Below are 243,651 nucleotides of genomic sequence, written 5' to 3'. Positions count from 1 at the left end.
GGACTCACTATAGTTCGGACTTAAATTGTCACGGTTCTTAATCTGATCTCACAATGTGGGATGTGAGATTGATAAATCACCAAAAAGTTCAAATCCGGAAAATCGTTTTGAAAAAACAGATTTATAGAAAGAAGTGCCAAACATTGACTGTTTTGCCAGATACAGAGTCGCCACCTAAATATTTTGTTTTTGGGGAATTTAGGAAACCCTGACTCGTTGCCTAAGGCCACGTGTCCGTCATCACCAAAGTTGCCTCGGCTCGGGAACTTGGGTACGATTAGGGAAGGTCAGCTATGAGCACCCCCGCTCGCCCGATCAAAGATCGGCCTCTATTAACCATGATATCGAGTTTTGAAAACATTATGTGCTCTTATTCCAGTTATTAGCCTAGAATTACTATGTGATGCACACAGCATACAAGTATAGACTGGATTGCCTAAGTTGGAACAAAACATCGCACATCCGTTTGTTTTGAAAATGGATTGAATTTTGCTACTCGCAAGTAGGCTAAAACACGGGTTTCGACGAATTATTCCAACTCAAGCAACCCAACCTTCACCCACAGGCATTCAGGCAGTTATATCACATAAGCAGTTAGCCTCATAATAAGTATGCTATCATGGCAGTCACTCATACACATGCAAGGATGCTAAAGCATAAACACTCATCGAGTACTTCGAGCCAAAACAGAAACTAGTTAGTAATCAATGCATGATCCTAGTTCATGTTAAGATGGCTAATGCAACACATGCAAGATGCAACTAAGATAGGCTCGGCTATTCTAAAATGGCATGTGAGATGCACAGATAACATGTATTCAACTCGGAATTGAAATACAATGCAGTTAGTATGATGCGCCGAGCCTGGTGCATGCAAGACAAATGAGTGAATGCAAACATGCGAGAATAAGTATGTTAATTGAAACGTGCCCTAATCTAACCATCATAAGCTGGTAAGTAAAAGGGAGAAAAAAGTGGGGGTTGGAAGACATATACACACTCACACACACTTATTACAGAATTGTCCTCGCCTGGAGGGACCAAAAAAATAATACAAATTAAACAAATGATTAACTACTCTAGCTAATTAAATATTACAAAGCTTCTAATTAATTAACAAATTAAATACAAAAGGAAAGTGGCCGCAGCCCCGCCTTGGAATGATGGGATGATGCATGCTCGGTTCGCCTTGCCTAGAAACCTGGTACCATGCCACTATTGCCTCTGTTTACACTGTCTTGCTCCTCTGGAATTTATGAAAGTTTCCAGAATCCTTCTGAATCACTCCCTGAGTGTTGTGGAATATCACCGGCCACAATTCAAATCCACCGGCCATGGGAATAAGCTTATCGACCAAATATTGAACCACCGGCTGGACACCGATGGTCGGTTGGCACCAAAAGTGGTCGGCCGGCCATTTCTTCCTGCAGAGCCCTGTTTTGACAGCAGCAGAGAACAGACAGTGCATGGCATGGAATTTTCAAAGCAATGTGTGCATGGCCACTCTCCCTATCATAATGGGCTCAAGGGAGTTTGGTACTCGACTCTCAAACCACCAATCGCGTATTTCAATACGTGATGGTCCAAGAAGTCAAGTATGCATTTCAATGTGAATGAATGCAACAAGACACATGAGTGCTACACGCCCTATCATTTTGAGATCAAGGACATCGGCGACCGAGGATTGAGGCGCGTTACGTCACTTTGAGTACGAACGCCCCTCATTCCTCATGTTTGGTTTGATACCCCAAACCAAGCAAAATGTAATGCAAGTATGCAATGTGACTCAAGTATGCAACATGTCTCAAGCATGCAATATGGGGCTAAGGTAACAAACATGCCAAGTGCAATGTGCCAAACATGCAAGATACAATGCAATGCAACCTATCATGCAAACTAGGATATGGAATGCAACTAGCTAAACAACATGCAAACGCGCAAAGATGAGACAATGCAAGCATGAAACCAAAGTAATGCAACATGTCAAAACATGCAATGGTGGACTTAAACCGCAATTGGGAGACCTCAGCCCATCCCAAAACAGTGGCCAAAATGATGGGTGAAGGCAACAAAAATGCAAAGCAAACAAGCTTACTAATTGGTCCATTACTTAGACCACAATGCACAACCTTCAAGCATGAGTGAAATGCGATGAATATGAGGATATGGCATTATAATAAACTCTGAAATCTCATGAGGAGTGATGCCAACTCAAACAAAACATGCAAGTAAGGCATGCAATAGGGCCCCAAACTTGAGGCTAACAAAGGGGTCCAAACCATAGCTATGTCAACCAAACCCCAAAGGACCAAAATGGCTTAAAACAGTTCTAAGGCACTCCAAAACAAGACTAAAGCATGCATAGAACATGATCAAAACATGCCAAGAAATGGGCCCAAAACAAAGGGCATTCAAAGCCACGAAAGGGAGCATTGCTCTACACCCACCCCAACCAAATATGGCATGGATTATGTGATGAAAAACAGAGTTATAATACATCAAAATGCACCCCAAAATCCGCTGATATGGTAGCCCAAAGCCTCAAACACATAGGCATACACCAAGGCCCTAACATGGAGCATAAGATCACATCTCCTCAAGGCATCGAAAGGGTAGCAAATGCAAGCATGTAAGCACAAAACATGGACTGAAATGGCATAATAAGTGATTCCAAATCACTGAAATGGCCTAGGTAATGCAAGCTAATGACTCACACACTCAAGGCTCGCAAGCCAAAATGCAAAGAGGCTATACCAAACATGGCAAACATGAACAAATCGGCACCCAACAGACCTTAAGCATGATGAAATATGACCAAAAGCTTTATGAAGTCAAGCTAGAACTATAGACGTCCCTGAACGCCCCGGGAGGATGAGTCCCGTTCTGTTCGTATTGGGCTCACTACAGTTCGAACTCTCAAATCGTCACGGTTCTTAATCTGAACCACAGAGTCCAAATCTGGCAAATCGTTTTGAAAAAAACAGATTTTAGTAAAGAAGTGCCAAACATGGACTGCTTTGCTAGATACAGAGTCGCCACCTAAATATTTTTTATAGGGGAATTTAGGAAACCTGACTCGGTGCCAAAGGCCACGTGTCCGTCATCACCAAAGTTGCCTCAGCTCGGAAACTTGGGTACGATTAGGGAAGGTCAGCTATGAGCACCCTCTTTCGCCCGATCCGAAGATCGGCCTCTACTAACCATGATATCCGATTTTGAAAACGTTATGTGTTCTTATTCCAGTTAATTAGCTAGAATTACTATGTGATGCGCACAATACAAAAATATAGACTAGATCGCCCAATTTGGAACGAAGCATTGCATATCCGTTTGTTTGAAAAACAGTTTGGAATTTGCTACTCGCAAGTAGGCTAAAGCACGGATTTCAACGAGTTATTCCAACTCAAACAATCCAACATTCACCCACAGGCATTCAAGCAGTTTATATCACATAAGCATCTAGCCACATGGTAAGCATGCTGTCATGTTGACATTCACACTCATGCGAGATGCTAAAGCATAAAAATACTTACAATGTACTCCGAGCCAAGACAAGAACATGTTAGCAATCAATGCATGATCCAAGTCTATGTTAAGTGGCTAATGCAACGCATACAAAATGCAATCTAGAATAGGCTCGGCTAATCTAAGGATGACATGTGAAAATGCACAGATAGCATGTATTCAAGTTAGATTTGAAATACTTTATGCAGTTAGCATGATGCGCCGAGCCCGGTGCATGTAAGACTAATGAATGATGCACGCATGCATAGCATAAGGTATGCTAAAGTAAACATGTCCTAATACTAACCATCAAAAGCAGGTAAGTAAAAGGGCGAAAGAAGTGGGGGTTGGAAGACATGCACACACGCACCCACACTTATTACAAATTTGTCCTCACTCGGAGGGACTGAAAGAATAATACAAATTAATTAACCTATAAGCTAATTAAATATTACAGACCAATTAATTAATTAACAAATTAACTAATCTAATGAAAGCAGTAAACAGCCTCGGGAAGAGGGCCCAATGCAATGCGCGCTCGGCTCCGCTCGGAAAGCCACTGCCATGCACAAGTTGCCTCTGCTTTGACTGTTATCCTTCTCTGAAGACTACACAAATCTCAGGGTTGCTTCCATGAATGCTATGGAATACCGCCGGCTGAGGGAATTGGTCACCGGCCATGGAGAATGGTCACCGGCCACAAATTAATCCATCGGCCACTTATGGATGGCCGGTCGGTAATGAAGATGGCCGGCCGGCCAAATATTCCTGCAGAATCTATTTTTGACAGTAGCAGAGGGCAAAACATAGCATGACAATACATTTCAAGCAATGTATGCACCAATCACACCCCTTATCATATTCATGACTCAAAGGAATATAATTCTCGATTCTCGAACCACCAATCGCGCATTTCCATGCATGATGGTCCAAGGAACCAAGTATGCATTTCGATATGGAATGCAATGCACATAATCAAGCAAAAGGGAGGTTCAACCTCTATCATACTCAACTCAAGAGGTGAAGCATGCATGCCAATGCAATGCATCCTAGGTATGGAGGCTAGTATGCAACATGGCAATGCAATGTGTAATGTAGGTTAGGCACACAACCTAAGTAAAGAAGCATGTAAGGCATGAAGCAATGCAACCTACAAGTATGCAAGACACAATATGGATGTTCAAGCATGCAAGAAAGCATGTGACTTCATTCAATCATGCAACAACACACAAGGTGAGCATGCAACAACATGCAAAAGGGTGGACTTAAACTAATTTAGGCAGCCCCCAAACAAGCCTAAAACAATGGCCAATGCTATGGAAATGAGGGCCTACACACACACACATGTGTACATGTTGATGGGCCAACACTTAACCATCAAACAAGCAATCTTTAAGCACACTTAAGAGAGCTTAAACATGAACAATTAGCATGCAATGTAAACTCTGGAAATCATGTTAATAATGGTGTCAAACCAATTTAAACAAGACAAACATGGCATGCAATTGGTCCAAGTACTTGAGGCAAGCCAAGGAGACTTAAACCATGGCTAAGTCAACCTAGCCTCTCAAGGCCAAGAGGACTTAAAACAGGTTCAAGGCAGACCTAGACAATGCTAAGGGAACACCTAGATGGCATCTAAGTGGCTTAAACATGCAAGCATACAAAGGAGCACATTCATGGAGCATGAGGCAACAACCTTTTAAAGCAACAAAGGAGTATCAAATGCAAGTATGCAAGCATGTTATAAGGACTGAAATAACATGGTAAGTGGTTCCAAACCACTGAAATAGTGCAAGTAATGCATGCTACACACTCACACACCTAAGGCTAATAAGCCAAAATGCAAGGTGGCTGTATTAAGCATGTTATGGTCGATCAAAACAACCAAGAACAGAACTTAAGCATGCTAAAACAAACACAAAAGCTTCACAAAGCTTGGCCAAAGTCATGCTAGAACAAGGATCAAAACCTAAAGCATGTTAAGGCCAAAACATGGCATTACGAGACATATATGCAAAGCATGTAAGATATGTCTAAACCAACTTAACACAATGCTATATCATGGCAATATAAGCACAAAAATCAGTTAAGGCATGATCAACATGAACCTAAACTAGATGCTCCCTTAAGAGGCAAAAATGGCCCTTTTCAAGGACAACAAGGAGAGGGGGTGGCCCTCTCCTTATTAGGACCTCAAGGCACCATCCTCACCAGTAAAATCCCTCAAGATTTCAGTGGTGAGGAGGCCCAAACACAATGGTCCCGGAGCTCACCAAAATGGCACAAAAAAAAGGGTCAAATAAGCCCTAAGAGGGGTCAAACAACCTCAAGGCTCAAAACACCCTTAACCAACTATTTAAAGGACTCAAAAACAGAACTTTTATATATTATATGCAAAGCCTAAAAATAGTTGCAAGATAGGTAAAAAAGTTATGCAAAAATAGGGTATTTAAAGGTAAAGTCCTTACCCTTGAAGACCTCTTTCAAGAACAGCACTCCAGCTACTTTTTTGGCTCTAAACCAGTCTAAAAACTTCAAGAACAGCCTCTTAGTACCTCAGTAGCTAAAGGAAGGTGTAATGGTGGGTGTTTGTGCACAAAAGTAAGACAAAACACAAACAAATGCAAGAGAGAGAGAGATATAGATATAGGATAGATACACAACTCAAACCCTAAAACTAGAGCTCTCTATCAAAATCTTGTCTAACCTAAAAGTGGGAGAAGAGGCCTCCTCTTATAGAAGGTTCAATCTTGCAAGCTTACAAGACAAGCTAGCCAAGAGGGAGATCCCTCCATACACGTGTATGGAGGGGAACAAAGTGTATGCCAGCTAGCATAAAATATCTGCAAAAGCAGATGCACAGTGGTTAGCCGGCCAAAAATGCAATTTGGCCAAAAAAGATGGCCGACCGGCCAAATATTTGGCTGGTGACAACAAAACACAGCCGATGGCCTCAAGCCATGGCCGGTGATATATGGGAATGGCCAATAAGCCATTCCTTGCCCTCCACAGCAAAAACACAAGTGTTTGGTGCAAAACCAAACACAAAACAGTCAAGTCGAGAGGTCCTGAGGCAAGGCGCGTAGCCGAGACCTCAAGGAACTCAAGACAAACACAAACAAGGATGATCGTCGGGTGTTCAAGCGGTGACGTCCAAGTCTTGAGGACGGTCAAAAATGGGGTGTCTACAAGAACATGCAAGCATGGAGGTCTAAAGGCAAGATGCATTTCTAGGCAAAATGGAGGAATACAAGGCAAGTATATTATGCATGCAAGGGGTCAATAAAGCAACATAGAATAGAGGTAAAACATGTTAAATAAACTCCAAATAACCTCTGAAACAAGACCAAACAAAACTAAGCATGCATGCTACCTTTATGAGCCAAAAACATGAACAAATGAGACACAAAGGGAGAGGGGTGTCCCTCCCCTATGCGAGACTTTAAAACCTTTTCTTCACCACTGAAAATCCTCTGGATTTCAGTGATGAGAAGGCCAATACATGAAAGTTACAAAGGCTCAACAAAGAGGGCACAAAAAGGAGCCAAACAAGGCCAAAGAGGGGGAGGTCGACCCCAAACACCAAAGTGACCTTAATGAAACATCTCAAGCATGAAAAATCAGAGTTTTTATCAGTTATACACAAAGCTCAAAACAGCATGCAAAGTGGGTTAAAAGCTAGTGCAAGAATGGGAAATATAAAGTAGCTATGCTCACCCTTGAAGAACACTTGAAGAACAGCAACCTCAGGCCCCTTTTTCTGATCAAAATCAACTCAAAACTCCAAGAACAAACTCTCAAGACCCCAATAACCCAAGTATGGTGTAATACTAGGTGCCTTAGTGCAAAACTAAGAACAAAACACCCTTTTAGGCCCTCTCACACACACAAATGAAGAGAGAGAGAGAGAGATATAGAGAGAGAGTGGTGTATATATGCTATATAACTCTAATTTTCTGAACCTCTTCAAAGGAGAAGGAAAGCTTCATTTTATAGAGGAAGACAAAGGCCTAAGCTTCTTAAAGAAGCTAAGGCAAAAGGGTCAATGAGGTCAAGCTTCTAAGAGAAGCTAACTCAAAGGTCCAAGCTTCTTGAGGAAGCTAAGACAAAGGTCCAAGCTTCCTCAAGAAGCTTGACCAAAGGGTGTAAGCTTCTCCAAGAAACTTAGAACAAAAAGGTGCAAAAGGGGCAAATCCTCCATACACGTGTATGGAGGACAAGTCCATGCACTCCAGCTGGCACAGCTGGCATGCACCATGCCTGAAAAAGGCTAAAAGGAGGTATCGGGCAGAAAAGGAGTCAATCGGCCAAATAAATGGTCGGCCGACCACACAAAAAGGCCGATACACCTAGAAGAAGTGCCGACCGACCAAATATTTGGTCGGTAGAAAAAAAACATGATGCCACCGGCCGGTGGGTTTCAGGGATGGCTAATAAGCCTCTTCCCACCCTCAGAAGCATAAAACACAAGTCCTTGGTGCAAAACCAAACACAGAACAGGCAAGTTAAGAGATTCTGAGGCAAGGCGCTCGGCCGAGGCCTCCGGGAACTTAAAACGAACACGAATATGGATGATCACTGAGCGTTCAAACGGTGACGTCCAAGTCTTGAGGACGGTCAAAAATAGGGTGTCTACAAATGTATTATTTTATTATTTTAATTCTATGTCCATATAGGCATTGTCTGGGCCCACATCATATGAGTTAATTTTTATCCCTCTATAATTGCCCCCAAGTTTTCGCTTTAGTCGATCGAAGTGAGAAGAAGTGGAAACTTCTCTTATCTCTGTTTAGACTCCTTTATCTCTGTATTTCTGTAACCGAAGGATTTTTTTTTGTCTTGTACTTGTCATAAACTGACTTTATTTGCCTTTAACTTGCATAATATGAACATTTTTCACGTGCCCTTTGACCTTTATGTGTGATGCTTCTGATTTTGCAATCATTTTGATGTGGTCACTTATTTTGTATATTATCTTTTTTGCTTTGCTGATCTATTGCTAAGACCACTACATGTCTTCCCTTCTCCCGATTAGATAAGTTAACGACCTAGTCACCGAATTGCTACCCTTAAGTAGACTTTAATAGTAGACCCTCATAGGTTTTCCTTACCCTAGGCAAGAATGTTGACGTCCTAGTCGTCAAAATACTACCTTTAAGAAGGCTTTGAGAGTAAACCCTTGTAGGCCTTTCCTTGCTTTTGACAAGATCGGTTTTGTTTAGATCGGTTTTGTTTGATAGTTGGCTTTGATGTGCTGTTTGGTTTCCCATCACCCTTGATATTGTAAAAGGATAGAATGTGTCGGCGAGATTGATTTTTGTAAGGGTTAATGGCTTTCAATGAGAGCCAAGCATACTCCTTTGATCCTAATGTTGATAACACTACTCAATGTGCCAAGCCTAGCTAGGACTTTAGTGTTTGATAGCTAATAAGACCAGGGCTTACTCATTTTTTGATACTTAGCTCGGCTAAAGGTTACTAAATTTTCAATGCCTAGTAAGACTAGGGCTTACTTATTTTTCGATGCCTAGCTCGTTTAGGGTTTACTCAATTTTTGGTGCCTCGCTCAGCTAGGGCTTACTTATTCTCCGATGTACCTAGTCTAGCTAGGGCTTTTTCGCTCTTTGCTTCCAAGTTCAGGAAGTCTAGCGCTTATGGCAGACTAGGTTTTAGTAGAAAACCTTCGTAGGTTGTTTCCTTGTTCTAGGCAAGAGATCGGCAATCTAATAGCCAAAATATTGTCCCTTGGATAGGTTTTAGTAAAAAAACCTTCGTAGGTTGTTTTCTTGCCCTAGGCAAGAGATCAATAACCTATTCGCCAAAGTATTGTCCCTTGGACATGTTTTAGTAGAAAACCTTCGTAGGTTTGTTCCTTGCCCTAGGTAAAAGATAGGCAACCTAGTTGCCGAAGTACTGTCCCTTGGACAAGTTTTAGTAGAAAACCTTCGTAGGTTTGTACCTTACCCTGGGCAAGAGATCGACAACCTAGTCACCGAAGTACTATCCCTTGGATAGGTTCTAGTTGAAAACCTTCATAGGTGTGTTCCTTGCTCTAGACAAGAGATCGGTAACCTAGTTGCCGAAGTACTGTCCATTGGACAGCTTCAAATAGAAAACCCTCGAAGATTTATTCCTTGCCCTAGGCAAGAGATTGACAACCAGGTCGCCAAAGTACTGTCCCTTGGATAGATTTTAGTAGAAAACCCTCGTAGGTTTGTTCCTTGCCTTAGGCAAGAGATTGGAAACCTAGTTGCCAAAGTACTGTCCTTTGGACAGGTTTTCCACCGATCATGGCAAAAACTACTTATTTTCAATTGGATGATTGGATTCTATGGCTAGTCTTTGCTATTGTAGAGTGAAGTTAGGTCTCCCCTTCATCTCCTTATTTGTGAGTTTCTTTTATACTACGAAGTTCCTCAATTTCTTCAAGTTTTGTGAATGAAACGCTATCCCTGAACAATCTTTTGAACATTAATCTTAGGTGTAAAGGACCTTTAATATTGTTACAGTTTTTACCAATCCTGTTCTGGTGCCTTCTTTTTGGTTTCCAAAAATCAAGAGTGGGATCGCGCCCTAGCTCGAGTGCTTCCTGGGTTTTCTTCAATAAATGAAGAAGATATAGTCATGGTTCTGGGAGATGTAGCCCAAAGGGCATGACCTTATAACAATATGTTCCCGTTGGAGTGAGGAATGTCGTTTTATCCTAGTCGGCTGGATCCATGGTGATTTGGTGATAGCCTCTATAAGCATCTAGAAAACTCATACGCTAATGTTGGGCAGTTACATCTACGAGTTGGTCAATTTGGGACAAAGGAAAGCAGTCATTGGGACAAACTTTGTTCAAATTGGTGAAGTCCACACAAACATGCCATGATCCATTTTTCTTTTTTACTACCACAGTCTTGGGAAACCACGTAGGGTAAGTTACTTCGCGAATTACCCCAGCTTCCAAAAGTCCATTTCGTCAACTACGGCCGAAACATGCTCGGCGGCTGATCGGTGACTCTTCTGAAAGACTGGCTTGGCTTTTGGGTCAATATGCAAGCTGTGCATAGCTACGTTGGGGTCCACCCTTGGCATCTCATAAGGTGTCCATTCGAAAACATCAATGTTACCGAGTAAGAAGGAGACCAACTCTTGTTGCTCGGCTGTAGTAAAATAGGTGTCGACCAAGAAGAACTTTTCTGGATCATCATTGATGTCTACTCGGTCCAGATCCTCAGTTACCCTTTTAGTCGGGGTCTTGCCAACATACTCCAGGCCCTCCCGATCTAAGACTTCGATTGAGTTTACTTCCAGTTCCCTGGGCTTCTTCACCGAAGCGATGAGATAACAATCCTTCACCGACTTCTGAGAGCCCCAGATTTGTTCGATGCCATGTTGAGTTAGGAAATGAAGAAGCTGATGATAAGTGCTCGGTATGGCCTACATCGCGTGCAATCAAGTTCGTCCCATGATTATGTTGTAAGGTGATGGAAGCTTGACAATTAAGAATTCCATATCCAGTGTTTTGGTGCCCGCGTGCACTGGTAATGTAATCTTCCCTAAGGGGTACTCTAGATTGGTGTTGAAGCCGAATAGAGGATAATCAGCCAACAGAAGATCTAAATTATTGAGGCTAAGTTTGGAACGTCTTGTAATACATTATCTCAGAAGTGCTCCCTTGATCAATCAAGACACGTTTGACAACGAATTTCTTCACTTGCAATTCGATCACAATGGCGTCATTGTGCGAAAGGGTTACTCATTCGAGATCAACATCGAAGAAACTAATCTCGTTTGTTAACTGAGGTCGTTTGGCTAGCGTATATGGCTTAGATGAGGTTGATTGTTGTAGCTGGATTGCGTTTACTTTGTTTGGATGTAGCAAGCTATATATCATATGAATTACGCCGAATGGAAACGAATCTAGGCATAGGGCCACTGCGTTTGGTAGACTACTTTTGACATATTCAGATAGTCGACCATCCTAGACCAATTTCTCCAGGTGATCTTTAAGGCATAGCATCTATCGGTCTCATGTCTATGATCTTTGTGATCTTCACACCTCCAATCTCTGCTTCTCGTGTCAGAGCGTCCGATCATCTTAGCCGACCATTTAAAGTATGGTAAGTGCTAGATTTTGGTAAGATCATGCTAATCGGCTTGGACAGCTCTACGTATTTCTTGTCCGACCGCCTTGGGCACCTATTTTCCACTTGATACTGTTCATTCGGCCGAAGAGATTCTCATCGGTTCTCTCTTCTTGACCGACTTCTCGGCTCTGGACTTCTCGTTCTTTTGGGTGGTGCGGTACTTAATAGCCGTACCAGGACAGGTGCTGCCATTTCTAAAACTTGTTGGCCGGCCTTTACTCGGATTGCATCATTTTCCACCTTGCAGTACTCTTCAACCTTCTTTATCAAGGCCTAGGCTATCTTGGGAGGCCTTCTAGTCAATAAACTTCTGAGTGAGCTGTTAGGATGCAATCCCATCTTAAAAGCGGTAATGGCCATGGAATCGTTGCAGTCATTATCAACCAGATTAAAGCACTCCCAATAACGCACTGAGTAATTTCGCAAAGTTTCATCCGACTTGATTTTCATTGCCCACAACGAGTCTGCTTGCTTTGGCTGAGTCTTATTGGTGATGAATCTCACCCTGAAAGATTTTTGGAGCTAATAGAAACTCTTAATTGAGGCCGGTTCAAGTTTGTAATTGTTACCCAAAAAGCAACCTAAGAGGGGGAGTGAATTAGGTTTCTACAAATTAAAAGCAATAATACCCCAATATAATTAACTACTAATACAACAAATTATTAACAAGCACAATGATAAACTTAGCAGTAAATGATCAAGCAAAATAACAATGAAGTATAACTAACATACAGGGAAAATCAAATGATTAACACATGAATATTAGATAGCTATAACAGTAGTAGGAAAGTAAAGAGATTAGGGAAGAGGAGACAAACAGATTTATAGTGGTTCGGCTTCAACCAAGCCTACATCCACTCTTTAAGCTTCATTTGAGATTTTCCACTATCTTCTAGCTTCACAGGGGTGCTAGTAACCTCTTTACAAATGGAGCAATCCTTCACGGATTTTACACAGACTTCACAAGCCCAAACCCTTGCAAATCTTAGGTGATTCACAATCACTCTCAAGATTTCAAGAATACAGTGTTTGTAACACTTTTACAAGATGAAATGGTATTTTTGCTTTCAAAGAAAGCTTACAATAAATATCTCTCAAAGACAGATATATAAAATAAAGCTTTGATTTTTCTGTAAATCTTACACATGAAAGATGAGCTTAATGCTATAAGGCTCAGTGTATAATTTCTGAGAATAGATATAAGTGATTATAGATCAAAGAATATTTTCTGATTTTTTGTCACTTGTTTACATTAGAGGCTTTGGTATATATAATGAAAATTATAGCCGTTTATAGCCATTGTATTCATTTGAATTTATAGACGTTTATAGCCGTTGTACTTCCATCATTACCAATTTAAATATCTTCCACTCCATCATTACAAATTTGAATATCTTCTACTTGAATCTTTTGAACCTTTCGGCCTTTTGAACCTTTATAGCCGTTTATAGCCATTGTACTTCTATCATTACTAATTTGAATATCTTCCACTTGAACCTTTTGAACTTTTTGGCCTGCTGCTGTGCTAGGCTGTTTGAATCTTTGTTTTAGGCTGTTTGAACTCCTGATTTAATCAAATATTAAATATATTCTAACAACAATTAGGATAAAGGTTTAGGCGAGAAATAATGGGACAAAATAAATTTTGATTCTATTTTTTTCTTTCAAATAAATCATCAAAATAAATTTTGATTCTATTTTTCTCTTTCAAATAAATTTTGATTAAAATATAATTAAATAAATCATCAAAATAAATTTTGGATTCTATTTTTCTCTTTCAAATAAATTAAAACATAATTAAATAAATTATCAAAATAAATAAGTCTAACAGTAATACTACCTGACAGCTAATTGTAACAATCTCAATCTATAATTAGCCCATAATCCATAATTAAGGATGTTAATTAAGTTTTAAGAAAGAGATTATGTGTTAATTGTGCATTTTGTATGTGTTTTGCATTCCAATCTATTAGCCGTAGGAATATCTGTTCAGAATTCTATTTTATTCTGTTAATTGAAGGCCTTATCGATATCCGAACATGAAATTGACTACATCAATGTGTTAATTTGAATTTTTAGAAATTTATGGTAAGTTTAATTAGAATTTGATTCGGAATTAAATAATTAAAATAAATTAGTTATTAAGTTGAATTAATTTAGTTCTAATCATAATTAATTAGCCTAAGCTAATTAAGCCTATATAAGGCTAATATGATTGTCTAGGCTTCTCCTTCATCATCTTTGAATAGCAAAAATGTGAGAGAAAGATAAGAGTGAAAGCTTGAGAGAGAATTCAACACTTTAGAGAGAGATTGAAAGAAATTAAGGAGGAAAGTCAAGATTTTGCTCGACCTTGGAAGAATTAAGCCACTTAACTTATGAATTCAAGGCTTAAGGTAGAGATTCAATCCTTTGATCATATAATTGAATGGTTTAGTGCATGAAATCAAGTGAATTAGGTGATTGAGCATGAGAATTGAGCTTAGGAACTAGAAAAGAGGATCATTCCATGCATGCATGCATAATTCATGGATTTTAAATTTGAATCTCAACAAATATTCACATGGATGGGTATACATTTGCATAATTATGAAAATTCAACATGATCCTTCTCTTCTTATTTCATTTGTACATGTTTTGAAACCAAAGAACATCAATTCAATGCATGCATGTTATATACATAAAATTTTCAAGTTTAGTTTTGGATAATTGACATGCTTTTTGGCCTTGGTTCTGTGAAGTGATTCATGTTGCTATATAATTTTTCAAGTGTTTTCTAAAGTTTTTAAGCCAAATGAACAAGATTGAAGCTTTGGAATTGGGTTTTGAACCTTGAATGCAAATCTAGAAATTCCAGAATGTGGTCACATCGCTCGAGTGACCAAACCATCGCTCTAGCGTAAATTTCGAGTTCTCAGAAGTTTTACAGAGTTTGATGGTTGGCTCAAGCAACCAAAAGACCGCTCGAGCGACCACCCTTTATTTTCAGTCTTGGCTCAAGCGGTCAAAAGTTGGCTCGAGCATAAAATGAGAACTCCCAGTACTTTTGTAGACTTTGCAGACCGCTCGAGCGACCAAAGCTTCACTCGAGCGAACTGCCCTATTTTCAAAAAATTTACAAAGTGTTTCAAAGTGCATAATTGTATCTCCATTCCATCTTAGGCATTCTTAAGCCATGGTTTAGGCCATATTAATGGGGAAATTAATTAGAAACACACTAAAAGGAATTAAGTTACGTTTCACTAAATATAGAGTGTGTGTTTTAATGTGTATCTGTTATGTGATTATGTAGGTCACGCATCGTTGTTCGTCTGATCTGTCTGATTCGTCTGCTCTACGTTTGGGGTTTTCTGTGAGTAACAACCTTGTAAAGATATGTTCAATTATAAGTATTTTCTGACTGATATGATAAGCTCAGTTTTCTTAAATGATATTTTCTATATAGATGAATGACTGTTCATTTTCTGAAATGTATTTGTGACATCCTTAGCATCTGTTATCTGATATCTGCTATCTATGATTTGTTATCTGGTACTATGGGTCTTTGTGGGTTCCATTCTTGGAACTATTTGTGAAACCTATATGGTTATCTGTTACGAGTGTGCACAATCATCTGTCTGATATGAATAAGGGTCTTAATGAACATCTACTTTGTATATGGGTCTTTATGACCAATCTGATCTCTTAGCACAAATGGATGTACTACGTATAACTGCTTACAAGGCTGGATATGTATATGAATATGTTTCTGATCTGAATTTTGATTTCTAAATCTGTTATGGACATCATTCATAAACCCTTTATTCTGTTGTTATTCACTGGGCTCCAACTCATTATTTATATTATGTGTGTAGGTGATCAGGCATATGACCAGGCATAAGACTTCCAGTCTTGATCAGTTTTGTCAGCCAACCACTGTGCCTCACAAAGAGGTTCCCGATAAATAGATGTGGTCAAGTTTGTGGGCTCTTCAGGTAATGTGTCCGCATTGCACATGCGGACTTCCTTCAGATGAGCTTGAAGTGTCCACTCGACTTTTGTTTCTGGGCTCTTCAGGTGATGAGTCTCATGTATTATTACTATCATGTCTCTAATGCAGCATTGTTGCAAACTCTCTTCTCTGGCGATCGGCCCCGATCGCAACGCAGTGCATTCTGCTAGAACTTTGCCAATTCTTGGCGCAGACGCTCATTATCAACTGCCATGTCTTCTAGCCGCTGTTCATTTCTTCTTGTTTGGTTTATCAAAGTCTACATGGTATCTTCCACTGAGGTCGAAGGCATATGAGTTATTAGGTCAAAGTTCAAAGATCTTCGTGCGAGGGTATTTGTCAAACCAAATACTGTTCCTGGTACAATATCGTCTTCTATGAGGGAAAGGTCTTGCGTTGGGTTTACCATGAATGAGTTTGAGTATTCCCACAGACGGTGCCAGTTGTTGGGAAGTGGATTTCAGAAATACTCCTCGGATCCAGACGAGCCTAAAATATCCTTGCAATGTCAGCTGAAATAGATAAACAACTGCGGTCGATGGTACCAGAATTAGCAATCCGACAGTCTAGTCAGTTCTATGTTTGGGTAGTTCTTGTTTTTATATTTCTTGGAGTCTAAGTTATTTGCATATACCTTTTTCCTTAGGCCCCTTTATTCTTTTGTAGTCTTTTTCTCTTTTTTTGGTCCCACTTTCTTATCATGCTTTTATGGGATAGGCCCGTAGTTTGGTCCAATAGGACCCTTCCAACTACCCTGGACTACTTAGCTTCGGCACATGGCCTGAATATCTCTAACTCGGCTTCCCATGTGGTCCACACGTTGCCGAATGGGCTCATATGGCCGAATTGACAGGTTTAGTTTGAAGTTGATTATTTATATTCGGCTCCAATAATAACAAAAGTTTATGCTCATAATTTGGAGAGAATATATGTTTAGAGAGATAGAGTTGGGGACAACTTATCTTGGATTTTGGCTTGTCGAATCCCTTGGTCGGCAACTCTTCTTGACATTCGTCTTGCCAAAATTCTTGGTGGGCAATCCGAACAATCATATCAAGTCATCTGGGATAACTCAGAACATTTGGTCGGCCAAAATGGTGAACCAAACTTAGCTTTGTAACATTTACCATTTCATTTCATTGCATTTCTCGAACCATGATTGACAACTTTATTAAGTTTCTTGCCGAACAAATTTTTGAAGCAATTGTGTAAGTTGTAGCGTCACCGAACTAGGCTTTAGCGCTGTCGAGAGGGGTTGTAATGTTGCCTAGCAGCCTTGTGTGAGTTGCAACTGTCGAGCAGCTGTGTCTCTGCCGAGCAATCTTGTATGAGTTATTGTGCTGCCGAGCTGGGTTCTATTGATAATTAACCAATTCTTCTGTGTGAAGAGTTTGTGCTACTAGATGCAAATGAGCCTTCTTTAATATGGTGTTTATTCGGCAGAAAATATCTATGATGAAATAATAGTTGCTCGTTGCTTCCATCGGACTTGGTCGCCTTGCTTGTTGCTTTGTTCTTGGCTCGGCAAGTCTTTCTTGCCGAGATGATGCCAAGATGCTGGTGCTATACCAAGGAGCAATGCCCAACTTTGCCAAATAATATTCTAGAGAGAAAATCGACCAACTGGTCAACAACTGTTCCAATTTTGTACCTTTCTGCAATGCTCATAAATTCAATTATAAATATTAGACAAACAAAGTTACGCAAATTCCATCATCATATGTATATATATATATATATAAGCATATGTTAGAGAGAAAGGGACAGATACCGTTTTTTTTTTTTTTTTTTGGCAAGCTCGTTGATATTTTCATTTCATTGTTTGGGAAATAGTGAGGATGTTTTCTCTGTCGGTGATCGACGCCGAGAAGAGGCTAGCTCATTATGGTTGCCGATCAATTTTGGTTGCTCTAGGTCGTTTGAAACATCATATTGCCGAAACTCTTGCAAGAAAACAATTTGATAATGTTTTTCAGTAAACCAATACTCATGTCTATATATATATATATATATCCCTTCACTTGCTATTTGATATTATTATTAGTCATGAAGCTCAAAAGACAAACCACAGATTAATAAAAAGAACATATTATAATTGCGACAATGATTGATTATAATCATGATGATTGGCAGATTATAAATTAGAAATTCAGAATGATATTTTGTCATTTTCTTAGTTAATCTCTTTCGTTTTCACAGACGATGTCAATTGTGGAGGCATAAATTATTCCACATAATTGAGAGATTAATAAATAATTGAACTGCACTGTTCCGAACTACAAAAAGAATAAATAGTTAGTACCTCCCGACCGGCGGTTGCTGGCCAGAGGGCACTCTGACAATCAAGTTAGATAACATATATCTAAATCAAGCTGAATAAATAAATAAAATAGTTTAGGCATACTCTCTCAGGAATTGAAGATTACATCCCTTTATATAGACTAACTTGCCAGTCATTTTGCCCAATGAGCTTAAGCCATTTATTTGGTCCAATGAAAATAAGCCACTTGTATGGTTCAAAATCCATTTGATGCATGTATACCAGAACAACTTGACAAGTTGGCAAATGGTATCACAAGGTATTATTTTATTATCTTAATTCTATGTCCATGTAGGCATTGGGGAGGCCTACATCATATGGGTTAATTTTTATTCCCCACAATGTTCACTGTATTTATTATATTTATGTGTTGTATTTTTTAAAATATTTAAAATTTTATTTATTTTATTTTAAATATTTTATTTTATTTTTAAAATATTTTTCATTTTTTTAAATATTTATTTTTTTAAAGTTCTTTTAAAATTAAAAAAAAAAAAATTGGATTAGCCATATATATCTAAATCATAACAAATTATTTGGACAATACTTTAAAAAAATGACAAAATATTTTTTTCAAAAAAATAAAATTAAAAAAATTTTCTATGAAAAAAAAAATTAAGAACAAAATAAAAAAATACTTTTGTTGATTTTTTTTTTTTAAATAGAGTTTTGAAAATAGTTTGGTTATAAGTTTTGAAAAAAAAAAAATTGAAATTTTTTAATCCAAATCATGATTTCAAAACTTAACCAAACGCTATTTTAATTGTCGTTATCAATAACTGAACTTTTCTTATGATATCTTGTACTTTTTTTAGAAATATGAAAAAAGATTTGGGTTTCTATCAATAGTTGGGTCTATCATATGATATCTTGTTATCTTTTGGAAAATGTTTGAAATTTTCATAATTTTTTCACAATTCAATTCATAATGATATGATTTGACAAGTATCAATTTTTAATATGGGACCCACCACCCTTACTATATCATTGTGGATGCATTTGTGGGTGTAAAATGTACGTTTCTAGCATTGTTATTTTTTTTAGAGATATGAAAGAAATTTGTTATCGATAAGAATAATGCTATACCATCAGGGGTGGTGGCCTAATGGTGAATGCTTCCTATCCCCCAGGCTTGACCCAGGTTCGAATCCTGGGAGAGGTGAACAAAGGTTGCTTTGCAACTGATTCTCTGTAGAGACCTCGCCTTGTACTCCGATCGAAATCTGGGCTTGTCTGTGGCATGTAAGGTTGCGCTCCATTGGTGCTTCGGATTGGTGCTTCGGTGGTGGGTCCCTTCCTATGGGTTGGGTTAAATCAGGCTGGCAACCGGTTACCCTGAGGCCTGGGCCTACGGATGCCGTAATGACACCACAGAGCATCTTTTTTTTTTTTTGTTCAAAAATAAAAAAATAATGCTATATGCATCAATTAGTATACCAATTAATATACTAATAGATGATATGATGTACGGGAAAGGAATAAACCTTCTCGTATAATCCTGTTGATCAAGTTTGCGCTTCTCCGTACGTCGTCGCTTTATCACCTGAAAACACAAACGTGAGCTAGCCGGCGGGTGTGTGCCGGAAACCTCTCCGGTGCCTAAGTCAGTAAGCTTGACAAATAGACAGAAGCTCTGTGTATTCAGAAAACAAAGTTGTGTGTTACCTCTCCAAAGGTGATGTTTGTGAGCTTTTATAGGTTTTGCGTGGCACAATCCTAGTAGGACTTCTACTCCTCCATGCAGAGTCCTACTAGGATTTATACTCCTGAAAGATAATGCGTATCCTTCAACACCCCCCTCACTACTTAAACCAAGTGAGATGACTTTTACCATGGCCGAACTCCAATATTATAGCGATCCCGGTTACCCTTTTACTGTTCTGTTGTTTTCCGGACGCGGTCCCGTGGAGTTGGTAGTTGTACCTATCGTGTTGTCAACCTTTAAACTCTTTTGTTTAAGTTTTAGAATGTGTTGGGCTTGGTTGTTACAGGTTGGTAGAGCTTTAGCTCCCATTATTGTTGCCCAGTTTTTGAATGGTCTGCTCGAGCGGGTCTTATTGCGCTCGAGCGGGGTTTACACACTTCCAGTATTTCGTGCCTCTGTAAAACTTCTGCAGATGTGTTTTCTACGCTCGAGCGGATTTCTTTACGCTCGAGCGGTCGCGCTCGAGCAGGCTTGTTAGCGCTCGAGCGGGTAATACTTTTTGGTGTAAGTTCTGGGAGGGAGAAATCTACGCTCGAGCGGACTGGTTTTCGCGCTCGAGCGGATGTACTTTATTCTTGTGTCTCGGCGCTCGAGCGGGCCTTATTGCGCTCGAGCGTACCTAGATTTTTATTCTTGACGCTCGAGCGTTGTGTTCTCCGCTCGAGCGGGAGAGTCGTATATCAGTTGGCAGCAAGGCTATTTTAAATCACTTTTTACATTTCCTTTCTCTCTCTTACTTTCCCAAAACCGATTTTTGAGAGCTCCTCACTCTAAAACCTAACTTCTCTCTAGGGTTTGATCTAGTAAGAGTGTTTTCCTCACCTTGAGCCTTTGTAAAAAGTGTGTTGATCATTGAGGGCTACATTTTGATCCGAGAAATTTGGTGTTTGGAGCACTTCCGAGTTTAACTCTTCTTCTCCTTGGGTTCTACATTTGAGGTAGGGATTTCCTTGTTCTTTTTCAATACTTCGTCTATAGATAGACATGTGGTAATTTTGTATTGCATGAAAATCATATCCATGTTGGATTTGTTTGAAAATCATGAGAAGGAACCTAGGGTTGGGTGTTGAAAAATGGTTATGTTATCATTGATGGTTGTTTTGGGTTAATTGGAGTGTACATTAGCATTTTGTAGTTGGTAGAAGAAAAAGCCCTAAATCATATTTTGATTGATAAATTAAAATGGAGGATAGTGAACCCTTTTTGAAAATCTCTATTGTTGATGAGGGTTGGGTGAAGGTGTTAATGCCTAAAGGGTTAACTTTGGCTTTGGAATGGTTTGAAATGAATGTAATGGACTAATGTGAGTCATGGCTTTATTATCAATGGAATTGGTTTTGTGAAAACAAAAGGGAAATGGAACTTGTTTTGTGAAATGGGAAAAGTATTTTTGAAATACGTATGAAAATTGGATTGTTGCTTCTTGAGTGTTGAACACACACTTGTGTGGGATTATATCTTTATCTACCGTGTTAATGTTATTGTTGGGTTTGCGGTCTCATAGTAATTGAGTCTTTAATAGATGTACTAAATATTTGCATCTAGAGGTCTTGTCCTTGGTCATCGGTGGAGGATGATGCGGTTGTGTTGAATTGTCGTGTATGCATTATACCATTATTGATTGAACATCGTATGTGATGAAGTGTTGAGATACATTATATATGTATGCTTGCTCGGGAGGAGGTAGTTATGTGTTCATATACCTTAACACATTGCTTGTATCTTGATGGTTTGTGTATATGTGTTATACATGTTGATTATGCCCTGTTGTGTTGGGTTGGTGGTGTTATACCTTGCGCTGAGAATCAGAGGTACCGTGACCTTCCAGCTAGCGCCTGGAGAACTGACTGCGTTGAGAATATAAGGCACCATACCCTTCCAGCTAGCGCCTGGTAAACTGGCATGTTGTTGTGAGAGGTGTATCTTTGGCTTACTACGCACATAGCTAGTAGAGCAAAGTTTTGTTGTTGATGTTTCAATGCGTCTGGGAACATCATGGATTGGGTTGATTACAGTTTTGGAGGGCCGAGTTGCCTCATTGTTTTATCTTATGCATGTTGGTGAGTTGTTATCTCCCTATTTATAACGGTGCATGTATAGAGTTGATTGTATCGGGAAGAAGCCAAAATGTCGCCTTTGTCTTTTGGAATGTGTGAAGGAGAACGGATTTTTTTTTTTAAAAAAAAAAGAAAAAGAAAACATATATTTTGAAAAGACATATCTGTGTATGTTCGGAGAATGGAAGAGAGTAGTGGGCTTAGTGAAATTATTTCCTAAGGTGTTGTTAATGTTATGAAAGATTGTGAACGGGGATTAATGAAAAGAAAAGGAAAGATGAATCGCCTATGGCGTTGATTGAAATGGTTGTTTTCCAGAAAAATACAAAATTATGTATATTTTGTGTAAACTGTCACGTTACTATTTTAGTATGAGATTGAGCATTCATGATCATAGCTATCTGTATGTTGTTATTGTTGAGGGCCATGTTGAGATCCCTACTGGACTATATGTTCATCCCACGTTGTTGAATCTTTTTCAGGTGTTTAGCAGGATGTGCTACAAGATTTGGAACTTCTTATTTGTTGGCCACAGGGCCTCTTTGTTGTAGGCGGAATGCCATATATGTAAAAGGGTTGTACCCTTCATCTGATTATTTAATGTTGTAAGCCTGAGGGCAACTTATTCAGAATACTCATGTTGTATTTAATTAGCATTCGAAAGAGAGAGTTGTTGTTCACTCCTTTTAGTTGAACACTTGAGTTTATTTCCGCATGTTATCTCTGAAATTGAGTTAAGTTAATGAACTTGGTAATGACTTTGAGTAATAAAAAGTGGGGCGTGACAAATATGACCGAAGTAATCATGGTCACGTCGAGCCACAGAGTAGACTGAACGATCCTTAGCTCGGTTCTTCCTTTCACTACACCTTATCTCGGTTCTCTCATGTACAAACCATGGTGTGATTAGACCGAGCTACCGAATAGTAAGGTTCTGACCGTTCTAAATACAATACGTCATGACCGGGCTAGCTCTGAGACTGGACTAGCTTCAAGTCTTTAGACCCGACTAACTTCAAGTCTCCTCCGGACCGGACTAGCTTTGGGGCTCTAGGACCGGACTAACTTCAAAGCCTTTTTACTCAGCCCTTCGTATTGTGGCCCATGACGGCCCATTACCCAGCTCGGCCCAATTTTCATATAAATTACCCTCTCATATGATATAATTTTAGAGATTTTAAATTTTTGTAATTTGGGTCTTTCGTATGATATCTTGTCATTTTTTATATTGTTATGTTTGAGGACAATTACTATTTTTAAATTAATCTTATGATGTTTCTTGGAAACAATAGTTGGGTATTTCACATGTGATCTTGATATTTTTTTATTGGCAGTGTTACATTCCAACAATTTTGTCTTATGAAAGGTAGGAGTATATTCACTATATCTATAATGATAAATTCTCATCAGTAAAAGTCTCTGGAAGGTATTTTATGAGATAAAATTGTAGAGATGGATCATTTTTTTTTTATTATATTGTTATGTTGTAGGATAATTTAATATTTTAAAATAAATCTATTGTGGTGTTTTGTGGAAACAATTTTAGAGACTGGCTTGGTTGTTGCGATCAATTGTTGGGTCTTCCTAGAGAGAAATATAGATAAGAGAGTAGGAAAAAGGCAAAAGAAAGAGGGAGGAATGAGTATTGAAAGAGCGATGATTGACCTGTTGATTATCATGATATTGGCATAAAGGAATTTGATCCACTCTATGTAATAGATGATTTTTGAGTAAATCAATAATAAATTTTAAAATACGATCTTGTGAGGCTTTTTAAAAAAAAAAATAAATTTAAAGGCCTCATTAAAGTGGAAATTATATAAAAGGACAGTCATTTACATATTTGAGTTTTGTTTTTGAGAGATAAAAGTGAGTTTTTCTAAATATGAAATTACATATTTAGGCAATTCGTACTATAGAAGTTTTGGATTTTTCATCATTATGGAACAAATCCCATATTACGAATAAGAATGTTACACTCCAATGTAACACACTAAAAAACTCTTTAATATATTTTTTCCAAACGTAATAACGTAACACTCCAAATTTTTTTCAAATGTAACAAACTCCAATGTAATACGCAAAAAGCTTGTTAATGTACTTTTTTCAAACATAACATTTCAATCAATGTAATCTCAAACGTAACACTCTAATGTAACATATATAAAAATACTAAAAAACTACTTAATAAACTTTTTTCTAAACGTAACACTCATAGTTTGAAATTATATATTTACCCAAAACTTACTAAGTAATTTTTATACTCCTTTTGGAATGATTTGAAAATTTTCACACCCTTTTGAAATGGTTTGAAAAATCCCACATCATTTTTTCAAAATGTTACATTGGAATATTATGTTTGAAAAAAGTACACTAAATTTTTTTTTTTGTGTGTTACATCGGAGTGTTACATTAAGAAACTTTTTTTGAATGTTATATTAGAGTGTTACGCTTGAAAAAAGTATAATAAGGAGTTTTTTTAAAGTGTTATGGATGAGTGTTACAGATTAAAATTATACATTTGTTCAAACCTTGCTAAGGAGTTTTTGTATTCCTTTTGAAATATTTGAAGAATCTCACATTTTTTTGGAATGTTTGAAGAATCTCATATTTCAAGTAATTTTTATACTCCTTTTGAAATGTTTGTAAAATCTTACATTTCAAGTTATTCCAAATAAAAAAGATTCTCATATATAAATTAATCTCAAATTTGATTCTTATAAGTGGTGCATCTTACATTTCTAGTACACACACAAAAAAAATAAAAAAATAATAGAAATAAGAGTATAATCGTAAATTTAATTTTTAAATAATATATTAAATTTATTTTTCCAAAATCAATGGGATTAATTGGCCTATAAAAAAACTCTTGAGACTAATTGGATCACCATTCCTCAAAATAAAATTTATGAGTAAATTTTACGATGATTTTCATTTCAAATTTAATGGTTATAAAATAAAAATGTAAATTTATAAATATTTTAAATTAAAAAAATATCTTTACAATTATCATTAGATGATACAACGAAATACCTCCATTATTAGTATCCAATAAAATATATCACAATTCGATAAAAGTCAGGGCCGCCCTGAGTTTCCAGGAGTCTAAGGTGAAATAAATTTTTAGGGTCTTTTTAGATATTTATAAAAAATAAAAATAAAAATCACTCTGTTTGGTTTAGAGTTTTCAAAAATAATTATCTGAGTTTACAATTCGTATTTTTTTATATTTTTTGTTTTTGGTAACTTTTAAAAAAAAATATAAATATTATAGTTTTTAAGCGTATCTAAATTAAATGTATCTACAAAAATAAATAAAAAAAAATTGTGTAAAATATTTTTTTAAAAAAATACTAAAAAACACATAATTGGGCCATAAAGAGAGGGAAAAAATAGGCCACACAAAATTAGGCTAACGACTAATACATATACATATATTTTATATTTTATTTTTTTAATTGGACTAACAACTAAAACTTATAAATATTTTTTAATTGAGCATTTTATCAATTTGGCCAAATAAATTTTTTGAGGCCCTCTTTAAAATGGCCTAAATTAATTAGGGGGATGTACTAATAAATCTCAAATTAATAACTTATACACTGTTTAGTCTTAAAAGTTTTCTTATAGACTGAAAGGTCCCATTACAATGTTTCAAACATCAGGTTAATGTTTCGAACATTAGATTTCGAACATCAGATTAATGTTTCGAACATTAGATTTCGAACATCATATTAATGTTTCAAACGTTAGATTGATGTGCAAATGGGACTAAATGGAGCATAAGAAAACTTTTAGAACTAAATGGTTCAACTTTTCAGAAACTAGGACTTATGGGTAAATTTTCCAATTAATTAAACAGAATTGGATAATTTTAAATTTTTAATGTAATGCAAAACTAAATTTAAAAGCCTTTTTTTAGGCCTAATTTTTAGGGCCCAAGCCTTAGCCCAAGGCCGTCCTTGATAAAACTGACATAAGGAATTGTGAGATGTGATGGTGGATAGTTGAGTAATGGTATATAATTATTAAAAAAAAAAAGAAAGAGACAAAATATGATTTATTGTGTATCTTTTATTTTAAAATAAAATATTTATAATAATAAATTTATTTATAAAATTGGCATTGTTATATTATCTTTATATAAATTTATGTATAAATAATTTATTTATTTTTTGTGGTGATGTTTCATGGAAACAAACCTAAACTTATTTTTTTTAAAATTGAGTTTTTTTTCGTATTTTTATTTTCATTATTTTTAAAAAAAAAATTTAAATACACTTAAAATATATAATATTTGTGAAAAATATTTATAAAAAAATCACTAAATACCAAAATAAAAAAAAATACAAAAATTCAATACTTTTTTGTATTCTTTTGTATTTATTAATTTTTAAAATATTTTACTTTTTAAGTACATTTGAATTAAGTACATCTAAAAAGTAAAAAAAAAAAATACTTAAAATATTTTAAAAAACACTAAAAATTTAAAAAATGAAAAACAAAAAAAAAACTAATATTTTAAAAAATCAATTAAAACCAAACAAGTGAATAGAATACAAAGTTCCTATTAATGTTTGCCCCACCATCCAACAAGATGCACTTTGGTTATGACTTTTATAGTTTTTTTTTTTGGTTATGATTTATTATAGTTTTAGGTATAATTCATTATCATATTAGTTATGATATTATTTTTGGTATGATGCAAGAGTTTTTTTTCGTTATACCTTATGTAATGTTTGGTTATATTGCAACTTTTCTTTTTTCTTTTTTTATTATGACTCAATAATTGAGCTTTAATTTTCATATTTAAGGTGTTTTATGGATAATTTTACCCTTACAAATATTTTTTGAATCCTTAGCAACTTGGTGATGTGAACATTAAAATAAAATAAATTTGAAAGTGTGAATGTTTACGTTGACAGTGTGATTGTTCATATCATGGAAAATTTATAATATCAATGTGAACATTAATGAGCACTCCATTATTAGGAGAAATTATTGGAAACTCCCATTTTGGAGAGTTGTAGTCTAGTAGGTCCTTTTTTAAATTTAATACACGTCCCAGTTTTGTTTTTTTGGTAATGTGATCCGTAGGATCCCATTATGTAATTATGGGATGGGTTTTCTGACTTATGTACCCTTCTTTTATGTGGTTGGAAACATTTTTTGGAAGGATGTTTGAATTATATTCACTACATTGATTTCGGTGTGCAGTATATGGGAAGATCTAATGTGGCCAGATTTTTAGGGATGATGAGGGTCATGATTATTTGAATGTTACGCGGGGGGAGGGGAGGGGTTAAGGTGTGCGAGTTGGGTACTGGTGTACTCAGTTGTCTTCTTCAACGTTGTAGGGCGTCGTGTTGGGTTCTTCATTTGCGGCGACGGTAATGTTGTTGTGGTATTTGTTCGTTACGTTAATGGTTTTACTTTGGGGGTGTAAACGTCGACACGTTGTTCGCAGCGTTGCATGTATCATATTGCGATGTTTACACCCCATAAATAACCAATGTGTTCGATACCTATCTTGCAGAAAGCATAATGGTTGTATGTTTTTGTATACATTTTTAGTGTGATATATGCAGTGTACTTACAAAGCGGAAGCAAAGAACTTGATTTTTCATATTTAATTTTCATTTTCCGTTCGGTCTTGTTGCAGGAATGGCGGACAGTATCATGTTGTTGTGTTCATACAGGATTGAGAACGTTGCGATTGTGGTCCATACTGATTACATGTTTAGTATGTTGGTTGATCATATTTGCAAACGATTTGGTGGCCTCCATACTGATTCGGCGTCGATGTCATTCAAGATTCCTGGGTATAATAATTTCAAGATGGAAAACGATTCCGATTTTGAGAACATGGTATGCCTCGCTAGATCATTTGGATTGGATCATATCGACATTCATGTGGAACAGCGTGGTGCGTCGCGGGGGATCAAACGTCGTAATGGGGTAAACGACGTGCTCGACGACATAGTTACTGATGGGGGGAAATGGCAGCATATATTGATGAGGGGGCTGATTTGTTACCTAATTTTTGCCAACACACTGCCAAAGTGTTATTGTCTGCGGATTGGGTATATGGCATAACTAATATCAGACAATGTTTTGAGGGTGGGGCGGGGAATTTCGCAAGGTACTCAGCAAGTACGCCATCGAATGTGGGTTTCAATTTAAGTTCATAAAGAACGACTTAGTTCGAATTACGGCGGAATGCATGTTTAAGGAGTCAAGGGGATGTCCGTGGTCCATCCATGCGAGGGTGTTGAATGCGAATGGATATTTTTACCTCAAAAAATGGCACCGTGAGCACACTTGTGGGGTCGCTGTGCGTATTGACCAAAACCCGAGGATGGGGTCCGAACTAGTTGCTGATGTTATTGCAGAACGTGTACATGACAAACCATTGACTCGCCCAATCGATGTCAAATATGATTTCAAAAAAGAATACGGTTTGCAAATTAGTTACCGTGTAGCTTGGTTGGGGGTCGAAAAAGCAAGAGGAGGACTTTACGGTGATCATTCGATGTTGTTCGACCAACTGTGTTGGTATACCAATGCCGTAATGGAATATAATCCGGGGAGTTATATTAATCTTGATTTTGATGAACACAACACTTGTCATTTTAATAGGCTTTTCATATCATTCAAAGCATGTATTGATGGGTTTAACTAATGCCGCTCGTTATTGTTTTTGGATGGTACATTTCTGAAAGGGAGATTCAAGGGTAATTTACTTGCGGCGACCGCAAAAGATGGAAATCAAGGTGATATACTCATCGTGCATGTTATGTGTTTCATGGTTCATATATTTGGTTATTTTTATTCCCAGACAGTTGGGATTACATATCAGATGTGGGTAATTTATTTCTATGTTACTTACACAGGCTTTTTCCCAGTTGCTTTTGCAATTGTCGATTCGGAAAACACCGCAATTGGGCTTGGTTCTTACAGAACCTAGCTAATGTTGTTGATGAGAATCGGGTTTTGACATTTGTTTCGGATCGTCACGTCGACATAATGGAATCCATGCCTACTGTCTTCCCAACGGCCCACTACGCTTTCTGCATGCAACATTTATAGGGGAATTTGAAAGACAAGATGAAATATGTAAACAAATTATACCGCATTGGAATGGTAAGTAAGTTGCGTGCATGTGCATATGCACCGACCGCCACTGATTTCAATGAAAAAATAGATGCATTCATACAATCCGGTCGGCACATCGCCATAAATTTTTTAAAAGATTTAGAGCCGCACGGATGGGCCAACGTGTATTTCAGGTGAGGGACAACAATTATAAGTTCATTATTTTACACAACCTTACACCGTCTATGTTTTGTGATTTTGCTGCTATGTCACACACCCATTTTCACCACCATTTTTTTTCAGGGGCAAACGTTACGGCGAGATGTGTTCAAACGCCGCTAAATCATTTAACAATTGGATAAAAGAAGCACACAATTTGCCAATTACTCGATTGGTTGATGCAATCAGAACCCAGATAATGAATCAGATGTCTGAACGTAGGGGAGTGTAAAGTACGTGGGCTTGTGCCATATGTCCGACGATGGAGTCCAAACTGGACAAGGCGTATAAAGAGGGAAGGTCGTGGATAGTCAGTCAGTCAAATAATGACGTGTACGAGGTCCACTTACACCCATCAGTGTTGGTGGACATTGCCAGGCATACATGCTCATGCTTCCAATGGCAAATCAATGGGTTTCCTTGTGAACATGCAATGGTTGCCATCCGCAACAGTGACAGTGACTTGAATGCATTGGTTGAACCTTACTTTCACGTGTCAACCTATCAGTTATCATACTCCCACACCATATATCCAATCCTAACAATTGAGAAACCACATGCTAATCCGGAAAATTATGTTATTCTTCCACCGGTCGTGCGACGACCACCTGGCAGGCCAAAGGAAAAACGGATACCATCTAAAGGTGAAGAAGTGCAACAGATTCGATGTGGCCGTTGTGGCCGTATAGGGAACCATAACAGGAAGACATGCAACAAACCAATATAGTCCCAACCATTATGCGTTGCCATGTTTAATTTCAAACTATTTCTACAAGGTATGTTTGATGTTAGTTTAGTCATATGCAATAACATATTTTAATTTCAATGTCAAGCTACAATAAAGTTGGTCAGTTCGTTTAACATTTGGTGTTACGTTTTGAAGATTCATTTCATTCGGTGTTATGTTTTGAAGATTCATTTCATGCTTTGCGTTTTGTTTTACAATATTTGGCATTTCACATTTGTTGTTATGTTCAAATTTTAGACCATACTGTTTGTGCTATGTTTCAAGAATTTTTAACATGTTTTAAAAGAATAAACAATGTGTCGTGAATTGGGTGTTACATTCAAATTTCTTCACATGACTTAAATAACAAATTCATTGAACTCATTTAAAGTACAACTCATCGACTCGACCACATGACCGTCCAACGACACCGTTCCCCCTCCACAATGTGCCAACTTCAAAATTACGTAATCAAACGCCACAACCATTATCCCACAACTACTGATGAACTTTCACACCACAAACAACACAATAACCTGTCCTTTCATATTTCCGCCAAAACAACACAAAGTAAGGACATTGTGCTATTGGAAAACCCATCCTACAATTGTAACACAGACTTTTCAACAAATCAGCCCACTTGAAATAGTTTTCCTCTTTCAAATTGTTGCATATAATTCCCAGAAGCATTGCAACCAGATGTAAAAACACACCATCATGACATTACGAGTACAGCACAACGTATCTTCTAAGTCACTTCAAAATACATAATCAACACAACCTAGCAACATCTAAACAAACCAAACTGTACAATTAAACAAAAATGAACGGGAGCATTAATGTTCCAATGTCATCCACCTTGAATGCATGTTTCACATGTCAAACATGGCACCACATCAATATGATTCCATTACGAAAAAACTTGCACCCTATTTATAATGCAATATTTGTAATTCAATAGCCCTCAAAAAACATAATTTAAGTTCGGATTACTCAAACCAAAATGCTCGGCGCAAAAAACAGGTCGTGCACGACAATACCATGCCACAAAAATCATATCATCAAAGTCAACGTCAACGACATTCCAAACAATTCCAAGCAAAACCAAGTTACCCACCACGAAAAAAAAAAAAAAAAAAAAACAAACAAACAAACAAAAACAAAAACCAAACAGCACGAGCCATATTCAGCCACATTCTTCGTTTGCACGTTTTTCATTCCTCTGGTATGGTCATCTACAAAAGCTTCCACCATCGTCGCCCTCGCTTTCACGCAGTTCGTACCTTCCATCATTTTTTTTTATCTCCGTGTGGTGGACATATTGTCGCATCACATAACAGACGATGATAGCGCAGTCAGGCCTATTGTGGACAACCACACCACGTACAGCAACAAATATGTCAGAATTTAATAACTGGTAATTGCAACAAGTGCGTAACAAATTAAAATTACAAACGAAACATACGAATCCAGCCGCTGTTGTGGGGAGTCAGTTACTACTTCCAGCACAGACTCAGTATCCTGCGTAAACACCACGTCACCGCCATTGCTTGATAGTTGCTTCTCTCTGATAAACTTAACTACATTTTCTTTCTGCCACATAGCAAAAAAAATAAAACGTCATGTATCATCACACACGCTTACCAAAACACACACAACAAAAACTTTGCAAAAACACACGCCACCCATAAATTTACACCCTCAAATCTTCAAACACAGCTTACCAACACCAACACCTCGTTGTAATGTGTGTCTTTCGACCCAGGTCGTGCCCTAATTGAATTGTAATGCTTCCAACTGCCAACTTCTATGTCGTAAACGACTAAGGTCCAGTGTGATTTGTGGCAGATAGGGAAATGCAAGAACCTGTAACCAACTGATGCGCACATGTTGGCCTCGAGATACCGATCCCTTGTTGTTTTGCTTACGTTATTCACCATTCCCTGTCATATAAGATTGTTCACACTAACATCAACCAACAACACTTAACTACCCATTACCCACAACCACAAACATGTTCTTCCCAAATACTTACCAAACAGATGCTACTAAAGAAGTATGACTTTTCTGGAAAATCCACTCTGCTAGACAACACATTCTGCTTCCTCACTAGAAGCTCAGCACATGCGTCTATAACCTGCCATCAAACAATTTAACACATCAGCAAAACGCAATACAAAGATATACTTCACGAAAACAAGCATGGTAACACAACTGTGTGCATTGAAGGGGAGAGTTTGGGGGTGGGGAGAAAATTTAAAAATGCATTTTAATCATATCATATTAGTTACCACGTACATTTCCCCTTATTACAGACTGACGTACTAAATTTTTGATGTTTGAGAAGTAAACAAATATATCCCTATTTTTTCCAATCCACACAACGGCCCTGCACAAGTAACACCCACGAGTTAATGTTGGATAAAACACAACACAAATACTGCAAATGTGGCACGTTTCTTACTCGTCTCCATCTCGGTCGTATGTGTTGCTAAGTTTACGTTTCACTTCCTCATTCACTAATTTCCATACAACGAGACGATTATTCAACCCAAACCCCGACCTTTTCTTCTCATGCTCGCCAATCCCATCAATATTTATCACCTTATCACACAACATAATCTCACAATTGCCTCCACCATCGCCTGCAACACGCTGCCGATCATTTGAATCCACTTTACAAAGCTGCCCACGCAACATAGGGTACTCATATTCTGGTAACTTTCTTTCTCGTCTCATTTTCCCTTTTATGTTTCGGACAAATGAATTTTGCAACGAAGTTCCGGGCAACACCTCATCTTCCAGTCCCCCAACAAGTTGAACTTCTGGTACATCTACGTTGTCGGTTGCGCACTTTCCAGTAAATACATGTACAACCCCAACTACGTCTGCAACCACATTTGCTTCACTCCCAAAGTTGAATTGCCCCACAGCATTCTGTGTCACATCATGTATCACTTCCTCCGCATTTTTTTCATCAACAAATGCAAATGAATCCGAATCGTTCCCTCCAACATTTGCATGCGGACTTGCTGCAACGGTACAACCAGCGCTTGCTCCAATTTGCACCTCAAGAACAGTTATGGTTTTCCTCAAATCGTTGATAACATTTGTTAGCCGTGCTATTTCATCTTCTTTCACCTTCTGGCAATCATTAAACCCAACAAACAAGTTGGATGCTTGTTGCTCAAGTGCCTTCGTTAGTTTTGCAACTTGGTCCTCCAATTTGGCAATCAGAAAATCTTTGGCTTTCTGCTCAGCCTCCAGAACAATGATTCTTCTCTGTGCATGCTCAGTGGTGGAATCAATGGGTGCACCATCACCACTTGGGCAACGCCGTACATTACCTTCTGCCATTTCATCCACTCCAACTGATTTACCACTTCGCTGTTCGTATACCAATTGTCCGCCTACAACAACGCTAACCCCATCGCCAAACACACCACATACAACATTCAGATCATTCACAGTTCCACCAGCTGCTTCACATTCCCCATTACCCACCGTATGAACATAGGAATGGCAACGGGGCAGGGCGGGGCTGGGGATCACCCTCTCCATCCCCGATCCTTGATGGTGAAAATTACACCGTCCCCGGCCCCGATCCCCGACGGGGGACCTATCATCGTCCCCGCCCTTGTCCCCTAACGGGGATGGATTTTCCCTGACCCCGGAAATTCCCCGGGCCAAAAAAAAAAGAAAAGGAAAAAAAAAAACAGAACAGCAACAACAATGAATATCTGTGTTAGATCTGAGATGAACAACAATGAACAACAATAATAATAATCTAACAATGATCCTCTGTTTCTTCTTCGTCAACAACAACAACATCAACAATAACAACCACATCAACAATCAACAACAACAATGAGATGATACATACCTATATATATACAAGTTAATCTATATTTATATATATTGAAAAATCAATGAGATGATACACACATATATATATATATATATAAATGAAATTGAAGATCTGAAACGCAGAAGTGGTCGTGGACGATGTTGAAGACCAGAGGGTTGAAAAAAAGATCTGCAAAAAAAAAATTAAAATAAAATAAAAAAATACTTCATCAAAGGAGAGTAGGTGACCAAAATACATGACCAAAATACATTTTGCATATATATATATATATATATATCATACACATAGCAGCAACCAAACAATCTCTCTCTCTCTCTCTCTCTCTCCCCATCTCCAAACCCCAACTCAGTCGATGCTCCTCCGACACTCTCATTTGTCACTGCTTCTTTATTGCTCTCCTCCGTCGTTACTTCGCTGTCCTCCGTCGCAAGATTCAGATCCATAGCTCGTTGAACAAAGCTCAGATCTCAGTTTAGATCGTTGCAGATCGATGGTGATGGGGAGAGGGAGAAGACAGCGGAGGGAAGGAGTCGACGGTGATGATCGTTGCAGATCAGCGGTGATGAGAGGAGGAAGAAGACAGCGGAGGGAGGGAGGGAGTCGACGGTGGTGGGACGGTTTCAGAGAGAGAGAGAGACCGTGAGAGAGAAGATTGAGAGGCATGTGTGTGTGTGTGAGAGTGTAAGAGGTTTGGTTTATATATATATAGAGGGGTAAAATGGTAATTTTATTTAGGGGATAAACCGGGGCGGGGACGAGGCTGGGTTGGGCCAGTACGGGGCTTGGACACTTATCCCCGTCCCCGGCCCGAAATTGATTGGGGATTGATTTTTCAATACCAACCCCGTCTCGTCGGGGGTATTTTTCGAGAAAAAACCGCTCAAATCGGGGTTAGGGAGTCGGGTCCCCATCGGGCCAGGTTTAAATTTTCATCCCTATATGCACATCATTTACATCAACAAAGTCGTCATCAACCAAGCCCATCGTGTTACATTCCCCCGTTAGTTGTGCCCTCTCATATGGCATCACTTGTAATCTGCCTGGATTGACCTGTTTAACCATGCCATAATCACTCAATTAAACACATATGCGTTCATCAACGTTTGCATTTACATATAGTTCACACATCTAAATATTTATACTTAAATGTAAAATGGTTACCTCAAATGCATCACCATCCGACAACATCACAGTGCGCATCTTCATCAACAAAGAACTAACATTCCATTTCAAAAATCTAGGGAACACGTCGGGGTTAGCAGCATCCACTAATGTCGTGTGTTCACACAGGAAATACTACAAAACAAACACAACAAGTTCAATAAACGCGTTATAACGTTAGCAGCAAACACAAACGCGACGAACAACATAAATCTCAACATCACACATACCAGCAGTACAACGACGCATCCAGTTACTTTTTCAGGTGTATGATGGAACTCTTTAATTGACCCCATCAGTGCGCTCCGTATCGCAGCAGTTCAATTGTAAAGTTTCATATAACTCAATCTGTCTATCAGTCGAATAAAAGTCCAGCTCACAAATTCGCCCAATGTAAAAAATAAAAGTTTCACACATACATACAACGTTAACAGCTTCACGGCATCTTCAACATCCTGTGGGGAAGTGCCATGAACTGCGTCAAGGAACAGTGTTTTCACGAGCTTCGAACTAATACGACTAGACCCACACCTCTACTGAATAAAGTCCGAAGGTGGTCGGGGCCCGGAGGTCATCACCAACGGCTAATCACCACATTGTAGCCCAAATATCAACCTTACGTCACTGTCCCTCAGCGTCACCATGCCATTTCCAACCCGAAACGACCCACTGCTCAGCACGTACGTTTCAATCAGCTTGAATACTAACTCATCGCATTTTCTGAAATCTTGTTGATTTAGATCATGTTCCAAAATTGCTTCAAACAATAGCCAGAATGGTGTTTTCTTCATATGGACACGGTGGGCCTCTGTCAAACCTGATGTGGACACAATCTTCACAATTCCTGCAATGTTCGATTGATAATTTAAGCGCACTTTTTTACGTTTCGGACTCCGCGACACACTTCTTACGGGTTTCACCTGTTTGAACAATATTTGTCCTTGGATTCTTGGCCCAATTTTTTTCGATGGTGAACCAGCAATAACACACAATCGAGACGTCTCTCTTGATCTTGTCCACGGGCTCGACGTCCTTACACCTTCTGCAGTACAAAAAACAGACAACCATCATTTTCCAAACCAAAACCTGCGTTAAAAAAACAATCTCGAACAATCATCACAATAACGTACATACAAAACCACACCATGCGCACGTCATAAATCCAAATACGTGCAACATATTATTCATATTTCACCTAATCAATGGTGGTGTTTGGGAACTTGGTTCCCAAATTTTTTTCTTATTTTTTCCACTAAAAGACAAAAGTTTTGCAAAACCAAAAAAAACAAATACAAACAAAATATCACATCCAACCCCATAATCATTTCACTTTTTCTCTCACAAACATCACATCCAACCACAAAAAAATCCAACTATCTTCCCAAACACTAAATTTTTTTTATCCAATAATATCCTACAACTAAAAAAACCTACATAAAAACTCACTTCCCAAACACCCTCAATATTATGCATATAACACACTCATGTACCACACAAACATTACAACTACAAAAGCCACTCGACCACAACACATTCATCCCACACCCTCACCATGTCCAACAATCACAGAGTGCGTTATGATAATACTAACAAACATAACACAACAATCACTATTATTCCCATACACCCCCAACCAAGTCACAAAACAAGATATATGTTACATCAAACATATGACCACCACACCAATCCTACAGCCTACCAAGCATAAAAAAATTAAAAAAATCCCACCCACACCACAAAAACCCCCGACGACAATAACAGTCCAACCTATACAATCATAACTCCAAATACACACTGCATAACCAATCAAACCAACAAAACAATCACCCCAAACAACCCGTCAAAGCTTTCCCCTACCCGAATGTTACCAAGACCAACAATTACCCACACCCCCCCCCCACATATTGGAATGTTGGGCAATCCCACGCAATGGACACCCATTGTGAAACCACATTCGAACATCGCGCCAACAGTATCCCAAAAACATAGTCAAACATCAACATGTACACTGATTTCACAACACTGATTTTACAAAACACATTGTCAAATCGCATGCCAACATTGCACCAATAGTACACCCAAAACAAAACCAAACAAAAAAAGACATCATAACACACACTAACATAATATGATTTCACAAAACTCTTTTCAGATATCAGAAGACTTACTGTTTCGCGGAGTCGTCATCAGTTGTTGGGATCTTTACAAGCACAACGCAGTGTATAACAGTTGTTGAAACCACAGCGGCCGCACTTAAATATTAGTAAGGATCCCAACTTATAAACCTAACCAAAGAAAACAAATCCACCCGCACCAAATTGGGGTTGTCTGTTTTGTGTTTCAGATTTGGTGGGATTTGGGGTATTCACTGACGTAAATCACTCAATCGCAAACGGTTAAACCCAATATTCCCACCGTCAATTGTGGGATCTGATTACGCCAAATACATGACTTTCCAAACTCATATTTCAACCTCCGACTTGGGAAACAACAAACTTACATATCTAGGGCCAAACAAACATCGTCACAGTGGCGACACAAAGCCATCTTGAAACCTTACAATACTATCACCACACCATGGTTGCCGTCGAAAACCTCAGTCGCAGTGGGTCGCACTTCAGAATCGAAACATCACTCGTCAAACACTTTTCAATTTGTGGTTCAACAAACTGATGTGGGCCATCAAAAAGTGGTTCACCAAAATGGTGTGGTCCATCAATTTGTGGTTATGGAAAATGATGTGTGCTCCCCAAACGTGTGCTTCCAAAATGTTTTGGCCCACCAACGTGTGGGTCACAGGATAGACTTGCAGTACAATGTGGGCCACCAAAAATGTGGTTCAGCAAATTGATGTGGGCCATAAAAAAGTGGTTCACCAAACTGATGTGGTCCACCAATTTGTGGTTATGGAAAATGATGTGTGTTTTCCAAACGTGGGCATTCAAAATGCTTTGGCCCACCAACGTGTGCGTCATAAAAAAAGTGGACCCTCAAAAGACACTACTAAACCCATAAAGCTCTATAGTAAGCTTTTCCAAAACGTTACATACACTCACACCATTAAAACATAATATCACAAATCAAAAAACAGTACATACATGGGCAAAACAGTCCACCCCCAATTAATGGGACCTTTGGGCGTAACAAATTAAATATGGGACTGAATAGATTACAATTCCACATTTTAGGATTTATGAGTCAATTCCCCTTATTATTATTAGGGATATTTTGATAACTATGTCACCCATAGGATTTATTAGAAATAAGAAAATAATTTGAACTCAGTGTAATATAAGTAGATGAAAAGACGTACATTGAAAATTAGGCTTTGTTTGTCATCCCCTAAAAAAGTCAAAAAGCTAAAAAGTCACTATTTTATTTAAGTCACATCACCTCTTTACTACATCACTTCAAACCCAACCCATATTTCATAAAAAGTTAAAAAGTGTACTTTTTTAGAACATCCCAAACAACCCCTTAATTATGATGTTTTTGAAAAGTTAATTTTTTATTCATATGGACATAACTACCCCTTGTTTTTGTAAGACAAAAATTATTTAACTACTATGTGCAATTAAAAAAATAAAATTAAAATATTCTATATATTTTTTTATTTTTTTTAATGGTTCTAATATGGTGAGAATCCGACCAACATTTATGAATGTATTGTTGAAAAAACTTTAGTTACAAAAATATTTTTATTTGATTGAATATTTAGAATTTGTATTTAAAATTTATTTTTAAAAAATTATAATTTTTTTTGACTAAACTAAATATAAATATATATTTAAGTTTTTAAATATTATTTTATGTTCCAAAAAAAATCATATGAAAATAAGTGTTTGATTTTTTAAAATTTTATTTTTCACCAAACTTAATTTTTTTAGAAAATCATATTAAAAATTCAATCAAAAATAAAGGAGGATAATGGTGCCAAGCAAAAAGGGTATTTTGGCCTCATTATAAATAGAAAAAATCTTTAATTAAGATAGTTTTTAATGTTGTGTTATTTTCTATACAAATAGGAGTAAATATACTTGTTTAATATTTTCTTAATATATGTAGTTTTTAATGTTGTGTTATTTTCTATACAAATAGGAGTAAATATACTTGTTTAATATTTTCTTTCCCCAAAGTAAATGCCCCTATTTTTATTAAGTGTTATTAAGGTACATGTTAATAAAATCTTATTAATAATTAAATAGTGGTAAAAAAATATGAAATATATATATATATATATATTTTAAATTAGGTGAATTACACTAACGGTCTATATAGTTTGAGACTTGTGTTACTTTAATTCTTAACCTTTCAATTGTAATATATTTGATCATGAATTTTGAATCTTATTCTAAATAAAAATAATTAAAGACATTGTTACTCAATTTTAAGGGTAAAATCATCAATTTGATAAAATATAAATTAATTTGACAAAATAAATGTCATTTTTTTTTTTTGAATTTTTAAAAATGATTTCTACCCACCAAAGATAAAATTATATAAAAATGATAAATCTTTTACTTTTTTACTTTTATACCAAATTAATTTTTAGTATGTGTTTGGATGATGATCATGTAATGGGTGGTTATTTTTGTTATTTTTTGGATGGTTATCATTCAATAAATGCTTGTATTTATTGTTAACAAATACTTTTGGATGGTTATCATGTTTTGAATGGTTATTAGGTTTTTAATGTATAATCGATATGTGTAACATTTATGAAAATTTTAGTTTTGGGTTTTTTGATTTAATGGATTGGTTTAATAATGACATCAAAATTGTCATTATGTTTGACTTTTGAAAAAATAGAAACTAATTTAATGAAAATAAATATTAAAAAAATTATTTTAAAAAATTATTTCTACCCTCCCAAAAGATAAAATTATATAAAAATGATTTGTTTTTAATTTTTATTTTTACTAATTTAATTTTCAGTTTCTGAGAAAAAAAAATTGAAAATAGATTCTGAAAATCAAATCAAATAGAACTTATAACCAAGAAAGTTTCAACATTATTCATTAAAAAAAAAAAGCTATTACATTTCAAATAATGTACATGTTAACCAACACAAAATACGTTGTATGACAACTTCAACATTGAAATGAACCGTTTGCAAATGAAATAATTTTGATTGTCCTTATTTAAAACAAGATTCAAAATTTAAAATAAAATATATTATAATTAAAAAGTTAGAAACCAAAATAATATGGGTTTGTTTGGGATGTTCTAAAAAAGTGTACTTTTTGACTTATTGGCTTATATGGGTTAAGTTTGGGTTGGGTTTCATGTGATGTGTTAGAGAGGTGATGCGATTTAAATAAGATGATGTGACTTAAATAGGATAGTGACTTTTTGACTTTTTGATTTTTTTAGATTATGCCAAACCAAGCATAAGTTTCAAATTATGGAGAATGTGTAATTCACCCTTTTAAATTGGAGATGGCTGGAGCGTAAATTTGGGGCCATGGGGCTTGGTCTTGTTTCAATATGTAGAGTTTATCGAGTATTTTATATCTGTAAAAAATTATATTGATTGAATATTAATTGACCTTTGATCAAAAAATATTTTTATTAATAATTTATTTTTAAAATTATATTTATCATTAACAAAAATATGTTTGGATCAAAATTCTACCTTTAAATTCACATGGTAGTTGGATAGATTCTATCCCAGAAGGAACCAAGAAGTATAGCGTCTTAGGCAGAAACGTCAAACAAGAAACAATAGTAACCATTTTACCTGCTCCAAGGTGGGGTTCTAAGGGTCTGTTTGGTAACGTTTACGTTTTCAGTTTATATTTATAAAAATTTTACAAATTAGTTTTTGTTTATTTTTTATTTATTTTTAGAAAAACATAAACTACAAACGCGTTTGGTAATTGACAAAATGTTTAAAAAAATTTAAAAATATAAAAATGAGTAAGAAATGACAAGTGGTGGTAAGTGGCAGCGGAAGATGGTAGTGGAAAGTGGTGACGGTAGGTGGTGGGTAGCGGGTGGTGGTGGGAGGGTGGTGGTGGTGGTGGTGGTGGGTGGGTGACGGTGGGTGACGGTGGCGGGTGGTGGGTGGTGGGTGGTAGCGAGTGGGTGGTGGTGGTAGTGGTGGCGAGTGGTGGTGGCAGGTGGGTTGCGGATGGCAGGTGGTGGTGGTCGTGGCGGGTGGTGATGGCAGGTGGGTGGCGGATGGCTGGTGGTGGTGGTGGGTGGCGGATGGTGGGTGGTGGCGGGTGGGTGGGTGATGATGGTGGGTGGTGGCGGGTGGGTGGGTGATGATGGTGGGTGGTGGCGGGTGGGTGGTGGCAGATGGGTGGGTGACAGTGGCGGTGACGGGTGGTGGGTGATAGCAAGTGGGTGGTGGTGGTGGTGGCGAGTGGTGGGTGGCAGATGGGGGGTGGTGATGGGTGGTGGCGGGTAGGTGGCGGGTGGTGGTGGTGGTGGTGGTGGGTGGTGGTAGGTGGTGGTGGCGGGTGGGTAGCAGGTGGCTGGTGGTGGATGGTGGTGGCAGGTGGGTGGTGAGTAGTGGTGGCAAGTAGGTGGCGAGTGGTGGTGGCGGGCGGTGGATGGTAGTGGCGGGTGAATGGCAGGTGGGTGGTGGCGGTGGCGGCGGCGGCGAAGGGTGAGTAGTGGTGGGGAGTGGGTGGCAGGTGGATGGTTGGTGGGTGGTGGTGGCGGGTGGTGGGTGGTGGTGGCAGGTGGGTGGTGAGTGGTGGTGGCTGGTGGTGGTGGGGGATGGGTGATGGGTAGTGGTGGTGGAAAACGGTGGCGGGTGGTGGCTAGTGTTGGGTGGTAAAAAAAAAAAAACTCAAAACTCAAAACGAAAATACATTTTTTGTGTTTTTATTTTTTTGGCTAAATTTATAAACTGAGACCATTAATTTATAAATCAAAAATTTTACTAAACAAGTTTTTATTTAAATTTTTAAAATTTTTATAAATATAAAATAAAAACTGAAAACGTAAGTGTTATCAAACGACACCTAAAAATTTGTTCAAGGGCCATTCTATTTACACACTACTGAAGCTTTGAGTACATATCATTTTCTCCATACGCACTTTATACATTTTTAATTTTTTAATTTCTTCTCACTTTACATCATTAATTTAAAAAGAAACATTTAAATTACTCTCATCTTTTTCAACTCCCTACCCTAAACCCTAACCTAACCCTTAGCTCTGCCCGCCGCTACCCTTCTTCCCTCCTGACCTTTTTATCACAGCACTCCCAACATAGAATTTCTTCTTCTAGAGGAGGCGAGTGGACTGATAGATGGTGTTGCCAGCGTTGGTACTGGTACCGATGCTGGCTAGGGTTTGGAGTGAAAAAAAATGTGTAATGAAAAAGTAAGGTTTAAAATTTTTTTAAAAAATATAATTTATGAATAGAATTGTAATAAAAAAAATTGAGAAAAGATGAGTACCGAACAAATAAGTGGTGTGTAAATAAAATCACCCTCTGTTCAAAGGTGGGATTCCAAGAAGCATCCAGGAAATTGGCCAGTATCTGGACTAAAAGGTTTGAAAAAATATAAGAAAATTTTATAATTTTGATAAAATTATAGTAAATTTTATTATAATTATAATTTATATAATATTTAATTTTATCTTTAATAATAATTTATTAGTTATATAAATAAAAATATTATTATTATATTTTTTACATAAAATATATGTTTTATATTTTATATTTTTACAACACTTACATTAATTTTGATATCTTGTCATTTTTTATATTGTTATGTTTGAGGACAATTAATATTTTTAAATTAATCTTGTGATATTTCGTGGAAACAATCCTAGAAATATAAAAGAAGACTTGGTTGTTGCTATCAATAGTTGAGTATTTCACATGATATTTTTATTTTATTTTTATCGGCAGTATTATATCCTTACAATTTTATTTTATAAAAGCACTTCTTCATAGATTCTTATCGGTAAGAATTTATTCACTCAATCTATTGCGATAAATTTTTACCAATAAGAGTCTCTGAAAAAATATTTTATAAGATCAAATTGTAGAGATGGATCATTTTTCTTTTTTTATATTGTTATGTTGCAGGATAATTTAATATTTTAAAATAAATCTATTGTGGTGTTTCGTGGAAACAATATTAGAGACTGACTTGGTTGTTGCTATCAATTGTTGGGTCTTCCCAGAGAGAAATGTAGATAAGAGAGTAGGAAAAAGGACAAGAAAGTGTTAGGAATGAGCAAAGAAAAAGCGAGGATTGACCCGTTGATTACCAGGACAATTAATATTTTTAAATTAATCTTATGATGTTTCGTGGAAACAATCCCAGAAATATAAAAGACTTTTTTTGCTATCAATAGTTGAGTATTTCACATAATATCTTGATATTTTTTTATCGGCAGCGTTGCATTCTTTCAATTTTGTTCTATAAAAGTACTTCTTCATAAATTCTTATCGGTAAAAGTTTATTCACTCAATCTATAGCGATAAACTCTTTACTGGTAAAAATTTTTGAAAATGTATTTTATAAGATAAAATTATAGAAATGAATCATTTTTCTTTTTTATATTGTTATGTTGTAGGATAATTTAATATTTTTAAATAAATCTATTGTGGTGTTTCGTAGAAACAATCTTAGAGACTGACTTGATTGTTGCTATCAATTGTTGGGTCTTCTACTAGAAAAATATAGATAAGATAGTGGGAAAAAGGAACAAAAAATGTTAGGAATGAGTAAACGATTGACCTGTTGATTATCATGGTGTAGGCATAAAGGAATTTGATCCACTCTATTTTTATATGGAAAAATGACTCGTAGCTTGAATTCGGTGGCCCGAATTCGGCTCGAAACTCAAAACGACGTCGTTTTGGGTTTCAAAATTTTTTTTTTTCTTCCTTTTCTTTCTCTTCCTGTTCTTTCTTTCGTTTCTTCTTCTTCGTTGAACACAGGAGAAGAGCAGAGGCGAGAGAGAAACAGAGTCGTCGTCGTCGTCGTCGTCGCAGCTTGCTGGCGTCGCAGCTCATCGCTCATCACTCATCGTCAAATCGCAGCCCCGCCTCCGCCTCTGCCTCCGCCCGCCGCCGCCTCTGCCTCCACCTCCACCTCCGCCTCTGCCTCCGCATCCATCCGATTTTGTTGGCCCTCCAGTCCTGTTCTTCTTCTTCTCCTCCTTCTTCTCTTCTTCTTCTCCGAATTCGAGCCAAATTCGAGTCTCCAAATTCGAGCTACGAATCGGAACTCTTTTATATGTAATAGATGATTTTGATTTTAAATTTAATAATTATAAAATAAGAATATAAATTTATAATTATTTTAAATTAAAAAATATCTTTATAATTATCATTGGTATAATAAAATACCTCAATTATAAATATGTAGTGAAATAGATCAAAACTCCATGAAAAGTGACGTAAGGAAGTGTGAGATGTGATGGTGGGTAGTTGAGTAATGGTATATCATTAAAAAAATAAAAGAAGGCAAAATATGATTTATTGTGTATTTTCTATTTTAAAACAAAATATTTATAATAATAAATTATTTACAAAATCGGCATTGTTATATTATCTTTATATAAATTTTATGTATAAATAATTTTTATTTATTTATTGTGGTGGTGTTTCATGGAAATAATTCCAAACTCACTTTTCAAAAAAAAAATTCATATATATTTTTTAATTTTTAGATACACTTAACATAAATATACTTAAAATGTATAATATTTGTGAAAAATCTTTTTAAAAAAATTCACTAAATACCACAATACAAAAATTCAGTATATTTTTGTATTCTTGTATATTTATTAATTTTTTAAAATATTCTTTTACAAATATTTTACTTTTTAAGTATATTTAAGCTAAAATATTTTTAAAATTGCTATCAAAATTAAGTTTGTTTTTTTTAAAAAAAAATCACTTAAAATATTAAAAAAAAATTCAACTAGAATAAAAAAAAAGGGGGCAAATTACATATACCTCCCTCGAGGTTTAACAAAATTACAGATACCCCCTGAAGTTTGAGAAATTACAGATATCCCCTGAAGGTACTATTTACATAACAAATTAGGGGGCAAATTATTATGAAAATATAAACCTCAGGGGACAATTTATTATGAAAATATAAACCTCAGGAGAATATCTGTAATTTCTGAAACCTCAGGAGATATCTGTAATTTAGCTAAACCTCGAGAGAGATATATGTAATTTGCTCTAAAAAAATGAAAAAAAAAAATTAATTTTCAAAAAATCAATCAAAACCAAACAAGGTGAATATAAGACAAAGTTGCTATCAATAATTTGCCCCCACCATAGTGTGGATTCAATAAGATGCACCTTTGGTTTTTTTTTGGTATGATTTATTATGGTTGAGTTATAATTCATTATCATATTAGTTATGACATTAATTTGGGTATGATACAAGGGTTTTTTTTAATTATATCTTATATGATGTTTGGTTATAATTCAATTTTTTTGTTTTGTTTTGTTATGACTCAATTTTTTTGGCAACATTATGACTCAATAATTGAGCTATAATTTTTATATTTAAGATATTTAATGTACAATTTTTTCTTTATAAATATTTTTTAAACACTTAACAACTTGGTAATGTGAATATTAAATTTAAATAAATTTGACAGGATGTTTACGTCATGGAACATTCATAATGTCAATATGAATATTAATAAGCGCTCTATTACCCATAAAACTTATTAAAATATAAAAAAAAAATTGAATTAAGTGAATTATAAGTAGATCACAAGAGATTTATAAATAAATCAGCTGATTTTAAAAAGTGTTATTAAAGTACATATTAATAAAATCTTATTAATAATTAGAGTGTGGTAAAAAAAATATTATATATATATATATATATATTATAAATTCATAGTGTAGTGGGATGGTTGGATTCTATCCCAGAAGGAGCCAATAAGAATAGCGTCCGAGGCGAGAAACGTCCAACAACAAATAGGGAAATAGTAACCATTTTACCTTCTCCAGAGTGGGACTCCAAGAAGCATCCAAGATCGCCAAGCGCCGTCCTAACTAGCAAGGGTTAGTTTGGCAAGGGTTCATTGGGCTTTTTTGACTCAATGAGTCATAAAAGACAGAATAGGTTCATGAGCCACAACAGACAAAACATCCCATCCAACTCTATAATCATTACACTCTTCTCTCATAAAAAAATTAAAAAAGCCAAAAAGTCAAAAGTCCTTCCCAAACTAAGCTTTTGAGAGTTCAAATTTTTTATTATTTAAGCCAAAAGCTCTTCTCCTCACCAATTAGAGTTCAAATTTTTTATTATTTAAGTAGAAGTCTGACCGTCTAGATGAATTAGTTAATTTTTTTTTTAAAATTTAATTTGTAAGAGTAAATTTTAAAGATTATGCTTTGAGGTTGTTTTTTTGTTAAAGGAAAAAAAAAAGCATCCAAGAAATTGGCTAGCCATATGAGAATTGGGATTCCAACAAAGCAATCTGGACTACAAAGTTTGAAAAAAAAAAAAAAAAAAAAAAAGGAAAATTTTATAATTTTGATATAATTACAATAAATTTTAAGATAAATTACAAACACACCCCTTAAGGTTTACTTAAATTACAAATTACGTACTGTGATTTTAAAAATTACATTATGCCCTCTAAGGTTTTTAGTTTCATAACAAATAGTTATTTTTATTAATAAATCATCAAGTTAATTAACAGTTTTTAAAAATATTAAAATTTTATTTCAATTAATAATTTAAATAATTTTATTATTGTGTAGGTGAACAGTTAGAAATATCACTTTTTTAATTAATTCTGTTAAATAAAAAATTTTGACAAAGAGGTATTTGTAATTTTTCAAACCACATGAGGCAATTCATATTTTAAGCAAATCTTAGGAATGTATTTGTGATTTACCCTAAATTTTATTATAATTATAATTTATATAATATATAATCTTATTTTTAACAATAATTTATTAGTTATATAAATAAAAAATATTATTATTGTTTTTTTACATAAAAATATATTATTTAATTTTTTAATTTTAAAATACTTATATTCATTATGATTATTTAATTATATTAAAATTTAATATTAATATAATTATGTCAAAATATAACACTTACTATATATTTTTAAGTGCAAGAAAAAGTCAGTGTAATTTATCCTAACTGATTATTATTATTATTTTATTTTTAACTTCACTCTTTCGTTGCATCCACTCCACAGATCCTTCAAAAGCCATCAGATGGAGGAGCTTGCAATTTGAAAATAACTCTTTCTTACCTTCGGCCGAATCACTATTCACTCACACTGTATTGCAGTCTACAATTGATTTTGATCTCTGATCTTGGTTTGATCATCCATGGCTTCTAAAAGAACCTCAGATCATTCTTCTTGTTTTGCTTCTTCATCATCTGCGACACAACCTCGCTGGAGCTATGACGTGTTCTTGAGTTTCAGAGGTGAAGATACCCGCAAAAACTTTACCGATCATCTCTACGAGGCCTTGGTTCAAGCTGGAATTCACACCTTCAGGGATGATGATGAACTTCCAAGAGGACGTGAAATTTCTTCGGAGCTTCTCAAATCAATCGAAGGGTCCAGGATCTCCATCGTTGTTTTCTCAAGAAACTATGCTTCTTCGAGATGGTGCCTGGATGAGCTCGTGAAGATCATTGAATGCAAGAAAACAATTGGGCAATTAGTTCTCCCAGTATTCTACGATGTTGATCCATCCCACGTACGCCACCAAACAGGGTATTTTGGAGAAGCATTTGGAAGACATGAAAAGCGTTTTGCGGATGAGATGGCGAAGGTGGAGGTGAGAAGAGCTGCCCTCTCTGAAGCTGCTAATTTATCAGGCTGGGATTTGCAAAATGTTGCTAATGGGTAATGTTTTAACATCCTTTTCATTTTGCTGCTGCTGCTGCTATCAATTTTTATCTTGAACTAGAAAATCCTATCCTTGTTGTTTTTAATATTTAAAAATAAAAAATAAAAAATAAAAAAATCAAGTATAGTTAGTTCACTTTGTAAGTTCAAGATGTTTTGAATTTTACATTTCTTAACTGCATATTGGGAGCGGGTTTGTGAGGTTTTGTATTTCCGTAATATACACTTGCCTTACTTTTAATTTGGATCGAAATTGACAGACATGAAGTAAAGTTCATCCGAAAGATTGTTGAAGAGGTTTTATGTGAACTGAAACATACATTCCTAAATGTTGCTGTTCACCCAGTTGGAATAGATTCTCGTGTTGAACGCATAAATTCGATGTTGAGCATTGGATCAGATGATGTTCGCATGATTGGCATATACGGCTTGGGTGGAATAGGCAAAACAACCATTGCAAAAGCTGTGTATAACCTTATTTTTCGCAAATTTGAAGGGAGTTGTTTTCTTGCAAATGTTAGAGAATTTGCAGGACAATTCAATGGCCTAGTTCAATTACAAGAACAACTTCTCTTTGAATTATTAGGGATAAAGAATCTAAAGATTGGCAGTGTTGATAGAGGAATGAATTTGATAAAAGAAAGGCTCTATTCTAAAAGGGTTCTCATTGTTCTTGATGACTTGGATCAATTAAGTCAGTTAAATTCCTTAGCAGGACATCATGATTGGTTTGGTTTAGGAAGTCGAATCATCATAACAACTAGAGATGAGCACCTGCTGACGGGATTGAAAGTTGATGAAAGATATATGCCTGAGGAATTAAATCACACAGAGTCTCTGCAGCTTTTCAGTTGGCATGCTTTCAGAGAAACCAATCCATTAGAAAATTTTGTTGAGCTTGCAAATGATATAGTAAGTTATACTGGAGGGCTTCCACTAGCTCTTGAAATTTTGGGTGCTTATTTGTTTGGAAGAAACATCCTAGAATGGAAAAGTGCACTTGATGAATTACAACAAATTCCTCATAATCAAATTCAAAAAAAACTTAGGATAAGTTTTGACTCGCTAGATAATGACAGAATGAAGGATATCTTCCTCGATATTGCATGCTTTTTCATTGGAATGGACAGAGACTATGTCATTACTATATTGAATGGTTGTGGTTTCTTCGCAGATATTGGAATTAGTGTTTTAATTAGTAGATGTTTACTGAGAATTAATGAAGGAAATAAGCTGACGATGCATGATCTACTTCGGGATATGGGGAGGGAAATTATTCGTGAAAAATATCCAAAGGAGCCTGAAAAGCGCAGTAGATTGTGGTTTCATGAAGATGTATGCTATGTACTTGAAAAAAACAAGGTAAGAGTCGAATCTTAATTCTTTCTAGTGAGTTATTAAGTTTTCGGCTTGAAATGCTAATTTCAGTTATTTAATTCTTTTTAATTTTCCATTTTTGTTTTTTAAATATTACTTTATTAGGGAACAGAAGCAGTCGAAGGTGTGACCCTAGCCCTACCCATGTTAAAGAAGATACAATGGAGTAATAAAGCATTGGTTGGGATGCATAAGCTAAGACTGCTTCAAATAAATTATGTGCATCTCAGTGGAAATTTTGAACATCTATTTGAAGAGTTAAGGTGGTGCTGCTGGCATAACTGCCCATTGGAGTATTTACCATCCAATTTTCATCCAGAGAAACTTGTTGCTTTAGACATGCAATTCAGCAGATTTAAAACACTCCGAATAGATGACAAGGTATGACATTCTTAGCAAATTCATCGTTGTTTGGGATTTGGATAAATTATGTCATGGATCAGGATGAAAAAAAATTATATAATTTTGTATATGTTTTTTTGTTTTAATTGCAGTTCAAGAGCTTGAAAATTCTAAATCTCAGTAATTCCAAATCCCTAACAAAGAGCCCTATCTTCTGTGCACTATCGATGCTCGAGGAATTACTCCTTGAAAGTTGTACAAGTTTAATGGAGCTCCATGAATCAATCGAACTTCTAGATAAACTTGTTCACTTGAATTTGAAAGATTGCATGAACCTCAGGTATCTTCCAAGCAGTATCTGCAAGTTAAAGTCTGTTAAACATCTAAATCTCACTGGTTGTGCAAAACTAGAGGAGTTTCCAGAGCACTTGGGACATATGGAAAGCTTAACAGAACTTCTTGCAGATGGAACAACCATTAAACAACTACCTTTCTCTATTGGACTACTCAAGAATCTTAGGTTGTTATTGTTGAAGGGATGTAATAGGCAATTGACAACTAAATCTTGGTTTTCTCTCATTTCATCCTGGGTTTTACCGAGAAAAAATGCCGACACCATAAGATTTTTACCATCCTCTGTTTTAGGTTTGTGTTCCTTAACAAAGCTAGATCTCAGTGCTCGCAATCTGTCTGAAGGAGATTTTCCAGGTGATCTTAGGAGTTTATCCTCATTGCGAGTGTTGGATTTAGGTGGAAACAATTTTTGTAGGCTACCATATGGCTTCAGTAATCTATCCAAGCTGGAAGACCTTCAGTTGAATAACTGCACGAGTCTTCAATCTATCTCAGATCTTCCTCCTAATTTATTGGAAATAAGGGCTTATGGTTGTGCATCGCTTGAAAAAATATCCGATCTATCAAAACTGAAGACTCTACTAATGAGGTTGAGCAACAGCCACCAATTTTGCCCTGAGCATAGTCTCTCAAATCGTATTAATGGTGGAATGGAAGAACCTCACTGTTTTGAAGGTGCACAAATCATTCCCTTGGACAAACTCAACAATTTACGAAATCCCGTTCAGGTCTCTCTCTCTCTCTCTTTGAGGTGCAATAATTTAGCAAAAAATCTCTCTGAAAATTAAGTGAAATGTGGGAAACCAATTTTATTTTGGATGTGACCTATATAATACCAAAGGAGGTGGATTCCATCCATTCCAGATTATATGGACTGAAAGACGCTGTTTAGGTCTGTAGAATCAACCATTGAGTCTACCATGAGTTTCATTTTGATGATCCGAATCTTTCATTTTATTGGGCACTTCGTATATTTCATTCACAAAAAAAATTTAGATCAATCCAATAATCATAATATATTCAATTCATCAAATTTGTTACCAAAATAAATAAATAAAATGGATGACAATTGTGTTTTTAAAAATAAACAATATTTTTTTGGTGACAAATGTAATAAATTAAATAGGTTACGATTATCGGATTGATTTAATTTTTGTGTGAATGAAATAGATGAAGTGTTCAACAAAATGAATAGTTCAAATTATAAAAACAAAACTTGTGGGTCCCATGGACCTAAACAACATGGACTGGAGTGGAGTTGCTTATTAGATATTGAAAATAATATCTTAAAGCATCTCCAACGTTTATTTTTTATTTTTTTCATTAAATTTGAGTAAAAATTTTATCTGATATTGCGCGTTCCAACAGAGTAATCTAGATTTTCATCAAATCACTAGTCAACCAGGGATCCCCTCGATCAACCAGCCAGTGTAATTTTTTTAAAATTCTGAAACAAATTTTGCAAGGAGGTAGTCGATCGAGGGGACGATCGGCCGGTCGTTCAGTGCTCATGCATACTTGTAAAGTTAACGGCTCTTTACAGTAATTTGGTGAAAGGTTCTAACATCCTTTATATGATGAAAAATTTGAGATATTCTGAATCTGATACTAATTTGATGATAATGTTGGAGCACCAATTTTGTACATTTTTCATCAAATTTAAATTTGATGAAACAAAAGATGAAGCGTCGGAGACACTCTTACTCTTACTGAATTTTTTACTCAAAATTTTTTACTTGAATGATGTGGCAGTAACAATTTTAAAAATAGGATTCACTAGTTTTTTCATGATTTTTATTATCTGCTACATGATAATATATTAAACGATTATATATTACATGTTTATATCATCTTTTTATATCACCAACCTACTTGGAAAGATGTCATTTGTTTGCATTAATTTGTTAATAATTATCTTCAAAAAAGAGAATTAATCATAAGTATCCATATAGACGGTGATACAAAATAATGATAAGTAATCGTCATATATAGCATTTCTCTATAAAAATATATTATTTATTTTCATTAATTTTTTAATAATTATCTCTAAATGTAGACAACACAATGATAAAAACATCTCTCTAAAAACATATGTGACATATATAACATTTCTTTTTTCAAATATAAATAACTTTGATGAGACTTTTAATTCTAAATGATAAAATTAAAACTTGCCACTATATTAATTTGATGAAAAAAAATTTCAAACAAGATTATGGGGATACAAAATAAACATGACATAATCTTAATCACATGTCACATGAAAAGAGTGGGACTTGTAATAAAATATATGGTTGCACTCTCAAATTATTCTGTCTATATTTTATATTATTGATTTTGTATTCGTAAATTTATTTTAATTTTTTTATTTTCATCTAGCACTCTACTAAATAGAAATTCATATGACAGCATCTTTCTAGTGGGAGCTACTTCCGCGACTATTTCTTTATCGCTGGCGTCTGCGATTGTTTTAGCTATATAACAGGGTCTTCTTCAATATCCTTAGAAGTGCCAGTAGTGCGAGGGAAAGATGACTACGTTTTAGGATTCAATGTGGGAGTTGTTTATTACAGAATTGGGAATGAAGAAAGTTGCTCCATGGAATTAGATGATTATCCATATATCATTATTACTGATAAAATTAATGGCATCAATTTTATTTATACCCCAACCTTCTTCGGCATCCCTAAGAGTTATGTAGATTATGTTTGGGGAAGCCATATAATAGTTGAAGAATATTTTGGATATAGAATTAAAGGTGGTGAGCAATTCGAAATTTCTTTTGTTATGTCGTCATGTTTTAAGATGAAGAAGTGTGCGTCGGATCTGATTGTCATGAGCAACAGAGGCACGTCCACCTACTACTATGGATTGAGTGACTACTGGAGACTGGAGCCCTCCTATATGACGAAGAATGATGATGAAAATTGTCACCAAAACATCAACTGTAATGGGCCATCTCACATTTTCTTTTGAATAAATGTGAACAAATTACAAATATATTTGCTTGAAACTTCTTAAAATTTTAAAATTACAAATATGGGATTTAGTTTCTCCATGATTGGAGAGATGTTCAATCTGAGATATTGTTTGGCTTGTGAGTCCACGACCGGTTCACTTTGGTGATTGAGTTATTTTGTAAGAGTTAATTATCTGAAGTCTTATTTGCAAATGTTATGGTAGTTTAGGTTTTATTTAAAAAATTTTGAATTAATAAGTCTTATTTAGTAAAATTAAGAATATTATTAGTTTTTCTTAATTTTTAAAACTAAAAGCATTATTAATTTTGTATAGTAATGTTTCAGATAATTGTTTCACTAACTAATTAAAAAAACAAAGTATGAAATTAAGCGTTTTTGTCCATCTACTTATTGGTTTGATTCAACTATCTAATAAAACCGATAACATTATCAGTTTTTTTCAGTTTTAAAACTAAGAACATTATTAATTTTTTCATTTTTATTTTTTTTTTTTTGCACATAACTTTTTTTTTTTTGTAATTTTTTCAATTTGAAAATTGATGTTTTAAAGTTTTGAAAATCAAAATAAATGTCAAATCATTATATTTCTTTATAGATAATCATAAATGATGAACAATTATTGTTTGAAGGGCAATTCCGATTATTAAAATTTAATGGAACTTGAAAATTCAAAAAATCTTAATTAGGACTTAATAGAATATAAATTCATAAATTAAAACTTGTGTGTAAATGCCTATTTTTTAAAATCTCTATACATAGATCATTAAAGAAAAAATTAATTCAATTTGATTATTGTAATTATATAATTTTATTAAATTATCTATAAAAAATAAAAATAAATAAAAAAAAAGGACATCGAAGCTATGGAAATAAGCTATTATTTTGAATTTTATTATCTTTCATATAATTTGCATAAATGATGGTCATAAAGTTCGAACCCTCAACTTTAAAATTAATAGTTGAAATTTTAACCATTAACAACACCTAAGAGCATCTCCAGCAAGGATAGTTAAAATAGCTATTCAAAATTTTACTTTACTATTTTAGCTAGTCATTTTTTTAATATACATTCCAACAAGGCTATCTACTTTAGCTATCTTCTATTAAAATATTCTTATACTTTAACTACCTACTTTTCAATCTAAAAAAAAAAAAAAAAAACTAACTTCTTTCAAATTATTATTTTTTTCATTCTTCTAAATATAATTATATTTTTGTGAAAGTTACATTTTTCTACTGTCGTATTTTTCAAATGGTCATATTTTTTCAACAGTCATATTTTTGTAACGGTCATATTTTTACAACGATTATATTTTTTCAAATTTTTACAACGGTCATATTTTTTCAAATTTTTACAACGGTTATATTTTTTCAAATTTTTACAACGGTCATATTTTCACAACGGTCATATTTTTTCAAATTTTTACAACGGTCATATTTTTATACTTTTCCATTATAAATAAGACATTCCCTATCATTTGATCTTACCCTCAACTCAATTTTCTACTTTATCCAAACTTCCATATCTCTCTCTATGGCTTCCAATTCTCTTTATGATATGCTTGTAAATGACTCTGACTTCTCTGAATCTGATGATGATTTGGAGATGCTCAAAGCTGTTACTATGGATGAAGAACTACTAGATAGTGAGATAGGATCAAGCTCACGTCGTGGTTCTGTTCGAGGTCGTAAAGCCATTCATCGTGATCATATTCAAGGTCATGAAAGGCTTTTTCTCGACTATTTTGCCGAATCGCCTGTATATCCTCCTGAGCTATTTCAAAGGAGGTTTCGGATGAAGCGTTCACTTTTTCTTCGAATTCAAGCTGCAGTAGAAGCGCACGATCCATACTTTCTCCAAAAAAGAAATTGTGCTGGAAAGCTTGGTTTGTCTTCTCTTCAGAAGATAACTGTTGCACTTAGGATGCTTGCTTATGGAGTAGCCGCTGATTTTATGGACGAATATGTGAGAAATGGAGAAAGCACTGCAATAGAAAGCTTAAAATATTTTGTTAAAGCAGTTGTTGATATTTTTTCTAATGAGTATTTGAGGTCACCAAATAGCAATGACATCGCTAAACTACTAGCGGTTGGTGAAAGTTGTGGATTTCCTAGAATGCTGGGGAGCATTGATTGTATGCATTGGAAATGGAAAAATTGTCTGACGGCGTTGAAAGGTATGTATACTAGTCACATTCATGAACCAACAATTATTTTGGAAGCTGTTGCATCATATGATCTTTGGATTTGGCATGCGTTTTTTGGATTACCTGGGTCTCATAATGATATCAACGTGCTAGAAAGGTCTTTTGTATTTACCGAACTTGCTCAAGGGCGTGCTCCTGCAGTCGATTACACCATCAATGGTAATGAATATACAATGGGATACTATCTCGCCGATGGTATATATCCACAATGGTCAACATTTGTGAAAACATTTCCTTCTCCTCAAAGAAATAAGAAAAAACTTTTTGCTGCAGCTCAAGATGCGACAAGAAAAGATGTAGAACGTGCATTTGGAGTGCTTCAAGCACGATTTGTAATTGTGCATCGACCGACACGTTTTTGGAATACTAAAATGCTTAAATATATTATGAAGGCGTGCATAATTCTACATAATATGATCATTGAGGATGAGCGGGATGACAATGGAGTAAAAGACTTCAATTATGATCAAATCGATGATAGTCCCCATGTAACAGTGTTACAGGAGAGAACTACTGAACTTATGGAATTCATTCAATGTCATCATAACATTAGAGACAGGCAAACACATTCTCATCTCCAATCGGACCTCGTCGAACACTTGTAGCAATTACACAACGAGATGTAAAAGCTTTGAATTTGAAGTTTCATGTTATGTAGTATGCTATTAGTTTTGAATGTAATCAGCATATGCTTTTGTAATCAGCATATGCTTTTAATTTATGTGTAATTTTATAATTCTATATGCCTTTTTATTATATGGTTATCATGGTAGCCTATTAAGGGAGAGTTGTGCTTAAAAAAAAAAAATAAATAAATAAATAACCTAAGCTCTTAAAAATTTTATCTAAAAAAAAAAATATTGAATGATTGAGATTCATTATTATATAGCATTAAATCTAAATCACATATCAATATTTATAGTAAAATTATGATTTCTTAGATTTTTAAAATATTAAAATATTCAATATTAACATTAAAGCCTCATTATAGTAAAACTTGGTACTCAAAAAAATTCCTTTGAACAGCTTGCTCCACACAAGGGTATCTATTAAAACAGAGACACTATTATGGATAGTTTTTTCAACATGAAAGTTATAAGGGAAATTTACATGACAATGTATATTTTAAAAAATATTAACAAATTAATGATAAACTTTACAAGTATTAACCATGTAGTGATAAACTTTATCATTAATAAACAATAATTTTTAAAAAACCCACTGACAAGTAGTTTCCTCAAGTTATAATTTCGATTCTATCTTGGCGATCAATATAGGAAATTTCAAGAAGAATTGATACCAGCATCAAGGATATGAACATCAGAGAGATAATAATCATATGAGTCTTCACCACCAATTATAATGATTTTGTTCTTCCAAGATGAGCAAGTATGGCTATCACGCTTTGCTGGTGGACAGCCTAATGTTGCAGCACGTTTCCAGACAAAAGTCTCTACAAAAGATGAAGAAACTAGTAATTTTTTCTTTTCCACTTTGTTCTTTGAATCAAATTATTACTAAACTGGGATCAATCATCTACAATTCGTGCAAATCTACAGCCCTTGTAAAATTATGAACAATAAAACCCATGCTTTAGCTACCACTGAGCTTTATATAAATAAAACTCATTTGAAAAGAGAAATCCCACACTGATGCCTTATATAAATGTAGCATTATAAGCTTGTAATTACTAATTAAACAATAAAAAATAAAAATAAAAACTTGCCCCAAACAGTGACAAAATAATTCAGCTTCGGTGATTTTCGATGTGTGGCTCTTTGACTAATCCATAAACTTACCAGTATTCAAAATGTAGAGATCATCATAAAACTCTTCATCAGAATTATTAATCAATTAGTACTAGCTGTTGCCCCGTCTCAACCACAACCTATTTTTGGATTCAAAATCTAAGAACAAGTAAATATTAGTACTTACATTAAACAGCAGCAAAATAGCCCAAAAATGCCACCAAAACAGCCCCAAAACACCAGCAAAATAGCAACAAAAACAGATTAGAAAACAGGCCAAAAATGGCAGCAACACAGCACAAAAAGCAGTAGAACAACACAGCACAAAAAGCATCAGATTAGACAACTAACATTGTGTACCAAAACATTGCTGAGTTCAACATCTATCCTAGACAAAAGTAGAACCAAAAGCAAAAGCCAAAATATCATATACCAAGTTTCTAGCCTACTAGACAAAAGCCAAAATATCATAAAGAGCAAAGAAAGAATGAATACTAATTCGTTCTTCTTTTCTTAATGATTTCCATCTGCCGAGCACGATAAAATTCTTGTTGGATTTCCCGCAAGCCACTGAGATCCATCAAAATAACTCTTTCGTCCTCTTTGAAAAGTTCCATTTCATGTTTTTGAAGTTCCACCTCATGCTTTTCTTGCATGATACGAAGTTCCACTTCTTTTTGAACGTACACTTTGTCAATCATTTCAATTTTCTTGTCAATCATTTTCTTTTTGTCTTGCTTGATTGCCTCCAAAGTTTTTGTAATACTCAAATGTACGCTTTCTTTGTTCTTTCGTTTATTCAATCGCTCCTTTTCAGCCTTCCTACCGGTTGGTCTCTCCAAGTCAACAAAATCATTAGGTGAGACATCGTCTACCCCTAGATTTATTGAATCCAGAGTACAAGGAGAAAAGGTTGTTCCTGTTCTTGGTCTTTTTGGTTGTTTTTTCTTCTCAGACGCTACCACCCATTTTGGTTGATCCCTTAACATAATCCAATAGTGTTCGAATTGGAATGTAGATTTCTTGAGTTCCTTGTACATAATTTTCGCCTTGCAAATCTGAAAGTTAAATAAATAAATAATATTTAGCAACTTCACAAATAATAATAATTGTAAATGTACAATATTCAATACCTTGTCATCCTCATTTATGCCACTCTGATGCAATGATTCAATTTGGGCGTAGCACCCACAAAACTTATTCATGGCAAGCTGAATGGTTGACCATCGATTCATAAGAGAATTCTCATTTTGATTAGGCTCAAATTTCTTGTGCTCATGGAAAAAATCCCACTCTTTTCCAATAGATAGAGCATTTTTGCTCATTCCCATGTACCGCATCTAAACTAATATTAAGCCAAGCCGGTACAAGGAGTTTGTCTTCTTCAATTGTGAAGTTTCCTCCACGTTGAGGTTTCTTCGACAAAGATTCAATTTCAGCAGTAAATTGAGACTCTTGGGCGAAGACTTGAGTGCTTTGATTCAAATATTGAGATTCCATTAGATAATGTTCATCAATGTTGGGCCTTTCTTGTAAAAGATTGGTAAAGTAACCATCTTGTTGTGTATCCATACCTATGATTGAATAATATATAAGAATTAAAATTTAATATCCAAGCTACTGTACAATAAAATTGCAGTAGAAAAATCTAATTTCAAACACATAAAAAAAAAATTCAAAATGAAGAAGTATTTAGAAATGAAGAGGTATAAAAAATACATAAGCATGATTTCAAGCATTACCCAAAGCCATTACAAAATGGACATAAGCATTTCTAACTGGTGAATTATCACAAAACATGCTCAGAGTTCTTATGAAGAATTATAACATGAAACAACAACTCAATTGAAGGAATTTAAATCACTTGTAAGAATAACAATGTGACTTCAGTAAATGTAGTTTGCTTTGTATTAAATTAAGAGTAAGAATTCAAAACTCTTATCATTTCAATACAAACATATATTTTAGTGTTCCTTACCTCATTATGGAAGCTAACAAAATTCAAGGTCCTTGGGTATGTAACTTGCCTCAATAATGTTTAAGTTTCTTGAGGTAGAAGATGAAAAGGTTCTTTGGCACAATAATGTTTTCAAAACCAAGATTACTCACATAGAACTTGAATTGAAAAATAAAACTGAGAATGCTAAGAAAGAGAAAAAGATGAAAGAAAGCACTAACAAACTTGAACATGCAATAAGCGTTGAGAAGATATTGGGGACAAAACTGAAATAGATGTGGAAGAAAAGAAAAATGTAATTCATGAACCTAAAACCAATGGGAATTCTCTGATTAAACAATCACATGGAAAGAAAATTGATTTTACCAATCCCACAAAACCCACCCCATATGGAAATTTATTTGTGTCTGTTTTCTTTATGTGTGGTGTGAAGCGATATGTTGTTCAAGAGTGCACATTATTGAACAGCATGTATCAAGATGATGTCCTTGAGGAGACTTCATCGCATTAAGATAATATGTCAAAGTCTCACAACAAAAGATCATATCACACAAGCATTAGTTTACCGGTGGTTGAACAACACAATTCAAATGATTTAATAGTGGTGTGGAATCCTCTGTTTTAGACAGCTTTGGAGGATAGGGAGATCCAGTACATTTGAAGGCTTTGGAGGATAGGGAGTGTTGAGTGTTGTTATATTGAAATATCCTAGGCCTTGTTTTCATGAAACAATCAATCAAAATTGGATATTAATGAATATTCTTGTCAAATATGATAGAACAACTAATACAAGAAATAATTGGATACAATTTACAATCTTTATTCCAACAGAAATTACAACAAACATATGGCGTGCAATATAAATACATACTACTTTCTCTTCTACAGGTAGTAAAATAATGACCTATTGATTAAGAACATGGAGCCATAACTTGCTACAACAATTTCTGAGATGAGATTAAAAACCATGGAAGCCACAAAGCAAAGGGGAAAATATATATTCACACAATCTGAACAAATGACAAAGCAATGTGTAATATTTTTGCCAAAATCAACAAATAATGAAATAAGAATGCAATAATCTAAACATTTGCTTTCATATTCTCCAATTTCTTATCTACTATTCATGGCATAAACAAACGTAAATGACAAAACTTTACCTCCCTTGAGCAAAAAGGTTGAGAAAAAGATAGAGAGGATGAGAGAGTTTGAGTTTTGGAATGCCTTCTCTATAGATTTGTTTGGGGAGGTACTGACAGAATTTTAGCACCAAAAAGAGAGAAAAATTTTACCGCCAAAAACCGAATTCAAGAGGCAAAAATAAATAAAAAATTGAAAGGCTCATGAACAGTACCTCGCTTGTCTTGGCGAGGTACTGTAGCTCACCACCATTCTAGCGATCCTTGAGCGAGTCTGCTGGAGCAATGTTTTACCCTTCCAAGCTCGCTTCTATGGCTAAAAGGAAAGAATAGCCATGCTGTTGAAGATGCTCTAACATATCTACTGACTGATTCCTCTCGTATTGTGTAGTGTGTACTATAAAAAAATAAAAATAAAAATAAAAAATCGGTACAGCTATAATCTCGCGGCTACACGGAACCACAATATTTCTTGAATATTTTGAGCCAAAAAAATTATTAGAATTATTATCAAATACAAATTCATGAGGCATACAGTTGCTCCACATATAATTATTCCATGTACAGATACAAAACCACGTTAAGATCTTCACATGAAAGGGAAATCATAGTATTTGTCTGTAGCCAAGTAGCAATTTTTCAATGTATTACTCTATTTTTCTCTGAGAATAAGCTTACAATAAAGTTGCAACATTGTTGCTAATAAGGGATTCACTTGTACAGATTATCTATTTGTTCTTTGTATTGAGCCGCAACCTTGTCCCTCAGAATTTTCATTGTTGGAGTCATTAAACCATTATCAATCTGCATGCGAAAAAGATTTGTTGAAGAAAACTAGATAGAACGGATATGTGAATGGCTATCAAGTGCGAACATTTACCGTAAAAGGCTCATCAACAAGAAGGATTGGCCCAATTTGAAACGAGCACCCAGAAGTCCTGCATGAAGGAAAATCTAGTTAGACATTTGTTTTAAGTGAAGAAAACCAGGGGGGATAAAACTAAATAGAAAGAGAATGGTCATTTTTCCCTCACCATTTCCTCAGCTCTTCATATATAATAGACTAGTCATTTTTTCCTCACTAAGTTCTGAGGCATCTGCACCTACAATCAACAACTTCTTTGCGGTCACTAAAATCTCTTCTTTGTTTGGAACAATTATAGCTCCAAGACGACGTTGGTCCTACACCAGAATATTTTCAAAGGAAAAGTTACACATCACCTCAAGAGTGGTAGTTTTTTCACAAGCACAATAAAAGGAAATAAAGAGCAACAAACCCAATTCAAAAAGAAAGATTAAATTTCACCTGGCCAATAACAACTGTGTGGGTGAAAATCTGACCACACTGCCCGTTTAGTGATCAGCTGGAAAGCACAGGCAGAATAGATGGCTTTGGCAACCTGTAACAGAAAGAAAGAGCTCCGGCGGTGGTTCTTCCACCCGGGGGCACTCCGACGATCAAGTCAGTATATCTCTCAAAGATAAATCAAGTACTAAACTGAATACTCAAAACATAAATTGCATACCTTAGACCCACGGGGGTGCCTCTCTTTTATAATATTCTCAATCCAAGTCCTACTAGAAGTATGACTTCCATGAACTCCAATTTACTGTTTACTCTGGACTCTTTAAGAGATATAGATAAACTCCCTAAGAGCTTTATCCTTATCTTGGTTAAGTCCCCTCTTTGCCTTAGGACTCTTGTCCCTTATCTCGGATTCCGACATCTTCGGAGATGACCTCGGCTTCTACGAGATTACCTCGGCTTAACTACCAGGGCACGTGGCACCTCGGCTGACACGTCGGCGTCACCATGCCACGTGTTGGTATTCAGAAAATATATCCCCACAACTGCCCCCTAGGTTCTATTACCTCGGCATTCTGAGGTGATGGTACCTATTCCGATATTTCGCCACTTCTTTTCTGGGTAATGGCTCAAAAACTGATTAGCCAAGATTATCTATTTTCAGCCGACGTGTTCTCTTCGGAGAATAAGGCTTCGGTCGTACTCTCCCACGCGCATGAGTTGTCACGCATATCTAACTGTTTCTTTTACGTGTTTCGTCTTTATTGGAGCGTGTCAGTGACGCGTCTGAAGTTGTCTGTTCATTTCGTCTGCGCCGTCTGACGCGTGCGTTACCCTAGGCGTAATGATTGCCCTAATTTTGCCGCCGTTTCACATTTTTGACAAAACTTTTCTTTTGCCTCTATCTCTTCTTCACTTTTTCATTCCGTCTTCTTGCTCTTTCTCTCTCTGAAAGCTCATTTTCTTTTGAATCTGCCATCGCTTCAATCTCTCTTCTGGAACTGCGCTTAATCCCTTATTCTTGCAAAGCCTTCTTTTGCTGTTGCAACTAATTTCTGGGTTCGGCGAGCATTGCCTTGGCTTCATTTGTCCTGGTAAGACCCTTTTCTTTAATTCTTGCATTCTCTTTATGTGCTTTTGTCTGTCTGTTGCCATTACTGATTTTGTTCGAGGTCTTGGATTTATTCGTATCTTGAATTTGTGGCTATACCTTGGACTTCTATGCTTTTTCATTATTCTCTTTGCCGCTGTTCTTGATTTGTTTCTGTATCTCTATTGTTTCTGAGAACTATACCTATATTCTTGAATCTGAAACTTCGTCTCTGTTTTCTCTTTGTGTCTGCCCCAGATCTGTGCCCTCGATCTTTATCTTCATACTTCATAGATTTGGGATTTGTTTGTAGAACCCTTAATCTTTAGGGAAACCTGAAAAACGCCCATCTTCTTAAACATATTCCTCTTAGTTTAAGCCGACATAATGGGTATGTGGAGGCATAGGGTAAATACCCCAACAAAACTTGAATACTTTAGGCAAGAATTTTCTATCCCAGCCGACGTTCATCTTAGGCTGGCTGGGGATAATGATACCATCGTGCCCACAGACCACACAATGCCTTTCCCAATAGTTGCTTTTACCGAATGTGGACTTCGGCTTCCACTTGATCCCTTTTTTCGTCAAGTTCTCCATTTCTATAAGCTGAACCCCATGCAACTTACTATTAATTCCTATAGGGTAATTAACGGTATTATTGCTTTAGCTAGGCAAGAAAACCTTAGAATCACCCTAGCCGACCTTCAATATTGTTATACCATGTGCCCTCTTGATCTGAAGGATAGGGGTTTTGTCTATTACCTTAAGCCGAGATCCACTCAGTACAAAATTATAGCCGACCTCCCAGACTCCAACAAGGGGGCTGGAGATGATTTTCTCATTGCTTCTGGAAATTGGGAATTTGGCCCAGATGAAGATGTCCACCTCTACCCTCTTCCTCGAACAATTACAGAGGGCAAGAGTAAGAGCCCTGAGTCAACACTTAGTTGTTTTTTATTTAAGATTTTAATGCTTTTTGTTTCTGACGTCTGTTTCTTTGCAGATCTTCATCAGCCACCGAAAAATTTTCGTCAATCCTTCTTCCCAGAAACAGATCTGAAAATACTTCTTGGCCTTCCAATCCATAAACGAAAAGCCCCAGTTTTACTAAACTTCATCCCTACATACAAATCCACCTTACCCGATGTCCCAGGAAAAAGGAAGAAGAGTCTTTCTCCACCCACAGCCACAACCTTAACTGCTTCTACATCCCGAACAGATCAAGAGTCCACATCTGACCCAGCCGATCTTCCATCAACTTCGGCCCCCTACTTAATACCAATTCCTGAACGTAAACGCCGACGAAGGCTCGTAAAGACTGCCGAAATGGTTCGTCCAAGGCCTGTTGTCCAAGGCCTTCTTGCCGATCTCCCAACTGACGCCGAAGCCGCACCAATGCAATCAATGCTCCCACCCAAACAAAAGAGAGTTAAAAAGGCTCAGCCCAAGGCCAAGGCTACAAATGTCGAAGCTGAGGATACTGTGCCTATTTCAAAGCTGGCAGAAAGTAGGAAATCAGCCTCTGTCTCTACCAAGAGGTCTGCTGAGGGTCAACCCTCAGGGTCTACACAAACAAAGAGGCCAAGGTCATCGTCTGCGACGACCTCGGCGTCAAAGAAGCCCGACGTCCCCTGGGCCCCTGATCTATCCCTGGAGGATAGGCCCATTATGGCTAGTGAAAGTACTGACGACATTAATGTTGCTGTCGCCCTTAGCACTGCTCTTCTTCTACCAAATGACTTGGAGCGAAATGGCAAGCTTAGTGAGTATGAAAATTATGCTCTTATGCTCCAACACTCTGCTCAAGTAAGTATTTCTGTTTGTGTTTGTGTTTTTTCCTTCTGTTTCTTTCTGAAAATTTTTTCTGATACTTCTGTTTTGATTCAGGCCATCCAACACGCCCATTCATTTTCAATGCAATCCTTTGAAAATCGTCAAAGATTGGTTGATATGAAGAGGGAAGCATCTTCAATGAAGAGAGAGATAAGGGCCCTTGAAGCAAAAATGAAAAAACTGGAGGATCAGGCCGAGGCTGCAACGAAAGTTCAAACTTTAGCTCTTGAGAAGGCCGAAGCTGCTGAGGCTGTTAGAAAAGTCGCTGAGGCCGAGAAAAGAGAGGCCGAGGTTCAGAAGGCCCAGGCGGAGAAAGAACTCCAGCAAGCTTTGGCCACCAAAGAGGCTGAAATCAAAGAAGCCGATGAAAAGGCCTATGCTCAAGGTATGGCCGACATCGCAGAAGACTACAAGCTTCAAGTCAGGCAGGCATGCAACAGGGGATTTTCCCTTGGTTGGATGTCCTTGATAAAGAAGCTTGATCTTCCTGCTGACTCGCCATTGCGTCAGGCCGACGCTATTCCTTTACCATTCCCTCCACCTCCTCCTGAAGGTGAATCAGAGTCTGAGGCTGAGGCCGTGGATGAAGATGAAGAAAAAGATGATGGTGAAGCCTTGGTGAGAAAACCCAAGGATGCTGCCGAAGCCAAGTCTCCTCCTCCTGCTGAGCAGGTTATGGACTTAACTCAAGATAAGGGGGTTGATGAGGCTGAGGAAGTGCCCAGGGAGTCTGTTCAAGGGTATCTATCATCTGACCTCCTTCTGACTGAAAGAAGTCTTGACACAACATTGGCAGAGATAGATGCCGAAATACAAGCGGAGAAAGTGGCCGACGAGGCTCCTCCAGAATCGTCCGAGGTCCCAGTCCCTGCAGTGGCTAACATTGAAGAAGCTTGACAAAATTGCCTTTTGTATTTTTTCCCTCTTTTTCTGTACTTTGCACTTTGTACTTTTCTTACTTTCTGGATAATGCAAAAACTCTTTCTTTTGGCCGACGTGGTTTCTTTAGTATGTAACTGTAACAGTTCTTTCTCTGGATGTTTTGATCTTGTGATATTCTGTTGACTGCTTTTGCATAGTCTTGTACTTAGAAAAAGTCTTTCGTATGTTGCTTCCTTTGTGCAATCTTCTCGGGGTTTCATACCTCGGGTATAACCATAAAACTTTTACTTCGGCAAGATACTGTCCTGCAATCTTTTCATAAATTTCAACAAGTATGGAACATATATTTCGGAATGTAAACTTAGTAAGCTTCTTCTTAAGTTTCGACAAGCATAAAATGGTAATCTTAGTCTGACCTACTTGTAAATTGCTACAGATTTCAACAAGTAATGAACAATATACTTAGCCTTTATTTTAACCTGTAACTTTCTGTATACCTCAGCGGGTGGTCATATGTCGGCTTAACATAGACTTGTAAATTGCTACAAATTTCAACAAGTGTTAAGCATCTTCCTAGGGTTTAAACAACCCACATATTGCTATGAGAACTTTAAGCAATAACCTCGGCCTATCTTCGACTTGTAAATTGCTACAAATTTCAACAAGGGAAGATAAGGAATCAGCTTAATTCCGACTTGTAAATTGCTACAAATTTCAACAAGTGAATTAAGGAATAACATCGGCTTAACTTCAACTTGTAAATTGCTACAAATTTCAACAAGTGAAGATAAGGAATCAGCTTAATTCCAACTTGTAAATTGCTACAAATTTCAACAAGTGAATTAAGGAATAACATCGGCTTAACTTCAACTTGTAAATTGCTACAAATTTCAACAAGTGAAGATAAGGAATCGGCTTAATTCCAACTTGTAAATTGCTACAAATTTCAACAAGTGAATTAAGGAATAACATCGGCTTAACTTCAACTTGTAAATTGCTACAAATTTCAACAAGTGAAGATAAGGAATCGGCTTAATTCCAACTCGTAAATTGCTACAAATTTTAACAAGTGAATTAAGGAATAACATCGGCTTAACTTCAACTTGTAAATTGCTACAAATTTCAACAAGTGAAGATAAGGAATCGGCTTAATTCCAACTTGTAAATTGCTACAAATTTCAACAAGTGAATTAAGGAATAACATCGGCTTAACTTCAACTTGTAAATTGCTACAAATTTCAACAAGTGAAGATAAGGAATCGGCTTAATTCCAACTTGTAAATTGCTACAAATTTCAACTAGTGAATTAAGGAATAACATCGGCTTAACTTCAACTTGTAAATTGCTACAAATTTCAACAAGTGAAGATAAGGAATCCGCTTAATTCCAACTTGTAAATTGCTACAAATTTCAACAAGTGAATTAAGGAATAACATCGGCTTAACTTCAACTTGTAAATTGCTACAAATTTCAACAAGTGAAGATAAGGAATCAGCTCGGCCTGGCTTTGCCCGAGTTTGATATGTCTTCAATAAACATCCATGCATAACTTTATCAATCAAACATGTTGAAAGGATTCTGAAAAGACTTTATTGATAATATCAGCCAAACAATGATGATTATCTAATGATAAAAGAATTTCAAATTACAAGTATTCCAAGGTCTGGGCAATGCTTTGCCCTCATTGTCCTCAAGTCGATATGCTCCATTGCCTAATACTGAAGTAATTCTGTAGGGTCCTTCCCAGTTTGGGCCAAGCTTGCCCTCTCTGGGATCCTTCTTGTTTCCGACGACTTTTCTTAGGACTAGGTCGCCTACTTGAAAATCTCTTGGATTAACCTTCTTGTTGTAAGCTCTGGCAAGCTGTTGCTGGTATACTGCGAGCTGAATTGCAGCCTTCTCTTTTCGTTCTTCCAACAAATCCAGGTCTCGGGCTAAGAGTATGTCATTGGTGCCATTCTCTACTCCCTGGGTTCTGATCCTTGGGATGCCGATCTCTAATGGGATGACTGCTTCTGTGCCATAGGCCATGGCAAAGGGCGATTCTCCTGTTGATCTTCTCGGTGTAGTCCGATATGCCCAAAGTACGTTGGGCAACTCGTCCACCCACTTTCCTTTTGCTGCCTGCAGCCTCTTCTTTATTCCATCCAGGATTACTTTGTTGGATGCCTCTGCTTGCCCATTGCTTTGAGGAAAGCTTGGTGTTGAGAAATAATTCTTGATTTTGAATTTTGCACAAAAGTTTTTGATAAGTTTGCTGTCGAATTGTGTCCCGTTGTCGGCAACGATTGCTCTTGGAATCCCAAATCTGGTGATTATGTTTCTCCAAATAAAATTCTTGACATCCACATCTCGGATTTTGGCAAGAGGTTCTGCCTCTATCCATTTTGTGAAGTAGTCTGTTGCTACCAGCAAGTATTTTCTCTGCCCAGTTGCCTGGGGAAGTTGTCCAACCAGATCCATGCCCCATTGGGCAAACGGCCAAGGGCTGGATACTGGGTTTAGGTCGGCGGCTGGCTGATGTATCAAAGGTGCGAACCTTTGACATTGTTCACACTTCTTTACATAGGTTTCGGCATCCTTTTGCATGTAGGGCCACCAATACCCTTGGGTAATGGCCCTATGGGCTAACGATCTGCCTCCAGCGTGGCTTCCACAAATTCCTTCATGAATCTCGTAAAGAAAATCTTCAACCTGCAAAGGGTGTACGCACCTTAAAAGTGGTCCAGTGAAGGACCTCCTGTAGAGATGGCCTTCCGCTGTTAGACTGAATCTGGCTGATTTCAGCCTAATTTTATGTGCTTCTTTATGGTCTTCTGACAGCTTCCCTTCTTTTAGGAATGCAATGATTGCATCCATCCAGCTTGGTCCAAGGCCCACGCACATTGCTTCTTGTTCGGTGCTCTGTTTATCTATACTCGGGGCCGACATGTAGTCGATCATAATTGTTCTTGTTTTTCCAGTTTGAATTGAGCTGGCCAGGTTGGCTAACGCGTCGGCGTGGGTGTTGTCATCTCGGCTAACTTGGAGTAATCTGCAGTTCTGGAATAGGGCTGCCAGTCGGATGACTTCCTTTGCATATGCCGACATTCTTTCGTCTCTGGCTGCGAATTCTCCTGTTGACTGGTTAACAATCAGTTATGAATCACAAAAAACAATTACCTCGTCTGCCTCTGCTGCTGCTGCTAATTTTAGCCCTGCAATTAATGTTTCATATTCTGCTTCATTATTGGAGGCTTTGAACCCCAGACGGATGGATTGTTCTACGATTTCTCCATCTGGAGATATCAGTAGTACTCCTGCTCCTGCTCCCTGGCGGTTTGAACTTCCATCGACGAATAGTCTGAATGAATCGCCGATGTAGATGCTGCATGGTCTGAGCTTTTCTTTCTCTTGCTTTTTTGTCTTTGACTGGGATTCTTTTTGCTTGTCGGGGCAATGTTCCTCTTGGCTCGACGGAGCCCGAGGTGTGATGGCTTCAAGTGTGAGTTCTGCGACGAAGTCGGCCAAAACTTGGCCCTTTATTGCTGTTCTTGGCCTAAATTCTAGGTCAAACTGGCCTAGTGTTACTGCCCATTTTGCTATTCTTCCTGTTAAGTCTCCTTGATGTAATAAGGACTTCAGTGGGTGCTCTGTTAGAACCACAATCTTGTGTGCCTGAAAGTAATGGCTCAATTTCTTTGAGGCCATTACCAAGGCTAACATTAATTTTTCCAGTGGTAGGTACCTTGTTTCCGCGTTAGCCAGAGTCTTGCTTACATAATAGACAGCCTTCTGCTCCCCTTTCTCCTCTCGGATTAGCACTGCACTGACTGCGTGTTCAGAGACTGCTAAGTACAAAAACAATTCCTTCCCTGGGATTGAGTTAGAAAGGACCGGGGTTGTGGTCAAGTACTTTTTTAGGTCGGCTAAGGCAGCTTCACATTCTTCCGTCCATAGGAAGTCTGTAGCTTTTTTCACCAGGTTAAAGAAGGGTCTGCATTTGTCTGAGCTTCTGCTGATGAATCGGTTTAGGGCTGCGGCCCTTCCAGTGAGCACTTGAACTTACTTTGCCGATGCTGGACTCTATAGTTCCAGGATGGCCTTGATTTGGTCTGGGCTGGCTTCAATGCCCTTTCTTGTTACCAGATATCCTAGAAATTCACCTGACCCAACTCCGAAGGCGCACTTTGAGGCGTTGAGTCGGAGCCAATATCTTTTGAGTATGTCAAAGACCTCTTTTAGGTCGGCAAGATGACTTTTTGATTCCTTGGTCTTTACGACCATATCATCGATGTAAACTTCTACCATTTTGCCAATCAGGTGTTTAAACATTTTTGTCACTAACCTCTGATAGGTTGCTCCTGCATTTTTCAGCCCAAAAGGCATTACCCTGTAACAGTACAGGCCTTTCGGGGTGATGAACGCAGTCTTCTCCTCATCTGGAGGGTACATAGCAATCTGGTGGTACCCTCTGTATGCATCTAAAAAACTCATCCTTTCATGTCCCGAGGTGGCGTCTACCAGTTGGTCGATTTTGGGCAGAGGAAAGTTGTCTTTCGGGCAAGCTTTGTTGAGGCTGGTGAAGTCTACGCAAACCCTCCACTGGCCATTCTTCTTTTTTACTACTACTGTGTTGGACAGCCACGTTGGGTACTGGACTTCTCGGATGGCCCTGGCTTCAAGGAGTCTGTCTACCTCTTCCTCTACTGCTTCGACGTGCATTAACGTCGGCCTTCTGGCTCGTTGAATCACAGGTTTTGCCGATCTGTCGACATTCAGACTGTGGCAAGTGACCTCGGGGTCAATGCCAGGCATTTCATAAGGTGTCCAGGCGAACGCCTCTATGTTTGCCCTTAAAAAATCTTCCAGTTCTTTTTCTTCTTCTCTAGCTAAGCCTGAGCCGAGAAGAAAAAATCGTTCTTCGTCGCCCTCCTGGACGAGGATTTTCTTTAGTGCCTCTTCGCTTTTCTCGGCTGGTTCTTTTCTGACGTCTTCTAGGACTTCCATGTCCTCATCTTCAACTTCTGCTTTCTTTGGCTCCCGTATACTACAGGTGGACTTTATTGCTGCCATGGAGCAATTTTTGGCTTGTAGTTGATCTCCTCTGACTTCTTCAATCCCATGCTCTGTTGGGAACCGGAGTAGTTGATGCAACGTCGAGGGAACTGCCCCCATTGCATGCAACCACGGTCTTCCCAGGATGATGTTGTATGGTGAGGGTGTGTCAATTACCAGGAATTCCGTCCTGATCTTCTTAGTGCCGGCTTGTACCTCCAAGCTTGTTGCACCCAGTGGCCATGTCGGTGTTCCATTAAAGCCGACCATCGGGCAGCTGGATTGTTCTAGGTCATCGGGGTGAAGGCCTAGCTCTTTGTAACATCTGACGTACATGATGTCACAGGAGCTGCCTTGGTCTATTAGGATGCGTTTTACTTGGCACTCCCCAACCTGGAGGGATACTGCCAAGGCATCATTATGCGGATGTTGGACCAGTTCTAGGTCGGCTTCAGTAAAGGCTATCATCGGCCCTTGGCATTCTTCTGGCCGACGTCTCTTTTCCCCGATTTGGTAGATATGCTGTAAGTGTCTTACCCTCTGGGTTTCTCCTCTAACTTCGTTTTCGTTGACCCTTGAGTGGATCACATTGACCACCCTCGGTTCTCCTGCTTGTGGTAGCTGTGCTGGGGGAGGGGGTGCTGCTGGTGCTTGAGGCAGCCTTGCCTGCTCTTCCCTTGTTCTGGCCTCATCGACCAGGTCCCTCAGAAGGCCTTGTCTTACTAGGTCCTCCAAGTGTGCCTTTAAGGCTCTGCAGCCTTGAGTTGGATGCCCTTCTTCGTTGTGGTAGGCACATCGTCTACCAACATTCCTTCCCATGAATTCCCCCGGTGCTCTTGCCGGAGCCCTGAAATATGGTTGATTTCGAATCCGATCTAAGATTTTATGGATTGGGATCCGGAATACCGTTGTTACTGCTTGTTTATTTCTCAATTCTATTTCTTGTTTGGTCGGCCCATTGTTGACTCGGCCTCGCTTTGGCGAGCCGTTTCCCTTTTCTTGTTTCACCTCTTTGTTTCCCGATGTATCTTCTTCGCCCCTGGCGTATTTCTCAATTCTTGCCATGAGCTCTTCCATGCTTTTTGGCAATGTTTTTGCCAAAGACTTCCGTAGTGGGCAGTCATCTTTCAGGCCGTTCTTGAAAGACACGACTGCTACTTCCTGGTTGCATTCGGGTATTCGGTTGAACACCTCGTAGTACCTCTTCGCATAGGCCCTAAGGCCTTCTTCTTTGGTGATTCTTAGGGCCATCAAAGCATCAACCCTCAGGGGTTGCAGCTTGTTGGTCACGAACCTGGCCACAAACATCTCGGCCAAGCCTTCCCATGTCTTTATGCTTCCTTTCGGTAACTTATGGAACCAATCAGATGCAATTTCCCCAAAGGATGAGGGGAATACCTTGCAGAGCAACGGCTCGTTCCCGCTATATAGTGCCATTGAATTTAGGTATAGCCCAACATGAAAGTTTGGATCTGACTTACCATCATAGATTTGAAACCTCGGCATACTGAATCTCTTGGGCGGTTCGAATTTGTCCAGTTCCACCGAGAAGGCTGTCTTCGGTTTTACTGGGGAGTTTACCTCGGCTTCTGCATTCTGCTGCCTCCTCTTGAGGTAGTCCCTTAAGTCTTCTTTGCTCCTCCCTGGAGCTCGGCTGTCTTTAGATTTTAGTCTTTTTGGTATACTGCTTTCGGCCTCGTGGTGGGTCCGTTTGGACCTTTCTTCATGGGTTGTGTCAAAGTGGAGTATTTGCCCCTGAACATGTCGATGTTCTTTGGGGTCTGGAATCTTTATGTGTTGCGTCCTTCGGGACTCTTCTTGCCTCGGCTTTTCCCGTCCGGCTTCCCTGGAAGGCCGGTGAGAATGTCTTCCGCTCCTGGTATGCTGAGGGACCTCGGGGATTGTTTTTCTTCCACCCTTCTGGGTGTTCGTCGCTGGCATCGGCGTATCTTGCAGCGGGTATGGTGGCTGCATAACATTATTCTGCATCATGAAGTTGACGACGGACTGAAGGTCTGACAACTTGTTCGCCAGTTCTTTTACTTCCTCATCCCTCCGTAGGCACCTGTCCCTCCATACCTGGAGGTTATCTTCATTGTAGTACTTTCCTTGGTTTGCTCTTTTTGACGTGTCGCCTTCTGGGATGACGTTGTTCTCTCTGTGACCCTGGTCACGGGCCTCTGCATTGTGGTTGTCTCCTTCTCCGTCAAGGTCAATTGGTCTGCCACTCCCAGTGGGAGCGTCATCCCCAATATTTTCCTGCTGTCCGTTACTGGCCATCTATTCTTCCTTCGTTCCCACAGACGGCGCCAAATTGTGTGGGTGAAAATCTGACCACACTGCCCGTTTAGTGATCAGCTGGAAAGCACAGGCAGAATAGATGGCTTTGGCAACCTGTAACAGAAAGAAAGAGCTCCGGCGGTGGTTCTTCCACCCGGGGGCACTCCGACGATCAAGTCAGTATATCTCTCAAAGATAAATCAAGTACTAAACTGAATACTCAAAACATAAATTGCATACCTTAGACCCACGGGGGTGCCTCTCTTTTATAATATTCTCAATCCAAGTCCTACTAGAAGTATGACTTCCATGAACTCCAATTTACTGTTTACTCTGGACTCTTTAAGAGATATAGATAAACTCCCTAAGAGCTTTATCCTTATCTTGGTTAAGTCCCCTCTTTGCCTTAGGACTCTTGTCCCTTATCTCGGATTCCGACATCTTCGGAGATGACCTCGGCTTCTACGAGATTACCTCGGCTTAACTACCAGGGCACGTGGCACCTCGGCTGACACGTCGGCGTCACCATACCACGTGTTGGTATTCAGAAAATATATCCCCACAACAACAATCTGCTAGATTAAACTACTTTTCAAGGAAGCTTCCTCAAGCTCTGATGGCTCAACATTTTCACCTATTTTTCCCAACACAGTAGATCAGTTAATGAACAAACTTTTGATTGGCAAATAGTTTCAAGGGAACTTGACATAGTTGCACATAAGGTGCAATTGTAAAGTTATAAAAAAGAAAATAAAAAAAGGCCTTTGTTTAAGAGACCACACATAATTTTTAAAGAAATATTAAAAGCTTTTTCATTTTTGATAAGTAAGAAGCATTATAATGAATAATCAAATGGATGTGGTCACCACTATTACAATGCCAAACCTCGAAATTTATACAAAAATGAAATTTATTCTTGGTCAACCGTGAAATGTTCACATAAAAAATGCAATCAGTTAAAAGAAGATGCCACTCAGTACAAGTGAAATCGAAAAAATTTACCAGTGGTAAGCATTACAGCAAGAAAGTATCCTTGGCCCAATGAAACTAAAGGCCACATCTACAGCAATTATGACACTTAAATGCAAACAATTATAATATAGTAAAAACTTATAATCATTTAAGAGCATATCAAAGGTGTAGATCTATGGTATGATATTCTAAACTGAGAAAACATGGCTAGAACTGAAACAAAATAAGAAAAAAACGCAACCATCCTCAGAAGGAAGATGGATAGATGGAATTATAAACGCAATGAACCAGAATAAGAAAAAAACTGGAAGTCCCAACTTGTTATCAGAAGGAATCTTTGGTCTCAGCTTCTTAAAAGAGATAGCAAAGAAATCTGACATACCCGTTGAAAGAACTATAGTATCCTTAGCACGTCCTTCAAGTACAACCATGCCTCCGCAAAGACGACTTCGCCCTGTTGAATGGTGACGTGCAATCCAGCCAATATCACCAGTGTTTAGCCAACCATCCTCATCTAAGACTTGTTTTGTGCTTGATTCATTCTGATCAAACAAGAGCATAATTAATATTTTTTTTTCTAAAAAAAACAGTAGATGAAATGAACTTTCCATGACAGAAGATAGATCACCCACTCACATGAACCACACAGACTAAAATGTAGGAATTCAAAGATTAAAACAATGGTCCACTAATCATAAAATCTTTAGTGCCCTAATAAAAAAGAGCATCACAGTCCTGAAATGTTAGACTGAAATCTTACTAACACCAAGGTTGTTAAAATAGGGATCCTAAGTAGGATCGGTGAGAGGGTCGGGTGGATCGGATCGTAGAATTGGATCGAGGATCGTAAGATCCTACTTTCTATTAAAAAAAATATAAAAATTCAAATTCAAATGATACATATTAAAAATAAGGTGAAAAATCATAAAATCTATGATCCTACTTGCGATCCTACTTACGATCCCATACGATCCCATGCGATCCTACACGATCCTACTTGCGATCCTGTTATAACATTGATCCTACAACGATCTTGATCGTTTTAACAATGTAGGATCGTAAGATCGTACGATTCTATGATCCGGATCGCGATTTTAACAACCATGACTAACACCTGAAAGCTACCTATCATCTTAAAACAAAGGTCCACCGATCATAAAATCTTTAGTGCCCTATGTAGACACCCCATTTTTTACTGTACTCAAGACTCAGTTGTGCTTGTAGGTACATCCAGCCACTAGCTCGATTGCTCGTCGGTTATTCGACTTTCGCGGCGGAACGTCATAGGTTTGAGCTTTCCAAACCCTGTATCCTTTCTGCCCCATTCTTGGACCATGACTTGGTCCTTTCAGAATGCTTTTCTTGGTGCACCGTCAGCCATGGTCTGGCACTGCCGGCCATGCCTTTGTTGCTGCCGGCCATTGATGATGCCTGTCGGCCATCAATGAGCCACTGCTGGCCACCACTGATGGCCGGCAGACCCCCTGTCTCAGCTGGTTTCACTCCAGATCTTTTGAGCCAGCTGGAATCCTTTCATCTCCCCTTCATACACGTGTATGGAGGGATGATGCTCTTGCCAAGCTTCTTGAAGAAGCTTTGCATTGTTTTCCCTCTATATAAGGAGAGGCTCTATCTCCTTAGCAGAGGTTCAGCCATTTTAGAAGAGATATAGCTTTCTCTTTCTATATTTCTTACTCTCTCTCTATATTGTTGTTAGTTTTGTGCCTTTTTCTTGCACTTTTGCACTACAACACATAGAGACACACCACCACCTTTGGGCTGAAGTTCTTAGGAGTGCTACTTGAGCTCTGAAAGTTGGTTTTTGGCCCCTGAGGTTGCTAGTTTCGAAGTTCGACTTCAAGGGTGAGCTTTTCCCCATTTTAGCACTTTTTTGTATCTCATTTTGGCCATTCTTGCATATTGTTTTAGGCCTTGCTTTCAACTGAAAAAAGTCTTGTATTCAAGTGTTTTTGGTAGTTGTTTAAGGTCTTTGTGCTGTTGAGGGTCTTCAACCCTCTTGTTTGCCTTGTTTTAAGCCATGCCTTAAGGCCTTCGAGCTAGCCTTGGTTTGGCCTTTTAACCACTGAAATCCAGTGGATTTTCAGTGGTAGGCATGTAGTTTTGAGGTCTCAAATCAGAGGGGGTGGCCCTCTCTCTTCTTGTTTTTGTTTGCTTGAGTTTTTGGCCTTCCAAAGGAGCATGCCTCTCCGTATTTTTGAGGCTTGGTTCAGGCCCTTTTTTGTGACTTTTAGGACCTGCCTCGACTCTATCCATGGTTGGTTTGGTCATATTTTGCATGCTTCTTACATGTGTAGTGTAATCCCATTTGTGGCTCATCAAGGTAGAAAATAATTTGAACTGAGTGGAATATAAGTAGATGAAAAGACATACATTGAAAATTAGGCCTTGTTTATCATCCCCTAAAAAAGTCAAAAAGCTAAAAAGTCACTATTTTATTTAAGTCACATCACCTCTCTACTACATCACTTCAAACCCAACCCATACCCAACCCATATTTCATAAAAAGTAAAAAAGTGCACTTATTTAGAACATCCCAAACAACCCCTTAATTATGATGTTTTTGAAAAGTTTATTTTTTATTCATATGGACATAACTACCCTTTGTTTTTGTAAGACAAAAATTATTTAACTACTATGTGCAATTAAAAAAATAAAATTAAAATATTCTATATATATTTTTATTTTTTTTGATGGTTCTAATACGGTGAGAATCCGACCAACATTTATGAATGTATTGTTGAAAAAGTTTTAGTTACAAAAATATTTTTATTCGATTGAATATTTAGAATTTGTATTTAAAATTTATTTTTAAAAAATTATAAATTTTTTTGACAAAACTGAATATAAATATATATTTAAGTTTTTAAATATTATTTTATGTTCCAAAAAAAATCATATGAAAATAAGTGTTTGATTTTTTAAAATTTTATTTTTCACCAAACTTAATTTTTTTAGAAAATCATATTAAAAATTCAATCAAAAATAAAGGAGGATAATGGTGCCAAGCAAAAAGGGTATTTTGGTCTGATTATAAATAGAAAAAATCTTTAATTAAGATAGTTTTTAATGTTGTGCTATTTTCTATACAAACAGGAGTAAATATTCTTGTTTAATGTTTTCGGAATATATGTCCTTAGGACATGTTAACCAAAGTAAATGCCCCTATTTTTATTAAGTGTTATTAAGGTACATGTTAATAAAATCTTATTAATAATTAAATAGTGGTAAAAAAATATGAAATATATAAATATATTTTAAATTAGGCGAATTACACTAACAGTCTATGTAGTTTGAAACTTGTGTTACTTTAATTCTTAACCTTTCAATTGTAAGGGATCGTTTGGGAAAGGCTTTCGGGCTAAATTAGCCACTAAATGCCAAAAGAGGCTAATTTAGCCAGTAAAGGACAAAAGAGCCACAGTTAGTTGGCAACAATAAACGGTCAGGAGAATTTACGAAACTACCCCTTATGAAGAGGGGCATGCGGCAACACAAACAAAAAAAAAAAAAAAAAAAAATTTCCCAAAAAACACATTTTCCCAGAAAAAATAAAGTTGAAAAAAAAAATTAAAAACATTTTTTTTGTTTTTTGTTAAAATATTTTATAAAAATAAATTCAAACTCTATTTTATAAAAATAGTTTTAAAATTTTCAATTTTTTTGTTATGTATTTGGTTATGATTTGCGTGTAGAGTTGTGAAAGTACTGTGGAGTTTCAAGTTATGTGTTTAGTTATGAGTTTTAAAAATAATTTATTACTTAAGTTTTATTTTATGTGTTTGGTTATGATTTGAGTGTAGAGTTATTTTTAAATTTAAAATATTAACATTTTAAATTATTTAAATTTTTTCGATTTCAATTTTGTGAATATTTATTTTAATTTTTTACTTATTCAATTTTGTAGATTATTTACATTATTTAAATATTTAAAATAAAATATTACGATTTAACATATTATGATTTGAGTGTAGAGTTGTGAAAGTAGTATGGAATTTCGAGTTATGTGGTTGATTATGAGTTAACTCAATAATTTATTAATTGAGTTTCATTTTATGTGTTTGGTTACGACTTGAGTGTAGAGTTGTTTTTAAATTTAAAATATTAATATTTTAAATTATTTAAATTTTTTGAATATTTAAATTATTTAAATTTTGTTGTTAAAATAATTTTTTATTTTTATTTTGATATGTGTTTGATACGGCTCAGTGAAATTTTTTTTAAAAAAAGAAAACATGAAAACATAAATTATCATTCACCACGTAATTAAATAAGGCAATAAATATAAAAATAAATAGGCAAAAAATAAATAATTAATGTATAAAACAATAAATAAAAATAAATATGGCAAAAAAATAAATAAATAAGGCAAAAATTAAATATTACGATTTTTTTTAAAATATTATGATTTAAATTTTAAAATATTACGATTTAAATTTAAAATATTATGATTTAAATTTTTTTAATTTTAAAATTTTTTATAAAAAAAAATTCAAACTCTATTTTATACAAATATTTTTTAAATATTTTAATTTTTTGTTATGTATTTGGTTATGATTTGAGTGTAGAGTTGTGAAAGTAGTATGAAGTTTCGAATTATGTGTTTGGTTATGAGTTTTAAAAATAATTTCTTAAAATACACAGGACAATAAAATAAAACCTCACTTTTTATTATTTTACAGAAAATGAAAACAAATTGAAATTAAAAATAGAATAAAAATAAAAACCACATGAAAAACTATTTGTAAAAAAAAAAAAAAAAAAACCTTAGCCTGGGTTGGTGATGTCACTGTCAGGACAACCGTCTAAATAAAAACAAAATTTAATACCGGGGGCAGTTTAGTAATATTACATATGGACACCTCACCAAAAAGTCAAAAAAGCCAAAAAGCCCTTTCCAAACCAGACTTTTTAGCCCAGGCTAAAATAGCCAAAAAAGCCAAAAAGCCAACCCACTTCCCAAACGAAGGCTATATTTGATCATGAATTTTGAATCTTATTCCAAATAAAAATAATTAAAGACATTGTTACTCAATTTTAAGGGTAAAATCATCAATTTGATAAAATATAAATTAATTTGACAAAATAAATGTCAATTTTTTTTTTGAATTTTTAAAAATGATTTCTACCCACCAAAGATAAAATTATATAAAAATGATAAATCTTTTACTTTTTACTTTTATACCAAATTAATTTTTAGTATGTGTTTGGATGATGATCATGTAATGGGTGGTTATTTTTTGAATGGTTATCATTCAATAAATGCTTGTATTTATTGTTAACAGATACACTACAAGAATTCGCATATTTGGAGACCAATTTTAGCGACTAAAATTAATTTAGTCACCAAAACCCATACTTTTGGCGACTAAACTTGGTATTGGTCGCGATTGGTTCAAAAATTAGCTACTAACTTTTTTTAGTCACTGTAAAGTGCTTATTGGCGACTAAAAAATAAATCAGTCGCTAAAAACTTACGTAATAGGTGACTAATAAACATTTTAGTCGCCGTTAGTTGTGTTTATTGCCTAGTAAATTTTTTTAGTCACTGTAAAGTACCTATTGGTGACTAAAAAATAAATTAGTTGCTAACAACTTAGGTATTAGGCGACTAACAAACATTTTTGTCAGCGTTAGTTATATTTTTGGCTACTAAAGTTTTTTTAGTCGTGGTAAACTCATTTTCGCGCATAAAATGTTGGTATTTATTTTTGGCGACAAATCTTTTGTCGGTAAAAACTTATATTCAATGACAAAAATTTTTTTTAGTCGTCCTATAAAACCAACAAAATTTTGATGGGAAGATTAAAATACTACCGCGTATTACCAAAGGAAACACCCCTCTTGCTCTCACTCTCGTCGATAGCCCATCCATCATCTCCTCTAATCCACAGCCCATCAATCATCTCCTCTCATCGACTAACCATCGGCCACCGTTGCGCAGAGCCCCCGAACCAGCAGAGGTACACCGCCTGACACCCATTCAATTTGATTCAGGTTTCTCTCGTTCTCTCTCTCTCTCTTCGTCTCTCTTCCTTCTTCTATTTCCCTGTTTCAGTTTGATTTATGAGTTTCATTTATGGGAAACGAGTTAAATGGTTTATGATTTGCCTATGATTATTTGGGGTTTTTTTGGGTTTTTTTTATTTTATTTGATGCAGAGGCTTTCAATATTGAACCCGTAGGTAAATTGAGTTTGATTTTTGTTCTACATTTAGGGTTTTTTTTTTTTTTTGGGGGGGGGGGGGGGGGTTGGGTTTATTCGTATCCGACTCTGATGTCGGAGAAGAAGCTGCTGCCTTGCATGCCAGTCTTTCAGGCACCGTTTGGTTGGCTGCCATTGACAAAAGCCATGCCTCTGAGATTGCCACGGAGCACACTGTCGCTCTATAGAATTCACCATTTCAGTTTGAGAACAGAGTGAATGAAATTTGGTTGATGTTTGAAGACCTGTTCATTATTAAAAAAAAATGTTAAAATCTCTAAAATTAGATTAGGTAAGAGAGACAAGAGGAGGGACTTAGAGAAAGAACACAAAACTATGTGTTTCCAAATGCTCCTTATTTGCTCTGTTTGAAAATATTGGAAAAGGGAACAAATTGAAACGTTAATGGTGTGTTTGGTAACGTTTACGTTTTCAGTTTATATTTACAAAAATTTTATAAACTGGTTTTTGTTTATTTTTTGTTTATTTTTAGAAAAACATAAACTACAAACGCGTTTGGTAATTGACAAAATGTTTAAAAAAATTTAAAAATATAAAAAAGAGTGAGAAATGGCAAGTGGTGGCAAGTGGCGACAGAAGACGGTGGTGAAAAGTGGTAACGGTAGGTGGTGGGTAGCTGGTGGTGGCGGGTAGGTGGGTGACGGTGGCGGGTAGTGGGTGGTAGCGAGTGGGTGGTGGTGGCGGGTGGTGGTGGCAAGTAGGTGGCGATTGGCTGGTGGTGGTGGGTGGGTGATAGTGAGTGGGTGGGTGGGTGGGTGACGGTGACGGTGGCGGGTGGTGGGTGGTAGCGAGTGGGTGTTGGTGGTGGTGGTGGTGGGTGATGGGTGGTAGCGGGTGGGTGGTAGATGGTGATAATAAGTGGGTGGGTGACGGTGGCGGGTGGTGGGTGGTGGGTGGTAGCGAGTGGGTGGTGGTGGTGGCAGGTGGGTGGCGGATGGCGGGTGGTAGTGGGTGGTGGTGGCAGGTAGGTGGCGGATGGCGAGTGGAGGTGGGTGGTGGGTGGTGATAGTGGGTGGGTGGGTGGGTGACGGTGGCGGGTGGTGGGTGGTAACGAATGGGTGGTGGCGGCGGTGGTGGTGGCGGGTGGTGAGTGGTGGTGGCGGCGGGTGGTGAGTGGTGGTGGCGGGTGGGTGGCAGATGGCCGGTGGTAGTGGGTGGTGGTGGTGGTGGTGGTGACGGGTATAGCGAGTGGGTGGTGGTAGTGGTGGGAGGTGATGGTGGCGGGTGGGTGGCAGGTGGCTGGTGGTGGATGGTGGTAGCAGGTGTGTGATGAGTGGTGGTGGCAAGTAGGTGTCGGGTGGTGGTGGTGGGCGGTGGATGGTAGTGGCGGGTGGTGGCGGGTGGGTGGTGGTAGTGGTGGCGGCGGCGGCGGCGAAGGGTGGGTGGTGGTGGCGAGTGAGTGGCAGGTGGGTGGTGGGTTGTGGTGGTGGCAGGTGGGGGGTGGGTGGTGGTGGTGGCAGAAGACGGTGGTGGAAAATGGTGGCGGTTGGTGACTTGTGTTGGGTGGTTAAAAAAAAAAAAACTCAAAACTCAAAATAGAAACACATTTTTTGTGTTTTCATTTTTTGGTCAAATTTATAAACTGAGACCACTGATTTATAAATCAAAAATTTTACCAAATAAGTTTTTATTTGAGTTTTTTAAATTTTTATAAATATAAACAGAAAATTGAAAACGTAAGTGTTACCAAACGGCACCTAAAAATGTCCAAACTTTACTTTTTCTTTTTCATTTTCCTGAAGAAAATCAATGTAAAGAATAAAAGCTTGTAATTTAATGTTCTTCGAATCTTGTCTTCGCTTATAGCTTAATTAAGTGAGTGCAAGAGTGAGTAATCAGAAATATGTTTTATGGGTCTTTCTCTTTTTTAATATTTGCTATCCTTTGCTTGAGCTCGTAAACTGCCAGTTATCGTATTGTGTGTATATGTATATAGTTCGTAATTGGTTTCTTCATCATCGAATTCTACAAAAGTAATTTCAGTGAAATTTTTGAATTTATCATATAAGAAATTAACTTAGGGCTAATTGGAGTAAAATGGTAAATGATGCCTTAAGGGCATTTTGTTAATTTGTGCCTAGGAGAAAATTTGGTAATTTAGGTCCTGATGGCATCTTAGTACTTTGTGCCCTAAGGGCATTTAGATCAATTATGCCTTCGAGACATAATTGTAATTTGACCATTAAAGGTGTTTCGGTAATTTGGGTCCTTTAGAATATATTACTTGTCAAACCCCAGATTTCATAAGATCCAAATCATGAGAAATAATAATAAATAATAAGGGAAAATACAATAATAACATAATCAAAAGGATTCTGTGATATGCATATATCGATATCATTCAATACATGAGATTATCCAATTATATATATCATATATTCAACATCTACATGGAATGAATATATAGTATGTAGTTTAATTCTGTGTGTGTAAATTTAATCAATAAGATATCACGGAAACAATTCCAATGATAGCCTCCTTATTCAATTAGGAAATGCCATGTTGTTTGAATATATGATAGCAGAAATTTCTAATGGCAATTGTATAATCATTTTGTTTAATTCTGTGTGTGTAAATTTAATACAGCCTTCCCAAAAACGTTTTGTGCATTGGGTCCGTAATTTTGGTGCTGGGTAGTTAAAACAAATATGGCAAGGTTGGCATTGGAGTTGAAGCAACACTGTAATGGCTGCTGAGTTTAACTAAATAGCCTGTGTGGTCAAAATTAGTTTGTCTGGTAAGGATTGGGTGTGTGCAATGCAAGTTTTTGTTTTTTTGTTTCTGGTAAGCTTCCATTGATGTTATCTGGGTTGTGATAGTTACTTTAGAAACCTTGTTGGAAGTAGTGTCCCTGTGTGCATATACTGTATAAACTGTCAGTTATTTCTGTTTTTCCTTAAATGAAATGGTGCATCTGCTAAATGAAGTGTGGTGTTTGTATATGAAGTGCGTATCTGACTTGGTTGTAGTTCTTTGTTGGTGAATGCTAATATACCACAATGTATCGCGAGGGGTCATTTTTTATAAAGAGAAATAGTAATTACTGCTGTGTGCTTTTTTTTTTCATTTTTTTTTTTTTTTGTTCTTTTTCTTTTTTACTTTATAGGTCTTTGTTTGGTTTTGTGTGTATGAAATTCTCTCTCTCTCTCTCTCTCTCTCTCTCTCTCTCTCTCTCTTCAGATTTGAATTTGTGTCTCTCTGCAAAATCCCCCAATTCATTTATATATTCACTTACATGCTGACCCTCTCATAGATGCATGATATGTTAGGAGCAAGATATGGTTAGTATTTGCATTTCTGGTCCTGAACTTAATCCATCTAATTAGACTAGTATGATCGTCTAGTCTTCGTCCAGTATTTGCATGAAATTCTCTTTATTGATCTAGGGTCTAGTAAAATCAGCTTGAGAAAGTTCAGGCACTTTTCCATTTAAAAAAATATTGATGGAGCAGGTTTTGACTTTTACAGGGTTTGGCATTATCTTCAATTGGTGAATACAGAAGGGCTGAGGAGGCACATATGAAATCAATTCAACTTGATCCAAGTTTCCTTGAGGCATGGGCTCATTTAACACAGGTATTCATAAGTAAAATACTCAGTGTAATTGACTTACAATATTCACATTGTGTGATTAATGTGTCCTGTTGTGTGGTAATAATGAAAAGGTGAAATTGATAATACTCTTATTTTGGTGCTAACTGACCAACTCAACTCAAGCAGCCATAATCCTGACTCGAGATTTTTCTGATGTTGTTACTTTTATACACACACACACACACACACAAAGAAAGAAAAGAAAAATTCAAGCACATCTGCAAGTTCATTGACATAGGCTAAACGGACCAGATATTTGTTTAGAGAGCTGATATATCTTATGGGCATTTTTTTCCATCTAAAACATTGATTTGAACTGCTTTTTTTTCATAATTTTTTGCAACTTAAATCATGAAAGGAAATGTTTTGAGTATTAAAACATAGCCAATAGTTACATTACAAGAAGGAAATCCCCTCTGAAAAAACAACATCCACAACGATAGTAACCCATCTCACTTAATCTGGGAGATGACAAGCTGGCTAAGCTTACAACAGACCTAATCTGAGCACTAACATTATAAATTTGCTGAGGTATGCATGATTAAGAACATTCATCAGTTTGAAGCCCCCTATTTCCACCCTATATTGTATATATAAAATAAAACAAAAAAACCATGTAGCCCGCACATGACCATTAACAAACTGCATTTTCTCTCTCTGAAAAGACAATTATGTTGTTCTGTTCGGAAAGACCAGTGAGTGGTTTTTGCATATCTTATGTTCCTGCCCAATCAGTTGCTTCTGTTCACTAATAATAGCACAATATCTTACTGTGGTTACTGCTTAATGAAAGAGTGATTTGAATATTTTTTTCTTGGTTGGATTTTTTGATGGCCAACCTTGTGAGGCCCTAAGTAAGCTACATTAGGCGAGAATCTGTAGTTAACATCATTTTGAATCACCTTGATATGTTGATATGTGAGCACTGATACTATGTTGTTAAGTCAAGAGTAATGGTAGTTTTCCAGTTGCTTTAACTTTCTCTATTTACTGTAGTAGGATATGAAGTTTTTCAGGGTTCAATGAAGTGGTCTTTAATATTTTGTTTTAAAGTATCATCATCCATTAAGGTGGTTTTTGGTTCTTCAAGTGGTAATTGGAGTGGGGAAACGCTGTGAGTTTTTAAGAATCTTGCCTTGGAGTTTACTGCAACATAATGCATTTTTAATCTGTATTATACAGCTGTGGCAAATCCATTGTGTTGTGGATGTGTCTTGTGGTGGGTTTTGCAGCCTTCCATTTAGGACATGTAGGCTTGTAATGTGAAGTCCATATGATTCTCTTGGCATTGTTCTATTTGATTGGCAAAAGTGAGTTGGAGAAGGTGGATACTCAGGGGGATCATTTAAATAACTTAAGGGAGTCTCAATCTTACTACAAAATCAAGGGCATACATATAGTCATTTTTTTTAGATTTGCAATTGTAATACATTAAGCAATCTTCTGGGACGAAAACTTAGTCGAAAAAGGGCGTTTCGGGGGCGAAAATGCAAAACAGCCCCTGAACCTCCGTGTAGCCGAAACGAACAGGTTCCCCATGCCAAATATGACTTGTGACAACTGACAGAATGTTATTTGGACCTATAGGTTGGGATTTAGAGTCGAATACGCCCAAAACTCAGTCGAAAAAGGGCGTTTCGGGGGCGAAAATTCAAAACAGCCTCCGAACCTCCGTGTCGCCGAAACGAACAGTTTCCCCATGCCAAATATGACTTGTGACAACTGACGGAATGTTATTTGGACCTATAGGTTGGGATTTAGAGACGAATACACCCAAAACTTAGTCGAAAAAGGGCGTTTCAGGGGCGAAAATTCAAAACAGCCCCCGAACCTCCGTGTCGCCGAAACGAACAGTTTTTCCATGCCAAATATGACTTGTGACAACTGACGGAATGTTATTCGGACCTATAGGTTGGGATTTAGAGCCGAATACGCCCAAAACTTAGTCGAAAAAAGGCGTTTCGGAGGCGAAAATTCAAAACAGCCCCCGAACCTCCGTGTCGCCGAAACGAACAGTTTCCCCATGCCAAATATGACTTGTGACAACTGACGGAATGTTATTCGGACCTATAGGTTGGGATTTAGAGCCGAATATGCCCAAAACTTAGTCGAAAAAAGGCGTTTCGGAGGCGAAAATTCAAAACAGCCCCCGAACCTCCGTGTCGCCGAAACGAACAGTTTCCCCATGCCAAATATGACTTGTGACAACTGACGGAATGTTATTCGGACCTATAGGTTGGGATTTAGAGACGAATATGCCCAAAACTTAGTCGAAAAAGGGCGTTTCGGGGGCGAAAATTCAAAACAGCCCCCGAACCTCCGTGTGGCCGAAACAAACAGGTTCCCCATGCCAAATATGACTTGTGACAACTGACGGAATGTTATTCGGACCTATAGGTTGGGATTTAGAGACGAATACGCCCAAAACTTAGTCGAAAAATGGCGTTTCGGGGGCAAAATTTCAAAACAGCCCCCGAACCTTTGTGTGGCCGACACGTGCAGCTTCCCCATTTCAAATAGGACTTGTGACAACTGACGGAATGTTATTCGGACCTATAGGTTGGGATTTAGAGTCAAATACGCCCAAAACTTAGTCGAAAAATGGCGTTTCGGAGGCGAAAATTCAAAACAGCCCCCGAACCTCCGTGTGGCCTAAACGACCAGCTTTCCCATGCCAAATATGACTTGTGACAACTGACGGAATGTTATTCGGACCTCTAGGTTGGGATTTAGAGTCGAATACGCCCAAAACTTAGTCGAAAAAGGGCGTTTCAGGGGCGAAAATTCAAAACAGCCCCCGAACCTTCGTGTCGCCGAAACGAACAGTTTCCCCATGCGAAATATGACTTGTGACAACTGACGGAATGTTATTCGGACCTATAGGTTGAGATTTAGAGACGAATACGTCCAAAACTTAGTCGAAAAAGGGCATTTCGGGGGCGAAAATTCAAAACAGCCCCCGAACCTCCGTGTCGCCGAAACGAACAGTTTCCCCATGCCAAATATGACTTGTGACAACTGACGGAATGTTATTCAGACCTATAGGTTGGGATTTAGAGACGAATACACCCAAAACTTAGTCAAAAAAGGGCGTTTCAGGGGCGAAAATTCAAAACAGCCCCCGAACCTCCGTGTCGCCGAAACGAACAGTTTTCCCATGCCAAATATGACTTGCGACAACTGACGGAATGTTATTCGGACCTATAGGTTGGGATTTATAGCCGAATACGCCCAAAACTTAGTCCAAAAAGGGCGTTTCGGGGGCGAAAATTCAAAACAACCCCCGAACCTCCGTGTGGCCAAAACGAACAGTTTCCCCATGCAAATATGACTTGTGACAACTGACGGAATGTTATTCGAACTTATAGGTTGGGATTTAGAGATGAATACGCCCAAAACTTAGTCGAAAAAGGGCGTTTTGGGAGCGAAAATTCAAAACAGGCCCCGAACCTCCGTGTGGCCAACACGGGCAGCTTTCCCATGCCAAATAGGACTTGTGACAACTGACGGAATGTTATTCGGACCTATAGGTTGGGATTTAGAGCCGAATACACCCAAAACTTAGTCGAAAAAAGGCGTTTCGGGGGCGAAAATTCAAAACAGCCCATGAACCTCCGTGTGGCCGAAATGAACATTTTCCCTATGCCAAATATGACTTGTGACAACTGACGGAATGTTATTCGGACCTATAGGTTGGGATTTAGAGACGAATATGCCCAAAACTTAGTCAAAAAAGGGCGTTTCGGAAGCGAAACTTTAAAACATCCCCCGAACCTCCATCTGACTCTTACAGGCTACTTTCCCATTACAAATAGAACTTGTGACAACTGACGGAATGTTTTAAACTTGCTAATTTTATGAACGTACACACGTGTGTTATTATTTTTATCACATGTTCTAATATCCTCTCTGAAATGGCACTGACATACATTAATAAGCACCGATGGTTTTATATCCAATCTAATGATTCAAGTGCCTTTTGCAAACAAATAATGAGGAAGTTGGTAAAAAGAATACTTTCTATTCACATTGGGCTTTGATATTGGTTTAGCCACAGAATCTGGCATACATGTTGCATACAAATAGAAGATTGTTACATTAGCTGTATGTTACTAATGAAAGATTTAGTAATGATTGTTCTGCATTTAACAATGTTCCTTATAACAAAAGACTTTAGAAAGACTGTACAATGACTGATAATTGATTCATCATGGAAGGTTGCTTCTCACTTATTTTTATTTGTCACTTGTTCTCAAATTCATTCATGAAGTTTGGTTTTTTGGGTCCAATTTTAATATTTTTTTTTTGTTTTTTGTAGATGACTTCGTTGCGTGGACTTGCAGAGATATTTTGGTGTATGGAGAAGAAATTGTACTTTTGTATAGAAGTAATATAATACTTTTCTCATCTCCAGCCTTTGGGCAGTTAACTATTCCTGATACAGAAAACTATTGGCAGCAAACAGATAATTATTGGCATGGTAGATAGATCACCTTTTGACGCCGTCCATTAAATTGATTTTTTGTCGTGGTACATAGATGTATTTTTGGCTTGGTACATACATCACCTTTTGTCGTGGTACAGATTACGATGGTAATTTGTACCATGCCAAATGGTCATTTCACATGGTATAATAAATGTAATTTTTGTATATGGAGGGCTTTACTTTTTGTATGATTGAATATGTTGTATGGAATTATTATTTTAATTTGGACAATAGTTCGTTTGTATGTACTTGGACAGTTAAAGTAATTTATTTTTTGTCCACGGATGCAAATTGTGGAATGATTGATAATTTATGTATCATTTTATTTATATACGTGTTACGGGTTGAATGGAATACAGACAGGTTATGGACACATTATAATATTAGCAATAAAACATAATATCATGTTTTTGCCGACTAAACGTTTTGTAGCCAATAAAAAGGGAAAAAAAACAAACAAACATTTGGCTACTAAAAGTTTTGTAGCCAAAAGAAAATCAAACATTTGGCTACTAAATTTTTTGTAGGCAAAAGAAAAACAACCATTTGGCTACTAAATGTTTTGTAGCCAAAAGAAAATCAAACCTTTGGCTACTAAAAGTTTTGTAGCCAAAAGAAAATAAAATATTTAGCGACTAAAATATTTTGTAACTAAAAACAAAAGTTGAAGAATAAATATGACTTTTGACGACTAAAAATTTAGTAGCCAAAAATGTCATAGTTTAGGCGACTAAATTTTTAGTAGCAAAAAATGTTGAAGTTTAGGCGACTAAATTTTTAGTAGACAAAAGAAATAGTATTTGGTGACTAAAATTTTATTAGCCAAAAAAGATTGACTTTAGGCGACTAAAATTTTAGTAGCCAAAACACTAGTATTTGCTTTTGGCGACTAAAAAATTTAGTAGCTAAAAATTTTTCGGCCACTAAATAATTGGCTTTTGGCGACAAAAAAATTGGTCGGCAAAAATGTATTTATTTAATTAATTTTTAAACCTATTGGCGACTAAATATTTAGTCGCCAAATGATTACATTTGGCGACTAAATTAGGTTTAGTCGGCAATTATATATCCCGACTACTTGTTGGCTACTAATTTTCCGACCAAAAAATTTAGTCGCTAAAGACTATAGCCGACTAAAATATGACTTTTGGCGACTAAAAATTTAGTCGCCAAAAGTGAATTCTTGTAGTGATACTTTTGGATGGTTATCATGTTTTGAATGGTTATTAGGTTTTTAATGTATAATCGATATGTATAACATATATGAAAATTTTAGTTTTGGATTTTTTGATTTAATGAATTAGTTTAATAATGACATCAAAATTGTCATTATGTTTGACTTTTAAAAAAATAAAAACTAATTTAATGAAAATAAATATCAAAAAAAAAATTTCTTAAAAATTATTTCTACCCCCCCAAAAGATGAAATTATATAAAAATGATTTGTTTTTAATTTTTATTTTTACTAATTTAATTTTTAGTTTCTTAGAAAAAAAAATTGAAAATAGATTCTGAAAATCAAATCAAATAGAACTTATAACCAAGAAAATTTCAACATTATTTATTAAAAAAAAAAGCTATTACATTTCACATAACATACATGTTAACCAACACAAAATACGTTGTATGACAACTTTAACATTGAAATAGACCGTTTGCAAATGAAATAATTTTGATTGTCTTTATTTAAAACAAGTTTCAAAATTTAAAATCAAATATATTACAATTGAAAAGTTAGAAACCAAAATAATATAAGTTTCAAATTATGGAGACTGTGTAATTCACCCTTTTAAATTGGAGATGGCTGGAGTGTAAATTTGGGGCCATGGGGCTTGGTCTTGTTTCAATATGTAGAATTTGTCGAATATTTTATATCTATAAAAAATTATATTGATTGAATAACAATAGACCTTTAATCAAAATATAATTTTATTAATAATTTATTTTTTAAATTATATTTATCATTAACAAAAATATGTCACAATCAAAATTCTACCTTTAAATTCATATGGTAGTTGGATAGATTCTATCCCATAAGGTCCCAAGAAGTATAGCGTCTTAGGCAGAAACGTCCAACAAGAAACAACAGTACCATTTTCTCAACTAAAGCTTTGAGTACATGTCATTTTCTCAATACGCACTCTCTACATTTTTAATTCTTTAATTTCTTCTCACTTTACATCATTAATTTAAAAAAAAAAAATTAAATTACTCTCATCTTTTTCAACTCTCTATCCTAAACCCTAACCTAACCCTAAGCTCTGCCCGCCGTTACCCTTCTTCCCTCCTCACCTTTTTATCACAAACACTCCCAACACAGAATTTCTTCTTCTAGAGGAGGTGAGTGAACAGATAGATGGTGTTGCCAGCGTTGGTACTGGTACCGATGCTGGCTAGGGTTTGGAGTGACAAAAAATCTGTGTAATGAGAAAGTAAGGTTTGAAATTTTTGTCTAAAAATGTAATTTAGGAATAGAATTGTAATGAAAAAAATTGAAAAAAGATGAGTACTGAACAAAGAAGTGGTATGTAAATAAAACCACCCTTTGTTCAAAGGTGGGATTCCAAGAAGCATCCAGGAAATTGGCCAGCCATATGAGAATTGGGATTCCAACAAAGCAATCTGGACTAAAAAGTTTGAAAAAAAATATAAGAAAATTTTATAATTTTGATAAAATTACAGTAAATTTTATTATAATTTTAATTTATATAATATTTAATTTTATCTTTAATAATAATTTATTAGTTATACAAATAAAAATATTATTATTATATTTTTTACATAAAATATATGTTTTATATTTTATATTTTATATTTTTACAACACTTAATTAATTTTGATATCTTGTCATTTTTTATATTGTTATGTTTGAGGACAATTAATATTTTTAAATTAATCTTGTGATATTTCATGGAAACAATCCTAGAAATATAAAAGAAGACTTGGTTGTTGCTATCAATAGTTGAGTATTTCACATGATATCTTTATTTTTTTTTTATCGGCAGTATTATATCCTTACAATTTTATTTTATAAAAACACTTCTTCATAGATTCTTATCGGTAAGAATTTATTCACTCAATCTATTGAGATAAATTTTTACCGATAAGAGTCTCTGAAAAAGTATTTTATAAGATAAAATTGTAGAGATGGATCATTTTTCTTTTTTATATTGTTATGTTGCAGGATAATTTAATATTTTTAAGTAAATCTATTGTGGTGTTTCGTGGAAACAATATTAGAGACTAGCTCGGTTGTTGCTATCAATTGTTGGGTCTTCCCAGAGAGAAATATAGATAAGAGAGTAGGAAAAAGGAAAAAAAGGTGTTAGGAATGGGTAAAGAAAGAGCGAGGATTGACCCGTTGATTTCCAGGACAATTAATATTTTTAAATTAATCTTATGATGTTTCGTGGAAACAATCCTAGAAATATAAAACAAGACTTTTTTTTGCTATCAATAGTTGAGTATTTCACATGATGTCTTGATAATTTTTTTATGGGCAGCATTGCATCATCTCAATTTTGTTCTATAAAAGTACTTTTTCATAAATTTTTATCGGTAAAAATTTATTCACTCAATCTATAGCGATAAACTTTTTACTGGTAAAAGTTTCTGAAAATGTATTTTATAAGATAAAATTGTAGAAATGAATCATTTTTCTTTTTTATATTGTTATGTTGTAGGCTAATTTAATATTTCAAAATAAATCTATTGTGGCGTTTCGTAGAAGCAATCTTAGAGGCTGACTTGATTGTTGCTATCAATTGTGGGGTCTTCTAATAGAAAAATATAGATAAGAGAGTGGGAAAAAGGAACAGAAAATGTTAGGAATGAGTAAATGACTGACCAGTTGATTATCATGGTGTAGGCATAAAGGAGTTTGATCCACTCTATTCTTATATGTAATAGATGATTTTGATTTTAAATTTAATAATTATAAAATAAGCATATAAATTTATAATTATTTTAAATTAAAAATATATTTATAATTATCATTGATATAATAAAATACCTCAATTATCAATATGTAATGAAATAGATCACCGCTCCATGAAAAGTGACATAAGAAAGTGTGAGATGTAATGATGGATGGTTGAGTAATGGTATATAATTAAAAAAATAAAAGAAGACAAAATATGATTTATTGTGTATTTTTTATTTTAAAACAATATATTTATAATAATAAATTTATTTATAAAATCGGCATTATTCTATTATCTTTATATAAATTTTATGTATAAATAATTTTTATTTATTTATTTATTTATTAATTGTGGTGGTGTTTCATGGAAATAATTCCAAACTCACTTTTCAAAAAAAAAAATTCATATATTTTTTAATTTTTAGATATACTTAACATAAATATACTTAAAATATATAATATTTGTGAAAAATATTTTTAAAAAAATTCACTAAATACCACAATACAAAAATTCAGTATATTTTTGTATTCTTGTATATTTATTGATTTTTTAAAATATTTTTTTACAAATATTTTACTTTTTAAGTACATTTAGGTTAAAATATTTAAAAAATTGCTATCATTATTAAGTAAATTTTTTTTAAAAAAAATCACTTAATTTTTTTTTAAAAAATTCACTAAGAATAAAAAAATGTTTTTTTTTTAATTTTTAAAAAATCAATCAAAACCAAACAAAGTGAATATAAGACAAAGTTGCTATCAATAATTTGCCCCCACCATAGTGTGGATTCAATAAGATGCACCTTTGGTTTTTTTTTTTTTTTGTATGATTTATTATGGTTTTAGTTATAATTCATTATCATATTAGTTATGATATTATTTTGGGTATGATAGAAGGGTTTTTTTAGTTATATCTTATATGATGTTTTGTTATAATTCTTTTTTTTTGTTTTTGGTTATGACTCAATAATTTTTTTGGCAGCATTATGACTCAATAATTGAGCTATAATTTTCATATGTAAGATATTTTATGTACAATTTTATCCTTATAAATATTTTTTAAACACTTAACAACTTGGTAATGTGAATATTAAATTTAAATAAATTTAACCGAATGTTTATATCATGGAACATTCATAATGTTAATATAAATATTAATAAGCGCTCCACCCTATTATTATTAAGGATATTTTGATAATTATATTACTCATAAAACTTATTAGAATATAAAAAATAATTTAAATTAAATGAAATATAAATAGGTCACAAGAGATTTATAAATAAATAAGACGATTTTAAAAAGTGTTATTAAAGTACATATTAATAAAATCTTATTAATAATTAGAGTGTGGCAAAAAAAATATTATATATATATATATATATATATTTTAAATTCATAGTGTAGTGGGATGGTTGGATTCTATCCCAAAAATAAGAATAGCGTCCGAGGCGAGAAACGTCCAACAAGAAATAGGGAAATGATAGTAGCCGTTTTACCTGCTCCAAAGTGGGATTCCGAAAAGCATCCAAGATCGCCAAGCGCCGTCCTAACTAGTAAGGCCCCGTTTGTTTTGAGTTTTAGGAAGGGGATTGAGATTTATAGTGAGATAGAACTTACTAATATCATGTTTGTTTTGAAAGATGGAGAGGAGATTTGTAATCTCCTCCGGACTACGAATCCCCTTGGGAAGGAGATTAAGATAGGCCTGTAGGACTTCGTATTAGAAAAATAGTCTGGCAGACTATAAATTCTTTTTAATTTATTTTTTATTTTATTTTTTACATGTCGGGCATTTTTTTTAACATTAATGTTTAATTTTTTATATTTTTTGTTAAGTAAAAATTATTATTTTATTTTTTTTGAAAATTTTTTATTTTATTTTTATTTTTTTAAACTTTTTTACATGTTGGGCATTTTTTTTAAAACATTAATGTTTAATGTTTTTGTATTTTTTTTATTTGTTTATTATTTTATATAAAAATAATTTAACAATCACATACTAAAAACTATCATCAAAACAAACACAATTTTACTTAATCTCCTCACTATCAATCCCCTCCATTCTACCTCTGAAAACAAACGGGGCCTGAGGGAATTGCTCTTCTCCTCACCACCGATATTAGGGCTGCAAATGAACTGAAATGTTCATGAACAAGCTCGGCTCGGCTCGTTTATTAAACGAGCCGAGCTCGAGCTCGAATATTAGGCTCGTTTAGTAAACGAGCCGAGCTCGAGCTCGAGCTCACACGAGCTCGGCTCGTTTATCTATATTTAAATTATATTATATATATTATTTATATATTAAATAATATAAATAATATTTTTTATTTAAATATTTTTATTTAAATAATATAAATAATATTAAAAAAAATTTATCGAGTCGGGTCGGGCTGAGCCGAGCTCGAACCCAGTTTCTTATCAAGCCGAGCTCGAGCTCAATAAACGAGCTCGATAAGTAAACGAGCCGAGCTCGAGCTCAGCAAAGCTTGGCTCGGTTCGTTTGCAGCCCTACGTCGATTAGAGTTCAAGTTTTTTATTATTTAAGTAGAAGTCTGACCATCTAGATGAATTTGTTAATTTTTTTTTTTAAATTTAATTTGTAAGAGTAAATTTTAAAAGTTATGCTTTGAGGTTGTCTTTTTGTTAAAGGAAAAAAAAAAAAAAAAAAAACACCCAAGAAATTGGCTAGCCTTACAAATATTTAAGGTGTTTTATGGATAATTTTACCCTTACAAATATTTTTTGAATCCTTAGCAACTTGGTGATGTAAACATTAAAATTAAATAAATTTGAAAGTGTGAATGTTTACATTGACAGTGTGAATGTTCATATCATGGAACATTCATGCTATCAATGTGAACATTAATGAGCACTCCATCTTATTATTATTAGGGATATTTTGATAACTATGTCACCCATAAGATTTATTAGAAATAAGAAAATAATTTGAACTACGTGGAATATAAGTAGATGAAAAGAGGTACAATGAAAATTAATTATGATGTTTTTGAAGAGTTAATTTTTTGGGTAAATTATAACTTAACCCCCTGTGGTTTATCCAAAAAATACGGAGCCACCCTATAGTTTCATTTGTAACACTTAAACCCCATATACTTTATACCAAAGTGTAATTTTGGACAGACGTAATAGAAATTGTAAAAAGTCTAAATTACCCTTATTTATTTCTCTTATTTTCTTCTTTAATGCCATTATAAACCACCAGTCAACAAACTGAATCTATCATTGATAAGTTAACATGTAGACACCTGAGGAGAAGGATAAATGGTGAACTCAAGCTTTGACTTCTTTTTCTCTCTCTCTCTCTCTCTCTCTCTCTCTCTCTCTCTTTCTCTGTTTCTCTCTATCTCTCTCTCTCTATATATATATATTCTCTCTCACTGTGACCATCATCATCACCACCATTGCCTAGCTTCATCAAAACCAAGAACCACCATTTACAAAAGGCCATAGATGAAGTAAAAGAAGAGAGTGGATGATGAAAAAGAAAGAAATAGATTTGGAGATGTTTCTTTGAAATGTGTGACGTTAGTTTTCGGACAACTTTCGGTATGTCGAAACCACCCATTTCAGGAAGAAGTGAGAAAACGAGGTAGCATAAGATGAAGTATAAAGCAAGGTGAGGAGATTGGTGAAAGAACGAGATAAAATCGTAAGAATCGCGAAAGTTATGGAGTCCGAAAGATGGGCTGAAGAAATGTTGGAAACGGGAAGAAAAAGTGGGTTTGGTTGGTATGAATCCCATCAATGCTATTTTAAAAATCTAAATGTTTACACATATTAATTACTTGATTTGATGGGTTGGGTTTGTTACTAATTTGAATTATAAGAAGAAAAGTGGGTTTGAATAATTTTTAGAGAGAGAAGTTGTGGTAGTGATTTTGAGTGGTGGTTTTGCATAGAACAAGAAGTTGGTTGTGGATAATTTTTAGAGAGAGAAGTTGTGGTGGTAATTTTGAGTGGTGGTTTTGCATGGAGTAAGAAGTTGGTTGTGGATAATTTTTAGAGAGAGTTGTGGTGGTGATTTTGAGTGATGGTTTTGCATGGAATAAGAAGTTGGTTGTGGTTTTGCATGGAATATGATGGCGGTGATGTTGGTTGGTTGTGATTTTGCATGGAAGGTGATGGTGGTGAGATGAGAGGGGAAATAAAAGGTAATGGTGGTGGTTTTGTATGGAAGGTGATGGGGTAGTATATTTATATAATAAGAGAGAGAGAGAACTTGAGGTAAATGAAATAAACAAAAGGATATTAATGCTTGAGGTAAATGAAACCCATGCTCAAACACTGAATTTCATTTGGGGATAAAGATGTTAATGTTTCGCCAAGAGTGTAATCTATGCTCTATTGCACTACACCATTTTGTGTATATATATGGCAATAAGGGTGTTTTGGTCATTTGCCATATGTTTCTAGGCGGGAAAAACTGTTCCACTCACCATTCATGGTCGTGCAACATACGTTCTGTTTAAACAAACAGTTCCGTCGAAAATTACACTTTGGTATGAAGTATAGGGGGTTTAAGTATTACAAATGAAACTACAAGGGGGCTCCGTATTTTTTAGACAAACCACAAGGGGTTAAATTATAATTTGCCCTAATTTTTTTATTCATATGGACATAACTACCCTTTATTTCTATAAGACAAAAATTATTTAACTACTATGTGCAATTAAAAAAAAATATATATATATATTCTATATATTTTTTTATTTTTTTTAATGGTTCTAATATGGTGAGAATCCGACCAACATTTATGAATGTATTGTTGAAAAAACTTTAGTTACCAAAATATTTTTATTTGATTGATTATTTAGAATTTGTATTTAAAATTTATTTGTAAAAAATTATAATTTTTTTTGACAAAACTAAATATAAATATATATTTGAGTTTTTAAATATTTTTTTTTGTTCCAAAAATAATCATATGAAAATAAGTGTTTGATTTTTAAAAAATTTATTTTTCACCAAACTTAATTTTTTTAGATAAAAAATTCAATCAAAAATAAAGAAGGATAATGGTGCAAAGCAAAAATGGTATTTTGGTCTCATTATAAATAGAAAAAATCTTTAATTAAGATAGTTTTTAATGTTGTGCTATTTTCTATACAAATAGGAGTAAATATACTTGTTGAATGTTTTCTTAATATATGTCCTTAGGACATGTTAACCAAAGTAAATGCCCCTATTTTTATTGAGTTACATGTTAATAAAATCTTATTAATTATTAAATAGTGGTAAAAAAATATAATATATATATATATATATTTTTAAAATTAGCCGAATTATATTAACGGTCTATGTAATTTGAGACTTGTGTTTTTTTAATTCTTAACATTTCAATTGTGATATATTTGATCATGAATTTTGAATCTTATTTCAAATAAAAATAATTAAAGGCATTGTTACTCAATTTTAAGGGAAAAAATCGTCAATTTGATAAAATATAAATTAATTTGACAAAATAAATGTCAAATTTTTTTTTTTTTTGAATTTTTAAAAATTATTTCTACCCACCAAAGATAAAATTATATAAAAATGATAAATCTTTTACTTTTTTGCTTTTAAACCAAATTAATTTTTAGTATGTGTTTGGATGATGATTGTTGGAAAAATTAGTTTATATAGGCATATTTTGGGCCAACTTTGAGCCCAAAATTGAGTGGGCCCCGAACGTCTTTTGGGGCGGCTCCGAAGAAGTGAAGTGTTCCTTGCCGCGTGGCAAGTCACACGGTGAAAACGGTTCATCAAAACCATTTATGAGTGAATGGGAACATGACGTCGTTTTCGGGTTCGTAGAATTGAACATTTAAAATTTTAAATGTGGATTTCCTTGTGAGGCGTGTCCCAAATTGAAACTTTAAAAGAGTTTTGTTCAGTATATAAATTCAAGCCTACAACACTTGGGTTGGGCCCCAAGGGGCACCCCAAGTTTGTAGAAAGGTGGACAAAGTAAACCTTAGACCAAACCACCACATGTGCGCTGCCGCCGCCGTCCGTCCATGCCAGGCACGGATGTGGGTTGTGGGTCGGTTCTTGTATTAATTTTTTGGACAAAATTCATTTGAATTTTTTCAAAAATTATTGCGGGAATTTAATTCAAATTTGAAATCAAATTTTTGTCCAAACAAACTTTTTTTCTGTCTAAATATTCCACAACAGATTTTTCAGTTCAAACAATTTTTCTAACTATTTAAAACCGGACAGATTCTTAACTGTCCAGACAGATTCAAATCTGAACAGTTTTGTTCCAAATCTGTTTGAATTTGAATGATATATGTTCATTCAAAATAGCACATGTTCACTTCCTCAAAGCACCTGTTCGGGTCAGATATATTGCCTATAAATACAGCCATGATTCCAGCAGTTTGGGGTCCGAAAATCAGTCTGCTTTTATGCCTTTGCTATCCAGATTTTATTTAGTGAATTTTTCTTCATTCTAGTTTTAGGAAAAATCAAAGAGAGTATAGAACACAGGTTCTAGTTCGCAGAACAAATTTGTGAAGATCGTTGTATCTTGGGCGATAGACGACACTCAACCGTAAGCACCGTAGCAAGGCGAATCTTCTTAAGGACAGAGTGTCACACACTCGACTTGGTCTTTAATTATTTATTCGGTTCAACAAAATAAATTCTGTAAGTTTTATTTTATTTTGTTTGGATTATTTCAGTTTATTTTATTTACACAGAAAATTGTTCCAACAATTTTAAAACAGATTCGAATTATTCTGTTTACGAAATTTTTCGTTTGTTTCTTTTTCTCTTTCTTCTTTTAAGAAAATTATTTTCTGTGGATTTAAAAAAGAATATTCTGGTTGGAAAAACAAATAGTGATTATATGCTATTTGACAGATAGTAGTAACATATTGTCTATTTTCTTTGACAGCTAGTAATAATATACTGGTGTCATTAACAATTCAGAATATATTTTTGTGAAATTTTTTCAGAAATTATTTTGGTTTTTTGAAATTATTTTATGAGTTTTCATTAATTAAAACTCTGTTTTTAGTATTTTAATTATTGAAGTGTTACAAAAATTTAATTTTCCGTGTGGAATTAATTTGGTTAAATAAAATTTTATTTTATTTCCAAATTAATTGAAAAATAAAAGTTACATTCTTGTTTCTTTTATTTTTACAGAATTTAATTTTGTGAATTTGGTTTTAATTTTCTGTGTGAAATTAATTTGGTTAAATAAAATTTTATTTTATTTTCAAATTAATTGGAAATAAAAGTTACAATTCTTGTTTCTTTTATTTTTACAGAATTTAAAATTCTATGTTTTTTGGTTTAAATTTTCTGTGTAGCATAAAATTTTAATTATAATTTTATTTTATAATTTAGAATTTATGGCTACTAAAACTGGTCAAACTAATATTCAAACCAGTACTGGTATGGTGATTGCCATTACGCCAACATCTCCTTATGTTGGGACTGTGCCAGTGAATCATGGTGGAAAACCAGAGAAGTTCTTAGGAACCTGTTTTTAAAAGATGGCAGAAGAGAATGCTATCTAAAGGAAGGGAAACTAAGAAATACAAGTTTAATGGCATGTGTTACATCTGTAACAAAAAGGGACATCCGGCCAAAGATCGCCATTACAAACGTAAAGGCAAAGGAAGATCAAGTAAAAAGGTTGTTAAAGCCAAAATGATCGAAATGGATAAGATTTCCAATGGTATAGATGACATCAATCTTTCTACAACTGGTTCCCAGGCAAATCTTGTTGGAAATCCTAAAGAATGGTGGGTGGACACTGGTGCTACTCGCCATATATGTGCTGACAAAAAGATGTTCACATCTTATTCTACAATGGACAATGGTGAACAACTTTTTATGGACAACTCCTCAACTTCCAAAGTTGAAGGATAATGGAAGATTGTTCTCAAGATGACATCTGGAAAGGAACTCACTCTCAACAATGTGTTGCATGTACCGGACATTCACAAGAATCTTATTTCCGGATCTTTGTTGAGTAAGAATGGGTTTAGGGTAGTTTTTGAAAGTGACAAGTTTGTACTTACCAAAAACGGGATGTATATAGGAAAATGTTACATGTCTGATGGCTTTTTTAAAATGAATGTAATGACAGTTGTACCCTTTGGTATTAATAAAGATATATCTTCTTCTTACTTGCTTGAGTCTTCAAATTTATGGCGTGGTAGACTAGGACATGTTAATTATGGATCTTTGCGTAGATTAATTAATATGGAATGTTTACCTAAACTTGACATTGATTCAAATCATAAATGTGAAATTTGCATTGAGGCAAAATTATCCAAAACTTCTTTTCATTCAATTGAAAGAAGTTCGGAACCACTTGAATTAATTCATAGTGACATTTGTGATTTTAAGTCAATTCAAACAAGAGGTAGAAAAAAGTATTTTATCACTTTTATAGATGACTATACTAGATATAGTTATGTTTATTTAATTCGAACTAAGGATGAAGCTTTGGAAACTTTCATTCAATATAAGAATGAAGTTGAAAATCAACTTGGTAAGAAAATCAAAAAACTAAGAAGTGATAGAGGTGGTGAAGATGAATCACCTTTTGATGAATTTTGTAAAGAACATGGAATAATTCATCAAACCACCGCTCCTTACTCACCTCAGCAAAATGGAATTGCTGAAAGGAAAAATAGGACTTTAAAAGAAATGATGAATGCCATGTTAATCAATTCTGGATTACCTCAGAACTTGTGGAGGGAAGCAATACTTTCTGCTAATTATATACTTAATAAAGTATCCCGAAAGAAAGTGAATCAAACCCCTTATGAATTGTCGCATAGAAGAGTACCATCCTACCAATACTTAAAAGTGTGGGGGTGTTTGGCTAAAGTGGCTATTCCTAGTCCTAAAAAGACTAAGATAGGTTCTAAGACCATTGATTGCATTTTCATTGGTTATGCCAAGAATAGTAGTGCATATCGGTTTTTGATTCATAAATCAGAACATTCCGAAATGCACGTAAATACTATTATTGAATCTTAGAATGCATCTTTCTTTGAAAATGTATTTCCAAATAAGACTGGACAAGAGACTAGCAACAATAAAAGATCTCATGATGCTATTACTAGTCAGGATCAAGAACATGATCAAGAACAAGAGTTAGATCAAAATGAGGAAGAGGAACCTAGGCGTAGTAAACGTGCTAGAATCTCAAAATCTTTTGGTCCAGATTTCCTAACATTTTTGTTAGAAAATGAGCCTTTAACTTTTAAAGAAGCTATGTCCAGTCCTGAGGCTCCTTTATGGAAGGAAGCTATCAATAGTGAAGCTGAATCCATCTTGCAAAATCACACTTGGGAATTGGTGGATTTGCCACCAGGTTGTAAACCTCTTGGATATAAGTGGATTTTCAAAAGGAAAATGAGAACAGATGGATCAATTGACAAATACAAGGCAAGAATTGTGATCAAAAGTTTTAGACAAAAAGAAAGTCTTGATTACTTTGACACTTACTCACCGGTTACTAGAATAACATCCATTAGAATGTTAATTGCCATTGCATCTTTATACAATTTAGAAATTTATCAAATGGATGTAAAAACTACTTTCTTAAATGGTGAGTTAAATGAAGAAATTTACATGGAATAACCAGAAGGTTTTTCTGTTCCAGGAAAAGAAAAGAAAGTGTGTAAATTGGTTAAATCATTATATGGTTTAAAACAAGCACCAAAGCAATGGCATGAGAAATTTGACAAGGCAATGATGTCAAATGGATTTAAAATTAATGAGTGTGACAAATATGTTTATATTAAAAACACAGACAAATGTTATGTCATTGTATGTCTTTATGTAGATAATATGCTCATCATAGGTAGTAATAATGACATGATCAAAACTATCAATAAAATGTTGAATAAATATTTTGACGTGAAGGACATGGGCATTGCTGATGTAATTCTTGGTATGAAAATTACCAAAACATCAGAAGGATCTTCTTTGTAACAATCTCATTACATTGAGAAAATACTTGACAAATTTAGCAAAGATAATGATCATCTTGCTAGAACACCTGTAGATGTTAATTTGTATCTTTCTAAGAATGTACAGGAAAGTATTTCTCAATTAGAGTATGCCCAAATTATTGGAAGCTTAATGTACTTGATGAACTGCACTCGCCCAAATATAGCTTATGCAGTAAGTAAATTAAGTAGATATACGAGTAATCCGGGAGTAGAACATTGGAAAGCAATTATAAGGGTTCTAAGGTATCTCCAATTTACTCGTAATATTGGGCTAAATTATACTAGATATCCAGCAGTACTTGAAGGATACTGTGATGCAAATTGGATATCGGATACTAGAGACTCAAAGTCCACTAGTGGGTATGTCTTTACTCTTGGTGGGGCGGCTGTATCTTGGAAATCTTCCAAACAGACTTGCATCGCTAGGTCTACTATGGAATCAGAATTCATAGCTTTAGACAAAGCAGGGGAAGAGGCAAAATGACTTCGCCACTTCCTTGAAGATAATCCAATATGGCCAAAACCAGTGCCTGCTATATGCATACATTGTGATAGTCAATCAGCTATAGGTAGAGCATAGAGTTATATATATAACGGTAAGTCACGACACATTCGTCGTCGACATAATACCGTAAAACAACTACTCTCTAATGGAATTATTTCCATTGATTATGGGAAGTCTAAAGACAACATAGCGGATCCACTAACCAAAGGGTTAGCAAGAGAGCTAGTTGAGAATTCATCGATGGGAATGGGACTAAAGCCCATTAAATAAGAGTTACCACAACGACAACCCAACCTAGTTGACTGGAGATTCCAAGATCTAGGTTCAAAGGGACAACCGAGTTGTGATTGAGTCAGAAGGATCACTGGGGAGTTCAACTCGTACCCACTTCTAGGATGAAAATAGTGATGTCTGCAGCGTTTTAGGTTAAATAATACTTTTAATGATTCTTATATCTAGCTATACCTAGTGGAGTATGGCAGGATACTCTTCATAAGAATCACCTATGTGAGTGTGAACTGGGCCGGTTCTATGAGAATTGTGAAGGGCTACAAATCTCTAGAGCACTCATGAAAGACCAGGTTGTTCAGGACCAAAATGAACATAATAATGAGAACTAAACTATGTCTGGGAATATACTGTGTGAGTTCTATTGTCTTGGTTTACACAAACGGTTGAACAGTTCAAGACATCATGTTCACTGGTTAGCTAGTAAATCCGATAGTGTCTCATAAGGGAAGGTTCAAAGCCAAAAGCTACCTATCGTTTGCAGAATATTTCCAATTTCTGTACTTTCAGTAATAGATCATGTTGTTGCATTTTCTCTCCGTCAAATTCCATTCATGCGGGGGATTGTTGGAAAAATTGGTTTATATAGGCATATTTTGGGCCAATTTTGAGCCCAAAATTGAGTGGGCCTCGAACGTCTTTTGGGGCGGGTTCGAAGAGGTGAAGTGTTCCTTGCCGCATGGCAAGTCACACGGTGAAGACGGTTCGTCAAAACCATTTATGAGTGAATGGGAACATGATGTCGTTTTCGGGTTCGTGGAATTGAACATTTAAAATTTTAAATGTGGGTTTCCTTGTGAGGCTTGTCCTACATTGAAACTTTAAGAGAGTTTTGTTCAGTATATAAACTCAAGCCTACAACACTTGGGTTGGGCCCTAAGGGGCACCCCAAGTTTGTAGAAGGGAGGAATTATGGATAAAGTGAACCTTAGCCCAAACCACCACACGCGCCGCTGCCCGTCCGGCCGGGCCAGGCGCGGATGTGGGTTGTGGGTTAGGTCGGTTCTTGTATTAATTTTTTTGACAAAATTTATTTGAATTTTTTCAAAAATTATTGCAGGAATTTAATTCAAATTTGAATTTAAATTTTTGTCCAAACAAACTTTTTCCTGTCTAAATATTCCACAACAGATTTTTCAGTTCAAACAGTTTTTCTAACTGTCTAAAACCGGACAGATTCTTAACTGTCCAGACAGATTCAAATCTGGACAGTTTTGTTCCAAATCTGTTTGAATTTTGAATGATATCTGTTCATTCAAAATAGCACCTGTTCACTTTCTCAAAGCACCTGTTCGGGTCAGATATATTGCCTATAAATACAGCCATGATTCCAACAGTTTGGGGCCCGAAAATCAGTCTGTTTTTATGCCTTTGCTGTTCAGATTTTATTTAGTGCATTTTTTTTCATTCTAGTTTTAGGAAAAATCAAAGAGAGTATAGAACACAGGTTCTACTTCGCCGAACAAATTTGTTTGAAGTACTTCTACAAATTTGTGAAGATCATTGTATCCTGGGAGATAGATGCCACTCAATCGTAAGCACCGTAGCGGGGCGAATCTGTCTTAAGGATAGAGTGTCACACACTCGACTTGGTTTTTAATTATTTAGTCGGTTCAACAAAATAAATTCTGTAAGTTTTATTTTATTTTGTTTGGATTATTTCAGTTTATTTTATTTACACAGAAGATTGTTCCAACATGATCATGTAATGGGTGGTTATTTTTTTTTTTATATTTTTGGATGATTATCATTCAATAAATGGTTGTATTTGTTGTTAACAGATACTTTTGGATGGTTATCATGTTTTGAATGGTTATTAGGTTTTTAATGTGTAATCAATATGTATAACATATATGAAATTTTTAGTTTTGGATTTTTTGATTTAATGGATTGGTTTAATAATGACATCAAAGTTGTCATCATGTTTGACTTTTGAAAAAATAAAAACCAATTTAATGAAAATAAATATCAAAAAAAATTATTTTAAAAAATTATTTCTACTCTCCCAAAAGATAAAATGATGTGTTTTTAATTTTTATTTTTACTAATTTAATTTTTAATTTCTTAGAAAAAAATTTAAAAAATAGATTCTGAAAAATTGAATCAAATAGAACTTTATAACCAAGAAAGTTTCAACATTATTCATTAAAAAAAAAAAACTATTACATTTCAAACAATATACATGTTAACCAACACAAAATACGTTGTATGGCAACTTTAACAATGAAATGGACCGTTTGCAAATGAAATATCTTTAATTGTCCTTATTTAAAACAAGATTCAAAATTCAAAATCAAATATATTATAATTGAAAAGTTAGAAACCAAAATAATATAAGTTTCAAATTATGGAGACTGTGGAATTCACCCTTTTAAATTGGAGATGGCAAGAGCGTAAATTTGGGGCCATGGGGCTTGGTCTTGTTTCAATATGTAGAATTTGTCGAGTATTTTATATCTGTAAAAAATCATATTGATTGAATATCAATAGACCTTTGATCAAAATATATTTTTATTAATAATTTATTTTTAAAATTATATTTATCATTAATAAAAGTACGTCACAATCAAAATTCTACCTTTAAATTCATATGGCAGTTGGATAGATTCTATCCCAGAAGGAGCCATGAAGTATAGCGTCTTAGAGTATCTCCAATGGTTTGCCATTGGAGCTGCCATTGCTATATATAGCAGCTGCTATTGAATTTTGATGCTCCAATGGCAAAACATAGCAGCTGCCAGATTTGAGAAATGCCAAAGCTTGTGTCAAATTTGACACAAGCTTTGGCAGCTGCCATTCATGCCAACTCAGCCAAAACCAACGGTTTCCCTCCATCCCTCCTTCCTTCCCTCCCTCCCTTCATGCCAACTCAGCCAATTCATCAAACAGATTCACAGATTCACAGCAAAAAAATTATTATATGTTTGTCAATTTGATTCATCAAACAGATTCACAGAAAAAAACAAATCCAAAAAAATTATAGATTCACAGATTCATCAAACAAATTCAAACAAATCCAAATCCAAAAAAATTATAGATTCATCAAACAAATTCACAGAAAAAAAAAAATTGATTAATTCACAAAAAATTGAATTGATGAATTAAAAAACCAGTCAATTTGTTTGAGAAGATCAGGGTAGAGATGAATGAAATGAAAACAAAAATTAAAAAAAAATCAACCAGGGCGTAAACTGATTAATTCACAAAAATTTAAAAATCAGTCATAAAAAAAAAATGATTAATTCACAAAAATTAAAAAACTGATGGTTTGAAATGAAGACCTTTGAGAAGATCGGGGTAGAGATGAGGGGCGTAATGGATCAACCAGGGCTTGAGATCAGTGGAGAATCTGTTTCACTACTCTGCTGGAAAGATCGGGCTTGAGAATCAGTGGAGAGATCAATGGCGTAATGGATCAACCAGGGCTTGAGATCAGGGCTTGAGATTAGTGAAGACCTCTGCTAGAACTCGCACTACTCTGTGGGAAATCGGGACCGAACTCGAAATCAGGACTGAGATCAGTGGAGAGAGATCGAGATCAGTGGAGAGAGATCGACTTGGTTTGGGTTTGATTTGGAAGATTTGAGGAGAGGAGATGAGAAAAGAGGAGAGAAAGATGAAGATCAGTGAGGGTAATGAAGGAAAGAAGAGAGAGAGAAGAGCTTGGTGTATAGATAGATAGATCCGACTCAAACAGGAGGGTATATACATAGATAGATAATGCACGGATTGTTCTAGATAGATGGATGGATGAGCCGTTGGATCATATAATCCAACGGTGCTATTTTGTGAAAGGAATGCACATGGGTTTGAGCAACGGCTCTTTCTCATCCTTTTTCAAACAACAACTATAAATTAACGGGCATTTTTTCCAAATGGTCATATTCCGTATTTCTATAAATAAAAACTCTTCATCTCAATTTCATTTCACACCAAACATTTTTAATTTCATTTTTCTTTTCTCTTCTCTTTATCTGAATTTTATTTCACACCAAACTTCACAAATTATTTTCTTCTTTGTTTTTTCACACAATCACTATGGAAGGTTCATCAAAAATAAAGAGAGGAAAATCATTTACCACTCAAGAAGATGTGGCAATTTGTAGAGCATGGTGTCACATTACTGAAGACCCAATTGCTGGGAATTCACAATCTCATGCTCATTTTTGGTGAAGAATTTTTGGAAAATTATTGTTCATTGCAGAATGATCGCTCAAGAACACAAGTGTCTATCTCATCTTGATGGGGTGTAATCATGAAATGTTGTAACAAATTTCGTGAGTGTCTAGCGCAAGTCAAAAATCTACATCCAAGTGGGGCGTCACAAGTTGATATAGTAAGATTTCATTTCCATTTATTATGTTAGTTTTTTTATTTGTCTTACATAAAAATAAACTGATTAATTAATTTAATATTTTATTGATATAGATGCTTCAAGTAAAACTGTTATACCATCAAGATGAAAACAAACATTTTCTTTTTGAACATTGTTGGCCAATCTTGCAAAACAATATCAGGTGGCAAGATGTAACTCCTACAAACACGGTGAAGTCAATAATACAAACACCGTTTTCCCCTAACTCAACCCCTGATTCCCCTATGGATAACTGCATTTCTCTTGAAGATGACACCAGTCCAAGTGTTGGTAACAATCCAACTGTCGGTGAGGGCAGTGTCTCTGCAAGGGGTAAAGGCCGATGGGTAGAAAATCTACAAAAGAATTATTTCGGAAAAATCAAGTCGCTTAAGCTGAAGTTCAAAAAATGGGCACACAATTGGACACATTTAACCAATACCTTGCTGAGAAGGAAAAGAAAAAAGGATTCAAGCACTGCAGGAGATGAAAGAACTTGAAATGAAAAAACATGAGTTTGAGATCAGAAAACAAGAACATGAGATGAAAAATGAAGAACATATGATAATGACTATGGATATTTCTCATTTGGACCCTCAGATGAAAGCGTATTACACAATGCGAAAAAATGAGATTTTCGCCAAGTGGTCCTCAAATGTGAGCAGCCCAAATTTTTATTTCCCCCTACCTCCTGATGAATAATTATAGGATAAATGTTAGTCTTTATTTTTTGCAATATCATTTATTTTTTGATGTAATTTTTAGTCTTTATTTGCAATGTAATTTTTATTTTGTAATGAAGTTTCATGTTTTTTTATTTTTATTTTTGAGTATTTTGTACTTCACAATGTAATATTATTTTTTCAATGTATAATATCCACTAATTTGTATTATAATTTAATATTTTCAATAAAGTATAATGCAAAAAAAAAAATATATTTTTTCAAATGAAGGCAATAAAAAGATAAAATACTTTAGCTGATATTAAATGAAGATAATTTTATTATAATAAAAAGACATTATAATATAAATATATAATTTTTTCCAATTTTTCCAATTTTTCATTTTTTTATATTTGTCTAGTTGGGAAAAATATAAATATATAATTTTTTTAACAAACAGGTAAAAAAATATCATAAAAGACAAAAAATAAACAAAAATAAAATCACAAAAAACCTATATCCAAACAACACCTACAACCTTGGAGGGAAAGTTGGTTGAAATTTGCCAAAGATAGCAAATGACTATTGGAGCACCATTGCTATAATTTAATAAAATAACACTATTTATTACCAAATTATAACAATAACAATAGCAAAATAGCAATTACTATTGGAGATACTTGCAGAAACGTCCAACAAGAAATAACAGTAACCATTTTACCTGCTCCAAGGTGGGATTCTAAGAATTTGTTCAAGTGCAATTCTATTTACACACTACTAAAGCTTTGAGTACATATCTGTACGGGAAAGAAATAAACCTTCTCGTATAATCCTGTTGATCAAGTCTGCGCTCCTCCGTACATTGTCGCCGGCGGGTGTGTGCCGGAAACCTCTCCGATGCCTAAGTCAGCAAAATAGACAAGTAGACAAAAAACTCTGTGTATTCAGGAATCAAAGTTGTGTTACCTCTCCATAGGTGATGTTATAAGCTTTTATAGGTTCCGCGTGGCATAATCCTAATAGGACTTTTACTCCTCCATGTAGAGTCCTCCTAGGATTCACTCTCCTAAAAGATAATACTTATCCTTCAACACCCCCCCTCACTGCCTAAACCAAGTGAGATGGTCTTATCATGGCCGGACTCCAGCATGACCGAGGTAAGCATGGCTATGCTAAGCCGCAGACTAGACTGAGATAACTCTACCTCGGTTCTTCCATTCACTGCTCCTTCCACGGTTTTCTCAGTGCTGACCATAGTATGTTCCGATCAGGATAACCAATAACGTGGTTCCGACCGGGATAACTTTGTGTGTGATGATCGAGCTTACCGTAGCTCTTTGGGACCGGAATAACTTCAAGCCTCATTTTTGGACCGAAGTAACTTCAGGCCTCCTTAGGACCGGAGTAACTTTAGGCCTCCTTTCCACCGGAGTAATCTTTATACCTCCTTTGGACTGGCGTAACTTTATGGCCTTTTTACTCAGCCCTTCGTACTGTGGCCCATAACGGCCCATTACCCAGCTCGGCCCAATTTTCATATAAATTACCCTCTCAATTGCCCCTTAATTCCATCTGCGCAGCATGATAGGGATTACCTTGTCTACCAGCCGAGCTGTCCGGTCAAAATGTCTCTTCAATCACAGCAACTAAATCGCTTCTCAGTCCAAGGACACGTGGCATGCTTTCATTGGTTGAAGGCAGCTGTCACGCCGTCTTCGTATCTCGCGAAATTTGAACAGTCCAGCCCTTTTTTGCCTTTCTTTCTACACAAAACATATCCTAGCATTTTGAATTCATCATTTTACTATTGACCTTCTCTTTCTTCTCTGAGCCTCTTTTGTTCTTCAATCTAGTAATTGCTGAAGCTCTTGCCTCCTAGTGCCGCTTGACCTGGTAAGTTACTCAAATCTCTCTTGTTTTTGTTGTTTTTGCACTCATTTTCTACAATCCATAGCATAGTGTTTGTGTTTTTGCAAAACACATCTTGCTTCCATTTTTTGCCTTGCCTAGCGTTTTCTGCGAAAACTTAGTAATAGAACCACTCTTATTCAAGAAATAATATGAGAAACACTAGTTTTGATCCAAAATCATAATATAACTGAACTAGGAAGTTATTTGTAATGGATGTCAATCAAGTCAGGTTATCAACCGAACTAGCACTTCACGCTGAACCAGTAGTTCTATCAAGTCAAACCACCTTTTGCGTCATTTAATTTAGCCGAGCTAACAAACCGTACTAGGTCCGTACAACAGCATGCTTGTAAGCCTCAACCTCGACCGAGCTACAACTTGGGGCTAAACCAGCCTTCTTGGTTCAGACCGAACTAAGAATGTTGCCCCTATAGTCTCAACCGGACTAACAAATCCTTCGCCCACAACGAGCTAAAAGACCTCTTGCTCATACCGAGCTAAGTCATGCAGCAATCCACATAACCGAGCTAGGACTTTTATTTATCTTGCCTTTGTTTCTTGTAGCACGGTCCAATGATCAATGCTTAACACATCTCTTTTTTCACTTTGCAGACTTAGGTTGCCAAGCACTCTTTTGAGCGCTCAACCGAGCTACTCAGCTCCTTTCTTCGACCGAGCTAAGACAAGTTTAATTTATTCATAACTTAATCCATAAATGGGAAAGTATAGGTTTTTAGTAAACACCCCTTATGGAATAGCTGAATTCCGAAAGGATTATAACATCCCTGATGATGTTCACCTAACTTTAGCCGATCTAAATACCACCCCATGGGGAAACCCCGGTTTTGTGCCCTTTACACTTTTGTCCATTATAGAAACAGGGCTAAGATTCCCTGTACAGCCTTTACTTTGTGAATTCCTCAGGCAAACTAGGATATGTCCCACCCAGCTTTCCACAAATTCATACAGCATAATAAATGGCATAGCCGAGCTAAACCGCAGAGCTGGTATTAACCTTGGCTTAGCCAAACTCTTCCATCAATACTCCATAGGCTCAAAAGAGGACGGCTGGGTTTATTATTTAAGAATACGACGCCGGCGTGAGAAAATAATAACGGACACACCGATAATGTCACGACCCAAACCCGGCCCTATGGGTTTAGCACCGTAACCAGCCAGTAATCCGAGATTACCGAAGGCCCGCAGAACAGTAGTACAGTAAAACAGAGTACAGGGCCTGGCGGAAGCCAATACAGTAAAGAAACAATGCCCAATGAGCTGTGACAGTCTGTATACACAAAGACTTTTCATGCATTCATACATAAACGGTACAGAACAGTATGCACAATATCTACAATCATCCAGACTAGGGACTTAATCCCTGCATAACAGTACGATAAACATTCAGTCTATACAGAACAGTAAGACAGTACAGAAGGGGAAAATCTAAAACACCCCTAAGCCTTAACGGTTAGGCTCGGAACCTCGCAGTGAGGCACATAGGTTGGCTTGACAAAACTGGAGTAACCCTGACGCTCCTAGCCGCGGTCCGGTGCCTGAACACCTACATATATATATGAGCAGTGAGCTAAAGCCCAGTGAATAACGTAAAGCGTAAAAAGGTTAAGAATGAATGTCCTTACAGTATGAAAACAGTTCATTTCAATCAGTCATTCAGTTGTTCAGTACAGTAAACAGTCATATGTGGTACATCCGTTAGCATAACAGTAAACAGTAGGTCTAGAAGACCGAGCAGTAATGATGGCCATCAGTCAGTAGACAGTAGTGGTTCCAACAAGGGAACCGACAGAGATCTCTGTAACAGTAACAGTAAACAGTAGGTGCTAAGGATGCCACAGTACAGTTCAGAAATAAAGGACATACATTCATTCAGTAATACCAGTTCAGTAAACAGTTCAGTTCAGTATTCAAAGATAATCAGTTGAACATATCTTTACACAATTGTTACTCACAGAGTTCGGGCTACAGTATGCTAGAGCGTGCCTCCCCAGTCGCCAACCCTACACAGTTAACAGCTATATCCTCAACAAAATGCCTTAAACTAGGTCTAAGAATGCCTAGAATGGGATGAGGATGCAAAGATGTACTCGAAAAGCAGTTTCAGCAAAACAGAGTCCCGCTCGAGCGCAGGTTTCCCCGCTCGAGCGGACATGCAACAAAGGTACACGCTCGAGCGTTAACTTTCCCGCTCGAGCGTACTGTAAAAGTACTGGATGGGTGAAATCTCCGCTCGACGCCCGCTCGAGCTTGAGACATGATTCCGCTCGAGCGCCCAATCCTCCGCTCGAGCGGACTGTAAAACAGTGCAGAGAGATGCTGGATGCTCGGATTTCACGCTCGAGCGGCACTTCCCCCGCTCGAGCGGAAGTGCAGAATCTGGGAATTCCAGATTGCACCTCCAAGCTCAAACTCACATTCAAATGCATCAAAACCAATCCTCTTGGGCCCATTTTCTGGAAAACATTTATAAACACATAGAATATCCTAGTTCAAAGCTCAATTTTGAGAAATCAAGGCCCAAGGGCGTTTAATTCAAACCCAATTTCAAACCATTTTCATGAACATGAAGAACATGCAAACATGCATGAATTCAAATCACTTTGAAGTCCCAATTTGATGCTCTAAGGAGCCAATTGTTTCCAAAACATGATGAAATCATGGACTACACTTCAAGACATGAACATGCATGTAACAATTTGCCATGAAAACAACTCAAAACTCATCAATTCAAACATGCATGCATGAACTATGCTCTATATCAACATGTATGAACTAAAACATGGCTTAGCTCTACAATCATGGACCATGCAAGAATTAGCTCAAGGACAACAATAAGAAGATGAATGATCTACCTTAGATCTCCAATGCAAGGCTAGAAGCTCAAAATAGCAATCTATACTTCAATCCCTTCAAGCCCCAAGCCAAGACAACAAGTTGAATTCAACTCACTCACTCTCACTCTCTCTACGGTCGGTTAAACAAGAGATATGGCTGAGGAGAATGTTTTGATTCAAGTATGCAAGGCTCACATGTTATTGAGATAGTGACCACTAGGTGGTCTAATTGTAATTAAGTCCACAACTTGCAATCCACTCATTTTAATCTAATTTAATTATACCTAATCAGTTTTCAGATAAATACACCGTAAAATCACATTAATTATGAGGATTATGAAACATTAATCAATTTCCCAGTTCGGCCGCCGATAAGGCCTTCAATTAGCAGTTTAAACATGAAACACGAACAGATCAAATAACCAATCAAACAGATGGAATACAAATTAACATACACACTAGCCAATTCAGTTCCAGTTTTCCAGTCAGTCAGTTCAGTACGTTAATCAGTTCAGTTATCAGTCGTAATCAATCAGTCATAAATCAGTAAACAGTATGAGGGTTGTTACAGATAAAGACTTGAACGATGATGATTTTTTCTGGGTATCTGGGAATTTTGAAGACCAGCAAGCCCAGATTCCAGGCCGCAGTATAAACTGGAAGAAAGGAACCCCCGGTATAATTACCTTAGCTTCTTTGTATGCCTCCCTTTATTTCGGTTTCCTGTTCCTGATCTGAACTGATAGTTGTCTTCTTTATGTAGATTCAGCCCACCTCAAGTCACTGTACAGCTACCCCAATCTAAACACACTTCGCGCCGCACTATGATATCCTGAAAGAAGTTGGGCCAAGCTGCTGAATTTTGAACCGACGTACAGATACAGCAGTCGACGAAAAGCCAGAGTAACAGACTTCTTGCTGGAGGCATCTCCTGAACCGGATCCAACCTTGCCACAAATTAACCTGGTCTGTACTACTGCTGAACAAGAGATGGCCAAGAGGAATAGAGTAAGGTCCCCGCTAACCGAAACAAACCGAGCCGAGGTACCACCACTGAACCAGACTCAGGAAACCGTGGTGGCCCTTCCATCTTAACAACCTTCCTCATCTCGCCTAAGCAAGCGTGCCCGGACTACCCCAACCGAGCAACGCCTTGAAGATGAAGACAAAGCCATTCTTCTACCAAGCCCGCCACCGAGCTCGCAACTGGAACGCCATGACCGAGCCAGCTCCTCCAAGTGGGCACCCAAAATTACTTTTCAAAATAGAGAAATTCAGGACACTGACTTAGTGGTCGCTAAAAAAGATCACTTAATGGCATTTAACCTTGCCAAGAGTGTCTGCCTTCCAACGGACATGGAGCACCACAAGCATCTGACCGAACTAAGGGCGATCCGTTCGGCCACGAAATCCATGGTACTTGTAAGTAGCTTCTTCTGTTAACCTTTCTAATTTGCGCAACTTTTATCTCGGTTCAATTACAAGTCTTCCCTTCCTTTTGTAGGCCATGCAGAAGAGCCACATCGCTCATAAGCGTGTGCTTGAACTTCGCAAAACTACAAGGCAAGCCCTGGCCGAAGTGACTGAAAAAACTGTCGAGCTGGAACAAGCCAGGCAGCACATAGCCGAGCTAAAATCCGAGAACGGTCGTCTGACCGGGCTTGTTAGCTCGGCCGAAGCAGAGAAACAAAAAGCTGTAGCCGTGATAAAAGACAAATATCTGCGCGAACTAGCTAAATTTGAGAGAAAGAAAAATGCCGAGATAGAACAGCTGAAGAAGAGTGCTGATGACGCCGAGCTTCAGGGTTACAAGGAGGGAGAAGCGACTTACATTAAACAATGTGAAGATGCCAAGGATCTCTTCTTCAAATGCGGTTGGAGGGCGGCTGTAGAGCAGCTCGGTCACGGTCCAGAGACTGAGGTCTTCAACGCTCCTGCATACTTCATTCCGAGCTCTATGACAGAATATGCTGCTGCCCTTCAGCAACAATTTCTTGAGGATTCAGATGATGAAGAAGACACCGTGCTCAAAGATACCCCGGCTGTCAATGATCCCGTCGATCAGTCAGTTCGGTCGGAGCTAATGGTGGAAGATCTGACCAACGAGCTGCCTACTGAAACCGTTCTTCCAATCGAGACCGTGCTACTGAGTGAACCCGGGCTCCGAGTTGATATTGATGCCGACCTGGATGATCTGTTTAACTGACTTTGTATTTTTCTTCTTTTGGTTTTTTTTCTTTCCTTTGCTGTTGGAAACAAATTGTAACCGGGCTGAGGCCCCATCCTTTGTACTTGTTTTGAATTTTCAATGGAGTCTGCTTTTTGTTCAACTCTTATTTCGGTTGATCTTCATGCTTGTACGCTACTTTCTAACCGAAGTCTTGGATGAGGTGCAGCATTCACTTGCCGAGATACTTTTTTTTTTGTCTAAATCTTGCAATCTAATTATAGCTGCCAACCACTCTTCAGCCGAGATACCTACCTCGGTTGAAAAGTACTAAGAGTTGGTTCAGTCCAGCCAACCACTCTTTAACTGATATCCTTACTTCGGCTGAAGAGTATTAAGAGTAGGTTTAATCCTGCCAACCATTCTTTAGCCGAAACCCTTGCATCGGTTGAAGAGTACTAAGAGTTGGTTTAATCCAGCCAACTACTCTTTAGCCGATATCCTTACTTCGGCTGAAGCGTACAAAGAGTTGGTTTAATCCAGCCAACCACTCTTTAGCCGAGGTCCTTACCTCGGCTGAAGAGTACCAAGAGTTGGCTGGAAGCCAACCACTCTTTAGCCGAGGTCCTTACCTCGACTGAAGAGTACCAAGAGTTGGTTTAATCCAGCCAACCACTCTTTAGTCAAGGTCTTTACCTCGACTGAAGAGTACCAAAAGTTGGTTTAATCCAGCCAACCACTTTTTAGCCGAGATTCTTACCTCGGCTGAAGAGTACCAAGAGTTGGTTTAATCCAGCCAACCACTCTTTAGCCGAGGTCTTTACCTCGACTGAAGAGTACCAAGAGTTGGTTTAATCCAGCCAACCACTCTTTAGCCGAGATCCTTACCTCAGCTGAAGAGTACCAAGAGTTGGTTTAATCCATCCAACGTCTAGATTGGTTTTTCTAGCCAACCTAGAGTAAAGTGTTTGGTTTATTCCGACCAAACGTCTTGCAGCCTAGATCCTTATCCTGGGCTTAGGAAGGGTGTTGGTTTTTCCAGCCAACCTCTAAGTTGGTTTTTCCGGCCAACCTAGAGTAAAGTGTTTGGTTTATTCCGACCAAATGTCCTGCAACCTGGATCCTTATCCTGGGCTTAGGAAGGTGTTGGTTTTTCCAGCCAACCTTTAAGTTGGTTTTTCCGGCCAACTATGCTTTCAATGCTCCTAGTCTACTAAAACAACTTTTACAGAATAAAAACACTTATGCTAAAAATAAAACTACTTGTTTTATTGGGGAAAAGAAAAATTACAAGTATTCTAAAGAAAAGCTAAAAATAAAATAGTTTGAGATTGGCAGTGTTCCATGGTCTGGGAATTGCTTTGATGTCTTCGTCTTCCAAGTGGTAAGCATATTTTCTTGCTAATCCGACCACTTTGTAAGGTCCTTCCCAATTAGGCCCTAATTTGCCATCTCCTGGTACCAAGGTGTTTCCCATCACTTTGCACAGTACCCAATCTCTGATTTTGAATTGCCTTGGATATACTGTCTTGTTGTATTTCCTGGATAACTCTTGTTGGTATGAGGCAATGTGAACTAGTGCTTTTTCTCTTCTTTCTTCGGCGAGGTCGAGCTCCAATGCAATGGCTTCTCCATTCAAGTCTGGATCAAAATTTTCGCTTCTAATTGTGGGGAGGCCAACTTCCAGCGGGATTACTGCTTCCATGCCGTAGGCTAAAGAGAATGGTGTTTCTCTTGTTGATCGTCGAGGTGTGGTGCGGTAAGCCCATAAAACATGAGGAAGTTCCTCAGCCCATTTGCCTTTTGCTCTTTCTAACCTTTTCTTCAGTCCATCCAAGATGACCTTGTTTGATGCTTCCGCCTGGCCGTTGGCTTGGGGATATGCCGGTGTGGAATTGTAGAATTCTATCTTGTATTCTTCACAAAAAGCCTCTAAAGATTTTGCCATCAAGCTGAGTGTCGTTGTCTAATACTAGGGCTTTAGGTATGCCAAATCGAGTAATGATATTCTGCCAGACGAACTTCTTCACATCTTTTTCCTTGATTGATGCCAATGCTTCTACTTCCACCCACTTTGTGAAGTAATCCGTTGTTGCGAGAAAGAACTTTCTGTTTCCGGGTGCTGTTGGAAGGGGTCCTACTATGTCCAAGCCCCACATTGCAAAAGGCCATGGGCTGGTCAATGGTAGGAGCTCTCTGGCTGGCTGATGTATTTGGTGTGCGAACTTCTGACATTTCTCGCACTTCTTCACATACTTCTCTGAGTCTGCTTGCATGTATGGCCACCAGTATCCTTGCGAAATGGCTCTGTGAGCTAACGATGTTCCTCCTTGGTGGCTTTCGCACACGCCTTCGTGTATCTCGAACAGGAATGCTTCCACTTTGCTGGGGTGGACACACTTTAGATAAGGTCCTGTGAATGACTTTTTGTACAATGCCATAGATGGGGAGAGCCAAAATCGCTGCGACTTTGCTCTAATTTTGTTGGCTTCTTTTTTTTCTTCTGGTAAGACGCCGTCTTTTAAGAACAGTATGATGGGATTCATCCATGAGGGGCCTAGTTCGGCGCAACATACCTCTTCTGCTTCGGGGTCTTCAATGCTTGGTCTTGGTAAGTAGTCAATTAGCAACGGATGAGGGATGGATGTATCTGCCATTGAAGCTAAGCCTGCTAGTTCGTCTGCTCTGCTGTTTTCCTCCCTGCCAATCTGTTCTATCCTCACTACTTCAAATTTCTTGATGTCTTTTCTGACTAAGTCTTGATACTTAGCCATTCTGTCATCATTTGCCTCGTAGTCGCCTGAAATTTGGTTTATCACCAGCTGTGAGTCGCTGTAAACCATTAGCTCGGTGGCCTTCATGTAGGATGCTGATTTGAGACCTGCAAGAAGCGCTTCATACTCCGCTTCGTTGTTTGATGCTGGGAAGCCAAGGTTGACTGCTTGCTCCACAACTAGGCCGTTTGGTGAGATGAGAACTATACCAAGTCCTGCACCATGTCGGTTGGACGCTTCGTCCACGAAGAGCTCCCACATCTCTCCAACGAACAACTTCCAGCAAGTGGAGGGGTCAGATGATGCCGTGGGGTCAAGAATGTTACTGGTGTTTTCTTCAAGGTCCATGCTTGCTGTCTGCCTCTCGATATCTGATTGTACCAAGTCTTTATTTGTTGGTGAGTTTTGGCTTGGTGTAGCTTGGTTCGCTTCTTCCTTGTTGTCTTTACTCTGGTCTGCCTTGGGGTCTGACTGAGTATCCTACACCAGGGGTTGCGCTATTCCGGCGTCAACTTCTATCCCTAGTTCGGTTGTGTCAGTCAGGTCGACTGGGCAGATATGGTGACTTCTTGGGGTAAATTCTGCGACAAAGTCTGCCAAAGCTTGGGCCTTTATCGCGGTTCTGGGTTGGAACTTGATGTCGAATTGTCCCAACTCTACTGCCCACTTCAAGATTCTCCCAGAAAAGTTCGCCCTTTCAAACAGAGCTTTTAATGGGAAAGCTGTGAGGGCAACTATGGTGTGGGCATGAAAGTAGTACGACAATTTCCTTGATGCCATCATTAAGGCTAAGGCCAGTTTTTCTAGTGGCAAATACCTTGTTTCGGCACCCAGCAATGTCTTGCTAACGTAATAGATAGGCAGATGTTGGATTCCTTCCGCACGGACCAACACTGCGCTAATTGCGTGCTGAAAGACTGCCAGGTACAGAAGGAGTTCTTCTCCAGGTATTGGGGTGACAAGCAGTGGTGGAGAAGACATATATTCTTTCAAGTTTTCCAGAGCGCGGTCGCACTCTTCGTCCCACTTGAACTTGGCTTTTAATGCTTGAAAAAATGGTCGTAGTCTGTCTGACGACCGGCTAATGAATCGGTTGAGTGCAGTTGCCATGCCGGTGAGATACTGCACTTCTTTTACTGAGTTAGGCCTCTCCAGATCCTGAATTGCTTTGATCTGAGAGGGGTCTGCCTCAATACCTCGGTTGGTCACTAGGAAGCCCAAGAATTTGCCAGATCCTACACTGAACGCGCACTTGGATGCATTAAGGCGCAACTTGTGCCTCTTCAGAATCTGAAACATCTCACCTAGGTCCCTTAGATGGTCGTTCTCATCCTTGCTTTTGACCACCATATCGTCGATGTAAGCTTCCATTGTTCTGCCTAACAACGGCTTAAACATCTTGGTGACCATTCTCTGGAATGTTGCCCCTGCGTTCTTTAGGCCAAAGGGCATGACCTTGTAGCAATACAATCCTCTTGGAGTTGTAAAGGGCGTGACCTCCTGGTCTGGTTCGTACATGACGATCTGATGGTAGCCTCTGTATGCATCCAGAAAGCTAAGTCGGTTGTGCCCCGCCGTTAGGTTTACCAGTTGATTTATCCGTGGTAGGAGGAAGTTGTCTTTTGGGCATGCTTTGTTGATTGTCTTATAGTCGACGCAGACACGCCATTTGCCATTCTTCTTGGGCACCACGACTGTGTTGGTAATCCATCTGGGGTAGTGCACCTCTCTGATTGCTCCTGCCTCCAGTAGGTTTCCCACTTCTTCCGCCACTATCTTGGCGTGGTGAAGTGCCGATCCGCGGGTGCGCTGAATGATTGGCCTGGCGGATGGATGGACATTGAGTTGGTGACAGATGAAGTTTGGATCAATGCCTAGCATGTCGTAGGGTGTCCAGGCGAACACTTCGATGTTAGAGGTCAAGAATTCCAAGACCTCTAATCTCTCAGTGCTGGACAACGACGAACCGAGCAAAAAGAACTTATTCGGGTTCTTTTCATCTATTCTTACCTCTACCAAGTCTTCCACTGCTTTTTAATCAACTGCTTTGCCGACATCCGCGAACAGTTCATTGCTTTCAGGTTCTTCCACCGAATGAACATATCCCTTGGCAGCGCGGCTGCCATTAACCGTGACGAAGCACTGCTTGGACATAATTTGGTCTCCAAAGACCTCTTCAATTATCCCGGCTTCGTTGGGGAATCGCATTACTTGATGGTAGGATGAAGCTACCGCTCGCATGGCATGTAGCCATGTCCTACCCACGATTATGTTGTAAGTGGAAGGGACCTTCAATACCCAAAATTCCACTTGTTTTGTCACGCTTCCTGCCCTGACTGGAAGGATAATATTGCCGACTGGCCCCTCCGGCATTGAGTTGAATCCGATCATGGGAGATACAGCTGGTGCCAAGTTTTTGTCCTTCAACTTCAGTTGTTTGAAGGTGTCGTAGTACATTATCTCACACGAGCTACCTTGGTCTGTCAAAATTCGCTTGACGTCGTAATCCTTGATGCGGAGGGTGATGACCAGTGTATCGTTGTGAGGGCAATATATTCTTTCCAAGTCTCTGTCTGAAAAGGAGATGACATTCGTAGGGTCTGTTCTCCCATTTTGATGGTAGGTTGAGCGCTTAGTACCTCCCTTAAGTGCTCAGCCTTCTTGATCGACCCTCTGAGCTCGCATACACGCTCAGGTTCGAATACTCCATGTATCACATTGATCACACCTTGAGGTGGGGCATCAATTGGCATTCCATTGGGGTTATTGTGGTCCTGGGGGGCTGGTTGCGTCCCTCCTTCAATGTATTTATCCAGGTGACCGGCTACCACCAACTCCTCCAGATGCTGTCTCAATGGCATGCAATTTTTAGTGCGGTGCCCCTTTTCTTTGTGGAAGGTGCATCGCGATCTTTTGTCGTAGTTTTCTGTGCTTCTTCTAGCTTAGCTGGCCATCTGACGAAAGGCTCATCGCGTATTTTGCTCAGAATCCGATAGATCGGTTTCTTGAATACCGTGGTTATGGCAGTGCGGACTCTCAACCATCTTTTATCCTGGTCCTCTCTGTTGTCTCGCCTGCCGCGTCCGTTCCTACTCGGACGGTCTACCGTGTTGACCTTTGCTGAGGCCTTTTTCTCTGGTATTGCGGTCGTGCCAGATTTTGTTTTGGCACGGGGGCTATCCTCCTCCACCCTGATGTGCTAATACACTCTTTCCATCAAGGCCTCCATGGTGAGGGGCGGTGTCATGGTGATTGAGTCCCTTAGTCTGTTCCCGACTGGAAGGCCTCTTTTGTACTGTGCAATGGCGAGATTGGTGGGGCAGTCCCCAATCTGGTTAAATGTCTCCCAGTAGCGACTATTGTAGGATCTTAGTGTCTCATTTTTGCCCATGTCAATGGAGAGTAACTGGTCAATCTCCACCGGAGTTTTGGTGTTTATTCTGAACCTTGTGACGAACGCCTCCGCCAATTGTGCCTAGGAGGCTATGCTGCCTTCTGGAAGTTTTTCGAACCAAGTCAAGCCTAGGTCACCAAAGCTTGATGGGAAGAGGATGCACATCAAAGCCTCGTTTCGCCGATATACCGCCATAACCTGGCGGAAGTGGCTTAGGTGTATGTAGGGGTCCGTCTTCCCCTCGTACGTGGTGAATTTGGGCTGAAGGAAGCCTGAAGGTAGGGGCGCGTTTTCAATTGCCGGAACGAACGGCGAGGTCTGCAGCCTTGCTAATTCTTTGTCCGTTGGTTCATAGGCAGGGCGTGGTAATGGCATTCCTACCTCGACGCTTCCATGCATCCGAGGAGCCAACCGCTGAAGGGCAGATACCCTGCGAGGGTTGCGCGCCCTAGTATCCTCCTTTCATCGTGCCTTTTCTTCCAGCATGGTCCACAAATCGGATGATCTTGGCAACTCCGTCTGCCTGGATGATGTCTGGTGTGAGCGCGGGGGTCGATAGGTACTTCCCTCAGTGCAAGACCTCAATGATCTCGTTCTCTCAGACCTGGAGTAACGAGTTCTGGAGGTTTTGGATTGAGTATCGCCTGTCCTGAGGCTTCTACTCTCTGCTTGTGATGGTGTGGAATGCCTGCCACGGTCTTCTGAGCGGCGAGGGGGCGTCTTGTTTTTGCGCCCCTCTCCTGTCGCCACTCCTTTTCCCTTCATCTGGCGCTTCATAATCTCCATGTCCGCCGCCATCCGTCGTATTAATTCGTTCTGCTCCTTTACGCGGTCCTCCAAAACTTGAGGATCAATCCTCTGCCTTTGTCTGTCAGGACTTTGTGGATGAGAGTGACGGAGGCTGTTATTCCGCCTCTCCCTAGCATCCCTCTTGGGGTTATGTCGTTGGGGCTCCAAGTCCGCCATGGGAGGGACAGGAGGCAAACCTTCGCGCCTCCCACCTCCTTCTGGTGTTTGTTTATCAATGGCGGACTGTGGTAAATCTTCGTTGTGCGCCATTCAACTAGCGAGGGAAACTTGATCAAGAGGTTTTGTTCTGTTTGTTATTCCCACAGACGGCGCCAATTGTACGGGAAAGAAATAAACCTTCTCGTATAATCCTGTTGATCAAGTCTGTGCTCCTCCGTACGTCGTCGCTTTACTCCCTGAAAACACAAACGTGAGCTAGCCGGCAGGTGTGTGCCGGAAACCTCTCTGATGCCTAAGTCAGCAAAATAGACAAGTAGACAAAAAGCTCTGTGTATTCAGGAATCAAAGTTGTGTTACCTCTCCATAGGTGATGTTATAAGCTTTTATAGGTTCCGCGTGGCACAATCCTAATAGGACTTTTACTCCTCCATGTAGAGTCCTCCTAGGATTCACTCTCCTGAAAGATAATGCTTATCCTTCAACACGCCCCCTCACTACTTAAACCAAGTGAGATGGTCTTACCATGGCCGGACTCCAACATGACCGAGGTAAGCATGGCTATACTAAGCCGCAGACTAGACCGAGATAACTCTACCTCGGTTCTTCCATTCACTGCTCCTTCCACAGTTTTCTCAGTGCTGACCATAGTATGTTCCGACCGGGATAACCAATAACGTGGTTCCGACCGGGATAACTTTGTGTGTGATTACCGAGCTTACCGTAGCTCTTTGGGACCGGAATAACTTCAAGCCTCATTTTTGGACCGAAGTAACTTCAGGCCTCCTTAGGACCGGAGTAACTTTAGGCCTTCTTTCCACCGGAATAATCTTTATACCTCCTTTGGACCAGCGTAACTTTATGACCTTTTTACTCAGCCCTTCGCACTGTGGCCCATAACGGCCCATTACCCAGCTCGGCCCAATTTTCATATAAATTACCCTCTCAATATCATTTTCTCAATACGCAGTCTATACATTTTTAATTCTTTAATTTCTTCTCACTTTACATCATTAATTTTTTAAAAAAATAATTAAATTACTCTCATCTTTTTCAACTCTCTATCCTAAACCCTAACCTAACCCTAAGCTCTGCCCGCCGCTACCCTTCTTCCCTTCTCACCTTTTTACCACAACACTCCCAACACAGAATTTCTTCTTCTAGAGGAGGTGAGTGATGGTGTTGCCAGCATTGGTACTGGTACCGATGCTGGCTAGGGTTTGGAGTGACAAAAAATCTGTGTAATGAGAAAGTAAGGTTTGAAATTTTTGTCTAAAAATGTAATTTAGGAATAGAATTGTAATAAAAAAAATTGAGAAAAGATGAGTACTGAATAAATAAGTGGTGTGTAAATAAAATCACCCTCTGTTCAAAGGTGGGATTCCAAGAAGCATCCAGGAAATTGGCCAGCCATATGAGAATTGGGATTCCAACAAAGCAATCTGGACTAAAAAGTTTGAAAAAAAATATAAGAAAATTTTATAATTTTGATAAAATTATAGTAAATTTTATTATAATTTTAATTTATATAATATTTAATTTTATCTTTAATAATAATTTATTAATTATATAAATAAAAATATTATTATTATATCTTTTAATAAAATATATGTTTTATATTTTATATTTTATATTTTTACAACACTTACATTAATTTTGATATCTTGTCATTTTTTATATTGTTATGTTTGAGGACAATTAAAATTTTTAAGTTAATCTTGTGATATTTCATGGAAACAATACTAGAAATAAAAAAGAAGACTTGGTTGTTGGTATCAATAGTTGAGTATTTCACATTATATCTTTATTTTTTTTAATTGGCAGTATTATATCCTTACAATTTTATTTTATAAAAGCACTTCTTCATAGATTCTTATCGGTAAGAATTTATTCACTCAATCTATTGCGATAAGCTTTTACCGATAAGAGTCTCTGAAAAAGTATTTTATAAGATAAAATTGTAGAGATGGATCATTTTTCTTTTTTTTATATTGTTATGTTGCAGGATAATTTAATATTTTTAAATAAATCTGTTGTGGTGTTTCGTAGAGGCTGACTTGGTTGTTGCTATCAATTGTTGGGTCTTCCCAGAGAGAAATATAGATAAGAGAGTAGGAAAAAGGAAAAGAAAGTGTTAGGAATGGGTAAAGAAAGAGCGAGGATTGAATTATGATGTTTCGTGTGGAAACAATCCTAGAAATATAAAATAAGACTTTTTTTGCTATCAATAGTTGAGTATTTCACATGATGTCTTGATATTTTTTTATCGGCAGCATGGCATTATCTCAATTTTGTTCTATAAAAGTACTTTTTCATAAATTCTTATCGGTAAAAATTTATTCACTCAATCTATAGCGATAAACTCTTTATTGGTAAAAATTTCTGAAAATGTATTTTATAAGATAAAATTGTAGAAATGGATCATTTTTCTTTTTTATATTGTTATGTTGTAGGATAATTTAATATTTTAAAATAGGAAAATGCCTCCGACCCCCAATGGGGGTACTGGGGGTCGCATGTGATTGGTGGAAAAAAAAAACTGTTAATTTTTTTTTTTTTTTTTTTTTTTCGGCCAATGTGGAGGCGACACCTCACTGGGGGTCGTCAGTGGGGGGTCGCCCCACTGGGTGTAGGAATCACAGCCCTTTAAAATAAATCTATTGTGGTGTTTCGTAGAAACAATCTTAGAGACTGACTTGATTGTTGCTATCAATTGTTGGGTCTTCTAATAGAAAAATATAGATAAGAGAGTGGGAAAAAGGAACAGAAAATGTTAGGAATGAGAAATGATTGACCTGTTGATTATCATGGTGTAGGCCTAAAGGAATTTGATCCACTCTATTCTTATATGTAATAGATGATTTTGATTTTAAATTTAATAATTATAAAATAAGAATATAAATTTATAATTATTTTAAATTAAAAAATATATTTATAATTATCATTGATATAATAAAATACCCCAATTATAAATATGTAATGAAATAGATCACAACTCCATGAAAAGTAACATAAGAAAGTGTGAGATGTGAATGGATAGTTGAGCAATGGTATATAATTAAAAAAGTAAAAGAAGACAAAATATGATTTATTGTGTATTTTTTATTTTAAAACAAAATATTTATAATAATAAATTTATTTATAAAATCGGCATTGTTATATTATCTTTATATAAATTTTATGTATAAATAATTTTTATTTATTTATTTATTTATTTATTTATTGTGGTGGTGTTTCATGGAAATAATTCCAAACTCACTATTCAAAAAAAAAAATCGTATTTTTTTTTTAATTTTTAGATACACTTAACATAAATATACTTAAAATGTATAATATTTGTGAATTTTTTTAAGAAAAATTCACTAAATACCACAATACAAAAATTCCGTATATTTTTGTATTCTTGTATATTTATTGATTTTTAAAATATTTTTTTACAAATATTTTACTTTTTAAGTACATTTAGATTAAAATATTAAAAAACTTGTTATCAATATTAAGTAAAAAAAATTTTAAAAAAAAAATCACTTAAAATATTAAAAAAAATTCACTGAGAATAAAAAAAAATGATTTTTTTTTTTAATTTTCAAAAAATCAATCATAACCAAAGTGAATATAAGACAAAGTTGCTATGAATAATTTGCCCCCACCATAGTGTGGATTCAATAAGATGCTCCTTCGATTTTTTTTTTGGTATGATTTATTATGGTTTTAGTTATAATTCATTATCATATCAGTTATGATATTATTTTGGGTATGATACGAGGGTTTTTTTAGTTATATCTTGTATGATGTTTGGTTATAATTCAATTTTTTTTTTTTTGTTACGACTCAATAATTGAGCTATAATTTTCATATTTAAGATATTTTATGTACAATTTTATTCTTATAAATATTTTTTAAACACTTAACAACTTGGTAATATGAATATTAAATTTAAATAAATTTGACAGAATGTTTACATCATGAAACATTCATAATGTCAATATGAATATTAATAAGCGCTCCACCCTATTATTATTAAGGATATTTTGATAATTATATTACCCATAAAACTTATTAGAATATAAAAAATAATTTAAATTAAATAAAATATAAATAGGTCACAAGAGATTTATAAATAAATAAGGTGATTTTAAAAAGTGTTATTAAAGTACATATTAATAAAATCTTATTAATAATTAGAGTGTGGTAAAAAAAAATATTTTATATATATATATATATATATATTTTAAATTCATAGTGTAGTGGGATGGTTGGATTCTATCCCAGAAATAAGAATAGCGTCCGAGGCGAGAAACGTCCAACAAGAAATAGGGAAATGATAGTAACCATTTTACCTGCTCCACGGTGGGATTCCAAGAAGCATCCAAGATTGCCTAGGGTGTGCACGGTCCGGATTGGTTTGGTTTTGAGAAAATCTAAGAATCGAATTGATTCTAACGGTTCTGTGATTTTGAGAACCAGACCAGACCGTTACACTTGTAAAATCGGACCAGAATCAAACCAAAAAAAAGGTTCGGTTTCGGTTTGGTTTATGGTTTTAAAAATTTCTATTCACAAGAATAAGTTGTTAATATTAGCAAAATAATTACTCAAACTAATTACATTTAACTCATGATAAAAACTAATAATATTAAGGCATTACTAATATTACATGTCTATACCATCCTAATATCATTAAAATTATAAAAAATCAATTAATAAAAATAAAAGTTGATATTATATATATATATATATATATTTTAAAATTCGGTTCGGTTCGAACCGCGATTTTTTCATAAAATCTATTAACCGAACTGTTTTTACAGTTCTCATATTTCTTAATCCGAAACCGAGCCAATTCTTAATAGAACCAAACCAAACAGTATGATTCAGTCTGGTTCGGTCCGGATTATCGGTTTAAACGGATTTTTGAACATTTTTAACCCTAAAATCGCCAAGCGCTTGTCCTAACTAGTAAGGGAATTGCTCTCCTCCTCACCGATTAGAGTTCAAATTTTTATTATCTAAGTAGAAATCTGACCGTCTAGATGAATTAGTTAATTTTTTTTTTAAATTTAATTTGTAAGAGTAAATTTTAAAGATTATGCTTTGAAGTTGTTTTTTTGTTAAAGGACAAAAAAAAGAAAAGGCATCCAAGAAATTGGTTAGACATATGAGAATTGGGATTCCAACAGAGCAATCTGGACTACAAAGTTTGAAAAAAAAAGAAAAAAAGGGAAAATTTTATAATTTTGATATAATTACAATAAATTTTAGGATAAATTACAAACATACCCTCCTGAAGTTTACTTAAATTACAAATCATCCATTGTGATTCTAAAAATTACATTATGTCCCCTAAAGTTTTTAGTTTCATAACAAATAGGTCATTTTATTAATAAATCATCAAGTTAATTAACAGTTTTTAAAAATGTTAAAATTTTATTTCAATTAATAATTCAGATAATTTTAATATTGTGTAGGTAAACAGTTAGAAATATCATTTTTTTAATTAATTCTGTTAAATAAAAAATTCTGACAGGAAGGTATTTGTAATTTTTTAAACCACAGGAAGTAATTCGTATTTTAAGCATATCTCAAGAGTGTATTTGTAATTTATCCAAAATTTTATTATAATTATAATTTATATAATATTTAATCTTATTTTTAATAATAATTTATTAGTTATATAAATAAAAAATATTATTATTATTTTTTTACATAAAAATATATTTTTTATATTATTTAATTTTTAAATTTTACAATACTTATATTCATTTTGATTATTTAATTATATTAAAATTTAATATTAATATAATTATGTTAAAACTATAACACTTATTATATATTTTTAAGTGCAAGAAAAAGTCAGTGTAATTTATCTTAACTTCACTCTTTCGTTGCATCCACTCCACAGATCCTTCAAAACCCCATCAGATGGAGGAGCTTGCAATTTGCAAATAACTCTTTCTTACCTTCGGCCGAATCACTATTCACTCACACTGTATTGCAGCCTACAATTGATTTTGATCTCTGATCTTGGTTTGATCATCCATGGCTTCTAAAAGAACCTCAGATCATTCTTCTTGTTTTGCTTCTTCATCATCTGCGACACAACCTCGCTGGAGCTATGACGTGTTCTTGAGTTTCAGAGGTGAAGATACCCGCAAAAACTTTACCGATCATCTCTACGAGGCCTTGGTTCAAGCTGGAATTCACACCTTGAGGGATGATGATGAACTTCCAAGAGGACGTGAAATTTCTTCGGAGCTTCTCAAATCAATTGAAGGATCCAGGATCTCCATCGTTGTTTTCTCAAGAAACTATGCTTCTTCGAGATGGTGCCTGGATGAGCTCGTGAAGATCATTGAATGCAAGAAAACAATTGGGCAATTAGTTCTCCCAATATTCTACGATGTTGATCCGTCCCACGTACGCCACCAAACAGGGTATTTTGGAGAAGCATTTGGAAGACATGAAAAGCGTTTTGCGGATGAGATGGAGAAGGTGGAGGTGAGGAGAGCTGCCCTCTCTGATGCTGCTAATTTATCAGGCTGGGATTTGCAAAATGTTGATAATGGGTAATTTTTAACATCCTTTTCATTTTGCTGCTGCTGCTGCTATCAATTTTTATCTTTAACTAGAAAAATCATATCCTTATTGTTTTTAATATTAAAAAAAAAAAAAATCAAGTATAGTTAGTTCACTTTGTGAGTTCAAGGTGTTTTGAATTTTACATTTATTATGGGAAGTGGGGTTTGTAAGGTTTTGTATTTTTGTAATATACACTTGCTTTGCTTTTAATTTGGATCGAAATTGACAGGCATGAAGCAAAGTTCATCCGAAAAATTGTTAAAGAGGTTTTATGTGAACTGAAACATACAATCCTAAATGTTGCTGTGCACCCAGTTGGAATAGATTCTCATGTTAAACACATAAAGTCGTTGTTGAGCACTAGATCAGATGATGTTTGCATGATTGGGATATACGGCTTGGGTGGAATAGGCAAAACAACCATTGCAAAAGCTGTGTATAACCATATTTTCCTCCAATTTGAAGGGAGTTGTTTTCTTGCAAATGTTAGAGAAGTTGCAGGACAACTCAATGGCCTAGTTCAATTGCAAGAACAACTTCTTTTTGAATTATTAGGGATAGAGAATCTAAAGATTGGCAGTATTGGCAGAGGAATTAATTTGATGAAAGAAAGGCTCCATTCTAAAAAGGTTCTCATTGTTCTTGATGATGTGGATCAATTAAGTCAATTAAATACCTTGGCAGGCCACCGTGAATGGTTTGGTGGAGGTAGTAGAATCATCATAACAACTAGAGATGAGCACTTGTTGAAGGGACCAAAAGTTGATGAAAGATACATGGCTAAGGAATTGAATCATGAAGAGTCTCTGCAGCTTTTCAGTTGGCATGCCTTTGGCAAAATCAATCCATCAGAAAATTGTGCAGATCTTGCAAATGATATAGTACGTTATGCTAGTGGGCTGCCACTCGCTCTTGAAGTTTTGGGTTCTTATTTGTTTGGAAGAAACATGGTTGAATGGAAAAGTGCATTTGATAAGTTACAACAAATTCCTCATGAGAAAATTCAGGAAAAACTTAGGATAAGTTTTGACGCACTAGATGATGACAGCATAAAGGATATCTTCCTTGATATTGCATGCTTTTTCATTGGAATGGACAGAGACTATGTCATTACTATATTGAATGGTTGTGGTTTCTTCGCAGAAATTGGAATTAGTGTTTTGATTAGTAGATGTTTACTGAGAATTAATAAAAAAAATAAGCTGATGATGCATGATCTACTTCGGGATATGGGGAGGGAAATTATTCGTGAAAAATATCCAAAGGAGCTTGAAAAGCGCAGTAGATTGTGGTTTCATGAAGATGTATGCTATGTACTTGAAAAAAACAAGGTAAGAGTCGAATCTTAATTCTTTTTGGTGAGTTAGTAATTTTTCGGCTTGAAATGCTAATTTCAGTTATTTAATAGTCTTTCTTCTTTTTAATTTTCCATTTTCTTTTTTAAATATTACTTTATTAGGGAACAGAAGCAGTTGAAGGTGTGATTCTAACCCTACCCATGTTAAAGAAGATACAATGGAGTAATAAAGCATTTGTTGGGATGCATAAGCTAAGACTGCTTCAAATAAATCATGTGCACCTCAGTGGAAATTTTGAACATTTATTTGAAGAGTTAAGGTGGCTCTGCTGGCGTAACTGCCCAATGGAGTATTTACCATCCAATTTTCATCCAGAGAAACTTGTTGCTTTAGACATGCAATTCAGCAGATTTAAAACACTTCGGACAGATGGCAAGGTATGACATTCTTAGCAAATTCATCATTGTTTGGGATTTGGATAAATTATGTAGTGGATCAGGATGAAAAAAATTTATATAATTTTGTATATGTTTCTTTGTTTTAATTACAGTTCAAGAGCTTGAAAATTCTAAATCTTAGTAATTCCAAATCCCTAACAAAGAGCCCTATCTTTTGCGCACTATCGATGCTCGAGGAATTACTGCTTGGAAGTTGTACAAGTTTAATGGAGCTACATGAATCAATCGAACTTCTAGATAAACTTGTTCACCTGAATTTGAAAGATTGCATGAACCTCAGGTATCTTCCAGGCAGTATCTGCAAGTTGAAGTCTGTTAAACATCTAAATCTCACTGGTTGTGCAAAACTAGAGGAGTTTCCAGAGCACTTGGGACATATGGAAAGCTTAACAGAACTTCTTGCAGATGGAACAGCCATTAAACAACTACCTTTCTCTATTGGACTACTCAAGAATCTTAGGATGTTATTGTTGAAGGGATGTAATAGGCAATTGACAACTAAATCCTGGTTTTCTCTCATTTCATCCTGGGTTTTACCGAGAAAAAATGCCGACTCCATAAGATTTTTACCATCCTCTGTTTCAGGTTTGTGTTCCTTAACAAAGCTCGATCTGAGTGATCGCAATCTGTCTGAAGGAGATTTTCCAGCTGATCTTAGGAGTTTATCCTCATTGCGAGTGTTGGATTTAGGCGGAAACAATTTTTGTAGGCTACCATATGGCTTCAGTAATCTATCCAAGCTAGAAGACCTTCAGTTGAATAACTGCACGAGTCTTCAATCTATCTCAGATCTTCCTCCTAATTTATTGCAAATAAGGGCTTATGGTTGTGCATCACTTGAAAAAATTACCGATCTATCAAAACTGAAGACTCTAAAAATGTTATTGAGTAGCAGCCACCGACTTCGCCCTGGGCATAGTCTCTCAAATTATAGTCATGATGGAATGGAAGAACCTCACTGTTTTGAAGGTGCACGAATCATTCCCTTGGACAAACTCAACAATTTACAAAATCCCCTTCAGGTCTCTCTCTCACTCTCTCTCTCTCACTCTCTCTCTCACAAGTGCAATAATTTAGCAAAAAGTCTCTCCGAAAATTAAGTGAAATGTGGGAAACCAATTTTATTTTGGATGTGACCTATATAATACCAAAGGAGGTGGATTCCATCCATTCCAGATTATATGGACTGAAAGACGCTGTTTAGGTCTATAGAATCAACCATTTGAGTCCACCATGAGTTTCATTTTGATGATCCGAATCTTTCATTTTATTGGGCACTTTGTGTATTTCATTCACAAAAAAAATTTAGATCAATCCAATAATCATAATATATTCAATTTATCAAATTTGTTACCAAAAAAAAAAAAATGAATGACAATTTTGTTTTTAAAAATAAACGATATTTTTTTGGTGACAAATGCAATAAATTAAATCAGTTATGATTATCGGATTGATTCAATTTTTTTGTGAATGAAATAGATGAAGTATTCAACAAAATGAATAGTTCAAATTATAAAAACGGAACTTATGGGTCCCATGGACCTAAACAACATGGACTAGAGTGGAGTTGCTTATTAGATATTGAAAATAATATCGTGAAGCATCTCCAACGTTTATTTTTTATTTTTTATTTTTTTATTAAATTTGAGTAAAAGTTTCATCTGATATTGCTCGTTCCAACGAAGTAATCTGGATTTTCATCAAATCACCAGTCGACCAAGGATCCCCTCGATCAACGAACCAGTGTAAATTTTTCAAAATTCTGAAACAAATTTTGCAAGGAGGTAGTCGATCGAGGGGACAATCGGCCGGTCGTTCAGTGCTCATGCATACTTGTAAAGTTAACGGCTCTTTACAGTAATTTGGTGAAAGGTTCTGACATCCTTAATTTGGTGAAAAATTTGAGATATTCTGAATCTGATACTAATTTGATGATAATGTTGGAGCACCAATTTTGTACATTTTTCATCAAATTTAAATTTGATGAAACAAAAAATGAAGTGTTGGAGACACTCTTACTCTTACTGAATTTTTTACTCAAAATTTTTTACTTGAATGATGTGGCAGTAACAATTTTAAAAATAGGATTCACTAATTTTTTCACTGTTTTTATTATCTGCTACTACATGATAATATGTTAGATGATTATATATTACATGTTTAGATCATCTTTTTATATCACCAACCTACTTGGAAAGATGTCATTTGTTTGCATTAATTTATTAATAATTATCTTCAAAAAAGAGAATTAATCATAAGTATCCATATAGACGGTGACACAAAATTATGATAAGGAATCGTCATATATAGCATTTCTCTATAAAAATATATTATTTATTTTCATTAATTTTTTAATAATTATCTCTAAATGTAGACAATACAATGATAAAAACATATCTCTAAAAACATATGTGACATATATAACATTTCTTTTTTCAAATATAAATAACTTTGATAAGTCTTTTAATTCTAAATGATAAAATTAAAACTTGCCACTATATTAATTTGATGAAAAAAAAATTTCAAACAAGATTATGGGGATACAAAATAAACATGACATAATCTTAATCACATGTCACATGAAAAGAGTGGGACTTGTTATAAAATATATGGTTGCACTCTCAAATTATTCTGTCTATATTTTATATTATTGATTTTGTATCCGTAAATTTATTTTAATTTTTTTATTTTCATCTAGCACTCCACTAAATAGAAATTCATATGACAGCATCTTTCTAGTAAGAGCTACTTCTGCGACTATTTCTTTATCGCTGGCGGCATCGATTATTTTAGCTATATAACAAGGTCTTCTTCGATATCCTTAGAAGTGCCAGTAGTGCGAGGGGAAGATGACTACGTTTTAGGATTCAATGTGGGAGTTGTTTATTACAGAATTGGGAATGAAGAAAGTTGCTCCATGGAATTAGATGATTATCCATATGTCATTATTACTGATAAAAGTAATGGCATCGATTTTACTTATACCCCAACCTTTTTTGGCATCCCTAAAAGTTGTGGAGATTATGTTTGGGGAAGCCATATAATAGTTGAAGAATATTTTGGATATAGAATTAAAGGTGGTGAGCAATTCGAAATTTCTTTTGTTATGTCGTCACGTTTTAAAATGAAGAAGTGTGCGTTGGATCTGATTGTTTGTCACAAAGGAGGCGGAGGTAGAGGCAGAGGCAGAGACACGACCATCACCTTCTATGGATTGAGTGGCTACTGGAGACTGGAGCCCTCCTATATGACGAAGGATGATGATGAAAATTGTCACCAAAACATCAACTGTAATGGGCCATCTCACATTTTCTTTTGAATAAATATAAATAAATCACAAATTTATTTGCGTGAAATTTCTTATAATTTTTAAATTACAAATATTCCATTGTGGGATTTAGTTTCTCCATGATTGGAGAGATGTTCAATCTGAGATATTGTTTGGCTTGTAAGTCCACAACCGGTTCACTTTGGTGATTGAGCTATTTTGTAAGAGTTGATTATTTAAAAGTCTTATTTGTAAATGTTATGGTAGTTTAGGTTTTATTTTTAAAAAATTGAATTAATAAGTCTTATTTAGTAAAATTAAGAATATTATTAATTTTTCTTAATTTTTAAAACTAAAAATATTATCAATTTTGTATAGTAATGTTTTAGATTATTGTTTCACTAACTAATTAAAAAAACAAAATATGAGATTAAGCGTTTTTGTCTTTCTATTTATTGATTTGATTCAACTATCTAGTAAAACCGATAACATTATCAGTTTTTTTTTTCAGTTTTAAAATTAAGAACATTATTGCTTGTTTTCACTTTTCAAAAAACACTTTTTAGAAAATTTTACTTTCTTATTTTTCGTGTTTTTTTGTTTTTACTGATTTTTTTAAATATTTTAAGCAATTTTTATTTTTTATTTTTTAGACACACCTAACATAAATACACTTAAAAAGTAAAAAATTTGTAAAAAAAAATCTTTTAAAAATTTACTAAATACCAAAAATACAAAAAAAAAAATAATACAAGAATTAAGTATATTTTTTTGTATTTTTATGTATTTATTAATTTTTTAAAATATTTTTTCACAAATTTTTTACTTTTTAGATACATCAAAGTTGTATCTAAAAAAGTAAAAAAAAATGTTTAAAATTTTAAAAATATTCACTAAAAATAAAAAAACGCAAAAATCAAAAAAGTCAATTTTTAAAAAACTTAATCCAAAAAGATCAAATCAAAATTTTTTCATTTTAAATTTTTTTTTTTGCACATAAATTTTTTTTTGTAGTTTTTTCAATTTGAAAATTGATGTTTTAAAGTTTTGAAAATCAAAATAAACGTCAAATCATCATATTTCTTTATAGATAATCATAAATGATGAACAATCATTGTTTGAAGGGCAATTCCGATTATTAAAAATTTAATGGAACTTGAAAGTTTAAAAAATCTTAATTAGGACTTAATAGAATATAAATTCATAAATTAAAACTTATGTGTAGATGCCTATTTTCTTAAATCTCTATACATAGATCATTAAAGAAAAAATTAATTCAATTTGATTATTGTAATTATATAATTTTATTAAATTATCTAAAAAAAATTAAAAAAAAAAGGATATCGAAGCTATGGAAATAAGCTATTATTTTGAATTTTATTATCTTTCATATAATTTGCATATATGATGGTCATAAAGTTCGAACCATCAACTTTAAAATTAGTAGTTAAAATTTTAACCATTAACAACAGCTAATATATCTACTGACTGATTCCTCTCGTATTGTGCAGTGTGTACTATAAAAAATAAATAAATAAAAAAAAAAAAAAAAATCGGTACAACTATAATTTCGCGGCTACACAGAACCACAATATTTCTTGAATATTTTGAGCCAAAAAAATTATTAGAAATATTATCAAATACAAATTCATGAGGCATACAGTTGCTCCACATATAATTATTCCATGTACAGATACAAAACCACGTTAAGACCTTCACATGAAAGGGAAATCATAGTATTTGTCTGTAGCCAAGTAGCAATTTTTCAATGTATTACTCTATTTTTCTCTGAGAATAAGCTGAAGTTACAACATTGTTGCTGATAAGGGATTCACTTGTACAGATTATCTATTTGTTCTTTGTATTGAGCTGCAACCTTGTCCCTCCGAATTTTCATTGTTGGAGTCATTAAACCATTATCAATCTGCATGCGAAAAAGATTTGTTGAAGACAACTAGATAGAATGGATATGGGAATGGCTATACAAGTGTGAACATTTACCGTAAAAGGCTCATCAACAAGAAGGATTGGCCCAATTTGAAACGAGCACCCAGAAGTCCTGCATGAAGGAAAATCTAGTTGTAGAAAACAATAAAACTAAAAAGAGACTGGTCATTTTTTACTTACCATTTCCTCAGCTCTTCATATAATAGACTTGTCATTTTTTCCTCACTAAGTTCAGAGGCATCCGCCCCTACAATCAACAACTTCTTTGCGGTCACTAAAATCTCTTCTTTGTTTGGAACAATTATAGCTCCAAGACGACGTTGGTCCTACACGTGATTATTTTCAAAGGTAAAGTTACGCATCACCTCAAGAGTGGTAGTTTTTTCATAAGTACAATAAAAGGAAATAAAGAGCGAAAAAACCCAATTCAAAAGAAAGATTAAATTTCACCTGGCCAATAACAACAATCTGCTGAATTAAACTACTTTTCAAGGAAGCTTCCTCAAGCTCTGATGGCTCAACATTTTCACCTATTTTTCCCAACACAGTAGATCAGTTAATGAACAAACTTTTGATTGGCAAATAGTTTCAAGGGAACTTGACATAGTTGCACACAATGTGCAATTGTAAAGTTATAAAAACCAAAAAAAAAAAAAAAAAAGGGCCCTTGTTTAAGAGACCACACATAATTTTTAAAGAAATATTAAAAGCTTTTTCTTTTTTGATAAGTAAGAAGCATTATAATGAATTATCAAATGGATGTGGTCACCACTATTACAATGCCAAACCTCAAAATTTATACAAAAATGAAATTTATTCTTGGTCAACTGTGAAATGTTCATATAAAAAATGCAAACAGTAAAAAGAAGATGCCACTCAGTACAAGTGAAATGGAAAAATTTACCAGTGGTAAGCATTACAGCAAGAAAGTATCCTTGGCCCAATGAAACTAAAGGCCACATCTACAGCAATTATGACACTTAAATGCAAACAATTATAATATAGTAAAAACTCCTATTCATTTAAGAGCATATCAAAGGTGTAGATCTATGGTATGATATTCTAAACTGAGAAAACATGGCTGGAACTGAAACAAATTTTGACTGTTTTTTTTTTCTTTTTTTTTTTTTCGAAACAAAGATGGATAGACGGAATTATAAACGCAATGAAACAGAATAAGAAAAAAGCTGGAAGTCCCATGTTATCAGAAGGAATCTTTGGTCACAGCTTCTTAAAAGAGATAGCACAGAAATCTGACATACCCGTTGAAAGAACTATAGTATCCTTAGCACGTCCTTCAAGTACAACCATGCCTCCGCAAAGACGACTTCGCCCTATTGAATGGTGAGGTGCAATCCAGCCAATATCACCAGTGTTTAGCCAACCACCCTCATCTAAGACTTGTTTTGTGGTTGATTCATTCTGATCCAACAAGAGCATAATTAATATGAAATGAACTTTCCATGACAGAAGATAGATCACCCACTCACATGAACCACAGAGACTAAAATGTAGGAATTCAAAGATTAAAACAATGGTCCACTGATCATAAAATCTTTAGTGCCCTAATAAAAAATAGCATCACAGTCCTGAAATGTTAGACTGAAATCTTACTAACACCTGAAAGCTGCCTATCATCTTAAAACAATGGTCCACCGATCATAAAATCTTTAGTGCCCTAATAAAGAAGAGCATCACAGTCCTGAAATGTTAGACTGAAATCTTACTAACACCTGAAAGCTGCCTATCATCTAACAGTTGTGTAACGTACAGTTTCAGCCACCTTAATACCAAGTTCTGAATGGAAGCAGTGTAGCTTTCAGCGAGTGAAAAGACTACAACAAAAATAAAGAGAAAAAAAAAATTCCTTTCAAAGGAAAGAAATCCGAACTTTAACGTAATGGAACAGGAGATTTAAGTCTAACCACTTTTCTTTGCAGTTTCCAGTCCTTTAGATTTGTTAAGCACAAAAGGAAACATTTTTAAATAAGAGGATAACATAATCCCTAAAAAAATTTGTTTTTAAGTTTTAACTGATTCTAGAATAAATTGCCCAATACATATTTGTATCAAGCCTATTAAGTACATGTACATAGCTATAATTCAGATGCCAAATTTATTTGAAATGAATTAGTTTACCTTGTAGTAACCCTTCATTACTTGTGGCCCCTTAACTTCTACAATGCCCTTCGAACCTGGAGGAAGAACCTCACCTGTTTCAGAATCTACAACTCTAATTTCTGTATGTCGAAGTGGACGCCCAATTGAGCCAAGAACCTTCAAAAGTTAAATCTGTGACAATGTCAAATGATATACTAGTATACTTCTCTATCTAGAATAATTATAAATAAATAAAAACTAGATGAATGGAATTAAGCTTAGAGTGGATTTTAGAAAGCAACACTCAGAATTTATTATTCAAATGGTTAAAAGAATCAAAATTAGAATAAAACTGTAGTCTGCATAATGGACTTATGCCAAGCAAACAAAATAAGTTGGTATATACACACACACACACACACACACAACTAACGTGACATCCTGATGCTTTTCTGAAACCTTTTCTTAAAATCTTCCATGAAGACATAGTAGATGCTAACATGCTCCTTAAAACCCTTACTAATCTTACCCAAACTTCCATTAATAACCTTAACATCACTCTTACCCACACTTCCCTTCTTCAAATGACTGTCATAGTTCACCACTTCTAAAGTGCCTATACTTACTGGAAGACAATATACCTGTACCCATCTTCCTAGAAACATTATGCATGTTACCTCCTCCTGCACTGGGTTAATAAACTTACCTCTATTTTGCATCTTACACCGGCAGGCCATTTTGCTTTCATAACCCAATAATATCTTCCATTACCCGAGCCACCCAATAGACTCAGATTTGGTCTTAATCTTCTGAGCTTCAAAGGTCATCCGTCCAGCCTGTTTAAAAACTTAGGCCCAACCTCTCCATTTGTAGCCCATTTCTCCATACTACTTATATTCTAGGCCTGGCCCAAACCATAGACCTGAAAAGAAGAAGCACCCACCATCTTCTCAGAGCAGCCTCCCCTATCTGATATGAAAGCGCCCAGGCCATCACCTCCAATTGACCACTGAGGTCCAACGACAAGTCAAAGAAAATAATCAAAAAGAAAAATAAGCCCCTCAATTCTCTCCCAGTAACTGAACCCACCACCCTCCTAGATAATATCTACTTCCACTGCCCCTCCAGCCCCAATATGGCCACCACCCTCTACAAAATTTACCCTCGCCACAACAAAAATTCACCCCTTGAGCTAACAAGGGTCGCCTCCACTTCCTATACACCCAAGTCTTTGATTTTCAAACCCCTATTCTCTATTTCCACTCACTGTCATATCTCAAACCTTGTATTCCAACCAAAATCCATATGACAAAAAAATTGACAAAATGAACCCAGTAAAAACCCTAGAACCAAATAGAAAACAGTGGAAGACAAAGATGAAGACCAGCAAAAGGCGAAGAACTCAACAACCATACTGTGATCAAAACCCTAAAACAGAAAAAACAAAAAGGAGAACAAAAGAAGCCAAAATGAAAAGGAGAATAACAATATTAGTGCGCATCATTACACACTTAAGTTTGTAGTATGCATTGGGTGACATGATTGTAGCTGAAAGCAACTAACAAGTAGAATTCCTACATTTTAGAAGAAATAGGATTTGTTTCTTACATTACAGGCACGATGTCGAGCAGCTACAACAGGAGATGACTCAGTTAAACCATACCCATTCTGCACTTTTATGCCAATTGCCTGTGAGTACATAAAAAAGGGAAAATTTATGAAGAAAAAAGAAGTAAGAACTGACGACTTCACAAATCTCCCTACTTAAGCCTAAGAAAACACAAGCATCTTACCTCAAAGAACTTGTCAACATGTGAAGGCAATCTACCACCTCCACTTATGCCAGCCTGTAGAATACCACAAAAGGCTTTGCTTAATTATTTCCATTAAATCCTTCTTAGCAGAATTTTGTCGGATTATCTGAGAGTAAATAGAAAATAAAGAAGAAAGAAACTTCAAGAAATCATACAAATCCTATGTCCTGGTTGTCTTGGAAGACGTAACAGATCTTTCCTTCCAAATTCACCAGCTTAAAGAAAACCAGATGGACAAAAAAAGAGAGAAGAAGATAGAAGTCATACTGAACAGCAAACATTAAAACTCACACCTTTGATATTCCAATAGCTGAGTGAATTTTGTTATAAACAAGTTTCTTGGCCAAAATATGTACTGGCCATAATATCAAAGAAATTATTCTTGCCCATAACCAGTCCAATGCTGAAACAAGATATTTAGGTTGCTTCTGACTTTTTGTAAGATATTTCCCCTGCAAACCAGACAAAATCAACTAAGCAATATATGAAGAGGAAACAAATATCATCCCAAAAGAAAAGCACAGATGGGTAGGAAAAATGTAGTCAGATGACAAGTAATACAAGTAAATTGATTTTGCTGCATTGGACCCAACACCTGGTGGATCTTTATACTCTATTGATACAAAAATGTTTGTGACCTCAATTGTCACATAAATGATTGTATGAGTTGGTGAAAAGTTATGTTCTTGTTAGTGAGTTGTTCACGTTAGATGGGGGTGCATTGGTAGAAAAACCATACCAAACCAAACCAAACAACCATATAGGCTCATTGTTAGTAACTAAGTTGATGTAGTTCAAGGTAAGGGATCTTTCTGGAAGTTTTCTGAGTCAAACTGTATATCTCATTGAATTGAACAAAGAATACATCACTCACTTATATAGAATGCTAAATCCTAATCCTAAACAAAATACATCACTGATAGAGAATGCTATTAGATATAGAACACTAATACTAATTCCTAATCCTAAAAGGAAAAGGAAAACGGAGCAGAAAACACTGAGAGTTTGTCAAGAAAAAGCCGAAACCGAGCAGTGGTGTGAATCTTGGTGAAGAAATCAGCAAGTTGCAGAGTTGAAGAAACAAAAGGAAGCGAAATTACGCCAGACTGTAGATGCTGACGGATGAAGTGACAATCAATCTCAATATGCTTTGTCCGTTCATGAAAGACAGTGTTATGAGCAATTTGAATAGCACTTCGGTTGTCACAATAGAGAGAGGTCGGGGAAGACCGAGGGACACCCAAGTCAGATAAGAGACCACGAAGCCAGACAATTTCAGCAGTGGCATGAGCCATAGCACGATACTCAGCTTCGGCAGTAGAATGGGCAACAACAGTTTGTTTCTTGCTTTTCCAAGAAATCAGGGAATCGCCAAGAAACATACAGAAACCAGAAGTAGATTTACGATCATTAACATCACCAGCCCAATCAGCATCAGCATAGGCCACCAAATCTAACAAAGAAGTAGAAGATAATAGCAAGCCCTGTAAAATAGTACTGCGAAAATAGCGAAGAATTCGAAGCAAAGCAACCCAATGTATAGAGCGAGGAGTAGAAACAAACTGACTAACCACATGGACAGCATAGGCAAGATCAGGGCAAGTAACTGTCAGATAGACTAAACAACCCACAAGTTCGCGATATAACGTAGGATCGTCCAGAGGAACACCATCAGCAGTGTTCAGCTTCACATTAAGCTCAATGGGGGTATCAGAAAGCTTAGTGTCAGTAAGCTTGGCACGATGGATAACCTCGTTGGCATACTTAGCTTGGGATAGAAAGTAACGCTTGGGAGAAGAAGCCACCTCAATACCGAGAAAATACCGCAATGGTCCCAGATCCTTCATTTCGAAGGTACGGAAGAGATGCTGCTTGACTTCAGTGATAGCAGTAGAGTCAAAGCCAGTGATGATCATATCATCCACATATAGTAAGAGAGCAACAAAACCAATCGAGGTATGTCTCAGAAATAAAGCAGAGTCGGAAGCAGAAGGATGAAATCCAAGCTTGGTAACAACAGTCTGAAAGCAATCATACCAAGCACGGGGAGACTGCTTCAGACCATACAAAGCACGCCAAAGACGACAAACTTGGCCAGAGGAATGGTGAAGACCAGGGGCAGGACGCATGTAGACCTCCTCAGTGAGATGGCCATTAAGAAAAGCATTCTTAACATCCATCGGATAAAGAGGCCAAGAACGAATAGCAGCGACAGAGATTAAAGTACGGACAGTAGTCATCTTGGCAACAGGAGCAAACGTCTCCTCATAATCAATACCATATTTCTGGGAGAAACCTTTGGCAACCAGACGAGCTTTGTAGCGCTCAAGAGAACTATCAGAATGAGTCTTGACATTGTAGACCCATTTGCAACCAACCAAATTCTTACCAGCAGGCAAAGAAACCAACTCCCATGTATTAGTTTTCTGTAGAGCAAACAACTCATCCTCCATAGCTTGAACCCAATGAGGATCTTGACAGGCTTTCTTGTAAGACTGAGGATCTACAAAAGAGTGAATAGCAGACAAAAAGGTACGATAGGAAGCAGAAAAACAAGTATTAGACCAACTCAACCTGTTTGGAGGATGATGCGCTCGAAGAGGATATCGGTGTGCAGTAGGATCAGAGTCGTCAGAAGCAGGAGGATCAGCAGTAGGGGCAGAGTCAACTGGTGGAGGAGGAGCCTTGCGACGAGAATAAACTAACAATGGAGAAGGAGAAGAGGCCGAAGAAGGAGAAGCAGCTAGAGGTGAGGCAGGAGGAGAAGATGGAATAAGCTCAGGAGTAACTGTGGAGATGTACTCATCAGACGGAACCTCAGAAGGAAATGGATCAATATGTATCAAATCTTCTTTGGAAACAGGGGCGGTGAGAGGAGGAAGCTGAAAATAAGATAGACGTTCGAGAAAGGCAACATGGCGGGAGACATAAAGGCGACGAGAAACAGGGTCATAACAGCGATAACCTTTCTGAGTGAGACTATAACCCAAAAAGACACATAGGACAGACCGGGCACTAAGTTTGGTCCTATCTTTACGGGGTAAAAGGACAAAACAAGCAGACCCAAACACACGAAGGAGGGAGTAATTAGGATGTTGAGAAAACAGAGCCTCATAAGGAGACCGACCAGAAAGAAGAGGAGTAGGCATACGGTTGAGAAGAAAAGCAGCAGTAAGAACTGCCTCACCCCAAAACGGAGTCGGAACGGAGGCAAAGACAAGGAGAGACCTAGCTGTCTCAAGGAGATGACGGTGTTTACGCTTAGCTTGACCATTTTGGATAGGTGTATCAGTACAAGAAGTTTGGTGAATAGTACCTAATTTGGCCAAGTATTCACAGAATTCAGTTTTAAAGTATTCCCCACCCAAGTCAGACCGCAACAATTTAATAGTAGACCTGAACTGTGTAGTGACCATAGACTGGAAGGTACGATATATCTGGTAGAAATCAGATTTATGAGTCATAAGATAAACCCAAGTGTAATGGGTGCAGTCATCAATAAAAGATACATAATAAGCAGAGCCCCCTTTAATAAGAACAGGAGAGGGCCCCCAGACATCAGTATGTACAAGAGAAAAAGGAGAAACAGAAATAGAGGTACTTTTATTAAATGGTAAGGCTGACATTTTAGCAAGTTTACACCCCTGACATTCATCAATTTGGCTAGGAGAAACTTTACCCAACAATCCTGACTGAGCTAAAGACCGTAAGCGGTCAACAGACAAATGACCGAGGCGAGAATGCCATAAATAAAACTGACTCGACTGAGAATCTAACTGAAATGAGGAAAGTGCAGCTGGAGAGGTGGATAAAGGAAGATGCAAGCCGTCGACCACATAGAGGTCTCCAGTTCTACGGCCGGTCCCAATCTGCTTCTTGGACACCCGATCCTGCACACAACAGACAGAAGAGGAAAAGATAACATCAAAACCAGACGCATCAAGTTAACTAATAGATAATAAACTGACAAATAACTGAGGAACATAAAGAACAGAAGGAATAGTAACAGCAGACATGGCAGAGGGTAAGACAGACCCGACAGACAGAACAGACATACTAATAGTAATAGGAACGGGTGGGGGAATACAATTTTGAAGTAAGGAAATGTGAGGAGTCATATGATGAGAGGCACCAGAATCAAAAAGCCAGACAGAAGAAGGGTTATCTGAAGAGGACCCAAGCAAACCTGAATGAAGAGAGGCAAGCACGGAGGCAGATGTGGATGACTGAGAGGTGGACAGGATATGCTGAAGTTGTGCAACCTGAGCACTTAGGAAAGCCAAGTCAGGATCGGGAGCCGGAGTGGATGCAGTGTAAGCAGCAGAAGGTCGGAAAGTACCCGAAGTAGGACCGCGAAACTGTGTCTAAGAAGATGGAGCAAGCTGACGTCCCTTTTTGGGACAATTGTTCTTCCAATGACCCCTTTGATGGCAGAAAGTACACTCATCTGGCCCTAATGGTCCTTTCTTGGGTTTCGTAGTGGCCTGAAGCTGATGAGGAGGAGGGGTCGATAACAAGGGCTGCTTGGCAGGAGCCAAGAAGACAGAAGGAGGCAAAGTCTGACTGGCCGTCTTAAGACGGGTTTCCTCAGAGAAGAGTTCACGAACAATAGCATCCACAGAGGGAAGAGGAGATCAATGAAGGATGCCACCTCGAATAACCTCATCCTGAGGGGAGAGGGCTGTTAAGAACTGTACTAAACGACCCTGCTCCCAAAACTCAACATAAGTGTCTAGTATCTTGAGACTAGGTGGTTCTATGAGAGCCAACTGATCCCAGAGACTTGTCATCTCAATGTAAAAGTCCTGAATAGTCTGATCCCGCTGACGAGCATTCTGAATAGTTGTTTCCAACTCATATCGCTTGGCAAAGTTGGACTGCTGATAGACACCTAGTAAATAATCCCATACTTCTTTGGCAGTATTGTACTTGGAAAACATCATTCCAATACGGTCAGTCACGGAATTATGAAACCAGGTCAGAATTTGGACATTATCACAATCCCAAGTATCACAGGAAGTCAGATATCCATCCTCCTTCGGGTCTGATGGTCGAGGAACAGAACCAGAAACATAACCCAATTTTTTTCGACCGAGAAGAAAAATTTTCATAACACTAGACCAATAAGGATAGTTGTCACCAGTAAGTTTGCATTTAATAGCCTGAATTTTATCTTCTGACATTGTGATGAACCAGAAGAAAAATATGGGGCAAAGTGTGATAACCAGCAAAAATAATAATAATAATAAAAAAATGAGGGGTCAAAGTATAATAATCAGGAACTTGTTTGGTCCAAAGAAGAATGAAGGAGAAATGGTGGTCACGAAAGACAGCCGTAGGTCAACTTCGAACTACACACACAGAGACAGAGAGAGAGAGATTGAGGGAAAGAGAGAAAGACAAAAGTCGAAGTCGACTCTAGAGCAGCCGGCATAGACAGCGCTTCGATCGCGCGAAGCGAAGCAGGAGAGAACCAACGACGACGACGACTCGAGTCCAGTGACAGATCACGAACCAGAGGCTAGGGTTTTCACGAATGGGTTGCGAGGTAGAGTACCAGGGAGACGAACCAGATGACAGACGAAGGACAACTCGAGACTTTCGCTCGAACCAGACGAACACAGAAGAAACAGAGGCAGTCACGACCTACGACTCAGAGAGAAAATACCAGAGGGCTGATTTTCGAGAGACTATTTGTGATTAACTCACAGAGAGCTTCTAGGGTTTCAGTTCAAACCATGCTTTGATACCATGTAAGTTTTCTGAGTCAAACTGTATATCTCATTGAATTAAACAAAGAATACATCACTCACTTATATAGAATGCTAAATCCTAATCCTAAACAAAATACATCACTGATAGAGAATGCTATTAGATATAGAACACTAACACTAATTCCTAATCCTAAAAGGAAAAGGAAAACGGAGAACACTATTCTCACACTTTCATGTGGAATACTGAACAGAAATAGAAGATCCAAGAATAGGGAAAAAAGATCAACAGAGATAGAGCACAGGCTAATGGTTACAGTGAGAATGTAAAATGGAGAAATTAGGGTTGAAAGTTAGGAGGAAGAAGAAGAAGAAGAGAGAACTTTGTATATATTAAAAACCAATTAATTCCCTCAACTGTACATCACTCAAATATATATAAAAAACCTAAAGTAGCAAAATGACCATCGTACCCTCAACTTAAGTAAATATTAACAAGAGAACAAAAATAACTCAAAGAACTATTCTAACACTCCCCCTTAAGCTGGAGCATAGAGATCGAACATGCCCAGCTTGGCAGACAAACGAAGAAATGAAGGCCGAGCCAAAGGTTTGGTGAGAATATCACCCAATTGATCCTCAGAACGAACATAAGGAGTCACCAGTTGCTTGCGGAGTAAGAGATCACGAATAAAATGGCAATCAACTTCGATATGTTTGGTGCGTTCATGAAACACAGGGTTATTGGCAATGAAGATAGCAGCCTGATTGTCACAAAACATGCGCATAGGAGTGGAAACAGAAAAGCCAAAATCTTGGAGAAGAGACTGAACCCAGAGCATCTCAGAAGCAGTATGAGCCATGGCGCGATATTCAGCCTCAGCACTAGAACGAGCAACGACGGTCTGTTTCTTGCTACGCCAAGTGACAAGATTACCACCAACAAAAGTACAATAGCCTGAGGTGGAACGGCGGTCAGTCGTATTACCAGCCCAATCAGCATCACTGCAGCCAGCGACAGACAAGGAGGAAGAGGGGCGATAGAGCAATCCCCGACCGGGAGCACGCTTTAAGTATTGCAAGATACGACAGACAGCCACAAAATGGGGTTGGCGGGGAGCATGCATAAACTGACTGACCACACCCACAGCATAGGTAATATCTGGACGAGTGACAATGAGATATATTAACTTGCCAACCAACCGACGATAACGACCAATATCAGGAAAGAAGTCGCCAGTGTCACCAGCAAGCTTGACACTAGAATCCATGGGAGTATCACTGGGGTGAGTGCCTAAGAGACCAGTCTCAGTAAGAAGATCAAGAACATACTTCTGTTGAGAAAGAAACAAGCCCTGAGAAGAACGGGCAACTTCAATCCCAAGAAAATACCGAAGATGGCCCAAGTCTTTGGTGTGAAATTGTTGGCCCAAATACTGCTTCAAAGCAGCAATACCATTGGAGTCACTCCCTGAAATGATGATGTCATCCACATAGACAATAAGAACAATACTCCCAGTAGACGAGTGGCGAACAAAAACAGAGTGATCAAAAGTGGAACGGTGAAAGCCATAGGCAAGCACAACAGCACTGAAGCGATCAAACCAGGCACGAGGGGACTGCTTAAGACCATACAAGGCCTTCCTCAATCGACAAACAAGATGCTCTTGGCCGGGAACAACATAGCCAGGGGGCTGATCCATATAGACCTCCTCGTGGAGATCACCATGGAGAAAAGCATTCTTGATATCCAGTTGATATAAAGGCCAAGACTGATTAACTGCAACAGAGAGAAGAATCCGAACAGAGTTAAGACGAGCCACAGGAGAAAAAGTTTCCAAGTAATCAACACCATAGGTTTGGGTGTAGCCTTTAGCTACCAGGCGAGCCTTAAGGCGCTCAACAGTTCCATCAGGAAGATACTTAACAGTATAAATCCAACGACAACCCACAATAGATTTGCCAGAGGGCAGAGGGGTAAGGTCCCAGGTTTGATTTTGATGAAGAGCATGCATTTCCTCATCCATGGCAAACTTCCAACTAGAGATGGACATAGCCTCAAGATAGGTGCGAGGAATGGAAATACTCGACAAGCTACAAGCAAAAGAGTGAAGACCAGGAGAAAGGCGATCATAAGAAACGAAATGAGCAATAGGATGTTGAGTGCAAGTGCGTTTACCTTTGCGGAGGGCAATAGGAAGGTCATCAGATGGTAGAGCAGCAGGTGGAACAGGGGCCTCAGACGAAGGAGATGAACTGGCCGGGCCATAAGACACAATGCGACGATCTTGAGACCGTTGATAAACCTGCAAAGGAGGGGTAGAAGTGAGAGGAGAGAGAGAGGATAGAGGAGTGGATGTGGAAGGAGCATAAGAGGGAAGAGTAGGAGCGAGAGAGGCTGGCTCCCCCTCACGAGAAGAGAGAAGATCAGTAGATAACTGTTGCCCAGAGGAAGAAAAAAACGGAGTAGACTCAAAAAACGTTACATCAGCACTGACAAAGTAGCGGCGAGACTCAAGATGATAACACCGGTACCCTTTTTGAGTGCGAGAATAACCTAAGAACACACACTTGCGTGCACGAGGGGATAACTTATCCAACCCAGGGTCAAGAACATGGACAAAGGCCACACACCCGAAAATGCGAGGAGGCAAGGGAAAAGGAGATGTGGTGGGATATAGCAGAGAATAAGGAGATGTGTGTACAACACTAGAGGGCATGCGATTGATAAGCAAACAAGCAGTGAGAATAGCATCACCCCAAAACTGTTTGGGGACATGCATATTAAACATCAGGGTGCGAGCAACATCTAGCAAATGGCGGTGTTTCCGTTCTGCAACACCATTTTGTGGGGATGTATGAGGACAACTAGTTTGATGAATAATACCATGAGCATCACAAAAGGTAGTTACAATAGATTGCACATATTCTAAAGCATTATCAGACCGAAATATCTTAATACATTTGCCAAATTGAGTAAAGATTTCATTATAAAACTTAGAGATGATGGAAGGCAAATCAGATCTTTGTTTCATTAAAAACAACCAAGTCATCCGAGAGTAATCATCCACAAAAATAACAAAATAAAAGAACCCATTAACAGTAGGAGTTCTAGAAGGACCCCAAATATCTGTATGGACAAGAGCAAAAGACTCAGACACACGACTAACACTACGACGAGGAAAAGAACTACGATGATACTTCCCCAATTGACAGGCTTCACACTCAATCTGAGAAACATGACTCAAACCCGGAACAGCTAACTTGAGTTTGGCCAAGGAGGGATGACCCAAGCGAAAATGCCACTGAAGAGGAGATACACTAGCACTCAACACAGCAGATGAAGGAGGAGACGTCTCAGCGTCCAAAAAGTATAAGCCATCCTTCTCATGCCCCGAACCAATCATCCTCTTGGTCTGGAGGTCCTGCAAAACACATGAAGTAGGAGAAAAGGTTATTGAACAATGGAGAGCTTGAGTCAATTGGCTAACAGAAAGCAAATTAAATGGAAATTTAGGAACATAAAGACCAGAAGGTAAGGACATGGATGGAGTGGGATGAAGAGGACCTTGACCACAGACAGGCCGAGAAGATCCATCAGCAAGTATAATGGTATGATCAATAGGTCTAAGAGTATCAAAAAAAGAGGAATTACCAGAGACATGAGAACTAGCACCAGAGTCTAGGAGCCAAGGCTGAGAGGACTTAGCCACACATGCAATATTACCTGAACTAGCCATGGTAGTAGAGGAAGAAGTTAGACTAGGCCGGAGAGACTGGACAAGGGCAGTAAGCTCACTAATTTGAGTAGTGAGTGTCTCATGCGAAGTAACAGGAGAAGCATCCGAGCCAGTGGACAACAAGGAAGACTGTGAGGAGGGGACATCCATAACCTGATGGACATGATCAGGTCTGCCATGCTTTTGCCACCACCAAGGTTCAGTATGACCTTGGGAACCACAATGAGTACACTTGCGATCACCACGTGTACGAGAACCAGGTCCACTACTACTGCCACCACGGAAACCACCACGTGAGCCACCACTATGAGAACCACCTCCACGAGAGCCCCGGAAACCAGAAGAAGAGCTCCGGGAACCAAAAGAACTATGAAAACCCCCGCGAGTAGACCCATGATCACTACTACTGGAAACCAATGCAGAAGATGATAAAGAAGACCCAACAGTGGATTGTGCCTGTCCCAATGAAGAGCGTAACAGCCTAGAATAGGCATTGGCAGCCGAAGGTAGAGTGTCACTGGCAAGAATCTGATCTTTGAACCCTCGCAACTCAGGATCTAAGCCAGAAAGTAAAGAAGCCATCATAAACTCCTCCCAATGTTGTTTCTGGGTGGTCACATCAGTTGTGAAAGGTCGATGCTGCAGTAACTGATCCCACAAAGTCTTGAGACTACTATAATAATCAGGAAGAGACCGGCCAGATTGACGCATAGCAAAAATCTGTTCATATAACTCGTAGACTCGAGAGACATTACTTTGAGTTGAAAAAGACTCAGCAAGGGAGTCCCAAATGGCCTTAGAGGTATCACAAAATTCCACGGTAGTAGCAACTTGTGGTTCCAGACTATGCCAAATCCAACCCATCACACAAGAATCCTCACAACACCAATCATCATAATCCTTATCATCAGTAGAAGGAGGGAGTTCACTAAGATAGCGGGACTTCTTCTTACCTCGTAAGAAAATCTTGACAGCATGGGCCCAAGCCAAATAATTAGCACCATTCAATTTCTTTGTAGTGATAGATTTAGGCATATCATCATCTTTATCCATAGTTATAGCCTTAGCCTCAATCTCAACCATAATGATCAACCAGACTTGCAAACAGTCAATACCCACAATCACCACTATAAACACAGAACTAGCTCAACAACCAAGTTTGAAACCAAATGAGACCAACACATCAACTCAACAGTAGCAATCAATAAAGAGAGGACAAATATCCCTTGCTAGAAGGGTGTCAGCCCTTAGAGGGGTGATTTTCGTCTCCAGAAACAGCCACAAGTGATTTTCGGCTCCAGAAACAGCCACAAATTGAACAGAATATCAACCCCACAGGAGTAAAACAACAAATTAAGATCAAGAACCCTTAGAGGGGTGATTTTCGGCTCCTAGGGAAGTGAGCCCAGCAAGAAAAACCAGAAAAAATAGTCCCAAAGGCAGATTCAAAAAAACAGTCCCAAAAACACGAAATAGTTTCAAAAATCGAAAACTCACATCAGGGATGATCAAAAAATTCCACAAAAATCACCATAAATCTCAGGAGGCAATTTCGAGTCTAGGGGTGAAGGACCCGTCCGTACACTGCTGACGTCATGCTGACGTCATCGTACGGCTGATGACATCAGCACATCTCGGTCACCTCAGATCAATCTTTAGAATCTGTAGAACCCTTTCTAATGAAGAAGAGGTTGCTCTGATACCAAGTGAGAATGTAAAATGGAGAAATTAGGGTTGAAAGTTAGGAGGAAGAAGAAGAAGAAGAAGAGAGAACTTTGTATATATTAAAAACCAATTAATTCCCTCAACTGTACATCACTCAAATATATATAAAAAACCTAAAGTAGCAAAATGACCATCGTACCCTCAACTTAAGTAAATATTAACAAGAGAACAAAAATAACTAAAAGAACTATTCTAACAGTTACTAACCTTAGAGAAAGAGGCTTAATAAAAGATTCTTATTAGATCCTTAATACCTTATCCTTTTAGTCTTTGTGCTAATCGATTCTTATAATAGGGCTAAAGCTCCTAATCGTAGAGTGAGTCTGTGATTATCACCCAAGAAAAATAAGAAACACTAATAAGATAAATTCTCATGTTGATGACTCACAAGCACAGGAAATAATTGAAAGAGCACAATATATATAGAGAGAAAGAAAATGAAAGTGCCAACCTCATAAATTCTCTTGAAGTCCATGTATGCCAAACTAATATTTATAAAGAAAAGTGCAACAAGCTTGCGAGCAGTGGAGCTCGTAGAAATCTGCTTTTGAATACCACTGCAGTAATGTATAGAAACAAGTAGAAAAGTCACAGAACTGAATGCAAGAAGAGGACAAAGGCAATAAAACAAGTCATCCAGGCATGAGATTAGGATACCATTAAACCACTAAGATATATTAATTAGTCTTTGTAGATAAAATTTCAATTTAGAGCATTATGTACCTAAGGGTACTACAGACAATTCCCATGAATAAATTCCATTGGAAAACATGTTTGGAAGGCTGTTGACTTAACATCTACAAAGACTAAAACTTCAAATTAATTTTTTTCATAACGAACTTTATGATGATCTAATATTATAACTTGACCTATAGATCAATCTATAGACCCCACTACTATAGCCCATGTTCATTAAAAATAGAAAAACATCAAAAAACCTATAACACCTAAAACATAAGAAAATTAAGTATACCAGAAGCAACTAACCTATCAAGTTCCAGCAATGCTTGACTACAAGGTCCTGAGGTCTTCTTTATATTGAAACCTATTAAAAGACCCTTCTAGCACTATATAGAAGCTCCAAAAATCATCACAAGAGACTACAAAGCTGTGATTATGGATCATATTGTCTCAAGATGAGTTTTAAGTTAGGGCTATTTTGTTAACAAGCCAGAAAAGGGTCATGTTTGTTATGGTAAGGCCCATATTTGAAGATACAATTTAAGCTTGTTTTTTGCTTCCCATATAGTAATAAAAGAAGAGCAACTTCAAGGACTGATGATCATTCATGCGGAACAAATAATTTGAGAATGATTTGACTTGTTGGAATTAGGAAAGAGTGATATTATAATTATGGTAGTGTTGGAATTAGGAAAGAGTGATATTGTAATTATGGCAGTGTGTATAAAATCTGTGATTGTGTCAATCACAGATTTAATACCTTTTTTCTTATCTTTATTTCCTATTTTGTTTGTTTTCTATTTTGTTTGTTTCCTATTTTGTAATATCGTTTCATTATAAATACAAGGCTTTACCTCATTCATAGGTAAGCCAAATAATTCTTTTCAATCTTTTTGATATCAGAGCCAAAACACAAAAACCCTAGACCACCCCTTCCTCCCTATTGGCCCATGTTCTTCATGGCCCATGTTCTTCACTGCCCAACAGTTTCTTCATCTTCTTTCTTCTTCCTCCAATAGCCAACAGACCTCTTCTCCCCTCTAGACCACCCGACAGCCTACCCTACCACTCCTAGACCACCCGAAACCACTTACCCACCCTCCTATACCCCTCGGCAGGATTGTATTACACCTGTCGAGGGCCTTGCTGTTGCCAACCAGGTCTCATCCTGGCATAGAACACTTCGACTAGGTCTTTCCCTGGCCTAGTTCGGTTTGATACCCTCTTTAGGGTGATTTGAACCCTTTTTCTCCCTTTTACAGGGTGTAGTGCTAATGCTTTAAGCACTTTAGCCATTGAGTTTTTTCCGGCTTTTCTGGTTGTTTACTTGGTAGCATTTAGCCGTTGAGTTTTTTTTGACTTTTTTGATTGTTTACTCGGACTGTGTTGCTGTGTTGCTATATTGCTGTCTATTTTAGCCCTCATTATCTCCCCATGGATAACTTATTATCTTCTACCATTCCTACTGAGGTATCTACTGCGGTCTCCACCAAACCTGTGCCTGTTCCAAGTACTAATTTTTCTCTTTCCCATCACACTCTTATTCATCGTATTATGAGTGTGGTGTTGAATGGAAAAAAATTTGCTACTTGGAGCCGTTCCCTAAAACTCTACCTTGGAGGAAAGGGAAAGGCCCATTGGCTTTTATCTACTATTACCTCGCCAGCTACGACAGACCCTATACGTGCTCAATGGGATATCGATAACTGTACTATATTAGGATAGATGTTCAATTCCATGGAAGACCGAATTTATCATATGTTTCTTTATTGCGATACAGTTCTGAGTTTGTGGCAGGCATTGTCACAGATATACGCTCATGCTCACAATGATGCACGCAACTTCGAGTTTTACCAAGATATAGCCCGGGCCTCTCAACCCTCTCTTGGCCTTTCTGTAGCTGAATTCTTTGGCTATCTTTAGGCTCGTTGTGAGGAACTTGCTCAATATGAGCCTTTGACTGACCTTCCACCAGAAGCCGCCTCCCTTGTGTCCAACAGGCTTGCCCGGCAGCAAACTTATCAATTTCTCATGGGTTTAAACTCTGAATTTGAATCTCTTCGAATTCAAGTTCTCAACACATCACCCATGCCATCTCTTTATGAGGTTTTTGCCACAATTGACAGTGATGAGCATCGCCGGCGATTGGTTCAGCCCAATGTTCCTTTAGTACCTCCAGTTTTAGCAGATCAGATGACTCTTGCCGTGAGTTCTGGTTCTCGAAGTTCCACCAATTCTGTTACCTATCATCATTGTGGTACGCCTAGACATGTCAAAGCTCATTGCTTCAAACTTCATCCTGAGTTAAGGCAACGCCCTTCCCAACCTCGTGGTCTTGTTATACGTAGTTTTGGCTCTGCTCGCATTGCTACTTTGGTGGACGTTACTCCTGTTTCTAAGCCTCCTAATGTCCCTAATCTACAGCAGTTATAAACTCAAATTGGTCAGCTTCAAGCCCAACTTGGGTCTCTCACCACTGGTTCTCTTGGTCTATCATCCTCTACTGCCACCCTTGCTAAAGGTACTTCTACTGCTTTCTATGTTCGGTCTGCTAATCCTTCATGGATTCTGGATTCTGGGGCTAATGATCATATGACTAGTGAGTTTTCTTTTCTTTCCTCTCCTGCACCCACCATTGTTGCCAAATTTGTGTGTCTTGTTGATGGTTCTTGCTCTTCTGTCCAACATAGGGGTGTTGTGTCTTTATCCCCTGATATCACTTTATCTTCTGTGTTGCATGTTCCCAAGTTTGCTTATAATCTCTTATTTGCTAGTCGTCTTGCCAAAACCTTTAATTATGCCGTCATCTTCTTACCTTCTTCGTGTCTTTTACAGGATATGAGTTCGAAGAGGAGTTTTGGCAGGGGATATGAGCGCGATGGGCTATACTACTTTGGGGATCCACCGGACCAACCTTCTTTGCCTTTAGCCAGTTTTCAGGCATCTGTTTTTCCTGCTTCTATATCTTGTGTTTTTTCTGTTCAAACTTTAGAGTTATGGCATGCTCGTATGGGTCATGTTAACTTTCAATATTTATGTCAACTTTTTCCGTTATGAAATAAAACTTGCTAGGATTGTAAATTTCATTGTGTTACTTGTAAGTTGTCTAAACATATCCGTACTAGTTATATACCACATATGACACGTGCCCCTAGTGCTTTTGACCTTATTCATTCTGATGTTTAGGGTTCCTCTCCTGTTCCTGCTTTTTCGGGTCATCGTTATTATGTGACTTTTATTGATGATCACACTAGGTGCACTTGGGTCTATTTACTTCGCCGCAAGTTTGATGTGTTTCCCATCTTTGTTCAGTTTTTGCAAATGGTTAAGACACAATTTTGTACCATTGTTAGGAACACCCTCTGATAATGGTGGAGAATACATCTCCAATGAGTTTTGTTCTCACCTTAATCGAACGGGTATTCTTCAACTTACATGTCCTCGGACCCCTGAATAAAATGGTGTGGTTGAACGTAAAAACCGTCATATTATGTTTGTCATGCGTTGTCTTGTTCGTGGTATGAGTGTGCCCAAGTCTTATTGGCACATGGTTGTTCTTACTACTGTCTATCTCATTAATAGGACTCCTAGTTGTGTGTTATATGGCCTTACTCCATTCCATATTCTTATGCCTAATACTACTATTTTTCCTCTTTTGCCTCATGTTTTTGGGTGTATATGTTTTGTTCAGAACCGGCATCCTACTCGCACTAAGTTAGATGACAAGTCTATTCGTTGTGTCTTTTTGGAGTATTCTTCCATGTCTAAAGGGTATAGATGTTTTGATCTTATGTTTCGTCATTTTCACCATACTCTGGATGTTACTTTTTGTGAGGATTTTTCTTTTTTTAGTCCTAACCCCCCGCTGCAGGTTTCCCCTTCAGCTACTCCAAGTGTTCGCCCGACCCCCATTTTGAATGCGGTTGTGGATGAGGTTGCCCCCCCTCTCATCCTCTACCTTCGCCTCCTTCCCCCCTCCCTTGCAGGTATACTCTCGCCGCTCTTATGCTCAGCCCCCTCCTGCAACTTCTCCGGATCTTGGGTCAGGTAATTCTTCCCCTTTACATACCTCTCCTTCCCTTCCTCGCCGTAATCCTCCTCGAGGATCGCCATCCCCCCAATCGTTGGGGTTATCTGTGTAGTACCAATCATCTCATTTCCCACTATCTCTCATATGACAGGGGTTCCGACTTATATCATTGTTTCCTTGGCAAGCTTGAGTCCGAGTCTATTCCTTGGTTTGTGTCAAAGGCCCTTCAGAATCCAAAATAGGTGGCGGCACTGCAGACTGAAATGGCAGCTTCAGAACAAAATCATACTTGGGATTTGGTTCTTTTACCTTCTGGCGAGAGTACCGTGGGTTGCAAATAGGTCTTTGCTATTAAGTACCTACTTGATGGCTCCATTGACTGTTATAAGGCCCGCTTAGTGGCCAAGGGCTTTACTCAAGTTCCTGGCAAGGATTTTGGTGCTACCTTTGCACCGGTTGCCAAGCTTATCTCCGTTCGTCTATTCATCTCTCTTGCCGCATCCCATTCTTGGCCCCTTTATCAGCTTGATATCAAGAATGTCTTTCTGCATAGGGATCTTCTTGAGACAATTTATATGGCCCCTCCTCCTGGTTTTCGAGCTGCGGGGGGAGTATTTGGGACAAGTATGTCAACTGCGCAAGTCTTTGTATGGCTTAAAACAATCTCCACGAGCTTGGTTTGGTCGTTTTAGCTCAGTCATCATCTCTATGGACTTTGTTCGGTGCCATTTAGACCATACTTGCTTAATTCGTCGTAATTATGCAGGTCAGTGTACAGTCTTGTTGGTGTATGTGGATGATATCATTCTCACTGGTGATGACTCTATAGGCATTGATCAAGTAAAACGGGATTTGACACACTTTTGATATTAAGGATTTGGGAAATCTCAATTATTTTCTAGCGATAAAGGTGGCTCGCTCACAGTAGAGGATTTCCTTAGCTTAAAGGACATACACTCTTGACTTACTTAAGGATACTGGTATGTTGGGATGTAAACCTGCTTGTACTCCTATGGATCCCAATGTCAAGCTCACATCAGAGTCAGGTGAATTACTAGAGGATCTAGGCATGTATCAATGTCTTGTTGGGCGTCTCATCTATCTGACCAATACTAGACCTGACTTGACATTTGCGGTTAGTGTGGTTAGCCAATTCATGCATGCACCTCGTACAGAATATCTTGATACAGTTCATCACATCTTGAGATATTTGAAGACCTCTCCTGGCTTGGGATTGTTTTTCCTAGCTGATCCTCAATCTGGACTCTCTTGTTTTACTGATGCTGACTATGCAGGATTTAGAACGGATAAGCATTCTACTTCTGGCTTCTACACTTTCTATGGTGATCACCTTATATCATGGAAAAGTAAGAAGCAAATAGTTGTTTCTAGGTCTTCTATAGAAGCCGAGTATAGGGCTATGGCACAAGGCACTTGTGAAATTCTATGGCTGCATTTTATTTTGGCAGAGTTAGGATTTGAGGAGACTACTCCTGCTTCTTTATTTTGTGACAAGTCTGCTATTATTTTGTCTTCTGATTCTGTCCTACATGAGCATACTAAGCATATATAGGTTGATATACAATTCATTCAAAAGAAGGTTCGGATTGTTATTGTGAGACGATCCTTTGTCTCTTCTTCTCAGCAGTTAGTAGATATGTTCACCAAGTCTGTAGGCCCAACATTACTCCAGTCGTCTATCGACAAGCTGCGTTTATTGAATATCTTCACACCAGCTTGAGGGAGAGTGTTGGAATTAGGAAATAGTGATATTATAATTATGGTAGTGTTGGAATTAGGAAAGAGTGATATTGTAATTATGGTAGTGTGTATAAAATCTGTGATTGTGTCAATCACAGATTTAACACATTTTTTATCTTCATTTCCTATTTTGTTTGTTTCCTATTTTGTTCGTTTCCTATTTTGTAATATTGTTTCATTATAAATACAAGGCCCTACATCATTCATAGGTAAGCCAAATAATTCTTTTCATTCTTTTTGACTTTCTTAAAGATAGAATCTATAGTGACTGAAAAAGTCTTAATGTCAATGGAAATGCTTCAACTCAGCAAGAGATGTAACCAGCAAACTACTATAACATTAAGTTTATCCAAATTTTTTATATTATCTAAAACTATGGAAAATCTAAGTGTCCAATTTGTAGAAAAATAATCATAGTATATGCTAAAAAAGTGGGCTACATGTAGCCTGTAAAGGCCATCTATAAAGCTTATCAATGAATTGTTATCTATATGCCAAAAGATAATTTACCTTTGAACCATGGTGGGCCTTTTAGTTTTCATCATACAATATCGTCAACGAAGGAGGATATTCACCAATTACAATGAATAGAAGTAAAAACTCCCCACAGTTATTCATATTTGTAGATCTACACTTGAGTTGACTAAATGCATACCAATATTTTTCTAAAAACATACCCTGCTTATGATCTCTATAATTCCAGAAGAAATGACGTACTTGTAGAGTGTTTCATATACCAAAGGAACAGAAATCAGGTAATTAGGTTGGTAGTGTCGCAAATCTTCCTACAAAGAAATTTCAATGGTAAGAAGACAGAGATAACACATAAGACTAATAAATCAATTATAACAAACTAGATGAATTTAATTCTTTTTCTTTCAAAAGACAAAGACAACCAAACTGAGAGCTTAATTGATAATGTCTGATCTATGAAGCATGGGTACTTCGAAAAACATGCCGTACCCGCACCGGATACTTACTGGCATATGGTACCTCGTATGGTACTTCTGCATACGTACTGGGTACACAAAACACATACCTAAAATTTTTCTTGTTAATGGTTGTTTGGCATGTGCTAAAATAGCACATGTTATTTTAGCACATTATCTTATTTAAGTCACAATCATCTTATTTAAGTCACATTACCTCTCTACCACATCACTTCAAACCTAACCCATAATTTACGTTTTTTTGTGAAAAATCAAAAATTATACTAATCTAGCACTTCCTAAACAACCCCTTAATTTTTGACATAGTCAGACGTACCTATTATATACCCAAGTCGTACCGTACTTTAGTTAAAACAATATTTTCTTCTAGTATAGAGATAAAACTCTTTTCACTAGATTTCTTTTTTATTTTTTGTTTTATGGTTAGCATGATTTTAAAATTAAACTATGGTTTGTAAATTATTTAATATATTGACATTTAATTTTAATTTATACTTTTACTTTTGACATTAAATGTTAATTGTAAGTTGGACCTTAACAAATTAAACCATTTAATTAATTTTTACATTACTCTAAATTAAAAATAAATATTTAAACAAGCGTACCAAGACATACTCGTACTTTATTTTTTTTGAATTTTACCATATCGATGTACCCGTACCCGTGCTTCATAGTGTCTGATCAATCAAAAGGTGGGAGTTTCATCAGTGAAAAAATTCTCCCAATTACTTAGGATCACTAGCAAAATCGCTGCGATAAAAAATCAATTTGCATTTCAACATAAAAAACTTGACAAGGAAAACAACAAGAAGAAGAACACCTTTAAGTATTTCACTGTTGTGTATACTTGCTCAACTCCATGTGTAAAGATAAAATATTCACAAGCTCGTTCATATGCATGCCAAGGTGGAAGCATGCTCAGGAATCTATCCACAGGTTCAGCCGGTACAATGTCCCATAAATTATTTATCTAGAAAAAGCAAAACGCAAGCAGAACATCATAACAATAAGCCAAAATACTAATACAAGAAAATCAATTTGATTAATTTGGTGACAGAAGAGCCTTACACAACCCATTTTATGACACTAGGCTATGGTCATGTCATGTTGTCTCCTATTCGTCTTCTGGAGGGTTCTTACTTTCTTGTCTTCTTTCTACAAGGGATGTCTCATTCTAGTTGTTGTTCTCTTCTTTCACAATTAAACTCATGCTTTATCCAAAAATAATCAATTAAACGTCCACAAGGAGAAAGTTCAACCCTCAAAGTCATCCATTTTTCATCATCATCAAATATTATTCATGCTTCCATTACCATATCCCTTTGTGTTTATCTCAAAGGAAAATCCAGGTAACTATTTTCAGCTACGTTTTCCAAACAACTATGCCCTCCAAAAAGATAAATTACATAATAGAAAGCGCAAGATGAGTCTGGCAGTCAGACTCACTACGTTTCCAAATATCAGGAGACGAAACATACTGTTCAAATTTTTTTCAGTACCCACAGGCACACTGAACTTTCTGTGCAACATAACGTGCAACATTTGTGACCTTCACACTAACTAAAATACTCCGGCAGCAAAAAATTGTATTGACCAATTAGTTAAGGACAATCAAAATCATCTAATTTTAAGTTCATTGATTGGACTTGTATATTCGGTATGCATACATAACTAAATGTATGTTCCTCAGTTATTGGACTTGCATATAGGGTATGCACATGACAATAGGTGTGATGAGTCTTATCCACAACACCACCCTGAACTGGTGCTACACTCATTTTATGAAGTATCTGTCCAACAAAAGATTTAAGATATTTAATGAATCCCCCCAATCAACCAAATATTTGCAATTACTTCCACCTCTTATGCCCCTTTACAATGCATCCAACCATTGATTCACACAATTGCATGGTGTGTCATAAAACTGGATAAATGGTTAGATCTCTTCCAAAAAAATCACCTAAAACGGACAATTCAAATCTGTGGTTACCCACCCAAAAAAAAAATCTGTGGTTATGATGGTTAAAAAGGTTTGAAAAATAGATCCTTTTATAAGTTCACAAAAAATTTCAATGCATCATGTCTGGATAGTGTGCTTAGGTTAAGAGAACTTTTAAAAAGTAGAAAACACTCAGACCTGGTGCAACAGATTCTTATGTGTAAGCATAACACCTTTTGGATTGCCAGTAGTTCCACTAGTGTATACCAGTGTAGCAACATCATCAGAGTTGATGGCTTCATAAGTATAGTGCTGCCCTGAAATCAAATTACATAATTTAATATAGCTAGTAAAAAATCAGTTTGCAAATATAAACATGCAAACAATTGTCTCTGAAAGAAATGTAAAAATATTATATTTCACTAAATAAACGTTCATATGCATTCAATTAATACAAATTAAACTATAACTAAATTCATCCCTCCATTATTTTGCCTTTATAAAAATTAAAAGAAATTATTAGAAAATAAAAGAGTTCACAAGTAATAACACAAGGAAGTGTTCTATAGCAAAAGGAAATTTTAATTTATTAAGCTTGCTGTAGATTAACTTACTAGCATCATGAGACTCAAGCAAGCGCATACGACTCTCACATCCCAAATCTATGATCTCCTTGTAATTGTAAACAGACAATCCCTCCAGCACTTTGCTAATCAGGCTTGATTTCTCCCCCCAAAGTAGTATGACGAATTTTGTAGCTGCCTGGGAACAGAATGTTTCTGCAATCCGGTTGAGAAATTCAGGATTGTCCACAGCAAGTGCGACACTGCAGTTATATTAACAAGGAAAGGAACATAGTATGTAATTCCATGAAGAATGTATCTAGGAAGAGAAAGATAATTCACATCATTTAAAAAATAAACTAAACAGACGAAGAATCAATATGCCTCCAGCAGTTTCACATCACAAATTCATAAAAGATCAGCACAAAAAGTGGACGTGCTGCATCTTTGTATACTGCATTTAAGAAACCTCACCTGAAATTTCTGAAGTATAACTACATTACCCTGGCATGGTTTGAAATGTCATTCAACTCCCTGAGATTAAGTTGTCAATGTTTAGTTACCTAAGCATGGAAGGGGTAAAGATGGTATTCAAGCTCCTTGAGAGACTTAAAATGCAAACATGCAGCATGACTGTGAACATGCCTTACCAGCTGGCCCAGCAGCATCTTCACTATTTCAAAGAACTTTAACGACTACATCATCTTCAATTAGAATTACAATGTTAAGCTAAGTGCCTAAGCATTAAAGGGATGGGTGCAAAACTGCAACTTAACATATCTCTCTGCAAAATTCCCACTTCCTCCTGCACCCCTCCCCCCTCTCACACCCACCAAAAAAAAAAGGAGAAAATAATAAAAAAAGAAGAGCAAGAAAAAGAAGAAATCATACCTTCCCATCTCTCTCGAGTCTCAACACTAAATCTCTTCTGATCTCAGGAATGGAAAGATTTTTTAATAAACCTAAAACGAATCGGAATAAGAAGAAGTACAAGAAAAATAGAGTAGACTTTACCAACTTAACAATGTTTTTGGATCATTGGCAGCAACTAATTATTGATACATGTAAAAGGAATTGGAATAAGAAGAAGAACAAGAACAAGAAAAATAGAGTAGACCTTACCAGCTCAAGAATGCTCTTGGTTCATTAGTAGCAATAAAGTATTTCTACATTTGAAGAGGAGTATTATACGCCGTCATTCTTTTTTATTTATCCATGGAGAAATGAGTTAAAACGTCATGTCATAATACTATTTCACTAGGAAAACACACACGCGTACAATCGTGGGGGAGGTGTCAGATATTTTACAGATGCTACTGAATATCCTCAATAAGTTCCACACAACTAATTAAAACATCTCATTGACACCACAAATAATCTGATATTCTAAAAGCATTCTTTCAAGAAGGTTTTAACAATTAATATGCACATAACATAAGCTTTGCAGTCAACTACAAATTATTACCAGAGAAACACCTGGATTTCTATTATAATTATGATTTCAGTAACATATTATAAAGAAGATAATTATAAGAGACAAGATCAAGATTATGGATCATGCAAGAACAACATACATCTGAAAGAGTACTTCACTAACCTCTCAGAATGATTATATATCTGCAAAAGCTCTTCAACAGATGACCTTGACCCCCTCACGACATTAATTGCTCCAGTGGCCATTATACCTAAATCCAAATGATGCATGACAATGTAAACTGATAATAAAGCATATATATACGCACACAAATTTGATGTGTGAATTTCTATTTCAGGTAAGTTCTACAAATCTCACAATATGGCTGCATATCAACATTGTCTGAGGTTGTCTTGGTTGTCTTAGGTGAGTCTCCACATCTCAAGAGTTGCCTCAATGAGATGACACGATATCACAAGTCCTCTTGCCAAAACAATGGGTATATGGGTAAGTTTGCCAAAAAGACCCAATTTTGGGACCCAATTTTTGGTCTTTAGGAAAGAAAAATTCATCTAGCACGTACAGGAGTGTAACTGTGCAATATAACATGTAAAAGAACATCTAACCCAGTGTGGTTAGTTTCATATATTCTTTTGACAATTTATACATCTAGACATTTTGTTTGAAAATTAAAATGTTGTCTGTAAGACTTGAACCCACATCGATAAGTCTTTACCTACATTTACCTACCAACTCAAAAGCAATTTTTACTGTCAAATCAATTTAATATATGTTTGGAAACACATCAAAAAAGCACATTGAAATGACACTTCTTTGCAAAATTGTTCCAAGATGCTTCTACAAAATCTCTTCTTCAAAAGCACATCACTAAAAGTACCACACCGCCAACAAACACTTAGTACGCCATTGTATTCTTCTTACAGTCTTGATATGAGTGATGATGATGGTCCTTTATATAGATGATGGCAATGTCGACGATTAAGCCTGATTTCCACCTATTTGCTTATTTTGCGCGCCAAGTATGTATTATTTAACTAATACTTCGTCGTGTAACAAATTGAGCTTTGTAGCTCCACTATTGATATTTTAGACAATATTAACTATACTAGATCATGTATTTTCTTTAATTATGTTGTTTCTATAAAATTGTTTTCAATTTTTTGTTGGAATATGAAATATTGTATATTTAGGAGATCCCGTGATTTCTATATATTACGGTTATTTAGGGATTTGATTTTAGCATTTGATTGTGTAATTATTTAATTCATTTTTCCCATGTATCTTATATTGATTATATATAGACATGGTCTCACCCAAATTAGGGTAAGCCAATATTGTACAACTCTTTTCTTGGTATCAAAGACAAAGAAACCCTAATCGCACCTACCTATCACTACCGCCAGCCTCTCCTCCCTTTCCTAGTAGCCGACTCACCTACCCCCCCCACTTCAACCACCCTACACCACCCGAAACCCTTTCTCTCTCCCTCGGCAGTCCTTTCCAGTCACTGCCGGGGTTCCTACAACAGCCGACCAGGCTCTGTCCTGGTTTTGTGTAGTTCAACATCCTTCTAGGGTGGTCCAAACTAGTTTCTAACCCTTTTAGGGTCGTGTGTTACTAATGTGGTAAGCAACCTGTGTGTGTTTCTTATTACTTGGGTTACCAGTTTGTTCGGTAGCATCTCTTTTGTGTATGCCGCTACTTCGGCTTCGTGGTGTTTCAGAATGTCTGACTTTGTTACCCAAACCCAGAGCATTATGCCTCGTTTAGATGTTTCCCTTGCCTCTCATGTTCTGGTTCATCGGATTACTAGTGTGTTGCTTAATGGTCGCAACTTACTGCTTAGAGTCGGTCTATACGTCTCTACCTTAGGGGTAGAGACAAATCTGGATGGCTTCTGGAAACCGAGACACAACCTCCCGCTGATGATCCTAAGCAGGTTTGATGGAATATTGACAATTGCACCTTACTTGGTTGGATGTTCAACTCTATGGAAGAACGTATCTACAACATGTTTATGTAATGTGATACAGTTCCTCGGTTGTGGAGTGTTCTTACCCAGATGTACGCACATGCCCACAATGATGCTAGGATTTTCGATATCTATCAGGATATTTCTCATGCCTCTCAGGAAGCTTTGGGTTTTACCGTTGCTGAATTTTTTGGGTATCTTCAGTCTCACTGGGAGAAGTTAGCACAGTATGAGCCATTGAGTGATTTTCTAGCTGTTGCCGCTTCTATTATGTCTGCTTGTCTTGCTCGCCAGCACACTTATCAATTTCTGATGGATTTAAAACCTGAATTCGAGTCTCTTCATATTCAAATTTTGAACACATCACCTATGCCATCCTTATATGAGGCTTTTGCTACTATTGACAGTGAGGAGCGTCGTCGTCGATTGATTCAATCTGTGGCTCCGCTTTCTTCCTCCGTTCTTGACTCATCTTCAGTTTCAGATCAGATGGCTTTTGCTGCCAAGTTTAGTTCTCGTGCTTCTAGTAGCAAGGTTATTTGCCACCATTGTAGCGCAGTTGGTCATGTCTAAGCACGGTGCTTCAAGCTTCATCTTGAGTTGAAGCAACACTTTGCAAGGGCACACCCTTCAGGCCCTCCCCATACTGCTGTTATTGCAGACACATCTAGTAGTCCTCAGCCAACTCATTCTATTGATCTTTATCAGCTTTAATCTCAGATTGGTCGCCTTTAAGAGCAACTTGGTTCATTCACTACCATGTCTTCAAGTGTCCCTTCCACTGCCACACTCGCTACAGGTACTCCTACAACCTTTCATGTTCGCACTGCACCTACTTGGGTCTTGGATTCTGGGGCCAATGATCATATAACCGGTGAGTTTTCTTGTTTATCCTCTCCTATCTCTACTACCGCTCAGACTATACGTCTTGCTGATGGGTCTATTTCACATGTCCAACATAAGGGTGATGTGTCCTTGTCGTCTGATATTACACTTACTTCTGTCTCACATGTGCCCCGTTTTGCTTATAATCTTCTCTCTGTTAGTCGCCTTTCTAAAAACCTTCATTATGTTGTTATTTTCTTACCTACTCATTGCTTATTACAAGACCTGACTTCAAAGAAGATTTTTGGTAAGGGTTTTGAGCGCAACGGGCTATACTACTTCGGGGACCCAACACCTTCTCATCCTACCACTTCTAGCCTGCAAACAGCTATGTTACCTGAGTTGTCTTCCTATGTGTTTTCTTTTTAGACTTTAGCCTTATGGCATGCTCATTTACGACATACAAACTTTAATTATTTATGTTTACTTTTTCTGTCACTTAATAAAGCTTGCAAGGATCATCAGTTTCATTGTGTTGTTTGTGAACTGTCTAAACATACTCGTACTTCTTATGTTCGTGGCATGTATCGCGCCTCCTATATGTTTGACCTTATTCACTCTGATATCTGGGGTCCTTCTCCTCTTTTGGCATTTTCTGGGCATCATTATTGTGTGACTTTCATAGATGACCATTCTAGGTGTACTTGGGTTTATTTGCTTAAAAAGAAGTCTGATGTGCTTCCACTTTTTATTCAATTTCTCCAAATGGTCAAAACCCAATTCCACACCATTGTACGCAATATTCGTTTTGATAATGGGGGGAATATATCTCCGATGCATTTCACTCACAACTTAATCAGTAGGGAATTTCGCAGCAACTCACTTGTACTTACACCCCTAAACAAAATGGGATTGCTGAACGTAAAAACCGTCATATTATGTCTGTTGTCCAGTGTCTTCTTTGTGGGATGAATGTCCCTAAATCCTACTGGCATATGGCTGTGCTTACTGCTGTTTACCTCATTAATCGGACACCTAGTTGGATTCTTCACGGGTTGGCCCCTTTTCAATTACTTCGTCCAGATGCCGTGTTATTTCCTCTTGTGCCTCGTGTGTTTAGTTGTACTTGTTTTGTTCAGGATCGTAGTCCTTGTAGACACAAATTTTAAAACATGAAGTGTTTCAACACATTTCAAAATTTTATGTTATAAATGTCCACTGTTTAGTTTTTGGACTAAACAGTGTTGATTATTTGAATAGCAGGTTCTTATTTCCGATCTGTATTTCAGATCGCTAATTACGCATTTTATACAAATGAAACCTTCAATTAATGAAGAACAAAATAAACAACAAAAGACAATTTAAGAAAAAAAAAATATTTTATTGAAATTGTTATGGGCTTTGAACCCTCGAATACAAAATACAATTCTTGGGTTTGGAACCCTACCTATTCATCGCCATTAGCGTAGGCTCTTGAGTTCTCTAGGCTTCTCTTCTTCTTTCTTGTAACGACTTCTTTAGCTCTCAATTTCTTTCTCTCTCTCTCTGATCTTTTCACTTCTGATTTCCTGATCCCCCGTCTTGTGTGATGGTCCTCATATTTATAGAGGGCCATCAGGTGATAGGAATGCTCCACCTTCAATTCAAATTGAATGATAACGCCATTTGAATTTTGAATAATAACACTATCTGATTAATCGTATATCTGATTAATCGGATTAATCTTTGGGGTTTCATCCTGTGTGGTGTCCTTGCTGTAGGCTCTACAGGTGTCATCTTTCGTAGACTTCACGTGTCACTTGAGCATCTTGAATAACGTCATTGAGATACGACGTCGTTTTATTTATGTACTTCAACAGATCATATTGATCCTTTTTAGGAAGTGATTACCTACAACATTCCTATCATAGGCTCTATGTGTGTCATTGACTGTATTTGAATTTTAAACATAAATTTGGTTGAAATTTATGTGCCAACAGTCCTACTCAAACCAAGTTAGATAACAAGTCTCTTAAATGCATCTTCTTGGGCTATTCCGTTCTCTCTAAAGGCTATAGGTGCTATGATCCGTCGTCTCGTCGTTTTTATCATTCTATGGATGTCACATTTTGTGAAGATATGCCATTTTTTGGTTCTAACCCTATGTTTCAGGATTCCGCCTCGAGTGCACCGCCTTCTACTATGTCACCGAGTGCTTGCCTTGTTCCTATCATTGATTCATTTGCTCCTTCATCATCGCCTGTATCTGCACCTGCCAGTCCTCCGCCATTACTGACATACTCCCGTCGCCCTTGTGCTCCGCCCCCTCCAGCATCTTCTTCGCCCTCAGGCACAGGTACTCCCTCTACTATTCACTCCCCAACTCCTTCCCATTATCCAACCCGTGAACACCATCCCCCTAATCAGTTTGGTTGGTTTAGTAGTACTAATCACCTTATTTCCCAGTTTTTATGTTATGATGCCCTTTCAGCTTCTCATCGGTCTTTTCTTGGAAAACTTGAGTCGTTCTCTATCCAGTAGTCTGTGTTTGAGGCTCTCCAAAATCCCTAATGGGTTGCAGCTCTGCAAACTGAAATGGCTGCTTTAGAGCATAATCACATTTGGGATCATGTCTCTTTACCTTCTGCTGAGACAACTATTGGGTGCAAGTGGGTTTTACTGTCAAATACTTGGCTGATGGTACAATGAACCGATATAAGGCTCATCTTGTTGCTAAGGGCTTTACACAGGATCCTGGCAAGGATTTTGGGGCTACGTTTGCACCTATTGCTAAATTGACCACTGTTCGTTTACTTATTTCCTTGGCTGCCTCTTCTTCTTGGCCCCTGCATCAACTTGATGTCAAGAATGTTTTTCTACATGGGGACTTACTTGAGATGATCTACATGGATCCTCCACCCGGGTTTTGGGCTGAAGGGTAGTATGCTAGCAAGGTCTGTCGTTTGCGTAAGTCTCTCTATAGCTTGAAGCAATCTCCTCGTGCATGGTTCCATCGTTTCAGATTTGTTATCCTCTCCATGGATTTTATTCAATGTCACTCCAACCATACATGCTTCATTCGTCGTCAGCCCAATGGTCGATGTATTATTTTGTTGGTCTATGTGGATGATATCATCCTTACTAGAGATGACACCATTGGTATTGCTAAGGCAAAACAGGAGCTTAGTCAAGTATTTGACATCAAGGACTTGGGTCCTCTCAAATATTTCTTAGGGATTGAAGTAGCTCGTTCTCGCAGTGGGATATCATTGTCCCAACGGAAGTATACTTTGGATCTTCTTCGGGACATCGGTATGATGGGGTGCAAGCCTGCATCTACTCCTATGGATCCGAATCTGAAACTTTCGGCTGAGTCTGGTGAGTTGCTTTCTGATCCATCTCGCTACCAGAGATTGGTAGGACGTTTGATCTATTTGACTAATACACGACCAGATTTGACATTTGCTGTGAGTGTGGTTAGTCAGTTTATGCATTCACCTTATACTGCTCACCTTGATGTTGTTCACCACATCTTGAGATATCTCAAGTCATGTTCAAGTTTGGGTTTATTCTTCAATGGTGTGATTCAGACAGGATTGTCATGTTTTACTGATGCAAACTATGTAGGTTCATTGACTGACAAACGTTCCACTTCTAGGGTATGCACTTTCCTTGGTACCCATCTTCTGTCATGGAAAAGCAAGAAACAAGCGGTTGTTTCTCGATCATCTGCTGAAGCTGAGTACCGAGCCATGGCACATGGGACATGTGAGTTACTATGGCTTCAGTCCATTCTTACTGAGTTAGGCCTTGAGGAGAATAATTCCTCCAAGCCATTTTGTGACAATCTGCCATCTTACTTGCCTCTAACTCTGTGCTTCATGAGCGTACTAAGCATATTGAAGTTGATATTCATTTCATCCGGGAAAAGGTTCGAGCTGGCATTGTATGTCCCTCGTTTGCTCCATCTTCTAATCAGATTGCCGACATCTTTACCAAATCTGTAGGACCATCCCAACTTCGATCTTCCATTGGCAAGCTGGGTTTGGTTGACGTCTTTGATCCAGCTTGAGGGAGAGTGTTGGAATATGAAATATTGTATATTTAGGTGACCCCGTGATTTCTATATATTACAGTTATTTAGGGATTTGATTTTAGGATTTGATTGTGTAATTATTTAATTCCTTTTTCCCGTGTATCTTATATTGATTATATATAGACATGGTCTCACCCAAATTAGGGTAAGCCAATATTGTACAACTCTCTTCTTTTTTAACATCTCTTGAGTTTGTAAGTAGCATATCCTTCTCTACCACAACCAGGTCATCTTAGATCCCCTTGTGCCAGTGGTCGATACAGAAACTATAAACTGAGTAAACCATGTAGCCAACCCTTAAAACAAAAAGCATATCTCAGCCCAAATTTAAACCAAGGTGATGAATGCAATTCTAAAAACATCAGCAAGGAAGTTATACACAGAACAGAATTGGTTCATTTGCTGCAACTTGATATAAGTAGTTGGAATCCCTTTACGTATCAAAATGGATAAAAAAAAAATCTGCGCGCACACAAAAAAAAATAAAAAATAAAAAAAATTGCAAATACATGAATCAAACACACACACAAAGGTGAGAAAACTAGATGATGATATACACAAGTTACTAGTGCACTAAAAGCTTCAGGTGCGAAAATTAAATATAAACATAATTGCTGCGTACCTTGATCTGCAATAAGCCACCGGCAGGAATTATCAGCAAAAAGTGCTAGTTTTTCGCCTGGCTTTAGTCCAATAACTCTAAGGCCTTCAGAGAAGTCCAAAATTTCCTGCTCAATCTGCAAGTTTGGAAGTAAAAATGGATTTCAGATGTATATCATGAAAAATAAAATTAAAAAAGCAGTATTTTGTTTCTTTATGAATGTATAAAGAAAAAAAGTAGCAATGGACAGGTAAGGAGCTAAGTTCAGTTCAACATGGTTAGAAGGAAATGATGAAGTACCAAAACAGACATCCATATATCAGGTGAAGCGCCAAATAGCTGACTGAACAATTCAATTATATACGATTGGCAAACAACATTTCAATACATGAATACTGATTCCTTTATTAGCATTTAGTTGTAGCACAGAGAGCATTATCTTTCATATATTCAAAATAGAAGCTGAAGGTAAAGGTTCAATGCCAATATCAATGTGCTAAAAGATTGATACAAGCCAATAACTTTGGAATACTGAACACAAACATATACAAAAGCGCAATACATCTTGACTATGAAAGATAATCAAATGTAGGAAGCCGCGAATCAGTCTTCAACAACTGTACTGGGCCCATAGTGCTGTAGCACAAAAATGTAAATGGACAACTATGTTACATGGAGTATGGTTGGGTGACTGGGTGTCTGATTTATTAAATCTCTACAGAGCTAGGGCAACACAGCTGAAGCATCCAAATGCATGAGAGAGAGAGAGAGAGAGAGAGAGAACAAGCAGATTCAAAGTTACAGGAATGAAGTTGTAACTTGAGAAAATACTAATGGTGGTCTCTTGAAGTTTGTAGGTCTTTTGTAAATACAAGAAGTCCAAATGGCTGATTAAACCAAACCAAATCAAGCCTTAAGTCCTATTAAATGGAGTCAACTACATGAATCCTTCTTCTCCACTCGAATTTATCAAAGGCCATTTCGTTGGTCATATCAAGAAGATTCATATCTCTATTTACTACGCTAGCCCAAGTCAATCTAGGTCTACCCCATTCCCTAAAATTTCCATCTACCGTCACTGCCTCGCATCTCTTCACTACTGTCTCTATTGGTCTCCGTTGTATATGACCGAACCATCTCAATTTATTCTCTCTCAATTTATCTTCTATCAGTACTACTCCTACCTATTCTCGAATATACTCATTCCTAATTCTGTCTTTCCTAGTCTTGTCATACATCCACCTTAACATCTTTATCTCAGCAACACTCATCTTATATACATGTTTCTTAGTTGTCCAATATTTTGTCCCATATAATGTCGCTGGTCTAATAGCCGTTCTATAGAACTTTTCTTTTTGTTTAGTGGATACTCGTCTATCGTACAATACCCCAGACATACTCCTCCACTTAAGCTACCCCGCCTTAACTCTATGAACCACATCCGCTCCAATCTCCCCAACCGTTGTGATAATCGATCCTAAATAACGAAAATATTCACTCTTAGGTAGTTCTTGGTTCTGAATCTTTACTTCTTCTCTACTTCCATTGTTACAGTTACTAAAATTACACTCCATGTACTCTATCTTAGTTCTGCTTATCCTAAATCTTTTACATTCAAGTCCTTCTCTCCAAGTCTCTAACTTGGTGTTAACTCATTCTCTAGTCTCATCTACTAACACGATATCATCTATAAAAAACATACACCACAGCACATCATCTTAAATACTTCTCGTCAACTTATCCATAACTAAAACAAAAAGATAAGGATTTAAAGTTGATCCTTAGTGTAACTCTATAGTAATTGAAAATTCATTTATCTATTCACCAGGCAATCTAATATTAGTCACCACACTATCATACATGTCCCTAATCACATCAATGTAACCTTTTGTCACCCCTTTCTTCTCCAACACCTACCAGATTATATCCCAAGACACTCTATCATACGCTTTCTCAAAATCGATAAAAACCATATGAATGTCTATTACTTTTCTCTATACTTTTCTATAATTCTCCTCAAAAGAAAGATTGCTTCCATTGCTGACCTACCAGGTATAAACCCAAATTGATTATCCAACACCTCTGTTATATCTCACAATCGATGTTCCATCACTCTCTCCCACACTTTCATTATATGACACATTAGCTTGATTCCTCTGTAGTTGTTACAATTTTGGACATCTTTATTCTTATAGATTAGCACTAAAATACTCTTTCTCCACTCCTCTGGCAATTTCCTAGTTGACAAAATCTTGCTAAATAACCTAATCAACCAAGCAACCCCTTTCTTACCCAAACATTTCTAAGCTTTAATAGGGATATCATCGGGTCCTAAAGCCTTATTTGATTTCATATTCTTAAATGCAATCTCCACTTCAAAATTCCTAATCCTGCGATAGAATCTATAATCTTGATTTTCCTTATTACTGGCTACTTCCTCCCCTATTGGCCTACCTCCATGTTCCTCATTTAATAGTTTCTCAAAATAGTTCTTTCACCTCTCCTTAATCTCTTCATCCTTCACCAACATCTAAGAGTCTTCACTCTTGATGCACTTAACCTGATTAAAATTTCTTATCTACCTCTCTTATCTTAGTAAGTTTATGTATTTTCTTCTCTCCCTCCTTACTATCTAGTCTAGTGTATAAGTCATCATAAACTTTCAACTTAACCTTTCTCATTACTTTTTTGACCTCCTTATCAGCCAATATATACCTCTTAAGATTTTTTGCAATTCTATCCTTCTACCACTTTTTAAAAGCACTCTTTTTTCATCTTTATTACAGCTTGAACCTTCTCTCTCCACCACCAAGTTTTCCTAGAGTTGGGTCCCTTTCCTTTCGACTCTCCAAGAACTTCCCTTGAGATTCTCCTTATACAATTGGCCATCGAGTTCCACATAGTGTTGGCATCATCTTTCAAATCCCAAGTATCTTCTTTATCCATTCTATTATTAAATATTTCTAGTTTATCCCCTTTTAGGTCCCACCATCTCGTCCTACGACGCCCACTATCCTTTCTAGCTTGATATTGCCCTTTAAAGCATAAATCTAGTACCAAAATCCTATGTGAGACGTCAGGCTCTCTCCAAGAATCACCTTACAGTCACTACATTTTAGACGGTCCACTTTTCTCACTAGAACATAATCTATTTGGCTCTTAACTGACCCACTCTTAAATGTTATCAAATGCTCCTCTCTCTTCTTATACATAGTATTGGCCACCACCAGGTTGAAGAAGTTATTTTCCAAACTTATTTGATGAAAATCAAATATAGAAGTTACTTATAAAAAGTAAAATAAAATAAAAAACGTTTCCCCATGTATGGAAGTTGGAGATTCACCAAGCTAAGTGCCCTTAGTGTCATGTCAAAGCCTATGAAGCATGGACACTCCAAAATCGGAGTCGTGGCGATGTCCGACACGCAGACACGCCGGGGACACGTACAGGACACCCCAAATGGCGTGTCCTTTTAATTTAATGATTTTTTTGTAATGGACACGGCGGGGCTCACTTTCTTTCTTTCTTTCTTTCTTCTTCTTTTTTTTTTTTTTTTTTTTTTTCTCTTCTTTTGCCTCTCTTATTTAGTATTTTTGTGAAGAATATTGTTGGATGTTGAATACTTTCCCCTTCTCGTTTTAGTTCTTGTTATTGTTAGGTTTTATTTCTTGGCAACCCCGTTTGACAAAACTCCTTTGAGTTGTAATTTTATTCGCATTTTTATTTCAGTGAGGCTATGAGTTGTTAGCTGCGAATCCAACCCGAATTGTGCCGTTCAGAGAAGTTTGTGATGTTAATGCTTTCAAGATTGCCACTTTGCTGATTATGACGGGGGTCGAGCTGCCCGGTCAGCTCGCGGCCGAAGAAAATTGCAAAATTGCATTCAAAATTGCATGTCCGTCGTTGCTCGCTTGAGCCAAGGAGTTCTAGATCGAGCTAGGGATTGCTCGCTCGAGCCAAGGAATGTGCGCTCGAGCCACGGATTGCGTCCATACAAAAACCTGAAAGAGTGTATTCCTCGCTCGAGCCAAGGATCCGTCGCTCGAGCCAAGGCACTAGTAGAAATCATGAAAAATACACTCCTCGCTCGAGCCAGAAAAGCTTCGCTCGAGCGAGCCTCAGAATCCGGATTTCTCAAGGAGTTTGTTTTCATCCCAATCTAGGATTACTTTTGGGTTCTCTATAAATACTTGGTTTTCTCCCAAAACTAGGTAATTGATTGAACTTCTCCAGATCTTCTTTTTGAATCTTAAGGTTTATATCTGGAGATATTTTGTGAGTTTTCTTTGATGTTTTATTGAGTATTCAACTCATGATTTAAAGAGAGTACATCAAAGGTTGTATTTTGTTCTACAAAAGAGAGAATTGTTCTTCAGTTGTGGATTCTGAAGAATTCGAGCCTGAAGCTTTGGTGGAATCCGGAGTGGCTCATCAGAAAGACAATTCCGTGGTGAAGATGGGGTTGGAAGAGGCACATAGAGGTTGGTTCAATTAGGCGTTGTGGATTCGCTAGATAATTGAGAGTATACCTGTGTAATTCCTTTAATTCTTCTTAGTGGATTGTTTTATGGCAGTTGCCCGTGGTTTTTTGATCACAGTTGGAGGTGTCCAATTGTGGTTTTTTCCACGTAAAATCGTTGTGTTGTTTTTTTTTGTCTTGATTGTTTGATTGGGATTGTTATATTCTGCTTAAAATTGATACATAATCACAAATCAACATCTAGGGGATTTCTAGATTTTTCAGTTATCATTTATTATGACTTTTTGTGAATGGATAATCTATTAATTTGTTTAAATGTAGTAGTTATATTTATTGAATTAATGTTACTAAGTTAGTGTTTGTTAATTTTGATTTAGGATGAATGTAATATGAATCTACATAACACAAAAAAATATATATAAAAAATAAATAAAAAAATTTGCCGTGTCCCCCGCCATATCCGTATCGTATCTGTGTCCCCATTTTTTGGAAATTGCCGTCGGTGTCCGTGCTTCATAGGTCAAAGCCCAAGACTGATAGTTGTGTTCACCAATCTTAGGTTAGTCAATTGATAGACAACAGAAGCATGGAACAAAAGTAGCAAGATAGCTAAGGACAAAAAATAGTTAATCTCTTAGTTCTCTCCCATCATTCTCACGGATGTAGTAATGAGTTTTAATTCTGTGGAAAATTATCACTGCTAAGGATAAAAGCATTCTCATACACATTATAGATACAAAACAATACAATTCTTGGATTTAGAAGATAATCAAGTATATGAAGAAAAACAAAGAAAATGACCTGTTTATAAGTCATGGTCAAAGGGGGGTCATGATATGGATCCACCAATGCTACCCGATCACCAAATCTTTCTGCTGAAGACCTCCAAATGTCTGGAACTGTATTCCACTCACTGGAGACCAAGACACCATCACCAGACAGAAATACACTTTCCAGAAAAGGTGAACACTTTCTAATCTGCATTTCCTCCGTCTACAATGTAATATGAACAAAAATAGATGTTGGGCCTTTCCTTTTAACCGCATTCATATACTTCAATATCACAAAATGTAAAATCAAAGAATGTGAAACAAAACATAAATGCTCTGATAAATGAAAATTTTAATGCCTTCTTCAACTAATACACAAAAGAAAATTAAAAAAAATAAAGCAAAATATAAATAGTTAAAATATGGGGAAAAGACTATTATGGTTTTAATAATTCTTAGTTCTTGATATTTTTGGAATAGGCTCTTTTTATGTAAATCCATACTTGTGAAACATTGTGAAAATTGTAGTACTCAACCTTCCAATGATACGATTTCAGTCAGATATAGCAATTAAGCATATAGACAGATTACAACTCTACTACAAGTATAATAAGGGAGACTAAATGACATTATCTTGGAATTTAGCACACTTTAGTTCAGATGGACCCAAAGAATACGCGAGTTTGGTAATATTACAAGATTCTACTAGACCTTGAATAATTTAGATAGATTAGGAAGCTGTAAATTATAATTTAGTAGTTGCATTTGATTCATATTAGATTTCTATGTCAGCTAGACCTAGTTTCAGAAAATAATGCAAGTTTTCAAGGTTTAAAAAGCCCACAAGTGGCATAGGTTTTTTCTTTTTTTCCCTTCCTCTTCTTCCTCTTTCTCTCTTTTACTTTTCTTGCCTCTCCCCAATTATATTTCTGCACTCTTACAAAGAGGCTTGGAAGCCCTGTTTGAGGCTGCCCTCCCTTCCCAGTCATCCATTATCTTTTTCCCTCAATATTGAGAATCATACGGTACAACACACCAAACAAAAAGGCACTTCAGAAGGAGCTTTTGTACCCGACACCTCTCTCCAAAGGAACTGGAAGCAGAGCCCTTACACCCAAAAGGACCTCATTAAAATGGCCAAAAGAAGATTTTTTTCCTTCTCAATAAAGAATTTTTTTAATTATCTTGTAGAACTCCAGCAGAAGTTAGATTAGGATTATAATCATAATTACTTATACCTTTTAAGAGCTGTAAGAGAATGTTCAAGCCATGTGAGCTAGGCACGTGGACTCTCACCAGGTGAACCAAGAAAACTCAAAACACTCATGTTCATATCATAGAAAACATAAATTATTATTATTTAGGGGCACTTGATAAATTTATCACTGTAAATTTATTCATAAAAACAAGAGAGATTGATAAAATTACCATTTGATAAATTTATCAATAGGACTTAATGGGTAATAAGTCCCAAAAGTAAGACCTATTGATAATTTATCCTATTATTTATATAAGAAAAAAAATTGCAAAAAACTTTTATTCTAAAAAATAGTGGGATTACATACTACACTATCATCTTAATGTATACACAAAATACATTACATTTTGCAGATCTTAACTTTAGTTATTGTGAATTGTTATAAAGAAGCAGCCTGATGGTCACCAATAGAGGCATTGTTTTGGTTAACCTCCCAAAAAGATTACCCTAGTGTATTCAATCTGAAAACAAATAACTGAGTTCATCTCAGTCAAACATGGGTTGGGTTCAAATTTAAATCTCTCATGATATCCAAATGTTGCCATTATCTCACAACAACCATATTGTCCAGACTCAGCTATTTGCCACAAATCCACTAATAGCAAAATCCAAATTCACATACAATTCTCAACTCTGCACGCAAATCAGGAATACAAATGACCTTATAAAAAGATACAGAGAGAGAAATCTGAAATCAATGACACAAAAGGAATTTTTTATTTTTAATTTCATTTTCATGGGTGCAAGCATGTCTTATGTTTGGTAAAAAAAAAATTCTTGTGCTTTCTTGTGTGTCAGACTTGTACAAAAAAAATTTGTATTCTAATTTTTTTTAGCAATATTAGGAATTCTAAATATTTTACCAAATGTTTTACTAAATGTCTCACATGAATGTGGGACCCACACATGTAAGACATTTGATAAAATATTTGGTCAAAAATTTGGGATCCTTAACATTTTTCAATTTTTTTAGACTGCCTCATTGATGTACAATTGCTCCCAAAAAAAAAAAATTAGAAAAATTATAGTTTAGTGAAGAAAAAAAAAATTTACACGGAGGGGTCAACCAGGCAACTTGCACTGCCACAGTATTTGAGTTGCAACCCGCCACTTTGTGAGTTGCACCCATGTTTTGTTAAATTTTTTTTTTCTTTTTTTTTTTCCCTCAATTCTAATTCCTCACAAAAAATGGGAAATTCTAATATACACCATTTTAAAAATAATGTATCATATGCATTTTAATTATGCCATTTTTTTTTAATTATAACTAATTTTCTTCTTTAATTATAACATTATTTTAATTTTGACTCTTTAATTATGTTTTAAGTCACGTTTAGTTAAGATTTTTTTTAGTCCTGACTTAAAAATTTAAAATTATATTATTTTTCTTTTTAATTATAAAGTATATATATATATATATATATAATACATCCTCTTTGAATGATGTGCACTAATAAGGTGAAAAAAAAAAATACAGCACAGCACAGCACCTACATCATAAACATGATGATTTTTTCTGATATAAAAAAAAAATGATGACTTTTCTCTCTCTTCAACATGTTACTACCAAAATATGCATATAGATACAAAATAAAAGCAAATAACAATTAACAGCAAACTAGCATTAATAGCAAATTAACATCACAACACCACTTTATTCTTAGCACACAAATAGCATTTGCACGCATTAAATCATCTGATAAATTAAAGACTGTATTTAGTTAGAAGATTTAATTAAAGAAATAAAAAAGGGAAAATAAACGTAACCTAACATTTTGTTTGGTTGCGAAAAGAAAGTGAAAGAAAAATAAAATCCCATTTTCTCTTTTAAATTTATTTAGGCTCTCTTCTTCCTCTGTTTTCCAACTCAATTAAAAAATTCGAATCCCATCCATTATTTTCTTTCTCCAATCAAACACAGCGTAAAGATTGATGTTATTATGGACTGATCAAAGAATTACCGTAGACTCGCAGTGAACTCTGAAAAGCGGAGTCGAAGGAATACGAGTTGGGCGGAAATTTTGGTAGAGCAGGTTGAAGTTGATCGATCGAGAGTGAGAGAATAGGAGTTGGAAAGTGAGTCGTCGATCAAGAGAGTTGAAGACGAGATTGGATGTCAAAACAATCGTCATGATTGTTATCTGAATCGCAGAAGCAGAAGCAAAGAGAGATGTTTGATGCCAAATATAGTTTGAGAATTTAAGAGAGAGAGAGAGAGAGAGAGAGTCTAGGATGCGGAGAAAAATTGGAACATGGAAGTCTCCGCAGAGATTGGTTAATCAAGGATGGGTCGGGGGCTCCTGAGTGAGAGTGAAGACAGACGAACGACCTTACAACATTGTCTTTTTCTTGGGTGTGTAATAACTTACAAAATAATAATACAAGAACGATTTTTAGATCACTAAAAAATATATTATTAATAGTATTAATAGAACTGATGTATTGAAAATAGTAAAAAATAAAAAAAAATTAAGACATAGAAAGTGAATAGGACCTAATGTCGCATCACTAGTGCTTTTTTTTTAAGTGCTCCTAAGCATTTTTCATAATAATAATAAATAGTAGTATAATTTTATAGTTATTATGTCATAATTAAAAAAAATATTATGATTAAATAGCAAAATTTTATAAATTATAATTATAATTAATTATAATTAAAAAAATAACATAATTAAAAATACATATAATATACATTTTAAAGGGTATATATATTAAAATTTCTTGTTTTAAATAATTTATTCACCAAATTAAATTTGTGTTAGTTTCGATTGTATTCTTATCTATTGTGATTACTTTTATTTATCGCAATGGTTATAGTGTCATCCATACAATCGACGTAAACAAATCTAAATAATTCATATCACACCAAATTCGATTGAGGTAGGATTGCTTCATTTTTTTTCAACCCCGCTACAGACCCCCAGTGACTTGCGACCCCCAGTGACATGGCAGCTGATGTGTAAACACAGCTAGAAAAAAAAAAAAAAAAAAAAAAAAGAAAATCTGGAAAAAGCAGGAACCAAACCTGTAGCTCGTCTATCCTCACCTCTCGCCGCCATCCTCCTCCTTCACCGACGACGGTCATAGCTCGGCGGAATTTCTGCAAAAGTGTACTCTGGACAACGGCCATAGCTCGGCGGGAATTTCGACGACGGCAAAAGTTTTGAGCAATATCAGATTACTATGCCTCCAATGCAGTTTTGAATGGTAATATCTCCATAGCTCGCTCTCATCTATCCTCAATCTTCGTCGCTCTCATCAATCTGGTTGTTCTTTGTCCATCAATCTTTAGGAAAATTTATAGTTTTGTGCCCCTGTAGGTAGTAAACTGAATGGAGATAATTAATTGTTGCTGTTCACAATTTTCAGGAACTGCTTTCAGTTGAAACAAACAGGGGAAAACAAGTGTTGGGTATAAAGAGATATCTTTTTCTTTTTGTTTAGCTCACTGTAGAGGCATTATAAATTTTCTACCAAAGTATATGTTGAGATATGACGAGTTTTTCCCTTAAAACTTTCAAGTAGATGTGTTAGTTTAGGCAAATGGAATGGAACCTAAGGCATTATGTCATATCCAAATCCATTGGGTTTTGGTTTTACTACCCTATTGCCTTTGTAGTATAACTTCATTCGTATGCCCTATTGATGATATATCACCTAGAATGTTCTGTAAGGGTTTGATCTGGATTGGAGTCTGTTATGTGACTAAAACATCTTAATTGTGTCAGGCAATTCAGATGTTCTAATGAGCTTTTCGCAGTTCACAAGTAAATTTATCCAAAAAATGTTGAGGACTTACTTATAGACTCTATAGGTACTAATACTATTTCATGTGATATTGAATTATTGGATCTTCTTCGCTTGTTAATTGGTGGTGACTCCTCTGAAATTGAAATTGTTAGGTGCTTTAGATCATTCACTATAATCCAGCTCAGAATTGTGTTCTCCAGCTCCTTCTAGTATATCATTAAGGATCAATGTGCAGGTTTCTGTAATGGCAGTGGAGATGTTTCTCATTTTGGTGCACCATTAGTTTTGAACCCCTTATATACAATTATTGCCTCTTTTACAGTTCATTCGCTTCAATCAAGTTTATTTTCTCTGTGCTGCAAGTTAATTGTTCTAATAGCTGTATTTGTTTAATTGTTATTTCAGTACGCAAAGTGGAAGAATGGAGGTTGATTCAAATGTTGGTTAGAATCCTTTAATACATGAGGGCAAAGACGTTGAAGAACCTAAAAATGGTATGTGTTTTAACTCAAGGGAAGAGGTGTACACATTTTATGGAAAATATGCTAAGCATGTTGGATTTTCTATAGCTCATAGAGCACAACATTTTGGAGATGATGGGCAATTGCTAAACTTTGCAATTAAATGTTCTCGAGCGGGGCGAAGAAAAAAGAAATCAGAAGTCAACCTTCTGAAGCCATGTTTGTCTACAAAGATTGGTTGCACAGCAAGGGTACAAGGTAGTGTACAAAAAGATGGGAGATATAAACTAACCACAGTTAACCTTAAGCATAATCATGATTTGATTCCCACTGACTCATGTCATTTTGCAATGAATAAGAAAATTCTTACTCCTGTGAAGAGAAGATTAGAAATTAATGATCAAGCAGGGATTGGGGTGTCTAGGAACTTTCATTTAATGGTTGTTGAAGCGGGGAGATACGAGTCATTGACATTTGACGAGTGAGATGCAAGAAATTACATTGAGAAAGCTAGAAGGTTGAGGCTTGGGGAAGGTGATGCCGAATCACTTCAAAGTTATTTTATGAGGATGCAAGTACATAGTGAGAGATTCTTTTATGTGATTGATGTTGATGAGGAGTTTTGCATTAGAAACTTGTTTTGGGCTGATGCAAGGAGTCGGGCTATTTATAAAGCATTTGGAGATGTCGTTTCATTTGACACAACTTATTTGACGAACAAATATGACATGCCATTTGCTCTATTTGTCGGAGTTAATCACAATGGACAGTCCATTTTGCTTGGTTGTGGATTGTTGTCTAGTGAAGACACTAACACATTTGTTTGGCTATTCAAGTCATGGTTAAGTTGCATGTCAAATCATCCACCAAAAGCTATCATAACTGATCAGTGTAGAGTTATGCAAAATGCTATAGAAATTGTGTTTCCACAAGCTCGACATCGGTGGTGCTTATGGCATATCATGAAGAAAATTCCGGAGAAGTTGAAAGGATATGCTCAGTATGAAGCCATAAAGTTGGCTATGCAAAATGCAGTGTATGACTGTTTGACAAGAGCTGAATTTGAGAGTAAATGGGAAGAGATGCTTGCAACATTCAATCTTTATGATAACGACTGGTTGGGGGTACTATATGATGAGCGGAATCGATGGGTACCTATCTATGTAAAAGACATTTTTTGGACTGGCATGTCAACTACACAACGAAGTGAAAGTATGAATGCATTTTTTGATGGATATGTAAATCCAAAAACTGCATTGAAGCAATTCGTTGAACAATATGACAATGCCTTGAGAAATAAGGTAGAGAAAGAGAAAAAAACAGACTTCAAGTCTCGACACAAATTGTTTGATTGCCTAACTATATATGGTTTTGAGAAGCAATTTCAGCAAGCCTACACCAATGCGAAATTTAAAGAAGTTCAAGGAGAGTCGAAGAGATTAGTTTACTATCAGGCGGTGATTGTGAAAGAGAAGGGATCAATTTATACATATAATGTCCAAGAAGTGATGGTAGTTTGAGAGAAGATGAAGCATGTGGACTTTGTTGTCTATTTTAATTCAACTAAATATGAAGTTCAATGTATGTGTCGGTTGTTTGAGTTTAAAGGCATTATGTGTGCTCACTCACTCGCTGTGCTTGTCAGAAGATGCATAAATGAAGTGCCAAGTAAATACATTTTGCCCCGGTGGAGAAAAGATGTGGATAGAGAATACGCATGCATCAAAACCACATACACCGGCTTTGGGAATGATTTCAATACAAGTACCTATGAGAGGATGAATAAAAAATTGATTGCCATTGTACAACTTGCTGGTAACTCTGAAGGCAAAACTAGAATTATAGACCTTGAGTTGGATGAAATCAAGGAGAGAGTCATGAAAGAAGAATCCGGTGATGGGAGTAATTTACCATGTTCCGCAAAAAGTCCGATTCACACCGGTTCTACACAAGGAGGAACTAGTAGGACGGTGATTAGTCCTTTGGTTGCTTGGCGAAGAGGTCGTCCAGTTACGAAACGAAAGGTTGCCAAAGTAGATCAAATTGTTAATCGATTCAAGGCAACGGCAAAAAAAAAAAAAAAACAAAAGCAAAGGTAAAATGTGTATTCAATTTTTTTTTTTTACAAACTCTATTCAAGTATGTAAAAGCAATTCATAAATTTCAATCTTTAATTATTCTTCAAAACATACAGGCTGCTAAGTTGCTTCGATTTGAAGCTGAAGCTGAAGCTCAAACACCGTATTATATCCTTATATGGTTGGCACACAAAATAATATGTATGTACCGGTACATGTTCCAAAGAGGCCTTCATGTACTTTTACAAAGTGTATTCGAAAGAGGACTTCATGTACTTTTACAAAGTGTATTATTCTAACATGTACTTTTTGCAATGAATTGTCATAAGTGGCCCATGGTATTAGAGGCATATCTCTTACTCCATCGGACTTCATAAGTGGGACACAGGGAAGTTTGATGAGTGCTCCAACTCAGATTTATGGTTCTGCATCTCTAACCCCATCAGCTTCTCATGCATGCACACCGGGAAGCTTGGATATTACAGACTTGTTTGACTAGTTTCTATGTATTCCAACTGTTTGTTTTTGAGATTGGAAATTATGTAGTCTATTAATCTGAGTTTCAAACTTTGTTTTTGAGATTGTAGCTTATGTTACAACTTTGTTATAGACATTCAGCATGTGGATTTGTAAAACATGTGGTGTACTAATTATTAATGAAGTTATGTTATTATTATTATTTGTTATGTAATGAAGATGTTGCAATATTTAGTAATGAACAATGTTTATTTAGCAGTTCTTTGTATTGAACAATGTTTATTGAACAGTTTTCATGTATTCAATCATGTGTATTCAATAGTTTCCCTATGATGAACAATGTATATTCAGTAATTTTCCTGTATTTAACAATGTATATTCAATGGTTTCCCTGTATTCAACAATGTATATTAAATAGTTTCGCTGTATTCAACCATGTATATTCAATAGTTTACCTGTATTCAACAATAGTTACCTTGTATTCAACAGTTTCTTGTATTTAACAAAGTTGATTCAATGAGTATTGAACAAGGTATACAAGTTTCAACAAGTCATTTTCCATTCCATTCACCACAAAAGAGGTACAATAATATTCAGTCTACTTGAACTTCCTCGAAAACATCACAAAAGTATTCAGTCTACTTGAACTTGTACATTGACATCTACTTCTACTTCTAACTTACATATATGTATATATATATTATTACATATTCATAAGTTTAAAGACACCAATTACAAGCAACACGGACAATATACATATCAACTTTTGCATCTTTGCATTCTTAATTCGAAGTTGTTCCGCCATCTCTATTTGTTGTTCGGTCATAGCTCGAAGTTGTTCGGTCATAACTTGTTCGCCGACAGTTGGCACTTCGTCTCTTGGAATGTGATGACTTCTATATTCTGGATTCGTAGGTAAACACCATTCGATAAAACCACAATTATTGCAAGAGTAGAATAACTTGTTTTTGTTTCGATCGGTTTGTGATATTAAAATGGTGGCCTTCTTATTACATGTACGACAATTTCTGTTGACGTATGTCAACCAATCTGAGCTACTGCCACTGACACTTGAACTTGATATCTGCAAAAAGGGACAAATATTAATATGACAGCACTTGCATATATTCATTATGAAGCACATTAAAAATAAAAACCAACAAGAAAGTTTCAAACCAGGCACATTTCATCCAATCAAAGGAACACATTTATCATAGTACTAGTCCCAAAGTTAATAAAAAATAGTTCACAGAGAGGTAGTGGAGCTGCCATTCTCAGATTGTCATGCTGCTGCTGTTGAGAGATGGAGTTCGACTAATGGGTTTCAAGGTGCACTACCTTCTGCATAAGCTTAGAATCAGAATCACCCTTGGAGGTGATTCTGAAAATCAACTTATTTACCCTCCAAAAAAGCTGTTATAAGTTTTAGTTGGTGTCATAAAGCTGTAACAAATAGTTAGATTCTGCTTTATTTAAGCTAAAATCTATAAGTTGAGTAGAATATGGGCAGTAACAGTATGGAATTAGAAGTTAAAAAGAGGTGTGGTGATGGCTTATGAGGACAAAAGTGTCATTTTAATCAATGGACAATAAATGTACGTGGAACCATAGAATTGGTTTGTGATATTAACTACTCATTTATTTTTGCACTTCATAATGCTATTTAAATTCTTACAGGGACAGGGTGCTTGTGACTTCATTCAATCATTGGATGCTACTAGCAGTCATTCAGATAGAAGTGTTATTTCTCAGTCTACATTGACCAACTGTCATGACACTAGCCCCTCAAACAGTGACTTAGTTGAGGATGGGGATTTCATCCAACAAGGGATGGATGTTGTGTCACATGTAATGAACAGTTCTGAACATCCTCAAAAGTTGAGGGGCAATTTCTGAAATTTCTAAGAGAGATAAAGTAAAGCTGATGGATTTTCAGGCCCAAGATGAGCTTATGCGAAAGCATTGTAAACAGCAATGACATGAGGCTCCAGAAGTTGATGGTTTCATCCTTGATGTCAATACATTTTCTTTGTTTTCATGTGTCAATCTTACTTTAAAAAAGAAGAAGAAAGGGATTTGCATAAAAAATCTGGACACATTAGTCTTCAAAATGATCAAGTAAAACCTATTTCATTTTAGAAGATAGATAGATAGATACAGGTTTTCATAATTTACCTTTTCATTTAATGGGAAAACCTGTTTCATAGATACAGGTTTCATAGATTATGAACAGGTTTATGAAATTATCATAATCTTGGATCCATCTTGTTATGTTTCATAGATACAGGTTTCATAGATTATGAACATGTTTATGAAATTATGAACATGTTTCCAAGATTGGGATAGACAGGTTTTATGAAATTATGTCTATCCTGTCATAATCTTGGATAGACAGGATTATGAAATTATGAAATTATTCCAAATTCAGTTTATGAACAGGTAACCTACGTAAATCATAGATATACATCACTATCATAAAGCTGGTTTATAAATCACTGTCATAAAGCTTTATAAAGCTGAATACAAACAGGTTTAACATTTCGTTGAGGAATTTCATCGAACAGGTTTATGGCAATGTAAGACTCCAAATGAAAAGGCCACAATTCCCAAATGAAAAGGCCAAATTCAATCCCCAAGATCAGATAGCATGACAGAGAAAATCAAAAGGCCAAATTCAAATTTAATTTTTCAGTATTCAATCCAAATTCAAAGTATTCAGTATTCAATCTAAATTCAAGTATTCAGTATTCAATCCAAATCCAAAGAGTGATTTACACAGATATACACAGATATATATGTATATATATATATATATATATATATATATATATATATACGTAGATATATATCAGATATACATAGATAAATAGATATATACAGGCTTCACAGATAGATATATATATATATATATATACAGATATATATATATACCCAGATAAATTTACCTCTTAATCGGATTTTGGCGAGTGAAGGGAACGGGCTGCGTCAGAGTGAAGGGAAGGAGTGGTCGTCGACGTCGGAGTGGGGGTCAGGCGTTGGAGTGGTTACCGTTGGAGTGAAGACATACGTGTTTGAAGGGGGGGAGATTTCAAAATGAAGACCGAAGATGTGTTTGGGTCTTAACGTCACGTGACAATCATGTGAGGTACCACCTCAGTTGGGGGTCACTGGGGGTTTCCAATACTGGGGGTGGTAAGCATTTTTCTTTTTTTTTTTTACTATTGATCAGTAATAATCATGATTAACCACTATCACCTCGGTTGGGGTGCCCTGCGCTAGTATCGTTTCCGATAAGAAAACATACTCTGCAGTGCAAATCCATGGATGAAAAGGCAGCATTTTGGGAAAAAAAACAAAAACTAAAGACAAAGTTTACATTTTATTCATTATATCATTTTAATTTGTACAATTTCAATTAGCTCAATTTAATCCAATTAATAAAATCGTTCGTGTTTTTAACAAAAAAATAATTACTGAATTAGTTAAAATTAATTTTAAAAAGACTTCAAAATTTTATTATTTAGCCAAGTTAACTAAAAAAAAAATAATTCAAAATTGTTTAAGATGATCTAAATAAATATATTTTTTAATTTTTTTATAAAAAAAAATGTGTAAAAAAAATAGAGAGATGATGTGATTCAAATAAATATACTTATCTAAATAAATGTACTTATTTAGTTTATGCCAAATAGTTATCTGGCCTATCCCTCCAAGACTTGTTGGGGTTCTTTGGATTAGTTGGGAAAATGGGTTATGGCCCTAAACCCTCGCAACATATAGGAATTGCAACCATTAACCTTGTTCAACTTTGGTGAATGCAAACTGCGCTTTCTTTTGGAAACTGATTCCCAATTTCCTTTATAATTTTTAACCAGTTATTTGAAATAATTTAGAAATAATAGAGAGTAATTATTCTGGCTTTCACATAATTGAGTTTCTCATAAATTTCAGAAAGCAAACTACCTAATTGATGAGTTGACAAACCAAATATTGTATATTCAAAACGGTTTGTCTTGCTACTCAACCAGCTGACGTGCCCTTGAGTCAAACCACATCTATGGTAAGTGTTGATTTCCTTGAATTAATGTGTGTGGGTTGGGTTAGGCTTAGGGGGATGGACACAAACTTTTTTAACAAATTAAAAACAAAGTATGAACTACATATTAAGCAACAATATAGACAAAAGCATTAAACACAAAGAAAGATATAGTCATTATTATTATTATTTGATATTTTATGGAAATTTAACATTATTATTATGTTGTGATCTCTAAATATTCATGAAGAATTGCCTTCGATGCTCTCCTCGTCACAGAAGTTATGAAATTCCCTCATCCACGGCAAAAGGTAAATTAATGTAAAATTCGGAGGATCCACACCAATTTGCGTTTTGGGCCATTGCCCCATTGGGTTGCATGCATAAAAGACATCAGAAGTGTCCTATTCCAAACATTAATTTTTGATACACTGATTTTTATTTTTATTTTTATTTTTTTTAAATAATGCGTGATTTAAATTTATTCTAACTATGAATTTTATCCTATAAAAATTAAATCTAAACTACATATTGGCTCCGTTTGGTTTGGTTTGGTTTGGTTTTTAGAATCTGTTTTAAGAAATTTTTTCTTTTAATCTAAAAATTAATTTGGTGATTTTTTTTTCAAAAAAATAAAAAAATAAAAAATCATTTTTAACATAAAATTGGAAATGGAAGTTGTGACATGGATTACGACAAAAGCAACAATAGATATCTCTTGCAACAATTCAAGCCCCGTGAAATGGGCAAAAAGAAAAGAACTATGTAATTAATCTTTTGAATTGATTAGTACTCCAAATGAATTGCTGAAAATCTTGAGGCAAACAATACATTAATCTCTCCTAAAAACTGAATCTCTCCGACTCCAGTCATTGCTTTTCTTTTGGTTCCTTCGAAAGTAGATGCGTCACTTTAGCCACTAAGGAATAAAAATAGATGATATTCAATGGGTCATCTCCTCTGCATCCACTGCAATTTATCTTCAAAGCGACACACTCGGGAACTTGCAAGAGCCATGGCCTATTCAATAAAATTATCCAAAAAAAATTCAAATGTTAGAAAACAATTTTGTTATCCTCAATTTTTCTATCTCAATGCTCTATTCCCTTCTCTTAAAAATAAAAAATTCAAAAAAAATCAACTTACTTGGATCGACTGTGGTTTGAATGGCAAGTCCATTGAAGTAACAACTCGCACTAGTATTCCGAAACTTAGCCCAATATGAACTAAATGCATAACTTGCATGTGCAGTCACTAAAACTGGTTCATAACACTCTCTCCCCGGATCAAGCGCCTCGCACCTTTCATTGCCCTCTCCGCATGCATTCATTATTGCCGACTCTAGCTCTGCTTCATCCGCTCCCTCTGCAGCCACACACCATATCTTTCCCCGGTACGGCGTGTTATTTTCTGGCTGTGGCAACCTCCTAGAGCCACTTTCCACCCGGTTCCGCCTCAGGTCCAACTCGTAAACCGGCCTTCCATTAGGATACAGCAAACCCCAATGCCTCTCCGTCCCCGGCCCACTCTTTTGATTTTCATTATATAGTGAAAATATGAATGTCGGTATGGCCACCCCGGGCCTAGCCGGTGTCCCCAGCGGTGGTCTAGCTGTCATCTTTCGGATTAAATTTTGGTTATAAGTGGCTGCATTGTACACATTTGCACCTATTTGATCAATGTCACCGCCATTTGGCCAACCGGTCTCTGCTATCCCTAACCTGACATTTTGATACCCTAATTTGGCCATGGCAAATATCATAGAGTCTAGCATTTGGTCAAGCAAGTTGGTGTAATTCAACTTGCTGACGGGGTCAGTGTAGGTTAGGTTTCCACCATTTCTAAATAAGGCAAAATCGAGGCTCATGTTGACCGGATTAGCTGACCATGGAAAGTAAGGGTAAACATCGACGAAAAAATAAGAATTAGTCCTGTTTAAAAAATGTATCAATGGTAGCATCACTTGGTGTGATATGTCAGACCTAAAAGACCCGCTCGAAGGTGGGAAGGTCGATCCCAATATGTCCATTGCCAAAGGTGTCCCGATTTTAATGTTTCGAATGTTTTGAGCTACGAGGGAGTTCTTGATTCGTTCCATGGCAGGGACAAGGTGGTGCCATATTTGTCGATCTTGGGAAGAATTATAGCTGAGGATTTCATTACCAACTAGTATGAATCGAATCATCGTGTTGGGATAGTATGCGAGGACGTTTTCGAGTACCCATTGGTCTGCTATTGCTTGGTTTGAAGAAATGTTAGAGATTTGATCATTTGTGACCATGATTGAGACTTGGAGCTTGGAACCTGATAAGAGTCTGAGTATTTCAGGGTCTGCATCATAGATCTTCACTCGACCGGCTTTCATGTTTTTTATGAGTTCGATGGATTGATAGGGAGATGGTAAATTGTTCCCTAGTCGCCCGTAGTTTATTCCAATCCTGTTTGACATCTTTGCATCTGTTGAGGGAAGTTAAAGAAGGATCAGAATACCAATATACTTACAAATTTTTTTATTTTTCTTTTGAACAATGTTAAGCATCCGAAATTTTAAGTCACATAATAAATTTTTGGGCAAATTTCTAATCAAGTTTTCTGGGTTTTCTGTTTTTATTGGCTCAAACTTCTCTCCCAGTATGGAGTAAACTAAACAGGTATAGATTGGGCTCGTAGGTCTACCCAGTCCACTTCAATAATTTGATTCATTCACTTTGTAACTCATCATTCATAAAAAATAAAAATTTAAATTTAAATTAAATTGATAATTATAATCACATTATTTTTATATAAAAAATTAGATCATATTTTAAAAACTAATATGATGAAATTACGTGGCTAAATTTTTAGTATAAATAATTTTTTTTTTTAATGACCAATGATACTATGCCAAATTAGATAGTAAATAAAATATTATAAAAAAATATGATAATAATAATAATAATAATAATAATAATAATAATAATAATAATATTAGTAGTAGTAGCAGTAGTAAAAACCACTAATTCGTTTGGCATAAAATGATTGGGTTAAAATAGTCACAAAAAGACAAAATAGATTAAAAAGCTAATAAGACAAAATATTATATTCAAACCATAATCATTTTATTCTTTTTCTCGCAAAAGTAAAAAAATCAAAAAGCCTACCATAAATGAGACTTTTTAACTCTAAGCTAAAATAGCCAAAAAGCTAACTCACGTCCCAAACGAAGGCTAAGAAACTAAAATTGACAAACATGCCTTAATTCAACTTAGGGGAACTCACTTGAGAAAGTAATGAGAAAGAAGAGACAGACAAATGCCACATCTGTCATGCTGTGTTTGTCCATCTCAAAAGCTTCCAAGAGACCCACAAAATGGGATGGTTGAGAGAGAAGAGAAGCAAGGAAGAATGAAAGTAAGAGGATGAGGAAATGAAAGTAAGAGGATGAGGTGTATATATAGTGAAGAAGTGTATAAAAAAATTATAAAAAAAAAATCATGAAAACTGTTCACCTACCAGGCAATCTCAAGAGATATGGAAGTTTTTCTTTTTGGAAAGTTTTTAAGCTCAATGGTCTTTGTGAGAGTCACAGAAAGATAGTGACATTATATTTCAATTGTCTGTTGTGGTCCACGAAAATAAAGAAGACATTACAAAACATTGTTGGTGAAAAAAGCAAAGATTATGAAAGCAAAGCAGTGGAGGTGATTCGATTTGGTTTTTCATATTTTTTGTACTCAATTTTGAAAAAAGATTGTGAATGTGAAAAGAGTGATGTCTAAGGAATTCCAAGGCCATGAATTGGAAGGCCTTTGCCCAAGTGACCAGTTTCACTAGTTCCAAATTTGGCATTTTGGAGGGCAAAGAATCCTTCGCATTTTGATCGAGAACTTGATGCCTCTGTTATACTACGTTTGGATTGAAGAGAAGTCGACGTGTCTTCTCCTTACTTGAGTATTTACTAAGTAGGAGATGAAAGGAGTTATAAAATATTGAAATCCTTTTATTTCACTTTTCTATTTCAAATATTACATAAAAATTCTCTAATTGTTGCACTAACCCATTGCCATTCTTTGAGCGTGGCAAAAACTTTTCGAATGCTGAGTTTTAGTGATTTACACAGCAAGGGTCAATCCTGGGGTACAAGTGAAAAGGTTCAATTTTATACTTGGTGACATGGCAATAATTTGTAAACAATGGGATAGAACATTAGGACATGAAATCGGAACAAAGGAAAATACTTGAACTTGGGTCAGTCCGTCTTAAAATTTTAAAGCCCAGGTCCTGCTCATGGACGTAAAAATATAGACTTATGGGCTTTATTTTGGGCTTGTCCAATATGGGTCTAACTTGGGCCAGTCCGTCTTAAAATTCATTAAGGAAAGAACAATGAATTATATTACAAATTTTTAAAGTGTATCACAACAATTAGAATTACATATTGAATAATGAAAAATTAAAAACAAACTTTATTTATTGAAATACAAAATTACATCTCTAGAAATGTAGCTAATAGTTTCATAGTTGACATTTTATTGAGTCTGTTTCTCAATTTTACTCTTGTTGTCTTACCAAAAATGCATGCACACAAAAACATAGAAAAAAAAAAAGAAATAAAAAATAAGAGATATTGAAAAAAAAAATGGTATTCACTATTTAACATACTGGCACTATCACGACTACTACTATTGTCACCACCTCTCCACCACAATTATTATCATTGTAACATTGTCATACATACTATCATTATTTTATTATAATCATCAAGGTCGTCACTATTATTACCACCACCTCTCCAGCATAGTAGCATAACAACCAAAACCCTCTACCTTCACTACGCCACCCCTCCACTATACCACAACCACTATAACTGCTACCACCACTCACCATTGTAATATAAAAATTGATTTGTTTTTCAAAATAATAAATTTGAAATTTTCTTTTGTGCATATCAAACAAATCAGTATAATTCAAAATTTAAAACTTTTATCAAATGAATTGCCAACTTAAAAAAATTGAAATTTATACCTAAATCATACTCTTAATGGTTTAATTGTGCGGACGCAATGTTTGACAAATGTGAGCAAGTACCAAGAGTTGCATCAATTGTATAGCAAATTTGGGCTTTTGACTAAGAGTATTAAAAAAATCCAAAAACACTTCCTAATTAAATGCGCTTCTTATTACATGATCTGGTTTTTTGTTAGGCCCCCCTAATTCATGGCACTTTTTCCGCTAGATCAATTTTGTGGGAAAATTATTGATAAAGATATGCCACCTTCACATTTGATCATATCATATGATTAGTATTTACTAGTCATTCTCTCCATGATTTATTATATCTCTACCTAACTATAACTAATCATCCTCCTTGGCCCATTTCCAGGCAGCCCAACTGCCCCCACATGCCATCATGATTAGGCATTAAGGTCAAAGTGTGTGATTAAATCTAGTGATATATAGTATCATCTTTTATATAGTATTTCATATAAAATTATTTTACTAAATTTAATAAATGTTACCACTCACATTTATTAAAATAATATACTAATGACATTATATGATAAACAAAATATAATACATATCTAATGATAATCATAATGTTTGATTCGTTTTTGGACTAACTATATAGTTAGTATAACATGAAAATAAATAAATAAATAAATAAAGATATTTAAAATGTCTTATATGTAAGCTTTATTATAGGCGTTGGAGCAATTCTAACATTTTTTTGAACTTGGGGTCACTGCTGTGGCAAACGCACAGCAGTGACTGTTGTGCTTCATTTTGTGATTGATTATGAGTTTATTTTTATGATCTGAACCGTTCATTTTGTAGAATTTGTTGAGTACTTCAAGCCTACCAAAAATCATATTAATCGGATATCAACAACTATATGATCGAATTGCATATTTTTATACTATTTTTTAAAAGAAAAACTTCTTGTTTGTTTTTTTGATTATCAATCATATAGTTATTGGTATCCGATTAATATGATTTTTGGTACGCTTGAAGTACTCAACAAACCCTACAAAATGAACGATTCAGATCATAAAAATAATCTCATAATACATCACAGAATAAAACACAACAGTCACTGCTGTGCGTTTGCTGTGCGTTTGCCACAGGAGGGACCCCCATTCCCATTTTTTTGTTGTTACATTTAATGATTTCTAATATTGCAGAGGTCTCATCTGTGGCATGCAAATGCACTTGTGGTAATTAAAGAACTAACTATCACAGCACTACCCGAGATGAGTTGTACTGAGATGGACCTAACAACTCTCCCCTTTGAAATCTCCTATCATCTAGGGCTCTTGCGATGTGTAATTATTATACATAATAAAATCATATCCATAATCACATTTTTATGCCTTTTTAGGATTGGTGTGGGTATGGTTTATTTAGTGATTTTTTTTATAAATATATGTATAAAAAAATAGAAAGGTGGTATGATAACTTGTATCAAATAAATCAATAAACAGTTTAGTGTTTTGAAAAATTAATAAAAAGTTGACTTTTAACTTTTTTTAGCCAAAAAAGTTAGCTTTTTAGATAGTGACTTGAGTAAAAAAGTCAACTTTTTTGACTAAAAAAAAGCTAAAAACTAGCTTTTTTAGAACTTGCCAAAGCAAGCCTTAATAGGTGGTTAGTATTCTTGTTATTCAAACTGAGACTTCATTTGACAATCTTTAAATAAGTAATGTTATAATTAAAAAAGTTACAAGTAAAAATGTTGCTCGGTTTAGCTAAAAAATAACTTTCAAAAATATTAACATATTTGTTAAATGACAATTTTTTACCCACTATAGAAAAATTGTAATATAATAATTTCACTAAAAAAGTTAAACAAAATTTTCTCCATAACCAAAAAAATTATTAAACAGAATTTTTTTAATGATTACTAAATACATCAATTTTTTTTAAAATTTTAAAAGTAAATTAAAAAATTATTTTTAAAAATTATTAAACCCAATTGAACTTTATTGAAAAAGGGGGAAAACAACATGTCAGTGCAAAGGTTGAATTTTTTTATTTTTTTCAAATTAATGATAAAATTTATAAATTTTAATTATTAAATTTATAAATTTTTATCTATATGTAATTATTTTTAGAGAGATTTATTAGAAAATCTTTTTTTAAGTGTTTGTATTTCAATTAATTCATAAAATATTCTTATATTCCAATAAGTACTATTATTTGAATATTTGATCTATCAAATCTTAATTTTCATATTTAAGATATTTTATGGACATTTCTACCTTTATAAATATTTTTTGAACGGTTAACAATTTGGTAATGTGATGTGTGATTGTTCACATTAATAATGTGAATATTCACATTAAGAGGTTAACATTCAAATTGATAGTGTGAACATTCACATTGATAATGTAAACATTCACATCATAAAATATTCACACTGTAAATGTGAATATTATTAGAGGTATTTTGATAATTATGTTACTTATAAAATTTATTAAAATATAAAAAAATAATATAAATTAAATTAAATATAAATAAATAAAAAGAAATTTATGAAAAAGCATCCCTTATTTTTAAAATATGCACCTGGATGGTAATTTTCCCTTGAAAAATAGGTAAAGTTCGCACCACTATGAAGTTAGTGTGAACAAACTAGACAATTAATTACCAAACCTTTTCATAATTGTCATAGAGCTCCAATATTCTCATAAGGTCCCTATCAAATAAATGGCTTCAGCAATAGATTACTTCAACATGGAAAATGTTATATATTTTAAATTTTTTATTAAATAAATAATTAAATATCTTACAGTTACAGTGGGGTTTATACCACATTTATTACCAATCACCACATTTCGCCATGTGGCCATGCCAGCTTGAAAATACCTGCCCTACAAAAATATCAATACAAGTAAAAATCATCAACTCAAACTATAGTCCCATCATTTTCATTATTTAAGTCCAAATAATACTAATACTAGTTTCGTGTTGTGTTTGGTAACCAAACCATCAATTTCTCTACCCAAAAGCCAACCAAAAGATTGAGAAATGGTTACCCCAGATGCCATAAACATGTCCACCACAAACACACGTCTTTTTTTTTTTTTTTTTTTTTTTGAGTAAAGGGGGCCAATAATAAATCAACACAACATGTGCCCTTGTACTTGCCGTCTCATCCCATGTGAGGAGAATACTTCGACTTCTGCCCCACCGCCAGCATAATCTTTTCGGATGAGGTTTTTTTTATAATCATCAAATTAATTATATTAAATAAATAAAAAGTTGACCACAGGTTGATTTGAAAAGTTGGCTATTCTAATTATTTTTTTATTATTTTAATCTGAATAAAAAAAATTATATTTGAAATGTTAGTTGGCTTTTTTTTTGTAATTGATTTAATAATTGTGAAAAAAAAAATAATAATTATGATTTAAATGTAACATTTTATTTTATTAATTATTTTAACCTATTTTAGTAAAAAAAAAACTATTGTCAAATCAAAGTGTTTGGGTGTGCAACCTTGCACACTATATATGCATAATTTATAAAATAACGTAAATTTTTACGAATTTATATAACTAATCTAACAAAATGTATAAATTAAACACAATTTCACGTAAGTTTATTCATAAAAAATTTGAAATTTACATAATCATAAAAGTTTCACAAACTTACATAAGTCATTTCAAAAACATATGTAACTGAAACTGTAAAATTATATAATAAATGTACATGCATAGGGTAAGTAATGTATATTCTTTGGTTAAAAAATTTGAGAAAAGATTTAAAAAAGAAAAAAAAAGTAGATAAAATATAAATAAAATATACCTACATTTTATTTAATTTCACACATATTTTTCCTTTTCTTTTTCCTTTCTATTTCCAATCATTCCTAAATCCTTTAACTAAACACATTGTTCTAAAAATATATGTACATGTTTTTTTAAATAAATATTAGACAATGAGTGTTTTTTTACTAGGGTCAGAAGATTAGATGGTGCGGTTAAACTCTTCTGGATCAACTACTATTCATTTTTCATGGTCTCTATTTATCGATCATCCATAAATAATCAAACAGGAATACTCAAAAAAAGCATAACAACACAATTCAATCTTTACTCCCATCCGAAAAGAAACTATACCCTTTTTCACTAAACCCAAAATATTTTCCAAACAAAATGCCCAACTTCCAGCGTTTTTTAACTTATTTCTCAAATTATGTTTTTTAAAATCATGTTTTAAAAATAGGACTTGAATTAATTTATTTTAAAACATTAAGGTGTTTCAAAAACATCAATTTCATGAAATGACCGTGTTTGAAACAACTGGGATTTGGTAAATAACTCGTTATATAAATATAAGCTTACTTTTCACACTCTTTGCCAGCTTAGGTCCAGCCTATTTCTAAAATTTTCAAATTGGTCCAAAATAAGCCATCAAAACCATGCTGGCACACGCAGAATCCTTGGCTCTACTTGTTTCACATTGCCTGGAAAATCTCTCTCATCAAACATTAATACATCTACAAGTACAGATAATCCACAAAGAAATTTAGAAGGAAAATAACAAAGAAACAAATCAATGGAGTGACAGAAAATAAATGTAACCTTTAATGACAATAAATAAAAGAATTTGATACAATTAAATCTTTAGTTCTTTGTCCTTTCTTGGTTCATTTCCCCTCCATAATTTTTATCCCCAACCATCACAACCCTCCCCCCATGTTCTTCATCTCAACTTCATCACCAAAGTATCCTTGTCAGCTCCAAAGAATCCAAACATAAACAATGAAAAAAGGAAACAAAAGTGTACATACATGATACATGTTAAAAAAAACAAAAAAACGAGAACTTACCTTCTCTGTCTCTTTTTCCTCCACACGGTTGCTTGCGTCTTTTTAATCGACGTTTTTCTATCATCTACAGTCCATTGAATCAAACGTGTCTGCGAATCCTGTTGGCTTCGAAGGAATGCTTGACTGGGTGTGACTGCGGGACAGATCATTAAACATTGCGGAAGTACCTTCATCGGCTTGCCATCTTTGAAGGGCCTGTGGAAGACTCATGTGGAGGTCAATGCCATAGCCATCTTCATCTTCGTGCGAAGAAGGTTTCCACTGCTCAACAAGAGGACCCAACACGTTAACAGCGTGGCCCATATCAGGTCGTTGAAATGGCTCACGAGCAGTACAGTGACCTGCCAGCTCTGCGACCTTGCCAATGCTCTCGAAAGTCTCTTCATCGGGGTCAAGAGTTTGGTCGATAGCCTTGTGAATGTTTTCCTTGTTGATTAGGACTCTTCGGAACCATGTGACTAAATGAGCCCTCTCGTCTGGCACTGTCTCATCTAGTGCCTTTCTTCCTGTAATGATCTCCATCAAAACGACGCCGAATGCATACACATCCACTTTTGTAGTCACTCTTCCCGTAGCTGTTGTTAAACGAAATAGAGTAAGTAGATTTCACGGGTAACTCAATAGATGTTGAAAGAGCAATTTTAATCTCCGCTAAAATTTGCAAAGCCAAATAATTTAGACTCATACTTGATAAAGCTCCAAAATACAGCAATGACCATGAAAGAAGAAAAAAGATGTATAACTAAAAAGATGACTAATGCAGTTTGTATTAGATTACAAACAGAATTAATTGGTTCACAACTAGAACTGAAAAATATAATATGAACAACTTTAATTTCCCATTGACACAGATAACGTCACAGATTTCTGGACAAAATACTCAGCAAAGAATATCTACAAGTACCAAGAAAAAGAAAGAAAGAAGGCATAAGTGAACAAAATGCACTGGTTCATAATGATATTATCCAAATGATCAATCATCTGAGTAAAAAAGAAAAAAATTGCCAAGGAAACAATATTATTGCAAGAACAAAAGATTTTAGCATAGAGTGTTAATTCTATTTGTGCTTTACATAACTTCCGACACAAAGTATGATGTCTTAATTCCATAATTGAAAGTTGAGTGCAATGCCAAAACAAAATCAGCAATAGACATTCTAGTACTAAGGCATTAATTCATCAAAAGACAACCATGCCTAGAGCAGTTGATGCATCTATACGGAGAGGAACAATTAAAACATCTAGTTTTTGATTGACCATAAAAATAAAAATCCTATTACAATATCCAATTTAAATGTTTATAAAAACGACGAAGTAAGAAACAGAAAAGAATGTATTTACCAGCATACTCAGGTGCAAGATACCCAAATGTTCCAGCCAACCGCGTCTCAAGAGAATACTTTCCATCGGGTGCATTCTTTACCAAACCAAAATCGGCAACCTTGGCTCTCATGTCATCCCCAAGAAGAATGTTAGATGGTTTTAAATCTCTATGAATGAAGCTCTGTTGTGCTAAGCCATGTAAATACTCAACCCCCCTAGCCATATCCAATGCTATTGTCACCCTCTGCTTCCAAGTAAGAGGAGAGTATCCAAGTTCGCGCCACTCAAATAAATGCTGGGCCAAAGTCCCCTGCGGCATGTACTCATATACCAAAAGTCTCTCATTGCCATTGATACAGTACCCTAGAAGAGCAACCAAATGTCTATGCCTAACTTTTGTTAACACTGCAATTTCAGCTTGAAACTCATTCATTCCTTTGGTACCCATTGCCCCAGATTCCATCCTCTTCACAGCAATTATAGTCCCATCATGCAACACCCCTTTGTAAACAATTCCAAATCCTCCTCTGCCTAACACATTTTCTTCACTAAAGTTGTCAGTTACTTGACGAAGTACTTGGATCGAAATTGCAACATTCCCACCTTCAAAGATGGGCATGTCACCATGATCACCACTGCTCTGACTCTGTAATTCACTCGGGACACCACCGTACCCATTCGCAACACTCACTACCGCAGACTTAACCATTTCTGACCCTTTTTCAGAACCATCGACTCTCCCAAATCTCTGATGTCGTTTCTTGACATAGCATTTGTAAGATACAAACAACATAACCCCAACAAACACCACAACAGCAATAACCACACCAGCAATCATACCTGCCGATACAGAAGAAGACCCATTTGATGTCCCCGAAGAACTTCCACCGGGTGTGGTCGAATTCGATCCAGACCCAGAAGGTCCACCATTTCCTCCATTTCCTCCACTTCCAGTTGTAATGTTCTTCCCAAGAAACAGATTGCCAGGGGAACTAAACTTCACAGTTGATTGAAAAACCGGTATTGGTCCACTAAGATTGTTGTTTGACACATCAAGAACCTGAAGCTGAGGCAGAGTTGTCAAGACATCAGGAATTGAACCCGTGAGATTGTTATCATTCAAATACAAACTCTTCAATGAGGTTAGATTCGCAAAGGCGGGTGAGATCGAACCCGAGAAGTGTTGCTTCCCAAAATTGACAATTATAACATTGCTCTGCGAATCACAGGTAATGAAAGTCCATCCAGAACAAGCACTATTGCCTTGCCAAGACTGAGCAAGAGTTGAAGGATACCCAAGAGCCCCAGCAACAGCAAGAAGAGCAGTGACCTGTGGATCACAAGGCCCTGGAGTGCTCTTGCAGAAGCTATTTGTTAACCCGAGCGAAACAGTCACTCCAGGACGAAACGTTGGCATAGGACCTTGCAATTTGTTGTTCTGCAAAGAAATGTTAGCAAGTTTAGGAAGACCCATCAACGACGGAGGCAAAACTCCAGTGAATTGGTTGTCCCGGAGCTGCAAATCGAAGACATTGGTGCATTTCGACAAATCTGGAATCGGACCCGTGAAGGAATTCCCGTGAAGCCACACTTGGTAAAGCTGGGTCATCGAAGACAACACATCAATAGTCCCAGAAAAACCATGTACCTGATTGTTAAGCCACAAATTGGTAATCTCCGAACCCCTAAAAGTTGAAGGTAATGAGCCATTAAGATTGTTATAAGAGAGTCGAAGGTTCTGCAAATTAGGAAACGAATTGAAAATATCCGGAATCGAACCCACAATATTTGCGTTGCTAGCGGAGAAATTTCCCAAACTACTCGACTGAACGAGATCTGAGGGAATAGTCCACGGATCTAGATTTATGTTGTCACTGAGACTCATAGTCTGTAAATTGGTGAGGCCGGAGAAGAAATCGGAGGGAATGGAAGTGAAGTTGTTGGCGTCGAGAAAGACTTGTTGGAGGGAAGAGAGATTTGCGAAGGTGGGTAAGGGGCCGGAGAGGGAGTTGCGCTGGAGTGAGATGGATTGGAGGTTGGACAGCTGGTTGAGAGTGGAGGGGAGAGAGCCGGAGAGGGATTTGGAGGGGAGGTTGATGGCGGTGACGCGGTTGGAGGTGTCGCAGTTGATGCCGGACCAGGTGCAGGGGTTCGTGCCGGTCCAGTCGGAGGGGGGAGTGGAGAGGGTGGTGGCGAACTTGCTCATCACGGCGGCGTCGTCGGCGGAGGTGAGGGTGAGGAGAGCGAGGGAGATGAAGAGGGTAGAGAGAGGAAGGAGGAGGGTGTTTTGGGATTCCATTGTTGGGTCTCTTGGTAGTGTCGTTGTAGAGAAGATATAAATGTGTAAGTGGGAGGAGGGAGAGAGAGAGATAGACGCGGGGAAGCGTGTGTTGTTTGGACAGGCGGTGAAAGTGAACGATTCGAGTGTGTTGTACGTTAGCACCATCGGTCACTCCTAAGAGTATCTCAAACGATTCACTTAATTTTTTATTAAATTTGAATAAAAAAATAATTATTTTTTTAATTTAATAGAGAATGTTTTAATAATTGATTTTCATCAAATCTGTTCTAGGAACAATCGATTAGTCGACTGGTAAGTCAAATTTTTTTTTTTTTAAATTATTTGAACCTACCTATTTAAATTGTTTGAACCTTTTACTGGTTGATCGGTTGGTCGACCGGTCAGTCGACTAGTAAGGCAAAAATATATATATATATATATATATATATTTTGAATTGTTTAAACCTATTCATTTGAACTGTTTGAAACTTTTCGTAATCGATCAGTTGGTCAACCGGCTGGGTAACCGGTTGGTTGACCGATTCTTTTCTTCCAACGGTCACAAACAGTAATTTGCTGAAATCTGTATCCTGTTCTCAGTTTGATGATTTTTTTGTTCAAATCTCAATTTGATACTAGTTTGGTGAAACCGTTGGAGCTTCAAAAAGTGACTTTTTCACCAAATTTCAAATTTGATGTCAGGTTTAGTGAACCGTTAGAGATGGTCTAAAATTAACAAATCCTTAATATATATTTTTAAATTTTATTTTTATTATTATTTTTTTATCATATAATATATTTTAATATACATTTTTAACATATTCATTACAAATGCTCTAACTAAAAATCTCAAAAATTATGATTAAAATAATATTATCACTAAATAAAAAATAAACACATCCCTTTCGAAGAGTATATATAATAAAAATTTTCATTTATTTTTATATAGAATCCAATTTTTTAGACATTGGAGCAATTTGACAACTTCGTAAAAAGTCAATTTTTTTGACTTTTTATCAAGTTTTTTTTAAAAAGTCACAAAAAAATCATTAAAAAAGCTAACTTTTTTACGAAAAAAATTACCAAAAAAATAAAAAAATAAATTTTTTACCAACTTGTCAGAAGGTATTTTAAGATGTTTTATTTAAGAATTGTTTGGTTTGTTTTTGAGAGAGTAGTTTTTGAAAATTGTTTTGGGGAGAGAGTTTAGAAATTTTTTTGATTTGTTTGGTTGTGTATTTTGAAAGTAATTTTGGAGTTTGGGAGTTTGTAATGATTTGATGTTTTGTTATAATTGAGTAGATGTGTGTGAGAGAAAAAATAATTGAAAAGGAGAGAGGAGAGAGGAGAGAGGAGAGAGAAAAAGTGATTGATTGATAGGTAAGAGAGAGAAAGTGATTTTGAAAATTATTTTGAAAAATTTACAAACCAAACAAATTTTCTAAATTTTTTTTCCCAAAATCACTCTAGAAATTCAAGCCAAACATACCCATGTTTTAGCTTTTCAATTATAAATATATATTACTTTAGAATATTTGTATGATTTTATAATTGAGGAGTCAATAATTTTTTTACAATATAAATATTTTACTTAATTTTCCTTTGGTAATACACTTTTTTTTTTAAAATGACTTTTTGACTAATTTGGAATTGAAAGTTTGTTTCATTTAACTTTTTTGATTTTTTTTAACTTTCATGGGAGAAAAAATAAAATAATTATGATTTAAATATGATATTTTATCTTATTAATTTATTTAATTTAATTTAATTTATTTTTATATTTTTTAATCTAAAAAATGACCGTCAAACGAAGTTTTAATATTATATTATCTATTTTGTTTTCGACCATTTTAGTTACATCAAAACAACATATTATTTTCTTATGGTTAGGTTATATACGTTAAAATTAATCAAATCTGTGATGCCACTACATCCTCTACCATATTCCATGTGATTACCATCCAACAGCTGGTTCATAACATAACATAAGAACTTATTTTCTCACTTGGTGCTTGTGTTTGAATCTTCACAATTGTTTTAACAGGTTAAACTTACTCTTTAACATTTAAAATATGTAGTGAGATTATAGTTTTGACTCCAATGTAAGTGCACTGGAGTCGTCCTCAAATAATCTGTGTGATGTTGAGGGATGTACTCTCTAATGAATATATGATGTAACCTTCATCCATATTTATTTATAGATCGTATAAGAAAAATTATTTGGTGGTCTAAAAACATTATTTGATAATGTCTCTCATTAATTATGAAATATTATTTTATTTGTTTTTGCTATTTTTTTATGATTTAACATAAAATTATAGATCTCACTTTTTACCAGTCAAAATACATTTGAAAAATTACGTGGCTACATTCCAAAAAAGAAAAGTTAGGGATCATAAATTTTTTTTTATAAAAATGATCATGAAAGATTTATGATCCTTGAATTATCTTGATTAATGTGTGATATTTTATTCTAAGTGTAATCTAAGAGTCACAAAGCCTTTATGATTATTTTCATAAAATTTTTTTTATGATATCTAGCATTGCTGATTCCAAAATTACCAAATAAGTTCACGAAGCATCCGAAGTCTCTTCCCATACAACCTTACCACTACTCACTGCCACATCACCGTCGTGCATCTTTTACAACGCTAACTTCTATGTTCTCTTACTACATTTTTACTCAAATTTACTCTAAAATAAACACTATTAAACTCCAGTACAACCATACAAACGCCATGTTGGACATTCACAAATTCATGAAAATAGTCACCAGCCAACCAAACCCCCCCAAATGTCTTTTAAGAGCTCACGAATCTTCTATGAGCAATGCACATCCTCGTGTTGAAGAGATAACATGTTAACCAACGAAAACCATGGTCTGGCAGGGAAATCTGTGGATGGCACTATTCCTTGACCCTAGACTAGTAACAAGATGTCTTGTAGTAATATTCTGTTGTACAAGTTATAGAGCAAACAACAATGCCATTACTACAGCAGAAATTGAATTAAAAAATAAGTCCTAACTGAAAAAAAAAAGCAACTCTTCAACGACGCATGCCTTAAAATATATATATATAAAAAAAAAAAGAAGTCATGACCAAATCCAATTAAGCAAAGGGTCATGCTACATCCCCTAAAAACATCCCCCTAATCCCCCTAATTTCCATATCAAGTAAAAAAAAAAAAAAAAAAAAGGAAAAAGTTGCCAAAATTGGAAATTAAGGGGATTAGGGGAGAAGTTTTTAGGGCTCCAAATCATTTCCCTTAAGGAAATCACCACTCATGAACCAGTTAATCTCGCTCATACAAGCTTAACCAAAAATATAAAAATATAAAAATAAAAAACAAGAAGCACTCATACAAGCTTACACATGTTTGATTCACAAGATTAATAGTAGGGATGGAAATTTGAACCCGGCCTGACGGGGACCCGATCCCTCGACCCCGATTATGATGGTTTTTTCCCGAAAAATACCCCCGTGGGGACGGGGATGGTATTCGAAATTAAATCCCCGACCAGTTTCGGGCCGGGGACGGTGATCAGTGTTCAAACCCCGGCCCGTCCCCGTTCCCGTCTCCAGCCCTGTCCCGGACCCGGAAATTTCCCGAAGTAAAATTACTATTTTACCCCCTCTTTATGTAGACATATAAACCTCCATTTCCCTTACAACACTGTGCACCTCCTCACACACTCATCACTGCACTGTCTCTCATCTCTCTCTCTCAAACCCTCTTCATCTCCGATCGCCCTCCTCTCCCTCCTCCGCCGATCGCCCTCCTCCTCTCCCTCCTCCGCCGATCTCCCTCCTCTCCCTCCTCCGCCGATCGCCCTCCTCTCCCCCCTCCGCCAATCGCTCTCTCCCTCCTCCGTCGATCGCCCTCCTCTCTCTCCTCCGCCGATTGAGCCACCACAACTCCACCACTGTTTGTGGTAGTCTGGCAACTCCACCACTGTTTTCCTCTCTCTCTCTCTCTCTCTCGATCGATTTGTTATATATATATATGTTAGATCTGATTTTTTTTTTTTTTTTAGGTCAGCAGATTGTTGTTGTTGTTGATGTTAGATTTGATTTTTTTTTTATGCTCATCAGATTGTTGTTGATGTTAGATCTGATTGTTGTTGTTGTTGAAGAAATTATGGAACTGATTTTTTTTTTCTTTTGGTTAGGGACTTTTCGGGGTCGGGGAAACCCGATCCCCGTTAAAAGGCGGGGGCAGGGGCAGTGATGAGCTCCCCATCGGGGTCGGGACCGGGGACGGGGGGGTTTCCACCATCGGGGATCGGGGACGGGGAGCGTGATCCCCGGCCCTGCCCCACCCCGTTGCCATTCCTAATTAATAGTGAAGTATTAATAATCTTATTAAATTAGTGTGGTATTCACCATCCAATTGGATTAATATCCATTGGATTAATAATCTCACCCCTACCCCTTTACTAATAATCCTACAAAATTGTTAGATTAATTATCCATTGGATTAATAATCCTAAACCAAAATGTTAAAACAAACATAGGATAATTGGGTCTACGGATTAATAATCTCAATCCATGCTCTAATCCACCCAATCAAACATGCCTTATAGGCTCTATTTCTACAAGCAAACTCCTCCAACCTCCTCATAAAAGCCATGAGATTTTTGTTCGAAGACCCACCTTCCTTTACAGCTTCCCTTGCCAAGTCCCTCTATTTCTTTGCATTCCTCCTCATTTTTCCCCCTTCTCTCCATCTTCCATCACCATCTCTACACACCTATTAATCTCATCACCTTCAACTATTCCCTCTTCATTTGGAAATGCCACCACCGGAGCCCCAGAAGCCAAGCTCTCCAACGTCAAATTTCACCCACAATGCGTATCGAAACAACCCAAAGATGGGTGCGAAAGAACTTCTAATTGAGAACACCACGGCACTATCATCCCTTGTTGCTTCACCTCTTCAATGCAACTTAACCTATCTTTTTCTACTTTTTCTTCTTCTCCTCTCATCGCCCACAAGAATGGCCTATGACTTTCCAGCAAACCACGAGCAATCTCCTCCATTTGTAGCTTTGGCAACACTAATAGGCTTCCAAAAGATAAGTAAACAACCGATGAAACCAGTCACCTCCAAAAGAAGTATCTGATGGATCTTTCCCATCCAAGAAAGCCGACGGAATCAACAGTCTGATTCCGATCAAATTGAACATTCCAATAGCTTTCAAGGCCTCGGGTTCTAATGCATCAAATGTGTTTACAAGTACTTTAGGTTTTGTTTCTGCATCAAGTGTTTCTATCTACTCTTTGAAGTTTGGGATTGCAAAACTGTGTTGGTCTGAGCTTGAAGGGACTATAAAAGAGGAAAAAAAATGGCTAGTGAGCTATGGCAAACCTGGTAATTCAATGGAACATGAAGAAGAAGAGTCTTTGTCATTGCAATTTTTTGTAATCACCTCTTCATAAGCACTAAAGTAATAGTAGTAGATATCTAAAACTGTGGCTGGTTGAATCCAAAGAAGGGCTGATGGGATGTGACAATAACGCGCCATCTCCGCCACCCAAGGGAGGAGGAAGATGTAGACCAAGCACGTGATCGGGCGGCCTTCGGCAACGCTAACTGCGACGATCTCTCTGATGGTTCGAGAGCTGGTGTTTCTGATCTCGAACAACATGGGGAGAAGTTATTGGTTGGGTTTGGGGTACCGCCACGTAGTGTTGTGATTAATGAAAGGAATGGGATTTACGAATTTGTATTGAGTAATTGAGAAATATAAAGAATATGGTGAATTGTGATTGGTGCAGAGCATGACAATATGGTGCCTAAGACGAACCAATAATTTTTCCAACATGTGTTGTAGATCGTCTCCTAATTTGAACCGTGTTGGACAATCTTCACTGTATTAAGAATAAATAATGCTTGTGTACTTAACAACAAACAGAAGAAATAAAGAAAGGAGAGAGACTGTTTGATTACAAAAAACAAACCAGTAAAGAAAATAATATAAATCAATAGATTCTTATTTTGTTACAAAAACAAAATTAGAATCTGATAAAAATAAATAAATAAAACAGAAAGTAAATTAATTACTAACCTTATATATTTATTAAATAAAATTCTGATCAAGTCGAGTGTTTAACACTATGTCCTTAAGATAGATTTGTTCTCTCCACGGTGTTTTCAAATTATGAACGTCTATCTCCCAAGATAAAATGATCAACAACAAACAGTAGCAGCACTACAAACTGTTTGCACAACAAACACACTTTATGTTTTCACTTTTTCTCACAAAAAAAATAAAAATAAATAATGCAACAAAATGTAGAGATTGAAGCAGCAGAGATTGAAGCAGCAGAGAAGAAAGAAATACGTAATTTCTGAATGATAAAAATCAATAGAGGGTCTGTCTATTTATAGGAGAAAATGTGGCTATTTGGTTTGAATTAAACAGGTGCAAACATGTTGGAACAGGTATTAAACTCGTTTGGTTTGAATAAACAGGTAAGGAACCTGTTGGGTTTAAATTTCAAACAGATATGAATCTGTTTGGTTTAAATTCAAACAGATATTCATCTATTTGGGTGGGGAAAAACTAGACATGTATTTTTGAATTTAATTTTCGAAATTCAAATTCTAAAAAATTAGAATTTAATTTTAGAAAAATAAAATTTAAATGTTTTTGGCTCAAAAAATAATTAGTATTGGGCAAAGTCAACCCAACCTCACACCACGCACTCATACCCAGGCTCAGGCCTAGGCCCAACCCGCTCGACAAGACGAGCAGCTGCGTGCGTGCGTGTGTTTATTTTTGGTGCAATGGGTCTGGCCCAATTTGCCTATAACCTCTCCCTTCTACAAACTTGGGGTGCCCTTTGAGGCCCTTCACAAGTTACAAACTTATGCCTTATAAACCCACAAGCACCCACCAAACCAATGTAGGACAATCCTTAAATCAAACTTTAACGAATTTCCACCAAGAACTTAATTTCCATGGAGCTCACTTTGGCTTCAATTTTTCATTCACCCGATAATGGTTTTGAGTAACCAAATATATTACGTAAATCACAATGCGGCATAGAATGCGTTACCGCTTAGATTCACCAACTTTGGCTCATGGGTCTCACCTAAAAAATAGACCAAAGTTTAGGAAAAATTCTGTATTTCCCAAAACCATTTCTAACAATCCCCACTACAGGAAATCACACTTTTGTCAACTAAAAATTTGGTCGGCAAAAGTCCATTTTTAGTCTGCAAAAGTTATCCGCGACCAATTTTTTTTGTCTCCACTTTGGTCGCCAATTGAGGGTTGGCAAAATTAATTAGCGACCAAAACTTTTGTTAGTTGGGAAAATGTTGGATTTGTCGACTAAATTTTTGGTCGCTAAATATATCATTATTGTGACTAATCCATTTAGTCGCTAAAACACTTTAGTCGTGAAAAGTAACATATTCCCGACCAAACATGTTAATCGCCAATTGTCACATTCTACGACCAAACATGTTAGTCGCCAAAAGTCACAATCCACGACCAACAGAGTAGTTGCTAAAAGTCACAATCCACGACCAACATATTAGTCGCTAAAAGTCACAATCCACGACCAACAGATTAGTCGCCAAAAGTCGTATTCCACAGCCAAACATGTTAGTCGCCAAAAGTAATGTTTGCGCGACTAAAAGTTCAATCGGCAATAGACCTATTCGCGATCAAAATCTTTGGTTGCCAAAATTAACAATTTTACCGACTAATTATTTAGTCACCAAATGTACCTTTTTGCCTACCAACATTTTGGTCGGTAAAACCATAATTTGGTTGCCAACATCCAACAAAATAAACCTGTAATTGAAGACAAATATTCCATCCAATCCATTCAATATAATCTATAATTAAAAAATATCATTCATATCAACAAAGTATCTGAATCATGAATATTCAATGAAATACATAAATCATCCAATCCTGAACCTGTTTAATAAAAGTCAGCAACTATTATAATTTTTCATCCACAAGTAATTCCAAAGTAAATATTCCTTCAATTAAAATTCCGATCCATATCCTAACTTACATAAAAATTTAAAACATAACTAGTAGTCTACCCAAATATTTTCCATGCGAATCTATCAAAAAAATATAACTAGTAGTCTACCCAAATATTTTCTATGTACACTCATTTAAAAATATAACTAGTAGTCTATCCAAAAATATAACTACTAGTCTATCGAAATATTTTCCATACACATATATCTAAAAATATATAATCCTTCCAAATACTTATAGAGCCAATTAGTCCTGTACAATTTAGTTTCGTGCACGAGTTCATTCATCTGTACCAAAGAAAAAGAAAAAGAATGTCAAGAACTGAGCAATCATGAAATCTTGTTTGTCTAAAATGTGGTAAAACACTTAAAATTTTACTTTCAAACTGGAGGGATGGAGCTCCTCCCGAAAAGACCACATAGATAGAATTTGAGAATTAGTCACTAAAAAACTAAATCTTTGTTTGGATGCTTTTAGAATTGTATATGATTATTCAGAACTTGCAAACATGTTGCCTGCCATACCACACTATTACTTGACATCAAACTATCATGTTTACATTGTGTAAGAATCTCAAAAACATCAGATGCAATTATTTTTGCAAGAAGAAAATTCTATCGTTACTGAATACAAAAAAGGCATTCCCCTACCATTTCATGCAAGTTAATTTTGTGATAAAGAAAACAAACATTTTAGAATGAGACCTCTAACTTCTCGAGAAGTCTACCCACCAATACTAAGGCCATAAATCTTTCTGTTACACCATACGCATTTGACCCACCATTTAAATAAGCTTAGACTTCTTTTATTTTTGACAAAAGCATGGATGTTGGCATTAACTAGTCAGAAACACTTACAAGGAAAAGGCCACCAATTTTCTCACTTAAGTGCCCCCAGAGTCAATTAATTAGCATAAGAGCCCATGCTTACCTACAATTTTTCAGAGTTTGCACGGACAGTATGAATTTAAACACTCCATGGACCTCCAACATCTATAAAAAAACAATTTAGTCAATTGCAATTTATACGATACACAATATTTAAATTTTCTTTAAAATTTTCCAAACAAAAGTAATTGAACTTATTTTATAAAAATTAATATTACTAGAAAGGTTTATTAACTTATTAAAAAATAAGAAGAGTGACAATGTTACTTTTTTCTTTAGTTTGTCCAACCTTTTTTACAAATATCTACTCATCACAACATTTGGTTCTCTTAGGCTACTCTGACTCTAGCAGATTGGATGAAACACCTGAAGTTCTCGCAAAAATATTTAGTTCTTGTAATCCAATGTTACACGCACAATATTAATTCACTTCGTCATCTATTTATTTTTGCCTTTTTTATCACATTTTTTGGTCTAAATATCTAATCGTGTGTCCTACTGAGACGCCGGTTGCTCTCACAAGTTTGTTTAATCTAGGCCGAGGTGACCGTTATGATCTCGGGAGTGTTTCGAGGCTATTTCCAATTTCTGGCCCCAAATGGCCTGTTTTTGCCTTTTTTTTTATCACATTTTTTGGTCTAAATATCTAACTGTGCGTCCTATCGATGCACAGCTTGTTCTCACAAGTTCGTTTAATTTAGGCCAAGGTGACCGTTATGATCTTGGGATTGTTTTGAGGTTGTTTCCAATATTTCGCCCCAAACGACCCATTTTTGCCTTTTTTATCACATTTTTTGGTCTAAATATCTAACTGCATCAACACGCCGCTTGCTCTCACAAGTTTCTTGATCTTTTTTTTTTATTCTTGGACATCTCCATAGATAGCTCAATTTATTTTATTTGTTTATTTCTTTCCTATCCAAACTGTATGGAAAAGAGATATTAAGAATAGTGGGATAAGGAGAACTGCATGCAACATTTATAACTTTTATTTGAAATGAAAGCCATCAATTACATAAAAGTATTAACATGCTTAAAAATTTAATTAGATCAACTAATCCACAACCTAGAAGCTAATTAGAAACCATTAATAACAATGAAACACAAAAGGCATTAATCAAGTTAAATAGAAGCTAAATCGTTTCACTTTTCCTTTCCTTTTTCTACTTACATATAGAAGATAATCACCTGTTTTCTAGGACGAAGTTAATCCACTCCACAAGCATCGAGTACGGATTCCATGTAAGTCATCTTCCCATTAAACTACAAGAGGTTATTAAGAACCAACGAGTAAATGAAAGGTCATTTGTAAATAATTAGTAAACAACTATTAGAATTGATCTTACATTTGTTTTGGTTAGGATGCTTTGATCTCGAATAAGGTCTTTCATGTACCTCATTACACAAAATCCACATCCCACGAGTGTCGGTTGTTGTGGGCACTACATGCAAATAATGTGATTTTTATTAGAAAGCTACATATAACAATTATACTCAAGATGAATCATCATCATTACCTCAACAACTTTCCAAGTTGGCTTTCTATTCATCCTTTTAGTTGTTCCATTAATCCAAAGATTACTTTATAAAGAGAACAAAGATTAGTACATTGTCATTAGAATAGCTCTATTGCAAAGAAATGTACAAAAGCAATAAACTTACGTGTTTATTACAATTTTCAAACTTGAGTCGATTTGACCATGACAAAATGAATCAAGATAGTACACTATCATCAACGATAGATCAATGACTACTAATACCCAATGGTACCTAAAATTGAACAAATCGTAAGTATGTGAGCTCAACAAGTAATTATTTTTCAAACACATGAAATAAATAGCACTAAGAAAATTACCCAATATTATATGGACCAAATAGTAGTGGCTACTTCTTCTCCATGCCATATCCATGTGAAGTAACTTTGATCAATGCCATTAACAAATAGATGATTTCTAATCTCTTGAACATGTTGGCTTCTCAAGTTCCCACATACACTACATGGACATCGTATGGATTGAAGAACACTTACCTATAAACTAATATATTGCACATTGATGTTATGTTTTATCTATTCACTTAATGTTTGTTGTCTACTAGGATGTGTTTGGATGCCTCAATACTGGTGTGAATGCACCCATTTCACTATCTATGGCATTCAAAGTGAACATTTGTTACTTCAAACAGAGCTATTACAAAACTCAGGGGATCATCCCACTTTCTGAAATGATTCTATTCTAGGCAATAGATTTTTAAATAACAAAACTATAAAATAAAATAAAAAACTAACATTTAATAGGTTCATTTTTGTCTGCATAGACAAGATTACTAATACCATTTATATTTGTTATTCATTGGTTACATCCCCATGGTGCTATAAAGAATACTGGATGTACAAGGCTAATTATAAAGGACACTAAAAGTCTAAAAAACTGAAAAATAATAATTAAAAAAGTATGAAAGCAATTGAACTAGCTAGTTCAATATGGCATAACCATTTACCAAAAAGGATCAAAGCAATTTAACAGGATCTGTATTTTGTATTTTATTACAACCCAAATAAATTAGTTATAAACAAATGAAAATAAAGCTAACAAAATATTAAGATCTGGATTAAATTGCTTCCAAATTACTCGATACCATAACTTTGAGAAACCAATCAGAGAATGCTTTTAACCTTGGGCAGATGGAATACATAGTTTTGCCATCATTCACATCACTATTCCTGTTGTTAACCAGAGAATATTTTGAGACATATAATATTCGGATAAGACATATAAAAATTGTCAGTAATATAAGAGAATAACCATATCTATGTAATAATACATTGCCACCTGAGGAACTAGGTTCATCAGAAAACTAATTTTTCCTTGCTTCATTCAAACTTTCATCCTCAAAACGCTCACGGTCCTCAAGGAGTATACCAAGGTAGCCATACACATTGCTTTGGATTAGTAATTTGATATTCTCACGTTCATTTTTTGAGAAAGGGACATCTTTATAAAGGATCTTGGCCTATTACAAGAATTTATATTAATAAATACACTAATTTTGGGGGGCTTTGCCAACACCAGACACTTGCTAATGAATACCGCGTATTCCCAGTGAAAGAGAGCCGTCTTCGTGGGGTCTCAACAATCCCGGTGGCGATGTCCAAAGTGTTGGACCAATAAAAGACATAATTTAAAAGATCATGTCAATTCAGTGTAGAACCAATGCCAACATGACTTCATTAAAATTAAAGAAAATGGAAACAAATTTTAAACAGTATGGCCATATAAAATATATAAACAAGCATCATTGTCATCCACTTGTAATTAATGTCCAACGATAATAAATTAGTAAGTATAATCACACATCCTGTAGGATGACAAATATCATATTGCTGATCAAAAAAGAGGGAAAAAATGACTCATATCAATAACAATATTTATGCACAAGTGGTTATGGTTAAAATGCAAAGCGATTTATGTATGTTTAATCATTATAGAATTCATTAATAAATGAGTTTTTACTAATTAAATTAACTAATTTGTCAAATTTATTCTTTAGGGCAAAAATGCATCATTGGAAAGAAGTTATAAATAATTGAAATATAAATTAAAAAACTAAGAATTAAAATATCTTTTATTCTATGTATAAATAAATAACAAAATAAGTAAGGAACAAAATGGAGAAAACAAGAAACTTGTATAACCACATTAGGAAAGTACCTGCTTAAATATAGTACTCGTCCCAAACCGACTGTATCCAATTAAAAGAAGTTTTTGAAGGGTTCTCTGCTCAGTGTAGTCAGGCGTAGCTCGGCTAACCAGATTATTCACTTGTTCTCCACAAGGATTTGCAGACTTGGAAAGAACAGGAAGGGATAGTACAGCACAAACCAACTTTGTACTAGCCTGAAAGGTAACTAAGTTTAACTAAAAAAAAATAGTAGCAGTGATTTAGACCCCCTCAAACTTCAACTCCCACCACCCCCACACACACGTGGCGGGTGGTGATTGGAGGAAAAGAAACAAAAAAAAGAAAAAAAAGAAGAAAAAGTGACCAATCAAAAAAGAAAGGGGGTCAAAGGAGGTGGGGGGAAAGGGGGTCCCAATCTTTATTCAAAAAATAGTGCTCCTCTTTCCTATTTTTGGTGTGGTTAGAAAGATGCAGAAGTATATGGACATCGATGCACACCTTACCCCAGATACACCCTCTTGTATTTTTCTGTCCCTCTTCCTAGTATGAACCATCATCGTTCACCCAAAAGTGTGGGTTTCCAGCACATTGGACCCCTGCCAGCTACAATGTTCAGCACAGTAATATTAGATTTATACATATGGATTAGTTTCAATCTCATCCGTAGTTAGACATATGAACCTGTAACATCCGTAGCTCTACTTTTGTCCCGACCATTTATAAAAATTTGTGTGTTTCCATTGCTAGCATCTGCCTTGATGGGACCCCCAACATTCAGATGGGAGCTAATAATTTTGTAAGGCTTTTATCTTTCCTGTTAAAATTAGCAGAAGTTCAGAACCATTAAGTTCCATGACAATGCAACAAATGAATAACAATAGTACCAACATAAAATGTCTCAAGGATATTGCATTCACCTTTCTTTTATCATACCAATCATGTCCTGGTTTCAGCTTCTTTGGTGGGTTTGGGCAACTTTGCATTATAGCCAGCTCCTTCTTTGGTGGGTTTCAGCTCCTCCTGGTTTCAGCTTCTTTGGTGGCAATTGATTAACTTCACAAAAATTTTCAGCCTTCAATATTTGTTGAATTTTCAAGTCATTGAGTAGTCTTTTGAGCATGCGAGAACAGTTCCTGAAGTTCCCTCTCTTTGACTCATCAATAGGATATCCAATGCATGTAACACACTTTCTTCCTTTCGGCATAGACCCCATTGCTCTGAGCACACAATTACTACAATACTTAGCATCACAAAAAATGTAGGCTTCCTTTTTAGTGAACTTGTTTCCTTTCAAGCATCGATAGCATGTTCCCTTCCTTGCCTTAACCTCAGGTTCTCTTTTTGCTTGGAAAATTTCAGGTTCAGAACGACTTGATTCCTCATCAAAATCTCCCTCATCTAATTCAATATCACGAAAAGTTACAACCGGAGTCCATCTTACATTATAAGTAGGTGCATTGTTGCAATCCTCAATCCTAAGAGAAGAAACCCGAGAAGACGGATGATCCAAGTGTTAGGGAAAACATATGATTCCCCACAAGTAAATCAATCAATGAGAATAAAAACTAATGCGGAAAAATTAAATCAAAAGCAACACAAAAATTTTTATGTGGTTCCCTCAATGTGAGGTACGTCCACGGGATTGAAATCCAATTCCACTATCAACCAAAAAGATTCCAAACGATTACAAACGAGACACGACTGGTCTCACAAAACCACCCTTAGGTGAATTCCAAATAATCACAAATAGACAAGAGGAAAGATCTTACCAAATAGACGAATAAAAATCTTCCGAAACAGAGTTGTAGAAGATCCAAAATAACAACCCAAATCAACACCTTCTGTGCGCTGAAGTTGTCAAAGCCCTTAAACAATGCTTGAAAACAACCCACTGAATTGAATTTATATCAAACAAATTGTTGCTACACAAAGCAAAGTCCACCGAATTGATTATCAAGTGCTATCTCACTGAATCAATTAGTTGTTGCGGCTACACTCATGCATCAAAGGAACATAACACTATATATACATATATTAAATCTTGGACTTGTTTTATCAATACCCTAGTTGTTACCAAACTGAATTGGTTCTCCACAAATTAAATATAATATATATAAAATATATTAGACCCAAACCAAAACAAATTAAAATACTTTTAACAAACCAATTGGGTTCCAAACTCCACTAAGGAGGTATACCCAACAATTGTGAAGCCCCTGAAAATTATATTCTCTTTAAAAACCCTTATGTTTGAATTATTTCCTTAATGCCCCTCTGTTTCTTGAATTATTTCGAATCTTGTCGGTTAGCATTTTTTTTTCTTTTATCGAAACAGGAATATCCTAGCCGAAACAGGAATTTCCTTAATGCCCCTCACTTCTTTTATTAATTTCAAGAATTGCTCCAAAACTAGTACATGTACTTTTATACTATAGGTACCATCAATCAATTAGAGATCTATACATATATATACTTTGGGAAATGTGTCCATAGTACCTTAATTGAATAAAAAAATGCCCCATCTCCTTTCCCAATGGCCGGCCACCCTAGGAGATTGTGAGGGGCCTATTTTCAAGAAATTGCAATTATGATATTCTAGAAATCCTAGCACCTAGTACCCCTAAACCTAGGGTTTTGTTCTCAACACTAGTTTCACTCCAACTAGAGACCAACTAGATGTTATCTAATCCCATGATTAAGTTCCCTAATCACTCCCTATCCCATTAGACTCCAAGTAAATCCAAACTTTTCCATCCAATTCCAACTAGTGGGCCTTTATGTCTTTTTACACCAAAATTGCCTATAAATACCACCACCCCGTAGCATGGCATACACAAACAACACACACCCACACACTTTCGGCCTAGAGGAGAGAAAGGAGAGCAAGAGAGAAGTCTTGAGAGGGAGAGGAAGGAAGAGGAGAGCACTCTTGTTCAAGCCTAGCAAGTAAGCCACAACACAACCTTCTCTTTCATTTTCCTTTTTCAAATACATGCTCTTAAGGGTTCTAAACATTGTTTTCAGATGTGTTATTAATGATTTCCTTGTGTTAAAAATGATAAGAGTTGAGCCATGATTCTACCTCTCTTGTAGTTTCCCTCATTTCGGTACAAATATCTTTTTCATACCAATCTCTCAAACTTTCCAAAGACACACCTTCAAGCAAATTTTCTGAGTTTAATATATGTTAGTTAGCATGTTTTCATCACAAAAGAAACGAAAATTTTCCCTTAATGGATCTCTTTTCTCACTAATGTTTTTGTTTTGGGTATTGTGCCTTAGAATTTGTTTTCGCAGCCAACTTTCAAAATTTCTAGAAAAATGTAGAAAATTATTCTGGACCTCTATTTTATATCAAAATCTTCCTTAAGGAGTTAGCTTTCAAATAAAATTGGTTTCATTGAAAAACAGTGAGCGGTTTGTAAGAGAATCAAACTTCGTAACGTTCGACGAATCTGGACAGCGCTGAAGTGTTTTCTAAATAACTTAAAATTTAGAAAAGCTATCCCATTTCCGAAATATGTTCTGGAAACTAGATTAAATTCTCTATGAACCATAGGAAGGCCAAGTCTAGTGAAAAAATCTAAAATAGTCCTTTCATTCTAATCCTTACGTGATATTGAATCTGGAAATTCTGTTGTGCATGGGTGTTTTATGCTCTTGTGTTCATGAAAATGCTTATTAGTTTATGATCATGTCTTGGCATGATATTATATGTGTTATGGTTATGTTCTTTATCTTCTTCATCTTAATGATGCATGCTTATGTGGATATTATTATCTTGTTAAGTTGGTCTAACCTTGATTTAAAACATTTAACCTTACGAAAAACGTAATTGGGATGATATTGGGTTTTCGCTCACTTGAGTAATGAAAAGATGATAATGTGTGATATATAGATTGTTGGGAGGTGTTCTCTATTTGGAAGTTAAAGTCTTGCGCAAGTGATTTTCGGAGCCCTTGAACGGAGCGGTTGTATTCGGACCCTAGGTGGTTTGGTGTGAGGAGGGATTTGGGCAAGGCCCTATTTTACCGTCACTTTTGAGGCCCTGCGGTTGGCGCTACGCGGTACATAACCGTTGGTAGGCATCCGAGGTAAGGTTTGCAACAAAGCAGCAAAAGAGGGGGCATACCGAATAATCTGCGTCCGATTCTTGTGGTTGGGAGGATGAAGTCTCTTTGGGGGATTTCTAGTTTACTAACATCTAACTTGTAACCCTTTATTTATTTAGTTGAGTATCATGCTTTACTACTTGATGTTATACTTGTGATTGTGTTTTGGACTGGGAAAAAGGGACGGGGTGTGTGTGTGTTTACTGGGCATTCAAAGCTCACGACGTATCATGCTAGGTGCCGAAGAGGAGCGTATAACTGGAGACGACGAGCCTGAAACCTTCGAAGACTTTTAGCTATCTTAGAAAAGTTAGAATTTTCCCTTTTGATATTTTGTAAGGCTCGTGTGAAGATTAAATTTTCTTTCGGGATGTTATGTTATGAAACAAGCTTTTGAAATTAAGGATATTCGTGGTTGTTATGTACTTATATTCTAATACTTATATGTATGAACCTTATCGTTGCTTATGAGACCTTGTGTCAATACCTTTTAAGATCTGTCAAAATGGTAGTTTGCTGCCTAAGAAAGCTGGACTTAGAAGGGAGGCTAATTTGACTACTCCAGCGATCCGGGATCTTACTTGGTTATTGACCATAGGACTCATTAGTGACTCTCCCTTGACTGCAACCAATAGTGTAGATTCGGGGTGTCATAACAATTCTCTCCCTACCGACTTAGGTGAAGACATCAACCATACTCGCCAAAATTTGACACTTCAAATGTTTGTCCCTCGATAAAGTCTTTGTCACCTTATCTGAAATATTATCATCTGTGTGAACATTTTCGAGTTGTAACAATTTTTGAATCTAACATATCACGAATCCAATGGTATCTCACATCAATGTGTTTCGATCTCGAATGAAAAGTAGAATTTTTACTTAAATGAATAGCACTTTGATTATCACAATAAAGCATATACCTTTTTTGTTTCAAACCCAACTCATACAAAAATTTCTTCAACCATAACTCTTCTTTGCAAGCTTCCGTAATGGCAATAAAGTCAGCTTCGGTAGTTAAGAGAGCAACACATTTTTGTAATTTAGATTTCCATGCCACAGCCCCCCTGCAAATGTCATCAAATACCCTGAAGTAGATTTCCTAGAATCAACATCACCAGCCATGTCAGAATCTATGAACCCATCAAGCATCGGCTTACCATCTCCAAAACACAAACACACCTTTGAAGTCCCTCAAAGATATCTTAGAATCCATTTTACCGCTGCCCAATGTTCTTTACCTGGATTAGAGAGAAACTGACTCACCACACTAACGGCGTGAGCAATATCTGACCTTGTTCAAACCATGGCGTACATCAAAGAACCAACTGCTGAAGAATAAGCAATTTTCAACATCTCTTCTTTGTTTTTCTCACTTGTAGGACATTGATTCGAACTAAGCTTAAAGTGACCCGTAAGTGGACGACCAACCGACTTTGCTTTATCCATGTTGAACCTCTCAAGAACTTTCTCAATGTAGTTTTCTTGAGACGACCAAATCAGCCCCTCTTTGCGATCACGAACAATTTTCATACCAAGTATTTGCTTTGCCGGTCCCAAATCTTTCATAGCAAAAGACTTGCTCAACTCCTATTTTAACCTGTTAATCATGGTAGAATCTTGACCCATAATTAACATGTCATCAACATAAAGCAAAAGAATAATACATTTGCCATTCGAAAAAAATTTCACAAACACACAATGGTCCGAAGTGGTTTTAGAAAAACCATTATTCATCATGAAAGAGTCAAATTTTTTGTACAATTGCCGCGGGGCTTGCTTGAGACCATACAACATTTTCTTCAATTTGCAAACAAATTTCTCTTTCCTTTTTTCCACAAAACCTTCTGATTGCTCCATATAAATTTCTTCTTCAAGATCACTGCGAAGAAATGCGGCCTTCACATCAAGTTGTTCAACTTCAAGGTTCATACTTGCAGCCATGCCAAATACAACCCGAATAGAAGACATCTTCACAACCGGTGAGAAAATCTCATCAAAGTCAATACATTTCTTTTGCCCAAAGCCTTTCACAACAAGATGTGCTTTGTACCTCAGATTCTTACCATCATTCTTCAATTTGAAAACCCACTTATTTTTTAGAATTTTCCTCCCCTTAGGCAACTTCACTAAATCATAAGCGTGGTTTTTAGACAAGGAATTCAATTCCTCTTCCATGGCCTTTTTCCAATCATCTTTTTTTGTATGCTCAATTGCTTCTTAGTAGCTCTCGGGCTCCCCTTGATCGGATATCAATACAAATTCATTGGGAGGATACTTTCTTGAAGGTTGCTGGTCCCTTGTACATTTCCTCAATTCAAGTTGTGGTGGCAGTTCTTGAGTCTGATGCTCTTCCTCAATTTCTGACTCAACTTCATTAGGATTGGCATCATCCTCCACATCTTCAATAGGTGGCTGCACATCTCTCCCATTTTCATCATGAACTGAAGATTAAGGAGATGGATCCATGTCAATGAGATCACTAGATTTTGGCTCTAGTTGATCACCTTCGCCAAAGTCTTCAATTGTTTGGTCTTCAAGAAACACAACATCACGACTTCAAATGACTTTCTTGTCGATTGGATCCCACAATTTATACTCGAATTCATCACGCCCACAGCCAAGAAAAATACATTGTCTTGACTTACTATCAAGCTTGGACCTCTCATCCTTTGGAATGTGAACAAAGGCTTGACAACCAAACACTCTCAAGTGCTCATAAGATACATCTTTGCCGGTCCAAACTCTTTCAGGAACATCACCATTCAAAGGATAGGAATGAGAGAAATTGATCACGCCAACCGCTGTCTTCATTGCCTCACCCCAAAAGGATCTTGGCAATTTAGCTTGTGAAAGCAAACACCTTGTTCTTTCCACAATGGTGCGGTTCATCTTCTCGGTAACGCCATTTTGTTGAGGAGTCTTCTTAACTGTCTTTTGGTGCCGAATACCTTGGCTATGACAATACTCATCAAATGGCCCAATGTATTCACCACCATTGTCTGATCGGATGCACTTTAATTTCTGCCCTATTTCTCTTTTAACCATGGTCTGAAAATAATTAAATACTTCTAGAACTTGATTTTTAGTTTTTAGTATAAAAGCCCAAACTTTCCTTGAATAATCATCAATGAAAGTAACAAAATAAAGTGCACCACTTTGTGTTCTAACTTTCAAAGGACCATAAACATTCGAATGAATCAACTCCAAAATATTTTCTTTTCTAGAAGCAACATTTTTATGAAAAAAAACTCTATGTTGTTTACCCGCCAAACAGTGAACACAAGTTTTAAGATGTGTACCTTTCAAACCGGGCAGAAGCTCTTTTTTGAACAAAACTTGTAGCCCCTTTTCACTTATATGGCCAAGCCACTTGTACCACAATTCGGTAAAAGTATCATCTTCAAGTGCATTGATAATACCTTTACAAATTTTTCCTTGCATCGAATAAAGTGTATGAGTCTTCTTGCACTTAGCCACCACCAAAGAACCCTTTGTGAGCTTCCATATTCCATTACCAAATTTGTTGTTGAAGCCTTCATCATCTAGCTTCCCGGTAGAGATCAAATTGAGGCGAATGTCGGGAACATGCCTCACATCTTTAAGCAACAACTTGCAGCCCAAATTTGTTTCCAAGCAAACATCACCCATGCCAATAATCTTGGACAAACCTTCATTACCCATTCGAACAGAACCATAATCTCCTTTGGTATAGGTAGTGAAGAAATCAACTCGAGAAGTCACATGAAAAGAAGCACCAGAATCAATCACCCAATTACTCTCTTGACCCACAAAATTGATACAATCATCTTCACAAACGACCATGAGATCACCATTGGTAGTAACTACTGTTGTGTCTTCTTGGTTTTTATCCGCACTTTTGTCACACATTTTCTCCTTGTTCTTGAGCTTTCGGCATTCTCGTTTCATGTGCCATTTCTCATGACAATAATAACACTCAATGTCTTTTTTTTGAAAAAAAAAACCATCTCTTGATTTGTCATGACTTTGATCACGACAATGAGGAGTCTTACTCCTCCCCCTTGTTTTGCTTTGTCTTCTCACAACAAATGCTTCCGAATGAGAGGAACCCACTGATTTTCTTCTAATTTCTTCATTCAACAAGCTATTGGTGACTTGGCTCATTATGACAACTCCATCGGGTGCCGAATTACTAACTGTCACAACCAAAGTCTCCTAACTTTTGGGCAAAGAACTAAGTAGCATCAAAGCCTGCAACTCATCATCAAAAACAATTTTCATATAAGCAAGTTGGTTAACAATACTCTTTATTTCATTCAGATGTTCCTGAATAGGGCTGTCCTCTTTATATTTTAAATTAACCAACTTGCGAATCAGAAAAATTTTATTTGTGGTTGATTTCCTATCATAAAGGCCTTCTAATTTTTTCCATAAATCATGTGCCAAAGTTTCTGTAACAACATGATGAAACACACTGTCATCAATCCATTGATGGATAACACCAAAGGCTTTTCAATTAAGCCTCTTTCATTCATCATCTTGCATACCCTCAAGTTTGCCACAATCACCCTCAATGGGTTCATACAAATCTTTACAAAATAATAGGTCCTCCATTTTAGTTTTCCAAGTTACCCAATTACTTCCATTGAAGCTAGACATACGACCCACATTCCCTTCCATTGATTTACACAAATAATTAAACCCAAATAAACCGTAAGCTTTGATACCAGTTGTTAGGGAAAATATATGATTCCCCACAAGTAAATCAATCAATGAGAATAAAAACTAATGCGGAAAAATTAAATTAAAAGCAACATAAGAATTTTTACGTGGTTCCTTCAATATGAGGTACGTCCACGGGATCGAAATCTAATTCCACTATCAACCCAAAAGATTCCAAACGATTACAAACGAGACACGAATGGTCTCACAAAACCACCCTTAGGTGAATTCAAAATAATCACAAATAAACAAGAGGAAAGACCTCACCAAATAGACAAACAAAAATCTTCCGAAACAGAGTTGTAGAAGATCCAAAATAACAACCCAAATCAACACCTTCTGTGCGTTGAAGTTGTCAAATCCCTTAAACAGTGCTTGATAACAACCCACTGAATTGAATTTATATCAAGCAAATTGTTGCTACACAAAGCAAAGTCCACCAAATTGATTACCCAAGTGCTATCTCACCGAATCAATTAGCTGCTGCTGCTACACTCACGCATCGGAGGAACATAACACCATATATATATATATATATATTAAATCTTGGGCTTGTTTTTATCAAAACCCTAGTTGTTACCAAACTGAATTGGGTCTCCACAAATTAGATATAATATATATAAAATATATTATACCCAAACCAAACCAAATTAAAATTCTTTTAACAAACCAATTGGGTTCCAAACTCCACTAAGGAGGTATATCCAACACCAAGCTCAACGTTGACTCGCTTGAAACCCAATCTAGCTGGTTGGAATCATTAAGATCTAAACTATCCTTGCAATCATTTGAAACCCTCTGTGAAGTTGAGCTTCCCGATAACTCCTTTCTTTTATCAAAACTATCCCAAAATTCCAATGTCCCTGAGCTTCCTGCAGTGCCTAATATCTCATGTGAATGTTCATGACTATCGGATGAAGAGCCTAGTGCTAGCCCAGTCAAACTTTGAATCACATCAGAAAACTCTCCAGAGCCGTCATCCCTATTTTGGAAATCTAAAGTACCCGAGCTACTTAATTCACCTGACATGGAAAAATCGCCATTATTTGCAACTCCCTCCTCAAATACAATCACAAAAGTTGGAGAAACAATTGTTTTACATCCTACAACTAATTCTTCTGAATCATCACCCTCGCTATTTCCTCGCTCAAAGGCTATCACAAATGTCGGAGAAATAGTGGATTCAGAACTTAGTTTTAACTCTTTTGAAAACATTTTAGTAATATCAGGTGCAGATATTAGTTAGACAACCAACAACAATGACAACTTGTCGGAGAACAGGACTTGGGTAACCACTGTAGCCATCGGAATAATCCCTATTTTGATAGGAACAGCTTGGGAAATGTCATGGGTAATAGGTGGGCCATGGTACTCCATGGCAAATGAGTATTCTGCTCCATCACCACCTAAATTCACCCCTTTTGGCGACATTTCAATTACCTTTCTATATTACTCAAAGTTTGGTTTCTAGGTATATAGACAAAACAACCACCCTAATGAAACAGAGTAAATCATTTCAAGAAAAGCTCTAGCTTTACAATTTTACCATCAAAAGAAATCTAAACAAGAAAAAACAAGAACTAATCAAATTGCATTCCAAGTATAAAAATAAAAATAAAAATAAATAAAAAACCCCAATCCTGGTTTGTGTTACAGACTACAGAGCAGTGAACTGAGAAAATTGAAGGGAATGATGGGAAATTGAGAGAGAAGAGAAAGTGAGATTTGAATTTCTTACTAGGGATGCCTCCAAACACCATAATTTATCAAAGATTTATGTACCCACAAATTTTTTTTAAAAATGCAAATAACAGATCAGATTTCACCATTAACATTATTTTTCCAGTCCAGAAGATGGCTCTTATATTTAATTAAGTAAACAAACAAATTCTAAATACATCTACATAATTCAAGAAAACTTAGATGATAATAATAATTTTTAATGCATTTTCATCATCCAAAAAACATAGGAACAGTAGAAATTTGAGTCGGCTTTCTTACCTTAGGGAAAACAAAGAGAACGAAAAAAAACAGAACATGAACACAAACATTGAGAGAGGGAGGGACAGACAGACAGAAAATGAGTAAGAGAGGGAAAGAGGATTTATACCTCAATTTGTTTTTAGGGAGAGTTGAAGGATTTATACCTCAAATTGTATTCAGAATTTCTACAAGTAGGCCCAAAACATGAGGCACACTAGCAACAGAATTCCCAAACCCAGGAATTGGGGCCAAAATACCCACTAATCAGACACTAGCAACAAATTCCCAAACCTAGGAATTGGGGCCAAAATACTCACTAATCATTAATGATGCCATTTTGGTATCAACATGACAAGACTAACAAAACAATCTGAAAACCCTACATACACTGATTGATTTTACAAATGGGTTGATTTTAACAAAAAAATGAAGAAATGTTTACCAGGCAGTGTTGACCTTGCCGAAGATGAGGGCTTGATTTGGACAGTTGTAACGACGATGGTTGAAAAAGTGAGACAGAGAGAGATAGACAGAGAGAGACAGAAGCTTGAAAAAATATACCTAGATAACGGTGGCGAGGCAAAGACGGACGGTGGAGCTGACAGTGGAGAGGTGAGGATGGCGGACGGCAGCGTTAATGGTGAAGAGGCAAGATGAGTGGCGCGACTGAGAGGGTGGGACCGATTAGGCATGTTTTTGTGAAATATTATAAGGATTTGAATTTGTTTTCCCCTATAACAGTGTTGGTTGGCTATTTGGACTCTCTATATTTAACAAGCAAAACGACGTCGTTTTGAAATCTATGACTAAATTGTAATAGTCGCTAAAAGATTTTAATCTCCCTCCTAGTGTTTCACTTTCCCGCCTAAATTTTTGGTGACCAATATTTCAAATTAGTCGTGAAAAATCACTTTTTAGCGACTAAATTACTTTAGTCAATAAAAGTATGAACTTTTGCCTATCAATTTTTTTCTTAGTAGCCAAATGTGATTTTTTTGCGACCAAAATATTTTTGGTCAGCAAAAGTGGTCAGTAAATGTGTTATTTATTGTAGTGCCCCCACATGAATGTAATTTGATGACAACGGAAATGCAAAAATATGCAAAATTTGTCGAAAGAGTATAAATTGAAAATATCTTGCATAAGGATAGGTAGCTTTCGGCCTTGAACCTTCCCTAGTCATAACGTATCGAACTTACTAGCTAACCAATGGACACGATGCCTTAAATTATTCAGCCATTTGTGTAAGCCAAAACAATAGATTTCACACAAAATATCTTCTGACACATCATGGTTCTCACGATTGTGTTCATTTTGGCCTTGAACGCTCCTAGTTGTTCATGAATGCTTTCTAGAGAATTTAGCCTCTTCATTCTCATAGAATCGGCCCCAGTTCGACACTCATATAGGTGATTCTTATTGTGAGTATTTTCTTATACACGTCTTGATTTTTATACCTAAATCAAGATATAAGTAATTATTAAAAGCAAAACTTATCCTTAAACCCCTGCATTTAACACATGTTGCAGATATCACTCTCACCATAGGAATGGGTAGGGAAATTTTTAATCCCTTGGTGATTTCTAGCAAGCCACACATAACATAGTTGTCCCTTTGAACTTAGTTCTTAGGATCTCCAGTCATTTAAGTAGGTGTACGAGCACGAAATAATTCTTCTCGTATGATCATGTTGATCAAGTTTGCGCTCCTCCAAATGTCATCGCTTTACTTCTTGAAAACACAAACGTGAGCTAGCCGGCGGGTATGTGCCAGAAACCCTTTTGATGCCTAAGGCAGTAAATAGATAATAGACAAAAGCTCTATGTATTTGAGAGTCAAAATTGAGATATCTGTACATAGGTCCTGTTATGAGCTTTTATAGACTCTACCTGGCACAATCCTACTAGGATTCCAACTCTCCTTATAAGAGTCCTCCTAGGAATCACACACCCTAAAAGATAATGCTTATCCCTTAACACCCTTAACTGTTTTAGCCAAGTCAAATGATTTTACCTCGGTAGTATGACAACAACCGAGCTACCCTCAGCCCTCAGAAGGACTCAGCTTGGTGCGTCCACAAGCGACGCTTAGCTCGGTCACCATTCAAATATACCACGGATCGGAGTGTATGGACCAAGCTATTTGCAGCCATCTCTTTGACGGAGGTAAATGCCACCATACTTAGACCGAGCTAACAGAGCTAGGTCCAATTGCAAAGTCCTTTTTCTTGCGGCCCAGAGCTCGGTCCATTGCAATGACTGGACCTAGTTCGGCCCTAAGTACACATAAAAAACCCCCCTCTCAATTGCCCCTTAATCCCATCTGCAACGCATGATTTAGGATTACTTGCTTCTAGCCGATCTTAAGGTCCAAAACTGACCGAGCTAAAGTGAGTACTCTCACCGAGCTTATGTTTTACCGGGCTACCGGTTTGCCCAGTTAAGAAAACGTCTTGTCAGTTGCTCGACACGCCTTTCCGCTTCAAGTACATCTGAATCGTTACTTATTCTCATGGACACGTGGCTGGCCTCTACTGGTTATGTACAACTGTCATAGCCGTCTCCGTACTTCAAGATTTTTGAACTGTCCCGCCCATTTCCTTTGTTTTATACAAAAAACCTTTTCTTGAATCAAACATACCACTGTTCATCTCCGTCCCTTGCCGTCTGAGTCTCCCTCACAGTTCCTACAAAGCTTTGCATTTTCGTCGACAACCTTTCAATCTCGACCTTCGTCCCTTTATTTCGAGGCTGTAAGTAACTCAATCTTTTCCCCTTCTTTTGTTTTTGCTCTATGAATATGTATAATATAAGAAAACATACACATGTTTTTCAAAACAAACTCCTATAGTTTTCACATAAATGAGTAAGAACCACTTAAACCCCAAAAACCACACCATAGGTCCTCAATCGCACTCTAACTGGATTCACCAACTATCTGCATTGTGATGCTTTTGATCCAAAATAATGCTACGACCGTGATAGGAACTTGTTTGCCTTAGGTGCGTATTGGACCGAACTAGAAGCCTCACCTAAAGACCGAGCTAAAACTTCCCTTGCGTCACAACTGAACTAAAAACCATCCTATCAATGATCGAGCCAAAAACTTGGAACCTCTTCTTGAGTCATAACTGAACTATGAACGAGCTGCACCCCATTGAACCGTACTAGGTTTTACTTTTATTTACCAATTTTTTTTAGCCCGGCTCAATGATCTGGGCATAACACTTTTTATCTCCACTTTGCAGACTTTGATTAGGTTGGCCAGGCACACCTTTGCACGCTCAACCGAGATATTCAACATCATCTCACTACGGCGATAGGCTACCGTGCTAACTTATAAACATATTTAGTTAAATGGGTAAATACCGGTTCTTAGTAAACTTCCCTGGGGCCATCGCCGAATTTCCAAGGACTACAACATTCCTGATGACGTCCATCTTTCACTCGCTGAACTAGAAACGACGCCCTGGGGAAAACCGGGCTTTGTTCCCTTTACCGTAATATCCATTGTTGAAGCTGGTCTTCGATTTCCCGTTCAGCCACTCCTTTGTGAATTCCTTAGGCAAACAGGACTCTGCCCCACTCAGCTCTTCACAAACTCATATAGAATAATAAATGGCATCACCGAGCTAAACAGCCGGCTTGGCCTCAACCTCGATTTAGCCGAGCTATTTCATCAATACTCACTTGGCCAAAATGAAGACGACTGGATATATTATTTAAGAATAAGAAGATGTCGAGAGAAAATAATTAAAAATACACCGAACAAAGATGTGAACGACGATGACTTTTTCTGGGTTTCTGGTAGTTTTGAAGACCAGGAAGCCCAGATACTGGGATACGGTATTAACTGGAATAAAGGAATAGCCGGTATGAATACCTCGGCTTAGTTTGTCCATTTTTTGCTCTATGTTATTTATAAGTTTTACACCGTGCTAACCGTTGCCTTTTTCTTTATGCAAACTTGAACCAGTTAAAGTCACAGTACCAATACCCCAACTTAGACGCTCTCCGCACCGCGCTTCGATACCGTGATCGAGGTTGGGCCGAGCTACTTAACTTCGAATCGACATACAGATACAGTGGTAGAAAGAAGACCAGGGTGACCAACTTCCTTCTCGAACCATCACTAGAACCAGATCCAACCCTTCCCCAAATCAACCTCATCCCTTTAACCGAAGAACAAGAGATGACAAAGCGTCGAGCTGTTCGAGCCCTGATCACTGAAATAACAACTCCAGCCATCGGGGATCAAACTGAGACATCACAAGTCGGTCAAACACACGAGGTTGTAGTGGCCCTTCCAACAGCCCGGGCCTCGTCATCCCGGCCAGATAAGCACACTCGTACTTCTTCGACCGAGCCACAACACCTTGTTGATGAAGATAATACTGTGCTCCCTCGAACTGTGCTGCCAAGCCCAAAACCCGCACGTTCTGACCGGGCTAGTCCTTCCGAGTGGGCACCAAAAATAACTTATAAGAACTGAGCCATATCAAACACTGACTCCGTGGTTGCAGACAAGGACCATACTCTTGCCTTTAACCTTGCCAAGAGTGTGTGTCTGCCAGTCGACATGGAGCACCATGATCATCTGACCGAGCTTAAGGCCATCTGTTCGGCAACTAAGTCGATGGTGCTGGTAAGTGCTCTATTTGTTTTGTTTTCCAACTCACAACTGTTTGCTCGGTTTTAATCATACTTGTCATCTCTCCTTTTGCAGGCCATGCAGAAGAACCACGTTGCTCATAAGCGTGTGCTAGAATTGCGCAAAACAGCGCGGCTGGCTGTGGCAGATGCCAATGCCAAAATGACCGAGCTAAACGAAGTGAAGCAAAAAACGACCGAGCTAGAATCTGACAATGCTCGACTTATCGAGCTAGTCAACGCGGTGGAAGCGAATAAGCAGAAAGCTCTGGCCGCACTAAAAGACTGCAATCTGCGAGAACTGGCCAAGCTTGAAAAGAAAAAAGATGCCGAGATCGCTGAACTGAAAAAGAGCGCGGACGATGTTGAAGACCGCGGCTACAAAGAAGGGGAGGCCACCTACATCCTGCAATGTGAAGCTGCTAAGGACATATTTTTCAAATACGGATGGAAAGCAACTGTGTCAAAGCTCGGTTATGGCCAAGGAACCGAGGTCTTTCAAAACCCTCATTCCCACTTCATTCCGAGTTATATGGCAGACTACGCCAATGCCATTCAACAAAAATTTCTTCAAGTAGGGGAGGAAGAAGAGGCATCCCCAGAGCCCAACAACACCCCAGCTGCTACCAATGATCCCGGTCTCCAAATTGCTCAGTCAACTTGGGTGGAGCCCCCGGTGCCCAGTATGGTTGAAGATGTGACCGACCTACCTGCTGGAACCGGGCTACCGAGTGGTGAAGCTCGAGTTGACCTGGATACAGATCTGGATGATCTATTGCCTGATCTTGTATTTTCTTCTTTTGATACTAATTTCTGAAAGCATTTGTAACCGGGATGAAGCCCCACCTCTTGTAATGCAGTTTTTAAACTTAAATGAAATCCACTGTTTTGCCTGTCTTTTTGTTCGGTTTACTCCATACTTACATTTATTTTTCAACTTTTAATTGTATAAGAGCTCGACTCTTTGCTTGGTTTCTATGTTTTAACTTTTCAGACCGCGGTATCCATCTCGGTTCAATGAACCCAGTAATTTCTTACTTCTTCAGCCCAGATCTTTATTTCGGCTGAAGAGAGCTAAGTGTTGGTTAATCCTGCCAACCCTTCTTCAACCCAGATCCTTATCTCGGCTGAAGAGAGCTAAGTGTTGGTAATTCCTGCCAACCTTCTTCAGCCTAGAACCTGATCTCGGCTGAAGAGAGCTAAATGTTGGTTATTCCAGCCAACCTTTCTTTAGCCCAGATCCTTATCACGGCTGAAGAGAGCTAAGTGTTGGTAATTCCTGCCAACCTTTTTCAGCCTAGATCCTGATCTCGGCTGAAGAGAGCTTAATGTTGGTTATTCCTGCCAACCTTTTCAGCCTAGATCCTGATCTCGGCTGAAGAGAGCTAAATGTTGGTTATTCCAGCCAACCTTTTCAGCCTAGATCATGATCTTGGCTGAAGAGAGCTAAATGTTGGTTATTTCGGCTAACTTTCTTCAGTCTAGATCCTGATCTTGGCTGAAGAGAACTACATGTTTGGTTATTCCTGCCAAACTTCCTGATTATTTCTTGCTAAGAATGACTGAAAACAATTTTTACAGTAGAAAGAATTGTGCTAAAAACTACTTCTTCTATTTGAAAGAGGGAAGATTACAAGTATGCTAAAAAAGAGGCTAAAAAAAAAAAAAAAAAAAACTTGAGATTAATGGTATTCCATGGTCGGGGAATAGCCTTGATGTCTCCATCTTCCAAGTGATATGCCCATTTTCCTGCTAAACCGACCACTCTGTAAGGTCCTTCCCAGTTACGCCCTAGCTTGCCGTCTCCTGGTACCAAAGTGTTGCCCATTACTTTACGTAATACCCAATCCCCAATTTTGAATTGCTTGGGATGCACTGTTTTGTTATATTTTCTGGATAACTCCTGCTGGTATGAGGCAATGTGAATTAGGGCACTTTCCCTTCTCTCTTCTGCAAGGTCGAGTTCCAAGGCTGTGGCTTCTTTATTCAAGTCTGGGTCAAAATTTTCACTTCTAATAGTGGGGAGGCTTACTTCTAATGGGATTACAGCCTCCATGCCATAGGCCAAGGAAAATGGTGTTTCTCCAGTTGACCGCCGAGATGTGGTACGGTAAGCCCATAAAATATGAGGAAGTTCTTCAATCCACTTTCCCTTTGCTTTCTCCAACCTTTTCTTCAAACCATCCAAGACGACTTTGTTTGATGCTTCTGTTTAGCCATTCGCTTGAGGGTATGCTGGTGTGGAGTTGTAGAATTCTATCTTGTATTCTTCGTAAAAGCCCCTGAAGATTTTGCCGTCGATTTGAGTACCATTGTCAGATATTTTGGCTTTGGGTATGCCGAATCGAGTAATGATATTCTGCCAGACGAATTTCTTAACATCTTTCTCCTTTATTGATGCCAGTGCTTCGGCCTCTACCCACTTTGTGAAGTAGTCTGTTGCTGCGAGAAAGAACTTTATGTTGCCTGGTGTTGTTAGAAGTGGTCCCACTATGTCCAGGCCCCATATTGTAAAGGGCCATGGGCTAGTTAATGGTAGAAGCTCTCTGGCTGGTGTAGCACGTCCGCGAGGGACCTCGCTACAGCTCGGACTCGATTTGTGTCACGGTTCTTAATCTGAACCAAAGAGTCCAAATCCGGCAAATCGTTTTGAGAAACAGATTTTTAGAAAAAGAAGTGCCAAACATGGACTGCTTTGCCAGATACAGAGTCGCCACCTAAATATTTTTTATGGGGGAATTTAGGAAACCCTGACTCGGTGCCGAAGGCCACATGTCCGTCATCACCGGAGTTGTCTCGGCTCGGGAGCTAGGGTACGATTGGGGAAGGTCAGCTATGAGCACCCCCTCTCGCCCCATCCGAAGATCGGCCTCTACTAACCGTGATATCCATTTTTGAAAACGTTATGTGTTCTTATTCCAATTATTAGCCTAGCGTTACTATATTATGTGCACAGCAAACAAGTATAGACTAGATTGCCTAATTTGGAAATAAGCATTGCATATCCGTTTGTCATGGGAAACGTTTTGGATTTTGCTACTCGCGAGTAGGCTAAAACACGAATTTCAACGAGCTATACCAACTCAAGCAATCTAACCTTCACCCACAGGCATTCAAACAGTTTATAACACATAAGCATCTAGCCACATGGTAAGCATGCCGTCATGATAGCATTCACACGCATGCGATATGCTAAAGCGTAAATACTTACAATGTACTCCAAGCCAAAACAATAAACTGGTTAGCAAACATGCGTGATCCTAGTTCATGTCAAGTTGACTAAAGCAACATATGCAAGATGCAATTAGAGTAGGCTCGACTAACCTAAACATGGCATGTGAAATGCAACCAATTGATGCACGTATTCAATTTGGAATTGAAATACAGATGCAGTTAGCGTGATGTACCGAGCCCGGTGCATGCGAGACAAATGTATGGATGCACGCATGCATAGCATAAGGTATGCTAATTTAAACATGCCCTAATCAACCATCATAAGCAGGTAAATAAAAGGGAAGAAAGAAGTGGGGGTTGGAAGACATTCACACACTTACCCACACTTATTACAGATTCGTCCTCGCTCGGAGGGACCAAAAGAATAATACAGATAATTAACCTACGAGCTAATTAATTATTACAAATTACCTAATTAGTTAACAAACTAACTAGGCTAGTAAAACAGTAAACTGCCTCAGGAAGAGAGCCCAATGCAATGCATGCTCGGGTCTTGCTCGGAAGTGCATCGCCATGCATAGGTTACCTCAGTTTTCCTTTCTTTACTCCTCTGGGGGCTGCCAAAACCTCAGGATTGCTTATCTGGATACTGGGGAATGCCATCGGCTGGGTAGAATGCCCACCGGCAGTGGTATGTGACCACCGGCCATTGGTGAAACCATCGGCAGAGGGAGGGTTGCCGGTCGGCACTTAGAACTGCCGGTCGGCAGAAAGCTCCTGCAGAATCTGCAATTGGCAGCAACAGAGGGCAAGGCAGAGCATGGCAATACAATTCAAGGCATATATGCACCAATCATGTCCCTTATCATGTTAATGACTCAAAGGGACATGCTCCTTGGTTCTCGGACCATCAATCGCGCATTTCCATGTGTGATGGCCCAAAGGACCAAGTGTGCACATTTTGATGTCAAATGCAATGCAAACCAACAAACCAATGGGACTCGACCTCCATCATGACTTGGTCAAGAGGTAGAGCATGCATGCCAATGCAATGCAATGCAATCCTAATCATGCGAGCTAGCATGCAACATAGCAATGCAATGCGAGTGATGTACACTAGTCACACCAACTATGCAAACAAGCAAACAAGCATACAAGGCTTGAGATAGTGCAACCAACAAGTATGCAAGGCATAATGTGGGTGTTTAAGCATGTAAACAAACATGTGACTTCATTCAATCATGCAAGTTCAATTATGCAACAACTCACCAATATGCTTCAACATACAAGGTGTACATGCAACAAACAAAGAGATGGACTTAAACATGATTCGGGCAGCTCTAATTAGGCCCAAAACAGTGGCCAAAGTGACCAAAATAAAGGACTAAACACATACACACATGCACATGTTAAAGGGGCCAACACTTAGGCACAAATGGGACAACTCTCAAACACATTTGAAAGAGGGTAATCATGGACATATGGCATGCAAGGTAAGCATTGAAAATCATGTTAAGATGGTGCCAAACCAAGCAAACAAAATAGACTAAGCATGCAATAAATGGCCCAAGTACTTGAAGCAAGTCAAAGGGGCTTGAACCATGACCAAGTCAACCAAGCCTCACAAGGCTAAGAGGACTTAAAATAGGTTCAAGGCAGACCTAGACCATGCAAAGGGCCCCCCCTAGATGGCATCTAAGTGGCTCAAATTCAAAGGCACGTACGATGGCCAAAACATGGAATATGCTACACAAGCTTTCAAAGCATTAAAGAGGTGTCCAAGGCAAGCATACAAGCATGTCAAAGGGACTGAAATTGCATGAAAAATGGTCCCAACCCACTAAATTAAGGCAATGATACATGCTATACAATCACACACTTAAGGCCAACAAGCCAAAAATGCAAAGGGGCTATACAATGCATGCCATGGCCGACCCAAACAACTATTTACAGACCTCTAGCATGGTAAAATAAGCATAGAAGCTTCACAAAACTAGGCCTAAAACAAGCTAGAACAAAGGTTTACAACCTAAGGCATGTTAGGGCCTAAACATGGCATTACAAGGTAGGTATGCTAAGCATGCATGGCGTACCAAAACCAACAATAAACAGAGGCATATTATGATATAATAGGCACAAAAAACAGCCAAGGCATGGTCAATATGAGGCTTAGCTAGATGCTCCCTCAAGAGGCAAAAAATGGTCCATTTCAAGGACAATAAGGAGAGGGGGTGGCCCTCTCCTTCTTGGGACCTCAAGGCACCATCCTCACCTCTGAAATCCCTCAAGATTTCAGTGGTGAGGAGGCCCAAACACCAAGGTCTCGGAGCTCACTCAAAATAGCACAAAATGGGGCCTCTTAAGGCCTAAGAGGGGTCAAACACCTCCAAACCACAAAACACTCTAAACAAACTATTTAGAGGGCCTAAAAAAAGAACATTTTTATGTTATACACTAAGCACAAAAATAGCTCTAAGATAGGTAAAAAAACAATGCAAAAATGGGGAATAAAGGGACTAGTTTCTTACCCTTGAAGACCCCTTCAACAATGGTGGACCAGCAGCCTCTTTTAGGTTGAAACCAGCTCCAAAACCTCAAAACCAACCTCTTAGAACCTCAGTAGCTGAGGGAAGGTGAAACACTATGTGTTTGTGTGCAATAGTAAGACACAAACACACTTGAACACACACAAAGGTAAAAAGAGAGAGGTATAGAGATAGAATGTGTATCAATCCTAACCCTAGAACTCAAAACCCTAATATGGCTGTCTAAAATCTCTAAAGTGTCTAACCCTAAGCAAGGGAGGGAAGGGCTCCTCTTATAGAGCTTTTTGTCTTGTAAAGCTTACAAGACAAGCTTCTAAAGAGGGAGATCCCTCCATACACGTGTATGGAGGGGAGCCAAATGCAAGACAGCTGTAATAAAATATCTGCAAAAGCAGATGAACAATAGTCGGCTGCCCAAAAATGCCATTTTGGCAAAATGGAGTGCCGACCGGCAACAAAGAATGCCGACCGACAATATAGATTGCCGATGGCAGCAAAACACCAGCCGGTGGCCTCTGGCCATGGCCAGTGATGTGTGGGGATGCCTCACAAGGCATTCCCTGCCCCTCCAAGGCAAAACACAAGTGTTTGGTGCAAAACCAGACACTAAACAGTCAAGTTCGGAGATCCTGAGGCAAGGCGTGTAGCCGAGACCTCCGGGAACTCCAAACGAACACAAACAAGGGTAATCACCAAGTGTTCCAATGGTGACGTCCAAGTCTTGAGGACGGTCAAAAATGGGGTGTCTACAGTTGCCCCTCTTTGACAGAACTCAAAAGTCATAACAATGACGGGAGTGAATGTCAAAGCCCAGAGACGACCTATTTTTGACAAGGCCGAAGACTTAGACAAACATGCAAGACAAATAAGGTATGCGCTCGAAGGCAGGGGCAAAATGCAAGACAATGCACGAAGCCGAGCATAACTTATGATCATGCAAAGAAAAACTGTAACGAAGCATAACATGTGACAGTTTTAAGCTAGCATACACCAAACTACACTACAATGCAGAAAGGATGTAAGAGAATTATGCAATTCTCGATACGTCTCACTCGGAGGATACAATACCTGTGCGGCTCGTCTGGTTGCACCAGCCTCAAATGAACCGTACATACAATATGGTGCCTGAAAAGAAAGCAAACTTAACAGGTACGATGTTATTAACAATATGTATGACAATGCAAAAATGGATGCAAAATGATATGCAATATATACAAAACAATGTATAAATAATGCAAAAGAAAATGCAATGTAATTGAAACAATGCAAACTATATGCAAAGCAATTGAATCTTATCCAATCGTGAGTGGTTCGGAACCACGCCTATGTCAAATAGATTGATGGAGGTAACAAGTCCGTCTACCATAGAACGGTCTACTGAACTATGAGTAATGTAAACGGACATAAGAACAAGTATTGGGTGGAATGACATAAGTGGGGAAACGACCCGCTGGGGAAAGGATAATGATCCTAATGCCGAATGCAAAAATTACACTACAATGTAATATATAATGGAAATGCTAGGGAAATGGCAATGGATATGGCATGCGGGCCAAACCAAATCTTGCTTAGGCAAGGCATGTACGCATACAAGCCACGTCTAACATAGAATGGTCCACTGAACTATGCTTCGACACGAGAAGTATGGGCACATACCAGACCAAGCTCAACAGGGAAAGGCGCAAGCCATAAATGGAGGGCGATGCAATGAACGCATGCAATCTACAATGCAATGGATATGGCGCGCGGGCCAAACCAAATCTTGCCTAGGAAAGGCATGTACACATACGAGCCATGTCTAACATAGAACGGTCCACTGAACTATGCTTCGTCACGAGAAGTATGGGCACATACCAGACCAAGCTCAATCATGGAAAGGCGCGAGCCATAGATGGAAGTGATGCAGTGAATGCATGTAAGCTATAATACGATAGAAATGGATACAATGGATATGGCACGTGGGCCAAACCAAATCTTGCCTGGGGAAAGGCATGTACACGTACAAGCCGCGTCTAACATAGAACGGTCCACTGAACTATGTTTCGATGTGAGAAGTATGGGCACATACCAGACCAAGCTCAACATGGAAAGGCGTAAGCCGTAGATGGAAGGTGCTGCAATGAATGCATGCAATCTACAATGCAATATCTACAAATATGCAATGGAATGGATATTTACAAACATGCAATGAAATTGAAAAATGCAACTATTTATTTTGTTTTGTTTTTGTTTTTGGAATGCAAATGATGTATGAAATGCATGATGCATGGAATGCGCGACAACACGCGGCTTAAGATATGCACGGCAATGCAAATGAACTGCACACATTAATGCGCCGAAGGTTTTGCACCTTCCAAGGATTTAAGGTCTCCTAGACCGTTGAATGTACAAACACCGAAGGACTTGCACCTTCTGAGGATTTAAGGTCTCCTAGACCGTTGAATGTACCAACACCAAAGGACTTGCACCTTCTGAGGATTTAAGGTCTCCTAGACCGTTGAATGTACAAACACCGAAGGACTTGCACCTTCTGAGGATTTAAGGTCTCCTAGACCGTTGAATGGACAAACACCGAAGGACTTGCACCTTCTGAGGACTTAAGGTCTCCTAGACCGTTGAATGGACAAACACCGAAAGACTTGCACCTTCTGAGAATTTAAGGTCTCCTAGACCATTGAATGGACAAACACCGAAGGACTTGCACCTTCTGAGGATTTAAGGTCTCCTAGACCGTGTATACCTGTGCGGCTCGTCTGGTTGCACCAGCCTCAAAAGAACCGTACATACAATATCGTGCCTGGAAAGAAAACAAACTTTACAGGTACAATGTGATTAACAATATGCGTATTAATGTACTTAGAAATGCGTGACAACGCAAAGCAAGTGGGAAGCATAACAATACGGTGAAGGCACAGACATGTAAGTGGAGCACGCGGTCTACGCAGGCAACGAATTTGATCATAGGCATGCGGTCTACGCAGGCAATGAAATTGAACATAAGCATGCGGTCTACGCAAGCCAAAACCTGCGGTCTGCGCAGGTAATGAAATTGAACAAATATGCGGTCTACGCAAGCAATACATGCGGTCTACGCAGGTAATGAATTTGAACAATCATGCGGTCTACGCAAGCAAAACATGCGGTCTACGCAGGTAATGAATTTGAACAATTATGCGGTCTACACAAGCAAAACATGCGGTCTACGCAGGTAATGAATTGAATAAATATGCGGTCTACGCAAGCAAAACATGTGGTCTACGTAGGTAATGAATTGAATAAATATGCGGTCTACGCAAGCAAAACATGCGGTCTACGCAGGTAATGAAATTGAACAATCATGCGGTCTACGCAAGCAAAATATGCGGTCTACACAAGTAATAAAATTGAACAATCATGCGGTCTACGCAAGCAAAACATGCGGTCTACGCAAGTAATAAAATTTGAACAAACATGCGGTCTACGCAAGCAAAACATGTGGTCTACGCAGGTAATAAAATTGAACAATCATGCGGTCTACGCAAGCAATACATGCGGTCTACGCAGGTAATGAATTTAACAAACATGTGGTCTACGCAAGTAATGAAATTGATTACAAACATGCGGTCTACGCAGGTAATGGAATTAACATGCGGTCAACGCAAGTAATGAAATTGATTATAAACATGCGGTCTACGCAGGTAATGTAATTAACATGCGGTCTACGCAAGTAATGAAATTTGAACAAACATGCGGTCTACGCAAGCAAAACATGCGGTCTACGCAAGTAATGAATTTAACAAACATGCGGTCTACGCAAGCAAAACATGCGGTCTACGCAAGTAATGAAATTTGAACAAACATGCAAAATGCAATGAGATGCGCAAAATAGCGCGATGGAATGCAATGCACAAAACAGTGCGATACGCTAAACAGCACGATCGATATGCAATGCACAAAACAGTGCGATTGATTTTGAAATGCACAAAACAGTGCGATAGATTTTGAAATGCACAAAACAGTGCGATTGATTTGAAATGCACAAAACAGTGCGATAGGTTTTGAAATGCACAAAACAGTGCGATTGATTTGAAATGCACAAAACAGTGCGATTAATTTGAAATGCACAAAACAGTGCGATTGATTTGAAATGCACCAAACAGTGTGATTGATTTGAAATGCACAAAACAGTGCGATTGATTTGAAATGCACAAAGCAGTGCGATTGATTTGAGGCATAGGGCGGCAACTTTTGAGTTTCGTAAAAGCCAAAAGGATACGGAAAGGATACATCTTGCACGAACTCGAGTGCCACGCACAGAAGACACGACCCTAGGTCACAACGGGGGCCGGTTGAGTGTCGGGGATGCACTGTTTTGCACTGTTTTGAGCACTAAAGGCCCTGAACCCCACAAATAGCTCAAACAAGGGTGTAGGAAGCTCCAAAATCACTGTAGGAGACCACCGGATGTCCACCGGCCATCAGAATACATCACCGGCCGTCCACCGGCCATCATTCAATTCCATCGGCACAATATTTTGCCGACCGGCAAAGAGTGTGGCCGACCGGCAAAGAATTGCTGTATCGGGGCAGTTCTGTCATTTCGGCACGGGTCTTTTAAAATAGGGTTTCTAACCCTATTTTCTTACTTCTCCTTGGTCGAAAAACGCCTCTCTCTCCCTCTAGAGTGTTTTCCTCCCTTGATTCTCTCATTTCCGTGCGTTCTAGCTCCCATTTCGTCGTTTGATTCGCGATCTCCTTCGCGTTTCGGACATTTTTAACCGAACGAAACTTCGTTTCGGTGTTTGTTTCTTGATTTTCGCCACTCGGGGCTTGTTTCCCTCGAGTTTTTTCTCGATATCCATACCTTTTCCGTACTCCAGCTTTTCCGGCCTTTTCCGACCCTCTCGGGGTTTGACTTTTCGGTTGACTTTCCACATTTTCGCCCGGTTTTCCTTTTTCGGCTATTTTCTCACCATTTTTGACATGGCCGACGATATTCCACAGGGCGGGACTCTCCCGGATCACGAGATGGATCCCGGGGTTGAGCTTCTCCCGCTGAGCGTCCGCCCGTTCGACCCGGCGACCTATCGGCCGGCGATTCATGTGCTACCTCCTGACGGACTTCGCCAGTTTCGGAGCTTCGAGAGGCACGTGCCACCCGAGCTATTACTGCGTGAGCCTACCTCCCACCTATCCTTCGGCGCTTCCGAGGTAACTCTCTTTTCTCTACTTTACTTTCTGCAATGTAGGATACGAAACTGTCGTAGCTGGTTGTGCTCTTTAACTGCTTTAGCTCAAATACCCTGTATACTGTAGTTGATTGTAAACATACGTGCAACTGATATCTGTTTGGGATTGACACATGCACACACACTGCACTGGCTCTGAATCACCCAAACACACGGCGCACACTGTATTTCACTGCATACACACTGGCACCCAGTATTTGCTTGAGTCTGAAAATATGCACACATGATATATTGTACTGAACCACTCGAATACGCTGACGCATCACACGTTGTAGTTCACTGTAAGCACACCGGCACCCGGTATTTGTTTGAATCTGAAAACATGCACACATGTTGTATACCTATATGCTTCTTAGAACTGCATTTTAAATGTTGCTTCGCAATTATTGTTTTTTTTGTGTTTATAAGGGGATTCCCATACCATCTGTGGGTATGGGAACACCGGCGCTCGGGACTGGTATGCCGAGCTTCCCGACGCGGTTCGCCACATCGTGGACCAGGCGGGCTTCGGCGCTTTCTGCAGGGGACTATCCAGACTCACGACCTGCAGGCCCTTGCTCGCTGCTCTAGTGGAGAGGTGGTGGGACACCACCGACTCGTTCCATTTGTCTGCGACGGGAGACATGACGATGACTCCCTATGATTTCTCGATGCTCACAGGCATCGGGGTAGGGGGTGATCCGATCCCCTTTGATACTGACATGGGCGAGTGGACTGCCGCTCAGATCTATCTGCTTGGTGAGGTGCCACCCCTCGCCCGTCCAGGCTTTGTTCGTTACTCCTGGTTCGAGGTGTAGTTTAGGGTCTAGCCCGCGCTGGTGGAGGAGGCGCAGATGACTCAGGAGGCCGTGGAGAGGTATGCACGCGGCTTTCTCATGTTCCTGCTGGGGACGACCATTTTCGCCGACCGGGCGAACACCATGCCCCTCTGCCTGCTTAGTGCTTTGGTGGACGTCAGGCAGATCTTGCACTATGATTGGGGTGGCGCCGCTCTGGCCACACTCTACGGGTATATGAGCTCGGCTTCCCGTGGCAGCGGACAGTTGGTCGGAGGCTACTGGCGTGCTTGGGAGATACGTTTCTTTCCCGCTTTTCATTTCTGCTTTTCTATCTTCTGTACTTTGTACTGTATTCTGTATTGTACATACTGTAGTCTGCTTTTCACTAACTGTATACTGTGCACGCGGCACACACATACACTCTGCTTTGCACTGACTGTACACTGCTCACACTGTACACAATATACTGTCTGCGCAACACACTGTACAACATGTGGCCCTATTATTCTCTTTTTATCTTGCATTCCGCTCTTATCTGATAATCATATTGATGTTTTCTCTACAGTTGTGGGTTTACGCCTACTTTCCCAGGCTTGCACCCGTGCCAGACACGGTGACTCCCCTCGTCGTCCCGTTCTCGCGACGCTTTGACGGGAGATGCGTGCGAAGGCCATGAGAGACATTTAGCTTCTTTCGCTGCTACTTCGACACTATCACCCCTGCCGAGTTATGTTTTATTTCAGAATTTATCTAAGCTTTGCTTTTCACTGCATACTTCAATAACGATAGATAACAAACTGTATGTCACTTTCAGATCACTTGGCAGCCTTGGGCTCTGTTGCCGGCGACGATGCGGGATCGATTTGTCGGCGCTGAGGAGACCTCGCGTTTCCGGATCTTACTGGAGGGCCCGATCTGTCGAGCTTGGTACCTGGGTGAGCGTTTCCTACGCCAGACCCTAGGGTTACCGGAGCAGATAGTCTCGGTTCACCCTCCTGAGGACATGAGGGAGACCGAGAGACTCACTACCGAGCAGATGGCCGATTATACTATCGGTTGGGAGGCGACCCGCTTCAGAGGCATCGACGACTACCGAGAGTACGTGCAGACGTACATTATGCGGTCTCTGAGCGGCGGCCGTCGAGCTGAGGGAGCCAGGCCCGTGGCGCCAGCAGCTAGGGCAGGAGCGGGAGCTGGAGCAGGAGCATCGAGGAGGGCTCGAGTCCATGGCAGGGGCGGAGTTCAGGGAGGACGGGGGACCGGTTGGCCTACTCTGCCCACTTTACTGACATACAGAGGGCAGGATATGGCGACCTACCAGATCCCCTTTGCTCCTCCCCCGGCTGGTCATGAGTTAGCCGGCATCCCCGACTTGCCTCCGGTATGTATTACTCCATTTTGCATCTTGCATTGGCATTTTATTTCAGTTTGTTTGATATTCCACGGAATACTGATATATCTTGTACTTTTGCAGGCGTCTTCCGAGTACACCCGGCAGTCCGTGGAGCTGAATGCCTCCATGATGGGGATGCTGCAGCGGACCTTTGACCTCCTGGCCCTCTACAGCATTTCGGTATGTTCTTCTGATCACGGCCTCAAATCACTCACAAGCTGGTTCACGTAATCTGATGCACAACACAACACCTGACACACTGATCTCACAACGCCTGATACACTGCATACACTGCATTCTGCACTGTACTCTACACTGATAAACTGCTTACGGCATTCATACATCGTACTCATACGCCGCATTCTACACTGATAAACTGTCCACAGTATTCACACACTGTACTCATACGCTGCATTCTGTACTGATAGATTATCCACAGTATTCACACACTGTATTCATACACTGCATTCTGCACTGATAAACTGTCCACAGTATTCTGATGTATTTGCCTTTTATGTACTTTTTCAGCCTCCCTTCCAGATTCCCGTGGTAGGAGGTGCTCCAGCTGGACCTTCCGTCCCCGCCCGAAGGAGAGATGAGGAGGGCAGAGTATTCCCCCGCACCAAGGCGGGGCGCACTTATGTCAGGAGTAGTTCGCGGGCTCCCGTCCCTGATGATGACGATGATGATGATGACGAGTCAGAGTCGGAGGCAGAGTCGGAGGCGGAGTCATCGGAGGAGGAGACCGGAGGTGGCACTAGCTCGGGCTCTAACGACGATGCTGATGATGCTCCTGGACCTTTGTCCAGGAAGAGGACTAGGACAGACCGATAGCCCTCGGAGTCGCTTGACATGGATACAGATTTTTGTTGTTTTTCTTCTTTTTGTACTTTTCCCTTTTGTTGGTAGTCAGGATACTTTGTATTGCCGTAGGCAGATTTTGTTTCCAAAACTTGTGTACTTGAAAAGATGATGAAATGAAACAGGCTTTTTATCTGAAAAAGTGTTTACATCCGTATATCTTTACATTTCATACTTTGCATTGCATCACACCATGTTACACCTCAATGTAAATGAAATATGATTAGTTGTCTAAAAATTGAACACTTGCACTGTGATAATCAGATAACTAAACAGCCAACAGCAAAATAGCCCAAGCAACCCACTGCCTGATTCTGGACACACAGCCCTTACTCTGCTGGGGATTAATCTGCATACAGCCCATAACACAGCATTCGGTTCATTCTGCACACAGCAAATCCTGAGTGAATGGCCCAATCTGACAAGACGGAGCTCAAAGATGGAACCGGTTGAAGTTGAAGCACGCTCAAATATAGAGAATGGCACAGCATTCTGAGTATAGACGATTTTTGAAATTAAATAAGGATTTTTCAAACCGGGGTATTGAGCCTACAACTGAACACAGCGGGGAGGACTCAAACAAAAGGGTATGCGACCTAAACACAACGAGACACGCTCGGGAAAGACTGAAAACAAAAGGCGAGACCGACAAATCGAAAAGACAAGACATACGGACGCGTCAACGAAGACGAGGGACCTCAGATCACGAGGAGCCAGTTTCTCTGGGTATCGTTTCCCACCCTTTTCTCATTTGTGATTCTCCCATCACTCGGCCCTCAGGCTCGTTTTTTCTCTTAAAACCCTTTTTCCTCACTTTTCTCTTAACTTACACCTCTCTATTCTTTATTCCCTCATTTTTTGTCCCTCCCGAAGGTGATTGACGGATAAATAGGAAGGTGTGGGTTCATGCTCAACACCGTTAGCTCACGGCTATTTCTTTTGGTGGGTAGAGTGCCCTTCTGGCAAGTATGTTGACGACCGGGGGGGGGGGGACAGAACGCCTGGCTCAACTGTGCCCTTAGTTCATCACTTTGACCATTTTTGTTTTTTGCTTTCTACTAAAACAGTTTTGATCAAAATGAGAGTTGGATTAACGTACTTGTTTGATTTTTGATTTGAAGACCATGCAAGTCAGGCTGTAAGCACTGAAAATTTTCCTTTTTGGGTCCAAGACAACGGTCCAGTTTTGGAAAATGGAATAGTTTTCGAGAAAATAGTCAACCTCAGTAAAAATTTTCAAAAACTATTTTGCAAATAGTCAATGCTCAACGAGCATGGAACTTACTCTTTGAGACGCGCAACCTCGGATCGGAGGCAATGGAAAATTGCCCCTGGCTTAAAGGGGGTGGATGGCAACGGAAAGTTGCCCCTGGTTTGAATGGCGGCTCACGATGACTCGTGGCAACGGAAAGTTGCCCCTTGTTTGGATGGTGCCGCAGCAGTCCGCAAACAGTCTTCATTGGCGGTGGTCGAGCTCTTGGACACAGAGATGACGAAGACGGTCACAACAAATATATGGACACAGTCGCCTTGGAAAGCGTTGGCGACTGGACTTTGGGATGAAATCGAAACCATTGTTTGGACTGAGACGCTATGAAAGCGTTGGGGGCTGGACTTCATGATGAAGTTGCCTACGTATTCCAAACATGGGAATCAAGCCTTACGTAGTTCCGGTTAAGGTACACTCGGGTATTTTAACCTTCACTTTTCAGGCTCTAACTTTTGCCAAGGCACCCAATGCGGGTTTTCGACCTTGCGAGCTTCTTTTTATTTTCCTCTTTTTTTTTGTTTGTTCATTTCTTTTCCTTTTCTTTTTCGCACTTTTTTTTTCTTTTCTTTTCTTTTTTGTATATTTTTTGCTTGTATTTTTCTCTTGCTCTAACTTTTGCCTGGGTCGCCCTTCCGGGTTTTCGGCCCAGCGAGCCTCTCACAGGGTAAAAGTGTAACAAGTCCATGCCAAATGGTTTTTGAAGTTGAAGCCTCTCTGTATCTAGGAGAACGGCTGTTGCAATGATTTGCAGAATAATCCATCATGGTTGCTCCACGGGCTTCTTTTGGTGAGATCTAATCTTTTTGATTCGGCTTTAGTGCCTCTTGTTTGAGGGCTGCTTCAAAACTGGCCACATGGGACTCCTCTGACGGTTGACCGTTGAACGTTCTGAACGGGTTCAAGGTTTGAAAACGAACGGGTTGAATCTT

General features: G+C 37.0%; 9 protein-coding genes, 2 long non-coding RNA genes and 3 pseudogenes across 24 annotated transcripts; 6 read left to right on the top strand and 8 right to left on the bottom strand.

Annotated features, from left to right (window-relative positions):
- Positions 1-29,290: 29,290 nt before the first annotated feature.
- Positions 29,291-29,755, top strand: LOC145793719 (uncharacterized). The gene has a single exon (XM_082876589.1). It carries the CDS (start codon positions 29,291-29,293, stop codon positions 29,753-29,755), a length of 465 nt encoding a protein of 154 aa, XP_082732715.1.
- Positions 29,756-46,994: 17,239 nt separating this feature from the next.
- On the top strand, positions 46,995-52,777 carry LOC145792147 (TMV resistance protein N-like). The gene is made up of 4 exons (XM_082872717.1): positions 46,995-47,624; positions 47,888-48,989; positions 49,110-49,385; positions 49,499-52,777. Exons 1-4 carry the CDS (start codon positions 47,098-47,100, stop codon positions 50,486-50,488), a joined length of 2,895 nt encoding a protein of 964 aa, XP_082728843.1. The 5' UTR covers positions 46,995-47,097; the 3' UTR covers positions 50,489-52,777.
- Positions 52,778-54,215: 1,438 nt separating this feature from the next.
- Positions 54,216-55,493, top strand: LOC114321068 (uncharacterized). Its single transcript, XM_082876588.1, has one exon. It carries the CDS (start codon positions 54,216-54,218, stop codon positions 55,491-55,493), a length of 1,278 nt encoding a protein of 425 aa, XP_082732714.1.
- Positions 55,494-55,907: 414 nt separating this feature from the next.
- LOC114266202 (uncharacterized) lies at positions 55,908-60,079 on the bottom strand. Of its 4 annotated transcripts, XR_014331309.1 has the most exons (5): positions 59,948-60,046; positions 59,754-59,845; positions 56,688-58,210; positions 56,189-56,341; positions 55,908-55,934 (listed from the first exon to the last, which is right to left on the bottom strand). XR_014331309.1 is itself a non-coding variant. In XM_082872732.1 (3 exons), exons 2-3 carry the CDS (start codon positions 57,974-57,976, stop codon positions 57,131-57,133), a joined length of 771 nt encoding a protein of 256 aa, XP_082728858.1. In that variant the 5' UTR covers positions 57,977-58,210; positions 59,754-59,939; the 3' UTR covers positions 56,885-57,130. The 4 variants fall into 4 exon arrangements, 1 of the variants encoding a protein (XP_082728858.1); XR_014331310.1 differs by lacking the exon at positions 59,754-59,845 and having other exon boundaries at positions 59,948-60,079; XR_014331308.1 differs by lacking the exon at positions 59,948-60,046 and having other exon boundaries at positions 59,754-59,939.
- A 132-nt stretch (positions 60,080-60,211) lies between these two features.
- Positions 60,212-61,052, bottom strand: LOC145792149 (uncharacterized). The gene is made up of 3 exons (XR_014331311.1): positions 60,767-61,052; positions 60,613-60,670; positions 60,212-60,536 (listed from the first exon to the last, which is right to left on the bottom strand). It is a non-coding gene; the product is annotated as an uncharacterized LOC145792149 (long non-coding RNA).
- Positions 61,053-72,718: 11,666 nt separating this feature from the next.
- Positions 72,719-177,604, bottom strand: LOC114282933 (putative acyl-activating enzyme 16, chloroplastic). Of its 11 annotated transcripts, XM_082872714.1 has the most exons (19): positions 177,189-177,566; positions 174,001-174,192; positions 168,741-168,855; positions 161,409-161,496; positions 160,703-160,773; positions 159,863-160,074; positions 159,447-159,565; positions 158,130-158,279; positions 157,077-157,144; positions 150,339-150,444; positions 139,005-139,163; positions 138,691-138,744; positions 138,506-138,586; positions 136,937-137,074; positions 136,060-136,219; positions 135,248-135,327; positions 134,978-135,123; positions 134,852-134,909; positions 134,445-134,774 (listed from the first exon to the last, which is right to left on the bottom strand). In XM_082872714.1, the coding sequence occupies exons 5-19, from the start codon at positions 160,708-160,710 to the stop codon at positions 134,682-134,684; spliced, it is 1,632 nt and encodes a 543-aa protein (XP_082728840.1). In that variant the 5' UTR covers positions 160,711-160,773; positions 161,409-161,496; positions 168,741-168,855; positions 174,001-174,192; positions 177,189-177,566; the 3' UTR covers positions 134,445-134,681. The 11 variants fall into 11 exon arrangements, with proteins under 11 accessions (XP_082728839.1, XP_082728837.1, XP_082728840.1 ...); XM_082872709.1 differs by lacking the exon at positions 160,703-160,773 and having other exon boundaries at positions 177,189-177,604; XM_082872710.1 differs by lacking the exons at positions 150,339-150,444; positions 160,703-160,773 and having other exon boundaries at positions 157,037-157,144; positions 177,189-177,604.
- LOC145792150 (uncharacterized) lies at positions 78,970-87,734 on the top strand. Its single transcript, XR_014331312.1, has 3 exons — positions 78,970-79,147; positions 82,845-82,952; positions 87,289-87,734. It is a non-coding gene; the product is annotated as an uncharacterized LOC145792150 (long non-coding RNA).
- LOC114282932 (TMV resistance protein N) lies at positions 127,092-132,938 on the top strand. The gene is made up of 5 exons (XM_028225727.2): positions 127,092-127,813; positions 128,056-129,157; positions 129,286-129,561; positions 129,675-130,604; positions 132,311-132,938. The coding sequence occupies exons 1-5, from the start codon at positions 127,287-127,289 to the stop codon at positions 132,899-132,901; spliced, it is 3,426 nt and encodes a 1,141-aa protein (XP_028081528.2). The 5' UTR covers positions 127,092-127,286; the 3' UTR covers positions 132,902-132,938.
- LOC114260735 (uncharacterized) lies at positions 146,775-149,343 on the bottom strand. Its single transcript, XM_028200912.2, has 2 exons — positions 148,078-149,343; positions 146,775-147,847 (listed from the first exon to the last, which is right to left on the bottom strand). Exons 1-2 carry the CDS (start codon positions 149,243-149,245, stop codon positions 147,810-147,812), a joined length of 1,206 nt encoding a protein of 401 aa, XP_028056713.2. The 5' UTR covers positions 149,246-149,343; the 3' UTR covers positions 146,775-147,809.
- Positions 177,605-180,007: 2,403 nt separating the features above from the next.
- Positions 180,008-180,958, top strand: LOC145793718 (protein FAR-RED IMPAIRED RESPONSE 1 pseudogene; annotated as a pseudogene).
- Positions 180,959-186,772: 5,814 nt separating this feature from the next.
- On the bottom strand, positions 186,773-189,430 carry LOC114282897 (O-Glycosyl hydrolases family 17 protein). The gene is made up of 3 exons (XM_028225667.2): positions 189,288-189,430; positions 187,176-188,486; positions 186,773-187,049 (listed from the first exon to the last, which is right to left on the bottom strand). The coding sequence occupies exons 1-3, from the start codon at positions 189,349-189,351 to the stop codon at positions 187,012-187,014; spliced, it is 1,413 nt and encodes a 470-aa protein (XP_028081468.2). The 5' UTR covers positions 189,352-189,430; the 3' UTR covers positions 186,773-187,011.
- A 6,145-nt stretch (positions 189,431-195,575) lies between these two features.
- Positions 195,576-199,595, bottom strand: LOC114282935 (receptor-like kinase TMK4). Its single transcript, XM_028225732.2, has 2 exons — positions 197,185-199,595; positions 195,576-196,418 (listed from the first exon to the last, which is right to left on the bottom strand). Exons 1-2 carry the CDS (start codon positions 199,463-199,465, stop codon positions 195,904-195,906), a joined length of 2,796 nt encoding a protein of 931 aa, XP_028081533.2. The 5' UTR covers positions 199,466-199,595; the 3' UTR covers positions 195,576-195,903.
- Positions 199,596-203,651: 4,056 nt separating this feature from the next.
- On the bottom strand, positions 203,652-205,097 carry LOC114282961 (crocetin glucosyltransferase, chloroplastic pseudogene; annotated as a pseudogene).
- Positions 205,098-210,955: 5,858 nt separating this feature from the next.
- LOC114282962 (extra-large guanine nucleotide-binding protein 1-like) lies at positions 210,956-222,270 on the bottom strand (annotated as a pseudogene).
- Between the last annotated feature and the right edge of the window lie 21,381 nt (positions 222,271-243,651).

The sequence above is a fragment of the Camellia sinensis genome, chromosome 6, assembly GCF_055761805.1.
Source record: "Camellia sinensis isolate YWXY chromosome 6, ASM5576180v1, whole genome shotgun sequence".
NCBI classification, from domain to species: domain Eukaryota; kingdom Viridiplantae; phylum Streptophyta; class Magnoliopsida; order Ericales; family Theaceae; genus Camellia; species Camellia sinensis.
Note: the sequence above shows the minus strand (reverse complement) of the source record. Positions and strands in the feature narration are given on the sequence as shown.

Excerpts from the sequence above, each read along its gene's own strand:
- LOC145793719 (XM_082876589.1), top strand. The coding sequence starts at position 29,291 with ATGGAGTCCAAACTGGACAAGGCGTATAAAGAGGGAAGGTCGTGGATA.
- LOC145792147 (XM_082872717.1), top strand. The coding sequence starts at position 47,098 with ATGGCTTCTAAAAGAACCTCAGATCATTCTTCTTGTTTTGCTTCTTCA. Across the intron at positions 47,625-47,887 it reads TTGCAAAATGTTGCTAATGG|ACATGAAGTAAAGTTCATCC; the intron begins GTAATGTTTTAA and ends CGAAATTGACAG. Across the intron at positions 49,386-49,498 it reads CACTCCGAATAGATGACAAG|TTCAAGAGCTTGAAAATTCT; the intron begins GTATGACATTCT and ends TTTTAATTGCAG.
- LOC114321068 (XM_082876588.1), top strand. The coding sequence starts at position 54,216 with ATGGCTTCCAATTCTCTTTATGATATGCTTGTAAATGACTCTGACTTC.
- LOC114266202 (XM_082872732.1), bottom strand. The coding sequence starts at position 57,976 with ATGCGGTACATGGGAATGAGCAAAAATGCTCTATCTATTGGAAAAGAG. Across the intron at positions 57,695-57,769 it reads GCATAAATGAGGATGACAAG|ATTTGCAAGGCGAAAATTAT; the intron begins GTATTGAATATT and ends TTTAACTTTCAG.
- LOC114282932 (XM_028225727.2), top strand. The coding sequence starts at position 127,287 with ATGGCTTCTAAAAGAACCTCAGATCATTCTTCTTGTTTTGCTTCTTCA. Across the intron at positions 127,814-128,055 it reads TTGCAAAATGTTGATAATGG|GCATGAAGCAAAGTTCATCC; the intron begins GTAATTTTTAAC and ends CGAAATTGACAG. Across the intron at positions 130,605-132,310 it reads ATTTACAAAATCCCCTTCAG|CATCTTTCTAGTAAGAGCTA; the intron begins GTCTCTCTCTCA and ends TTCATATGACAG.
- LOC114260735 (XM_028200912.2), bottom strand. The coding sequence starts at position 149,245 with ATGGTTGAGATTGAGGCTAAGGCTATAACTATGGATAAAGATGATGAT. Across the intron at positions 147,848-148,077 it reads TGCTAGTTCTCATGTCTCTG|GACCTCCAGACCAAGAGGAT; the intron begins GTAATTCCTCTT and ends TGTGTTTTGCAG.
- LOC114282933 (XM_082872703.1), bottom strand. The coding sequence starts at position 177,359 with ATGACGATTGTTTTGACATCCAATCTCGTCTTCAACTCTCTTGATCGA. Across the intron at positions 161,497-168,740 it reads GTGGCTTATTGCAGATCAAG|GTATAATGGCCACTGGAGCA; the intron begins GTACGCAGCAAT and ends ATTTGGATTTAG. Across the intron at positions 160,075-161,408 it reads ATATATAATCATTCTGAGAG|TGTCGCACTTGCTGTGGACA; the intron begins GTTAGTGAAGTA and ends ATATAACTGCAG.
- LOC114282897 (XM_028225667.2), bottom strand. The coding sequence starts at position 189,351 with ATGGACAAACACAGCATGACAGATGTGGCATTTGTCTGTCTCTTCTTT. Across the intron at positions 188,487-189,287 it reads CTTTCTCATTACTTTCTCAA|ATGCAAAGATGTCAAACAGG; the intron begins GTGAGTTCCCCT and ends TTCCCTCAACAG. Across the intron at positions 187,050-187,175 it reads TCAAACCACAGTCGATCCAA|GCCATGGCTCTTGCAAGTTC; the intron begins GTAAGTTGATTT and ends TTTATTGAATAG.
- LOC114282935 (XM_028225732.2), bottom strand. The coding sequence starts at position 199,465 with ATGGAATCCCAAAACACCCTCCTCCTTCCTCTCTCTACCCTCTTCATC. Across the intron at positions 196,419-197,184 it reads TCTTGCACCTGAGTATGCTG|CTACGGGAAGAGTGACTACA; the intron begins GTAAATACATTC and ends GTTTAACAACAG.